The 238,372-nt window shown below is 50.7% G+C and overlaps 15 protein-coding genes and 1 pseudogene across 43 annotated transcripts; 7 read left to right on the top strand and 9 right to left on the bottom strand.

Annotated features, from left to right (window-relative positions):
- Positions 1-4,614: 4,614 nt before the first annotated feature.
- LOC126071614 (60S ribosomal protein L10a-like) lies at positions 4,615-5,256 on the top strand (annotated as a pseudogene).
- Positions 5,257-41,499: 36,243 nt separating this feature from the next.
- TSPAN16 (tetraspanin 16) lies at positions 41,500-61,637 on the top strand. 2 transcript variants are annotated; one of them, XM_049875820.1, is made up of 7 exons: positions 41,500-41,568; positions 43,472-43,666; positions 49,077-49,151; positions 51,677-51,784; positions 53,239-53,391; positions 54,367-54,450; positions 61,590-61,637. In XM_049875820.1, exons 1-7 carry the CDS (start codon positions 41,500-41,502, stop codon positions 61,635-61,637), a joined length of 732 nt encoding a protein of 243 aa, XP_049731777.1. The 2 variants fall into 2 exon arrangements, with proteins under 2 accessions (XP_049731777.1, XP_049731778.1); XM_049875821.1 differs by lacking the exon at positions 49,077-49,151.
- Positions 61,638-63,469: 1,832 nt separating this feature from the next.
- Positions 63,470-75,427, bottom strand: RAB3D (RAB3D, member RAS oncogene family). Of its 2 annotated transcripts, none has more exons than XM_049876923.1 (5): positions 75,304-75,427; positions 73,248-73,534; positions 72,624-72,742; positions 72,418-72,542; positions 63,470-66,890 (listed from the first exon to the last, which is right to left on the bottom strand). In XM_049876923.1, exons 2-5 carry the CDS (start codon positions 73,473-73,475, stop codon positions 66,703-66,705), a joined length of 660 nt encoding a protein of 219 aa, XP_049732880.1. In that variant the 5' UTR covers positions 73,476-73,534; positions 75,304-75,427; the 3' UTR covers positions 63,470-66,702. The 2 variants fall into 2 exon arrangements, with proteins under 2 accessions (XP_049732880.1, XP_049732881.1); XM_049876924.1 differs by having other exon boundaries at positions 75,256-75,427.
- A 2,136-nt stretch (positions 75,428-77,563) lies between these two features.
- On the bottom strand, positions 77,564-79,929 carry TMEM205 (transmembrane protein 205). Of its 5 annotated transcripts, none has more exons than XM_049875826.1 (4): positions 79,842-79,929; positions 79,205-79,312; positions 78,933-79,096; positions 77,564-77,933 (listed from the first exon to the last, which is right to left on the bottom strand). In XM_049875826.1, exons 2-4 carry the CDS (start codon positions 79,302-79,304, stop codon positions 77,628-77,630), a joined length of 570 nt encoding a protein of 189 aa, XP_049731783.1. In that variant the 5' UTR covers positions 79,305-79,312; positions 79,842-79,929; the 3' UTR covers positions 77,564-77,627. The 5 variants fall into 5 exon arrangements, with proteins under 5 accessions (XP_049731783.1, XP_049731781.1, XP_049731782.1 ...); XM_049875824.1 differs by having other exon boundaries at positions 79,792-79,919; XM_049875825.1 differs by having other exon boundaries at positions 79,786-79,919.
- A 230-nt stretch (positions 79,930-80,159) lies between these two features.
- Positions 80,160-87,302, top strand: CCDC159 (coiled-coil domain containing 159). 2 transcript variants are annotated; one of them, XM_049876928.1, is made up of 13 exons: positions 80,160-80,285; positions 81,710-81,828; positions 81,919-82,148; positions 82,885-82,918; positions 83,216-83,304; positions 83,422-83,503; positions 83,684-83,879; positions 84,355-84,422; positions 84,499-84,575; positions 86,149-86,261; positions 86,491-86,573; positions 86,933-87,049; positions 87,224-87,302. In XM_049876928.1, exons 1-12 carry the CDS (start codon positions 80,281-80,283, stop codon positions 87,034-87,036), a joined length of 1,200 nt encoding a protein of 399 aa, XP_049732885.1. In that variant the 5' UTR covers positions 80,160-80,280; the 3' UTR covers positions 87,037-87,049; positions 87,224-87,302. The 2 variants fall into 2 exon arrangements, with proteins under 2 accessions (XP_049732885.1, XP_049732884.1); XM_049876927.1 differs by having other exon boundaries at positions 80,160-80,278.
- Positions 87,303-89,322: 2,020 nt separating this feature from the next.
- Positions 89,323-95,964, top strand: PLPPR2 (phospholipid phosphatase related 2). 2 transcript variants are annotated; one of them, XM_049876925.1, is made up of 9 exons: positions 89,323-89,408; positions 90,143-90,222; positions 91,058-91,246; positions 91,361-91,496; positions 92,247-92,518; positions 93,406-93,582; positions 94,064-94,186; positions 94,468-94,519; positions 94,654-95,964. In XM_049876925.1, the coding sequence occupies exons 2-9, from the start codon at positions 90,157-90,159 to the stop codon at positions 94,995-94,997; spliced, it is 1,359 nt and encodes a 452-aa protein (XP_049732882.1). In that variant the 5' UTR covers positions 89,323-89,408; positions 90,143-90,156; the 3' UTR covers positions 94,998-95,964. The 2 variants fall into 2 exon arrangements, with proteins under 2 accessions (XP_049732882.1, XP_049732883.1); XM_049876926.1 differs by having other exon boundaries at positions 94,064-94,170; positions 94,654-94,776.
- Positions 95,965-101,809: 5,845 nt separating this feature from the next.
- On the top strand, positions 101,810-103,166 carry SWSAP1 (SWIM-type zinc finger 7 associated protein 1). The gene is made up of 2 exons (XM_049876931.1): positions 101,810-102,058; positions 102,661-103,166. The coding sequence occupies exons 1-2, from the start codon at positions 101,810-101,812 to the stop codon at positions 103,162-103,164; spliced, it is 753 nt and encodes a 250-aa protein (XP_049732888.1). The 3' UTR covers positions 103,165-103,166.
- Positions 103,167-103,323: 157 nt separating this feature from the next.
- EPOR (erythropoietin receptor) lies at positions 103,324-112,541 on the bottom strand. 2 transcript variants are annotated; one of them, XM_049876930.1, is made up of 8 exons: positions 112,138-112,541; positions 111,178-111,310; positions 110,525-110,703; positions 110,289-110,425; positions 109,612-109,765; positions 109,439-109,526; positions 104,676-104,763; positions 103,324-104,591 (listed from the first exon to the last, which is right to left on the bottom strand). In XM_049876930.1, the coding sequence occupies exons 1-8, from the start codon at positions 112,250-112,252 to the stop codon at positions 103,980-103,982; spliced, it is 1,506 nt and encodes a 501-aa protein (XP_049732887.1). In that variant the 5' UTR covers positions 112,253-112,541; the 3' UTR covers positions 103,324-103,979. The 2 variants fall into 2 exon arrangements, with proteins under 2 accessions (XP_049732887.1, XP_049732886.1); XM_049876929.1 differs by having other exon boundaries at positions 110,289-110,446.
- A 2,948-nt stretch (positions 112,542-115,489) lies between these two features.
- RGL3 (ral guanine nucleotide dissociation stimulator like 3) lies at positions 115,490-130,628 on the bottom strand. Of its 8 annotated transcripts, XR_007516468.1 has the most exons (21): positions 130,515-130,628; positions 129,958-130,071; positions 129,142-129,365; positions 128,931-128,984; positions 128,535-128,749; positions 123,821-123,972; positions 123,520-123,735; positions 122,781-122,884; positions 122,593-122,677; positions 121,450-121,506; positions 121,247-121,333; positions 121,080-121,112; positions 120,876-120,997; positions 120,075-120,170; positions 119,906-119,974; positions 119,722-119,818; positions 118,907-119,059; positions 118,706-118,820; positions 117,235-117,354; positions 116,447-116,726; positions 115,490-115,784 (listed from the first exon to the last, which is right to left on the bottom strand). XR_007516468.1 is itself a non-coding variant. In XM_049876935.1 (20 exons), exons 1-19 carry the CDS (start codon positions 130,545-130,547, stop codon positions 117,236-117,238), a joined length of 2,142 nt encoding a protein of 713 aa, XP_049732892.1. In that variant the 5' UTR covers positions 130,548-130,628; the 3' UTR covers positions 115,490-115,784; position 117,235. The 8 variants fall into 8 exon arrangements, 7 of the variants coding, with proteins under 7 accessions (XP_049732892.1, XP_049732891.1, XP_049732889.1 ...); XM_049876935.1 differs by lacking the exon at positions 116,447-116,726 and having other exon boundaries at positions 121,247-121,330; XM_049876934.1 differs by lacking the exon at positions 116,447-116,726 and having other exon boundaries at positions 115,490-115,781.
- A 44-nt stretch (positions 130,629-130,672) lies between these two features.
- ODAD3 (outer dynein arm docking complex subunit 3) lies at positions 130,673-141,435 on the bottom strand. 2 transcript variants are annotated; one of them, XM_049876946.1, is made up of 13 exons: positions 141,071-141,435; positions 138,388-138,509; positions 138,224-138,301; positions 135,952-136,122; positions 135,772-135,873; positions 135,547-135,672; positions 135,216-135,338; positions 134,511-134,663; positions 133,385-133,545; positions 133,149-133,305; positions 132,402-132,557; positions 131,864-131,948; positions 130,673-131,675 (listed from the first exon to the last, which is right to left on the bottom strand). In XM_049876946.1, exons 1-13 carry the CDS (start codon positions 141,312-141,314, stop codon positions 131,557-131,559), a joined length of 1,797 nt encoding a protein of 598 aa, XP_049732903.1. In that variant the 5' UTR covers positions 141,315-141,435; the 3' UTR covers positions 130,673-131,556. The 2 variants fall into 2 exon arrangements, 1 of the variants encoding a protein (XP_049732903.1); XR_007516469.1 differs by lacking the exons at positions 130,673-131,675; positions 131,864-131,948 and having other exon boundaries at positions 132,464-132,724; positions 132,827-133,305.
- A 422-nt stretch (positions 141,436-141,857) lies between these two features.
- PRKCSH (protein kinase C substrate 80K-H) lies at positions 141,858-154,015 on the top strand. Of its 5 annotated transcripts, none has more exons than XM_049876940.1 (18): positions 141,863-141,965; positions 142,168-142,220; positions 142,321-142,484; positions 142,698-142,814; positions 143,314-143,409; positions 143,505-143,562; positions 144,424-144,541; positions 145,981-146,110; positions 149,201-149,285; positions 150,291-150,369; positions 151,185-151,271; positions 151,559-151,744; positions 151,816-151,912; positions 152,464-152,533; positions 152,758-152,847; positions 153,113-153,187; positions 153,275-153,374; positions 153,454-154,015. In XM_049876940.1, exons 1-18 carry the CDS (start codon positions 141,897-141,899, stop codon positions 153,598-153,600), a joined length of 1,821 nt encoding a protein of 606 aa, XP_049732897.1. In that variant the 5' UTR covers positions 141,863-141,896; the 3' UTR covers positions 153,601-154,015. The 5 variants fall into 5 exon arrangements, with proteins under 5 accessions (XP_049732899.1, XP_049732898.1, XP_049732897.1 ...); XM_049876943.1 differs by having other exon boundaries at positions 141,933-141,965; positions 142,365-142,484; XM_049876942.1 differs by lacking the exon at positions 142,168-142,220 and having other exon boundaries at positions 141,858-141,965; positions 142,365-142,484.
- Positions 154,016-157,020: 3,005 nt separating this feature from the next.
- On the bottom strand, positions 157,021-173,166 carry ELAVL3 (ELAV like RNA binding protein 3). 3 transcript variants are annotated; one of them, XM_049875829.1, is made up of 7 exons: positions 172,845-173,166; positions 165,049-165,265; positions 164,523-164,626; positions 161,004-161,157; positions 160,633-160,858; positions 159,548-159,586; positions 157,021-157,853 (listed from the first exon to the last, which is right to left on the bottom strand). In XM_049875829.1, exons 1-7 carry the CDS (start codon positions 172,851-172,853, stop codon positions 157,502-157,504), a joined length of 1,101 nt encoding a protein of 366 aa, XP_049731786.1. In that variant the 5' UTR covers positions 172,854-173,166; the 3' UTR covers positions 157,021-157,501. The 3 variants fall into 3 exon arrangements, with proteins under 3 accessions (XP_049731786.1, XP_049731787.1, XP_049731785.1); XM_049875830.1 differs by having other exon boundaries at positions 157,021-157,832; positions 165,049-165,268; XM_049875828.1 differs by having other exon boundaries at positions 165,049-165,268.
- Positions 173,167-175,288: 2,122 nt separating this feature from the next.
- Positions 175,289-192,872, bottom strand: ZNF653 (zinc finger protein 653). 2 transcript variants are annotated; one of them, XM_049876948.1, is made up of 9 exons: positions 192,580-192,872; positions 186,298-186,341; positions 182,876-183,091; positions 178,314-178,937; positions 178,001-178,181; positions 177,787-177,898; positions 176,727-176,841; positions 176,314-176,413; positions 175,289-176,045 (listed from the first exon to the last, which is right to left on the bottom strand). In XM_049876948.1, the coding sequence occupies exons 1-9, from the start codon at positions 192,870-192,872 to the stop codon at positions 175,868-175,870; spliced, it is 1,863 nt and encodes a 620-aa protein (XP_049732905.1). In that variant the 3' UTR covers positions 175,289-175,867. The 2 variants fall into 2 exon arrangements, with proteins under 2 accessions (XP_049732905.1, XP_049732904.1); XM_049876947.1 differs by having other exon boundaries at positions 178,001-178,211.
- Positions 192,873-193,376: 504 nt separating this feature from the next.
- Positions 193,377-208,241, bottom strand: ECSIT (ECSIT signaling integrator). Of its 4 annotated transcripts, none has more exons than XM_049876950.1 (9): positions 208,154-208,241; positions 207,822-207,959; positions 202,495-202,611; positions 199,201-199,624; positions 198,731-198,954; positions 194,878-194,935; positions 194,609-194,757; positions 194,338-194,443; positions 193,377-193,743 (listed from the first exon to the last, which is right to left on the bottom strand). In XM_049876950.1, the coding sequence occupies exons 3-9, from the start codon at positions 202,588-202,590 to the stop codon at positions 193,487-193,489; spliced, it is 1,314 nt and encodes a 437-aa protein (XP_049732907.1). In that variant the 5' UTR covers positions 202,591-202,611; positions 207,822-207,959; positions 208,154-208,241; the 3' UTR covers positions 193,377-193,486. The 4 variants fall into 4 exon arrangements, with proteins under 4 accessions (XP_049732907.1, XP_049732906.1, XP_049732909.1 ...); XM_049876949.1 differs by having other exon boundaries at positions 193,377-193,762; XM_049876952.1 differs by lacking the exon at positions 194,609-194,757 and having other exon boundaries at positions 193,656-193,743.
- Positions 208,242-219,674: 11,433 nt separating this feature from the next.
- CNN1 (calponin 1) lies at positions 219,675-226,301 on the top strand. Its single transcript, XM_049876954.1, has 7 exons — positions 219,675-219,830; positions 221,655-221,776; positions 224,201-224,267; positions 224,374-224,511; positions 224,721-224,831; positions 225,291-225,437; positions 225,519-226,301. Exons 1-7 carry the CDS (start codon positions 219,768-219,770, stop codon positions 225,762-225,764), a joined length of 894 nt encoding a protein of 297 aa, XP_049732911.1. The 5' UTR covers positions 219,675-219,767; the 3' UTR covers positions 225,765-226,301.
- A 2,201-nt stretch (positions 226,302-228,502) lies between these two features.
- On the bottom strand, positions 228,503-233,586 carry ELOF1 (elongation factor 1). 2 transcript variants are annotated; one of them, XM_049876956.1, is made up of 4 exons: positions 233,521-233,586; positions 229,742-229,875; positions 229,501-229,571; positions 228,503-229,198 (listed from the first exon to the last, which is right to left on the bottom strand). In XM_049876956.1, the coding sequence occupies exons 2-4, from the start codon at positions 229,855-229,857 to the stop codon at positions 229,134-229,136; spliced, it is 252 nt and encodes an 83-aa protein (XP_049732913.1). In that variant the 5' UTR covers positions 229,858-229,875; positions 233,521-233,586; the 3' UTR covers positions 228,503-229,133. The 2 variants fall into 2 exon arrangements, with proteins under 2 accessions (XP_049732913.1, XP_049732912.1); XM_049876955.1 differs by lacking the exon at positions 233,521-233,586 and adding an exon at positions 233,306-233,513.
- Positions 233,587-238,372: the final 4,786 nt, after the last annotated feature.

Here is a 238,372-nt window from a genome sequence, read left to right on the forward strand (position 1 = left end):
CATTATAATACTTTATCTTCTTGAGCCGCCCTTTGAAATCTTCTGTTCAGTTCTTTTACTTCAACAATTCTTCCTTTAGCTTTAGCTGCTCAACGCTCAAGAGCAAGTTTCAGAGTCTCCTCTGGCATCCATCTTGGTCTTTTCTTTCTTTCCTGTCTTTTCAGTGACCTCTTGCTTTGTTCATGGATGATGTCCTTGGTGTCATTCCACAACCCATCTGGTCTGTGGTCACTAGTGTTCAATGCATCAAATCTATTCTTGAGATGGTCTCTAAATTCAGGTGGGATGTACTCAAGGTCATATTTTGTTTCTTGTGGACTTGCTCTGATTTTCTTCAGTTTCAGCTTGAACTTGCATATGAGCAATTGATGGTCTGTTCCACAGTCGGCCCCTGGCCTTGCTCTGACTGATGATATTGAGCTTTTCCATCGTCTCTTTCCACAGATGTAGTCAATTTGATCTGTGTGTTCCATCTGGTGAGGTCCATGTCGCTGTTTATGTTGCTGAAAGAAAGTATTTGCAATGAAGAAGTTGTTGGCCTTGCAAAATTCTATCACTCGATCTCCAGCATTGTTTCTATCACCAAGGCCACATTCTCCAACTACTGATCCTTCTCCTTTGTTTCCAACTTTCGCATTCCAATCGCTAGTAATTATCAATGCATCTTGATTGCATGTTCAATCAATTTCAGACTGCAGCAGCTGATAAAAATCTTCTATTTCGTCATCTTTGGCCCTACTGGTTGGTGCGTAAATTTGAATAATAGTCGTATTAACTGGTCTTCCTTATAGGCGTATGGATATTATCCTATCACTGACAGAGTTGTACTTCAGGATAGATCTTGAAACTTTCTTTTTGACAATGAATGCAACACCATTCCTCTTTGAGCTGTCATTCCCAGCACTGTAGACTATATGATTGTCCAATTAAAAATGGCCAATACCAGTCCATTTCATCTCACTAATGCCTAGGATATCGATGTTTATGCATTCCATTTCATTTTTGACGATTTTTAATTTTCCTAGATTCATACTTCATACATTCCAGGTTCCGATTATTAATGGATGTTTGCAGCTGTTTCTTCTCATTCTGAGTCCCACCACATCAGTAAATGAAGGTCCCAAAAGCTTTACTCCATCCACATCGTCATTAAGGTCAACTCTACTTTGAGGAGGCAGCTCTTCCCCAGTCATCTTTTGAGTGCCTTCCAACCTGGGGGGCTCATCTTCCTGTACTATATCAGACAACGTTCCGCTACTATTCATAAGGTTTTCACTGGCTAATGCTTTTCAGAAGTAGACTGCAGAGTCCTTCTTCCTAGTCTGTCTTAGTCAGGAAGCTCAGCTGAAAACTGTCCTCCATGGGTGACCCTGCTGGTATCTGAATACTGGTGGCATAGCTTCCAGCATCACAGCAACACGCAAGCCCCCACAGTATGACAAACTGACAGACACGTGGAGGGTACATGCACACAAAATTATTCAGCCATATGGAGAAATGAAGTCCTGATGCATGCCACAACATGGGTGAACCTTGAAAACATTATGCTGAGTAAAATGAGTCAGTCATGAAACGACAAGTACCGTATGATCTCACTTATATGAAAGAGGCAAACGTATAGAGACCAAAGTTTATTAGTGGTTTCATAGGCGGAGCCTTTGCTAAGGGGGCACTGAGTTTCTGTTAATGGAATAATTTGGAAAAGGATAGTGATAATGGCTGCACAGCACGAAGAATGTAATCAAGGTCACTGAATTCTACGTGTAAAAATTGTTGAATTGGTAAATGTTTTGTCATATATATTTTCAGCACCATTAAAAAAAAAAACCTAAAAGAGAGAACTATGGAACTTACACATGATCTTAGCCAAAAGGCCAAGAAGCGATCAGAGTGGATTATAAACATGAGCGTGGAGCAGGAAACCTTCAAAAGAGTTCTCTCTTCTCCACACCCCCTGCCTTCCGGGGGTCGACATGTAGGTGAAAGCAGGCCTATCCTCCTTGCAACCCTGGGGTGGCGGGCTGCTCCGCCTGCTGGTGTGCAGAGTACCTGGAGTGTATATCATTGTCAGCGCCATCTGCTGGCCATAAGTTTTCTGGGCTGCTTGGTGGCCACAGTGGGTAAGTGCTCAGTTGCTATCTGAAAGATCAGTGGTTCAAACTCACCAGTCATTCCACAGGAGGAAGATGTAGCAGTCTGCTTCTGTAAAGATTTATAGCCTTGGAAACCATATGGGGCAGTTCTACTTTGTCCTGTAGGGTCTCTATGAGTTGGAATCGACTTGATGGCAATGGGTCTGGTTTTTTGGTTTTTGGTATGGGGCCATTTTGGTATGGGGCCCTAGTTAAGTGCTTGGTTGCTAACCAAAATGTCGGCAGTTCCAACCCACCAGCTGCTCCATGGGAGAAAGATGTAGCAATCTGCTTTCGTAAAGCTTACAGTCTTGGAAAACCTATCGGGCAGTTCTATTCTGTCCTAGAGGGTCACTATGAGTAGAAACCGACTTGACAGCAACAGGCTTTTATGGGGGCCATTGAGCAAAATCGAGTCCTTCTGTGGCTGGTAGGTTCCAGGCAATACCTACTACAACATTCAGCCAGAACCACTGAGTTTGCCTATCATCTGATTTAGTGAGGCATGGGAAAGAAACCCCCAAGGCATCCTGAACCTGGATGTTCTCCACCCTATAGCCCACTGGGATTACCCTTTAGTAACTCTTGCCACACAGTGCAGTCCAACCACCGCACCACTTATCCTAAATTTTATGCTAAAATTAAGACATCTAGATTGCAAGGCAGTATATCATAGTGGTCAAAAGCGTATTTTCTCATTTGTAGGATGGGGCTGTGTGATGCTATCGGGATAAGATGGGCAAATCCACATTTATCACTCCTTTCTCTAACCCTAACCACTCAGACCTCACCCCTGGCCACCCGAGGCTAGGTCACAAGCTAAAGGACTCTATCTTTCTTCGTCATTTGCCCGTGCAGCCATTCCCTGGCCACCAGCCACCCAGAGCTGGTGTCTTCACAAGTTAAGACCCTGTCCTCCCAGCCTCTGCTAGCTCATTGCCTGCTGTGGGTTCATTAATTATATATAATGGCTCACAAAATTCATAGAGACTATTACCTAGAGTTAAGGAACACTGATGGTGCAGTGGTTAAGTGCTCAGCTGCAGTTCAAACCCACCAGCCACTCCATAGAAGAAAGGCGTGGCAGTCTGCTTCTGTAAAGATTTACAGCCTTGGAAACCCTATGGAGCATTTCTACTTTATCCTATAGGGTCCCTATGAGTCTGAATCAACTCAACAGCAAAGGGTTTGGTTTTTTTGGTATTACTTATATTTTCACCATACATAGTCACAATCAAAGCCCTTGGAAGCAGCAGTCAAGAGATCAGACTGGGGAAATTTGCTTCAAAAGACCTCTTTAAAGTGCTAAAAAGCAAGGATGTTACTTTGAGGGCAAAGCGTGACCCAAGCTGTGATATTTTCATTCACCTCATATGCAGGAGAAAGCTGGGCAATGAACAAGGAAGACCAAAGAATTGATGCCTTTGAATTATGGTGTTAGCAAAAAATATTAAATATACCATGGACCGTCAGAAGAACGAACAAGTCTGTCTTGGAAGAAGTACAGCCAGAGTGCTCCTTAGAACCAAGGACGGCAAGACTTCAGCTCATGTACTTTGGACATGTTGTCAGAAGGACCAGTCCCTGAAGAAGGACATCATGCTTGGTAAAGTAGAAGGTCAGCAAAAAAGAGGAAGACTTTTGATGAGATGAATTAACACAGTGGCTGCAGCAATTGTGAGGATAGTTGTACATAGGGTCACTATGAGTCAGAATCGACTTGAAGGCACCAAACAACAACAACCTATAATTACAGTTACCTGGTTTTTCTGACCAGAAATGATACAAGCTAAGAGACTCATCAGGCAAGGTCTGAGAGGCCCTGACAACATGAGGCTTTCATTATCCCCAGGGACATGCCACCCTCTCCTGTGCTAGTATGTTCTCACCACTCCAGGAAGCCCCAAAAAGAGGTTGGGGACCTCATGCACATGCATGACTGAGGCCTTAACACATAGTTATGATTGGTCTAATCAATGAATATACATGAATGCATCAAGCCCCTCCTTGCCTGAGGCCTGTTCTCAGGTTGGGGCCTGTGTAACATGTTTAAGTGTTGCCCTGATGGTGTGGTGGTAAAGAGCTCTGCTGCTAACCAAAAGGTTGGAAGTTCAAATCCACCAGCCATTTCTTGGGAATTCTATGAGGCAGTTCTACCCCAACTGTAAAAAAAAAAAAAAACCAAACCCACTGCCGTTGAGTAGATTCCGACTCATAGCGACCCTATAGGACAGAGAAGAACTGTCCCATAGAGTTTCCAGGGAACGCCTGGTGGATTCGAACTGCCGACCTCTTGGTTAGCAGCCTTAGCACTTAACCACTCTGCCACCAGGGTTTCCTTTCCACCTTGTGTGTAGGGTCACTAAAAGTCAGAATTGACTTGATGGCAACAGGTTTTTGGTTTTTTAAGTTTTGTCTGTCTATTTTATAAAACAAAAAGATCCTTGATTGCTCTTTTCTGGTTACTGCGGTGCTAGGAACCATGAGCAGCAAAGTCTCTTGCGACACCCTCTAAAAGGCAGTGCGGGAAGTCCTGCGGTGGAACCAGCGCGAGCACAGGAAGTTTTTTGAAACAGTGGAGCTGCAGATTAGCTTGAAGAACTATGTCCCTCAGAAAGACAAACACCGCTCGGGCATCGTCAGACTTAAGTCCACCCCCCACCCCAAGTTCTCTGTGTGTATCCTTGGGGACCAGCAAAACTGTGATGAAACTGAGGCTGTGGCTATCCTTCACATGGACAACGAGGCACTGAAGAAACTCAACAAGAATAAGAAGCTGGTCAGAAAGCTGGCCAAGAAGTATGATGCCTTTTTGGCCTCTGAGTCCCTGGTCAAGCAGATCGCATGAATCTTGGGTCTGGGCCTGAACAAGGCTGGCAAATTCCGTTCCCTTTTTACCCACAATGAGAGCATAGCGGCCAAAGTAGACGAGGTGAAGTCCACCATCAAGTTCCAGGTGAAGAATGTGCTGTGTCTGGCAGTGGCCATCAGCCATGTGAAGATGACAGACGATGAACGCATGTACGACATTCAGTCCCTGGTTTCACTGCTAAAGAAGAATTGGCAAAATGTCTGAGCTTTGTACATCAAAAGCACCGTGGGCAAGCCCCAGCATCTGTACTAAGGCACAGCTCAATAAACCATAGTGTTACTGTCAAAAAAAAAAACCTTGATTGCTGGTAAATTCCAAGAGCTATTTTCAGAAACCAGAGGCAAGAGGCCAAGTGAATTCTTTGTCCCACAGGCTGACAGTGGTACTACCTTATAGGACAGTTGGGAAAATGTAATGAATATGTAAAGCATTTAGAAGACTACCTGACCCAGAGTACCCATTTGGTAAACACCAGCACTGGGATTTTGTTTCATTTCTACCTTTGCTATTGGGCTGTGAGCTCTCTAGGAGTGCCCTGGTCACCGTTACATCCCAAATGTCCTATCCCAACAGAAGGTGCCTAATAAATGTAAGCTAAATTGGCTTGTGGATCCAAAAAATTGAAATTGATTAGAAGCGAGAATGGCAAGACTTCATCTTACTTACTTTGAGCATATTATCAGGAGGGACCAGTCCCTGGAGAAGGGCATCATGCTTGGTAAAGTAGAGGGCCAGTAGAAAAGAGGAAGTCTGTCAATGAGATGAATTGACACAGTGGCTGCAACAATGGGCTCAAGAGTAACAACAATTGTGAAGATGGTGCAGGACCGGGCAGTGTTTTGTTCTGTGAGTTGGAACCCACTCTCTGGCACCCAATAACAACAACAACAAATTGGTTTGAACTATCGGCCTTTCGGAAATTAGTACTCACAGCTGAGCTCTTTTCCTCTAAATCTGAAGGTGAGGAAACCCATTGGGTTCCAGATATCCCTAGCAAGGGGCTCCCTGGAGGTCAAGTAAAGCAGAGTTGAATTAACCCACCAGGGACAGTTTGGTATTCACTCAGAAATATATGCCCAGAGCAAATATCACTTGCTGAATCAGAAATTCCATTTCCTAGGAAATGGAATGACCATACTGTAATCCCCCAAAACCCCAACTGTAATAGAGTTTAGAATATAAATCCAAAATATGTATTCATCTAGTGTGCTAAATTAAGAGGAGTTGGGATTTTTTTCCCAACTTGGGTAACAGTGATTCTTTTATCAAAACTTCTAGTTATTGAGATGCACAATGCAATGTTGCTAGGCCTTTATTTCCAAATTAATCATTTTTTCAGGAAATAACTTATTGAGAGCCCCCTTTGTCTTAGTTATCTAGTGCTGCTATAACAGAAATACCACAAGTGAATGGCTTTAACAAAGAGAAATTTATTCTTTTCCAGTTTCCAAACCAAAACCAAACCCATTGCTGTCGAGTCAATTCTGACTCATAGCAACCCTGTAGGACAGAGTAGAACTGCCCCATAGAATTTTCAAGGAGCACCTGGTGGATTTGAACTCCTGACCTTTTGGTTAGCAGCCATAGCACTTAATCACTACGTCACCAGGGTTTCCTTTAGGAGGCTAAAAGTCCAAATTCAGTGGGCCAGCTCTAGGGGAAGGCTTTCTGTCTGTTTCAGTTCTGGGGGAAGGTCCTTGTCATCAATCTTCCCTTGATCTAGGAGCTTCTCCTCGAAGGAACCTCAGGTCCAAAGGACGAGATCTGCTTCTGGCGCTACTTTCTTGGTGGTATGATGTCCCCTTGTCTCTCTGCTCACTTCTCTCTTTCATATCTCAAAAGAGATTGAAGTAAAATACAACCTAATCTTATAAATTGAGTCCTGTCTCATTAACATAACTACCACTTATCTCACCTTGTTAACATCATAAAGGTAGGATTTACAACATATAGGAAAATCACATCAAATGATGAAATGGTGGACAATCACACAATACTGGGAATCATGGCCTAGACAAGTTGATACATATTTTGGGGGAACACAATTCAATCCATGCCATTCTACCCTTTGTCCCCCCAAAATTCATGTCTTTACCACATGTAAAATACATTCACCTTGTCATAGCATAGCAAAAGTCTTAAATCAAGTCCAAGTCCAAAATCCAAAAATTTCCCTTTATCTGCGAAATCTAGAATGCAAGTTATCTGCTTCCAAAGTGCAATGTTGAAACAGGCACCGAACTAGACATTTCCATTACAAATAGGAGAATTTGGAGGGAAAGAAGGGATAACAGGCACCAAGCAAGTCAACAGAATACTTTATATTAGCTGTCAAGGTTTGAAAGTAATCTTCTCTTCTCTGAGGCCATTTAGGTAATGGCCCTGCCCTACAGACTCTGGGTGTTGGCTGCACTCTCCTGATTCTAGGTGGAGGCCCCTTGGCCCCAGGCTTCAACTCAGTCTTCCAGGTCCACTGGAACAGCAACTCTGCCCCCTCAGACTTGGGTGGCCCCATTCTCCTCGTCCATCTGAGGGGCGACTCCACCCTTTGAGACTGAGGCAGCTCTGCTTCCTGGGTTCCTCGTCTCTTCAGCTTCTGATTCCTGGTTCCTTGGCCTCTCAGCCCCTTGGGCCTTGCCACCTGTGTATGCCTGGCTCAGGCAAGTATTCCAAAGCTCTGTAGCTTCCTACTAAGCTGCCGCTTGACCTGAAGGTAATTCCAGGGAATCAGTTCCTTCAAGGTTCAAATGGACACCTAAGGGCAGATGGCCTGGGTGAGTCACCCCAGTTTCATGAACCCAGGAATCAGAATTCCAGGGGAAGCAAAGTGATTTTCTCTTTATGATGAACATGTATAAACGGGTAGAGAAATCAGGGAAGGCTAACTATGGAGGTGAGCCTGAAAGCTGAGGGATGAATAGGAGCACAGCAGACATGGACCTTGCCATTAAGATCCTGGTAGTCCCCCCTTCCAAGTGCCAGCATCTGTATGTCTTTGCCAAGTGGTTTTCTCTGGTGGCTGCACAAAGCAGGACAGAAGTGTCAGAGAATTAATAATCCTTGGGAGCAGCTCTCCATCAGTGACTGACAGGAGCTGGATCAGTACCCCACCCAGCTCCCTCAACATTTGGTGGAATGACTCTCAGGTATGCGTCCTCCACTACCTCCCAGAGGTTCCCAGCAGGACTGGGCCCCAGTTGCCCAGGGTGGTAGCCTGCCCTTTAACACACCCTTTCCTGGCTGCTTTCCCTTCCTGGGTCATCTCCCAGGAAAATCACTTGTACTCAAATTTTCACCTCAGCATTGGCTTTTAGGGAACCCAAACTAAGACAAAGCCTCCCCAGCATCGAGAAGGCAGCATGTGCAAAGAAGAGAGTTTTAGGGGACTGGGGGTAAAAAGATCAGCAGGGGTGGAACAGAGAGGAGAGGAGAGGTCTTGAAGAGGGAGGCCCAGACCTCAGAGAGGCAGACCCAGGAGCAAAACCTTCTGATGTGTTGGGGGGAACCCACAACAGGAACCTCCTTTGTGGTTTCTAGCCACAAAGTAAGATTGTAGCCCGTTTCCTCAAGGCCACAAAGGAAATGCTTACTAGTTGGGTGACGGTTTTGCTTTGTTTTATCAGCACTGCCGATCACCTTCCTGCTCAGCTCGGGCTCATTCTGGCTATCTCTTCCCTCCTAAGTCTCTCACTTTTATTCTTACTTCAAAGGCGAGCCCAGGGCTGTACAAAAACAGCCTTGGGGTGGAGCGCTGACCTTGGGCCGCCCTCTGCCTGCAGCTTCTCTGCTGATTCCTCACCCCAGCTCAAGAGCGAAAACTATTCTTAAGCCCATTTTGCAGATAAGACTGAGGCCTACAGAGGCCCAGTGAAGTGCTTAGGTTCCCACAGTCAGTGAGGGCAGAAAGGGGGTTGACTCCCAGGTTGCTAAAATTCAGAACACAAGTCCTTCATCATTTCATTGAAGCTATAATAAAGAGTCAACCAATCTTTATTGAGCACCTACTGTGTGCCAAGAACTGAAGAAACACAAGTGAACAAAGCAGACAGGAATCCCTGCACTCCTGGGACAGGCATTCCTGTGGAGAGGACCCAGTGTTACGGACTGAATTGTGTCCCCCCAAAATATATGTCAACTTGGCTAGGCCCTGATTCCCAGTATTGTGTGATTGCCCTCCATTCTGTGATTTGATATAATTTTCCTATGTGTTGTGAATCCTAATCTCTGCTTGTGGCTAATGAGGCAAGATTAGGTTATGTTAAAGGGGATTAGGGTGGGATGCAACAGCCTTACTCAGGTCACAGCCCTGATCCCATGTAAGAGAAGTATCCCAGGGGTGTGGCCTACATCACCTTTTACAAGAGATAAAAGGAGAGAGAAGCAAGCAGAGAAATGGGGACCTCATACCCCCAAGAAATAAGCACAAGGAGCGGAGCATGTCCTTTGAACTCGGGGTCCCTGGGGTGAGAGGCTCCTAGACTGCAGAAGATTGATGACGAGGACCTTACCCTAGTACCGACAAAGAGAGAAAGACTTCTGGAGCTGGCACCCTGAATTCGCACTTCTAACCTCCTAAACTGTGAGAGAATAAATTTCTGTTTTGAAAGTCATCCGCTCGTGGTTTTTCTGTTACAGCAGCACTAGCTAACTAAGACATCCAGATGGTTAAAAATAATAATTACTATAGTAATAATGAGGAGACCTGGTGGTGCAGTGGTGAAGCGCTTGGTTGTTAATTGAAAAGTTGGCGATGTGAACCCACCAGCTCCTCCTTGGGAGAAAGATGTGGCAGTCTGCTTCCTTAAAGATTACAGACTTAGAAACCCTATAGGGCAATTCTACCGTGTTAAGGAGCCCCAGTGGCACACCGTTTAAGTGCTCAGTGGCTAACCAAAAGATTGGGTGTTCAAACCCATGAGCTATTCCCAGGAGAAAGATGTGGCCCCCTGCTTCCATAAAGATTGTTATTGTTGTTGTTGTTAGGCGCCATCAAGTTAGTTCCGACTCATAGCGACCCTATGCACAACAGAATAAAACACTGCCCGGTCCTGAGCCCTCCTTACAATCATTGTTATGCTTGAGCTCATTGTTGCAGCCACTGTGTCAATCCACCTCGCTGAGGGTCTTCCTCTTTTCTGCTGACCCTGTACTCTGCCAAGCATGATGTCCTTCTCCAGGGATTGACCCCTCCTGACAGCATGTCCAAAGTATGTAAGACGCAGCCTCGCCATCCTTGCCTCTAAGGAGCATTCTGGCTGCACTTCTTCCAAGACAGACTTGTTCGTTCTTTTGGCAGTCCATGGTATATTCAATATTCTTCGCCAACACCACAATTCAAAGGCATCAATTCTTCTTTGGTCTTCCTTATTCATTGCCCAGCTTTCATATGCATATGATCCGATTGAAAATACCATGGCTTGGGTCAGGCGTACCTTAGTCTTCAAGGTGACATCTTTGCTCTTCAACACTTTGAAGAGGTCCTTTGCAGCAGATTCACCCAAGGTAATGCGTCATTTGATTTCTTGACTGCTGCTTCCATGGCTGTTGATTGTGGATCCAAGTAAAATGAAATCCTTGACAACTTCAATCTTTTCTCCATTTATCATGATGTTGCTCATTGGTCCAGTTTTGAGGGTTTTTGTTTTCTTTATGTTGAGGTGTAATCCATACTGAAGGCTGTGGTCTTTGATCTTCATTAGTAAGTGCTTCAAGTCCTCTTCACTTTCAGCAAGCAAGGTTGCGTCATCTGCAGAATGCAGGTTGTTAATGAGTCTTCCTCCAATCCTGATGCTGCGTTCTTCTTCTTATAGTCCAGCTTCTCATATTATTTCCTCAGCATACGGATTGACTAGGTATGGTGAAAAAATACAACCCTGATGCATACCTTTCCTGACTTTAAGCCAATCAGTATCCCCTTGTTCTGTCCAAACAACTGCTTCTTGATCTATGTAAAGTTTCCTCATGAGCACAATTAAGTGTTCTGGAATTCCCATTCTTCGCAATGTTATTCATAATTTGTTATGATCCACACAGTGGAATGCCTTTGCATAGTCAATAAAACACAGGCAAACATCCTTCTGGTATTCTCTGCTTTCAGCCAGGATCTATCTGACATCAGCAATGATATCCCTGGTTCCATGTCCTCTTCTGAAACTGGCCTGAATTCTGGCAGTTCTCTGTTGATATATTGCTGCAGCCATTTTTGAATGATCTTCAGTAAAATTTTGCTTGTGTGTGATATTAACGATATTGTTCTTTAATTTCCACATTCGGTTGGATCACCTTTCTTGGGGCTCGGCATAAATATGGATCTCTTCCGGTCAGTTGGCCAGGAAACTGCCTTCCGTATTTCTTGGTATGGACAAGCAAGCACCTCCAGCGCTGCATCTGTTTGTTGAAACATCTCAATTGATATTCCATCAATTCCTGGAGCCTTGTTTTTTGCCAATGCCTTCAGAGCAGCTTGGACTTCTTGCTTCAGTACCATCAGTTCCTGATCATATGGTATAACGATTACAACCTTGGAAACGCTATTGGGCACTTCTCCATCCTGTAGGGTTGCTATGAGTCCGAATTGACTCAAAGGCAGTGGGTTTGGTATGGGTGTTAGCTGCCATCAAGTTGGCCCCTGACTCATGACCAACCCCTGCACAACAGAATAAAATGCTACCCGGACCTGCTCTACCCGTCCATGATCAGTTGCAGATAGGACCATTGGTTTTCACTGACTGATTTTCAGAAGTAGATTTCCAGGCCTTTCTCTGTAGTCCATCTTGGTCTGGAAGCTCCCGTGAAATATGTTCAGCATTATAGCAACACGCAAGCCTCCACTTACAGATGGGTGGTGGCTGTGCTTAAGGAGCATTGGCCAGGAATCCAACCCAGGTCTCTTGCATGGGAGGCAAGAATTCTATCACTCAACCACCACTGCCTCCCAAAATAATAATAAATTATAATGGTTAATATAAGATAGAAAAAATATGGAGGAATGTGTGGGGTTAAAAGGGACTGTCTTTTGACAGAAGGGGCCACATAAACAGAGACTACATCAGCCTGAGACCGGAGGAACTAGATGGTGCCTGGCTACAACGGATAACTGCCTTGACACGGAACACAACAGAGAATCCCTGATGAACCAGGAGAACACTGGGATGCAGACTTCACATTCTCCTAAAAGGACCAGACTTAATGGTCTGACTGAGACTAGAGGGACCCCAGAGATCATGGTCCCCAGACCTTCTGATAGCCAAAGACTGGAACCATTCCTGAAGCCAACTCTTCAGACAGGGATTGGACTGGACTATATGACAGAAAATGATACTGGTGAGGATTGAGCTTCTTGGCTCAAGTAGACACATGATACTATGTGGGCAGCTCCTGTCTGGTGGGAGATGAGAAAGCAGAGGGGGACAGAAGCTGGTTGAATGGACACGGGGAATACAGGGTGGAGAGGAGGAGTGTGCTGTCTCATTAGGGTGAGAACAGCTAGGAGTACATAGCAAGGTGTATATAAGCTTTTATGTGAAAGGCTGACTTGATTTATAAACTTTCACTTAAAGCGCAATAAATAAAAATATTTAAAAAAAGGGACTCTTTCTAGGTTGCTAAGAATTTTTATAAGGTTTGGATGTTTTAACATTAAACGTGGGTTTCTGGGTATGATGAAAGGCCATGAGCTCATTTTGTTTTTAAATGATGGACACTGCTGCATCGGTCCTTCGAGAAGGTGTCAGGTGATGCTTCTCCTGCAACTTCAGGTGTTAGAAGTTCTGCTGGATGCAGAGCCAGAGCCTGCCCCTGTAAGACTCCAGAAGCCAGGTCTGGGTAGAGGAGACAGTAATGCAGACCTCAGGCTGGACTTCTGGACGTAATTGCTATGTGCTCAGACAGTCCCATTTGCTCCTTGAAGGCCTGAGCACTTCCCAGCCCAAGGAATAAGGGGATCAGACCAGAGTCCATCAATAGTAGACCAGGTTGTTTTGTGAGGTAGTAAAAGTCCCGTCATCCTGTGTTCTCAGAAAGAAGCTGGGTCCAGTATTGTCACTGTCTGTTTACACATGTGGGTCCCTAGAAGGTGTGCATTCAGGATGGCAGGGACTGCGTCTGTTGTATTTGGCACAGTGGTTGGCATATACTGAGTGCTCATTGTTGAATGAAAAAAAGGAGTAAATGAATGGACAGATGCCAATCATAAGAAAGGCATGCTGGAGAAACCAAGGAAGAAGGAGAGTCAGGAACAGGAGGAGGAAATGGAATGTGTGACTTATGGCCTTCATGAACAACTGCATCCTTTACCATGAGACCAGAAGAACAGGATGTTGCCCAGCTACGATTACTGAACATTTTTATTAAAGATTTTATAGAAGAATTCTGATCAAAAGGGGGAAAATGTAGAACAGAATTTTAAATTCTTACAGAATCCAAGCTTTCTGGAGCTATGGAGGTTGGTGAACTCCTGAAACTATTGCCCAGAGATAATCTTTAAAACTTAAACCAAAAATATCCCCTGAAGCCTTCTAAAAACCAAACAATAGTTTAGCTTAACTAGTAAAAAATGTTTGCCTTGAGCATTGTACTCTTTTAAGATCTATCTATATGGGATCAAATTGACAAGAGCAACTCAAAAGATGAGATAGAAACCCTAGAGGGCAGTGAGTTTATGTTAATGAGGGAAGGACAACTCAAAAAAGAAGAAGAGAATGGTTGCACAACTTGAAGAATGTAAATAGTGTCACTGAACTTTACATGTAGGAATTATTGAATTGGTGTATGGTCTGCTTTGTATATTCTCAACAACAAAAATAAAATCAATTATAAAAAGAAAGAAAGAAAGGCATTCTGGTTTTGGAGTCTGGAGACTGGCCTTCAAACCTCAACTCTTCCGCTCCCTGGGCTAGGTTGTCCCCTGGGCCTCAGGTTCCCCATCCTGCGGATGGGAATAACAATAGCACCTACCGCCAAGGATGGAAGGGAAAGTTCCAGACCATTAGTTTAGTACCTGGCACAGAGTAAGAGCACCAAGAAGTTGCTACAGAAACTCTCCCAGGTTTTTTAAGAATCACAGAAAACACTCTGAAAGCAGCCTGCAAAGGAAATTCCTACGCTGGGTGGGACCAGTTTTCATGACCCCAAGGTCCTGGCTAAGTTTCGGGTCAGGGCTGCTCTTTGTTTCCCCAAATTATCTCTCATTTGTCCAGTCCAAGATGAGGTAGTGGTTTCCAGTATCCCCGCCAGGCCCAGCAAGGAGCTTCTGCTGAGACTGCAAGAAAACGCTCCCTAAGAATGCAGAGGCCCGGCTGGGGACAGCGCTTGTAACTCATCCCAGGCGCCTGCCCTCAGGACCCCAGGCAATCTTTAAAAACCCATTATAAACTCCTCTATTTTCTTTAAAAAAAAAAAATTTTTTTTTTCCTGAGGACCAAAGGAATACATGCTCATTATAGACAATTTGTGAAAAATTTCAGAAAAGCCTAAATAAGAAAAAAAATTTTAATTAACCTGGAAGCTTACTGCTGCTAGCACTTTTGTGAACTACCAACCAATCATCTTTCTCTACAAAACAAGTTATCTGTGCTAGGTTTTCAAAAGTTGGAACTGCTCTGAATGCCTAACTTCAAAAGCTTCTGTGTCCACTTAGCAACGTGCTGGGATTATTTTTCCACATCATTAAAACTTTCAAGGTTGAGGCAGATTCCACATTAAAAAAAAAAAAAAAAAGGCTATGTATGTGTTGCTCTACTGTTAGCTGCCACTGAGGCAACTCCGACTCATGGCAACTCTATGTACATCAGAACGAAACTTTGCCCAGTCCTGTGCCATCTTCATGATCATTGGTCTGTCTGAGCCCATTGTTGTGGCCGTGGGCCAGTACATCTCACTAAGGGTCTCCTTCCTCTCTACGGTGTCCTTCCCAGCCATCAGTCCTTCCTGATGACACGTCCAAAGCAAGCAAGCTAAAGTCTTAAACAATATTCTGCGATTCTAGGATTTTCACTGGCTAATTTCCCAGAAGTAGATTTCCAGGCCTTTCTTCCTACTCTGTTTTAGTCTAGAAGCGCCACTGAAACCTGTTCACCATGGGTGACCCTGCTGGTTTTGAAATACTGGTGGCATAGTTTCCACCATCATAACAATGCAAAAGCCATCAAAGTAGGACAAATTCACGGACGGGTGGCAGACTGTATGTATGCTGATGATGACTCATTGCAGTCAAGTCAATTCCAACTCATAGCGACCCTATAGGACAAAGTAGAACTGCCCCATAGAGTTTCCAAGGCTGTAAATCTTTATGGAAGCAGACTGCCACATCTTTCTCCCATGGAGGAGCTGGTGGGTTTGAACCACTGATCTTTCGGTTAACAGCTGAGTGCTTACTCACTGCGCCAACAAGGCTCCTTGACTGTATGTATACACTCGTGGAAAAAAGGCAGGATGGGTGTACATCACAACATCTATGTGGTGGGCAAGACCGAGGCCCCTGGGCTCAAATTATAGCTCCGTCAATTCGCCAGCCTGGGAGTCTGTACGCACCCAGCACTGAGACCTTGGGAAGCTGCTCCTCTCCCAGGCTTCAGTTTTCTCATTTGTATCAGGAAATGGTGGGCAGAATGAGCCACAGATTCACTCGCTGGAGTGTAAATCAGCCCAATCTTACTGGAGGGAGTTTTGGAAATTTGGCATCAAAGGCCTCAGACTTTGCACGTCTTTTGGCCCAACCATGACATCCCTGGGAGTTTGTCATGGACAGATACAAAGATTTAGCAAAGGATGCTCATCAGAGTGGCAAAAATCAGAAATAACCTACGTGTCCAACAGGGTTAATGGCGGGGTGGGGTGGTGTAAGCGTGTAGCTATGTCAGAAGCTGCCTAACTTCAGGGGGATAATGCGAATCACCATCAACAGCACAAAGCTGATTCCTGTGAGGTGAAGGGCACAGATACCTCCACTCTCCGATGTTTTTACCAATTTGGACACCAGCCATCCTTTCCACGGCACTCTACTTCTCTGCTGGGTTAGATAATTTGTTGCAATGGCCACACAGAACTCACAGACCATACTCGAGACTGTGGGGTTGATTAGGGAAGTAACAGGTTACAACTCAGGATCAGGATCAACTTGGAAATAAATGGGTACAACTCAGAAGATAGGGTACAGTTCTTCAATCAGGACAACTTCCAACCAAGACAGCTCTCCACCTCTTCTCACCTGTGGCCACAGGGAAGCCCTCTGCTTGGGCCTATTAACCACCTACAAATGACAACATGGGCAAAATATTTAACGACGAAGAAAGCATCTAAAGAAGATGGAAGAAATACACAGAGTCACTGTACCAAAAGAATTGGTCAACGTTCATCCATTTCAGGAAGTAGCATATGATCAAGAACGAAAGGTATAGAAAGAAGAAATCCAAGGTGCGGTGAAGGCACTGGCAAAAAAATAAGGCTCTGGGAATTGATGATATACCAAATGAGATGTTTCAACAAACAGGTGCAGCACTGGAGGTGCTCGCTCATCTATGCCAAGAAATTTGGAAGACACTTACCTGGCCAACCAACCGGAAGAGATCCATATTTGTGCCCACTCCAAAGAAAGGTGAGCCAACAGAATGTGGAAATTATCGCATATCATTAATATCAGGAAACCCTGGTGGCGTAGTGGTTAAGAGCTACAGCTGCTAAACAAAAGGTTGGAAGTTCAAATCCACCAGGCGCTCCTTGGAAACTCTATGGGGCAGTTCTACTCTGTCCTGTAGGGTCACTCTGAGTCGGGATCGACTCGACTGCCGTGGGTTTGGTTTTTGGTTATCATTAATATCATACACAAGTAAAATTTTGCTGAAGATAATGCAAAAATGGTTGCAACAGTATATCAACAGGGAACTGCCACAAAGTCAAGCCAGATTCAGAAGAGGCTGGGGAGGGAGGGAGGACTATCATTGTGACTCCTTCCTGAGCCCTTTGCAATCACTGACCTTTCTACTAACTTTATAGTTTTGCCTTTTCCAGAATGTCATACATTTGGAATCCGTCAGTAGGTAGTGTTTTCAGTCTGGTTTCTTACATTTTGCAATATGTGTCATAAGGTTTCACCAAGTCCTACCACTAGTTTGCTTTTGTTATATGCCATCGAGTCGGTTCCAACTCATAACGACCCTATATACAACAGAATGAAACACTGTCTGGTCCTGCACCACGCTCACAATCATTGTCACGCTCGAGTCTGTTGTTGGCAGCCACTGCGTCAATTCACCTCTTTGAGGGTCTTTCTCTTTTTCATTGGCCCTGTACTTTACTAACCAGGATGTCCTTCTCCAGGGACTGATTTCCCCTGACAACATGTCCAAAGTATGTAAGACGCAGTCTCGCCATCCTTGCTTCTAAGGAGCATTCTGGTTGTACTTCCTCCAAGACAGGTTTGTTTGTTCTTTTGGCAGTCCGTGGTATATTCAACATTCTTCTCCCACACCACAATTCAAAGGCGTCAATTCTTCTGACTTCCTTATTCATTGTCCAGCTTTCACATACATATGAGGTCATTGAAAATACCATGTCTTGAGTCAGGTGCATCTTAGTCTTCAAGGTGACATCTTTGTTTTTCGATATTTACAGAGGTGTTTTGCAGTACCTCTTTGCCCAGTGCAGTGTGTCTTTTGATTTCTCAACTGCTTTTTCCATGAGTGTTGTTTGTGGATCCAAGTAAAATGAAATGCTTAGCAACGTCAATCTTTTCCCCATTTATTATGATGTTGGTTATCGGTCCAATTGTGAGGATTTTTGTTTTCTTTATGTTGAGGTGTAATCCATACAGAAGGCTATGGTCTTTGATCTTCATCAGTAAGTGCTTCAAGTCCTTTTCATTTTCAGCAAGCAAGGTTGTGTCATCTGCATAATGGAGGTTGTTAGTGAGTCTTTCTTCAATCCTGATGCCCCGTTCTTCTTCATATAGTCCAGCTTCTCGGATTATTTGCTCAGCATACAGATTGAATAGGTATGGTGAAAGGATACAACCCTGACACACGCCTTTCCTGACCACTAGTTTTGTTCCTTGGAAATAACAGCTATTTACAGTTTCTTTTTTAACCACTGGAAACCCTGGTGGCGTAGTGGTTAAGTGCTACTAACCAAGAGGTCGGCAGTTCAAATCCGCCAGGCACTCCTTGGAAACTCTATGGGGCAGTTCCACTCTGTCCTATAGAGTTGCTATGTGTCAGAATCAACTCAATGGCAGTGGGTTTTGGGTTTTTTTTTTTTAACCACCAGTCATAGCCAATTCTCTGTTGTTGGACAATTAAGTTGTTTTCCGTTTTTCACTTTTATAAATGATGGTGAATGAACAGCTCCATAGTTTTTTTGTGTGTGTGTTTCTTTAGGAAATGTGGAAATCAGAAGGTAAATTGCTGACTCAGATGGTGTGTACATTTTTGCCACTTTTGATATCTAGTGCCAGACTGCCCTCTGGTCAGCTGTACCAGTTTGCCCCTGCTTGGCCTTGAATTTTAATTTTCTGTTGATAGGTTTCCAGGGATTTCAGAGTGCTTCCCAAAGCTGCAGTAAAACAAGATAGCTGTGTTCTTGTGAGGGAATTCTTTAAGCTTTGGATCTTGTTTCCTCCTCAAGAAGCTAAGACCATGTTTGACCCACCCACCTGCCATGAGAAAGAAGGGTGTCCGGTGGCAGGCCTTACACAAACGTACGGAATGGTTATGTATCCCAAGAGTGAGAACTTCAGTGCTGGAAAGCTCCAGCAGGAGCCTTTTTTTTTCCCTATGGAAGTATTGACCCTTGGGGTTGGGCAAGATGGCGTCTCCAGAGTCAGCAGGGTCAGCTGCTGAAGTGCTGCAGCATGGGTTGGCAGTTCATGCTTACAAGTAAGTTTTCTTTCTTTTTTAGCTGAAACACTGTGGATTTACCAACTACACTCATTTCAGGGGCTGTGCATTCTTTGCAGAATGTAAAACATCCCTCGCCAACTGCAGCCTGGAGGAAGAGGCCTGCAAGTTTTCAGAGGCTGATGATAAACAGAAAGTGGGTGAGTAAATCATGTCCCTGAAGGACTATCCTGCCTGGCTGGCCAGTGACCTTCGGCCTTGAATCTTGACAGCCTGGCCTGGCAGTGCGTCTCCCTCCTGGCAACTGCTAGAACTAAGCACACCTTGACAGGTGTCTAAAACCCAGCCAACCACAAAGAGACTGAACTGCACACTCAGGTTGCCTTAAAGGCTGTCTCCAGAGCCTAAGTACTCACCAGAGAACTGGGATGAGAATTCCACCCAGTGGTATGAGACAGAGCCCCCAAAAGTGACCTGTTTGACCAAAGCCGGAATTTTATCTGGATTGATCTCCCAACCCGCCTGCCTCAGGCCAGTGACCAGAATGTCTGTCCAGGGCCTGAGCTGTGGTTGACTCATCAGGGGCAATGAGTATAATACCATCAATGTAATGAACAGATTTACCTCCCTCTGGAAAGTTCAAAGCATCCAGATCTTGCCCTATCTGCAGATGGCAAATGGCAGGGAAGTTCAGGTATCCCTGGGGGAGGACGTTAAATGTAAATTGCGTGCCTTGCCACATGAATGCAGACTGACCCTGATCCTCTTCCCACAAGGGGATGCTAAGAAGGCATTAGCAATACCCACAACAGCATACCAAATGCCCTGGGTCTCCATAATTTGTTCAGTCACTGTTATGACACTGGACACTGCAGGGGTGAGAGAATCCATTCCCACACTGAGGTGCAGATAGTCAATAGTAAGGCCTTCTTTGCTGGCCACATGGGGCGACTGTAGGGGGAAACTGCTGTCCTCAACACCCCAGCTGGAATCAAATCCTGAATAAGGAGAGAAATCTCTTTTCCCCACCAGGAATCCGATACTGTCGTTGCTTTGTTGTACCAAGGGTTCTGCCCACAGTGACAGTGAGGATTTGACCATGGGTGGTGGGGGGGAGGGCCAAAACCAATGTGGCATCTCTGGGTAGTGCACTGGTATAATGCAGCAATACCGACGATGCATTCGGTGGACGGAGATACAACCACTGGCGTGATAAGGGACCCCAAATGGCCCGCCCACAAGTGGGCTTTAACCTGCCTGCTAAAATGCCTGCGGCTGCTAGAGATAACTCCCTCACCCCTCCCCTCTAACTCCCCTGGGATGAGGGCAAAGGGTTCCAGTATCAAGAAGAGCCATGTAAGCTTGGCAGCCACCCCCATCTCAACCCTGACAGGGGCATAGGCCTCTGGTGGGAGGAGGGAGGGCGGGCAGGTGGGGACCTTGGCTTCCACTCCTATGCTAACTTGAAATTGAATAGATCTGTTAGAGAGTGCCCATGGCCTCAGCTACTGAAAGATTCCAGTTCTTCTGTGGGTAGGGCGGTAAGAGTCAGGGGAGGTTCCTGCACACAGCATATGGGTTCCTCATCATCCCCCCAATCCCTTTTTCCCTTACCGCCCGAATCTGAGGCTTCTTATTCATTGCTAGCCTACTCTTAGGACTTCCCTGTAAGCAATTTCTCTCCCATAAATCGTGAGTAGATGTTATGGATTGAATTGTGTCTCCCCAAAAATGTGTGTCAACTTGGCTAGTCCATGATCTCCAGTATTGTGTGATTGTCCACCATTTTGTCATCTGATGCGATTTTTTTATGTGCTGTAAATCCTAATTCTATGACGTTAGTGAGGTGGGATTATCAGCAGTTATGTTAATGAAGCAAGACCCAATCTACAAGATTAGGTTGTGTTTTAAGTCAATCTCTTTTGAGATATAAAAGACAAAAGTGAGCAGAGAGACAGGGGATTTCATACCACCAAGAAACGAGAGCTAGGAGAATAGCATGTCCTTTGGACAGGGGGTCCCTGATCTGAGAAGCTCTTCTACCAGGGGAAGATTGATGACAAGGACCTTCCTCCAGAGCCAACACAGAGAGAAAGCCTTCCCCTGGAGCTGATGCCCTGAACTCAGACTTCTAGTCTCCTAGACTGCGAGAGAATAAATTTCTTTTTATTAAAGCCATCCACTTGTGGTATTTCTGTTATAGAAACACTAGATACCTAAGACAGTCGAGATCCTATCTATTTCTTCCTTAGGAACACCACTCTGTAGCAACCATAATCACGTAGCCTTCTTCGAGGGAGCCATAGGGGATGAGACCTGGGTTTTGAGGGTGATAGTGGGCTATGTGGCTACCCGTATCATGGCCACTTTGTGAACCACCACACCTCTAATCAGGAGGCATCAGGCAGGCAGGAAGAGTTCCACAAGTTTTCTCTGTGGTCTCCCCCAGGCACATTCCTGGGGTGAAGAGTAACACCATCTTGCCTTTCCATCCTGGGGCCTGCCTCTATGACATCATCCAAGTCACAGCACAACGGGGGCCTGGTAAAAATCTTGTTTTTCATCCCTTTCACCCAGGGTCCCATATATCCAGGAGCCCATTGCCACTCACCCCAGTGAGGTCACAACCTCCTCCTGGGTGGAACATGGAGGCAGGGTTACGTGAGGGAGATCTCCCAGGGTGGGATATGCTACTAAGATGGAGCCTACCACCCAGCTCATAACATGCTTCATGGTGTCTCCAGCCTGAGCTTCCTCATTAATCTGCTTGGCAGTGGAGATTGCTCTTTGTGTTGTTTTTGTTAGGGGCTGTGGAGTCAGTTCCGACTCATAGCAATACTACATACAACAGAACAAAACACTGCCTGGTCTTGCACCATCCTCACAATCATTGCTACGTTTGAGCCCATTTTTGCAGCCACTGTGTCAGTCTATGTCATTGAGGGCCTTCCTATTTTTCTCTGATACTCTACCAAGTATGATGTCCTTCTCCAGGGACTGGTCCCTCCTGATAACATGTCCAAAGTACATGAGACAAAGTCTCGATATTCTCACTTCTAAGGAGCATTCTGGCTGTACTTCTTCCAAGACAGATATGTTCATTCTTCCAGCAGTCCATGGTATATTCAATATTCTTCACCAACACTGTAATTCAAAGGTGTCAATTCTTCTTCAGTCTTCCTTATTCATTGTCCAGCTTTCGAATGCATAGGAGGAAATGAAAATACCATGGCTTGGGTCAGGCACATCTTAGTCCTCAAAGTGACATCTTTGCTTTTTAATGCTTTAAAGAGGACTTTTGCAGCATTGCAGTTACCCAGTGCAGTGATCTATGTACAGGTTCCTCACGAGCACAATTATGTGTTCTGAAATTACCGTTCTTCGCAATGTTATCTATAATTTGTTATGATCCACACAATTGAATGCCTTTGCATAGTCAATAAAACACAGGTAAATATCTTTCTGGTATTCTCTGCTTTCAGCCAAGATCTGACATCAGCAGTGATACTCCTCATTCCACGTCTTCTTCTGAATTTGGCTTGAATTTCTGGCCATTCCCTCTCAATATACTGATACAACCACTTTTGAATTACCTTCAGCAAAATTTAGTTGCATAGAGTCAGAATGGGCCACATGAATCAAAGACTACATCAGCCTGAGGACAGAAAAACTAGATGGTGCCCAGCTACAACCGATTGCTGCCATGACAGGGAGCACAGCAGAGAATCCCTGAAGGAGCAGGAGAGCAGTGGGATGCAGACCCCAAATTCTAGCAAGAAGACCGGACTTAATGGTCTGACTGAGACCAGAGGGACCCCGGAGGTCATGGTCCCCAGACCTTCTATTAGCCCGAGACAGGAACCATTCTCGAAGCCAACTCTTCAGACAGGGATTGGACTGAACTACAAGACAGAAAATGATACTGGTGAGGAGTGGGCTTCTTGAATCAAGTAGACACATGAGACTATCTGGGGAGCTCCTGTCTGGAGAGGAGATGTGAAGGCTGAAGGGGACAGAACCTGGCTGAATGGACACGGAAACACAGGGTGGAGAGAAGGAATGTGCTGTCTCATTAGGGGGAGAGCAACTGGGAGTATATAGCAAGGTGTATATAAGGTTTTGTATGAGAGACTGACTTAATGTGTAAACTTTCACTTAAAGCACAATTGACTTAAAGCACAATTAAAGCATCATCTACTTCTTCTGGTCTCAGGCTGATGGAGTCCCTGGTTTATGTGGCCCTTTCTGTCTTTTGGGCTAGTAATTACCTTGTGTCCTTGGTGTTCTTCATTCTCCTTTGGTCCAGGTGGCTTGAGACCAATTGATGCATCTTAGATGGCAGCTTGCTAGCGTTTACGACCCAAGACGCCACTCTCCAAGGTGGGATGCAGAATGTTTTCTTAATAGATTTTATTATGCCAATTGACTTAGATGTCCCCTGAAACCATGGTCCCCAAACCCCCGCCCCTGCTACCCTGGCCTTCAAAGCATTCAGTTTATTCAGGAAGCTTCTTTGCTTTTGGTTTAATCCAGTTGTGCCGACCTCGCCTGTATTGTGTGTTGTCTTTCCCTTCACCTAAAGTAGTTCTTATCTACTATGGAATTAGTGAATACACCTCTCCCACCCTCCCTTCTGCCCCCCTCTAGTAACCATCAAAGAATATTTTCTTCTCTGTTTAAACTATTTCTCAAGTTCTTATAATACTGGTCTTATGCAATATTTGTTCTTTTGCAACTCACTACTTTCACTCAGCATAATGCCTTCCAGATTCCTCCACGTTATGAAATGTTTCCCCCATGTGTCTGTCAGTTTGTCGTACTGTGGGGGCTTGTGTGTTGCTGTGATGCTGGAAGCTATGCCACCAGTATTCAGATACCAGCAGGGTCACCCATGGAGGACAGATTTCAGCTGAGCTTCCAGACTAAGACTAGAAGAAGGACCCAGCAGTCTACTTCTGAAAAGCATTAGCCAGGGAAAACCTTAGGAATAGCAGCGGAACATTGTCTGATATAGTGCTGGAAGATGAGCCCCCCAGGTTGGAAGACACTCAGAAGATGACTGGGGAAGAGCTGCCTCCTCAAAGTAGAGTCGACCTTAACGACATGGATGGAACAAAGCTTTCGGGAACTTCATTTGCTGATGTAGCACAACTCAAAATGAGAAGAAACAGCTGCAAACATCCATTAATAATTGGAACCTGGAATGTACGAAGTATGAATCTAGGAAAATTAGAAATCTTCAAAAATGAAACGGAACGCATAAACATCGATATCCCAGGCATTGGTGAGCTGAAATGGACTGGTATTGGCCATGTCGAATCAGATAATCATGTAGTCTACTATGCTGGGAAGGACAACTTGCAGAGGAATGGTGTTGCATTCATCGTCAAAAAGAACTTTTCAAGATCTATCCTGAAGTACAATGCTGTCAGTGATAGGATAATAACCATATGCCTACAAGGAAGACCAGTTAATATGACTATTATTCAAATTTATGCACCCACCACTAGGGCCAAAGATGAAGAAACAGAAGATTTTTATCAGCTGCTGCAGTCTGAAATTGATCAAACATGTAATCAGATGCATTGATAATTACTGGTGATTTTAATGCAAAAGTTGGAAACAAAGAAGAAGGATCAGTAGTTGGAAAATATGGCCTTGGTGATAGAAACAATGCTGGAGATTAAATGATAGAATTTTGCAAGACCAACAACTTCTTCACTGCAAATACCTTCTTTCACCAACATAAACGGTGACTACACACATGGACCTCGCCAGATGGAACACACAGAAATCAAATTGACTACATTTGTGGAAGGAGATGATGGAAATCTCATCAGTCAGAACAAGGCCAAGGGCCAACTGTGGAACAGACCATCAATTGCTCATATGCAAGTTCAAGCTGAAACTGAAGAAAATCAGAGCAAGCCCACGAGAGCCAAAATATGACCTTGAGTATATCCCACCTGAATTTAGAGACCATCTGAAGAATAGATTTGATGCACTGAACATGGGTGACTGAAGACCGGATGAGTTGTGAAATGATATAAAGGACATCATACATGAAGAAAGCAGGAGGTTATTGAAAAGACAGGAAAGAAAGAAAAGACCAAGATGGATGTCAGAGGAGACTCTGAAACTTGCTCTCGAACAACGAGCAGCTAAAGCAAAAGGAAGAATTGATGAAGTAAAAGAACTGAACAAAAGATTTCAAAGGGCGGCTCGAGAAGTCAAAGTAAAGTATTATAATGACATGTGCAAAGAGCTGGAAATGGAAAACCAAAAGGGAAGAACACGCTCCGTGTTTCTCAAGCTGAAAGAACTGAAGAAAAAATTCAAGCCTCGAGTTGCAATAGTGAAGGATTCTAAGGGGAAAATATTAAATGACGCAGGAAGCATCAAAAGAAGATGGAAAGAATACACAGAGTCATTATACCAAAAAGAATTAGTCAATGTTCAACCATTTCAAGAGGTAGCATATGATCAGGAACCAACGGTGCTGAAGGAAGAAGCCCAAGCTGCTCTGAAGGCATTGGCAAAAACAAGGCTCAAGGAATTGATGGAACATCAATTGAGATGTTTCAACAAACGGATGCAGCTCTGGAGGTGCTCACTCGTCTATGCCAAGAAATATGGAAGACAGTTTCCTGGCCAACTGACCGGAAGAGATCCATATTTATGCCTAGTCCCAAGAAAGGTGATCCAACCAAATGTGGAAATTATAGAACAATATCATTAATATCACACGCAAGCAAAATTTTGCTGACGATCATTCAAAAGCAGCTGCAGCAGTATATCAACAGGGAACTGCCAGAAATTCAGGCCCGTTTCAGAAGAGGACATGGAACCAGGGATATCATTGCTGATGTCGGATGGATCCTGGCTGAAAGCACAGAATACCAGAAGGATGTTTACCTGTGTTTTATTGACTATACAAAGGCATTCCACTGTGTGGATCATAACAAATGATGGATAACATTGCGAAGAATGGGAATTCCAGAACACTTAATTGTGCTCATGAGGAACCTTCACATAGATCAAGCAGCAGTTGTTCGGACAGAACAAGGGGATACTGATTGGTTTAAAGTCAGGAAAGGTGTGTGCCAGGGTTGTATTCTTTCACCTACCTATTCAATCTGTATGCTGAGCAAATAATCCAAGAAGCTGGACTATATGAAGAAGAACGGGGCATCAGGGTTGGAGGAAGACTCATTAACAACCTTCGTTATGCATATGACACAACCTTGCTTGCTGAAAGTGAAGAGGACTTGAAGCAATTGCTAATGAAGATCAAAGAGCACACTCTTCAGTATGGATTACACCTCAACGTAAATAAAACAAAAATCCTCACAACCGGACCAATGAGCTACATCATGATAAATGGAGAAAAAATTGAAGTTGTCAAGGATTTCATTTTACTTGGATCCACAATCAACAGCCATGGAAGCAGCAGTCAAGAAATCAAAAGACGCGTTGCATTGGGTAAATCTGCTGCAAAGGACCTCTTCAAAGTGTTGAAGAGCAAAGATGTCACCCTGAAGACTAAGGTGCACCTGACCCAAGCCATGGCATTTTCAGTTGCATCATATGCATGTGAAAGCTGGACAATGAATAAGGAAGACCGAAGAATTGATGCCTTTGAATTGTGGTGTTGGCGAAGAATATTGAACATACCATGGACTGCCAGATGAACAAATAATCCTGTCCTGGAAGAATTACAACCAAAATGCTCCTTAGAAAGATGGCGAGACTGCGTCTTACATACTTTGGACATGTTGTCAGGAGGGATCAGTCCCTGGAGAAGGACATCATGCTTGGCAGAGTACAGGGTCAGCAGAAAAGAGGAAGACCCTCAATGAGGTGGATTGACACAGTGGCTGCAACAATGGGCTCAAGCATAACAACGATTGTAAGGATGGCGCATGACCGGGCAGTGTTTCGTTCTGTTGTGCATGGGGTTGCTATGAGTCGGAACTGACTCAACGGCACTTAACAACAACAATAATGAAACGTTTCACAGATTCATCACTGTTTTTTATCAACTTCTTTATCGATGCATTGCATTCCATTGTGTGAATATACCATAATTTCTTTATCCATTCATCCGTTGATGGGCACTTGGTTGCTTCCATCTTTTTGCTATTGTAAACTGTGCTGCAATAAACATGGGTGTGCATATATCTGTTTGTGTAAAGGCTCTTATTTCTCTAGGATATATTCCAAGGAGTGGGATTGCTGGATCATATGGTAATTCTATTTATAGCTTTTTAAGGAAGTGCTAAATCAATTTCCAAAGTCATTGTACCATTTTACCTTCTCACCAGCAGTGTAGAAGTGTTCCAGCCTCTCCACAACCTCTCCAACATTTATTATTTTGTGTTTTTTGGATTAATGCCAGCCTTGTTGGAGTGAGATGGAATCTCATTGTAGTTTTGATTTGCATTTCTCTAATGGTAAAGCACAATAATTTTTTTTTTAATTTTACTTGTGTGTGATATTGCTCTATAATTTCTGCATCTGTTGGATCACCTTTCTTTAGGAATGGACACAAATATGGATCTCTTCCAGTCGGTTGGCCAGGTAGCTGTCCTCCGAATTTCTTGGGATAGATGAGTGAGCACTTTCAGAATTACATCCATTTGTTGAAACATCTCAACTGGTATTCCTTCAGTTTCTGGAGACTTATTTTTCACCAGTGCCTTCAGTGTGGCTTGGACTTCTTCTTTCAATACCATCGGTTCCTGATCATATGCTACCTCCTGAAATGATTGAGCTTTGACCAATTTTTTCGGTACAGTGACTCTGTGTATTCCTTCCATCTTCTTTTCATGCTTCCTGTGTGGTTCAATATTTTGTCAATAGAATCCTTCAGTATTGCAACTCAAGGCTTGAATTTTTAAAATTTTTTCTTCAGTTCTTTCAGCTTGAGAAATGCCGAGTGTGTTCTTCCCTTTTGGTTTTCTAACTCCAGCCTTTGGCACATGTCATTATAATACTTTGAGAATTGCCCTTTGAAATCTTCTGTTCAGCTCTTTTACTTCATAATTTTTTCCTTTTGCTTCAGCTACTCTGTGTTCAAGAGCAAGTTTCCGAGTCTCTTCTGACATCCATTCTGGTCTTTTCTTTCTTTCTTGTCTATTTAATGACCTTTTGGTTTTTAATTTCCTTGCTCCACTTATCCCCACTTCTCCCAAATAACTGTCCAAAATGGGTGTTATGGGTTGTATTGTGTCCCCCAAAAATATGTGTTATAAATCCTACCATACCTGTGGTTATAGTGACACAGTGGTTAAGAGCTCAGCTGCTATTCAAAGATTGGCAGTTCAAATCCACCTTGGAAACTCTATGAGGCAGTTCTACTCTGTTCTATAGTGTTGCTATGAGTCAGAAGGGACTTCACTGCAAGAGGTTTGGTTTGGTCCTGGGAATGGGTTCTCTTTGTTCCGTTAGTGAGGCAGTATTAGTGTAAAATCAAACCAAACCCTTTGCATTAGAGTCTATTCCGACTCATAGTGACGGAATAGAACAGAGTAGAACTGCCCCATAGGGTTTCCAAGGAGAGGCTGGTGGATTTGAACTGCCAACTTTTTGATTAACAGTCAAAAGCTTAACCACTACGCTTCCAGAGCTCCAGTATTAGTGTAAGGTGTGTTTTAAATTAATCTCCTTTGAGATTTAAAAGAGCAGATTTAGCAAGCAAGCAGAGATGGGGAAAGTTAGATGCCATGCCATACAAGATATCCAAGAAACCAAGAAACAGAAGCTGAAAAGAGACAAGGACCTTCACCCAGAGTCAATAGAGAGAGAAAGCCTTCCCTTAGAGCCAGCACCTTGAATTTAGACTTCTGGCTGAAAGCAGAGAATACCAGAAGGATGTTTACCCGTGTTTTACTGACTAGGTAAAGGCATTCAACTCTGTGGATGAGAACAAACTGTGGATAACATTGTGAACAATGGGAATCCCAGAACACTTAATTGTGCTCATGAGGAATCTGTACATAGCTCAAGAGGCAGTTGTTCAAACAGAACAAGGGGATACTGTGTGGTTTAAAGTCAGGAAAGGCATGTGTTAGGGTTGTATTCTTTTACCATACTTATTCAATCAGTATGCTGAGGAAATAATCCAAGAAGCTGATCTATATGAAGAGGAATGGGGCATCAGGATTGGAGGAAAACTCATTAACAACCTGCAATACACAGGTTGCTTGCTAAAAGTGAAGAGGACTTGAAGCACTTGCTGATGATGGAGGCAACAGCCTTCAGTATGGATTACACCTCACCATAAAGAAAACAAAAATCCTCACAACTGGACCAATAAGTGATGTTGTGATAAACGCAGAAAAGATTGAAATTGTCAAGGATTTCATTTTACTTGGATCCGCAATCAACACCCACGGAAACAGCAGTCAAGAAATCAAAAGACAAGTTGCATTGGGCAAATCTGCTGCAAAAGACCTCCTTAAAGTGTTGAAAAGCAAAGATGTCACCTTGAAGACTAAGGTGTGCCTGACCCAAGCCATGGTGTTTCTAATCACCTCATATGCATGTAAAACCTGGACAATGAGTAAGGAAAACTAAAGAAGAATTGAAGTCTTTGAATTATGGTGTTGGCAAAGAATATTGAATATACCATGTACTGCCAAAAGAATGAACAAATCTGTCTTGGAAGATATGCAGAGAGAATTCTCCTTTTTTAGAAATAAAGATGGCAAGACTACATCTCACATACTTTGGACATGTTATCAGAAGGGATCAGTCCCTGGAGAAGGACGTCATACTTGGTAGAGTGTCAGAGAAAAAGAGGAAGACCCCCAATGAGATGGATTGACACAGTGACTGCAACAATGGGTTCGAGCATAGCAAGAATTATGAGGATGGCGCAGGACCAGGCAGCGTTGCATTTTGTTGTACATGGGATCGCTATGAGTCGGAACCAACTCGACGGTATCTAGCAACAACAACAATAAACTATGAAAAAATGAACTCCTGTTTGTTAAAGCCATCCACTTGTGATATTTCTGTTATAACAGTACTAGGTAACCAAGACAATGGGTTTCCAACTTTTTATCTCCTGGGCTGACATTTCCACTCTGGAACAAAGATTGGGGGGTTTGCACCTTTACGCTTTCAAAACACCATGGTCCGACGTGATCAGGCCCTCCTTGCTACCCCACTGACTGCACTGCACACGCAGCTTGCCTTAAAGTCTATCTCCAGACCCTGAGTACCCACCAGAGTACTGGGATGAGAATTCCACCCAGTGATACTAACCACTCCATGGGTGTTACGTCCATTTATCCTGATCAAGTCATACACACGAGACGCATACCTGGTGTTGTCAATAGTGAAAGACCTTTTAATTATTCGTGGACAACAGGAGATGTTCCATCATGCGTGGTCCTCCCTATCTCAAAATTTTTGAGCAGAATGGAAAACTTTCATGGCTGCCCCTTTCTTTGCAGTGTGGACGAAGGACCCCGAGGATCTTCTCCCACCTGGTTTTATATTCCAGGGATTGTCTATTTCCCTGCAAAGAGTGCAGTGCAAGTTTTCCCACCTGATCACCCCAAGAAAGTGAGTAGCCAGACATGGGGTGCCAGCCCGGAATTATTAGGCTGTAAAAGTATCCCTGTAGCCCTGCTGCTTATTTAGACAGACCATTAGGCTTTAAAGGGGAGGTGCAATGGTTTGTTCTAAGGCCCAAAGATGCTAGCGGGGGTAAGGAATGGGGAGTAATTCTAGCCATTTGGGCCATCCAAAAGGACCTCTGGTGGCACAGTGGTTAAGCGCTCGGCTGCTAACCAAAAGGTCGGTGGTTCAAACCCGCCAGCTGCTCCACAGGAGGAAGATGTGGCAGTCTGCTTCCATGAAGATTCACAGCATTTAAAACTCTATGGGGGCACTTCTACTCTGACCTAAAGGGTTGCTATGAGGTGGAATTCACTCAAGAGCGCCACGTAGGCCATCCAAAGGACTGCCTCCTCACAGACACTCATATGAGCCAATGGACCGAGAGTTCAGAAGGCTTGTCAGCAAATCTACTTGGGGAATTCAAATCATAACCGGGGTAAAACGATGACGAAGAGACAAACTTGGTTCAAATCCCCGCCACTTGTTCACTGGGTAAGCTTGGACAAGTGCAGCACCCTTTGGCCTCAGTTTTCTCTTCTGTAAAAGGATCATAAAAATAGTTTCTACCTCCCAGGTAATGCTTAACTTAAAAAAAAAAAAGAACTCGTGCTGTTGAGTCAATTCCGACTCATATCTTTCTGTCCCTGAGGGAACTTTCTTTTCAAAAGCAGCTGCAGCCCTGCCCTCCCCGAGCAACACACTTAGATGTCACAACGCCCCAGCCACATAGCTGTCTTGGCTGTGGAGCCACAGGCTCAGATGCCTACATAGCTAGTAGGCAACTGCGGGGAGTGGGCACCGGCAAACTGGAAAGTCCCCATGCCCACTCCAGGCCGGGCTCAGCCCCTTGTGGAAGGGCAGGTCCAGTGAGTGGGGCCAGATCTTTAGATTTTTCAAGAGAAGCGAAAAACCCAGATTTAAAAAAAAAAAAAAAAATTTTTTAAGCCAAAGCCACCAGCAATATCTGAATATGTTCCCCATTCTTGAGAAATAAAAGGCCCCTTCTCTGAACGTGGACTTTTTCCTTCATCTTCACAGGCTGCTTGCTTAAATAAACGCCATTCACCACCCGCTGTTTCCTGCCCAAGGTAATCAGTGCCAAAGACTTTTCCCTGGAGGAGCCCAGAACAGGAGTCGTTTTACTCTCTTCCCACCAGGAGGCCTTCTATTCCTGTTCCTTTTCAAGACAAGGGCGGAAACCTTCACAAGACTCATTCTGTGCTTGAAAGAAGAGTCAGACGTTTTAAAAGATGACCCTGCTGGCTGGTGCAGGCTGAATGCTCCCCACATGCAAGTCCGTCTCATGACGGTTACCAGGGAAGCCCCACAGACCGCGGGAGCCAGGAGCCACCATTATCCTCTTTTGGCAGCCGAGAAAACTGAGGCTCGGTGAGGCGAGTGTCTTGGCTTAAGTCACTCAGCCAGTCAGTGGGGACACTGGGATTTGACAAGTAAAGTGTTTGGTAGAGTCTCCCTCTGTTATGGATTGAATTGTTTTCCTCCAAAATATGTATTGTAATTCCTCACCCCTACATTTGTGGACGCAACAGTTAAGCGCTTGGTTGCTAACTAAAAGGTCGGCAGTTTGAATCCACCAGCCACTCCTTGAAAACCTTATGGGGCAGTTCCACTCTGTCCTATAGGGTCACTATGAGTCAGAATCAGTTAAAAGGCAACAGGTTCGGTTTTTTGTTTTTTTTTTTGGTTTATACTTGTGGATACCTTAAAGTGTTAAAAAGCAAAGATGTCACTTTGAGGACTAAGGTATGTCTGACACAAGCCATGGTATTTTCAATAGCCTTATACGCATGCAAAAGCTGGGCAATGAATAAGGAAGACTGAAGAAGAATTAATGTGTTTGAATTACGGTGTTGGTGAAAAATATTGAATATACCATGGACTGCCAAAAGAATGAACAAATCTGTCTTGGAAGAAGTACAGCCAGAATGCTCCTTCCAAGTGAGGATGGCGGGACTTCATCGCACGTACTTTAGACATGTTATTGGGGGGACCAGTCCCTGGAGAAAGACATCATGCTTGGTAAAGTAGGAAAGAAAAAAGAAAAGACCAAACCATCGAGTAGATTCCAACTCATAGCAATCCTACAGGACAGAGTAGAACTGCCCCATATGGTTTCCAAGGAGCGCCTGGGGGATTCAAACTGCTGACCTCTAGGTTAGCAGCTATAGCTCTTAACCACTACACCACCAGGGTTTCCTGGTAAAGTAGAGGGTCAGTGAAAAAGAGGAAGACCTTCAACGAGATGGATTGACATAATGGCAACAGCGGGCTCACGCATAAAACGATTGTGAGGATGGTACAGGACCGGGCAGTGTTTAGTTCTGGTATATACTGGGTTGCTATAAGGCTGGATCGATTAAACAGCACTTAACAAATATTTGTGGAAGAAGAGTCCTTGGTAGCAAAGTAGTTAAAGCTCTTGACTCCTAACCTAAAGATCGGTGGTTCCAGCCGCTCTGAAAGAGAAAGATGCGGCAATTAGCTTCTGTAAAGATTTACAGCCTTGGAAGCCAGATGGCGCAGTTCTCCTCTACACTACAGGTTCTCTATGAGTTGGAATTGACTCCATGGCAATGTGTGGGATGTAACCCTATTTGTTGTTGTTGTTAAGAATCCTCTTTGGGAATAGGGTTTACTTTGTTATGTTAATGAGGCCATGCCAGTGTAGGGTTGTCTTAAACTGATCACCTTGGAGATATAAATGGAGCTGATTAGGCAGAGAGACGGAATGGGGGAAGATAGACATCATGCCACATGAACACCAAGCAGCCAAAGAAAAGAGACAAGCAGCTTCTCTCAGAGCAGACAGAGAGAGAGAAAGCCTTCCCCTAGAGCCGGCTCCCTGGATTTGGACTTCTAGCCTTCTAACCCCACGCATCTGTCAGTTTGTCTTACTGTGGTGGCTTGCATTTTGCTGTGATGCTGGAAGCTATGCCACCAGTATTTCAAATACCAGCAGAGTCACCCATGCTGGACAGGTTTCAGTGGAGCTTCCAGACTAAGACAGATTAGGAAGAAGGACCTGGCAGTCTATTTCTGAAAAAATTGACCAGTCAAAACCTTTTGAATGCAATGGAACACTGTCTGGTACAATGCCCAAAAGATGAGCCCATCAGGTTGGAAGGCACTCAAAATACGACTGGGGAAGAGCTGCCTCCTCAAAGTAGGGTTGACCTTAAGGGCATGGGTGGAGTCAAGCTTTCAGGACCTGCATTTGCTGATGTGGCACAATTCGAAATGAGAAGAAACAGCTGCAAATGCCCATTAATAATCAGAACGTGGAATGTATGAGGTATAAATCTAAGAAAATTGGAAATTATCAAAAATGAAAATGGAACACATAAACATCAATATCCTAGGTATTAGTGAACTAAAATGGACTGGTATCGGCCATTTTAAGTCAATCACATGGTCTTCTATGCCGGGAAGACAAATTAAGAAGGAATGGTGTCACATTCATCGTCAAAAAAGATTATTTCAACATCTATCCTAAAGTAGAATGCTGTCACTAATAGGATACTATTTATACGCCCACAAGAAAGACTAGTTAATACGACTGTAATGCAAATTTACTCACCAACTGCTAATGTCAAAGATGAGGAAATTAAAGATTTTTACCAACTTCTGAAGTCTGAAATTGATCAAATATGCAATCAAAATGCATCGATAATTACTGGCAATTGGAATGTGAAGGTTGGAAACAAAGAAGATGGACTGGTAGTTGGAAAATATGGCCTTGATGGTAGAAATGATGCTGCAGATCTCATAATAGAATTTTGCAAGACCAACAACTTCTTCATTGCAAATACCTTTTTTTAAACAACATACACGACAACTATACACACAGACCTCGCCAGAAGGAATGCATAGGAGTCAAATTGACTACATCTGTGGAAAGAGATGATGGAAAAGCTCAATATCATCAGTCAGGACAGGGCCAGGGGCTGACCACGGAACAGACCATCAATTGCTCATATGCATGTTCAAATTGAAGCTAATGAAAATTAGAACAAGTCCACGAAAGCCAAATTATGACCTTGGGTATATCCCACCTGAATTTAGAGACCAGCTCAGAAATAGTTTTGATGCACTGAACACTAACGACTGAAGACCAGATGAGTTGTGGAATGACATCAAGGTCATCATACATAAAGAAAGTAAGAGGTCATTAAAAAGACAGAAAAGACCAAAATGGATGTCAGAAGACACTCTGAAACTTGCTCTTGAACATAGAGTTACTAAAGCAAAAGGAAGAAATGATGACGTAAAAGAGCTGAAAGGAGATTTGAAAGGGCGGCTCAACAAGACCAAGTATTATAATGACATGTGCAAAGGCCTGGAGTTAGAAAACCAAAAAGGAAGAACATGCTCAGCGTTTCTCAAGCTGAAAGATCCGAAGAAAAAAATTAAAAATTCAAGCCTCAAGTTGCAATATTGAAGGATTCTATGGGCAAAATATTGAACGACACAGGAAGCATCAAAAGAAGATGGAAGGAATACACAGAGTCACCGTACCAAAAAAATTAATTGACATTCAACTATTTCAGGAGGTAGCATATAACCAAGAGCCAATGGTACTGAAGGAAGAAGTTCAAGCTGCGCTGAAGGTATTAGAGAAAAACAAGGCTCCAGGAATTGATGGAATACCAATTTGAGACGTTTCAACAAACTGATGCAGCACTGGAGATGCTTACTCATATATGTCAAGAAATTTGGAAGACAACTACCTGACCAATCAACTGTAAGAGATCTAAATTTGTGCCCATTCCAAAGAAAACTGATCCAACAGAATGTGGAAATTATCAAATAATATCATTAATACCACACACAAGCAAAATTTTCCTGAAAACCATTCAAAAGTGGTTGCAGCAATACATCAACAGGGAGATTCCAGAAGTTCAACCCAGATTCAGAAGAGGACATGGAATGAGGGATATCACTGCTGATGTCAGATGGATCCTGGCTGAAAGCAGAGAATACCAGAATGATGTTTACCTGTGTTTTATCGACTATGCAAAGGCATTGGACTGTGTGGATCATAACAAACTATGGATGACATTGCGAGGAATGGTAACTTCGGAACACTTAATTGTGCTCATGAAGAACCTGTAAATGGACTAAGAGGCAGTTGTTGTAACAGAACAAGGGGCTACTGGATGGCTTAAAACCAGGAAAGGTGTGTGTCAGGGTTGTGTCCTTTCACCATACTTATTCAGTCTGTATGCTGAGCAAATAATCTGAGAATCTGGACTATATGAAGAAGAATGGGGCATCAGGATTGAAGGAAAACTCATAAACAACCTGCGATATGCAGATGACACAACCTTGCTTGCTGAAAGTGAAGAGGACTTGACGCACCTACTGATGAACATCAAAGACTACAGCTTTCGGTATGGATTGCACTTTAACATAAAGAAAACAAAAATCCTCACAACTGGACCAGTAAGTAACATCATGATAAACAGAAAAAATTGAAGTTGTCAAGGATTTCATTTTACTTGGATCCACAATCAGCAGCCACGGAAGCAGCAGTCAAAAAATCAAAAGACGTATTGCATTGGGCAAAAGACTGCTTCAGTGTTAAAAACTGAAAATATCGCTTTGAAGACCTAGGAGCACCTGACCCAAGCTATGGTATTTTCAACTGCCTTATATGCATGCGAAAGCTGGACAATGAATAAGGAAGACTGAAGAAGAATTGATGCCTTTGAATTATGGTGTTGGCGAAGAATACTGAATATACCACGGGCTGCCAGAAGAATGAACAAACCTGTCTTGGAAGAAGTTCAACCAGAATACTTTTTAGAATCAAGGATGGTAAGACTTCATCTCTTGTACTTTGGACACGTTATCAAGAGGGACCCTTCCCTGGAGAAGGACTTCATGCTTGGTAAAGTAGAGGGTCAATGAAATAGAGGAAGACCCTCAACGAGATGGATTGACATAGTGGCTGCCACAATGGGCTCGAGCATAACAACAATTGGGAGGATGGCACAGGACTGGGCAACATTTCACTCTGTTGTACATGGGGTCACTTTGAGTTGGAACCGACATGACGGCACCTAACAACAACAAGCCTCCTAAACTATGAGAAAATAAATTTCTGTTTGTTAAAACCACACCCTTGTGGTATTTCTGTTATAGCAGCACTAGGTAACTAACGATACAGCCTCCCTCAAGTATTCCCAACAAACTCCAATCATAGAAATATGATTAGGCAACTGCTGCTACCTATAAATGGGAGAAACCAAAATGTTTCTGCTTTTATGGTGTCAAAAACCTAAATGCTTAGAGAAACACCAAAAATTAGTGTAACAGAAAATATTAATTGTAAGTAGATACAATTCAAATGGGGCAGCATTAACCCAAGTATTCGGGAAGGGGCTTCAAAGAGGAGACAGTCAAAGTGGGTAATGTAAGTCATGGCTATGTTAATTTCTCAGGAGGTAACATCAAAGCAGAAGCAGGGTTTCAGGGCTCCTCAGTTACAGAAAGAGAATCACCAAGGACAGGCCATACATCCTAAAACACAGCCTCTACTCAGACCCTAGAGTCCCTGCTTCTGGAAGCTGGCTGCACAGACATCTTTTTCCAAAAGAGCCCAATGCCTGAGGCCAAATGTCACCACTAATCTTCTTACTAAGCTAGTGTCTGACCTGAAGGTAGCTCCAGGGAAATAGTTCCTTTAAGGTTCCAAAGGACCCCTGAGGGCAGATGGCCTGGGTGGGTCACCCCAGTTCCATGAACCCTAAAATCTGGAGTCTAGTAGAATCAAAACGATTTTGTCAGTGGGAAAAGCTAGTGGCTGATATTTTAATTCTATTCAATGGCTGTACAAATGAGTTTGGGCAGTTTATGCAGAAAAATGGCAAGCTTCTGAGTGGATCACTCTGGGCACTGGCATCCTGGAGGTAGATTCCCCTCACGCTCTTCCCCAGCACACATGCACGGGCATTCACACACACACACACACACACACACACACACACAAGACACCTTGATGTACTCCATTTTCTTGGAGATCATACTTTTAAAAAAGATCTTCTAGGTATATAAGAAAGGAGACAAAGAAGGTGGAGAAATAAATTAGGACTACCTTAACGCACCCTAAGTTCTGTTATTAAGGAGATATTTGACTGGTTATTCTGTTATTTCTACAGTGATATTTAAATGTCCTTCTAGTAGCTTGATACAAGTTACTAGTTGCCATGAAGTCGACTCTGACTCCTGTCCTGTGTGTCAGAGTAGAACTGCGCTCCATAGGTTTTAATGGCTGATTTTTCTGAAGTGGATTGCCAGGACTTTCTTTCTTGTGCTTTAAATGAAAGTTTACAAATCAAGTCAGTCTCTCATACAAAAACTTATACATTCCTTGCTATGTACTCCTAGTTGCTCTCCCCCTAATAAGACAGCACACTCCTCCTCTCCATCCTGTATTCCCCGTGTCCATTCAGCCAGCTCCTGTTTCCCTCTGCCATCTCATCTCACCTCCAAGCGGGAGCTGCCCATGTAGTCTCATGTGTCTACTTGAGCCAAGAAGCACACTCTTCACCAGTATCATTTTCTATCTTATAGTCCAGTCCCATCCCAGTCTGAAGAGTTGGCTTTGGGGATGGTACCAGTCTTGGGCTAACAGAAGGTTTGAGGACAGTGATCTCCCGGGTCCCTCTAGTCTCAGTCGGACCATTAAGTCTGGTCTTTTTACAAGAATTTGAGGTCTGCATCCCACTGTTCTCCTGCTCCATCAGGGATTCTTTGTTGTGTTCCCTGTCAGGGCAGTCATTGGTTGTAGCCAGGCGCCATCTAATTCTTCTGGTTACAGGCTGATGTAGTGTCTGGTTTATGTGGCCCTTTCTGTCTCTTGAGCTCATAATTACCTTGTGTCTTTGGTGTTCTTTGTTCTCCTTTGCTCCAGGTGGGTTGAGACCAATTGATGCATCTTAGATGGCTGCTTGCTAGAGTTTAAGACCCCAGACAGCCAGGCCTTTCTTGCAAAGCGACTTCTGGTTAGTAGGCTAGTGTGTTAGCCATTTATACTGCCCTGAAACTCCTAATAGCACCACTATAAGGTTTTTTTAAGGTAAGCTTTTCAATGTTTTCTAGAACCTTTGAACAGCTATTAATGGATTACACTGGTTTCCTGCATTCACCAAACCTCTCGCATTTACAATTCACTCTACGGCTGCACAATTCTGTCTCTGCCATCAATGCAGTGAGTCTACATTGGGGCAGCTGGAGGGTATTTGTCCCTCCTTCATTTCCTCATTGGTGGGCTGAGCGGCGACTTTGGTGCACGAGGGCACATTCGGAGGTGTCTGACAGGGAAATGCCAGAGTCCACAAGCTGTCCCACGGGGCAGCCTCCAGGCCAGGAGCTGACGCCCTCTCCTCTGCCTAGCTCAAAGGCCGCGCTTCCGCCCATGGCCGCCAGGGGGCGCGCAAGACCGGGACCTGGGCCACAGCCCCGCAGGGCGCACAGGCTCCTCCTTTCCCAACAGTTCCCGCCTGGGGCTGCTCCCTTTCAACGATAGATTCCCCACACTCCACTCCATCTCTGCCCCTCAATTTTCTGCGCTCCTTTATGCTACCACTTTCCCGTCCTCCTTTGCACCAATTGACTCACCTTCCTCGGCGTCTGTTTCCGTCCTCCTTTGTGCTCCCCTTTTCCCCATTCTCCTTTGCACCCCCATTTTCCTGCCTTCCCTGTGACCACATTTTCCCAGCCCTTCTTCGTCCTCCCCGTGTTACCCCCTCCTTTGCGCTTCCCATTTTCTCGCCCTCTTTTTTCATGCCCATTTTCGGGCCCTCAGTCTCTGGCTCTGAGGCTTCTTCCTGCAAATGACTTTTAGAGAAAGACATGGACAGTACCATCACTGAGGGGATGCGGATGGGGGTGGGGGGAGTGCAGGACGGCACCGGGTGACACCGTCAGAGGGGGTAACACTAAAATGACTGTCTATAAAATTTGTGTGCAGTGTTTCAGCAGAAATTTATTATATTTTTATAAAAATATGTCTGTAGTTAGTTATAACAACAACAAAATAATTTTTACTAAGCCTGGCTCACTTGTATTGCTATACCTACAAGGCTGAAACTCTATATTAATTTACTTTTTGAACCTTCTAGTGCCCTCTGGTCAGAGTTGTCGTTATTACCCAATTATAATGACGTTTCGAATCACATGGTTTTGTCTGCACTTGATACAAGCACATGCTGTTGTCTTCATTCTGCCTGTTTTTATACTCGCTGATTTCGTCAAATTTTTTGCGTGTTTTAGCAACAACGTTGTAGATATTAGCATGAGGTGAGTGATACCATGCGTTACCACACTGGGTGACACCAACCCTAGGGACGCCCCTGGATGTGGAACGACACACTCCTGGCTGTGGATGCAGCGGTGGTCCATGTAGGAGACGGTCAATCCTCCGTAAATGCCTTGCCTCATTCTACATGTTCCAAGAAGCAGAGTATTTGACAAATGTTTTGTTGTTGTTGTTGTTGCCCATGACTCCAACTCATGGTAACCCACGTGTATAAAGTAGAACTGTACTCCATAGGGAAGCAGATTGCCAGCCCTTTCTTCCTGGTGCCTCTGGGTGAGTTTGAACCACCAACTCTTTGGCTAGTTGGTAGTCAGGTGCTTAACCATTTGTGCCACTCAGGGAATCCTTTGACAACATTAAATTAATTAATTAAGATGTGAGTGATTTTCTCCCTTTGAGTGGGGCCCAGGGTCACCGCAGATTCTAAAATCCCTGAGTGTTCCAGGACATGGACACAGACCTACCCAGCCCATAGCTGGACAGAGGGGAGACTAGGCTGCAGTAATGTGGACTCAGGTATGGGGAAGCAGGGGCAAGGTGGGTTAGGACTGCAAGAGCTGGGCGTGGGGGCTCTGAGTGCCTTATGCACATTTTTTTTTTTTTTTTTTGCCCCAAAATACTTGCTAGCCTTCTGCTATCATCAAGAAATCCAAGGCTGATGACACAAGGCCTCAAGGACACTCATTTCACCAGCTGTGGCCAAGCAGTCCTCAGAGGGACAAGGACAGGCTCACTTGAGGAGGGGCTCACAGGTTTCCATCTTCATGTCACACTTGGGGCTTCAAGCCCAGCCTTGGTCCTGCTTCCTGTGTGGCCTCGGCTGGTCCCTTGGCCTCTCTGAAGCCTGCAAGAAGGATGAGCTAAGTGAGCTAATGTGTGGGCCACAGCTTGTAGGGGCCGCCGCTTGCAGCTAGGTTCCTGCTTCATGGATCCTCTTTATTTTTTCCTGCAATCTCTTTTTTTAAAACAGTTTATTTTAATTTTCTTTGCTGTTTTTGCCAATATACACAGCAGAACCTACTACACCAGTTCAACAGCGTCTACATGTACAATTCAGTGATGCTGATTACATTCTTTGAGTTGTATAACCAGTCTCACCCTCCTTTTCTGAGTTGTTTCTGCCCCGTTAACATAAACTCTCTGCCCCTTAGGTTTCTTACCTAATCTTCCGAGTTGCTGTTGTCAATTTGATTCATGAAGCTTCTTGATTCATTCATTCCACACCAGTTTCTTGAGCCAGGCCCTGGGGACACAGCTGTGAACGGGATAGTCCAAGGCCCTGCCCTAGGGGGAGATGTCAATCACATGAGTGTTCGGTGAGAAGGATAGTGTCACAGAGCCTGGTGGCATGTGGGGGCTCCCAGGACAGGGGTGATGCGTCCTGTCTTTTCCCCACACCCAGCGTGGCCAATTTGGAGGGTGAATGTCCAGGGGCGGTTTGGGACACCTGCTTCACTAGCTCAGTGAGCTGTACTCCAGGGTCTGATTGTGATGTGACAAAGGTAGCTAAGGGGGTACAGCCGCTGGGCCCCTCCCTGGCAGAGGCTTAGGCAGCCAGGAGAGAGAGAGGGGCAGGGCAACTCAGCTTTAGTGTCCCCCCGGCCCAGGCCTCTGCCATCTTGGGAAACAGTGGCCCAGAGTTCTAAGAAGATGCTAACTTAACCGTCTTCCGGGCACCCCGGTCTGGTCAACATGGCTGAAATGCACACTCCGTATTCTTCCTTGAAGAAGCTATTATTTTTCCTGAATGGCCTCGTGGCTGTAAGTATGTCACAACACCTGGCCCCACAGCTTTGCAGCCCTTCCTCCACGTCTGGTTCCCTCAAAGACAGAAATAAGTTGATCCAAATTCATTGGCCTCCAAGCTCTGTGGTCCCCAGGGCAGCAGGAGGGATGTAGGGCAGATTGCTGAGGACACGCTAGAAACAGGCTTGGGCTCGACCAGCCCAGAGCTGGTGGAACAGCGCAGATGAGCGGGATCTAGGGACCTTGGGTCTGGGAAGGAAGAGCTAGGCTCTAAGTCAAATCCTGGAGAAAACCGAGATGCTTCAGGAGGGCTGGAGGGGGTGTTTATTTTCTTGATCCATTAAGTTTTGCAAAACGTCTTTCTTTTCCTTACTATAAAAAGAGCTCAAAAGTGCATTGTTAAAGAAGTAATTGCTTTCATTGTTGAACAGCCAGGGAAAGGCTTCGAGGAAAGAGAAGGAAATGAAGTTATCACTCCTCATCCTGTCACCTGGCTGTAACATTCTGGTGGGGACATTAAATGAAGCTTATGCCTGTCTGCCAAGGCATTACTATGTTTCATATGATCAATATTTTATTATGTTATAGTACTGTTAGATAAATAATAATTTAAATGACATGTTATATATTATTACGATTTCTTACCTCCCATATCATCATCATTATATCCTTCCAGACTTTTCTGTACACCTTTGAAAATCAGCAAAAAAGGCATGAGATACTATTGCTTTACAATACACTTTTTAAAACTTACCAAGTTCTTTGTTTTCTTTTAAATAATTTATTGTATTTTGTTGTTGTTGTTGTTGAGAGTACACACAGCAAAACATACACCAATTCAACAGTTTCTATATGTACAATTCAATGATATTGATTACGTCCTTTGAGTTGAGCAACCATTCTCACCCTCCTTTCTGAGTTGTTCCTCCCCCAGTAATATAAACTTACTGCCCCCCTAGGCTTCCTATCTCACCTTTTGAGTTGCTGTTGTCAGTTTTATCCCATATAGATTGATCTTAAAAGAGCATAATGCTCAAGGCAGACATTCTCTACCAGTTAAGCTAAGCGATTGTCTGGTTTTTAAGGAGACCTTGGGGGATATTTTTGGTTTAATATTTAAAGATCATCTCAGGGCAATAGCTTTGGGGGTTCATCCAGGCTCAGGCTCCAGAAAATCTGGGTTCCATTAGAATTTCAAATTGTGTTCTTCATTTAAAACTTACTAAGTTTGAATAAACATTCTCCTACAACAGGGATCAGCAAACTACAGCTTTGTCTATTTTTAATAAAAAACAAAGAGTTATTGGAACACGGCTATGCCCATTTGTTACATAGGGTCTCTGGCTGCCTTGGAGCTACAATGGCAGAGCTCAGTAGTTTCAACAGAGACCTTATAGCCTTCAAAGCCAACAATATTTACTATCGAGTTTTTCAGAAAAAAAAAATTACCAATCCCTGTCTTATAGCATCATTTTAAATAATTGCTTAGGATCCCATGGCCTGGATGTGCCCTGATTTAACTACCCAATCTGTAGTGTTGGTTGCTTCAGTTATTTTTGATGTTTTGTTCTTATAGCTGATGCTACAACAAACATCCCTGGGCAAACTGGTACTGAGACACACCCATGATTATTTTCTTTAGGATAAATTTCTAGAAACGGAATTTCTGAGTACAGGGATTCCTTTAAAAGGTAAAACATTTAGGGTTTTAAATATTAATTGCAAAGTGCCCACTACCTGCAACACAAAAATAATTACTGACCATCAGTGGTTTATAAGAGTGTTTTACCACGTCCCCACCACCTCTGAGTATTATCATTTTTTAAGCACTCGTGCTGATTTTATTGGCCTTTATCCTCCTTCCCCATATCTGTGTGCAACTAACAGGCTGTTTCTCCTTTCTGATTTCTGTTCTTAGATGTCTGGTGTGCTCCTCATTGGCCTGGGCACCTGGGTCAATGGAGGGCCCACCCTGACGAGGGTCCTTGGGCTGTCCTCTGCATACCTCCTTCACATTGGCTACCTGTGTTTGGCGATGGGGTGTATCACGGTGCTGCTTGGCTTTGCTGGGTGGTATGGAGCTACTAAAGAAAACAGAGGCATTCTTTTGTTTGTAAGTTTCATCTACACACAGACCCCAAAATTCCCCCTTCATGTACGAACCCTTCATTGCATGTGTGTAGGCGTCTTGACCTACTCTCCCCTATTCTTAACTTTATGGTGAATCAGATGTATCTATCCTTCCCTTTGCAAGTTGTCTTATTTGGAACACCTCCCCTACACAAGCTCATAAATATATTCTCCCAGGATTTCTTCCTGTAATTTTAAAGCTGGCCTTCTCATTTTTAGCTCTTTAGCCTTTGGAAGTTGAATTGTGTGTGTGGTGTGAGGTAGGGATCTAATCTGATTTTTTTCCCAGTCAGGTAATGTTTTGTCCTACTTACTGATTGACCCGTCAGGTCCTCCCCTGTCTACACCAGTTTCCATTATGCTTGGGTCTGTTCTAGGCATGCTGCTCTGTTCCATTGGCCCATTTGTCTGTTCCTCACTGTAGAGGTAGGGAACAATTCACTAGATCACCTTTCCTTCTGACAAAAATTCTAAATTCAAGGGTGCCCAAGACCACCTTCACTAGAAGAGCTCACAGAACTCAGCAAAGCTGTTATGCTCACCCGCAAAAAACAAACAAAATCCATTACCATCAAGTCAATTCAACTCACAGTTATGGTTTATTACAGTGAAAGGATACAGATTAAAATCAGCCAAGTGAAGAGGTGCAGGGGGCAGAGTTCAGGAACGTTCCACACATGACCCTTCCAATTGTTCTCTGCCTCTGGAGTCATGGACAGCGCTAACTTTCCTAGTAGCAATGTGTAACAATATGCACAGAGTATTGCCAACCAGGAAACGTCACCCGAGCCTTGGTGGCCAGAGTTTTATTGGGGCTTGGTCATGTAGATACTTACGTAGCTGACCATAGTCTAGAGCCCAACTGGAGGCTTAGATGATACTGAGTGACTCAAAGTCCCTACCATAAATTACATTGTTAACAGGGGAAGTCAGCACAACTGGACCAAACCAAAAGCTAAGAAGTTTCCTGAATACAACCAAACACTTCAAAGGACAGAGTAGCAGGTAGCAGGGTTGGGGTCTGGGAACCATGATTTCAGGGGACATCTAGGTCAATTGGCATAACAAAGTTTATTGAGAAAATGTTCTGCATCCCACTTTGGTGAGTGGCGTCTAGGGTCTTAAAAGTTAGCAAGTGGCCATCTAAGATGCATCAGTTGGTCCCAAACCACCTGAAGCAAAGGAGAATGAAGAACACCAAAGACACAAGGAAAATATTAGCCCAAGAGACAGAAAGGGCCACATAAACCAGAGACTCCATCAGCCTGAGACCAGAAGAATGAGATGGTGCCTGGCTACCACCAATGACCACCCTGACAGGGAACACAACAGAAAGTCCATGACGGAACAGGAGTAAAGTGGGGTGCAGAACTCAAATTCTAGTAAAAATACCAGACTTAATGGTCTGACTGAGACTGGGGGAACCCCAGAAGACATGGTCCCCAGACTCTCTGTTAGCCCAGAACTGAAAAAATCCCCGAAACCAACTCTTCAGACATAGACTGGACTATAAGACAAAAAATGATACTCGTGAAGACAGTGCTTCTTAGCTCAAGTAGATACATGAGACTAAACGTGCAGGTCCTGTCCGGAGGCGAGATGAGAAGGCAAAAAGGGACAGGAGCTGGTTGAATGGACACGGGAAATCCAGGGTGGAAAGGAGGAGTGTGCTGTCACATAATAGGGAGAGCAACTAGGGTCACATAACAATGTGTGTATAAATTTTTGTATGAGAAACTAACTTGAACTGTTAACTTTCACTTAAAGCACAGTAAAAAAAAAAAATCACACTGTTAGACTATCTGGGTAGCCCAAAGCCCCCAGATAAACAAAGATACTTATCAGGCATGACATTCTACCAGTAGAGGTACCACCTTCCAGGAGCTGAGGACAGAGGCCAGACTCTCTTTGGGCGAGGTTAAGTTCTTTACTACACACTCACTAACACAGCACTGATGTAATCACCATACAATGCCTCAGGTATGTGGGGTATGAAGATTTCCAGCATGATCATGCAGATAGCATGTCACAGATTTTAAATGGCCTGTGCACATTCTCGCAGTGGTTAAGAGCTCGGCTGCCAACCAAAAGGTCAGCAGTTCAAATCCACCAGTTGCTCCTTGGAAACCCTATGGGGCAGTTCTACTCTGTCCTATAGGGTTGCTATGAGTGGAATCAACTCAATGGCAATGGGTTTGGATTTGATTTTTTTATACGCATTCTCATACACAGTCATGGCTAAATATCTCCATCTCCCAGCTCCGCCATTCCTATCTCCCTTTCTCTATTAGAAACACCCCTTAGAATCTTGTTGCTTGAGTGGATTACCTTACCCCAGACTTAAGCTGTCTCCAGCACCTTTTGTTTTCCTTTCTCCACTGCTTTGCTGCGAAACTCCATTTTCCTCAAGGATTCAGGGAGATCCTTAGTCTAGTTATCTCCCAGAGCATAGAAGATCCTGAGCGTTAAAATCACACCCAGCCCCATCCTTCTCCATAAGGCTCCATCATCTCCCCTTTTCTTTCTTCGTTACTTCAAGAAATATTTATTGTGCCTGCACAATTTCATTTCATCTTCAAGATGATGCAGACGCTATTTTATCCATATGTTAACTCGGAGTAATCCAAGACTCCTCTCTCTCACACTGCACCTCCAATCCATTGGCAGATTCCATCTGCTTTCCCCTCAGTATCTGTCCCTCCGAGACCTCTAAGACCTCACCCAGAAAAGGCAATGTTCTTTTGATGTTGGGCGCCCTGGAGGGCTGGCTGTGTGCAGAGGAGGGACGTGCCCTGACTCAGGTGTGCACAGGTGCCGTCTGTCCCCTGTGGGGGTGGGGGTAGTCTGGGGAGGGGAGGGGCAGGGCAGGAGCCAGGATGGGGACTGAGAGGCTGCACTGGTCCAGGTGGGAGATGACGGGCTGGACCTGGGAGGTGATGAGGACTGGGTGGATGCAGGATAGATCTTGAAGGCGTAGCTGACAGCACCTGCTGATACTCTAAAATCTGATACATGATCCAGTTGTCTGGGGTCCCGCAACTGCTAATCTCTGAGCCAAGGTTTGCCCCAGTGAGCTGTGGGGGTCCCAGCTGTATGGGCTGCATGTCAAGGCAGGACCAACTCAGTCCTTGGCCAGTCTGGTGACTCAGAGCTTTGTTCTTTTAACTGCAGAAGCCTGAATTATCAAACAGATTTTAGTAATAGTAATACAGGAGCTTTATTGACTTGCAAAGGCATTCGACTGTGTGGATCATAACAAACTATGGATAATACTGCAAACAGTGGGAATTACACTTAATTGTGCTCATGAGGAACCTTTACATAGATCAAGAGGCAGTTGTTCGGACAGAACAAGGGGATACTGATTGGTTTAAAGTCAGGAAAGGTGTACGTCAGGTTTGTATTCTTTCACCATGACTATTTAATCTGTATGCTGAACAAATAATCCAAGAAGCTGGACTATATGAAGAAGAACGGGGCATCAGGATTGGTAGAAGACTCATTAACAACCTGCGTTATGCAGATGACACAACCTTGCTTGCTGAAAGTGAAGAGGACTTGAAGCACTTACTAATGAAGATCAAAGACCACAGCCTTCACTATAGATTGCACGTCAACATAAAGACAACAAAAATCCTCACAACTGGACCAATGAGCAACATCATGATAAACGGAGAAAAGATTGAAGTTGTCAAGGATTTCATTTTACTTGGCTCCACAATCAACAGCCATGGAAGCAGCAGTCAAGAAATCAAAAGACACATCGCATTGGGCAAATCTGCTGCAAAGGACCTCCTGAAAGTGTTGAAGAGCGAAGATGTCACCCTGAAGTATAAGGTGCACCTGACCCAGGCTATGGTATTTTCAATCACATCATATGCATGTGAAAGCTGGACAGTGAATAAGGAAGACTGAAGAAGAGTTGATGCCTTTGAATTGTGGTGCTGGTGAAGAATATTGAATATACCATGGACTGCCAAAAGAACGAACAAATCTGTCTTGGAGGAAGTGAGGCCAGAATGCTCCTTAAAGGCAAGGATGGCGAGACTGCATCTTACAAACTTTGGACATGTTGTCAGGCGGGATCAGTCCCTGGAGAAGGACATCATGCTTGGCAGAGTACAGGGTCAGCGGAAAAGAGGAAGACCCTCAACAAGATGGATTGACACAGTGGCAGCAACAATGGCCTCAAGCATAACAACAATTGTAAGGATGGCGCATGACCGAGCAGTGTTTCATTCTGTTGTGCATAGGGTCGCTATGAGTCGGAACCGACTCGACAGCACTTAACAACAATACAGGAGCTATATAGATGGGGATGGAGGAAAAGAGAGTGGAGAGCTGACCTTGCTTTGCTCCGTGTGGTCTCGAGAGGCTCCACAGAACCCACTGAGACCCCCTGACCTAGCCCCACCCTCCACTGTTGTTGTTAGGTGCCCTTGAATCTATTCCGATTTATAGCAACCTTATGTACAACAGAACAAAACATTGCCCCGTCCTGTGCCATCCTCACGATTATTGCTATGTTTGAGGCCACTGTTGTAGCCACTAGGTAGCTGTATTTTGAGTGCCTTCCAACCTGAGGGGTTCATCTTGCGGCATTATATCAGACCACATTCCACTGCTATCCATAAGGTTTTCACTGGCTAATTTTTTAGAAAGTAGATCGCCAGGTCCTTCTTCCTAGTCTGGAGGCTCTGCTGAAACCTGTCCACCATGGGTGACCCTGCTGGTATTTGGAAATACTGGTGGCATAGCTTCCAGCATCACAGCAACATCCAAGCCACCACAGTACAACAAACTGACAGACGAGTGGTGGGCCCCCATTGTACAGTTGAGGAAACTGAAGCCCAGAAAGGGAAGTAGTTTCTCAGTGATGGGGAACTTCAAGACCTCCCTCTGCTTGCCGAGTCTCCCGTGGTTTTCCACCATGCATGTGTAATTTATCAGACAAATAAATCAGCAGATGTTGATCTTATGGCCCCAGCCCCACCGACCTCGAATCTCCTCCTCAGTCCCTTAGCCACCACCCCCATTTGGGTGTCTGAGTTTCTTGTCTCCGCCCCTCCTGCCGCCTCCTTCCTGCTTCTCCCTTGGCCCTGCGTCCTGCACATGCTGCCTCTACTTCACCCAAGATCCCACGTAGGCCTTTTGGATGCCCTGTGGTTGCTGGGCACAAAGTGGGGCCCAGCTAGTGGCTCCTAGGTATATCCCCTGGCCAGCACCCTTGACCTCCTCACCTTGTGGGAAGCGACACTTGGAAGAAATCAAAACCACCAGCCCAGCCAACACCTGAGGCGTGAGTTCTTCCACACCCAAGAGGCCAGGGTGGCCCTGGGCCAGCATTCTGCCCTGTGTCTGTCATTGTCCGCCTCCCTCTCTATGTTTTCCAGTGTTTCCTGTCCCTGGTTGTCATTGTCCTCATGGAAATCACGGTCGCCACAGTGATCCTTGCTTTCTTCCCAATTGTAAGTACAGTGCGGTCGCTCCCACTCAGCTTTAGAAATAAATAGAACCCTTTCCTCCCCTGGCAGGCAACTATTCTCTACTCCCACTTACGGAGATCTGTGACGCTGGGACCCAGGGGTCCTTTGGAGGGGGAGGTGCCTCCAGAGATGGATGAAAAGCTGAAAACCTCAGCACTTCCCCCCAGAAGGTCTCAAGAAACCTGCCGAGTTAATTTAAACCATTTCTCCTGCTTTTGAGTCCCTGGGCGGGGCAAACAGTTAACTTGTTCCGCTGCTAACCAGAAGATTGGTGGTTTGAGTCCACCCAGAGGCACCTCAAAAGAAAGACCTGGCAATCTAATTCCAAAAAATCAGCTATTGAAAACCCCATGGAACCCAGTTCCACTCTGACACACTGGGGCTCGCCATGAGTCGAAAGCGACTCGATGGCAAGTGGATTCTCCTGCATTTGGTGTGGAAGGAAAAGTAATGGGAAAAGCGTGTGAGGGTTGCTGTGGTTTTGAACCATGCTCCTCAAGGTGGGCTATATGGGCAAAATCCACCAAAATGACAAAAGCATGGACTCTTTGACCCAACAATCCCATCTCTGGGAACTCCCCAAGGACGTACTTGTGCACATACAGAATGACATTCATACCAAGGTGTGCCTTGAAGCATTGTTTTGTGAAGGCAAGGGACCAGAAACAACCTAGTGAGCACCAGCAGGGGGCTGGTTACATGATAACACAGCCACACAGTGGAAGGAAGGAAGGAAGGAGGTAGCTCTCCATGTATGAGATGGACAGTACTGGCCTTGTCTGTTTTCCTGCAAAGGCAGGCCATGGGATAGGATCAGCAGGGACGTGGTTTATTTGGGAGGTGATCCCGGGAAGCACTTGTAGGGGACAGAGGGAGTAAGGCAGGGAAGGGAAGGCAGCCAATAAGAGGTAACACTGTGGGCCGCTGGGCCAAGTCCCTCTGGAGACCTCTGGGAGGCAGCATAGAACATGTACCAGTTATCCCACCCAAGGGGCAAGGGAGCTGGGGTATTGATCCACCAACTCCCAGCAGTCATTGGTTGAGGGCTGCACCCAGCGGGCATGTGGGCTCAGAGGCCACAGAGAGCCCTCACTTGGTGACAGATGGAAGCTGGGCCAGTGTGCACAGGAATGGGCCACCAATAGACAAGGCATCAACACCATCTGCAACTATTGTTAAGTGAGAAAAGCAAGGTGCCTGTTATGGATTGAACTGTGTCCCCCTAGAACGTGTGTCAGCTTGGATAGGCTATGATTCCCAGTATTGTGCGGTCGTCCTCCATTTTGTCACCGGACGTAATTATCCTACGTGTTGTAAATCCTATCTTCTATGATGTTAATGAGGCCAGGTTAGAGGCAGTTATGTTAATGAGGCAGAACACAATCTACAGGATTAGGTTGTATCTTGAGTCAATCTCTTTTGAGATATGAAAAAGAGAGAAGTGAGCAAAAAGGAGAAGGACCTCATTACCACTAAGCAAGAAGAGCCAGAGAGTGGAGTGCATCCTTTGGACCAGGGGTCCCTGCACTGAGACGCTCCTAGACCAGGACCTTGATGATGAAGACCTTCCCCAGAGTCAACAGAGAGAGAAAGACTTCCCCTGGAGCTGGCGCCCTAAATTCGAACTTCTAGTTTCCTAGACTGTGAGAGAAAAAATTTCTCCTTGTTAAAGCCATTCAGTTGTGGTATTTCTGTTATAGGAGCACTAGATGACTAAGACAGTGCTGAACAATGTAAAAACCAGTTGCCATTGAGTTGCTTCTACCTCCTGGTGCCCCCAAGTATGTCAGTAGGACTGTGCTCCATAGGGTTTTCAATGGCTAATTTTTCAGAAGTGGCTTGTCAGGCCTTTTTTCCCTGGTGCCTCTGGGTGGACTTGAACCATCAACCTTTCCGTAGCAGCCAAGTGTATGAACTGTTTGCAGCACCCAGGGACTCCACAGAACGATGAGAGTAGTACAAGACAAGGAGAAAAATAATGAAATTATGCTTGGCTTTGACACACATAGAATATCTCTTCTGGGACACAGGAAATGGTACCAGCCACTGCTGTGGAGTGGGAGGACCTTTTTGGCTGGGAGAAAAAGGTGGGAGGGAGACTTTTCATGGCCTACCCTTCTGTGCTTTTAAAATTTCAAACCATGTGACTCTATTACCTCTTCAGAAAAAAATTAATAAATAAACTCTATTTAAAAAATAGGAAATTAAATTTTGCCCTTTATGTGCAGAGCGAGTCCATTGCTGAAGATGATATTGAATTCCTCAACCAAGTTACAGCCAAACCGTGGGTGGTACAGGGGTGTGGGTGAGTCAAAAGAACAGATGAGTCAAAACCGTTTGTGATGGGGACAACCAGATGCGCTTGGCTGGAGACCCACAGTTGTCCCTGCGCCTGTCTTGGGGGAGCTGGTGGCCTGAGTTTGTCCTCCTTTCGTAGAGACTCAGGGGCCATTGAGTCACCCCTGTGTTTAAGGTATCATTGAACTGCTTCCTGGTTCTTCTTTGAGGTTCAAGACATGGCCTTCGAGCACATCCTCATGACTCTGAGGAAGAATTACAGAGGTTACAACGAGCCAGATGACTATTCCACAGAATGGAACTCTGCCATGGCGAAGGTAAGACTCCGTCTTGAGCCTGGTGTTTAAGTGGCTGCTCCGCCTCCTACACCATCTCAGCCCTTGGGGCAGGCGGTTGGCGGGGAGGGCTTGGAAGGGAAAGAGCTGTTGCCCGTCTCTAGGCATGTTTAACATCAGCGTCATGGCCCAGGAGCAGCTGTGGGATCGCACTCAGGCTTGGGAGGCATGCGATCTGCTACTATGCTCGTCCTCATCCTGGGTTTGGCTTCTCAAGCTTGAGCTGGTAGAGAACAGCTATCATTCATTCACACAGTCCTTCAGCTAATATTTATGGAACACCTACCACATGCCAGGCACTGTGCAGGGTGCTGGGGAGACAGCAGGGCCCAAAACAAAATCCTCTATGGCAGTGTTTCTGACACTGGACCTGGGGAGATGGACAAGAGACCAATAACTAAGCATTGTTGTCAGGGGTGGTACGGGCTATAAAGAAAGAAAAATGCTCAGAAGTACTATTTGTCAACTATTTTTACCACACAGGAGGATAACGTTAAGAAGCCCTGGTGGCACAGTCGTTAAGTGGTCACCTGCTAACCGGAAGGTTGGTGGTTCAAACCCACCAGCCACTCAGCAGGAGAAAGATGTAGCAGTCTGCTTCTATAGAAATTACAGTCTTAGAAGTCTTATGGGCAGTTTAGATTTTTTTTCATTTGGGTTGACCTTTCCTGGCCTCCTTCTGGTTATTTGGGGGTCACATAATGAGTTTTGACCAATGAGCTGTGAGCAGAAGGATGTGTGTCAGTGCTAGACCCTCCAGAGCTCTCTTTGTCACAGCAATGGGGACATTCTAGATGGTGACTGCTCCATCAGCCTGGGTCCCTGAGTGACTTCGATAAGCAGAGTTCCCTTGCCAAGTCATGGTGGCCATGTAACGTGAACGAGATATAAACCACTGAGATTGAGGGGCTGTTTGTTACTGCTGCAAACCTTAGCCCAAACCGACTGATACCAGGGCTGTGGCTAATTTAGAAAGCAGGGCAAGGGTAGGCCTTTCTGAAGAGGGACATTTGAATAGAAATCTGAATGAACTGAGGGAGGGAGTCATGCAGAAATCTGAGGCAAGAACATTCCAGAAAGAGGGAAAAGTCTGCATAAAAAAGGTCCTGAGGCTGCAGCTTATTAAGTATGTTTGAGGAAAGCTGAAGAGACCAGTGCAGCTGCAGCCCAGAGAGTACAGGAGAGTGTGAGGAGAGATGAGGGCGGGGAGGTGACAGAAGCAGAGAGGCCTTATGGGCCACGTGAGGAGTTGAGCTTTATCCCAAGTGAGACGGGAGTATGGAGGGCTCTGAGCTGCCATGAGATGGCGTAGAGAGTTGAATTTAGCACAGTGCCTGGAATGTTGTGACGGATCACCCAACAGTAGTCATAGTGACCATGATTTCTATTATTTTTATTATTTGAAAGGGAGTCTGTAAGCGTTTCTTCTCTTCCAGCTAAGGTGCTGTGGGGTGAGTAATTACACAGACTTTTCTGGCTCCTCCTTTGAAATCACGGGTGGCCACACCTACCCCCGAAGCTGCTGTAAATCCATCCGGACCACAGCCTGTGACGGGCACAATGTGTCCAGAGATGTCATCCACCAGGAGGTAACTCGGGACTTGGTTGTGGGTCACCTCAGTGGATGCTGAGGGCTGGTGACTTTGATAAAAATAGCCTTTTTGTGGGGAGCCAGCTAAGGGGGCTGGAAGACAGAAATCAACTCTTGTTGGGTGTTCCCACTTGAACAGTCAGGGATTTGGTCTGTTTTGTACAGTGCTGGGTTCCTAGCACCCAGTTCAGTGCTCAGCACACGCTTAATAAATACCTACTACGTAAAGTATCAACACAAGCTCAAGGGACCCAAGATTTTAGAAGCAAGAGATACCAAAGGCCTAGAAGAGAGAACAACTGAGTAACCTCAGGAAGGGGAGTGGAGGACCAGACACCTACAGACTGTGGGTGTCTGATCCCCTAATCTCTTTGAGCCTCGGTTTCCTCACCTGTAAAATGGAGAAAAGAATAGTACTTATTTCATGGGATTATAGTGATAAATGAGTGAGCAAATACATGCAAAGGACTGGGAAGGTGCTGAATACATGTCAGCCCTTTTGTTCATATACAAAGAGCACTCAGAAATAACTAACAGTTACTGAATGTTGGCTATGTGTCATGCCATCTCATGTTGATTCTTTTAATCCTTACAAAAATCTTGTGAGGTAGATCCAGTTGGTCCCATTTTACAGATGGGGAAACTGAGGCACAGAGAAGGATAGTGACTTATCCAACGTCACATAGCTAGTATAACCTGGGACATCTCCTATATTCTTAACCACCACACTTGGATGTCAGTACAGATAGGTACAGGGGAGTGAGTGGTGTATTTGGGGGGGTGGGTTGAGGAAGCTACAGAAGATGCTGGACAAGGCCAGTCAAACAAGAAGTCACGGCCCTCATGGCTTTGTCCCCTTCTCCTCCCTGAATCTGAGATGTATCTGGATGGCCCGAGGGAAGGGGGTTGACAGGGACTCAGAGTCCACAAGCCCCTAACCAGCATCTGCCTGTTTTGAAATTTGAATCCTCAGGGCTGTTTCCTCAAGCTCATGAGAATAACCAGGATTCAGAGCTTCACCCTGAGTGGGGGCTCACTGGGGGCAGTGGCAATAAAGGTAAGACACAGCCCCTCTGGGACACATCAAGCTCTTTTATTGAGCACCTACAGTGTGCCAGGCACTGTTCTGGGTGCTGGAGACGAATTGAACAAGAGAGACACAAAGCCCTGCCATGATGAAGCTCACATTTTAGTTGGGGAGAAGATGATCATAAGGAAGTAAAATATGATGATAGGGTAGGGAAGGAAGTCCAGGAGGGTTTCCCTGAGGAGGTGACATTTGTACAGTGACCTGAGGAGGTGAAGGAGGAGACGTGTGAGTGTGTGGGGGAAGGCAGAGAGATCAGCTGTACAAAAGCCCTGAGGCAGGAATAAACTTAGCTTATTCAAGGATCACCAAGGAAGCCCCTGTGGCTGGAACAGAGTGAGTGAGGAGGGTAATAGGGCCAGAAGAGGGCAAGAAGTTGATGGGGAAAGACATGTAGGACCTTGTGGACTACGGTTAGGGGTGTGGCTTTTGTTCTGACTATGGTGAGAAGCCATTGGAAGGATGTTAACTTTCATTTTTCATTTCACAAACCTTATTGAGCACCTACTGTGTGCCAGACACTGTGGTGAGCACTGGGGACACAGCAATAAGCAAAACAGACACAAATTTCTGCCCTCACAAAGTTGCCATTTTAATCAGGAGAGACAGACAAGAAATACAGTTTTTTAAAAACGGAAAATACATATGTGATAGAGAATGGTAAGTGTGAAGGAGAAATACAAAGCTGGGAAGAGGGAAGGAGAGGCATTTCAAACAGGATGGTCTCATTAATGGTCTACCTAGAAAGGGAGGAAGGCAAGAGGGCTTTAAGGGCCTCAACCCTGATTTGGGCAAGAAACAGGGCTGCCTCACTCCAGGAATATGCCCTCTCTAGCCAACTAATAAGCCTGGCCTGCACTTACCTGGTGGGAGGCCTGAGTGGGCAAGTGTTGGGGCTCTGGACTCCAGTCCTAGTTATGTCCCTCATTAGCTCCCAGACTCCCTCCTTTGTATAATAAGCTTCCCAGTATTTGTTGGGAAGCATTGATGTGGTCACATCACCAGGGACACATGATGCCCTGCCTGCAGTAAGTGTGAAGTGATTCCAAGAAGTTATTGCATGAGCTTTATAGCAGCCCTGCCTGAAGTAGGAATCACAGACAAAGGCTGCAAAGACAATTTGTCAGATGATGAGTTCTCCATGCACCACTAAAGATGTCTCAAGACCACTCACTGTGGAAATGCTACTCCTTGGGCCCTGTCTAAGGAGAGGATCTTTGCTCAGAGTCCAGCCCAGATAAGTCCCGGGGAGGAAAGAACTAACCAATAAACCAGGGCAGCAAATGAAAGTCCTTTTTGATTAAACTATCCCTGATCTTCACACCATCCAAACTTTCAAAAATAGAATGAAATATGGTTTGTGATGGACAGAATGAATGAAGTAGTAAATATTAAGAAAATATTCCCTGGCTTTTAAAAACCAGTTTTCCTCTTTGGAAAAAGACAAACTTTCATCCCAACCACTAGGCTAACCAAGAAGACACTTCAGTGGCCACACATAGCAAAGAATACAGACTTCACAGAATTAGTCTAGAAAAGTCCCTAAACGAACAATAGCAACTGCAAAAAAAAAAAAAAAAAAAAAACCTTAACAGGTGGGGAGAGGGGAACTGACTTCTTGAGTTTCCACATTATATTATTTAAAATGTGTAGTTTTCAACAAAAAATGTACAAGACAAGCAAAGGAACAGGAAAGTATGGCGCACACACAGGGAAAAAAATCAGTCAGTAGAAACTTGTCCCTGAGGAAGTCCAGGTGTTGAACAGAAATAAAAGTGAATGAAAAAATATTATCAGAGCCTTGGAGATCTGTGGGTTGATAGCATACCAACATACGTACAATGGGAGTCCTAGAAGGAGAGGATAGAGAAAAAAACACGAACAGTATTTGAATAAATGATTGCAAACTTCCCAAATTTGATGAAAAACATCAATCTACACATTGAAGAAGCTCAATGAACTTCCAAGTAGGATAAACTCAAAGAGATTCACACCTAGACACATCATATAACCAAGTTTTCAAATTACTAAAATCAGGAATGAAAGAAGAAACATTACTACTGACCTTACAGAAATAAAAAGAATTAAAAGGGAATTCTGTGAACAATTGTATGCCAACAAATTAGATAACCTAGAAGAAATGGACAAATTCATAGAAAAACAGAAGCCATAATGAGGCCATCACAAGACATCACAAAAAGAAAACTACAAATCAGTATCCCTTATGAATACAGATGCATAAATCTTAAACAGAATACTAGCAAACTGAACCTAGCAACATATAAAAAAGATTATACAGCATGACAAGTGGAACGTATTCCAGGAATGCAATATAGCATATTAACAGAATAAAGGACAAAAATGACATGATCATCTCAATTGTTTTTGTTGTTGTTAGGTGTCGTCAAGTCAGTTCTGACTCACAGGGACCCTATGTATCACAGAATGAAACACTGCCCAGTCCTGCTCCATGCCCATAATCATCGTTATGCTTGAGCCCATTGTCGCAGCCACTGTGTCAATTCATCTCATTGAGGGTCTTCCTCTTTTTTGCTGACCCTCTATTTTACCAAGCATGATGTCTTTCTCCAGAGACTGATCCCTCCTGTCAACGTGTCCAAAATATGTAAGACACAGTCTCGCCATCCTTGCTACTAAGGAGCATTCTGCTTGTACTTCTTCCAAGACAGATTTGTTCATTCTTTTGGCAGTTCACAGTATACTCATTTCTTCCCCAACACCACAATTCAAAGGCATAAATTCTTCGGTCTTCCTTATTCATTGTCCAGCTTTCACACGCACATAAAGTGATTGAAAATACCACGGCTTGGGTCAGGCGCACCTTGGTCTTCAAAGTGACATCTTTGCTTTTCAACACTTTAAAGAGGTCCCGTGAAGCAGATTTACTTAATACAATGCATCTTTTGACTTCTTGACTGCTGTTGTCACAGATGTTGATTGTGGATCCAATGAAATCCTTGACAACTTCTATCTTTTCTGCTTTTATCATGACGTTGCTTATTGGTCCAGTTGTGAGGATTTTTGTTTTCTTTCTGTTGAGGTGTAATCCATACTGAAGGCTGTGGTCTTTGATCTTCATCAGTAAGTGCTTTAATTCTTCTACACTTTCAGCAAGCAAGATTGTGTCACCTGCATAATGCAGGTTGTTATTGAGTCTTCCTCCAATCCTGATGCCACGTTTTCCTTCATATAGTCCAGCTTCTCAGATTATTTGCTCAGCATACAGATGGAATAGGTATGGTGAAAGGATACAACCCTGATGCATACCTTTCCTGACTTTAAACTACTCAGTATCCCCTCTTTCTGTCCGAACAACTGCCTCTTGATCTATGTACAGTTTCGTCACAAGCACAATTAAGTGTTCTGGAATTCCCATTCTTTGCAATGTTATCCCTAATTTGTTATGATCCACACAGTGGAATGCCTTTGCATAGTCAATAAAACACAGGTAAACATTCTGGTATTCTCTGCTTTCAGCCAGGATCCATCTGACATCAGCAATGATATCCCTGATTCTATGTCCTCTTCTGAATCCGGACTGAATTTCTAGCAGTTCCCTATGGATATGCTGCTGCAGCTGTTTTTGAATGATCTTCAGCAAAATTTTGCTTGCGTGTGATATTAATGATATTGTTCGATAATTTCTGCATTCGGTTGGATCAGTTTCTTGGGAATAGTCATAAATACGTATCTCTTCCAGTCAGCTGGCCAGGTAGCTGTCTTCCAGTCTGGAAGCTCAGGTGAAACTTAGCTGCCGTGGGTGATCCTGCTGGTATCCGAATACCGGTGGCATACCTTCCAGCATCACAGCAACACGCAAGCCCCCAAAGTACAACAAACTGATAGACATGAGGGGGATCATCTCAATAGAGATGGAAAAAGCATTTGACAAAACCCAGCATCATTTCATGATATACTCAGTAAACTAGGAATAGAAGGGAACTTCCTCAACCTGATAAAAGGCATATATGAAAAAGTCTACAACTAAAATCATGCTTAATGATGAAAGACTGAATCCTTTCTGCATAAGATCAGGAACAAGACAAGGATATCCACTTTTGCCTCTTCTATTCAACATTGTACTGGAGGTTCTAGCTAGGACAAGCAGGCAAGAAAAAAGAAATAAAAGACACCCAGGCTGGAAAGGAAGAGACAAACTATTTCTGTTCACAGATAACATGATCTTGTATGTAGAAAAACCTAAGACATCCACACACATACACACAAAACTATTAGAACTAATAAATTCATCAAGGATGCAGGATACAAGATTAATATACAAAAATCAATTGTATTTCTATACACTAGCAACAAACATTCTGAAAATGAAATCAAGAAAAGAATTCTGTTTACAGTATCATTGAAAATAATAAAATACTTGGGAATAAATTTAACAAAAGAAGTGCGAGACTTGAACGTTGAAAACTACAAAACATTGTTGAAAAAAATTAAAGGAGACCTAAATAAATGCAGAGACATCCATGGTCATGGATTTTAAGTTCAATATTGTTAAAATGGCAATAGACCCCAATAGGTTTACAGATTCAGTGCAATCCCTATCAAAATCCCAGCTGACTTTTTGTGCAGAAAATGACAAGCTGATTGTAAAATGTATATAGAAATTCAAGGGGCCTATAATAATAAAGAAGGCGCCCTGGTGGCACAGTGGTTAGGCACCCAGCTGCTAAGCAAAAGATTGGTGGTTCGAACCCACCAGCCACTCCGTGGGAGAAAGATGTGGCAGTCTGCTTCAGTAAAAATTTACAGTCTTAGACAGTACAAGGGAGGTCAGCACAATTGCACTAAGCCAAAAGCAAAGAAGTTTCCTGAATAAGCTGAATGCTTTGAAGGCCAGCGTAGCAGGGGCAGGGGTCTGGGGACCATGGTTTCAGGGGACATCTAAGTCAATTGGCATAATAAAATCTATTAACAAAACATTCGGCATCCCACTTTGAAGAGTGGCGTCTGGGGTCTTAAACGCTAGCAAGCAGCCATCTAAGATGCATCAATTGGTCTCAACCCACCTGGATCAAAGCAGAATGAAGTACACCAAGGACACAAGGTGATTAGGAGCCCAAGAGACAGAAAGGGCCACATGAACCAGCAACTACATCATCTTGAAACCAGAAGAACTAGATGGTGCCTGGCTACAACTGATGACTGCCCTGACAGGGAACACAACAGAGAACCCCTGAGGGAGCAGAAGAGCAGTGGGATGCAGACCCCAAATTCTCATAAGACCAGACTTAATGGTCTGACTGAGTCTGGAAGGACTCCGGTGGTCATGGCCCCCAGACCTTCTGTTGCCCCAGGACAGGAACCATTCCCGAAGCCAACTCTTCAGACATGGATTGAACTGGACAATGGGTTGGAGAGGGATGCAGGTGAGGAGTGAGATTCTTGGGTCAGGTGGACACTTGAGACTATGTTGGCATCTCTTGCCTGGAGGGGAGATGAGAGGGTGGAGGGGGTTAGAAGCTGGCGAAAAGGACATGAAAAGAGAGAGTGGAGGGAGAGAGCAGGCTGTCTCATTAGCAGGAGAGTAATTGGGAGTGTGTAGCAAGGTGTATATGGGTTTTTGTGTGAGAGAGCGACTTGATTTGTAAACTTTCACTTAAAGCACAATAAAAATTATTAAAAAAAAATTTACAATCTTGGAAACCCTGCAGGGCAGTTCTACTGTCCTTTAGGGTCACTATGGGTCAGAATTGACTCAATGGCAGTGGATTTGGGGTTTTTTGGTTTTCGTTTTGTTTTATAATAATGAAGTAGGAGCCCTGGCAGCCCAGTGGTTAAGTGTTTGACTGCTAACCTAAAGGTTGGCGGTTCGAGCCCACCAGCTTCTCTGAGGGAGAAAGGTATGGCAGCCTGCTTCCATAAAGATTTACAGCCTTGGAAACCCTATGGGGCAGTTCTATACTGTCCAATAGGGTTGCTATGAGTCAGAATTGACTCGATAGCAATGGGTTGGGTTTTGGTTTATAATAAAAAAAATCTTAAAAAAGAACAAATTTGAAGAATTCAAATGTCTGATTTCAAAATTTACTACAAAGCAGTAGTAACCAAGACAGGGTGGTACTGGCATAAGGACAGATATATATAGATGAATGGAAAATATTGAGAGTCTAGAAATAAACTTTACATTCAATTGATTTTCAACAAGGGTGCCAAGACAATACAATGGGGAGAGAATTCTCCTTTCAACAAATAGTGCTGTGTTAACTGGAAAAGAATGAAGTTGAACTCCTACCTCACACCATATACATAAATTAACTCAGAGTGTGTCCTAGACCAAATGTAAGGGCTAAAACTATATAACTCTTAGAAGAAAACATATGGATAAGTCTTTGTGACCTTGGATGGCAACAAATTCTTACAACACCCATCTCCCCAAGAAGATCATAACAATCAGGATGCCAGCAGGAAACAGAATTCAGCCCCAGATGGCCCATTGAAGAGGCTTTCAGGGTCCTCCTTGGAAAGCCATGGGTTGGGTTAAGGGAAATAAGGAGAGATGTTGAGATGGCCAGGGACGAGCAACACAGGAAGCTTTCATGTCTCCTAGGCCTGAAGGATCTGGGAAGGGGATAGGGAGAGCAAGAACTGAGGACGAAGGGCAATCTGCCTGCAGCTGTGGTCCTGGTGGACTCAGGGTGGACAAAAGGGAGGGAATGGGGAACAAATACTCTGAGCTTTCTTTCCTCCCACCCTCCCATCTCCTGCTGGTGCATCCCATTGGCCAAAACCTAACAGGAAGCTGGAAGGCAGTATAGTCTGGGAATTGTAGTCTGCAAGGCCCAGGGGAGAAAAGAAGAGGGTGGATGGAGGGTCTGGGGGAAACGAAGGGAGAATGACAGATGTGCAATGACTGATGACAAAGCATCTACCCTCTACCCATCGCTGAGATTCACAGGACCAAAGTGGCTCAAGGCTTGGCCCTGATGGACCTTCAGCCATCTCTAAAACCCTGCCCCTTGTCTTTCTGTAACAGGGTACTCTGTCCAACTTCCCGTCCTTGGAACTCTGGTTTGATCCTAGTTTGGAGGTGTGTAGAGTGGGTTCAACGTTTCTTTGTTCTCTCGTTCCAGCTGCCAGGAATTCTCACCACCTTGCTGCTGTTCGCCAAGCTGGGCTGACACACAGACCTGGGGAGCACAGGGCAGCTGGTCTGAGCTGGATGCTGTGGAGTTTGGTCTCATTTTTATTTCTCAGTGGCTCTCATTGCTAACAGCAGCTGATAATAAAAGATTTGGGAAACCCTGTCCATTTTGACTCCTTGCTCCTTAATTTTACTTTTCATACTAATCAAACACCTGCGTGTCATGGCACAGCCTTTTTTCTCACACAACTTTGTTGTTTTTTACATTTTTGTGTGTGTGTAAAAGCTGAAACATTCACAAAAGCTGAGAGAAGCCATCCAAAGAAACTCCTGTATACCCACCACCAAGATAAAACAATCACGAAGATTTTGACATATTTGTTCCATCTCTTTCATTTTTTCCCTTGAGATACAACGAATCCCAGACAATATGTCATTTTCCCCCCTTTAGACTGCAGTACACATTTCTAATAATATAATATTTGTGTTTTTTATAACCATAACACCATTATCACAATAAGACATTCCTTGGCATCACTTGACACTTGGGCCATCACCAGATTTTCCCAATTGGCTCAGAAAGGTGTTTTTACATTTGGGTTCTTTGAATCAGGATCCAAACAAGGTCCACACCATGATTGGTTGTCGTATCTCTTCAACCAAAACCATTGATGTCGAATCAATTTCCAACTCATAGCGACCCTATAGGACAGAGTAGAACAGCCCCATAGGGTTTCCAAGGAGCAGCTGGTGGATTCAAACTGCCGACCTTTTGGTTAGCAGCCGCAGCTCTTAAGCACTGTGTCACCAGGGCTCCCATACCTCTTTGACTCCCTTTTATTCGAGTCCAGTAGTTCTCAAACTGGATCCCTCCTGCACTTAAATCCCCTGGAGGGCTGATTAAAATGCAGGTGGCTGGGCCCAACTCCCAGAGCTTCTGATGGGGGAGGCCTGGAGTGGGGCCCAGGAATCTGTATTCCTAACAAATTCCCAGGTGATATGATCTGCTGGTTGGAGGAACACACTCTGAGAACCACTGCTGCAGGTTCTTCCTCCTCTTCCTCCACCTACCTTCACTTGTTGCAGAGAGTTGAAATGCCCTGAGGAATGCAACACATTCTGAGTTTCTTTGTGGTGTCATTTACCTTGTTCCTCTCTCCTCTGTTGTTTCCTGTAAATCATTAGTTTTCATTCCTCGCTGTACATTAGAATAACCTGGGAATTTTAACAAACTACCCAAGCCTAGGCCCCATCTCCTGATCTTCTGATTGGCCTGGACTGCAGCCTGAGCATGGGGTTGCAGTACTAAATGGCTCAATGAGAAGGTGGGATTTGAGCAAAGACCTGAAAGGGGGGGTGAGAGAGGTGCCATTTGGCTACCTGGGGGAAAAGCATTCCAGGCCACAGGAACAGCCAGTGCAAAGGCCAGGGGCAAGGGCCTGGTGTATTCAAATAGTGATTAGGAGGCCAGGGTAGCTGGAGCTGAAGGAGTGGGGGAAAAATGGAAGAAGACGAGGGTGGGGAGGTGATGGGGGAGACAGTGCAAGCCCCTGTGGGCTGCAGGGAGGACTTGGGCTTTTACTCCAGATGCAGTGGGAGCTATGGAGAATTCTCAGCAGAGAAGGAACAGGACCTGACTCACAGGGACCTGCTGGCTCCTGTAGGGAGGACTGTTCTCACCTCTCCCTACCCCCCACATCCCTGAGCTCCCCAGGGCCAAGGCAATGAGGCAGCCCCAGGCCTGAGCCTCTTCCAGTTCTGCTGCATCATGCCCAGTCCTCAAGCAACCATCCTCTTGGCTATGATTCACCACCCTCTTCCTGGAAACCACATTTCGCTAATGGAAGTAAAAGAACAGACACATTTGGATATAACGGCTTTAATTTTCTTTTTCTTGTGGAGAAAAGTGCATGTCTCTATGAATTGGACATTAAGGAATTGTTTACACAGGATATAAGTTACCAGGCCCCAGAGCTCATTCCGTAGTGTTTCAGGACTGGCCAAGGAGAAAACAGGAGAATTCTTGCTTTAACATTGAAACCCAATTTCACCTTATTTGAACCTACTTCTATACAGAGTAGGGGAGAGACAGATACAAAAACATGATTCTTGGAGAAGCCAAAAAGAAAAAAAAGCAGAACCCAAACCACCACGGCTGTGGCCATTTCCCACCAAAACCGCCCATGGAAAGACGAGCTGCTAATGGAAGTGGTCAAAAGGGAAGGCACTGGGGCAGAAACTGGACCCCAGCAGCCACCCTGGCCCGCATCCTCCCTAGAGTTGGGCAGCTTTTGTCACACGGCCTTTGGGGTTTATTTCTGTCTGTAAACACAGTGAACCTCCGTCCCTCCAGTGACTGTGAGGACATCAGTCTTGGGTCCTCAGAAACCTCCCTGATTTACAAAGAACTCCCCACCACTCCTTCCCTCCCTCCCAGAAAATAAAAGCATGCATTATATTTAGAAGAAACAAAAATTTTTGCTACATCATTTCCAGCTTTGAGAGGGCCAAGGAAGCTCTCTCAGTCGCTACTTGAGGCTGAACTGTTGAAAAGTCTTGTGTAAACAGCAGTCTTAGGCCAGGCCAGGTACAAGATGCAGCCAAAGCTGCTTTTTACCACAGGCGGTGACAAGTGGCCCCTTGGATAAAGGTTCTCTGATCCACCATTTTTTCCTGGCAGCAGCTTGGGAAAATGGACTGGCAGATGGAATCCTGACAGGTTATATTGCATCTTAAGAAATGTTTTGTAGCTGCTTTAATTTGACTTCAATGTTAAAGCAACTGAAAGCCATGATTGCTGCCCTAGACGTTCAGATACCCTCGTTTTGTGGGTCTTTAGGAATTAGTCCATTTCATCCAGGTCATCTAATTAGTTGGTGTACAAAGATATCCTCACTTTGAAGCTCCAAGGGCAGTAGGGGGTGGACGGGGTCCCCTAGAAATAAAATTGACCTAGAGCCTCTTCCCCTTCCACGTAGGAGACCCAGGTTTGATTCCCACCCAATGCACTTCATGCATAGCCACAACGGTCTGTCAGGCTTTCATGTTGCTGTGAGATTGAACAGGTTTCAGAACTTCCTCACAGACTAGGAAGAAAGGCCTGGCAACCCACTTCCCCAAATCAGCCAACAAATACCCTATAAATCACAACAGTCTGATCAACTGATCATGGAGATGGTACAGGACCAGGCAGTGTTTCATTCCATGGTATATGGGGTCACCATGAGTCAGGGGCTGACTCGATGGCAGCTAAAAACAGAGCTGCTAAAACGCCAAAAAAAAATTTAAAAACCCTTAAACCGGTAGCTGTCAAGTAAATTCCAACTCATGGCAACCCTGTGTGTGTCACAGTAGAACTGGGCTCCACAAGGTTTTCAATGGCTGATTTTTCAGAAGTAGGTCGCCAAGCCTTTCTTCTAAGGTGCCTCTGGGTAGACTTAAACCTCCAACCTTCTTGTTAGCAGCTGAGCATGTTAGCCATGTGCACCACCCAGGGACTCTTCTATAAAGGCAAGAGCTACATTAAAACTTGAGCCAGGACTTCCCCACCCGCAGGAGGCAGCTCAAGCTCTTTTAAGGCGCCAGCAGAAGGAAGCCACGTTGGCTGCCACAGCTGGGAGAACGGCTGCCACCTCTGACCTGGCTTCAAGGAGGTAGGAACACAAGGCTTTCCTCGCAATGCTTGTCATGTTAAGGGGGATCAGTCGGTGTTCCTGGGCAAAAAGGTGCCATGTTGCCTGAGTTTGGACTTTAGTGGGCAGATAGGTCTGCTGAGCTGGACATTAAGTTTTATATCCCCAAACTACACCTCACCTCCCAGTGGGAGCCATTAACAGCTGGGACCCCCAGCCTCGTGAACTTCCCAAAACAGTGCCTCAACCAGGGAGACTCACAGCACACACCTCATCGGCAGGAGGGCCTTAACCCTCCCAAGCCTTGTCCCTGAAGTACAAGGTCATAAAACGCTACCTTCTTACCCTTCCAGCCCAGCCCCAGCATGTCTCTTAGACAGGACCCCTCCATAAGCACAAAATGTCACGTTGCTGGGCCCTGTTAATGACAAAAAACGGACACTGGGACTTCAAGGGTCCTCCATTCGAAGGAGCCCAAGTCTTTATACCACAAAGTCCTCTGGTGAGCACAGCCTATGGAAACATTGCTCAATTTCCTTTTCTAGCAGGATGTAAGATTTGGAAAGACCTTGCTTTAAACCAGCCCAGCCAAGAGGGAGCTGGGGAGGGAGGCAGGTCTGGGCGGGCAGCCTGGTCTCCTCATTGTAGGCAGCTCCTGGCAAAAAGCCCCACACAGGAGCACGAGGAGTTGGGCAGCCTGATGCTGCCGGTGGTTCTGTGATTCCACTCACAAGATCAGAGAATGTAGTGGAGCCGAAACAGTGACAGGGTCGTGGGTGTTGTGGAATTCTGAGGAAGCTCAGGAAGGCACTTCTGGGGTTCCTGAATTGAGAGGGCCTCTGACTCCTGCCCCTTCTCCACCAGGAAAACCTGCTTTAACACTGCTTTCTCAGGCAGAGAGGCTTCGGGCCAGGGGGAGAGGTCTGTGGTTTCCAAATCGCCTTCCCACCCTAGAGCCTTGGGGCCTGAGGAGGTTGGCAGGGCAGGCTCAGGCACCAGGCCAGGGGATTGGGGGCCCTGAGAGGCTGAGGAGCTGCCTTCCACAACAACTCCCAGAATTAAGGGGAAGACAAACTCCTTCAGCCATTTTGTGGACCCCACTTGACACTCAGCACAGCGTGGACTTGGAAAACATTTCTAACCAAGAAGGCACTGCAGCTGCCCCTCCACCCGTGTGGGTGTGACATGCCGCCATGGCTACCCCACTGAAACACCTTGAAAAGCAGTAAGCTTGTGTACATGGACACCCCTGGGCCCTGCCTGCAATGCAGTGTCCCAGGGTCTACAGCCCCAAGAGGGGCTGCTCAGGCGGCTGGCAGCCTCAGCAAGGGGTGAGCCATGCGGGGTGGGGGCAGCTGATGGGAGGCAGGAGCGCCCTGAGCTCGGAGACAGCCCTTGTGGCTTATGCCACACACAGTCAAAGTCCCTGCCAAGGCAGGAGGGGGGCGGGGGGGGGCAGGGGGGTCATCTCTAGCAGCTGCAGCCACTGGACTGGGGGGGTGGCGTGTCCCCCAGGGCCGGGCCTTTCCCATTGCTGCCCTGGCTGGAGCTGGGTTCCAGGGACTCATTCATCTTCTCACAAATAACGTCCACCAGGCGCTCGAAGACCTGCTTCACGTTGATGTTCTCCTTGGCACTGGCCTCGAAGAACTCGAAACCTGGATAGACATAAGGTGGGGACACCTGTGAGATGCCCAAGGAGCAGAGCCTGGACTGCTGCATCACCCAAAGCTGGGTTCCAGCCCGGTTCTGTCCTTTATGCAGCTGTGGGACCTTGGCCAAGTGGCCTAGACTTTCTGAGGCTGTTTGCTCATCTGTAAAATGAGAACAGTGATGATGCTAAAAATCAGCTCTGGTCAGGAGTATCCTAGAATCTCTTTGTCATAAGGCAATGGTTGCAAGAGTAACACTCATGAGGTGTTCTGGTGCCCAGCAGGCATGAGAGTACCCACAGATGGCTTCAGCTCAACTTCCCCCTAATATCTGCCACAAAGGAAGCATAGCCAGGGTGCCCCCAAAGCCACGTGATCATGCAGACTTTTTAAAACAGAGCCAAGCACTTCCTGTGTTTTGGAAAACATGCTCTTGACCAAATAAAACTGAGCTGACAACTGGCTTTGGCCCAAGGGCTGCCAGTTTGCAACCTCTGTCAGGCTGTTCATGGAGAGCATGCTCATGTGGTGACTGACACGCTTCCTGTATGGCAGGCACTCGCCTGAGCGCTTTACTTAGATTCACTCATTTAACTCTCATGACGATGCTCTGAGGTTCATACTCTTGTGGCCCATTTTACAGATGAGAAAACTGAGGAGTAGTAACTTCACCTGTCTAAATTCATATGGCTAATAAGCAGTACAGTCAGGATCTACATCTGCCTGGCTCTAATAATAATAGAATAAATATTCTTTTTTGATCAGTTGGGCCTCGGGAGAGAAGGCCGGCTGGCTAATCCCTTCTGGAGAGGGAAGAGGGCATGAGGTGCCATTAACTATAGTCTTAGCATCATGCCCGTTGCCACCGAGTCACTTCTGACTCATAGCAACCCTACGGGACAGAGTAGAACCCCTCCATAGAGTTTCCAAGGCTGTGATCTTTAGGGAAGCAGACTGTCACATCTTTCTCCCGCGGAGCAGCTGGTGGGTTTGAACTGCCGACTTTTCATTTAGCAACTGAGTGCTTAACCACTGTACCACCAGGGTTCCTCTTAGCATCACAGTGACCATCATAAAAAAAAAAACAAAACTGTCCTCCCGACAGGCCTGGGAGGGTGGGAGGTGAAACAAATGCTTTGGGGACTTGCCGAGATCCCTCAGCTACAAGTAATGCATCAAGCAGAAAACAACAGTGTACCCCACAAATCGTCCTGCTCCCTTTGAGGGTCAGTTCAGGCTCTGCCTGCAGCAAGCTGACCCAGAAGGTCCTCGATGTGTCCCCACCTGCCACAGTCACCAAGGTGGCCGAGAGTCAGTAAAGTTCCCCACACGAACGCTCACCGCATTACACAGCACAGGGCAAGCAGCCTCCATGCCTGCGCTTGCCACCATGGAGGCAAGAGGCATGGAACCGCAATGAAAGAGCTGTGTTTAGTTACCCCTTTCCTATCCAAGGATGCCCACTTCCCCAGAGCAGGATTTCTGTCTGCCTCATCCATGGCTGCGGCCTCAGGGCAGCCCAGTGCACTCGCTGGAAACTACAGTGAAACCTATGAAAGTTGGAGCTCAAGGGGACTGCCTTGTTTCTACAGGCTTTTCAAGTTTTCCACCTTTGACAGGATGCAGGCTTACCACTCTGCTATCGCTCTCTATTAGTGAAAAATATTTGTGTTTTTCCTTCTCTAACAGGTGTCCACCTTACACGGATTCCAGCTTTGCAGGTTTTACTGTATTTGATAAATGACTGGATGGACAGATGGACGGATGGATGGACAAATGAACGAATGACAGAGGCAGGACATGAGCTCAGCGCTCCTACTCTGAGCCCAGTGACCGCCAAAGTCACCCCAGTCTTCCTAGGCAAATTTAGCATTTCCTTATCTATGCAGGATACCCTGGCGGCATTGTGGTTAAGTGCTATGGCTGCGAACCAAAAAGTCAACAGTTCAAATCCACCAGGTGCTCCTTGGAAACTCTGTGTTCTACCCTGTCCTATAGGGTTGCTGAGTCAGAATTGACTTGACAGCAATGGGTTTGGGTTTTTTTTTTTTTTTAAATCTATGCAAGGCTCTACCTCACACAACCTATGTTCTTTTTTTAACCCCCCTTTTTTTCTGATTATAAATATTCACGGGAGAAATTCATTGGAGAAAATAGAAGCTACAGAAAAAGATCAAGACAGATATAAAAGTCGTTCGTAATCTTATCACTCAGAAACAATTACTACTGGTGTTTTGATATTTAGCTCGCCAGTCTTTTTTTCTGTGTAAGTACAGGTAGTCCCTGACTTAGGACATATTCAAGTTATGACAAACTGCACTTACGATCAACCATCATTTTTTTTTTTTGTACATCTTATCATTAGTAATATGTACTACATACAGTATTGTAGAGCGTAATTTGATGTTATCATTCTCAGATGTTCACTTGCAGGTGTTCAATTTTATGATTTACTGTTCAAAACACTACTGTATAGATTTAGTTTTCTAAATTAAATCTGGGCCTTGAAAACATGGACCCAAACGCTGATTACTTTGCTAAAGTCAACAGGCAGATTTAGAAAGCCGTGAGATGTTACCATGAAATATATGAAGAAAAAAAAGAAAAGGGTCATGCAGACAACTCTCACTAATTTTCTGACTAGAAACACCATCCCCATGACCAGGGATAACCCAGATGATCCAGAACCTTCCACAAGTGGAGTTATTACCGCAACTGACAAGTGCCAGCATCGTCCAACTCTTCTTCATTGCTGGAGTAAATTTTTATGATTTGTGTATTTTATTATATATGTATTAAAATATATCTGTAAGTTTACATGTAATGTTTCCAACCCCCCGAAGACAAATAAATATTGGATTTATAAAGATACTGACAATAAAAGGCATTAATAATGAAAACTAAAAAAAAAAAGAGGTGAATGACTTACGATAAAGTTGTTGGAACAGAACCCTGTCATAAATCAGGGACTATTTGTACATAACTGTTGAGGTTGTGTTTGTAAGGTGAATGTGTGTGTGTGTATGTCTTTTTTCCTACAAAATCAGGATCAAATTCTATCTCTTGCTTTGTACCCTGATATTTTCAATTTAATGACAGATGGAAACCCTCCCTCCCCCAGCTGCTGAATGTTCTCTAGAAATTGGTGTGGGCAACAGCTTCGAGTATTCTAGCACAAGGTGGGGTGGTAACTGATTTCACCAGTTCATTCAAGCCAGTGTATATTTCCAGGTAAACTGGGGATCCAGGGCCCCAGCTTAGCTTCCCAAGAGCTGACTCCCCCAGCACAGCTAGAAATGAATAGCTAGGGTTAAAGCAAGATTGGAGTTCACAGGAAACACAGGGGACAGAGGAGCAAGTTAACACCACCATGAGGGAACAAAGAGCCAAATCCCCAATGGTGGATACTCCATGGAACAAAGACCCACTTTTTCCAACAAATTGATAGATAGAAGAAAAAGGGAAAGGGGACTGTCATAGCACGGGGGTCAGCAAACTTTCTCTGTAAAAAGCGAGATCATAAATACTTAGGGCTTTGCAAGCCACATGGTCTCTGCTGCAACTACCTAACTCTGCCGTTGCAGCACAACTACAGCTACGGACAATTCATAAACCAAAGAGAGGGGCTGTGTCCCAATAAAACTTTATGGACACTAAAGTTTGAATTTCATAGAATTTTCATGTGTCATGAAATATTCTTCTTTGGACTTTTTTCAACCATTTAAAAGTGTAAAAACCATTCTTAGCTTGTAGGCTGTACAAAAATAGGTGGTGGGCAGTGTTTGCTGATCCCCACGATAGCATAAGAGAAACTTAAGACCAGACATACACAAACACCTTGTGAGATTGGTTTTCTGGGTTTGAAGGCTTAGGATCTCAGTCTCACAGCACAACTCAGTCAACTGGCATAATACAGCTCACAAATTCATGTTCTGAGTAGCATCTGGGGTCTTAAAAGCTTGCAAGCAGCCATCTAAAGTACAACTATTGCTCTCTACTCATCAGGAGCAAAAGAGAAAGAAGGAAACCGAAGTCTCAAAGAAGAAACTAGTCTACAAGGCTAACAGTCTGCATGGACCACGGCCTCATCTACCCTGAGACCGGAAGAGCTAGATTGTACCCAGCTTTACCACCTGTTCTGATCAGGGCCACAATAGATGAACCTTGATAGAACAGGAGAAAAACATGGAACAGAACTCAAATTCTTAACAAGTCCAGACTTATTGGACCAGTTGAGACTAGAAGACTTCCTGAGATTATTGCCCTGGGATACTCTTCAAACCTTGAACTGAAACTACCCCAAGGCCTCCTATTAGCAAAATAACAGATTGGCACACAAAATAAATGATATTACCTGTGAGTACAGTGCTCCATTAAAAAACTATTTCTATGAGACCAAAAGGACAATTACTCTAAGCAAAGATGAGAAGATAAGGGGGCAGGGTAACTAGAGTACTGGAAATGGAACAACCAGAAAGGAATTAAAGAGAACTTTGACACATTATAAAAAATAAAACTAGTATCGCTGAACAATTCGGATAGAAATTGTCAAATAAGAACCTAATTTGGTGTGTCAACTTTCACGGAAAACACAATAAAATATTATTAACAAAAAATAAAAAGAGAGAGAAAAAGACTTAAGAGAAAAACCAGTGGCAAGTTAGGTCCAATTCAAACTAATTCCAAGAAGATTTTGATACAATTGGGGAAATTTGGTACAAAAGGATTCTAGATGATACTAGCGGCCGATTGTTAATTTTGTTAGATATAATAATGGCAAGGTAGATGAGTTTAAAATACATACATACACACACAAATATATATGTGTGTATTTGTTTTTTTTATCATTGGAGCTGTGCAACAAAGTGTTACAGGTAAAACATCCCAATGTTGGGGATTTGCTTTACAATGCTTCAGCGGTTTTTCTGGTATGGCTGCTTTCATGCAGAGCTGAGTATTTGTGACAGAGACTGTCCAAGGCCACAAATATTTACTATCTGGTCCTCTAAGAAAAAGTGCACCAGCCCCTGGACCAAAGGAAGTAGCCATACCCACCACTCTGCAGTTTGCCTTTTCTACATAACCATGTATCCCAGAGATCTTGCCACACTAGAACATAAAGAATGCCTTTGTCCTTTTTCATGGCTGTGTAGTATCCTGTTGTGCGAATATACTTTATATTTAACTGGCTCTCTTGTGAGACACCTGAGGGCTTTCGAAGGTTTCACTCCTACTAACATTGCTACAACTCCTATACACAACACCTCTCACATGGGCAAATATGTTTGTAGGATAAATTTCCAGAAATGGCTTTGCCGAGTCTGGGTTCCCAGGGCATGGGCAGTGGGGGTGGAGTCGGGGGAGCCTGTGAGTGAATCCCCCAATATTAAATGGAGAAGGTGGCATACACGTAGGTATTTTTTGGGTAAGTTCCCAAAAGGCTGGTGACTGTGGTTGGACTTGTGTCCCAAGGGTGGGGACAGCAATTTGGTTCTGGAAGGTCCAGGGCCTTTGGCCCAGGCGGGGCACTAACCGAGGTCGTCGGCGAGCCTCCGGCCATCCTCGGTGGGCACGACGCGCTCATCCTCCAGGTCACACTTGTTCCCCACGAGGAGAACCTGGGCATTGTCCCAGGAGTATGTCTTGATCTGTGTGGCCCTGCAGAGTTTGGGGGCTATGAGCAAGGGTCAGAAGGGCAGAGGGCAAAAGTTAGGGGGTCAGGGGCCAGCAAACACTCACCAGTCCTGCACAGCAGCAAATGACTCCTGGTTGGCGACATCATACATGAGCAGGAAGCCCATGGCTCCACGGTAGTAGGCTGTGGTGATGGTGCGGTAGCGCTCCTGGCCAGCCGTGTCCTGGGCAGACAGCAATGTCAAGTGGCTTGAGCCCACCCTGCTTCCCATCTCACCCCTGCAGGGCACTGAGAGGGCCACACCCTGTGCCCACAGCCTCCAGTCTGATGGGGGAGGCACAGGCCTGCCCACGCAGACCCAGTCTGATGGGGGAAGCAAGGACTCATTCTTAAGGGAACATCCCCCTAACTGATGGGGGAGATACAGCCCTACCCTTGAGGGGTACTCAGTCTGAGGTATCAATTGCCTCTCACAGATTTATAAGCTGAGAACCAACTTAATGACCCCCAAAAACAAGAGCCACCTGGGCCAAGGGTACCATCTTGACATGAACGCCTTGGAGCTCGCATTATTATGACAATCTTTACCAGCAGTCAGAGATGAGGGGGTGGTTCTGGGCTACTCTCCCTCACCCCAGAACCCTCCCCAGAGCCCTAAACCCCAGCATGGACTTTCCTGGAGGCACCCCACTCCTCACCACAGACCCCACAGACAGCCCCCAGCCTACCCAGATCTGCAGCTTGATCCTCTTGTCATGGCGGTAGACGGTCTTGACCTTGAAGTCAATGCCCACAGTGCTGACAAATGCAGGTGTGAAAGAGTCATCAGCGTAGCGGAACAGGAAGGACGTTTTGCCCACACTGCTATTGCCGATCAGCAGCAGCTTAAACATGTAGTCGAAGTTCTGGTCTGCTGCATCCCGCGGGCCTGTGGGGTGCTCTCCAGCTGATGCCATCTTGACGGGGAGCCTTCTGCGGGGAGGCCTTAACTCCTCAGATGGGGAGAGCTGGTGCCCTGCAGGAGAATAAAACACCAAAAATGGCTCTGATGTACACGCCAGGCCCATGTTCAAATTCCGGCTCTGCCACTCGGAGCTCAGGTGAACCTGGGCACATCCGTTGATCTCTGTGCACCGCAATGTCCTCATCTGGAAAATGAGGATGTCTGATGGTAGTCCCTACCTGAAAAGGGTCATTAATTGTGAGCACAGAATGAGTTTCTTTATTCATCCAACACTTACTGAGTGCCAACTCTGTGCCAGGTCCTGTTCCTTGTGCTTTGAATAAGACAGGAAGAAGCCCACCCTTAGGGTGGTCACATCCCAGTGAGAAGTTCTTAAAACACACAGTGGTTATAAGAGAGGGCCTGGTATACTCAGTAAACATGACTGATGTTTAATCTTCACACCGTCCTGGTAAGGTCGGTCCTTTGTTATGGAGGAGGGAGAAATTGAAGCCCAGAGACAAGAAAACTGGCACCTGGCAAGGAAGGGGCAGAGCCAGGATTTGAACACAGGTGCTCGGGTGGAGGAGATGAGGGGGCATGGTCATGTCCTCCGGCCACAGGGGAACCAGGCTCCACGGAAGGGACAACCGTGGACTTTGCCCCAGGGTGAGCAGCTGGCCGTGGCCCAGTGTGAGTTGGGGGGGACCTGCCAGCTGGATGGAGGCCCCTTAGGCCGGGTGTTGACTTTGGCAGGTGTCACCCATGGGGTGCCTGCCCTGCCCCTATTCATGCTGAGTTTAACCCCTTCTCTGACCCCACCGGGAGTGGGCTGCAATGGATTCAGCCCAGGTTTAAAGCCCGGGCTGTACTCTCAAGTAAGTACTGCCATTTTCTGTTTGTCAAAGGGGCCGAGCCCGTCTCCCTCCAGGTAGGGCTGACTCACCCCAGCCCCAGCCCACAGAGGCCAGAGTGAGTCTTCAAATCCCAAGGAAACCATCCCAGCCACCTAATAATCACATAACACCCCCACCCCCACCCCATCCTGGGTCCTTTCCTGGCAATCTGTCCCCACCGCTAGGCTGGCAAACTTGCAGCTGCTCCCATCCCAACATGTCATCTGGGACCAGGGCACACCCACAGCCCTAATCCCCTGCCTAGGCCTCAGTTTCCCCATCTGTTTAGGGCTGCTTCCTGTGCAAAGGGAGGTTCCAGAAGGCGTGTGTCAATGGAGGACACACAGGCAGAGAAAACCCTGGCAAATCTATTTCCCAACCACCTTTGGGGCTTTTTTCCATTTTAAACGAGGACCCAATCGGCCCCCCTTTTCTGCCCAGCCCTCGCCCCACCCCGTGTTCTGGGAGAACGAGTTTGAGGAGGGGAAGGGAAGGGGAAGGGAAGAGGCAGGAAATCTTTCCCCATGCTGGGCAGGGCCGCCAGGCTAGGGCCCCCATCCCAGCCCCAGCCCACCTCCATCTGTCCCACCTTTTTCTGATCATTTGCCGAGTATCCCCCTATGCCTGGCACTAGATAAGGGTCCCGAGAGGACTCGGCCCTGTGCACTTCACTGTATTCGGGGAGCCCCAGCCGGTGGAGGGAGACTCAGAAGCTTCCCCCATCACCATATGGACCCATCTTCTGTCCTCAGCTGCGCCCTCTGCCACGCCCGCGCCCCGTTAACGCGCCCCAGGAGCCCACCTGGGTTGGGGCGAGGGAAGAGGCGTCCCCAGCCGCCCCGCCTTTGTTCCCAGGGCCCCCCGCCCTTCCCCTAACCCCCCTCCCCCGGAACCCACTGGGACTCTGAAGCGCGGGGTGGGGCCTCTCCCTCCGAGTTGGGTCACCTCGCGTGGCGGTCGCTGCTCTCCGGGACTCCGCCTCCGAACTCGCAGCGGCTTGGCCCGCGACCCCTGCCCCGCAGACTCAGCCGCCGCCGTCCGCAGCTACCCGGATCCCGCGCGGGCTCCGCCCAGGCCAGGGAGGAGGGGCCGGTCCTCGGGGAGGGCTGGGCGGAGTCTGGGGCAGGGTTTGTAGAATGCAGGTGGGCGGGGCTGGAAGTTGCAGCAGGTGTCTAGCGTTCCCCCCCGCAAAGTGAACGTTTTACTTTGAGTGGCGCGGTGGTTAAGCGCTTGGCCCCTAACCAAAAGGTGAGCAGTTCGAATCCACCACCTGCTCCTTGGAAGCCCCATAGGGCAGTTCAACTCTGTCCTACAGGGTCGCTATGAGTCGGAATAGACTCCATGGCAATGGGTTTGGTTTTTTTGGTTTTTAACTATATATAGAGTTTCTGGACAACCCTAGTGGTGTAATGGTTAAGAGCTACGGTTGCTAACCACAAGTTCGGCAGTTCGAATCCACCAGGTGCTCCTTGGAAACCCTATGGGGGCAATTCTACTCTGCCCTATAGGGTCGCTATGAGTCAGAATCGACTCGTCAACAAGTTTTTTTCTTTATTTTGGTAGAGTTTCTACTACGTGCCCAGCGGTTAAGTGCGTGGACTCTGAGGCCAAGTTCAAGTCCCACCTCCACCACTTTGGAGTCCTGTGACTTTGGACATGTTACTTAACCTCTCTGAGCCTCGTTTCCTCAACTGTCAAGTGGCGAACAACAGTAGTACCCACCTCACAGGGTTCTGTGACGGTTCTGATTGCAGTTAGTGTTTGTAAAGTGCAGCAACTGACCCTAAAGTGGGCTGGACCCATTTGCTAAATGCTGTCAGTGGCCCTTGGAATTAAACATCCTTAGGAAACCCTGGTGGTGTAGTGGTTAAGTCCTATGGCTGCTAACCAAAAGGTCGGCAGTTCGAATCCACCAGGCTCTCCTTGGGAACTCTACAGGACAGTTCTACTCTGTCCTATAAAATTTTTTTTTTTTTTTTTTTTAGGGTGGCTATAATCGACTCAATGGCAGTGGGTTTGGGTTTTTATGGATAAAAGGCGCCCTGGTGGTGCAGTGCTTAAGCGCTCAGCTGCTAACTGAAAGGCTGGCAGTTCAAATCCACCAGCTGCTCTGAGGGAGAAAGGTGTGGCAATCTGCTTCTATAAAGATTTACAGCCTTGGAAATCCTTTGGAGCAGTTCTACTCTGTCCCATCGGGTTGCTATGAGCTGGAATCAACTTGATGGCAGTGGATTTAGTTGGGCTTTTGGTTTATGAATAAAAGGAACCCTCGTGGTGCAGTGGTTAAGTGCTCTGCTGCTAACCAAAAGGTCAAAGTCACCAGCTGTTCTGTGTTCTTCGAAAGACCTGACAATCTGCTTCCATTAAGATTACAGCCTTTGAAACCCCATGAGGCAGTTCTACTCTGTCCTATAAGGTTGCTATGAATCAGAATCGACTCGAAGGCAATGAGTTCGGTTTTTGGCTTTATGGATAAGGAAACCAAGACTCAGAGAGGTGCCGTTCTCTGCGTGAGATCACACAGTAAGATCTGGCATTCAGGGCAAGCAGAGGCCTGAGACATCTTCCAGCCAGCAGGAGAGGGTCCAAAGTTACAACAGCACAGGCTTTGCCTGTGCTCAACCCTCAGCCCCACCTTAAGCAGCTTGCTGCACTTCTCTGAGTCCCTGCTGCCTCATGGGAACAACAGCAGCTGTCACCAAGGGCTGCCATGTGGATGGATGAAATGAGATGAAGGGCATCAGTCAGGAAAGCTGGGGTATGCTACAGTAACAGGGGACCCCAGTCTCCATGGTACCCAATAGCCAAGGTTTGCTTCTCACCCACACTGGTTGCCATGGTGAAGGGAAAATGTGGCGAATCATGCACGGGCTGTTAACACTTCTGCCTGGAAGTGACGCATCTGCCCACAACTGATTGGCCAAAGCAAGTCACACAGCTACCCCCAATGTCAATGTGGTGGGAAACATGACTGTCCCTAGGGTCAGACCAGCCATCAGAACAATGATAGACAGTGTGTGCAGTGCTTAGCGCCATGTCAGACACACAGCAGGTGGCCAGTCAATGGGCACCATTACAGGAGGGGCTTAGGGGCTGCAGTAGCTAAAACTCCATATCACTGTGCCATGCGAATGGTGACACTGAGGCTCGCAGCTCTACCCCAGTCCCCTTCTCTCCCTGTTTCGAAGGCCAAAGACAAGAGCAGCCATTTCCAAGAAAGCCTTTATTGATATGCAGGGCCCCAGGCCGGAAAGAGGGGGCAGCAGGGGCTAGAGGCGCCCGAGGTTCAGGGCAAGGCTGGCAAGGCAGAGCCCGTTGCTCAGGAGGCAGCCCAGATTGCAAATGGAGGAGAAGCCATGGTAGCGAAAGAAGACCTGGCGGAGGGCACTGTACTTGGGGTCCCGCCCCTGCAGCTGGCGGTAGGGATCAGGGCCCTGGCGGCTGCCCGGCACCTCCCCGCCCAGGCCCTGGTCCTTCTCCAGGGTGTGCAGGGCCCACATGGCAGCCGTGGTTCGTGGCCCAAGCCATCGGGCGTTGATGGCTGCCAGTGTGAGGCACAGGAGCAGCAGACAGAGCTGGGGGGGGGGAGAAAGGGAAACAAGGTGAGCCACCCCTGAGAGGCAGGAGGGGCCCCAATGAGGGCCCTTCTGCATTCTCATAGGCCAGAGGGGGATGGGGGCAGCATTATGTAAAAATCAGACCTTCCCTGACCCCAGACTGGGGGCCCCCAAGGCAGAGCTCCAGCGTTCATCCACTGAACTGGCAGCCCCTAAGGAAAGACTCCATTTCTGTCTCTATTCCCTCAAAAACCTTCTGGGCCCCCTCTCCTCTGATCCCCAGACTGGAAGTCCCAGAGCAGGGCTTTATCTCCTCTCCTCCTGTTCCCCAAAACTGAGGGCATTTAAGGGCAGAACTTCTCTCCCCAAAACTGGGCCAGAGCACCATGTAACTGTCCCCTCTGTTCTCCCAAAACAGGGAGCTTGAGACAGGGTCTGTCTCCTCTGTGGCCCCAGCCCAGAACCCAAAAGCTGACATTGGGCCCACAGAGCGTGAATAAAAAGTCTTTGAGGCTCCGATGACCCATAATCCTCTCCTGTTTCTGTGAGATTATTCTCGAAACACCTGTCAGGCCTCACCTGCCCACATCTGAGGAACATAATGGGGGCAGGGGAAGCCAGGGTAGAGAAATACGAGATGCAGACATGGGTCCTTACCTGTGGCTGGGGAAATGTGTGAATAGGGGTGGGGGCCCACAAATTCCCAGTCAGGCTGGTGTTTAAACAATGAGCTGGGGTCAGTGCCCTTGCCCAGCTGAGTCACCGCAGCTTGGCAGGAGGCCCAGGGGAAGGAGAGGGAGCAAGAGACAATGAAGAGACACTGGTGGAAAGACAGGGTTGCTGGGGCTGGCTGTACAGTCTGTGCACTGCTCAAAGGTGACCAGAGCCCAGCTTTGCATCCACCAGGTAGAAGGGGCAGTTTTTTTTTTTTTTTAATTCATGCAAATGTGCAGTCAATAACGCTCACTGGGGTCCTGGGAATGAGTCTCCAGAGGGTAGTAGCCCCAGTCCACATACCTGGCTGGCCTCCCAGAATGTGAGCTGACCCCAGGCATGCTGTGTAGCCATGATGTAGAGGTTGATGAAGGCACAGCCCATGGTGATGTGAAAGTAGAAAGGGAAGAGTTTGCTCTGCACGAGGCCAAAGGTATGTCGAGGAAGGCCTCGGAAAAGCAGGAACCCTGTGGGTGCAGGGGGCCACACACCCGTTAGAATGCTCCCAGGTCCCCCTTCCACTCCTGTCCCCACCTGGGGTATCCACAACATTCAGGCTGAGTGAGAGTCCCTACCTGAGACGAAGGTCACCCACATCTGCATGCCCCAGGCCCCTGACAAGACCAGTAGATGGACCACCTTAGTCAGGCCTCCTGGGTCCCTGCCTTCCTCCATCTTGCGGCCTAGACAAGAGGCACAGGGTGGCTCAGAGCTTTACCTCCGCCCCGGGGCCTTCAGACTCTGTGAGCTTGCTCAGCACCAGGGTCATGGCCAATCCAGCAGAGATCCAGGTAAAGCTGCCCAGGAATGGGGGCTGGAAGTCCCTGAGGAGTCCTGCGACAACCCCCGACCACAAATCGCAGAGCTCAAGATCTCAGGCCCTCTGGAACCCAATATTAATGCCACTTCCAAGGCCCCAAAGTGCCGCCCCAGGGGCTCAAGCTAGCGGCCCAAGGTCTTCAGAGATTATCCTGGTGACCCCCCAAAATCGCAAGGACCCCATTTCTAACACCAAAGACCCTGCTGTCATAAGAAGATCCCAGACAGGGATCATGGAATCCCCAAATCACCCCGGAGATCCCAACTAATCCAGGAAAACCCCAAATCTCATCCCGAAAACGCCGGCCCCACCGTTGGGAACCTCAACCCGCAGCACCAGTACTCTGAGGCCAGAGGCGCCGAGACCGGATCTCGGGGGGCAGCGGGCCGGACCTGGTACCGCACTCTCGCACTCTCTCCACCCCACTGGTCTGCTGAGCGCCTCCGCTACCTCCCTTCGTAGTTAGCCCCAACCAAGAACTCGTCCCGCCTCCTGGCTGAGCCCGAAGCCAATCGAATCGCAGATCTGCGGCCCCACCCCCTCCTTGTACCGCCCTCTTAGATATTGCCTAATCGGTTAGCAGAAATTAGCCTGGGATCCCGCCTCCTGATCGGGCTCTTACCCAATTACACCGCGACCCTTAAAAGCTGCGGAAGCGGGGTGGCATCAACGAGCGGGGGCGGAGCTAAAATGCCGGCCACACCCCTCTCTGTGACTCCAGCTTCAGCCTTGGCAAGTTCTAATGCGATGGTGTCCCTACAGGATCAAATTTCAGCGTCACAGCCAGGGACTGGTGTCGCGGTCCCTGATGGGAGAGCATGAACAGGTGGTATGTGGTAGGTGGGGGTGGAAGCAGGTCGGGAGCCCGAGGGAGCAGGATTCACGGCCGGGGGCGGGACCCAAGCTAGTGACCCCGCCCCCTCCCCAAAGGATTCTCCCGAGAGGAACTGCGGAAGAAACAGCTGGATGTGTAAGGGGGTTGACGGGGGAGGGGATCGCATGACTGGGACCTGCCTGCAGCTGGCGCTCAGAAATGCCCCTGCCCCCTTCTCCAAGCCTCCCAGGGCTCCCATGGCCTTCAGGTCCCAGGTTTTCAGGTGACATACAAACACTGAGCACCTACTGTATGCCAGGCACCGGCATGGATTAATTTACTTAATCACACCAACCCAGGAATGTGAATACTATAACATTACATTTTAATAGTTGGGGACACTGAGGCAAAGCTAGAATTTGAACCCAGACCATCTGGCTGGAGAGTCTCCTTGCTTAACCATTGTATTCTACTGCCTCCGGAAGTGAGGGCTTAACCTGAGTCAGTGACTCCTGACGGGTAGCCTAGAACATTTCAGGCATAAAAACAGCCCGTACATCATGGGGTAGGTGTGAAGACTCAGTGAGTGCTTAGGGTGGTCTCTAGCACTCCGTAGGTGCTCAGTAAATATGAGCTTAAAAAAGGATTAAAGAAGACTTTTCAGAGGAGATGCTGAGTGGGGCTTTGAAGGGTGTATAGAAGTCTTCCACAGCAGATTGGGCCAAGGAAAGGACACCAGGCAGAGGACCCAGCAAGAATGGCAGAAGATAAAGTTCTGGAGGGTTTGGTGAACTGGCTAAGCATGACCCAGGGCAAGGTACCCTTCACCTGGAAGCTTTTCCAGGCATAACTGCTCCAGGTTTCTCCATGTGTGCCAATCCTGACTAAACTGGAAGGGGAGAGGTGCAGATATGAGACTCAGAGCCGAGTTATTTTCTGTTCCCAGCCTTGTCTGGCACAGGCCTGGGCCCCCATTCAGCTAACGTTTGTTGAATAGATATGTTCTGCCCCTATGGCTCGCACTCCATGGCTCTCATTTGCCTGAAAGGCCACGCCCAAACTCCCCAGCCTGGCCTTCAATGCCTTGCTCAAGCTGCCCTGTTAACCTACTGCTGTTTCCTCTTGACTGTCTCCAGCCATCTTGAATTTACCAGCATGACTCTCTAAGCCTTTGCATGTGCTGTTTCCTGCCAGGAAAGCCCTTCCTTTGAGGCCACATGTTAAGATATTTTTGAGGGGTCACTTCCTTCTTGGGATCTCTTGGGTCCTTCTCACTGACCCTAGCTGACCACTGTGTTTGGAATCATCTTTCCTCTAGCTTCTGTTCCTACAATGACTGAGAGGCCCTGTGTTCAGGGCTGAGACCTCCCTGGTGTGTCAGGGAGGGTCTGGGGATGCCGGTGCATGGGGGCTGGTCTCAGACGAGCCCCCTGCCCCCTTCTCCAGTGACCCTCTCCTGGCTGGCCTACCCCGGGACTCTGACTACACTGTGACCTGCCACTGCTCATCATCCTTGCCCTCCACCGTGTGTTTGCCCACTGACAGGAAGTGTGACAAGTCCTGGGGTTCGTTGAGAGGCTCTCCTGAGGCTGGGAGGGGCTGAGGAGAACGTGAGGGGCATTTTGAGCTGGCTCTGAAGGAAGCCCCACCCCCAGGCTCTTCCTCAGACAAGACCTTGGACTGTACAACTCATTGGTCCAGGACCTCAGATTTGGAGACCTTGGGGCCAGCCGCATCTGAGAACACAGGGACGTGTGTAGACTGGAGGCCTGGGTGGGGCTCGGGGCTTCAGCCACATGGGGCTCCCTTCTTCCCCAACCCAGACCTGATGAAGGAGAGCTATAATGAACAGGAACTTCTGAAGAGGCACTACCACATCACAAAGGTCACCCCCACCCAGGGAACCCCTTCTTGCCCCACCACAATCTGCTGACATGGGTCTTAGGGAGGGGGGCTTACCAAGAACGCTCATATCTAGGTCCCCAGCACCTACAACAATGCCTGGCACTCAGCAGGTCCTCACTAAAAAGGCCCTACATGAACGGATGAAGGAATGAAGGGCAAGAATGCGTGACTGTATGTTTTTAATGGGGCTTTGTTCCGCTTGTCTCTGGGTACAGCTTTGCCTGGTGCCTGTGTGGTTGTGGTTGTATGTCTGAGATGTGTGCAAGTGGCTACTATGACTCCTGATGACTCGAGGCTGGAGTGTGTGGCTGCAGCTGAGCTTGTGTGGTTGTTTCCCTGTGTGTTTCGGTGACTGTGTGGTTGTATGTTGGGTGCCATTGGCTCCCACTGCAGATGATGCTGATGTTGTTGCCCTTAGGAAGGAGGGCCATTACCTCAGCCCAAGCCAGTGACAGGGCCAGCATTGGGCCAGAGTCTGAGCTCAAAGCCCACAGGCCCACTCACGTCTGGGACAAGCCACACAGGTGCACTTTTGAGCGTGTGCAGGCCAGGAGAGGTGCACTCATGTGCCTGGAGGCAGCTTTGCCTGCACTTGTGGCCTGGAACACCCAGAGCCCAGCAGATCCAGCTTGTGTCCAACCACCCAGACGGGGTTGGGGTGAGCAGGGAGGCAGCTCAGGGATGAATCCCACTCCCCACTTGTCCCCCTCCCCTAGAAGTCCTTGGATACCAACAGTTTCAAGGTCAAAGGTAAGAACTTGCCCTCCTAACAGGGCTGTGGGAAAGACCTAGCTTCCTTCTACCCCCACCCTCTGCCCCAGTATCAACTGACCCCTGCCACTAACACTGAGGCCTACTGACCCCTGCCCCAGCCTCTGCTAACTCTTTTCCCTGACTTTGACCCTTACCTCCCTCCTCCATCTCAAGGGAACCCTGCCCCCTTACCTTGCCCCCTGCTGGTATCCTGAGCCTCAGTCGACCTCTTCTCTGACCTTGCCCTTGCCCCAACCCCTCCCAGCCTCAGCTGACTCTCACTTCTGCCCACAGCTAAGTCCACCACAATGATCCCCGACTCCCAGAAGCAATTGCGAGTTGAACTGGAGTCACTCAAGAGCCAGCTACAGGCCCAGACCAAGGTGAGCTGCCTTGACACAGCCCCCAGCAACCACTGCCCCACCGGTTCCCTCCCACCCCTGCACCTCCCCCCATCCCACTTCCAGCTTCCAGCCCCAGGCCTGGACTCTTCCCCCCAGGCTTTTGAGTTCCTGAACCACTCAGTGACCCTGTTGGAGAAGGAGAGCTGCCTGCAGCAAATCAAGATCCAGCAGCTTGAAGGTAAGGACCAGCCAGCGGTCAAGGTCAGGCTGGAGGCCTGGTCCTATTGGAGTCAGCCAAGTCAGGCCAGGGTGAGAGAAGTTGAGGCAGTCTGAGTTCAGGGTCAGGGTCAGGCCAGGTTTAGGGCGAGCTAGGTTAAAAGCTAGGATCAGGCTGAGCACAGGTCCCCTGTGCCTGCAGAGGTGCTGAGCCCCACAGGCTGCGAGGTACAGAAGGAGCTGCACAAGTGGGGCCTGGAGCAGGGCCGGCAGGAGCTGTATGGGGCCCTGGCCAAAGGCCTGCAGGGACTGCAGAAGACCCTGCAGGACAATGAGGCTGTGCAGCAGGCCCGCATCACCCGCTGCCTGCAGCTGCTGGCCCAGGAGATCCAGGACAGGTGGGTGTGGGCAGGGGGGCAGCCTGGAGGAGGAGGGAGGAAAGGGAGGCCAGGGAGAAGGCACTGCAGATAGGGTGAGGAAATGGGAGGCCCGGGTAAAGGAGGGGAGACTGGGGGACAGTGGAAAGGATCAAGAGAAGGGAATGGGAGCTTGGGGGAGACAGGAGGCTAGGGTGGAGGGGAGACTGGGAGGCCCAAAGACAGGAGGCTGGGATATGGAAGGTCAGGTGACAGAAGTGGGAGGAAGGAGACCAGACAATGGGAGGCTGAGGGAGTGGGAGGGACTGAGGGAATGGGAGCCTGGAGGTCAGAAGGAGAGGATTGGGGGAGTAGTAGCCTGAGGGGAAGGGTGGGCAGGCAGTGGGGGAAAGGGACAAAGGCTGGGCAGGTGGTTGGTTGGACGTATGGGTGGCTAGGGCCTGGGAGGCTAGGGGCTGGGCAGGGAGTGCAGGTCTGGGCTGCCCTGTCCCCTCAGCAAGAAGTTCCTATGGGAGGAGCTGGAGCTGGTTCGAGAGGAGGTGACCTTCATCTACCAGAAGCTCCGTGAGTGTCTGGAGCCCCCAGGCAGGAGGGGAGTCCTTCTGTAGCCCCAGTCCTCCTGAGTCCCTTCCCCTCACAGAGGCTCAGGAGGAGGAGATCACAGAGAACCTGGTGAACATCCAGAAGATGCAGAAGACACAGGTGAAGTGCCGCAAGGTGAGAGGAGAGGCCAGGGACCCTGTGTGAGGTAGGGGCATGAGGGTCTCTGCTGGCCTCCACCATCAGACTAGAACCAGAAGGCCTGGGTTCAAATCCCAGTTCAGTAACTTACTGCTGCACAGCCTTAGGCAACTCATTTCTTCTCTCTGGGCCTCAGTTTCCTCATATGTATAATGAATGTAATAACAACACATCTCCACCGGATCACAAAGCACTCAGTTGTTGTTAGGTGCCATCAAGCCAGTTCTGACTCATAGCAACCCTATGTACAACAGAACGAAACACTGGCTGGTCCTGCATCATCCTCGCAATCATTGCTATATTTTTAGCCCATTGTTGCATCCACTGTATCAGTCCATCTCATTGAGGGTCTTCCTCTTTTTCACTGTTGCACTACTTTACCAAGCATGATGTCCTTCTCCGGGGACTGGTCCCTCCTGATAACGTTTGCAAATTACGTGAGAAGAAGTCTTGCCATCCTTGTTCTAAGGAGCATTCTGGCTGTACTTTTTCCCAGACAGATTTGTTCATTCTGGCAGTCCATGATATATTCAATATTCTTCAGCAGCACCATAATTCAAATGTATCAATTCTTCTTCGGTCTTCCTTATTCATTGCCTAGCTTATGCATTTCTCATGCGATTGAAAATACCATGGCTTGGGCCAGGCACACCTTAGTCCTCAAGGTGACATCTTTACTTTTTAACACTTTAATAGGTTTTTTGCACCACATTTGCCCAACGCAATACGTTTGATTTCTTGACTGCTGCTTCCATGGGCGTTGACTGTGGATCCAAGTAAAATGAAATCCTTGACAACTTCAGCCTTTTCTCTTCTTATCATGATGTTGCTTATCATGATTTTTGTTTTCTTTATGTTGAGGTGTAATCCATACAGAAGGCTGTGGTCTTTGATCTTCATCAGTAAGTGCTTCAAGTCCTCTTCACTTTCAGCAAGCAAGGTTGTGTCATCTGCATATCGCAGGTTGTTAATGAGTCTTCCTCCAATCCTGACGACACATTCTTCTTCATATAGTCCAGTTTCTCAGCTTATTTGCTCAGCATACAGATTGAATAAGTATGGTGAAAAGAAACAACCCTGACACACACCTTTCCTGATTTTAAACCACCCAGTATTCCCTCATTGTGTTCGAACGACTGCCTCTTGGTCTATGCACAGGTTCCTCATGAGCACATGAATTGAGTGTTCTGGAATTCCCATTCTTTGCAATATTATCCATGGTTTGTTATGATCCACACAGTCAAATACCCTTGCATAGTCAATAAAACACAGGTAAACATCTTTCTGGTATTTCTCTGCTGATACGCAACTCCGTGGCAACTAACAAGATCAACGACAAGCACTTTGAAGGGGTTCCTGGGTGGTGAAAACAGTTAATACACTCAGCTGCTAACCAAAAGGTTGGAGGTTCACGTCCACCCAAAGGCATTTCGGAAGAAAGGCCTGGTTCTCCTCTGGACTATACGGTCACTATGAGTTGGAATCAACTCGATGGCACAAGGTTAACCTTTCACATCATCGTTGTTGTTCTCTCATCCTCTGGCCCCAGGTCCTGACCAAGATGAAGCAACAGAGGTATGAGACATGGAGGGATACTGAGGAGATGCCAGGAGGCAGTGGCTCCTGGAAGGATGACCTCCAGAAGGAGCTGAGCGACATATGGTGATGCTCAGCCCCCAGCTCGACCTCTGCCCCTCATCTGACCCACCTTCCAATGAGATCATGCAGAAACCTCTAGAACCTGGAGCCCTGAGTCCAGATCTCCTTCTCCTCCCAGGACCTACTTTGGTCCTTGCCCCCACCATGGCCCTTCCAGCCCCAGCCTTGCTACTGTCCCCACCCTGAGCAGTGCAGAGTCCCCCAGGGCCACCAGCTCCTCTTCTCCCCACAGGTCTGCCGTGCACTTGCTGCAGAACTCCATTGACGGCCTCACCATGTCTTCAGGGGGCTGCCATAAGGCTTCAAGCCTCAGGGGTGAGGGGGCTTGCTTTCCAGCTTCACACATGGGGGGCATGTTCAGAGGTCATATTAGGGGATCATATTTGGAGGGTCTTATTCTGTGGTCCCATTAAGTAATGTTCTGGGGTCACATTAAGGGGTTACTGGGGATTTCCTTCAGGGGTCACATTCAGGGTCACTGGGGCCATTTTTAATGCTCACTGGGATAGAATTTAAGGGTCATTGAGGTCATAATTTGGTGTCATGTCGGGTCACATTCAAGGATTTCTAAGGTATAACATCAAAGGACACTGGGCTCGTTTTCAGAGGGTCCTTGAGGGTCACATTCAGGGTTTCTGGATGAGCGGCCAGAATCACACCTGTCCCTCTTGCAGGCCACACGGGGCACCGGTGCTTGAGCCCTCCACCTCACTCCTGGGACTCAGAATCCGACTCAGACCACAACCCTGCCCAGCCATCTTTGAGCAAGAAGAGCTGAACCTTCCCGACAGGTAAGGATTCTCCCTGGCCCCACCCCACCCATTCCCCTCCTGGCCTGCTCTGGAATCCCACAAAATGGACCGCCCGGGACTGTCCCAGCTCCAGACCTAGGCATCTGGTTCCTGATGCCCAACCCTGGAATCTCCAGGGCAGGGGCAGGCCTGATCCACCTCCTTTCTCCACAGCCTGAGCAGCCGGGTCTGCTCCCTCAAAAGGTCCTTCCAGAGAGAAAATAAACTAGCTGAGACCCTCCTCTACTCCTGAACTGTTTCTCCTGCTGCTTCCTGTGCCTGGGACCCCCACCCCTCCATTTACTCCCCAGTGCTGGGGAGGGTGGAGAGGTCCCAAGATGTGTGGGTCTAGGGTCAGGGGAGAGCGTGAAGCCAGATTTAGTATATGATAAAGGCTAGGGGTCAGTTTGTCCAGATGTGAGTGGCCAGACAGCGACCGCCCCCCTTTCCACCCGTCAGGCTCTTCCACAATGGCACCTAAACTTCCTCTCTGGTGACCCTGGTAAATCTGGACTGCTGCCCCCATTGCCCATGTGGGAAAACAGGCTCAGAGAGGCTGGGGCACAGCCCAGGGTCACGCTCTGAAACTCTGCTCCCCTTCCCGTTAGGCCTTGCCCTGCCCGGCGTCATTCTTTATCGTTCTTGCAACTCTATTCTAATGTGACCCTTTCCCCAAGAGCACCTGAGGCCCCGCCCCGGATCACGCTAATGAGACATTGCGGATCCCCGCCCCACGGTGTTATGCAAATGAGCGCCCGGAGGCCCCGCCCCTCCTCCGCCAAGCTCGGGCACCGAGTCTGCGTGGCACCGCCTGGCCGGGCCCGCGGCGTCTCTGTCTCTATCTCCTCCCCTCCGGGCCAGCTGCAGGTCTGTCTGTCCCGCCGCGCCGGGGCCTCCTGGGTGGAACCGGGGCTCAGGCGGCGGCTTCCTTGACCTGATGAGGGAGAGGGCCTTGGGGCGCCCCTGCACCCTCTCCCGCGGGCTACTGACCCTGGGTCTGTCTGTCCAGCTGGGGCCTGGGTTCCTGAGGGTCCGATCCCTCTGGGTACAGCTTGCGGAGGGCAAGGGGAGGCGGCGAGCTAGGGCTTGGGGACTGGGCTGGGGGAGGGGACTCCGGGCGACGGTGGTGAGGGTGGCTGTGGGGTAACTGATTATGTGGTTGTCATTTTTTATCAGTGTATGGTTGTATAACTGTGATTGTGTGGCTTTTGGGGTGGTTGTGTGTGTGTGTAGCTGTGTCTCTTGCCACTGTTACTGTGTGGTCGTCGTGGGTATCACCCTGGTGGAGTGTGTGTGGCTGTGATGTTGTGGCTGCCATTGAGTGGCAGTATAACTGCTAGCGCTGTGACTGTGCGGCTGTCTTTGGTATCTGTATGGCTGTGAGCATACGATTGTCATTTGTGGCTGGCTGTTTGTTCTGATGGTGTGCCTGTGGCTGTTCTTAGGTTCTAGCGTGTGTCTGTGAACGTGCACCTTTCTTGTGCGGCCGTGTGGCTTTGCGTATGAGTCTGTCTCATGGTCCATGCATGTGCCCTTGCGTGGCCATGTGGCTGTGGTTGTGTATGGCACCGTGTCTCTCCTATGACTGTCAGTGTGCATAAGAGATAGTGAATGTGTGTGGCTGTCATTGAGTGCCTTGTGATTGAGGGTGCGATGCTGTGGCTGGTTCTGTGACCCCCGTTGTGTGTGAGGTGTGACTCTCAAGTGTATTGGCAGCCCTGAGTCTACATCCCTGACCCTGGCGCAGTGAGCGCTTGTGTGGGGCTGTATGTGGGGCTGTGAAGTGTGTGGTGGGTTTTCTGGTGTGCCCCTGTGACTATGTACGTGGGTGTCTGTGACAGGTCGTGTGCACGTTGTGTGTGTGTGCTTGTGTGCATTTACGTGTGTTGTGGGTGTTGGGCACCTGTCTGAATGAGCAAGCTTGTCTTGTTCACCACAGGGCTGGCACCCAGCGCAGCCCCTGGAGCCCAGCAGGCTCTCCATCAGCATGGTGGGATGGATGAATTCTGTACCATTGTGTGCATGTGAGTGTGAGTCTGTGGTCTTTGGGAGGGATGCTGTGGCTGAATTTTGTACCCTGGGACTTCTGCCCTGAGTAGTTGTGTCTCTGGGAAGGTGAGGGAACTGTGCCTGGGTGGGCATCTGGGGCTTCTGGTGACCCTCACCCCACATGTCACACTGCATAGCCAGCCGCGTGGATGGGGCGCTGGACCCAGAGTGCCAACTCTCGCCTTCCTGGGCCTCAGTTTCTGCAGCCCTGCAATGGGGGTGACCATCCCTGGCCCGCTGGCCGCTAGGGGCGGCTGTGAGTCTGTGGGCGTGGCCGCGGCCTGTGGGAAGCCATAGGACGCTTTCACAGGTGAGGTCAGGCTGGGAGAATGGGTGTAAGCCAGTGTGACTGGAGCGCTGGGGACTGAGGTTAGGCTGGGGGGGAGGGGGAGAACACGGGCTAACCCCCGCAAGACAAAGGGAGGCAGACGGGGCTGAGAAGAGGGGTGGGAGGGAGAGAGGAAGAGGCAGCTGGGAGAGAAGGAGGGCCTGGCCATCAGCCCGCACCAGACACACACAGATGGGGTGGGGGAGAGTGGCCCCTGCGGATATCGTGGGGGAGGGGATGAGGCAGGAGCTGGGGGAGGGGAGTGTGGAGCATGGGACCTCATGTAAAGCATGTGGGGGAAGAGGTTGGGGTCACCTAATTGCTGATGTGGTTGGGGACCCTTCTAAGCGCTCTGGGGGAGGGATCCCCATAAAGCTGGAGGAGTCCCTTCTAAAGGCCAAGGGGGGCGGGGTCCCGATTGGGGGTAGTGGAGGGAGAGCTCCTAAAAGGCGTGGGATCGGAATCTTCTATGTGGGTTATAGGGTTAAGAAACCACTATAGAATCTCTGGGGTCCCGGACAGAGGCAAAGCGGGCTATCAAGGGAGGCAGGTGCCTCCCCTGGCCAGGGTCAGGGGCCAAAGGGGTGGGACTAGATATGCAGAGGCATAGCCAGAAGGCTCTGGAGGCGGAGCCAGACTCGGGGGAGGGGCCTGGATCCCGGTGACCCTCCCCCCGCGGCCCGCCTGGGCGGTCCCACCCCTTCCCACCTCCGCAGGGCCACCCTTCACCATGGCGGGAGGGAGACCTCAGCTGAAGAGGAGTTTCTCCATCATTCCTTGCTTTGTCTTCGTGGAGGTGAGGACCCCCATCCTTCCCCAGCGACCCCTCTCCAGCCCCTCCTGAGGGGTGCCCCTGCCTTCCTATCTCTATCTCTGCCATGTCTCTCATCCTCAGTCACCCTCATCCTTGCCAGATCTCTCCCTGTACCTGTTTTGCCATCTCCCTGGCACCAGTCCTGTCTCTCCCTGATCTTTCACTCCCTATCTCCCTTGCTGTCTCTTCTCTTGAGAAGTGGTGATGAACTTGGGCTGAGTTCCAATGCCGCTCTGCCTTTCCTTTCTTCAGAACCCTGAGCTCCTCTCATACTCTCCTGAGCTTCAGTTTCCTCGCCTGTAGAATGGGCATAATATAACCCTCTCTCTTAGTTTTTTGTCTTAGGGCTATTAACCCCACTGCCGTTGAGTCGATTCTAACTCATTGCAACCCTAGAGGACAGAGTAGAACAGCCCCATAGGGTTTCCAAGGAGTGCCTGGTAGATTTGAACTGCCAACCTTTTTGTTAGCAGATGAGCTTTTAACTACTGCGCCACCAGGACTCTCTTAGGGCTGTCGTAGTGCTGCTGTTACTACTTCTGAGCCCAGACCACACCCTCTCCCCCATCCTATCTCTTTGTTTCTCCCAAGCCTTGACCTTTCTCTCTCCCGCTTCCCCATCTCTCTTTGCCCCTATTAGTCTATGCCTTTTTCTCTACCTCAGTCTTAATACGTCTCTGCCGCTTATGCCTGTCTCCGTCTCCCAGTTTCTGTCCCTCTTCTCTCTCCATTTCTGTGTCTCTGTCTCCCTTGCCTCAGCTCAGGCCCTGAACCTCTCTCTTCTCTCCCCATTCTCCCCTCTCTGGTTGGCCTGAAGTCGGTGCTGCTGGGGATCGTGGTCCTGCTTGCTTACCGCCTGGAGTTCACAGACACCTTCCCCGTGCACACCCAGGGATTCTTCTGCTATGACAGTACCTATGCCAAGCCCTACCCAGGGCCTGAGGCTACCAGCCGTGCACCCCCTGCCCTCATCTACGCCTTGGTCACCGCTGGGCCCACCCTCACGGTGAGGCGTTGGGGTGGTCTTGGTCAGGCTGTGGGGTGGACCTCACAGGAGGCAGGAGGGCTAGGTGGAGGGGGTTAGAAGGCCAGAAAGAGCACGCCTTGGTCTTGCCCACAGATCCTGCTGGGGGAACTGGCACGTGCCTTTTTCCCTGCATCACCCTCTGCCGTCCCCATCATTGGGGAAAGCACCATCGTTTCTGGGGCCTGTTGTCGTTTCAGCCCCCCACTGCGGAGGCTTGTCCGCTTCCTGGGTGAGTGATGCGGCCAAGGGTCAGCCCTATAGTAATGAGCGGGAGCAGAGACAGAAGGAGGAGGGCCCAGCTCAGCCATAATAACCCCAGGGGGAAGAGGGCCCAAGATTGCCATGATGGGGTCTTCAGGGGCAAGAGGGACTTGAGTTCAGGCCAGACATAATGGAGGTTCCAGGGGCATGGGTGGGGCCTAGCCTGGCCAGGAGGACAACTGTAGGAGGAGGATCCAAAAATGTCATAAGGTGAGTGTCAGGCAGAAAAGGGGGACATAAGTTTAGGCCAACACAATGGGGTCCTGGGGCAGGGAGATGGGGTCCCAGCAATAATGGGTGGCCCTGTGGTAGATAAATGGAGATCCAGCTTAGACTTACTAGGGTCCCAAGGGGGAGCGTGATCAGCCCAGAAATGCCACTGGGGTGGTCCTAGGAACAGGGGCATGGGCCCAATCCTGATGTAATAATGGGGGGGCTCACTCCTGGTAGTGGCGCTCCTAGAGGGACAGAGGCCCCATATACCATAAATGAGGGTTCTAGGAGTAGGAAACCCAGAGTGCCATCATGGTGGTCCCAAGGGGAAAGGGGGACCTTGGCCCAGCTATAATGGGGAACAGCGTTGGAGGTCCCAAGTATGCTTTAACAGCAATCACAGGAACAGGGAGACGAGGGGCCCAGTGAGCCATAAGGGGGTCCTCAGGAGGAGGCCTTTGGGACATCAGGCCCCCAGGCATGGACTCCCTCTTCCACCCCCTAGGGGTCTATGCCTTTGGCCTCTTCACAACGACCATCTTCGCCAACGCGGGGCAGGTGGTGACCGGCAACCCCACGCCGCATTTTCTGTCAGTCTGCCGCCCCAACTACACAGCTCTGGGCTGCCCGCCGCCCTCGCCTGACCGGCCAGGGCCCGACCGCTTTGTCACCGACCAGGGTGCTTGCGCCGGCAGCCCCAGTCTCGTGGCCGCAGCACGCCGAGCCTTCCCCTGCAAGGACGCGGCCCTCTGCGCCTACGCCGTTACCTACACCGCGGTGAGCCTCGGGTGCTGCCGGGCTCAGCCAGGGGTGCCGGCGCCAACGGGCTGTAGCACCAGAGGCCACTAGGGCTGGAGCCTCTGATTTCTATGGGGAGTGTGGCCACGCCTGGGCGCTGTGACACCACCCCCGGGGGGAGGCTGCCCACTTGTAGATTCTGACTCCTCTCGAATCCTGGCCACACCCCCGAGTCAGTCTGTTGCCGAATTCTTGGCTGCTGTTACTTGGTGTCCCCAAGATAGTAATGCCACACCCCAGAAAGGCTGGTGGCTCTGACCTGTGGGATCAATCCAAATCCATAGGGAGCCAGTCTCCACCTCCTGGAGCCTGGCATCATGCCCTCATGGTGCTGTAGGTCCTGGATATTGGCTGGCAGAATAGGTGAGTGGGCCTTTGAAGCCGCCCCACTGGAGCTCTTGCCGCCCCCCCCCCAGGGCCTTGACCCTGACCTTTGTTGTTTTGGCCACACCCTTGGCTTGCTTGACAGTGCTAAAACTTTCAGACTGTATCCCCTGCTTTCCCTGGCTGTACAGGTCCCCTGTTGCTTTGACTCCTTTTTCTGTCACCTGATGCTCCTAGCCCAGAGGCCTGGTGGGGCTTGCACCTCCTGGAGCTCCTGGATCTGCCCCCTTTGGATCTGACTCAATCCTCTGGTGTCTGTGGCCACATCCTAACTCAGCAAGCGTCCTTCCCCATCTGTGACTTTGTCCCTGAACTTTTGTCATCTGTGGCTCCATTTGCTGGAGCCCCTGGCCATGCCCTCCAGCCCCACGAGGAGTTTGGGGCTCTGGCCAGTACCCCGAGCCCAGAATTTGGTGTCCACTTGGGTTTGGTGACTGTGCCTCCAAGAGCACTAGCCCCCTGACCCACTCCCTCCCCTGCAGATGTATGTGACTCTCGTATTCCGCGTGAAGGGCTCCCGCCTAGTCAAGCCCTCGCTCTGTCTGGCCCTGCTGTGCCCTGCCTTCCTGGTTGGCGTAGTCCGTGTGGCGGAGTACCGGAACCACTGGTCCGACGTGCTGGCAGGCTTCCTAACTGGAGCAGCCATTGCCACCTTCCTGGTGAGTCCCCATCAGCTCCCAGACCCAAGAGACAGGACTACAGGACGGTTAAGAGTGTGGACTCTGTGACCTTGGGCAAGTCCCTTAACTTTACTGTGCCTACATGTTCTCACCTGTCAAATGGGATGATAGGATGGGACCAGAATGAGGCAAGTGAGGCACTCGCCTTGAGCATAAAAACACTTGGTAATCAAGAGAAATAATATTTCAACAAAATATTTTTCAAACATTAAAATTAATGTCCTTGCACAACTTGGTCTCCCACATCTCACCCTAGTCCTGGCCCTGTAGGATAATAATAGTACCTACCTCTTAGTAAGGTGGAAATGAAAGCCCCTGACCCATAGTAAGTGCCAGAAAAGTGTTAGCTATATTTGAAAACCCAAGCCTCAGTTTTCTTATCTGCAAAATGGGGGTGGTATCTACATAACTCCTACCCAGTTGGCCTCTACTTCAACACAGCCCTCTCCTTCTGCCCCAGGTCACCTGCGTTGTGCACAACTTCCAGAGTCGGCTGCCCTCTGGCCGAAGGCTCTCCCCTTGGGAGGACCTGGGCCAAGCCCCCACCATGGACAGCCCCCTCGAAAAGTTAAGTGTGGCCCAGGTAAGGGGGGCCGGGGACTGCTCCCGGCTGGAGAGGGTGATGGGTGGAGGGAGACCATGGATGCAGGGAATCAGGAAAGAGGTGGGCATCTCAGAGCCTTGGGGAGGAGGAGGGATCCCAGGTCTCTGTGGACATAATCCCTGCGACTGGAAGGTTACACTCCCTCCCTCCGCCTGAGGAGACACCCTGAGAACTCTGCCCGGTGAGCCCCTGTGCTGTGGCCAGCAGGGCCCAGGGCCCAGGGGGCCCGCTAGCCTCTTCCTTCTGCCTATTTGTCTCAGGAACCTGAAACCTGCAGGCCGCATTCGACACCGGCACGGCTCACCCCATCCAGTGAGTGTGGGGGGAGTGGGAGATAAGTGGAGGGGGCTTCCAGGTGGGTGGTATTGCCACAGAGGTCTTGCCCATGCCTCATGGCCCCCTCCCAAGCATTCTGGACCCCCTGACCTCTGACTTCTGACCCTCAGAGCCGCAGAACTGCACCCGCCGTGGCCACCTGATCCCCAGCTGCGTGTCCTCCAGGGCCCCAGCCATGTGTTCATCACCCCGCGTTCCCCGTCCTCGATTGAGATCTGAGCCCACACCCCTGCCGCTGCCGCTGCCCCTGCCAGCACCGACCCCCATCCAGGGCCCCTCACCCTCCTCCCCCGGGCCTGGGGGGCCAGGCGGGGGTGGTGGACGTGGCCGGAAGCTGCTGCTGCCCACGCCCCTCCTGCGGGACCTGTACACCCTCAGTGGACTCTATTCCTCCCCCTTTCACCGGGACAACTTCAGCCCCTACCTTTTTGCCAGCCGCGACCACCTGCTGTGAGGCCCAACCACCCACCCAGAATCTGCCCAGCCCGTTTCTTCCTTGCCATGAGTTTGTGTGCGTGTGTGTGCCCTGTGAGTGCCAAAGCCCTAAGCCCCCAAACCAGCCAGGCCCAGATGCCAGAGGATGGCAGGAAGGACATTTGGGAGATCCCCCTGCCTTCCCTGCCCTCTTGGAAGTCTAAGTGGACATAACTGGGAGGTGGGCCCCGCCCTGGGATTGCCCTTTTAAGGGCTAAAGGCTCCCTGGCCATAGGAGCCTCCAGTTCTCAGAATTCTAAACAAAGGGCATTTACACCAGCCAATGGGAGCTTCCTCTTCACATCTTAGAATCCTCAAGCAAGAGGGCAACTCCAGCCAGTAGTCAGTGTCTGAACAGCCAATAGGAGCCCTTGGTTTTCAGAATTTCTAGGGTGGGTGGGTATGATTCCAGCCAATGGGGGACCACCCATGTCTAAGCATGTGCAAAGGAGAGGAGAGAGATGGGGCAATCCTTTGTCATTGGGTCCTCTCTCCTCAGAATCACAGGGTCTAGCCAGAGGGTGGGGGGCAGGTTCCCCCAGGGTGGGGTCACTGGGGACCCCTTCCCTTCTCAGTCCCTCCGTGTACAACCTCTCTCCCAGGCCCTCCTAATTCCCTGTTTATATCGGGCTTTCCCCAGTTCAGAGGTTCTGGGGTTCAGGGTGCTGTGCCTCCCCTTGCCTATGCCCAGGTCACCCCAAACCCTCTGTTATTTATTAGGGCTGTGGGAAAAGTGTTATTCTTAGAATGCACCCTTGTTCTGCACACTGCCCCCCATGCCCCAGCCTCATCCAGATGTGCCATTATGGGGGCAGGGGTGGAACAGGGAGGGCTCACCCACCCTGGGCAGCCAAAGGCAGTGGGCAGCAGAGACACTGCCCCCTCTCCTGCCCCCTCCTCATCTTTAATAAAGATCTGGCTTCTCATCTTTAATAAAGACCTGTTTATAACACAATTTTGGCCACCTGCCTTCCTCCCCAATGTGGTGGGGTGTGGAAGACTTTAACCATGGGACTAGGTGTTGGTGAGGCTGAGTGTGGGTGTATCTTCATGGTGTGTCAGGGGATGATTGCGGAGAGCCAGTGTCAGGCCGTGGGGCCAGTGACTTGGGTTGGAATTCTGGCTCTGCCATTTCCTGGCTGTAAGACCTCAGGAAAGTTAACCTCTCTGTGCCCTTGTTTCTTCATATGTCAAGTGTGGACAGCCCCACACACCCCACGTGAGGCACACAAACAGGCGGCAAGAGAGACCTCGTGCCTGTGCCCCCCAGAGCAGCTGGCCCATGTTTGAATGCAGCCAGGGCATGGAAGACACAGGGAATACAGCGAGAAGATCTGGAGGTACTCACAAGGAAGGGGGATGCTGAGGGGCACTAGGAACCCAGCCAAGACCCCTAGCTACATGGATGAGAGCAGGGGTGCTGATTGATTGTGAGGTGTGCTGAGCCCCAACCCCAAGGACTCACCTGAGGCTGGGCAGTGGAGGGGAGCAAGGGAGCCACAGGCCCCAGTGTTGGTCTGAGGGGCTTCAGACAGACCATTCGGGGCACAGAATCATCTAGGAACCAGGAGGGGGCAGGCGGCTTTCCTCCCTTCCACCACATTCATTTATCAAACACTTACAGAGTGTCTACTGTGTGCCAAGTGCTGTTTAGGTACCAGAGCTATAGCTCTGAAGAGAACAGACACAAATCCCTGCTCCCATAGAGCTCATATTCTAACACAAGAGACACAATAAGCGAGAGAAATAAAGTGCAAATACATCCACAAGTCCAAATTTCCAAAAGGTCTGAAAGCCAACATTTTTTTCAGACTCATTTGTGGCAAAACCTGATCTGATCTGACACAAGTTTACATAGAGCTTTTCTTTCTTTCACTTGATGTGAATATTTATGTTTCACTGCAGATAAATTGTTTAATTTGGCCTGTTGCCACAGGCCCCACTTGGGGTAATATGAAACACATAGTATTTGCACCATGTTACTTTTTGGAAAAAAAAAAAAAAGCCCTGATAGTGCAGTGGGTAAAGCACTCGGTTGCCAGCCAAAAGGCTGGCAGTTCAAACCTACCAGTTGCTCCATGGGAGAAAGATGTGGCAGTCTGCTTCTGTAAAGATTACAGCCTTGGAAATGCTATGGGGCAGTTCTACTCTGTCCTACAGTCACTATGAGTCAGAATCAACTCAACAGCAATGGGTTTTAACCTTTTGGGGAAAAAAAAAAAAAAAAAACCTGAATTCCAAACTCTAGACTCAAGGATTTAGCTAAGGGACTAGGATCTCTGATACGTTAGATATTGATAATAATAAGGAGAACACTCAAGCTAGGAAAGAAGTTGGGACAATTGTGGGATGGGGAAATGGTTTTTAAATTTAAAGTGGGTAGTCAGGGAAGCTCTCTCTGAGGAGAAGCCAGTGGAGCTGAGAACTGAAGGAGGTGAGGGAGGGAGCCATGCAGATATCTGGGGGAGAGCGTCCCAGGCTGAGGAAACAATAAATGCAAAGGCCTTGGGACAGGAATGTGCATGCTGTATGTTCAAGGAATAGTGCAGGGGCTAGTGTGGCTGGAGTGGAGTGAGCAAAAGGGAGAGAGAGTGAGGGATCAGGGAGAAGGCAGAGTTGACTGTGGGTGTATGGGATGGGAGCCATGAGAGGGCTGGAAGCAGAGGAGGGACAGGACCATGGAGACCCCTGCTTAACCCACCAAGGCTTTTGTTTCCAGGGCTTGCACCCCTTGAGACCCATGGTCTCTCTCCTGATGCACAGCTGACTCCACTCAGGCCAGAAAAAAAAAAAAAAAAAGCTAGCCCTCTGCACAGCGGACAGCGTCTCGGGTCGGGCTAGGTGGGGCTGTCCATGGTGCTGATGTTGCGCGCAGGCAGAGAAAGGGTAAAAAGGTAGAGTGGGGAACTGGAAGGCACAAGGAAGTGTCTCGGCCCACTGAGGAGGGTGGAGACAGTGTCCCTGGCCTTGTCCCCATTCCCACTCCAGGACAGATCACCTTAGATAGAAAGCACAGACTGTACTTATTCAAAAGCCTACTCGATGTGCCTGCCCCACGGGTCTCAGAGCATCTCAAACTCAACTCGACCAAAACTGAACTCTAATTTAAAATGTAAGTCAGATTACAACTCTTCTTTGCTCAAAACTCTCTGATGGCTCCTCAAAATACTCCAAGTAAAAGCCAATGCCTTCCCAATGCCTCAGGGCCTTTGCACTTGCAGGTGCCTCTGCCTGGAATACTCTGAGCACATATCTGTGTGGTTCACTCCCTCACCTCTTTCAAGCCTTTTCTAATGTTGCCTTCTCAGTGGGCTTGCCCTGACCCCACCCTATTTAAAGTTGCAAAACAAAACAAACAACTAGCACTTCCAACTTCCCTCCCCTGTGCAATTTTTTAAAAATGTTTTGCAGATACTTATCATCTGCTCTTTCACTCCCTAAATTCCTCAGTATACTTAGTGGTCACTATCTGTCTCCCTCAGTAGAATGTCAACTTCACTAGAACAGATATTTTGTCTGCTGTCTGTTTGCTGCTGTGTCCCCAGTGCTTAGAACAGGGGCTGGTACACAGTAAGTGTGCAAGAAATGTTTCTTAAATGGATAAATTAATCACTTGAGTATGCTGATAAGCTAGGGAGAGGGAAAGACTGCCCCTGAGCCACCCACATCCCTATACCCCACCCCTTGATCCAGTCCCAGGCCAGCCCCTCAGCCCAAACCTGCCCACAGGCGGCTACACTCCCCCAGGGCACCCTCCATGGTCAGCATGCTTGGACATGAAGATGATATTCTGAGAAGTAAGAGCGACTGTGTGCATGAGAGATATGCCAAATGTACCCACTCAGCCTACCTTTATGAGCACCTACTGTGTGCCAAAGGGGCCCTGGTAGAACAGTGGTTAAAGTAGTCAGCTACTAACTGAAAGCTCAGCAGTTCGAATCCACCAGCTGCCCCACAGGAGAAAGATGTGGCAGCCTGCATCTGTAAAGATTACAGTCTTGGAAATCCTATGGGGCAGTTCTACTCTGTTTTATAGGGTCATTATGAGTTGGAATCAACTTGACGGCAACAGGTTTGGTTTGGTTACTGTGTGCCAAATCCTTTTCTAGGACCCGGTGGTGAAGAAAATATACAACGATCCCTCCCCTCGTGGAGGTGACATTCTAGTGAGATGAGAGGTGATAAAATAAATATACAATGTGGGAGGTGATAAGTTATTTACAGAGAAGCAAAGCTAGATAAACAGGTAGAGTGATGGGGACGCAATTTCAGGCGGGGGTCAAGGAAATCTCTCTGAGTAGGTGACATCTGAGCAAAAACCTGAAAGGAGTGGAAAAAAAAAGGCTGCAGGGATATCTGAAAGCTTACTGTTCCAGGCAAGGGAACATCAAGTGCAAAGGTGGGGCCTGTGGTGGGCATGTGTTTGGCATCCTCCTGTGTACGTAACTGTGAGGGACTGTGTGATGTGTGTGTCACTCCTGCGTGCTTATGTGTGTGAAGTGTTGCAAGGTGAGGTGAACCATGGGTTGTGTGTCTGTTTGGGGGACTGAGATGGTATGTTTGACAGGGTCACGTAACAGTGTGCCTTAGAGTGTGTGTATAGAAAGGGCTGCAAGCATGTCAGCTGAGAGGGAATATGTGTGTGTGTGGTGGCTTACTTAGTGTGTGTTTGTGTGAGGGTAAGGGTGTGGGGATGTGAATGTGGGAGAAAATGTGTAAGCAATGCTTTGTGTCAGGATGGGGGTAAGGGGATGGACTGAAAATGGTAGGGCTGCTGGTGATGAGGATTTTAGAAGCAGAATATATGCAGAGATGCCATGGTGTGTGTGTGTGTGTGTGTAGAGGTGTAGAGGGATGCCCAACTGTGTGAGTGGGTGTATTGGGAATATTTTGGAGCTGTTTTCTGGGCCCAGAAAGAAAGAAAGCCTAGGAAATCACAGTTCCGCCCTGACCCTGGGTCTCCTGGCAACAGGACCACTTTGAAGTTACCAGGAGACAGAGTTGCCAGGGCAACGCGGGCGTGACTGGCAGTCCTGGGGCGAAGTCTGGGTGAGGAGACCCAGCCAGCAATCACTGAATCACTTACCTCTTTCACTGTCCCTCCCAGATTCTCATCAATTCTGCCTGCCTTCATTCATTCATTTAACGAGCATACGTTGAGGACCTAAAATGCTTTAGGCACTGTTCTGGGCTCTGGTAATACAGAAGTGAACAAAACAAACAAGATTCCTGACATGTCTCTCCGTCAGTCTCCCAACCTGTCTCTTTGTCTCTCCTGTCCCCTTCTTTGCCCTATGGCCCCAACTTCCCTGTACCATAAGTGTTGTTAGTAGGTGCCGCGGAGTCAGTTCCTACTCACAGCAACCCTATATACAACAGAACAAAACGCTGCCCTGTCCTGTGTCATCCTCACAATAGTTGCTATGTTTGAGACCATTGTTGCAGCCACAGTGCCAAGCCACCTCGTTGAGGGTCTTCCTCTTTTTTGCTGACCCTCTACCTTACCAAGCATGATGTCCTTCTTCAGGGGCTGGTTCTTCCTGATAACATGTCCAAAGTGCATGAGATGAAGTATTTCCATATTCGCTTCTAAGGAGCATTCTGGCTGTACTTATTCCAAGACATATACATGTGAAAGCTGGAAAATGAATAAGGAAAGCTGAAGAAGAATTGATGACTTTGAATTATGATGCTGGCAAAGAATATAGTACCCTAAGTAGGACCCAAGAATCCCCCAGTCCAATAAGGAAACCAGCTGAGACCCTCAGAGAAGGCTGCTGATGTTTTGCATATGAACGTCCCTGATCCTGCAGCCCCAAAACACACACTCGTGCCTGTGCACAGGTGCAGAGAGAGACAAGGCCACGGGTCATACTTCACATCTGTCCCACCTTGGCTCACCTCCAGATTTCATTGCAGAGTTCCTCTTTCTCTCTACCTCCTGATTGTCACTGGGTGCCATCTGCAGAAACACATGGACTCGTGCTCATCACAATATTCCTCTGAGATAGCATTAGCCCATTTTACAGGTGAGCAAGCTGAGACTAGGAGACTTTAAGTAAATGTGTCAGTGATTTGGGCCTGCTCCCAACAACTCTAAACCCTTCTATTTGCCTGACTAGCTGATTAAAAACCAAAACACCAAACCCACTGCTGTGGAGTTGACTCCAACTCATAGCGACTCTATAACCAAAAAGCCAAACCCGTTGCCATGGAGTTGATTCCGACTCATGGAGCCCTGGTGGTGCAGTGGTTAAGAGCTAGGCTACTAACCAAAATGTCGACAGTTCAAATTCACCAGTTGTATGGGACAGTTCTACTCTGTCCTGTAGAGTCCCTATGAGTCAACGACCTTACAGGACAGAGTAAAACTGCTCCATAGGGTATCCAAGGCTGAAATCTTTACGGAAGCAGATTGCCACATCTTTCTCCCGCTAAGCGACTGGTAGGTTTAAACCACTGACCTTTCAATTAGTAGACGAGTGCTTTAACCACCAAGCCACTAGGGTTCCTGTAACTAGCTGATTATCTCACAATAATTGTATTCTTGCTGCTTCCCTCAGCAGGCTCCTTCAAGGAAGGATCTGAGCTCTCCAAAATGACCCCATTTCTCTTCCCTCAAACTAGGTTACTTCCCCTTCGCCAAGGGAGAGGCTAGCAAACGACTGTCTAATTTTGATGGACACCCCCACAGACCAACGGAAACTCTAAGTATGCTGTAACCAATGAGGCCTCGGCTTGGGCGGGATTAAGGCCGGAACGGGCAGCCGATTGGATAGAGATACGCTGCGAATGGCGGAGACGGTGAGGCGAGTGCTAAGCGCGGGCAGCGCGGCCGGGCCCGCGGAAGAAAGCGCGGCTGAGGCCGGGCCACCGTTGCTGCTGCTCGGCGGCCCAGGCTCCGGGAAGACAGCACTGCTGTTCGCGGCGGCCTTGGAGGTGGCGGGCGAGGGCCGAGGCCCCGTCCTGTTCCTGTCAAGGAAACCTCTGCAAAGCCTGCCCCTCAGGACCGGCGCGGCGCTCGACCCCCTGCGCCTCCAGGTAATGGTAGGGCGGGACCAGAGGCGGACTGGTCAGTGGAGGGGTGGATCAAGGATTCAGTGACGGGTAGACAGGCCAATGGTGAGTACGGAGGAAGGGCGAGCTGGAGTGGCCGTGGTGGGGTGGAGTCAAAAAGGAGCGAGTGGTGGGACCAAAAGTGAAACCTAGTTAAAATTGAGCGAGAAACCATTCAATGATGAGGCGGAGTTATCAAGGGACGATGCCCAAGGGGTGGAGTCAGGAGCGAGGAGGGGGCGGGGCTAATCTTGGGTGGAGCCTAGACGGGAGTTGGTTCCAACGGAACTGGAGTTGAGGATGGGGCAAGACCAGGAAGCGCTAGGGGCAGGTTTTCCATCGAAAGGTACCCCTAGAGATATGGCAAAAGACAGGCCTTGCTCTCAAATTTTAGTGGGTAGTGATGACTGCTGGAAAAAGAGCGAATTGAAGATTATTTGGTCGGTCTAAACTGCCTCACCCTGGAAACAGCTGTCTGGGGAGGGAGCGAGACTCCCATCCAGGGAAGTATGTAAGCAAGCAAGGCTGCCATAGCTGGGATTGTGGGTCTCTGGTGCTGAACCTGGCCTTTCTTGTCCTTCCTCTAGAAGATCCGCTTCCAGTACCCACCCTCAACCCGGGAGCTTTTCCGGCTCCTGTGCTCTGCCCATGAAGCCCGGGTACCAGCCCCTGCTCTCCTACTGCTTGACTCCTTGGAGGAGTACCTCTCAGAACACCAGGGGCCCCATGAAACTGCCCACCTGGCTGCCCTACTTCTGGACACTGCTGCCTACTTCAACCACCGGGCTGGGCCAGGCAGGAGCTGTGGACTCATGGTAGCCCTCCAGGCCCAGGAGGATGCAGACAGTGGGGACACCTTGCAGCTGGCACTGCTCCAACGGTATTTCCCTGCCTGCTGTTGGCTGCAGCCAGGTGCAACAGGTACAGGACAGCGCTGCCTCCGAGCCTGCCTGGAGCCAGGTGGGCTGGGCCCCAGGACAGAGTGGTTGATAGCTTTCCAACCAGATGGCGAGATGACGATCACCCTGTTGTCCACTGAGGTGGGTGATCCCAGCTCAGACAAGGCCACAAGCTCTGTAGGCCAGCCCTGAGCTTTGGTGTGTGACAACCTCCCTGTGCCTCAGTTGTCCATTTATAAGATGGGGGTTGGAATACTTACCTCAGGGACATGTTGAACAGATTCAGAGACCTAAAGAATGTAAAGTGGTTTTCCTCTTTTAAAAAATAGTGTTATCATGTACATATTATGCCCAATCCACACATTGTTTACTTTTTATTTGTTTTGAATTTTATAAAAAGGATTTTGTACTAAGTATAATCTGAACCTTCTTTTCCCACTCAAAATTGTTACTAAGATTCGGTCACGTTGTTTATTTCATTCACTGCTGTGAACGTTCTTGCACCTGTCCTAGTCGTGTATGTAAGTTTTTAGGGTATATACCTAGAAGTGGAATTGATGGAAGTTTGAATTGAGAGATGAGAGAAACTATTTAGTGTGCTGAGCCACTAAGACTTGAAGTTGTTTGTTACAGCCGCTAGCACAATTTATAGTGACTAATTCATTTTATTATGATTTTTATTCAGGTTGCCAGGTCTAGAATTTCAGGCTGAGTTCAAAGTTTTTTACTGTGGCCTGGGCCCAGGGAAGAATGGGTGTTTAGAAAAGGCATGATAGAAAAGATATATGTAACTTTATATATATATATACATATGCTGTTTCAAAATACTGGGAAGTTCTGACTTCCTGAGCCAGATGGATTGGGCACCAGTGATGTCACCGAGCTGATGTCACCAGTGTCCTTAGCCCTGAGAAGGCTTAGTCCACCCTGTCCAACAAGTCTTGGGTCTGGACTGGCACTTGGGTGCTGAGCCATGTTGAGTCCCCAAGCAGCACTGGACTGGGGTCCTAGGAGCAGACCACATAGCTGGGGGCTAGAGGCTCAGGGGCCGGGACAAGGCTGTTCTCATAAGGGTTGGAGTAGGGGCCATCACATAAACCCCCTGGGGTCCCCTGGGAGTCTCCAGAGCTGTAGTCAGTTGAGATTCCAGAGTCAGATACCACAAGGTATAGGTACTTAAGGTGGGGTGGGGTGGGGGGCAGTGCCAGGGGCAATGCCCGTGGGCGCAAGAGCTGGGAGCTGGGGTCCAGGATGGTATACTCAAAACTGGCAGCTGAGGCTCCCTCTGGCCTGGGCTTTAGGGCCAAGGCAGATGAGCAGGAGGAAGCTTCTGAGCCCTCATCTATGGCTGCTGTGTCCACACTGCCACCGGGCCCTGGGAGGGCCTCACTGGGCGGGCTCTGGGGCAGCAACCACTTGTCCAGCACCAGGTAGGTGTCCTGGGCCTGCTCACTGCCCACTGGCTCCATCAGGGGCCCCTTATCTTCTGCACCTGGCTCCACTGCCTGTGTCGCCCCCCAGCAGCGCTCAGAGAGGACTTCCAGGGGGGCAGGTGGGTCCTCCACGAAGGGGCTGTGGGGGCTCCACCACAGACAGTCATCATTCTGGTACAGCCACAGCTGTGGGAACAGCATCAGCCTGCTCAGAGACCTGGGGATTTAGTCAAGAGCCCCAGGCCCCAAGGGGATAACCAGGCCACCTACCTGAAAGTTACCCTTGTGAGTAGTGAAGAGTCCCTCAAACTCGCTCTCGGGACTCGGGATACCTGGCCAGATCTTCTGCTTCAGAGCCCTGGTGAAGCCAGAAGAAATGGAGTACATGGCATGAGATATCAAACACTCACCGGTGCCCCTCAGCGTCTAGTCATGGGCACAGATATCCCAACCTCCAGTAATCAGGGTGGGGGCAGAGGTGTGCACAGGGGCTTTGGCTAGAGCATCAGGAAAGCCCTACAAAAGGGTGACTGGAGCAGGGTTTTAAAGGATGCATAGGAGTTTAATATACACTGACATGTACTCCCTCTAAACCTGGCTCAGGCTTTGCCTGGAGGTCCATTATATCACTTCCCTCCTCACTCCTTTCCATGGTTCCCCACAGCATTCCGAATAAAATCCAAACTCCCCCCCCATAGACCTGCAGAAGGCCCTGCATGATCTGACCCATGTCAGTTCCCTCATATCATCCATCGCTCCCCTATTCCCCCCTCATGTACTCTGCTCTAGCCACATGGCTCTTTGCAGCTGCTTCAGCGTTCCAAGCTCATTCCTACCTCAGGGCCTTTGCATTTGCTGTTTCCTCTCCCAGCTTTTCACATGACTGCCTCCTTCCAACCTCAGGTCTCTGCTGTGATCTCATCTCCTCCCAGGGGCCTTCCCTGACTACCCTGTAATCCCCCATGCCTCCTTGCTTCTGTCATACCACTCATCACAATTTATAATCAAGTATTTGTTGGTTCCCTTGTTCGTTGTCTGTCTCTCTGACTGGACAGTGAGATCCACAAGATTAGGGATGTATCTGGCTTGTTCTCCACTTTCTCCCCAGTGCCTAGCATGTGCCCCCATGTGTCTGTCAATTTGTTGGACTGTGGGGGCTCGGTGTTGCTGTGATGCTGGAAGCTATGCCACCAGTATTCAAATACCAGCAGGGTCACCCATGGCGGACAGGTTTCAGCTGAGCTTCCAGACTAAGACATACTAGGAGGGAGGACCTGGGAGTCTACTTCTGAAAAGATTTAGCCAGTGAAAACCTTATGAATAGCAGCAGAACATTGTCTGATATAGTACAGGAAGGTGAACCCCCCAGGTTGGAAGGCACTCATAAGACGACTGGGGAAGACCTGCCTCCTCAAAGTAGAATCAACCTTAATGACGTGGATGGAGTCAAGCTTTCAGGACCTTCATTTGCTGATGTGGCATGACTCAAAATGAGAAGAAACCGCTGTAAACATCAATTACTCGGAACGTGGAATGTACGAAGTATGAATCTAGGAAAACTGGAAGTCATCAAAAATGAAATGGGCTGCATAAAGATTGATATCCTAGGCATTAGTGAGCTGAAATGGACTGGTATTGATCATTTTGAATCAGACAATGATATGGTCTACTATGCCGGGAATGACGAAGAGGAATGGCTTTGCATTCATCGTCAAAAGAACATTTCGAGATCTATCCTGAAGTACAACACTGTCAGTGATAGGATAATATCCATATGCCTAAAAGGAAGACCAGTTAATACGATTATTATTCAAATTTATGCACCAACCACTAAGACCAAAGATGAAGAAATTGAAGATTTTTACCAGCTTCTGCAGTCTGAAATTGATCAAACATACAATCGGGATACAGCGATAATTACTGGTAATTGGAATGTGAAAATTGGAAACGAGAAGGATCGGTAGTTGGAAAATACGGCCTTGGTGATAGAAATGGTGCTGGAGATCGCATGACAGAATTTTGCAAGACCAATGACTTCTTCATTGCAAATACATTTTTCACCAACATAAACAGTGACTATACACGTGGACCTCGCCAGATGGAATACACAGGAATCAAATCAACTATATCTGTGGAAAGACAATGGAAAAGGTCAATATCAGCAGTCAGAACAAGGCCAGGGGCTGACTGTGGGTTAGACCATCAATTGCTCATATGCAAGTTCAAGATGAAACTGAAGAAAATTAGAACAAGTCGATGAGAGCCAAAGTACGACCTTGAATATTTTCCACCTGAATTTAGAGACCACTTCAAGTGTAGATTTGACGCGTTGAACACTGATGACCGAAGACCAGACAAATTGTAAAAGGACATCATACATGAAAAAAGCAAGAGGTCATTAAAAAGACAGGAAAGAAAGAAAAGACCAAAATGGGTATCAGAAGAGGCTCTAAAACTTGCTCTTGAACACTGAGTAGCCAAAGCAAAAGGAAGAAATGATGCAGTAAAAGAGCTGAACAGAAGATTTCAAAGGGCGTCTCGAGAAGACAAAGTAAAGTATTATGATGACGTGCAAAGAGCTGGAATTGGAAAACCAAAAGAGAAGAACACACTCGGCATTTCTCAAGCTGAAAGAACTGAAGAAAAAATTCAAGCCTCGACTTGCAATACTGAAAGATTCAACAGGGAAAATATTAAATGACATGAGAAGCATCAAAAGAAGATGGAAGGAATACACAGAGTCATTATACCAAAAAGAATTGATCAACATTCAACCGTTTCAGGAGGTAACATATGAACAGGAACCAATGGCACCGAAGGAAGAAGTCCAACTCCACTGAAGGCATGGGTGAAAAACAAGGCTCCAGGAATTGATGGAATACCAATTGAGATGTTTCAACAAACAGCACTGGAAGTGTTCACTCATCTATGCCAAGAAATTTGGAAGGCAGCTACTGGCCAACTGACTGGAAGAGATCCATATTTATGCCTATTGCCAAAAAAGGTGATCCAACCAAATGCAGAAATTATCGAACAATATCATTAATGTCACATGCAAGCAAAATTTTGCTGAAGGTCATTCAAAAGCTGATGAAGCAGTATATCGACAGGGAACTGTGAGAAATTCAAGCCGGATTTAGAAGAGGACGTGGAACCCAGGGATATCGTTGTTGATGTCAGTTGGATCCTGGCTGAAAGCAGAGAATACCAGAAAGATGTTTACGTGTGTTTTATTGACTATGCTAAGGTATTGGACCACGTGGATCATAACAAATTATGGATAACATTGCAGAGAATGGGAATTCCGGAGCACTTAATTGTGCCCTTGCGGAATCTGTACATGGATCAAGAGGCAGTTGTTTGAACAGAACAAGGGGATACTGTGTGGTTTAAAGTTAGGAAAGGTGAGAGTCAGGGTTGTATCCTTTCACCATACCTATTGAATCTGTATGCTGAGCAAATAATCCAAAAAGCTGGACTATATGAAGGAGAATGGGGCATCAGGATTGGAAGAAGTCTCATTATTAACAACCTGTGTTATGAAGATGACCACAAGCTTGCTTGCCGAAAGTGAAGAGACTTGAAGCACTTACTAATGAAGATCAAAGACCACAGCCTTCAGTATGGATAACAGTGCAACATAACGAAAATAAAAATCCTCACAACTGGACCGGTAAGCAACATGATGATAAACAGAGAAAAGACTGAGGTTGTGAAGGATTTCATTTTACTTGGATTCACAGTTAACACCCATGGAAGCAACAGTCAAGAGATCAAAAGATGCATTGATTTGGGCAAATCAGCTGCAAGAGATCTCTGTAAAGTGTTCAAAAGCAAAGATGTCACCTTAAGGACTAAGGTACATTTGACCCAAGTGATGATGTTTTCAATCACCTCGTATGCATGCCAAAGCTGGACAATAAGTAAGGAAAATCGAAGAACTGACACCTTTGAATTGTGTTGTGGGTGAATAGCGAATATACTATGGACTGCCAAAGAATGAACAAATCTGTTTTGGAAGAAGTACAACCAGAATGCTCCTTGGAAACAAAGATGGTGAGTCTGCATCTCACATACTTTGGACATGTTATCAGGAGGGATCAGTCCCTGGAGAAGGACATCACGCTTGGTAAAGTGGAGGGTCGGCAAAAAAGAGGAAGATCCTCAATGAGGTGAACTGACACAGTGGCTATAACAATGGGCTCAGGCATAGCAGTGATTGTGGGGATGGTGCAGGACCAGGCAGTGTTTCGTTCCATTGTGCATAGGGTCGCTATAAGTTGGAATGGACTGGAGGGCACCAAACAACAACACTTCTTGGTTCCCTTGTTTGTTGTCTGTCTCTCTGACTGGACAATGAGATCCACAAGAACAGGAACATATCTCGCTTGTTCTCTACTTTCTCCCCAGTGCCTACCACATAGCACTCGATACATATTTGCCAATGAGGTAAATGAACAGGGTCTTGAAAGACAACTAGGAGATGGGTTGGGTAACAAAACAGAAAGGGCATTCCAGGCACAAGGGCATTCACAAAGGCTTGAGTGTGTGAAACCACGTGGTGTAGGCTTGGAATTACATATGCCTCAGGATGGCTGTTAAGATCATAAAGCATCCCAAAGGTCTCACTGAGGACTTGGTAATGGGTGAGGAGGCACTCAGGAGCTTAAATCTTTCCACTAAACCCACCTGGTTGAGTTTACAAAAGTTAATGACATTGAGAAGAAGAACCAGAAAAAATTCAAGAAGGGCCAGCAAACTAAGGTAGAAGGAAAAGTAAAAGAACGTCCCCAACGGCAGAGAATTTTAACTACGTTTGGGTCTGGTTTGCATTCCTGGTCGGCCCTGCCACTAACTTCTCACTGTGTGACCTTGGGCAAGTGCCTGCTCCTCTCTCAGCCCTAATTTCAACAGTGAAAAGTGTTCCCGGTTCCATCACAGGCTGCCCTGAGATGCTGCACTGCGAGGGTTCAGAGCTAAAGGACTAGTTGGCAGGGAGGAGTCTAGGTCAGGGACCCGAATTGGGAGCTTACCGACGATGGGAGAGCAAGGCGAGCACGGCCAGCAGCAGCAGGATGAGCACAAGGATGAGGGAGAGCGTCAGGATGAGGGGATCCAGGTCTGGGGGCCAGAGAGGAGGTCAGGGCGGCGGGCTTGCCTGGTGCTCCGCCCCGGGCCCCTCCCACACCCCGGGCGTGGACCTGACCGCTAGCGGTCAGCAGTGACGCAGGCTCCGACCAGGCGCTCCAGAAGCCACCGAAGCTCGGCTCCGCCATACGCGCGCGTACTGCGAAGGTGTAAAGCGTCCGGCCGCGCAGGTTGCTCAGCAAGCACTCGGTGCGGCCCTCCAGGATCTCCACCTGGGGGCGGGGCACGAGTGAGATGCCTGGCCAATAAGGGCTGGGCGAGCAGAAAGGGGCACCTTGGGGAGGGCCCTAGAGGCCCGAGCCAATCTGGGTGAGGAGGGGCAGAGTTGCCCCATTGCAATGGACCCAATGAGAGCAGAGGGCGGGACCCGGGCTACTCCTAGGCGCTTTAGCGTGTCAACGCTGCGGGTCCTAAAGGGGTTTGGGACTGGTACAAGGCGAGAAATGGGTTCTAGGGCATCGAGGATTCAGGCGGGCTTGGGAAGCATCGGGAAAGAGTGCATGACAATGGGCAGTGGAGCCGTCTTGGGCGTCAGGGCAACGGGATGTCGGGCGTCAGAGACCGGACCTGGAGGGGCGAGCGTGAGTTGGGTATGGGAGGGCGTCGGGGGTCAGGGGTGCTATTGGTGAGCGGGCCTGTCGGTTCAGCCGCCACCACCCGCCCTACACACGTGGAGAGGAGGCTAGAGAGGCGGGGCTTCAAGAGGCGGGGTGAGGACGTAAGGACGGGCCTCACCCTCTGCGCGCCCCCTGCGCCGTTGCCGGCGGAGACGTCCACCTCGTAGCGGATGTGGCTCACCATGGGCGCCCCAGGCGGGGGGAGCCAGCGCAGCACCACATGGCCGCCCTCGTCGGCCAGCCGTGCCAGCAGACCTGCGGGAGGATCCAGGAACACTGCGGGAGGGGATGGTCAGGTTGGCTGAGACTGAGACCCCCTTCCGTGACCATCCCCCCCATTCCCGGTACACTTACCCACTTCGTTGACTTGAATGATGCGGCGGTAGCGCGGAGCGCCGGAGGAGGTCGTTGTGACGCGCAGTTCTAGGGGCACGAAGCTGGACGTGTCGGCGGTAGGCAGCGAGCACCAGAAGCGCACAGCGCCGCGGGCTGTGAGCGCCTGGCGCAGGCGGCACAGCTTCCATGGCTCACCCCTGTGCGCCGAAGGACGCGGGAGGAAGGGAGCAAGTTGGGGAGTCTGTATTGCCTGGACCGGGGTGGGGGCATTTCGGTTACTACCACCCGGGGCGTCTCAGTGCCGACGTGAGGGACGTGTCAGCTCTGATAAGGGTGAGGGGGAGAGGTCGGCCCGTGGGGCTGGGAAGTTGAATCCCTGATGTAGGTCCTTAGATGACCGGAACGCTATGGCATTCCAGCTGCCCCCCAAAGAGGCCGTCTCGCCCAACGAGAGTGACTCCTTGATTTGAAAGGTGTTGTCCCAGCCCGAGTGTTTGATGTCGCATTCCAGCGGTGATCACTGGAGTGTCCCAGCCCTGACCCCGTGGGCTTCACACCAGTGACCACCAGGGAGGCGCTGTCCAGTCCCTGGCTGCGACCTTCGGGGAGTGCTGCCCCGCCCGCTTGCCCCCTCCACCGTGGGGGCGCTCTGCCTGCTCCTTGGAACTCACTCGAGCTGGTAGGTGAAGCTGTAGTTGTCAGGACCCACCCCGACTCTTGCCTCTTCCTCCCAAAAACACACCAAATCCTCCAGGCGCTCGGTGAAGCACAGCAGCTCTTCGGGCCCGGCCCCCAGCAAGGCCACTAGGGGAGTGATAGGGGAGGGGGTCAGGAGAACCGAACCCCATCCTGAGGCCACAGCCTCCTCCCCTCCCGCCGCCTGGACGGGCAGATAAGAATAAGTCCCGCCCCCAACTGGGGCCCCTCAAGGGCTCTGAAAAGGGATGCCCCCCCAACTTCCAGGCGTAGGCTGCCTGCCTTGCTGTCTCCGCACACAAAACAGCCATCCCGCCCGGGGCCGAGCTAAGTGCAGCGTTCAAGGCCTCGGCCTCCAGCTGTCGCCCCCGCCCCGCCCAGGACGTGCGTGCAGGTGGGTGTGTGTGGAGGAGGCGGGGCCCCCTATCGGGCCGGGCAGGCTCCCCGCTGCCAGATAGCGCCAACCGTGGCCCCTGCTCCCTCGCTAGACCTGGCGGGCAAGGCATCTGGCTACAGAGGAAACTGTGTTTACAGTCGCCTGCGGCCGGGCCTCACAGACTCGGACCCGAGCTTTATCCTCCTTCCTTCTCTGGAGGGTCCCCTTGGTCCTCTGTGCTCAGAGACTCAGACCGCGGGGCGTAGACCCAGCACCACCCCTGCCTCACTAGGATTTACCATGTCCCAGGCTCCCTGAAAGGTTAAAACTAGGGACCCTTATGCCCTTCTCTAGCTCCTCCTCTAGAAGCCAGTCTTAGACCCGGTACACCCCTCCAGGACCGAATCTGGGGACTTAGATTCCCGCATGCCCTACCAGGATCCAGCCCGGGCGTTCTTGCATCAGCTTGGCCCCCAGAACTCAAGCTGGGGGGGGGTTCAGGCCCCAGTATTGCCCTCCAGGACCCAGTGCGTGGGTCCACACACAACTCTATCCTTACCTTTGCGCTCAAACTTGGGGTCTGGGGGATTGGGTAGGGGGGCCCAGGCGGCCCCAGCGAGCAGGAGACAGAGAGAGCCGACTCGGGGCCAGAGGGATGCCCAAAGGCGGCCCATGGAGCAGGCCCCGCTACGGGGGCCCAGGGCTCCAGCCCCCACCCCGTCTCCACCCTGGCACAGTCCACAGCTGGGTCTGCAGCTGCCTTCGCCGGACACAGCTGACCAGGCCCTTCCCGGCTCAGCTCCTACAAGTGGCAGCTCCCTCGAGGGGGCGGGGCCAGCACGCAGCCTAGGCAGAGATAAGCAGGAGGCCGCCGTCCCTCCCCGCCCGGCTGGAGGGGGGCAGGGGCCCTTCCCGGCCCTGTGGCCGCTTGTGGGGCGGGAACAACTCTGGTTCCGGCGCCAGACACACTTCCTTGCTGTGTGACCCTGGGCAAGTGATTTACCTTATCTGAACCTCACCCTTCTCATCTGTAAAATACGACACGTGACATAGCAAATATTCAAAAAATGTAATCTACTGTTATTATCGTGCTGATTAAGCTCCCTCCCCTGTCCGGAAAGGAACAAACGACTAGCAGTTGTTGCGTACATGGTAGTGTTGCCAAACAGTGTATATAACACCGTCGTGTATTTGTAAAATTGCATATATTCTGGAACGTGATATTTCAATTACGATTTTTTAAAAACAACTTTTTACTGTTATTTACATTTTTGTACTCTTGGCATTTTACTTTACAAGGAGTGTGCAGTTCTTTTAATAATCTGGAAAGTAAGTGTGAATCAAACCATAAAAGCTAGTCACCCGGACTGAGGTATACCAGAGGAGGAGGTGGGTTCTCATTGCGCTTGCCTGTCTCAGACTAGCCAGTGCTCCATACCCTGGGGGCACAGTGATTGGCTCAGGGTGGACATGTGACCCAAGGGAAGCCAATGAGCTTTCATCTTGGGGCTTCAGCTGAAGTTACTGGGAAAGGGGTATCCTTTTCTATTAGGCATGGGCTGGGTGGATGGAGTAGCCGGAGGTATTTTTGCCACCAGAAGGGAAGACGTTGCCTGATCGTGAAACTAAACACGCATTTTGGCACTGTCCATTCACTCTACCTGGAAAGCTCACTCCCTCTCCTTATTCAGGACTCTGCCAAAATATCACCTCCTCAATGTATTTCTTCCCTGACCACCTTATTTAAAGTAGCAACCTCCTACCCCACACTCCCTATTACCCTTAAATGGCCTGGTTTTTTGTATTTGATGTTATCTTACTGATTCACTCCCCACTAATCCATGCGGGCCGGGACTTTTGTTTTCCTCATTGTTGTTTCCCCAGCACCTAGAATAGGGGCTGGCACACAGTAGGAGCTCAAGAAATATTTGTTGAGTAAAAGATGACAGAAAAACTAAACCCAGAGATGTAGAGAGATGGTAAGAATCTCTTCCCCTGGAAATTGGCATTCGGACTGTGCCTGAAAGAATTAGAAACTAACTTGTGACTAAGAAGGGCAAACTAGCCCAGTGGTTAGGTGCATGTGCTCTGGGATCAGATCACTCTGGTTTGAAGCTCAGCCTTGCCATGTATTTACCACATGACCGTGGGCAAGTGACTCTATCCTCCCTAATCTCAGATTCTTCCTGTGTAAATTATAAATGAAGATAATACTCCATATTTTACAGGGCTACTGGGAGGATTAAAGGAGATGGATTTTGTCAAGTTCTTACAATAGTGCCTGGCACACAGACAGCACTCAGTAAAGGTTGTTGTTAGGTGCCCTCAAGTTGGCTCCCATCTCATGGTGACTTCACGCACAATGGAATGAAATGCTGCCCCAGGCCATTGTGATCCACAGGATTTTTTCTTTTTTTAATAATACTTTATTGTGTTTTCAGTGAAGGTTTACACAGCAAACTAGGCTCCCATCTGACATTTTCTATATAGATTTTTCAGTGGCATCAGTTATATTTTTCACGATGTGTCAGCATGCTCTTTGATTACATTCTGGCTGTTCCATGTCCAGTACTCTAGTTTTCCTGCCCCCTTATTTTCTCATCTTTGCTTCAGAGTAATTGACCTTTTGGAGTACTCATGGGAAAGATCCTTTATTTTGTGTACCAATCTGTTATTTCACTACAAAGGTGATCTCAGGGGATAGTTTTGGATCAAGGTTTAAAGAGTGTGGCAGGGCAATAGTCTCTGGGAGTTCTTTAGTCTCGGCTGGTCCAGTACTTCTGGACTTAATAAGAATTTGGGTTCTGCCCTGTGTGTTTCACCCATTCTCCATAGGATTTTCATTGGCTGATTTTCAGGAGTAGATCACCATGTGTTTTCTTCCTAGTCCATCTTAATCTGAAACCTGCTTAACAGCATAGCAACACATACGCCACCACTGACGGATGGGTGGTTGTTGCGCATAAAGCGCGTTGATCAGGAATTGAACTTGGGTCTCCTGCATGAAACCCTGGTGGCATAGTGGTTAAGTGCTACGGCTGCTGACCTAAAGGTTGGCAGTTCAAATCCGCCAGGTGCTCCTTGGAAACTCTATGGGGCAGTTCTACTCTGTCCTACAGGCTTGCTGTGAGTTGGAATCGACTTGATGGCAACGGGTTTGGTTTTTTTGGTTTCTCCTGCATGAAGGGCAAGAATTCTACCACTGAACCACCAATGCCTCTGGTAAAAGTTAGCAATTATTATTTGCTTAACCTAGCTTATGGAGGATGTGACTTGCAACCGAATGATCTTAATATTCATCGCAAAATTAAAAATTAGCTTGTAAAGTAATACATTGTATCTTGTAATTGGCCTTAGAATTTTCTTTTATCAGATCTTACATGATGTTTAGGTTCTTCCACCTTCTCTCTCACCCTAGACAGTGACTGAGCATCCCCTATTATTGCCTCAGGGACAATGTTTAGCACCCTAGATACTGTTTTTTTTTTTTTTTTTTGGCCTACTCACTGGCCATTCCCCTACTAGTAATAGTAACCAATTTTAATTTCCATTTATGTGCCCTCCAGACTCCATTCCTGTGATCTGAACACTTTGCACCTGAGCACAGGACCTATGCCTGTCCAATTAGCATATTGGATTAATCTGAACACAGTGATTGGTTCAAGGGTGAACACATGACACAAGTTGGTCCAATGGGCACCTACTCTGGGACTTTTGCTGGAGATGATGGGAAAGAGGGGCTCTCTTTGAATGGAAGGGCTGAGCTAGTTGGATGTAAGCCTAGCACTGTTCCCATAAGGGATGACCCTGTCTTGGGATAAAAAAACTAGTGTTTAGTAGTTTTTTGGGGGGGGCTGTATTAATTTAAATATTCATTTGGCTACTGTAACAGAGACCCAAATAACAGTTGCTTTAGTAAGGCAGACATTTATTTTTCTCTTATATAGCAATCCAAGTAGCAGCAATTCAGTATAACAGCTCCCTGGTGTCAGAGGCCCAGGCTTCTTTCACCTTGTTGCTCAGCTGTTCAGAGAGTATGAACCACCCAATCCAGGATGGCTCACTCCATGTCTTCATTCCAGCCAGCAGGAGGCAGAAATGGAAGGGTAGGACATATCCCTACTCTTTTGGGAAAGACCTGGAATTTGTCTACATCCTTTTCCTTTCCATCTCATCAGCTAGGACTTAGTCACATGACCATGTCTGCTGCAAGAGAGAGAGGAGATGTGGTTTTTACTTTGGGTGGCTTGCTAAAAATCAGGGTTTCTATTACCACCGAATAAGGTGATTGGATTTGGGGGGATCAACGGACAGTCTCATCGTCAGTGCAAAGCAGAGTGACAGAGACAAAATCTTAATGACATCTTTTGAGTCGCTGGATTCAACTCTCTCTGAATCCAGGCTTACTGGACTTTTCAATTACATGAAGCATTAAATTTCCTTTTTTGCACAAGCTCTTTTTTTTGTTTGTTTCAGTTGGATCCTTGACCACTTAAAACAGAAAGAACCTTGAGTAATACAATGAGATGTAAATCTCCTAGTTGATGACCAACACATAGTAGGAGTGCCTAAGTGGGGTGATTATTATTATTGGTATGCTGGAGTTGGCCCTACAGCTCACTTCATCTCTACCTTCTCTGTTTCTTCTTCCTACTCCACTACTCCTCCTCGTAGCCCTTATTGACTCAGAGGTAATGACACTACTTGTCTCCTATTCCAATGGAAGTTCATTTCTTCAATCTCCCATATACATGGCAAAAAAGAGGCGTATCACCTCTGTGGTGTTGGGTGTGCTTCACCCAGCTGCTTTCTTGGGGCTTGTTATAGATTGAATTGTGTCCCCCAAAATATGTGTTGTAAATCCTAACCTCTCTGTCTGTGGTTATGATCCCACTCGGGAGTTGGTTGTCTTTGTTATGTCAGTGGAGCAGGGTTAGTGTAGGGTGTATCTTGAGTCAATCTCTTCTGAGATATAAGAGATTGAACAAGCCAGCAGAGTAGAGATGGGGGGAAAGAGATGCCGAGCCACATGAAGACTGCCCAGAAGGAGAAGCTCAGAAGAGACAAGGACCTTCTTCCAGAGCTGATGGAGGGAGAAAGCCTTCCTGTAGAGTCAGCACCTTGAATTCGGAGTTCTAGCATCCTAAACTGTGAGAAAGTAAATTTCTGTTTGTTAAAGCCACCCAGTTGTGGTGTTTCTGTTATACCAACACTAGATAACCAAGAGAGGGCTCTTAGTTTTCCATTGTGTGATGAAGAGTCACCATGGTGCACAGGCGCAGAACAAACAAGACTCCTGCTTTGTAACTTTGCTCACTATTTTCATCTGCTTCTGTCAGTTCTGATGTGTCTCCAAAGTTACAAGATTTCTCTGGGAAGGGATCTGACCTCCCAACACCCTGCCCTCTTCTATGTTTATGAGGTGAGGCTCCCCACCAGCCATCCTGTGAAGATGTCCTTGGAACAGCACCAAGAGAGTCAAAGGGCTGCGGTCCAAAAAGCTAAAGTTGGGAGGGTGGTCACAGAGTACAGCACACGATGGTTTCTACAGGGGGAGGAGGGCTTTTGGTGAGAAAAGCCCTCTGCCTCAGTAGTGGTATAAGCCAGGCCCCAAGCTGCCTGTGGGGTCTGCTTCCTGGAGGGAGCGGAGACCCACCTCAAGTTGAGGAAAGAGAGGGTGGATGCTGAGCTCCCTCCTTCCGCCGCAGCACAAAGTCTCCGGGGGCAGCTGGGCTCATTGCATAGAAGACGTTGGCATTGTCAGGAATCAGGAGTTCTGGCCAGGGGTGGGGGTGATAGTGAAAGGCCTGCACAACCTCATGCCTCCCCCACAAAGGACCTGGGTAACCTTCTGCCATTTAATCTGGGGCCTGAACAGCCTTGAGTCCCTCCAGCCAGTACCAAGCCAGCCTCATGCTCCCTGTGCCATGAACCTGAACAACTTCTAACTCCAAGCCCTTACACTTAACACCTGACAAACCTCCTGTAATCCTTCCTCTTGTGTATTCATCCGCATGCTATGCCTTTCAGCATGAATAGTCAACCTCTTGCTTCTCGTTCTCAAAGGCTGGACAACCTCTTTCTCCCCTCCACGCCAAACAACCTCATGCTCCCCTACATTGAATTTCAAAATCATTTGGCCCTCTTCCATCCCAAGTCCAGATAACTTTGGGGTCTCCATGACGAGTCTAGACAAACTCATTTCCTCACAATTGCAAGCCCAGTCTCCCTTCAGCCTCCTACCCCATCAGGCTAAGCCTCAACAATCTCATGACCTTAAAATTTAAGCCCAGACAAACTTCTACATTTCCTTTTCCACTTTGACCCTGGACAGTCTCATCTCCCCATCCAAACCCATGCTGTACAGGGTCAGGGGAAAAGAGGAAGACCCTCAATGAAATAGACTGACACAGTGGCTGCAACAACGGGCTCAAGCATAATGATTGTAAGCATGGTGCAGGACCTGGCAGTGTTTCGTTCCGTTGTACATAGGGTCACTGTGAGTCAGAACCAACTCAACGGCACCTAACAACGACAAAAAGTAGAGTATGTGACAGAGTAGAACTGCCCCATAGGGTTTCCAAGGAGCAGATGATGGATTCAAACTGCCAGCCTTTTGGTTAGCAGCTGAATGCTTAACCACTGTGCGAAGACAGCTTTTGATGGCCCCCTTCCTCACACTAAGGAGCCCTGGTGGCACAGTGGTTAAGCACTTAGCTGCAATCCAAAAGGCTGGCAAACCCACCAGCCACTCTGTAGGAGAAAGATGTGGCAATCTGCTTCCATAGAGATAACAGCCTTAGAAACCATATGGGGCAGTTCTATTCTGCCTTACAGGATCGTTATAAGTCAAAATTGACTCAATGGCAATGGGTTTGATTTGGTTTTTGGTTTCTTAACACTGAGCCTGGACAACCTCATGACCCCACGTAATTTAAACATAGCCATTTTACTGCCTTTTCCCTCAACCCTGCCAGTGAGTTCACAGGACATCATCTTACCTTTACCCTGAGCAGGAACCACCTCATGGCCCTGTGAGCCCTGGCAACCTTGTTCCGTCCTGGACCCTGCTATCTGCCACCCTCCCAGCCACCCCCAAGCCTACGCTCCCAGCTGTCCCTGCTCACCTCTGTCCCCAGGAAGGACCTGGAAAAGCTGGTAGTCATGGGCCCAGGGCTGGACCACATTGTGCTTCTGCAAGGCTCGCTGTACCACACTGGGAGCCTTGTCCTGACTAGTGAGCTGGGAAGGCAGGGGCAAGAAATGAAGTGTGAGGACCAAGCTCAAAAGCAGGGCTCCCCCAGCAGGCCACCTGCCCAGCCCCTCACCAAAATGCTTCGATACAGGTTTCCGTGGTCATTGTCGACACTGACGCGGATGACACGGGCATCTGAGCTCTGCCGCCCGGGAAGAGGGATGTGAGGACCACTCAGGGGCAAGGTCAGGGCCCAGGGGCCTGGCAGGTCTGGACTCAGGTGCAGCTGTAGGCAGTGTGGGGTAGAGGCTGAAGCCTGGCCTAGTGGCCAATATTGAGGGATGGAGAGCATGCAACCCCTCCTGCACTGATGTATCCAACAGGCCTATGTTTACACATAGACCACGAGTCCCCCTACACACCCAAAGCCTGAGACACACAATCAGACCGCCCACATACACTCAGTCCCATCACATACAGACCTTGGTTCCCTATTACACAGCACATTTACACGTGACCAATAAACACACAGGAATCCCGTGTACACAGGAAGCAGTGCATACACACACACTCATGATAACTGCACACACAAACCATTGTTTAGCAAACAGTCCCAAACTTGGTTCCACCAGTACATTTCCTCTTTAGATATGCAGATTCTTGGGGGCACGCGCATCCTTGCAAAAGCATGAGGTTGTACCCTAGAGTGCCCGGTGGGTGGCCGATGCACAGGTCCTGGTTGGCACAGGTCTTCAGATTGGCACAGTGATCCCTCAAATAGGACCACGGAGAAGCACACAGTCCTCCGGACGTCCACCCAGGGTGCTCAGCCAGCCATGCATACAGTCTCCACATCTATGCCCTCAAACCCATGCACACGTGCATGTAAGCACATACACAGAGCCCCCGCTGCCCACAGCTCAACGCACACACACAGGCAGTTGGTACCTTAGTGGTAGGGCCCTGGGGCCCTGGAGAGGCTGGGGGATTGCCAGGAGGAGGGTCCTTGGTTTTAGGGCTGGATGGGGGGGAGCCTGGAGACAGACTGGGGCAGATGCAGAGCCTGAGGTGAGGTGTCTGCCTGCTTCCAACCCTGCCGTCTCCAGTCCCTCCCACCAAGTGAGATCCTCACCTGGAGGTGGAAGATGAGGGGTCCCTGGGGCTCCCATCAGTGGATGAACCTTTCTCTCGGGACAGCTTCCTGAGAATGGGGGCAGGGGATGAGGCTGAGGTCAGACTCAGCCTAGGAGCAGCCCCCACATACCACTGCCCACATCACCCCCACACACCCCAAGACTCACACACTGAGACGTTTGGTGAGGCTGATATGCCGCCGGACGCGTGGGGAGCTGGGGCAGGAGGCAGCTGGCGGCTCAATGACGCGGGAGATGCGGTAACTGAGAGGTCAAGGGGCAAATGAACGGGGGGTCGAGGTCAGGAAGCAGCAGGGTATGAAGGGTTAGAATCAGCTGGGAGTTGGATTTTGGGTGGGGGGCATCAAGTGTCAGGATCATTGTATGAAACAGGGGTCAATCAGGACACCAAGGTCTTATTAGGGCCAGGGATGGGATGGGATGACTCGGTCAGCAGGCCACATGGGGACTAAAACGGTGAAACTGAGGAGCCAAACTGGGTCAGGGGTCAGTCTGGGATCAGGTAATCACTGAGGTCAATGGTTATGTCACAGAGTCCGTGGAATGAAAGGAAATAATTGGGATAGTTGAGTCAGGTGGCCAAATAAACATCAAAGTTCAGAGTCAGTTACTCAGCACTGAGGGTCAATGACTGGGGTCAGAGGGTCAGATCTGGGGGTCATAATTGGGGCCATGGGTAAGATAGGATCAGAAGTTGGATAAGAGAACAGACAGGACAGTTGAGTTGAATGGCCAGATGAATGTCAAAGGTTGAAATCGGAAAGTCCAATGGGGTCAAAGTTTGGGGTCAGAGGTTAATTGGGGCCCTCAGTTGGTCTGATGAGAACGAAAGGTCACAGGTTGGGGGTCTGGGCTCAGGAGGAGTTGAAGAGGGGCATGAGGTAAGCTGGATCGAGGGTGTGGTCCAGAGTCAGCTGGGGTGAGACCAGGTCAGGCCACAGTGATCACCTCTGCTCCTCGCTGAGCTGGCGCTGGGCACGCAGGGCAGCCAGGATGGGCAGGCGGGGGCTCAGGCAGTAGCTCTGACAGCGCCTCTGCAGCTGCTGGATCTGGGCCAGGATCTCCCACTCCTGAGGGGGAAGCCTCTGAGACCCTGCCCTGCCGTGCCCCCACCCTTGAGCACCCTGCACACCTACCCCAGTGCCCACTCACCTTTCTCCTCTTCTCAAAATTGATGAGATCCCCCTGGGCATTAGACAAAGTTTGTCTTAACTAGAGACTCAGGGTCAAGGAGCAATAGTCAGGGTTGGGTCTGGGCTATCAGGAGGCCCACTGAGCTAAGGGGAAGTGGGGCTGGGGTCAGCAGTCAGGGGTCAGACCTCCAGCATGTCCGGCAGGGCTGTGTCCAGCATTACCAGGTCCGTGAGGAAGGTACCAAGGTAGGGTACAGGGCCTGAGGACAGCTTCTGCAGGCCCCAGAGCTCCAGTCATTCTTGATCATCAATGACCCCCCGCCCACCTTACCTCTCACTGCCCCCCTTGAGGGTCCTGCCTGTCCCTCATCCCAAACTGAATCACTCACTGAGGACGGGCTTCCTTGGGGAGTATCTTCCTGTTGGGAAACCTCAATGGCCTCCTCCTGGGGGAGAGGAAGGACTGAGAGGATCCCGGGTCTCCTTTGACCCCTCCCTCAGGGCAGAGCCTTAAGACCCACCATATACACCCATTTTGCTTTCAACAATCACAAGTCCATTGTAAAGGCCAAGTCCAAGGAGGTGGACCACACTGGGGAAAAGTGACCAGAGGAAGGCAGGGAGCAGGTAAGCAGCAGTAGGCAGGCCCCACTGGGGATGATGGGAAGTGGGGCTCATGGTGCCAGGACAGGAGAGAATCCTGTGCCTGGCCTGGATGGAACAGGGCCCCTGGGGATACCCTGGGAACACCCTGAATCTTGTCTTCAGAGTTTTGCTCTGCCTGGTAATTACAGAATTTCTGGGGCAGCTGTCATGGTACTGAGTCTCCCAGGGCAGAAACGGTGTCTGGTTCATGATGGAAGTTCCTGGCACAGTGCCTGGCACACAGTAGGTGCTTAGTGCAAGGCTCCTTATTATTGGATCTCCCATTACTTGAGTCATTCATTCACCAACAGATATTTATTGAGCACCTACTATGGGCCAGGTGCCATTCTGGATGCTGGGTACCCAGCAGTCAACAAAACAGACATCAATCCCAGCCTCTTGGAGCAGACAGGAATGCAGGAGACACAGGCAACAACTCTAATGGCACATGGACATAAGGGTCCTTAGTAAGGTGCAGTGGAGATGATGGGGGACTTAGGGACCGCCTCTCTGAAGTGGGATATTTATTGTAAATACAACTTAAGTCTGGCCTACAATAAACCAGACTTATTGGCACACCTTTTTTAGTTATCAAGGTAAAGTTCCCAGCATCATTTTTTTTCCCCCTTCACTCTTTGCTATGGCTCTGGTCTCAAATGACCTTTTCCTTGTGACTTCTTGTGTTTGTTGACTGAATAAACAAAGCATTCACTGAGTGAGCTATAGTGGGGGAAACAGAGGCAATGGGGCTCCCCAGACAAAGGAAAGGTCATTCTTGAGGTATAGGGAAAGAACACTGGATGTTATAACAAGGACAAGGCAGATCCCCTGCCCAAACCACGTCCCCTTCCTGGGCCTGGAATCCCTGCGGCTCAACCCATCCATACCTGGGAAAGAATCTCTCTGCTGCTGAGGTGGTTGTTCTCATCGGAGAAAATCTGCGAAAGTTTCCTGAAAGTGGATAACGGTTCCCTGGGGCACCAGAGGGAGGTCAGAGGTCAGAGGCTGGGAGGGTCAAAGCTGGGGTGAGGAGGAGGTCCCACCCCAGCAGCCCCCCACTCCCGGCCCTGCTCACCGGCTCACTGCGCCCCAGCTACGCTTGAGCCTGTAAATAGGGTTAGACTGCAGGGCTGACAGGATGGCCCGCAAGGAAGAGAAGTTCCGCAGTTCTCGGCAGCGCTGGGGGAGCCAGATAGGGGAGCTGGTCAGACCCCATATCTAACCCCCAGGCAAGACCCGCCTTTGACCCCGTGACTTCTGACCCCTCCAAAACTACCAAGACTAAGCCTCCTCCCCTCCCCTCTCTTCTGGCCCCGGTCTCTCACCAGCCTCCACCTCCCACCTAGGTTTCTCCCCTCGCCTGCCTCCTACCTCTCCCGCCTGCCTCCTACCTCTCCCGACTCCCCAGGGCCCTAGACTCCCCCACAGCATCTCTCCCAGACCCAGACCCCTCCTCCCTGAACCCAAGTCTCACCCCAGGTATTAGCCTTCTCCCAGGCTCCCTCCCTTACTATCCCGGGATTCCCCTCATGCCCCTCCCCCAGCCTTCTATTGGCACCCAGGCCATTTCTCCCTCTTCATTCCAGCCCAGAGGACTCCGTCTCGCTCTACTCAGTCTCTTTCGGGACCCCGACCTGTCCTTGCCTTAGATTCTTCCCCCAATCCTACTTTTTCCCCAACCCCCCACCTTATTCTTTTATCCCTAGAGCCGCCCCAGCGTGCCTCTTCTGTCCTCGGCCCCACCTCCAGCCACCGACCCGGTTACTCCACCTTCCGCTGCCAGGACCCTGCGCCTCCCCAAGCCCAACACTCACCTGGGCGATGCGGATCCACTTCTCCAGCCGCTGCGCTCGCTGCGGGGCAGCCAGGCCTGGCGCTCCGAGCACCGAGCCCAGTACGCAGCCGGTCACCTTGTTGAACTGGGCCACAGTGGCGCGCACGGTCGGGGCAGTGCCTGCGGCCCCCGGCCGGTCCCGCTGGGACCACACGGAGCCCAGGCACTCGCAGGGCCGCACGCGCGAGAAGAGCTTCTGGACCGGGTGGGGTGTGGGACTGAGCTCAGCGGGACTGCTCCACCCCCACCCCACCCCGCCCCACCCGAGTTCGGGTCCTCACCACGTCCATCAGGGTCAGCTGCTCGGCCACCTCGTCCACGCTGAAGTCCAGGAGCTCGGGGCCTTCCAGCACGAGTCCCTCCAATCCTTCCTCCTCTTCTATGCAGCCCTCCGGGAAGTCTGGGCCCCAAGTCTGGGCAGCTCTGGGAGGTCCTTAAGGGAGCAAGATGGGGAGGAACCCTCAGGAGCCCTGGTGGCCTAACGGTGAGACTTTGGCTGCTAACTGAAAGGGTGACTGTTGGCATACCCTCAGCGGCTCTGTGGGAGAAAGACCTGGCAGTCAGCTCCCGTAAGGATTACAGCCAAGGAAACTCTATGGGGCAGTTCTACTCTGTCACATGAGGTTGCAGTGAGTGCAAGCACCTAGCAGCAAGAACAAAAACCTTGGACTGCAACAGCAACATTGACCTTCACTGAGCACCTAGCTTGGATTAACCTAGCACACTAACCCAGAGAGGGAGGTGCTATTATTTATAGACTGTCGTCTACAGGTAAGGGAAACTGAGGCACAGAGCCATTGACCCTAGATCACACTTTCAGTAAATGGCAGAATGGGGACAATAAGTGTTCAAAGGCTGGAGTAGAAAATCAAGTTTTATGACTTCAAGCCTGTTTTAGGATAAGATTCATCTGCCCTCTTCCTTTGGGAACGATGGTATAACTTCATGGTTGAGGGAAGACTGTTGTCAGATAGTCTGAAATTCAAATCATGGCTTGTCCACTCAGCTTGCTGCGTAAGCTAAAAAAACCCAGTGTCACTGAGTTGATTCCAACTTATAGAGACCTTATAGCACAACTGGACCAATGAGCAACATCATAATAAACAGAGAAAAGATTGAAGTTGTCAAGGATTTCATTTTTCTCGCATCCACAATCAACAGCCACGGAAGCAGCAGTCAAGAAATCAAAAGACATATTGCATTGGGCAAATCTGCTGCAAAGGACCTCTTCAAAGCATTGAAGAGCAAAGATGTCACCCTGAAGACTAAGGTGTGCCTGACCCAAGTCATGGTATTTTCAATCGCATCATATGCATGTGAAAGCTGGACAATGAATAAAGAAGACCGAGGAAGAGTTGACGCCTTTGAATTGTGGCATTGGCGAAGAATATTGAATATAACATGGACTGCCAAAAGAACCAACAGATCTGTCTTGGGAGAAGTGTGGCCAGAATGCTCTTTAGAGGCAAGGATGGAGAGACTGCGTCTTACATACTTTGGACTTGTTGTCAGGAGGGATGAGTCCCTGGAGAAGGACATCATGCTTGGCAGAGTACAGGGTCAGTGGAAAAGAGGAAGACCCTCAATGAAATAGACTGACACAGTGGCTGCAACAGTGAGCTCAAGCATAACAATTGTAATGATGGCGCAGGACCGGGCAGTGTTTCGTTCTGTTGTGCATAGGGTCACTGTGAGTCAGAACCAACTCGACGGCACCTAACAACAACAACAAAAGACAGGGTAGAACTGCCCCATAGAGTTTCCAAGGAGCGCCTGGTGGATTTGAACTGCCAAACCATTGGTTAGCAGCCATAGCACTTAACCACTATGCCACCAGGGTTTCCGTGTAAGCTAAAGCAAGTATTTTAACTTCTCTGTGCCTTGGTTGTTATGGGTCGAAATCAACTCGATGGCAAAGGGTTCGATAGGTGCCTTGGTTTCTTCATCTTGATCTTTTTTTTTTTTTAGATTAAATGAGATCAGACATACTAAACTGCTACAAAGTGGTTAATAAATGTGATTTTTACCCCAGTGGGTTTCAATGGGGGCGCCCCAAGGGGACATTTTGGAAGTTTCTAGATTTGTTTTTGGATGTCCCAAGATGAGTGGCAGGATGCTGGAAATTCTGCTTTGTGAGAGCTAGACTTGTCGCCAGTCTTCAAATGTCCCTCCAGACATTCATGTCATTAGAAAATCTGTTTAGAGTCATCTGCACCTAGAACTTGACTATCTTGCTCATAAATACAAACCATGAAAGTTCAGACTTCTTTTGTTTGGAATTTTCAAGTGTTATGCACCATTTTGGAAAACAATGTCACCATCATCTTTGCTGCTGTGTCTGAACCGTCACTGCACACCTTTGTATCCTTCAGTGTTTGCCAGTGTCCCATTCACTGTGATGTTACGCCAAACAAAGGCACCAGACAACTTCATTATGTCTCCTGGTGAGGCATTCTCAAGAAGTAACATATCAAAAAGCGTAGTTTATTGTTGTGTAAATTACTTTCATTTTATTTCTTCTTCATGTTCCAGTTACCTCATCATATTATTTTTTAAATTATCTTTTAAATAAGCTGTCTTTCATTTCAGATTAGGAAAGGTAGCATTGTAAAAATATTAATTTAAAAAAATGGGTTATAAAAGAAAAGTACACCTAAATCTAATCAAAGCTTTAGCTCTCACAGCAAGGATGGGGGATAGAGGACCATGCTACATGACACCATGAAGAAGCAAACAGGCAAATTGAGAATGTGGGACATGTCTTGAGACAAATGGCATTAAACAGGAACACGAGGGGGGACTGTTGTAGAATAAACGAGACCTCAGAGACAAACAACCGAATGCCCTGAGTGTATCATCACCTTTGGACCCTGATTTGAAGGAATAACTGTAAAAAGACTATTTAGAGACCATGGGGAGATGTGAATATGGACTTGGCATTTTTGATATTAAGGAATTGTTGCCAATTTTGTTAGAAATGATCACAGGCATGAAAGTTATAAAAAACAAACAAACAAACAAAAAGTTCTTTTCAGTTAGAGGCACAATGAAATTTGGGATTTACTTTAAAATCCTCCTGGAAAACAAACAAACTGATCAAATTGATAATTGTTGAAGATGGGTGAGGAATATCCTAGTGTACTACACTATTTCGGTACATCTGAAATTTTCCATAATAAAAGTAAACCCGAATGAGAAGATAGCAAAATAAAGTGTGTCCCAGAGTCTGGCACACAGTAGGTACTCAATCTTCATTTTCTCCTCTGACCTGAAAGAACTCAGAGCCTGGGACAGCACTCTCACTAGAACTTTCTGCAGCGATGGAAATGTTCTCTCTCTGCACTGTCTAGTGTGGTCACAATGAGCCAGAGGGGGCTACTGAGGACTTGAAATGTGGCTGGTGTGACTGAGGAACAGGATTTTTATTTTTCTTTAATTTTAGTTAAATTCAATTTTAACAGCAACATGGGGCTCATGGTTACAACATTGGACAATTAATCTCTAATGACTTGGAATAAGTTGATGAAATCTTGAAGGCGGGGGGAGGGGAGAAAGACCCTTAGTAAGCGGGAGGGGAGAAGGGTAAATAAAAATATGAAAACAGCTGGGATTTGTCACCAAGAATAAAGAAGTGGCTGCTACTTTGTAAAACGGAGAGGAATGTAGCCACAGTAATCTGAGGATTAAAGGATGAGGATTAGGGATATAGAAGCTTTTTGTAATAGGGATCAAATCAGACACAGATGGGTGGGAGATGATACACCGTAAGCTGTTGGCACAGCTAGGGCTGACCCCTGAGCCAGGAGGTGATTATTCCGTCAACAAAACTGAGTTGTTCCTGCCCCTGGAGACAGAGTTGGAGACAAGAAGGATGTGGTCCTGCTCTCATGCACTCAGTCCATGAGGCAGATGAGCATAAGCCAGAACTGAAGCGAGTAAAGGGTGGTAATGCAGAAAAATAAGGCAGGGGGAGAGGATATTTCTGCTGAGGAAGTCATGGAAGGCTTCTCTGAGGAGGTGGCTTTGGAACAAAGACACGAGTGAAGTATATATGTTGATATACCCCAACCCCTAATGTGCTCTACAACAGGGTCAGAAAACTTTTTTGTAAAGGGTCAGATAGTTTGCTGACATCTACTCTACAAGAAAATATCAGTATAGCCTCTTGTCTATGTTTTATTATAAGTAGTAGATATCTAATAATTAAGAATCAGAGATAACAACCCCCAAAAAACCAAGCCAAACCCACTGCCATCAATTTGATTCCAACTCATAGCGACCCTATAGGACAGAGTAGAACTGCCCTGTAGAGTTTCCAAGGAGCGCCTGGTGGATTCAAACTGCCAACCTTTTGGTTACCAGCCATAGCACTTAACCACTACACCACCAGGGTTTCCAAGATAGATAACAACAACAATAAAAAAAAAAAAAAAAATACTATTTGCCAAGATATAGTGCCAAGCCCTTACTGTTTATTTACTTGTTTACTGTCTTCACCAGGGAACTGTGAGCTCTTGTTCGTCCTTATATACCTAGAGCCGGTAGCTAAATATTTGTTGAATGAGTAATGAGCCTGATGTTGCAAAAACTGTTATCACCTCTGTTTCACAGATGTGAGGAAACTGAGGCTCACAGAGGTGAAGTGACTCATCCAAGGTCATACAGTCAGCAAGTAGCAGAGCTGGGATTTGAACCCAGGTCCTTGTGGCTCTGAAGTCAAGTGGGGGTAGAATGGTTGTAGCTAGAAACACAGGGTATCCTGACCCAATGGTGGAGTAACTTTGTAGTTAGGACTGGGGACGGGGCGGGGGGGGGGGAGGGTGCTGAACAAATGTTAACACTTTGGGAAAAAAAAGTTATCATCCTATTTTACAGGTGAGGAAACCCAGGCTCAGACAGAGTTAAGAACCAGCCCAAGGTCTGTAGCCCTGAGAAGGGAGAAAAGGTCCCTGGTAGGGGTAGTGCTCACCAGTTCCAACAATCCCTCACCCTCACCTGCCCAAGAGTCAGGCTGCTCCTCTTCTTCCAGTTCCTGCTCAGCCTCCTCCAAGAAATCTCCTAGCAGCCTTTTTGCCTCCCTGGCCTCAGCTCCGCCTGGGGCTGCCCAGCCCAGAAAAGTGCAGACATTGCCCAGGTCTGAGTGGGCAGGGGGGTCACGGAAGTCCTGAGGGTGGTCCCGAAGCCAGGAGCCCAGCACAGACACCACAGCCCTGGCAAGAGGGGTGGGGCATCAGAACCCAGCCCTGAGCTCTGGACTTCACCTGCCGAAAACCTCAGTCCTGACCTCCGATCTTTTATTAGCCAACCTAGACTTCCAGGTTATCCAACCCTGTAGCCCTCAGGCCTGACCTTGGACCTCCAGGACCCCCCATCACCCCAATGGGGACAAACCTCAGGTTCTTGTTGCAGTTCAGTTCTTGTCCCTCTGTCTTCTTGATCTCTACCCTGGGAAGAGCCCCCTCCAATCAGGCGACGAAGAGGGGGTGAGAAGGGGCTTAGGAGGAGGGCTCTGAGGTTGAGGGGGTTCCTGGTTTAAAACCTGAGGGGAGTGTCCGGGTAGGAATCTAGGGCTGGGAACTTGGAGGTCCGGGTAGATACTGACCCCAACGGCAGCGGCGGCGGCGGCGGCGGCAACAGAAGGCCCAGTACTCGAGCAGTGGGCACAAAGGCCCGGTGCGTGGCCAGAAAGGCGGGCACGAATCCCGGGTCCTGTTCGCGATCTCCGGACACCAGCTCGCGCACCAGCCGCTCCAGCCGGGCTGCCCTCAGCGCTCGCACCTTGCTCGTGCGGTAATGGAGAAAAGCCTCAGCAGCGGGGCTGGGGGCCTGAGGGGTAGGAGGGCGCTGAGAGAGCCACGCAGGGGTGGCGCCTTCGGACACTCCTTCATGCTTTGCCCTTTGCATCTGATCCTGTCCCTTTCCCTGAATATGGGGTCCCTAGGTTCATCCTTTTTGCCCTGTCCACAAAGAATCCTTCCACCCCGCCCCCTGGCACCCTCGTCCTCCCAGAAGCTGCTCTCAGCCTTCCCCTTACTTGGTTACCCCAGGCTTCTCTCAACTCTGCAGCCCCTCGCGCTTTGCTTAGTGTTCGCAGGCCCTGCCCTCCGGCCTATCCTGCCGTCACCTGCAGCCTCTAAACCCCACCCCTCCTCCCGGCTCCGCCCCACCAAACTTAGCTTTCCCAGGCTCTGCTGTCCAGTTCCGCCCGTACCAGGTTGCCCCCAGGTCTTGCTCGGCAACTGCGCAGCCCCACTCAGTCGGCCACCCCTAGGCCCCTTCCTGCCCTCGCCTGGTCACCTTTAAGCCCCGCCCTTCCCCCAGCCCGCTTCATCTGGCTGCCCAAACTCGGCTCTCATCTGATTACTCCCAGGCAGCCCCGCCCTCACCTGACCGCACCACTCTTCAACCCCTTCCTCACCTGGCTGCCTCCAGACCTCTCCCCAGGGCTCAAGCGCTGACTACGCTGCCTCCGCAGGGAGACGCTGTACACGGCGCCGTCCTCAGTCTCCTCGCCCCAGTCCTGTAGCGGCGCCTGGACGCGGAGGCGGGCTCAGGGCACCCCAGGGACACTAATCCCGGGGCTTCGGCGCCCCATCACCTGCGAGGACTCAGGCCCAGCCTTCCTGCTCCATTCCCCCCCTTCCGAGCCTGGGACAGGGTCCCAGGCTGGAGAAGTGCCCCGAGCGCCGTCCTGAAGCCATAGGGTGGGCTTTGGGGATGTCCAAGGGTCCAGGCTCACGGAATCAGTATCTGTTCACTCCCTCAGACCCGTTCCAGGCTCCCCACCCCCATCCCCAAAAGTAACCAGTCACTTCCAGGGTTAGGAGTCCCGAGTTCGGAGGTGGGGACTCCCCAGTGGTTCGGAACGGTTTGATGGAGGGGGGAGGAGAGATAAAGGTCTAAGGAGCGGGGGCCTGGAGATTCTGGACCTGGGGGTCGCCAGGGATGTGGGGTTCCGGGTCCTCTGTCCCTTACCAGGTTGAGCTCCTTGCCGGCTGTCCGCTGCATGGCCCGCACCTATTGCGCTCCGCGGCGCTGCAGACTGAGGCGGAAGGGCCCGCGGGCGGCAGGCAGTGGAGGGGCGCCGGGGTGGGGGGAGGGGGGGAGGCGGGGCGGCCGGACAGCGTGGGGCGGGCTGGGGCGGGGCGACAAGAAAAGTGGGCACGACCCACCCCTCTCATGTGGCGCAGCCAGGCCCTAGCGCCCAGCCCAGGCCAATGGGACCCCAGCTAGTAGGTGTGTATCAACCTGTCCTCAGGAGAAAGGATACATATCTTTTTAGGAGAGAGTTCTCTTCTGGGTCCCTACATGCAGGGGAGCTAGGATGTATCGCTGAGTGGGGGGCAAGTATGTGTTCCCAGACAAGAGGGTCCTCTGTGCTCAGCTGGGTAGGGCTGATTTGCTCCAGGTATGGAAGTATCTCTGATCTTTGAGGGAGGGCTCAGTCTGTGTCACCAGTTGCTGGGAGTCTCCTCACTCCCCAGGCAAGAGAGAGTTGAGTCTATGGCACCCGGTTTTGAGGGGCCGACTTCTCTTAGCTGGTACTGGATCAACCAACCAGTTGCCCAGTCAGCTCCTACTCATGGCAACCGCATGTGTGTCAGGGTAGAACCATCCTCCATAGAGTTTTCAATGGCGCATTATTTTGGAAGTAGATCACCAGGCTTTTCTTCTGAAGAGTCTCTGGGTGGGCCCAAACCTCCAACGTTTCAGCATTTCAGCCGAGCGCATTAACCATTTGCATCACCCAGGGACTCTGGTACTGGGTGAAGGAGAAGAAAATAGCCAAGGGGCTGGTCCATGACCTTTATTGTGCATTCAGAGGCCAGCAGCTCTACTAGGGGAGATTTACTGTGGGAACCTCCAGCCAGGCCCCTTTCCCCTCCTTCCCTGTGCTGATGACTGGCTCCACAGCCTATCTGAGGCAGTTCAGCCCTTGAAGGGGCCCGTGGCTGGGCCCAGAGGGGTCGGGGGCTCCGAAGGGAATCGGAGGTGCCAAGTGGATGCAAGGGCGAGTCTAGGACCTCCGTGAGCGACCCCGCTTCTTGCTTCGGGATTCGATGAATTTCTGGGAATGGATCTTGAGCGCCGCACGAGTCGCCACGTGGTTGTCGTCGTCCTCACTCTCCTCCTCGTCTGTCGGGGCGGGGAACGAGTAAGGGAGAAGGGAAGAGTGTCCTGGTCTCCATGTTCGGCCTCTCCTCCAGGCCTCCACCTCCTCTATTCCTCCCATCCGCCCTGCTCCGCCTTGGCGGTTAATCTGGCTTCAGATCAGGCTCCTCGGCTTGGGCCCCCGCCCCTCCCCTTTTCCTGCCCTCACTGACCGAAGTACTTGTCCTTGGAGCTGACAAGGGGCAGATCGATGCGGGTGTTGTACTGGGGCAGCTTTCCCTCTAAGCTGGCGTAGAACTGGGTGGGGGGAGGCGGGGGAGAGGAGTGTGGGCGGGGCACGGGCTGCAGGCAAGTACCCTTTTCCCTTCCCCTCCACCCCATTCTGAGCTATATCCTGATTCCAGAGAGAGACTACTGCCCAACCTGTTTTTTTTCTCTCCTTCGCAGCCTGCACCTAATACCCAGTCCCGCCCCCTCGGCCCTCAGGCCCGCCCTTGGTTTCTCAGGCCCCACGTATTGGCCTCTGACGCCTGCCCCCTGCCGCCTAGTCCCCGCTCTCCGGTCTCCTTGGACCTGCTCGCAACTCCCCTGGCGTCGCCCGGGTCTCTCAAGCTCAGCCTCGGCTCCTCGGCCTCCTTCCTGGTCTCCCAAGGGTCGACCCTCCGGCTCCGTGGTTTCTCCGACCCAACCCCTGTCCCCTCCGCCCCACCCCCGGGTCTTCAGAGCCCTGCCCACTGACGGCGTGGGCACCTCACGATCGGCGATGTGTTGCAGCATCTCCGGCAAGTCGAGGCCCTCAAGCTGCGTCTGCAGCTTCAGCAGCTTTTCTTCCACCACGCCCAGCAGGTCTGGCAGGTAGTTGGCTGTTTGGGGATCCAGCTCCTTTCCGGCGAAGCGGCTGTCCTCCTGCAGCCAGGGGCAGAGCCGGGTGGGTCTGGAGGGAGCCCGGGCTGAGTCGCATGGGACGCAGGGGCGGGGCTTTTCCTCTTAGGGACAAATCCTTGAGGTGAGGGGCCACCCACAGGGGTGGTGCTATCCTGTGTGGGGCGGGGCCTCTGAAGTCCAGGGCCGCTCTGTGAGGGCAAAAAAAGCCGCAAACCAAACCTGTTGCCACCGAGTCGATTCCGACTCACAGCGACCACATAGTACGGAGTAGAACTGCCCCATAGAGTTACCTGGTGCATTTGAACTGCCGACCTTTTGGTTAGCAGCTGTAGCTCTTAACCACTATGCCACCAGAGTTTCAGAGCCTCTGAATTCAAGAGCCGCAGGAGTAGAGTCGGGAGATCTCTTGACCCGGGCGGGGGTGGGGTCGGGGGACATATGAAGTGGAGCTTCTGTCTTGGGCTGCTCTTGGATTTGAGCGGGGTCTCTGAGGTTTTGGGTGAGGGCAGGGTGAGACTTTTCGTGGAGGTGGGCTTGAGGCGGGGCAGCGATTCTGAAGTCTCGGATTCTCCTGCCTCTGATGCCCTGGACAGGGAATAGGGCGGGGCCTACCACGGTGATGTACAGCAGCTTGCCGGCCAGGTGCTCGAGGCCCGCCTTGGCCACTTGCATGGCCCGCGTGGTACGCACTAGCTGTTCCTGTGCCGCAGCGCTCCGCTGCTCCTCGGTCTTGAGGCGCCCCTGCAGCTCAGCATGCAGCTTCTGCTCACTAGCGGGGGGTGAATGAGGCCCCCGTTGGAGCACCCCGACGCAGAGCCCTCGCCCTCCTTTGTGCACCGGGGTCTCACCTCACCAGCGTGGCCTCCCCTGAGTACTTGAGGCGCTCAAGCTCCCGCTGCAGCCCCTGTTTCTCTTGCTTCAGCCTCACTAGTGTCTCCTCATTCTCCCTCTTGAGGGTCTCCAACTGCGTGAAGGTATCGCCTTGGGCCAGGAACCTCCGCACGACGGACTGCGGGCAGCCCAGCCCCCAGTCAGAGCCGGGGCCTTTGGGGAGGCACAGGGTCACCCCTCCTCCTCTCTCCCAGGCACACAGGACGGGTGGCCTAAACTGGGGGCTTCTGCCCAGCAACCTTGGGGACTATGTGGAACTGTGGGTTGGACTCAGGGCTGTGTACAGCCCCAAATTTTTGCAAGGTCTTTTCTTGTCTAAGGAGTCACCCAAAATCAGCATGTAGAGTGGTGTTAGTGTAGTGGTGAGCATAGCTGCCTTTCAAAACCAATGTCTCAGCAACATTCTGGTGGCCAATCTTACCCAGTCCTTGGGAGGGTAGCACACCAGCCAGCAGGAGTGATCTGCTCACCAGGCCCCCTTCTGGAAAGGGGCCTAGTCATGGTGCCCCAAGATGACCCCAGAGTCCCAGAGCTCCTTGAGGACCAACCCCATGCTGTGGCAGAGGGGTAGAGGGTTGGAGAGCATCCAAAGGGAAGAAGCAAGACCAGGGTCCAGCCAGACACGAATGTTGGCCAGCCAGAACCAGGCACCAGAGAGGGACTTAGAATATTTTGCAGAGGCTGCAAAGCTCGGCACCCTGGGTGGGGGTGAGGGGGGGTCTGTTTGCACAGTCTATGAGCAATATTAGCTGTGTACTGTGTGCTAGACCATGCTACAGGCACTGGAGACACAGAAGACAGTCTTCAAGGATCTGACACGGCAGATCCAACGTAAGAGAGAACAGGACAGAAAATGGTAGCCAGTGTAGACAACTCCTGCGAGTTTTGCTGTGAAGGGCAGCAGAGAAATGAAGCAGTAGCTGGGAGGGGGAGGGGATGTCTTTTAAGAAGACAGAAGGTTTGTGTGCTGAGAAATATGGGTAGATGCAGAGAGGGGAAGTGAGGTATGCAGGCTCCCTGTGGGGACTCCCCAGCATGTTGGCTTCCTAGGCTTGGGCACAGCAGACTGTGGGCAGCACTCACGTGTGTGTCAGCCACACCAGTGGCGTCCTTGACCTTGCCGAAGATCACCTCCATCTGGTACATGCTCCAGCGACGCAGCAGCTCCTCCTCCTTGGCACGGAGGTTGTCCTGGATCGTGTCGTCGGACTGTAGCAGCATGTGCTCGCGCTGGGTCTGCTCCGGGTTGAGATCAGGGCCAGGGTCAGCGCCCGGACAAGGGATTTGCACAGAGGCCACCGAGGGTATTCGGACTGGGTCAAGGAGAGGGCGGGGACTGGGCTGGGGGCCCAGGAGAGCCATGGTGAGGAGAAGGGGGCCAAATAAGAGCACCCAGGCAGGGGCCAGGGAGGCGGGACAGGTTGGGGGGACGCGGATGAGTGGAGAATGAGGGCGGGACCTGCAGGGGCCAGCTAGAAGCAGTCAGATTTAGGGCAGGCGGCCAAGTCAAGTGGAGGAGGCTTGGGACGGGGCCTGCAAGGGAGGGCTGGACGCAAAATGATGCAGTGAGGAGCAGAGTCAAGAATGTGAGAGGAGACCTAGCATCTGGGGTCTTCTGGAGGCGGGGGTGGAGTCAGGGCGGGGGCGTGGCCAGAAGTACCGAGGGCCGGGAAATATCTCCTGTCCGGACCCAACTAGAGGCGTGGCCAAGGCTGGGTAGGGCTGGCCTTGGCTGCAGCAGCCGGCCGTGGAGGGCCCGGCCCTGGTCGCACACCTGAGTGAGCTCACCTTGCGTTCCATGCGCTCGTTCTGCAGTTTCCTCTCCTCTGCTCGCTTCTTGCACTCGGTTATGTAGCGCTCCCGTTCCTTGCGCTCTCGGTACACCGTCTCCTCCAGATATTGCAGCTGGTTCTGCGAGGCAGACAGGGAAGCCGGGGGACCGGCTGGCACCTACCACGGCTCCGCTCGTGAGCCACGGGCCCAGGTCCTAGCCAGCTGGGCCAGGCCACAGGATCCTGGGAGATAGATGGGAGGGGCACAGGCGCAGTTGAGGATCGGATTCTGGGGCCGGGAGCCCCAGGCAGTTGGATAGGACCCTGGGGGACAGGCAGGCGGACACCTTGGCGATATTCCGGGCGTTGAGCGCCTCCTGGTTCACCAGGTGCAGCTCCTCCAGCTCGTGCTTCGTCCGCACCACCTCAGCCTCCATAGTATCCAGCCTGTTCTCCAAGTTAAGGCTCTCCTCCTGAGAGTGGGAGGTGGGGCAGGCCTGTGACTGGACTGTCCTCGTCCAGGCCTGCTCTCCTTGCTTGTATCCCCCACCCCCATCTGTCCTAGTCCCCACCTGCAGATAGGCCTTGAGCTGCAGGTACACACTGGTGATGTGTTCCGCCTCCTCCGCCTTCATCCGGGCCTTCTCCAGGCGGTTCTCCAGGTTCCGCATGGTCTACACGGCAGTACCGCTGGTTTGAGTCCCCCTCGTTCTTTCCCCAAGACCCCGCCCTGCCTGCCTCGCTGGCGTCACCTTGGCCACCTCCGTGTTGCTATCTTGCGCCTCGGCCATCTCGAGCTCTCGCAGGCTGTGCTGCAGCTGGAGCTCGTCCAGCCGCTTCTGCCGCATCTCCACCTCGTGTCGCAGGGAGTTCAGCTGCTTCACCTTCTCACTCAGCCGGTGATCCAGGAACTCCAGGGCCTGCTGCAGGGAGGCCAGCGAGAGCAGGGGCCTGAGCCCCACCTAGTCCTTCCTTCCTTCCTTCCTTCTCCCATATCTTGGCCCTCAACTGCCTTGGCCTCTTCCCAGCACCTGATCGTTTTCCTCCCTCAGGTTCTCATCTCTCATGGCTTCCAGGACCCCCCTCCTACGTTTTCCACCCACCGCCCTGACTGGCCCTTTTCAGTCTCCTCTGCCTTTGGAGACAAGGCCCCAGGCTCAGTCCTTGGGGCTCTTCTCTCCTCTGTCCACAGTCACACCCTTAGTGACCTCATCAGATTCAGGGTTTTAAAGCCCTCCTATTCACTGAGATCAGTCCCTGGAGAAGGACATCATGCTTGGCAGAGTACAGGGTCAGCGGAAAAGAGGAAGACCCTCAACAAGGTGGATTGACACAGTGGCTGCGACAATGAGCTCAAGCATAACAACGATTGTTAGGATGGCTCAGGACCAGGCAGTGTTTCATTCTGTTGTGCATAAGGTCACTATGAGTCAGAACCGACTCGATGGCACCTAACAACAACAACATTCACTGAGATGAAGAAGCCCTGGTGGCGCATTTGCTAACTGAAAGGTTGGTGGTTACAACCCACCAGCAGCTCCATGAGAGAAATGTGCCAGTCTGCTTCTGTAAAGATTACAGCCTTGGAAACCCTTTGGAACAGTTCTACTCTGTCCCATAGGGTTGGTGTGAGTTGAAATCGACTTGATGGCAAATAGGTTTGGGTTTGATACACTGTGATGACTCAAATTTAGCCTCCACCCTGAACTACGAGCCCATATATCCATACATGCTCTGCCTACATTTCCACCAGTTACCAGTTACTGTCAAGTCAGCCTTGACTTAGGGCAACTCCATGTGTGTCATAATGAACTGTGCTCCCTAGGGTGTTCAATGGCTGATTTTCAGAAGTGGATTGGCAGACTTTTATTACAAGGTGCTTCTGGGTGAGCTAGAACCTCCAACCTTTTGGTTAGCAGCCGAGCCTGTTAACTGTTTGCGCCACCCAGGGGCTCCAGACATTTTCCACAGGTACCTCAAAATCATCATGCCCCAAATTGACCTCCTGGTCATCCCCAGCCCTGTCCTCCCATTTTCCCCAGCTCAGCTCATGGCGGCTCTATCATTCCAGGTGTTCAAACCTAAAACCTTGAAGTCATCCTCAACTTCTCTCTTTCTATCCCACGTACATCCAATTTGTCAGCAAATTCTCTGTGTTCTATCTCAAATGTTCCCCCCGTAGATATTTCTTTCTTTCCATTTTCATCACTTTTATCCTATTGCCAACACCATCTTTTGCCTGGGTGACCTCCTCCTGGCCTCCACTCTTGCCCCTCATGGTCCATTTTCCACTTCTCTGTTTCTTACTATAAAATCCCAACTCCTCATCATTGCCGGGCCCACCTACCTCTCTGACCTCACCTACCATACCCCTCACTCACTTGGCTTCAGCCACACTGGCCTCCTCTTGTGCCTCCAACACTCTAAGCTTGTTCCTGCCTCAGGAACTTTGCACTGCACTTGCTGTTGCCTCTGCCTGGAGTGCACTTGCCCAGACCTTTTCCTGGCTGGCCCATTCTCAGCTCAACCTCTTTTAGAGAGAGAAGTCTTTGCCGACCTCCATCCAATCCAAAGTGCAAATCCCTGCCCCTCCAATCCGTCTATCACATCACCTTATTTTGTTTTTCTTGCTGTTAATGGAAATTACCTTGTTTCTATATATATAGAGAGAGAAAATAACATATATATATATACGTTATTTTCTCTCTCTCTATATATGTAGAAACAAGGTATATATATATATATGTTATTTTGGGCTTTGTGTGTGTGTGTGTTTCCCCCACTAGGATGTGAGCTCTTTGGGAGTGGGGACTTAGTTGGTTTTGTTCACCGGGGGTCCCCAACACCTGATCCCATGCCAAGCACATAGCAGGCATGTAATAACGATTTCATTGAGTAAATAAATGAATGGTGGCTGGCGTGGAGAAAGAACTGGAGACAGTGAGACTGGAGGCAGGAAATGTAGTGGGAGGTTGGGTGGGGGCCTGGCTGGAGATGGGGGATGGTCAGAGGGGGAGAACAAACCTGGCCTGTTCTGTTCTTCAGGTAAGACTTCTCTGACTTCCATTCCCGAATCACTTCCTGGACCACTTTCTCATCTCCCTGTAGGGAGAGTTGCCTGGTCATTCCTCATTCAGGCCCCCTCCACTGAGGCAGTGCCTCACCCCGACCTGTCTCTGCACTCGCACCTGGAGCAGGTTCACCAGCTGTAGTTGCAATGCCTTGGTCTCCTCGTGGAGCTGGTTGATGGTCTCCTGGTTCTTCTTGATGGTCCACTGTGAGCTCTCATAAAAGGCCTTCCTGTCGCCCTCTGGGGGCAGATGAGGTGAGCAGGCACAAGCAGAGCATCATTGCAGTGGGGAGGGGAAGCTTCCCAGGGGGAAGACCTTTTTGTAATCATCCACTTAATGTTACAACAATACCTCACTTGGAGCATGTGTTACTCCAAGTGATTCGGGACTAAGAGTTTTATAGGTATCAAATTATCATATGCCAACAAGCACTATTATACCAATTTTATCGATGAGAAAACTGAGGCTCAGAGAGGCTGATCAAACTGGCCAAGGTTACAGGCAGTCTCACTCCTGAGCCCACACTTTCAACCACTATGGAAGACTACCTCCTAATAATTATAAAAACAGTAATAACAATGACGGTTTTTACCAGGATTTCTCACCCTTGGCATGATGATATTTTGGTCTGGATAACTCTTTGCAGTGGAGCGGGGGGCTCTCCTGTGGATTAGAATGCATCCCTGGCCTCTACCCACCAGATGCTAGTAGCACCACCATCCTACCCCTACCCACACCAAATGTGACAACCAAAAATGTCTCCACAAATTGCCAGTGGTCCCCTGGGGGGCAAAATCACCCCGTCCACTGAGAACCAGTGGTTGATACTTACATAGTCCTTCACTACATGCCAGTCACTGTTTCTAAACACTTTACACATTTCAACAGCCTATGGCAGAAGACCCTCAAGGAGATGGATTGACACAGTACATGCAACAATGAGTTCAAACAGCAACAATTCTGAGCATGGCGCAGGACTGAGCAACATTTCATTCTGTTACATATAAGGTTGCTATGAGTCGGAACTGACTAGACAGCACCTAACAACAACAATGTGGGGTTGTACTGTTACAACCCCCATTTTACACATGGGGAAACTGAGAGCAATTCAGTTACTCTTATTTCCGCAAGGTCAAATAACTAGCATATACAGAGCTAAGATTTGAACTCAGAAAATCTGCTCTGGAATCTATGCTCTTAACTACCCTACACATGATGTTGTTAGCTGCCTTCGACTTGGCACCTGATTCACGGCTAACCCATGCACAATGGGATCAAATTGTTGTGCTCCAAAGTGTTTTCATTGGTAGGTTTTTTTTTTTTATTATTATTGTGCTTTAAGTGAATGTTTACAAACCAATTCAGTCTCTCACACAAAAACCTATATACACCTTGCTATATACTCTCCTAGCTGCTCTCCCCCTACTGAGACAGCGCGCTCCTTCCCTCTACTATTTTCGTGTCCATTCAGCCAGCTTCTGTCTCCCTCTGCCCTCTCATCTCTTCTCCACACAGGAGCTGCCTACATAGTCTCATGTGTCTACTTGATCCAAGAAGCTCACGCTTCACCAGTATCATTTTCTATCCCATAGTCCAGTCCAATCCCTGTCTGAAGAGTTAGCCTTGGGAATGGTTCCTGTCTTGGGCTAACAGGAGGTGTGGGGACCATGACCTCTGGGGTCCTTCTAGTCTCAGTCAGACCGTTAAGTCTGGTCTTTTTACAAGAATTTAGGGTCTGCATCCCACTGCTCTCCTGCTCCCTCAGGGGTTCTCTGTTGTGTTCCCTGTCAGGGCAGTCATTGGTTGTAGCCAGGCAGTACCTAGTTCTTCTGGTCTCAGACTGATGTAGTCTCTGGTTTATGTGGCCCTTTCTGTCTCTTGGGCTCGTAATCACCTTGTGCCTTTGATGTTCTTCATTCTCCTTTGCTCCAGGTGGGTTGAGACCAATTGATGCATCTTAGATGGCAGCTTGCTAGCGTTTAAGACTCCAGATGCCAATCTCCAAAGTAGGATGCAAAATGTTTTCTTAATAGATTTTATTATGCCAATTGACTTAGATGTCCCCTGAAACCATGGTCCCCAAACCGCTGCCCCTGCTACGCTGGCCTTCAAAGTGTTCAGTTTATTCAGGTAACTTCTTTGCTTTTGGTTTAGTCCAGTTGTGCTGACCTCTCCTGTATTGTGTGTTGTCTTTCTCTTCACCTAAAATGGTTCTTATCTACCATGTGATTAGTGAAAAGCCTCCCTCCCTCAACTCTCATAATCATCAAAGAATATTTTCTTCTCTCTTTAAACTATTATTTGAGTTCTTATAATACTGGTCTCATACAATATTTGTCCTTTTGCAACTGACGAATTTCACCTAGCATAATGCCTTCCAGATCACTGGTAGATTTTTTAGAAATAGATTGCCAGGCCTTTCTCCCTAGTCTGTCTTAGCGTGGAAGCTCCACTGAAACCTGTTCAGCATTACAACAACGTGCAATTTTTAGTGACAGATAGGTGATGGCTGCAAGCCCAAGTTTCCTGCAGGAAAGGTGAGAATTCTATCACTGAACCACCACTGCCCTCTCCATGCATGACAGAAGAGTTGAAATTACACAAAAGTGTGAAATACACTCCATTCCGTTTTGAGCCCAGGAGAAGCTTTAAAAAAGAGGAAAACTGTGAGCGTGTATGAATTTTTGCCTCTAGCAACAGGCCATCTGGTCCAAACGCACTGGTTACACCAAGCCTGGTCGGAGGACTGGATGGCCACTGTTGACCCCTGGCCCTTCTCTGCCCTCTACAGCCATCTTACCTAACAGTTGTATCTTCCTTTGTAACTCAGCTACCCGTGTGTGCACTGCGGGCTTCGCCCCGCCGGGGTGGAGATGTCCAGATTTGGAATGGACTGGGTACCAGGCCTGGGCCGCACCCTTGCCTCGGGGGTGGCCAGCCTTGGCCTGAGGCTGACTGCCTTTGACCTTGGAGGAGGGCGTCGAAACTTGGTCCTGAGCAGTCAGAACGTTGGCGGAAGCCGCCCTGCACAGAGGAGATGTCATGATTAGGGTGGTGTCGCAAGTCCCTAGGGGCTGGGGGGGGACTAGAAGTCCCTCCAATCCAGGATCCAGTTCGCGTTCCTCGGGCTGTGGGAATGCACTTTCCGAGAGCTTGGCAGGGCCTCTCAGCATATCCCAGTTGCTAGGTAACTGCCTTCCCCTCCTTCTTCCGGAGAGCTCCCAAGGAAACCGCCCGCGTTCCTCGCCGCCGCTCTCATTGGCTGCTGCGGCGCGGAGGGGGCGGTCCCAACAGGGGGCGGGGCAGAGCGGTTCTGCCACGAGGGAGGGGGGAAGGGTATTTTGGAGTCACGTGTTCATTTTACTTCGCCTGCTGGGCTTCGCGGGCATCTTGCGGAAACGTTCTTTTCCGGCTGCAGAAGCAGCCACTCCCAAAATGGAGGCACCTGGCGCCGCCATTAAGCGCGAGCGTTCAGCGCTATCTTTCTAAGGCTTCATAGTCCTACCCAAGATGGCCGTCTTGAGTCGAGCGCCCCCGCTCATGCCACTCCCAACATGGCGGTCCAGAGCAGCCGCTCTGGGCGCACTGCAGGGGACCGGAAATGACGCATTCTAGGCTTTTTCTTTATGCAGCAGGAACTGTGGCTCCTGGGCAAGAGGGGAGCAGTGGGTATTGACCTTTGGCCTCAGCCTCGTGTAAGTGACAAGCTAGCGGGCGGGAGGGCACCCCAGTTTCCTATAGGGGGCTGCCGGAGGGAGTGTGTGTTGCGGGGTAGGCTATGTAACCTCTTAGGCCTATTGGCGGGAATTGAATAACCCTCTCCCCTCCACGGGGAACGGAGGTTTTGAGAGTCCCACCATTGATTTGAGCAAAGTGACACTCGCCTTCCCTGGCCAGGTTTGGAAAGACTCCCCCACGCTTATCGGAAGGAAAAAGAGCCCCCGCTACTCGTAAGCAATCGAGGAATCTAATTGGCAGGAGGAAGGGGCGCCTTTTTTTGGCTGGAACTGGGTCCTTTCCGACTAACTGGTAGTCGTTTTCTTGCCGCAGCGTGGGGGAAAGTGCATCTCCCCGCAGCCTTCTTCCTTCTGTAGAATCCGTTTCCGGCCTCGGAACCTCCAGGGAGATGTTGCTGCTGCCGTCGCTGCTGCTGCTACTGCTCCCCTTCTGCTCTGCAGTGGAGGTCAAGCGGCCCCGAGGCGTCTCCCTCTCCAGTGAGTGCCCCTGTTCACTGACCTGCCAGGCTGGAGGTGGGGGTAGGGCTTGGGAGGGGCCACCTTTGGCTCCGGCGATAGGCCTTTTCCCTCACTTCTCAGCCTCTGGGTAGGGAAGGTGATAGTGCTGAGCTGGTGGGTGGGGGGCGGAGGTAGTATTGTTAAGGCAGCCTCTTCCTGCCCTGGAGTGAGCCCCTTTGCCTCTTCCCCAAGACCACCACTTCTACGATGAGTCCAAGCCTTTCACTTGCCTAGACGGCTCGGCCACCATCCCTTTCGATCAGGTCAACGACGATTACTGTGACTGCAAGGATGGGTCTGACGAGCCAGGTGAGCTGTTTCTCCATTCATTCATCATGCATTTTTTCCAGCACCTGCTGAGTGCCAGGCTCTATACAGCGACCAAGACAGACCCATCCCTGTCTTAAGTGCCTCCCTGTTGAGTGGGAGGGGAAAGCAGGCCCAGAAATGTGTGGCCAGTGTTATGGAGAGGGAGCCACAGGCCCCCAGCCAGCCAGGGGTCAGGAAAGCCTTCTTGGAGGAATCCTGGTGGGTGCTGCAGACAAAGGGGCCAGGACGTGCAAACACCTAGAGTTGGGAGAGATGGTGAGGCAGAAGGGCAGTCAGAGACCAGAGGTGAGGGCGGCAGTGCCCTGTTTTGAAGGACCTCGGTGAGGAGAGGCAGGGGGAGCCGCAGGCCCTGAGTGTGCAGCTTTGTCCTTCCCGTGTTTCTTGGACTCTGTGTCCCTGTGGGGTGAAGGTTCTATATGCAGAGGGATGGGCCTGCCTGACCTGAGCTGACTCAACAAACTCCCCCACTTCCTCACAGGCACAGCTGCCTGTCCGAATGGCAGCTTCCACTGCTCCAATACTGGCTACAAGCCCTTGTACATCCCCTCCAGCCGGGTCAACGATGGAATTTGTGGTGAGTGAGGGTGTCCCGGGGCTGGGGAAGAGACAGGGCATGCAGCAAGGAAGGAGGCGCTGCCACATCTGACAGCAGCCTGCCTCTGCCTTCAGACTGCTGTGATGGGACAGACGAGTATAACAGTGGCATCGTCTGCGAGAACAGCTGCAAGTACGTGGGTGACCCCCCACCTTGCCCTTCTCCCTGCACCCCCCCACCAGCGAATCAGACCCCCTCTCCTGCTTTTGGGTGTCCCGTGCTTACTCTGTGCCAGGCGCCTTGTGAGCCTGACATCACCAGTTTTCCCTCTGGCCTGGGAGCAGGTGCAATCCTTTTCCTGCTCAACAGATGAGGGCACTGAAATTCAGAAAGGAAAATGGCTTCCACAGGGTCATGTAGCTGGGAGCTAGCAAAGCCGGGACTCAAACCTGGGTCAGTCTCCTTTAGAATCGGCACTTTTAATTGCCACGCTCTGCAGCAGAGCCTGAGAATATAAATACCCGCAAGCAGGTAATCTGAACTGTGGGCTAAGTGGAGGCAGGGGGGAGTGGTGAAGATTGTGGCATCTGAGGGGACAGTTGCCCTCTACTTCTGTCAGTTGATGGTGGGGCTGAATTATTTGTCAAAGAAACTGAAAGTCCCAGTACTTATAAACACTTATCAGAGTCCAGATCTTCTGAGTAGAGAGTGGATTGAACACAACACGCTTGCTGGGCACAAAGCCTTTTTGTTTGGGAATCTGACTTCTCCTTTCTCTCTGGGGAGCCCTACCTTCTGGCCTCACCTCCCAGCACTCTCTAGTCCATCTCCTGACCCCAAGGGTGGACGGAGCCTGCCCACTGTTCCTCTTCACCAAGGACAGGGATGAAGGGTACTGAGACTTAGAGAGCCTGGGGAAGGTTTGCTCTCTCTCTCAGCCCTTCTGAGTGTTGTGGGGCAGGTGGACGGAGCCCTTTTGGAAGAGGCAGGCCCGGTGGGCCCTGAGTGCCCCCTAGTGGTGGCCTGTGTGTGTCCCCCCCCCCACACCCCCAGAGAGAAGGGCCGTAAGGAGAGGGAGACTCTGCAGCAGATGGCTGAGGTCACCCGCGAGGGGTTCCGCCTGAAGAAGATCCTCATTGAGGACTGGAAGAAGGCCCGGGAGGAGAAACAGGTAAGGGCCCCCCCGGGACTGCCCACAGCAGGACTGGGCCCCTTGGCCTGCAGGTGTGGGCTGGCCAGGCAGGCAGAACCAGGTGGAGTTTACACCTGCAGCCGACTAGTGGTGTCCTGGGGCAAGTTACTGCTTGTCATTGCCTTGGTTTGCTGATTTGTCCATTGGGGGTTTAGTGGTTCGTCATGCAGTTATCAAACGGGAGTAGTCAGCACAGATGTTGAGAGCAGAGCCTTAGGCATCAGACTGAACTGGGCTTGGAGGAGCCCTGCCACCTCCTAGGGATACTCGGGATTCATCTTTGCACCCTGCTGTCCTGTCTGTAAGGTGGGGCTGCCCAGTTCTGGGGGAGGACTCAACAAGGTGATGTTGAGCTCAATAGGGTGGGTACTTGAGGGGGGCCAAAGGAGGATGTATCCCCAGGTGTGTTTCGCCCTACCTTGCCCTTCACCTGCTTGTCTGTTTGATGGGTCAGAGTCCTCACTATTGCTCCTAGGCTTGTGCCTGACCCACTGAGCAAGAGCTCTAGCTCTCTTTCCACCAGGAAAGACTCCAGATCTCTCTCTCCCACCCCAAAGCCCTTCCCAAGTTCAGGAAGGAGTGGGGGAGCCATGTTGGGAGGCCATCTCCAAATGACCTCAGCCCTCCTGGGAAGGCAGGAGGACCCTGGCAGGAAGCCAGGCAGAGGTGTTGGCCAAGATCTTGGGAGGAAACCAATCTCATGGGGGCTTAGACTCACCTGAGTGACCTGGACTAAAACCCTGGTAGCTTGGGGGCCCCATCCTTAGGCTGGAGCCTTCCAAGTGTACCCATTCCTTCTTGGTGAAAATATACACAGAGGCCAAGAATGTGTCATGCATGGGACAGGAGGCTGGGACCAGACCTGATCTGCGTCAGGGGTGCATTGTCTAGTGGGAGGGACAGAAAGAAAGGGACATCCAGGGCTGCTGAGAAGAGGGAAGCTCTGGGATAAGACGTGTAAAGGAGGCTCTTGCCCTCCACTCCCTACCCCTCCTGCCTTGGGTCCTGTCTTGGAAGTAGGTGGTAAAGAAGACTTTCTGGAGGAGGAGACTTTTATCTAAGCTGAAGTCTGAGGGTAGTTTGGAGTTAGCCAGGCAGACGGAACAGCATGTATAAAGAAATAGAGGCAAAAGAGTGTTTGGGAGTCTGAATGTTGTTCAGGACAGTTGGAGCCTAGCCTGAGATTAGGATGGGGCAGATGGGGCTGGAGAGGTGGTTAAGGCCTTGCGGGCTGCATCCAGGTATTTGAGGTTCTCTCCAGAGCACTATGGGAACCATAGCAAGGGGCGAGATCTGGTGACGTGTGTGTTTTGGAAAGATGCCCCTGGCTGTCCTGTGGAATGGAGGCATGGAGGTGGTAAGGATGAAGAGGAGGCAGAGCAGAAGAACAGCTGGGCTCTTGCATTCTTCCCACCCAGAAAAAGCTCATCGAGCTACAGGAAGGAAAGAAGTCCCTGGAGGACCAGGTGGAGACATTGCGGACGGTGAAGGAGGAGGCTGAGAAGCCAGAGAAGGAGGCCAAAGAACAGCACCGGAAGCTGTGGGAAGGTATGTCATGGGGCGGCCAGAGTACTCACCCTTCACTTCTGGATAGGAGGGGGCCTGGGCCCGGGAGATTCTTGCTCCCTATGTGTTGTTTGTTTTTCCAACTGGATTTTGATCATGGTATCTTGTTTCTTTCTATGCCTAGTTATCTTTGACTACATATTGGTCATCGTATTTGAAAATTAATTATAGTGGTAATTTGTGGCCTAGAATCAGGGTTCTTTCTCCAAAGAGGATTTGGTTTTCTTTCTGCCAGGTGCCTGGGAACACTACCATTTGGGGGCCCCTCTTAATCCAAATCCAAGGCTTGAAGTTCCCCAGACCTCACAGGCCTTGTATGAGCTGAGATCTCTGCACAGGCTGGGTTATTTCTGGTCCAGCCTAGCCCGGAGAGGACACCCCCTGGGCCACAGCTAAGTTGTTGGTGGGGGTCTCCTATTAGTCTCCCACCTTGGATTTTGATTTCCATATCTGTTGCCCACTGAAGTCTTAACCGAAACAGACACCGAAAATTTCCAGGACTGGCAAAGTTTCTTAGGGTAGATGCGGCTTCCTGGGTTCCTGCCTTGCCCGGGCAGTTCTTACTGTCTTGTCAGATCCTAGTTGATTTTAAGGGGCTGGCTGTTTTGTTGTTGATTTTGTTTTGTTGTTGGTAGTGACTTTGGAGACCCCATGTGTTACAGAGTAGAGCCACTCCAACGGGTTTTCTTGGCTCTGATCTTTAGGAAAGAAAATCGCCAGTTTCTTTCAGTGGCGCCGCTGAGTGGGCTCAAAAAGAGGCTGACTTTTTTATGCTTTGTCTAGTATTTCTTGGTGTTGGCAGGTTGCGCTACCATTACTGGAAGTCTGAAGCCTTGGCCCGCATTTTCAGTCTTTGGGTGCTTAGTCTGCTCCCTGGGGGGACACAACTCTGGAAGTAGGATAGAAAGGTGGGGCAGGGTGGAAACCCCCTCCAAACTAGTTAAAAGACAAGGTATTACTGGAAGGATTTGGAGACATGTTAGTTACTCACAGTGCTGGTCACAAAGAACTGGGTGGCCTGCAGGAACCGGGACCGCCCCCTCTCTGAGGCCACATGGTTGACCTTCCCCATCTTTCTGGGCATCTGTTGTGTTCTTTCTCCCCTCCCTCTGCCAGCTGGCTCTCCCTGATGTCTTGAAACCAGTAATTCATCCAACAAGCATTTGCTGAGCACCTGCTATGTAGCAGGACACACCAGGTGCCAGCAGTACAGCACTGATCAAGATGGACAAAGGCCCTGCCTGCAAAGGAAGGAGGAGAGCCAGATGGGGCCAGGTGCAAAGACTTCTTATTCCCTGTAATTTTGATCGTAGCCGTTCTAGTGAGGGGGGAGGGAGGCGGGTGACATGGGTGCGCTCCCTCCTTTTAACAGCTGTGTAGTATTCCGTTATCTGGCTCTAGCAGAATCTGTTTCATCCAATTATCAGTTTTTCCATCAGGTCGTTGGTGTTCTTCTTTGTTCATAAGGGTCTGTGATACATTAGGGGGTTAGCCTTTGTTGCTTAAGTTGCAAATGTCTTCTTCGCTTTTACCATTTGTCTTTGGTCCTAGGTCCTTGGTGCCTTTTGGCCAGGCCATATTATAGAAATTGAATTCACACATCTTTTCTTTGACTGCTCCTATTGTCATCGTTTTGCACGGCCACAAGCATCCTTTTTCACACGTCTTGATAATCTTATGTTGGGTTTTCCGTTAGATGCATTCTTAGCTTGTAGTTGCTGAGTCAGAGCGCAGGGCACCATGTCTTAACCCAGATTCCCAAAGGATGGCAGGACAAGCATGGGCTCTGAGGCAGATGGCCTGATTTTGGCTCTGACTATGCCTCTCACTGACTGCGTGACCACAGACAAGTCCCTCCTCCTGCCAAGCCACCTTAGTCCCTGCATCTGTGAGAGGACAGTGGTCAGTTGGGTCTGTGGGGGCATTGTGGGATCTCACGGATGACCCACAGCTCTGTCAGGGCTCAGGAAATGCTGGGGTTGTTATAGCATGTGGGCTGAGCTGAGGACTGGTAAATAGTAGGAGTTTAATAATTGCAGCCTTCTCCCCCCTCCCCTTGTTAGGTGGGAATGAGGGAGCAGAGGGAGACCATTTCAGCAGGGCATCTCCAGTGAGTGTGGCCCAATCCTGCACCCACTAGACTCTTCTGGGAGCTCTCGGCAGCCAGCGGGCGGGCCCCTCCCTTCTGAGATGCTATCCCCCAGGGGCCTACATAGTGACCCTTACCTGGTCTCCTCATGTCCCCCCTAACTGCCCTCACTGCTCCCTCCTCATCTGACTTCTTGGGGAGCGAGCCTGGGCCAGGTCCTTGGGCCTCTTCTTGCCTGATCTCATCAGCCCGTGCAGATGACAGTTTGGCCTCACCAATGTGTTGCCCCCAGAGCTGCCCTTCCTGCTGGCTCCAGTCAAGGCTGCTCTTCGTCTTTCCACTGCTCAAACCAAAAGCCCTGGGGACTCCCGCCCTCTCTCTCTCAACCCTTACCTGACCTTTTAGCAAACCCCATCAGCACCACTTCAGAGTCTACCCAGCATCTGGCCATTCCTTCTGCCTCTTCGGTCCCCACCCTGGCCAGCCCCCATCTGTGCCCTGCCCTGGCCTCCTGGCTCCCACTCTCACCCCCTAGTCAGTTCCCCACAGCAGCCTGACTCAGGGCCTGGTCCTCTGCTCAGAACTCTGTGTGGATCCCACTTCCTGGAAGCCTTCCTCCTTGCTTGCTCAGCTCTGGCCATAGCAGGTTCCCCGCTGGTCCTCAAGTGGCCTGTGCACACCTGCTCCTCCCCCACAGCTTTTCTGATCCCCACGTGGCTCTTCCCAGAAGCCCTGTCACCTGGCCCTCCTGACCCCAGCACCCCACCCCTGCTTCCTGCTTTAGTGGTCCCCTGGCCTTGTCCCCTGCTACTTTCTTGCCTGTCTTCCCCTACTCCCTCCAGAGGGCAGGAATCCTTGTCCCTCTTGTCTGTGCTGTGTCGGGTGGGGCACACAGTGGGTACTCAGGGGTGAGTGGTCCTGTGGGATATTGGGGTACTGGGAGCTGGCGGGCAAGAAGTCTGATGGGCTGGCCCCTTCCACAGAGCAGCAGGCTGCCTCCAAGGCCCAGCAGGAGCAGGAGCTGGCGGCCAATGCCTTCCAGGAGCTGGATGATGACATGGATGGGATGTGAGTGTGCCCACCTGCCACCTTGCCCTGGGCCCCATCCTCCACCCCTGCCTTTAGCGGCCAGCCAGAGCCCTCCCTGGCTCACCCACCAGCTCCCCCTCCTCACTGGGGGCCCTACCGGTCTCAAGGCCTTTGAGTGAGCCTCTGAGTACTCACCTGAGGAGGTAAGGGAGACGCTTTACCTCCTCCCAGGATGCTGGATGAACTGAGCATGGAGCCTCAGGCCCAGAACATGACAGCGGGGTCATCTTACTTTTCCCCAGCCTGCTCTGTGGCCTGACCACTTTGGTGGAAGCCAGACCTGACTTTGAATCCCAGCTGTGCCTCTGAATTGGCCCAGTGACCTCAGTCAAATGGCTTAGTTGGGGGTGCACTGATGGGGGTGAGAGAGTACTCAGGGAACCCAGAACGAGGCTCATCAGGCAGGCAGGAAGTGTGGGGTGGGAAGAGCAGGTGGTCTTCAGGGGGACCAAGGGGGCAGAACGGGCAGGGTGGGCCGTTCCCCGGCTGGCGATGGGATTGGGGGAGCAGGACTGGCACCTGGGTCACTGGCCAGCGTGGTTAGTGGGGGCTTGGCTAGAGGAGGCACAAGGGAGAACGGCAGCTTTGATGTATTGGGTTCTGAGGGTAGAAGGAGGTGGAGCCTGGGTGGGTCAGGATATGAGTCTGGGGGAATGAGGGAGCCATCTTCTAATCCCGCCCTTTTCTTTGAGCCCCTTTAAGGTTGTGGAGTAAGGGGTAGGAGGCAGGAAACTGGGTGGTGGAGACCTGGTACTTCTGGGGCTGGAGGCCAGAGTGGGACCCCCAGCCCCAGACCTCATCTTCTGCCTACTTCCTGTGCCCCTCCCCTACCACCACCTCAAGGTCCTGAAACAAGTCCTGGGGAGGGGCCCCGGCGGGAAGAGTGGGCAGATCATGTGGTGCCCATGGCCTGCTGGCTACCTGGCTGGGAGCCAGTGGGGCCTCACCTCTTTCCCTGGCTGTATCCCCCTCCTTCCCCTTCAGGGTCTCGGTGGCCGAGCTGCAGACCCACCCGGAGCTGGACATGGATGGGGACGGGGCACTATCAGAAGGGGAAGCCCAGGTACCCCCACCCTGCCCCTTGGCCTGGACTTCTAGAGGCGGTTGTCTCCAGGGTGACCTCAGTGCATGGGGTGAGGGCAGGCTGGCTATGGACTGCTCAGGCCAGGGGCTGCTTAGGTACCCAGCTGTGGCTGACATGGCCTGGCCATGCCTGAGTGAGCCAGGATGGCAGCCACCAAGGGCAGCTTCTCCCAGGCCTGTGGGAGGGATGGGGGGCGGTCATGGCAGGTGTCACAGGGTTAAAGAGCCAGGTTCTCCATGCCTGCCCCCACCCCACACGTCCCCACTTGATTCCCCGAGTATGTGCACCCCTCACCCTTCTCACGAAAGGGCTTGCAGCTTTCTGTCTTCCCCTCTCCACTCACCAGTCTGGACTGCTCATCGGTTCCGTGTTGTGGCCATCCATCCCTCTGTCTGCCCCTGCCAAGTGCTGGGTCCCTCCCTGTCCCGTCTCAGCCTCTCCCTCAGAGGGTCTGGCACTCTCTGGTTCTTTTCCTCCCCTGCTTCCCTCTCTGGCTCTCTCTGGAAGTCTCTGTCTGTCTCTCTGGTGGCTGGCTCTCTGGCCCTCTTGTCCTTTCCTGTGCTGTCCCCTTCTGGCCACAGCACCCTCAGCCCAGCCTGGCTCAGGCCTGGTCAGGAGGGCTCAGGGCCCAGCCGGACAGCCTGGGGCTGGGAGCTGGGCCTCTGCCCTGGGCCAGCCAGCACGCCCGTGCCTGGCACCGCAGCCTGAGGACCCCCCCCCCCGCCGCATGGCGCCTGGAGCAGAAGGGAGGGGACATGCAGGCCCCGATCCTGACACCACCCTCATCAACACAGGCCCTCCTCGGGGGGGACTCGCAGACAGACGTCACTGCCTTTTATGACCGTGTCTGGGCTGCCGTCAGGGACAAGTACCGGTCCGAGGTCAGTGGGGGAGGGGCAGATGTGGTCCTGCCCCTGTCCATTCTCATCGCCCCACAAAGGCACCACCTCCAGTCCTGGCACAGGGTCACCCTGGCCAGCTGGGCTACCAGTGTACCCTCCATGGAGGCCCTCCACCCCTACCTGTCCCTCCCTCCAGGCCCCTCAGGAGGGGTGGAAACAGGCTTCCCCTTGGGCAATGGTATGTGCGTGGACCTGAGACCCAGAGGATTGGGGTGGAGGGTGGACTCCCAAGTCTGTGGCATCCACCCCCCCCACCTGCCCACCAGGTGTTGCCCACCGATCAGCCAGCACTTCCTACTGACGTGACAGAGCCCAAGGAGGAACAGCCGCCACCTGTGCCCTCAGCACCCTTGGAGGAGGAAGAGGAAGAGGCTGAGGAAGAGGCTGAGGAGGAGGAGGAGGAGGAAGAAGAAGAGGAAGAAGAGCCTGAGTCACAGGGAGAGCAGCCCAAGGTGTGTCGGGGGAATGGGGGCTGGCAGGGTTGGTGGGGAGGGGTTACTTGCTGACTCTCCCCCTTCCCCAGGAGGCCCTGCCCCCACTGGTGCCTCCCCCGCCTGCTAGCCCCACCGAGGAGGACAAAATGCCACCCTACGATGAACAGACGCAGGCCTTCATCGATGGTGAGGCCTGGGCCCACGGGGGCCCTGCTGTCCCCAGCAGTGGGGATGGGCCGGGCACTTCCTGCCATGGCATGGCTCTCTCCTGATCCAGCAGCTGCTACTCTGCCACTGGGGAGAAGAATCTCAACTTAGCCCCCCCTTACCTGCCTCCTCCTGCTGGGGTCTAAGACTCGGGTCCCACCCACGCCTGCCACAGGCCTGGGTGGCAGAGCAAGTGTAGTGGCTGGGGGAGCCCTGGACGGGGTGTCTGGGGCCAGGGAGGGGCCTGCCTCACCAAGCACCCAGGGACCCTCCTGCCTCTCCACGGCCTACAGCTCGTTTGTGCCACCCCTGGCAGGCAAGGAGTCAACTGGAGCCCTGGCCTCGCTCCCTGCAGAACCCAGTCTCCTGCTGCCTGGGCGTCAGGGTTGGGTGGGCCGGGCCCCAGGCTGGCGAGGGCCCATAGGGCCCCCTGGGGCCCAGTCCTGCCAGAGCAGCCCTGGGGAGGAGGCTGTATACCTGTGACTCCTATCCCTGTAGCAGCACCTTTGACCTCCATGTCCTTTCCCCAGCTGCCCAGGAGGCCCGCAACAAGTTTGAGGAAGCCGAGCGGTCCTTGAGGGACATGGAAGAGTCCATCAGGTACTGGGGATCCTGAGTCCCCCCCCCCGCCCCATAGCCGTGCTGCCAGGCTCCCTAGAGGAGGTGGTAATTGGGTGTCACCGAGGTAACAGGAGGAGGCGGGTGGCGGCTCCTGTGGAAGGGTCCCTGGGCGAGAGCCCAGGCTGCAGGACTGCTCGCTGAAGCCCTGGGCTATGCTCTGTGTTCACGGCTGCCCCTCACCCTGCCCTGGCCTGCCCTTCCAGGAACCTGGAGCAGGAGATTTCCTTTGACTTTGGCCCCAGTGGGGAGTTTGCCTACCTCTACAGCCAGTGCTACGAGCTCACTACCAATGAGTGCGTGCTGGGGCCCTACCCATGGGAGAAGCGGGGGCTTGGGGTGGGTTCTGGAGGTGGAGCGGGGGCCTAGGTGGGGCTGCCTTCCTCTAAGGCAGAGGGGAGTAGGGCCGGGGCTCTGCGTTGGAGTGAACTTGGAGGTGCCTGTGAACCCCCTATGTGCGGGGCTGTTGAGGCCAGTGTAGGTCTGAGTTCGGGGAGAGGCTGGTAGTGAGGAGGTTGTTGTCCCTGTGTCTCCGTGCCTACCAGCCCTGTCCTGTGACAGGTATATCTACCGGCTCTGCCCCTTCAAGCTTGTCTCGCAGAAACCCAAACAGGGAGGCTCCCCCACCAACCTTGGGTGAGTGGTCCTGGGCTGGGCCTCCTTCCCTCCCTCCTTCCCCCCGCCGCCCAACTCAGTGGGCCCTCAGCATATCCCTCTCTGCAGCACGTGGGGCGCGTGGGCCGGCCCCGACCACGACAAGTTCAGCGCCATGAAGTATGAGCAGGGCACAGGCTGCTGGCAGGGCCCCAATCGTTCCACGACTGTGAGTGCTTGACAGGTGGGTGGGGGCGCCCAGGCCCTGCCGAGCCCACCCGAGCAGCCCCTTTCCTGCCCTGCCCCAGGTGCGGCTCCTGTGTGGGAAGGAGACAGTGGTGACCAGCACAACAGAGCCCAGCCGCTGCGAGTACCTAATGGAGCTGATGACACCGGCCGCCTGCCCTGAGCCGCCACCTGAGCCGCCCGCTGACGGCGAACACGATGAGCTCTAGCCAGGCCCAAGCCAGGGCTGAGGTCGCTCCGCCTAGGAAAATGCTCAGCCTCAGCGGCCCCTCCACCACTGTCCCCTCCATCTCCCTCCTGCCCATCTGGTCCTTCTCCTGCCCCAGAACCTCAAGGCATGAATGACCCAGCCCCAGCGAGCTGCATGCCCACCCTCAGCCTGTGGACCCAGGCTGCTCCCCCAGCTGCCTTCCTCCCCCGTGGGGACAGGAACAGTGTGGGGCTGTGCCCAGCTCTCAGGGGGCTGGGCAGGGCTGAGCCACACCCCAGGCCCCAGTGGAGCCTGCCTCCCTGTGTCTTTCCTGGTGGCTCATTCTGCCGCCTGCTTGGGGCATCTGCCTCCCCTCCTGGTGGGGGTGAGTAACTTGACCTATGACCTGAAAACAATAAACATGGACACCCTCAGTCCTCTGTGTGCCTTGCTTTGCTTGCATGAGAAGGGGTAGGGTGGGATGTCTGCAGGCCTGTCCCATCAAGTCAGCACCACAGTTGGCGGGGGGGCCTCAGGCAAACAGACTGGGGTTCAAGTCCAGCTTTGGCACTTCCATCTGGGTTTCTGTCACAGTCAGCCTCTCACCCTTCCTGAGCCTGTGCTCCAGACAAGACCCAGGCCCAGAGAGGGATGGCGGCCTGCTCAGGCCATACAGCCAGTGACGACAGCACCTCCCTAGCACACAGCCCCATGCTCCAGTGCAGACACCCAAGGCTGTAAGATTCTGAACTTTTATTTTCTGGCATGAAAAGTACAAATAATTAAACAATTCCATGTAAAAGTCTGTTACCGTGGCCAGGCCTGTAATCCCGGTAATAAATAGTCTAAACGCAACGCAAAGTGTTCTTGTTGGGTTTTTTTTTTTTTTGGCTTTTTTTTTTTTTTTTTTTTTTACAGTTTTTTTAAATCACCTCCAACATGGACTCTGTCGTGATTTGAAACCTTCCAAATAAATAACAGGATGAAGGGAGGGCTGAAGGGGCTGAGCCCCCTCTCCACTGGCCCTGCCACCTGCCCCGGCCACCTTCCTGGGAGCCCTGGCCTGGCCTGCTGCTGGGGTTAGGGGCTGGCCTCCAGGGAGGGGGCCTGGCTGGGCTGAGTTCTGTGTTTTAGAAAAAGCCGTCCCCTCCCAGTCTTGGGGATGGCAGGGGCCTAGGCCTCGATAGGGGGCGGGGAGGTGCCCCCTCTCCAAAACCTAGCCCCCTCCCAGGGTAGAGGACAAACCCAGCCCTTATTGCTCACAAGTGCCTCGGGCACGCTTCCCACGTGGGCACACGTGTTGGCGCGGAGGGCGGAAGGGGAAAGCCCCAAGAAACAGCAGGGGAGAGGGGGGACCCCCTGGGGGTGCCTGCCCTGCTGGAGGGAGGAGGGTGGGAGGACTCAAAACCACAAGAATAAATAGGTTCATGTATCAAGAACAAGCTAGGGTCTTCACCAGCTAAATAGGACTGAAAAAATTCTCAAGACAAGAGCAAAAATTATCCCATTGAGACCCTGATGTCGCTGGCCGCGGGGACGGCCACAGGGCACACACCCTGGGTGTCGCTCAGCTACCTTTACTGTTATTAAGAATTATTATTACTTTAATGATTCCACTTCCCCTTTTATAAATAAATTAGGCATAACCACGTCTCGGCAAAACTGAAAGAAAGAAAGAACATCGTCGTTCCTTTAACTTGCAAACTGGATGAAGTAACAGAAATATACACAAATGTCCTTACAGGGCAACAAGGATAATAAATAGTTAACATAGCAATAAGTTAAAACTACAAGAAGCTAAATTCGGCAAAAAAGTACAAGAAAGTTAACTGGTGCCAGTTTATGTCTTTTTTTTTTTTTTCTTTTTTTTTTTTAAATCTCTTCTGTGTGTGTGTGTGTGTGTTTTTTATTCTTTTCCTTTTTGTCGCTTTTTTTCTCTTCTGTTGGTTTTTTTTTTTTGTCGCTTTTTTGATTTTTTTTTCTTTTTGTTCCTTGCAGCAGAAGCTCCACAGACGTTTAATACAAACACCGGGAGGGGTGGGGGAGAGAGAGCTGGACAGTCAGATGGGGCCACGGCCGGACACCAAACGCCGGGACACAGGGAGAAGGCAACTAAAGCTAAAGTCGGGGTTTGCAATTCTCAGTTCTGACTGGGTCTGCTGGGGGTGGGGTGGGTACGAGGGCTCCGGGGGCTCTAGCCTCCGGCTTCTGTTGGAGATTTTTAAAAAGAATGAAAACTAGGGGGATGTAAAATCCAGACAGAAGCCAAGGCTGGGCCAGGTTCGGGATGGGGGCTGTGTCCACCACCCTCACCAATCTGGAAAGACGGAAAACCCAACAAACCAAAAAGGGGGTGACAAGTGGATGGGAGGGAGTGCGGGGCAGGGCCCCTGGGCCCGTCCACCCTGGGCCTGGCAAGCATGGTGGCTGCTTGCTGTGGGGGAGGCTCAGGGCTGGGCCGCCCCCTCAGCTTCGTGGGCCATGGCCTCGGCCCAGGGAGACTCAGCCCCAGGGACAGAGGGTCCTTTGGCCTCAAGTGTTTGTGGGGGGGCAGCTCCCAGCCCACTGTGACGCCAAAGTGGAACGAGGTATCGTGTGTCTGGATGCGTGGACGCTGTGTGTGCACGCCTGTGTTCGTGGGCGGCAGGGAGACCATTGATGATCCAGGAGAGAACTCTGCAGAGAACCTGGGGCAGGGGCTGTGGCCGGGAGTGCCTGCTGGCCTAGCAGGAGGAAAGTGGAGGGGTGGGGTAGGGGTGGGACCTTTTGCCTGGGCCCGATGCTGTGGGCATCTCTGTGTGTCCCTGGGTGTCGTGTTTGTGTGTCTACATGTATCTGTCTCCACACTCACGGGTCCATGTGTGCCATGGTGTTCACGTGCACCGGTGCTCACCCATGTCTAGATGTACCCATGTATACGTGTGTCTGGGTCCACATGTACCTGTATCTGTGCACGTCTATGTTCACATCTGCCCACGTCCATATGTATCTGGGTCCACATTTATGTAGCCCCATGCCTCCACCTCCTTCTTTCTGTGTGTTCATCAAGGCCCCTGTGTCTGAGTAAGGCCAGTGATTCCCTAAATGTGTCTGGGGTATGTCTCTGTGTTTGTCTGTGCTGCTGTGCGTTCCTGGGGTGTAAATGTGGCCCCTGTGTGCCTTGTCTGGCCGTAGTTATTGTGTGGGCCTGTAGACCCCAGCCCCTAAGCCCTGCTCCCTGTCCCCTGCCCCAGGTGGTAAACATAACCTGCCAAAATATTTTTTTTTGTCTTTTTTTGTGTTTTTTTTTTTTTTCAAGTTCAAGAATCCCCAGTAAAAATTCTCCACGAGGTCTTTTTCCCTTTTTACAAAAATAGAGTTTTTCTTCCCCTCCCACCCCCCCCTTTTTTTTTCCATTTTGTTTCTGCTTCCAGCCCCTCCCCTTCTCCCCACACTCCACCAAGGGGCTCTGGGCCAGCGATGCCCATGCCCCTCCTCACATTTCTCTTTGTTGGGGATTTTTAAACCTGTTCCCCCCAGGCCCTCGGAGATGTTGGGGGGCCTGGACAAGGGGTCCTGGGGGGAACCCCCAGTACCTCCCAAACCACCCATGGAGGGTGGTTGAGGGTGGGGTGGGGGCACATCTCTGCTTTCTTTTTAGCCGAAAAAAGAAACAAAAACCTCCGCCATGAACAAAACCAAGACGAGAGAGTGAACAGCCCAGCCTGAGGTGGGGGCAGGAGACGGGATGGGGGACCCCAGGCACCCCCATTCCCTGCAGACCCTCCCGCCCCTGAGTGCTCACCCTGTGGCTTCCGCAGGGACGTGGGGCCTCACGTCGTCGGTGGTCTGCCTGCGCTGTCTCTCTCGGGCCCCTTCTCTCTCTCTCTCTCTCTCTGCTGCCCGGGGAGGGGTGGGGAGGGCGGATGGGCGGCTGTGGCTCAGGCCTTGTGCTGTTTGCTGGTCTTGAAGGAGACCTGCAGCACGCGCTCGCCCAGGCGGTAGCCGTTGAGGCTGGCAATGGCCATAGCTGCCTCGTCATAGTTGGTCATGGTGACAAAGCCAAAGCCCTTGCACTTGTTTGTGGTGAAATCACGGATGACCTTGACGTTGGTGACTGCCCCAAAGGGACCAAACAGCTGCCACAGCACACTCTCGTCCGCTTCCGGTGACAGGTTGTACACGAAGATGCACCAGCCAGCGCCCGCCGCACCGCCCGACAGGCCCACGCCCGCGAGGCCGCTCATGCCATCAATGGCGATGGGCGAGAACCTGGCGATAAGCGACAGGGGACTACTTTGGGGGTCACGCGGGCTCTGCCCTGACCCCCAGCATGTCCCCGACCCCGCTGTGACCCCGCAACCCCGACACTGTCATGATCATGGCCGAATGACAACTTTGGGACTGTGTTATGGCCTTTGCACCCTCCTGACCCTGCCATGGCCCCATGGTTCCTGACCCCATAATTTCTGGGTCTGCCCTGACTCCGTGATCTCCGTCCTGATCCTGACCACCATCCTCACCTGTAGCCCTGTCTCAACCTTTAACTGTCCCTGAAGCTGTATGCCTCAGCCCATGATCCTGCCCTGAGCCCTGACCTCATCTTGACCCCATGACCTACCAGGTCCTTGGCCTTGTTGATCCCAGCCCCCCACCCTCCCCTGACCCTCACCCTTCCCTAGGTACATCTTCTTACCCCACTCCTACCCTTGACCAGCTCTGACCTCGCCCTGATCCCACCCTTTGCAACCCAGTCCCCACTGTCCCACTGGCCACCCTGACACCCCCCACGCGGCTGGGGGCCCACCCTGGAAGAGCAGCGCGGGGAGACAGACGTAAGCATCGTGACTCCCTCCTGCTCTTCAGGTCACCTCCTCAGGGCGGCCTCTGTAATCCCTCTGTGCCTCACAGGCCTTCTCCCACTCAAACACCTGGGCACCAGCGCATATAGCTCCATCCTCCCTGCAGGGCTTTGTTCCCTGTGGGGCTCCAGCACCAAATGCAGCACCTGGCACACAGTAGGTGCTCACGAGTGTTTGTTGAGTGAATGAATTAATAAAAGATATTGCTGGGCCACATTCCTTGTAGGCTCCCAAGCCTTCAGGACAAAACCACTCATGGCCAGAACCACTCATCCCTGGCCATATGGAACTAATTGCTCACTCCTTGCTCCCAACCTTTGCATAGGCTGTTCCTGCTGCCAGGAGCGCCGTTCCCACTCTGCCCCGCGATCCCAGGCCTCACATGGGTCGGGGTCTCCACTGGCCTTTATCACCCCTTACGCTGCCCCCTTCATGGCCCTGATCTTTATCCTTCCCCGCTGGATGGGGATTATTAATAATACAACAACAGCAGTAGTGGCTGCCTTTTATTGAGTGCTCACTATGTGCCAAGCACTGTGCCAAGGCAGGCTGTATTCGCTTCAGTCACTTAATCTGCACGAGGACTTGGCCATGCTGGAGCCCCAGCCCCAAGCGAAGCGCTGGCACACAGCACGCACTCAACAGCTCACTAGTGAATAAACACAGGGACAGTCACAAGGTCAGGGACGAAGATGACGATGACAGGGACCTTAGTCCACCTCACCCCTGTGACCCTCAGCAAAGATGATCAACAGTGGGGGTGAACTCTGAGATGAACATGGGGACCCTGAGGGTGAGACCCTCGCCTGCACTGGGATGGAAAGGAGGAACCGGGAGAGGCCCAGGTCCCTGCTCTGGTCTTGGGAGCTCTTCCCACCCTCCAGGTCTGCTGCGCCTGTTGTCCCCGTGGTAGGGGGATTGAGGGTCTGCAACTTTATGCAATCTCATCACATTCCAGAGATGAGGCTGAGGCACCGAGTGGAGAACCTAGGTCTGCCTGAACTAAATCTCCTCATGGCCATGCTATTCCCCCAGCGCTGGTAGGCACAACCACGTGGCCCTCCTTGGGGAGGGGGGGCACCGGCCGAGGAGGGACACGAGGACAGGGGGCGGGGGCACTGTTACCTCTTGACTCCGTAGGCCATGTTGAGCAGATTGTCCAGCCTGTGGAGGCAGAAGGGATGGTCAGGGGCGGCCTCGGTCCCACCCCCGGCGATGACGCCGTCGGCCTGCCTCCCCACCCCCACCCGCAGGCCCACAGCGCCGCCCCGCCCCCGCCCGCCGCTCCCGCCCGGCTGGACACCGCCTGGCACGACCCGCTCTTGGCACCACGTCCTCCTGCCCTGCGGCTGCGGCCTCTGTCCTCCCCCTCCGGCCGCAGGGCGTCCCATCAAAGTCCAGGGGCCGGCCTCTCTGGGGTGGATAATTTAATTCCTAACAAAGGCGACAGTAACACCACAGCCAACTCTCTCCCAGCACTTGAGGAGGGCTGGGGAGTGTAACTCCTCACGGCTTGGCTATCCAGGGGCCCATGAGGGGCTCCCATGATTGTCCCCGTTTTCAGTGCTAAAAGCCTGGGCGCAGGTCCTGGGTTCAAGCCTCCTCTTTGCTGTGTCTGGCTGGGCAAGTGACTCTGTGCCTCAGGGTCATCATTCGTATGTGAGGAAAATTAAAGCTGCTTTCATCAGGTTGCTGTGCAGAATAAATAAGTTCCTGGGCCACAGTAAACTTGTTGCCATTGGCTCCATTCCCACTCATGGCGACCCCACGCGTTACAGGGTAGAACTGCTCTGTAGGGCTTTCTTGGCCTTTCTTCCACAGCACTGCTGGGTGAGTTCAAACCAACCTTTAGATTAGTAGCCAAGCGCAAACCATTTGTGCCACCCAGGAACCTCTTAGCATGCAGAACGCTCTCATTAAATGTTTATTATGATTATTACAAACGAGGAACCTGACACACAGAAAGCCACGTGTCTGAGAGAGGGGCAGCCAGGTCTAGATTTCAGTAGGGCTAGCACACATTGAGTGCCTGCTGTATACCAGGGCCTAGGCTCAGCACCCACACACTTCGCTTTTGCTGCCTTCAGCAGCCCTGGCATGTGGGCACTGTCCCTGTGTCCCTCTACCGTGTGGGTTCAGGGAGGGTGGCTACAAGCCTAGGGCACCGGCCTGGGGTGCAGGATGCCCTGGAGGGGTGGCAGGGGGCTCACCGAAAGCGCTGTGTCTGGTGGTGCAGGGGGCCTGCATAGCGCCGGGCAGACGACTGGTAGAGGTGAGTGAGCAGGGCCTGCCCCGTCTTCTGACTTGGGTTATTGGCAAACTTGACCGTGATGGGCTCAGCTGCGCCCAGTGGCTTCTGCCCGTTCAGTCCTTTGATGGCCTCCTCGGCCTCAATCCTCTTGTCGAAGCGGATGAACCCCACGCCCCGAGACACGCCTGCTAGGTGGGAGGGGGCAATGAGGACACTGCCCTCTCCCATGTGACTCCCTCACACCTACTTCTTGCCCTGGCCTCTGAGGTTTCTCCATCTGGGTTCTGCCTCTGCCCCTCACCCCCTCGAGGCCCCTCCTGGCAGCCTGACCTGTGACCTGGTCCACCAGGATGCGTGAGGTAATGATGCGGCCGTACTGGGAGAAGAGCTGCTCCATCTCCTTCTGGCTCATGGTCTTGGGGAGCCCACTGACGTACAGGTTGGCGTCCCGGATGGACGCAGAACTGGGTCTGGCGTAGGACACCTGGGAGGAGGAGTCGGGTGGACAGGGGTGAAGGGAAGGCTCATTTCATAGATGTGGAGAGTGAGGCCACATCCAAACCACTGCCGAGTCACAGAGATGCCTCATCCACCCACACAACAAATGCTTCTCGACTGATCACCAGAGAGGACACAGCTGTGGTGTTGACAACATGTCCTGCCTGTTCTGAGTGTACCCCCACTGGGGTCACACCTCCCCAGAGGCGTCACACCTTCTGGCTCCACAGTCCACAAACAGCCATGTTTTGACCCCTTTGGAAAATGGGCCAGGCCTGTTGGCCTCTCCGCCTCTGGCCTACACTCTGCCCCTTGAGGAAGGCACACAGACTCAGGGCTTTAAGCATCAGCTCCACACTGGCAACTCCCAAATGTCAGTCCTCAGTGTGGGTCTCGCCCTAGGGCTATACACTTGCGTGACGCCTGCCTCCCAGTGGCCCACATGGGGTCTCCACAGCCACATCCTACTCCTGCCCACCCCCAAGTGACTGCACCCAGGCCTGAGGATGTGCTTGACACTTTTTTCATGCCACGTCCTATCCACCATAAATCCAGTCTGCTCCACTTTCCACGTCATCCAGAATTTGGTGCTTCTTCCCACTCCCACGACCCCCACCCTGGTCCAACCATCTTCGGCTTGGACCAGTGCAGTCGCTTCCATTCTGGTCCCCCGGCACCTGCCCTTGCCCCCACAGTCTGTCCTCCCTGCAGCAGTCAGAGGGCACCTGTGAGCACCTGAGTCAGGGCATATCCCTCCTCTGCTCAGGGCCCTCCATGGCTCCCACCTCACTCAGAGCAAAAGCCCAAGTCTCTCCATGGGCCCCCCCCAAGGCCCTGCACCATCTGTCTGTCACCTTTGTGCCCTCGTCTCCACCGTCTACGCCCCTCCCTCACTCGGCTCCAGCCACCAAACACCCCAGAGGCAGGGTCCCACCTCAAGGTCTTTGCCCTGGCTGTGCCCTCTGCCTGGGACTCTGTTCCTCCGTTTTCTGCTTCAGCTTTCAGTTCAAACGTCCTCCCAGCAGACCTCTCCTGTCTGAATGTGCGCCCCCTCCCCTTACTCTCTGTCAAAGCACTTCTCTCCATTGTGAATTAATACACGTTTTGGTGTGATCACTTGATTTCTGTCATTTATAAGGGTCCAGCCCAACAATGAAACTCTCTGCAGCTGTTTAAAAAATGGTGGACGTGTATATTTATCTCCCGGAAACAGTGGTGAGTATTGTGAAGTGAGGGAAAGAAAAGTCCATTTACAAAGTAGCGCGTATGTGTGACCCCATCTCATTATGTGTTTATAAATGTCCTGGAAAATGGCTGGAGGGACCCTTAGCTGGGGAGGCGGGGAGGACGTGAGCTCTCCCGCCTCCTTTTTCTGCCAATGTCTATTTTCTGTTTTTTTTTTTTTTTTTAATTAACCTCTGCGCTGACAGGGGTCATTGTCAAGGGTTCAGTTTTGTTTAGGGCAGTGAGTTGTGAAGGTGTATTACTTCATTAGAAATAACTAATTAAAAACTAGCCAAGTAAAGAAGGCGGGCTGAGTGTGGATGGCGCTGAGGGTGCTCAGGGGTGGGAGGTTGTGACTGGTAGGGTGGTGCGTACCTGGGGTCCTTCTGAAATGGGAGAAACCCAGGAGCTACTATTCTGGGATAAAAAAAATTATGGCCATGAATTTGATGGGTTTCTCTCTCCCCCACTGAACTGTGAGCTTTGATAGGAAGAGACTTGCTGAGGGGTCCTGGGTGGGTGTTTGGGGTCCAGGAGCAGCACAGAGATGCACAGAGAGATGCAGCCACAGAGTAGGCCTTCAGGGCCTTTCCCATCCCTCCCTGTGGGCCGTCCTGGGGGCATGTCCCGCACCCGAGTGTGGGCTCCCTGAGAGCAACACAGGTGAAATTCCTCCCACACCCCTCACACCAGGATGAGGCCTGGCACACAGTGGGGAGCTGGAAATATTTGGGGCAGAATCTGCTGGACCCCCCAGCCAGGTCTGACCACACTACGCAGTACACAGGCAGAAACACACTCAAGGCCACACTGCATCACACAGCCCACAGCCACAGTGACTTGAACCATCAGGAGTGTTAACACTAGGCCACTGCCACATTGTGGTGACACCCGGGGTCTTATACAATTACAGGGAGAGTCGGAGAGCCGCGTACCTGCCACACCGCCACACAAGCACACAATGTCACACACGTCTCACCCCGGATGGGGCACAGTTCGACATAACCACCCAACTTTACCATGCCACACAAACACCTTGTCATAGCCAGGCACACCACATAGCGCCACCACAGCCCAGTTACAATGTGTCACAGAACACCTGTCAAATCAACACCATGCTTAACAAACACATCACCACTATGTCACACAACCACCGCCAGGAACAGCCAGACATACCACGTCACAGCTGAAGTCACAGTGCTACAAAACACCATGTCCCACGAATACTGTGTCTCAGAGTCCAAGTGCCCCTCAGAGTCTTACATACACCCCCTGCATCGTGTACACACACACCCATGTATACATACACACACACACACACACACACACGCCGCCTTGTGCGCATACAATGGCCCTCTGGCTCTCACAGTTAGTCACTAGGTACCACCCTTGGCACCTATGACCACCCTCACACCGCAGGGCTTCTGGGTCTAGTTGGCCATATAGGGGCCCATCGGGTCATGACCTTATCCCACCCCACCTCAGGAAGAGGAACAGATTCTGGCACCTCTGTTCCTATGGTGAACTGGGGGCCAGATGGGTGCTCCACCCCTCCCCCAGCTTCTCCCAGGGTCCAGGAGCAGATTTGTGGGGTGGAACCCAGACACCCCCAGGCAAACCTAGAGGGGGGAGTTTCCATGGCGACCCCCCCCAGGGAACCTGGGCTTGCAGGGTCCCAGCTGCAGCTGCTGCAAGAGGAGGGTGTGTTGCACAAAGGTGGGCCCCCCCCAGTCCCACCCTCCCAGACCCTAATTAAGCTCCAGATGGCAGATGGGCTCCGCCCCCTATATTTCCATGACAAAGGCAGGGAGGGGGCTGCCCACTGGACCCTGGTCACTCCTGCTGCTGCTGCTGGGTACCTCCAGGGCTGACAGACTCTCTGGGGCTCCAGAGAACAGGGAGGAGGGGCTGTTATTGTCCCCATTGACAGGTGAGGACACTGAGGTTCAGAGAGGTAAAGCCACTGGTCCCCAGGTGACCCAGGCAGAAAGCCTTGGAGGAGAGGTTCAAGCTGCCCAGGGGGTGAGTATTGGGAAGGAGAGGGGTGGAAATGCAGGAAGAAGGATGGTAGTGGGGGCTGGGTGTCAGGGAGCAGGTAGGTAGCAGTGGGGGTGTGAAAGCACCAACCTTGATCGTCTTGGTCTGCAGTTTGAGGCCATTGAGGGTGTTGATGGCTTTGTCAGCATCGTTGGGGTCAGAGTAGTTCACAAACCCATAGCCGAGGCTTTGCCCTGTGGGTAGGACCGGCACGATGACCTCCCCACTCAAACCCCAGACCTGCCAGTGCCCTCCCAAACCCAGGCCTGAGGGGCTGACCCTCCCCAAGGTTATGTGAACCAAGACCCCACTCTTATCTCTTCCTCCAGAGTTCTACCCTTTTTCCATGATACCTGTAGACCCACCCCAGCATCCCACCTGCCTCCATAACCCCTGAGAACCCCATCTGTGGTCACATCTGTCCCTCCATCACATCTCAGGTCCCCCAAAATCTTACCTGTTTCCATCAACTCCCCACTTAGAATAGCACCTGTCTCCCTATCACATCTCAAATCCCTCAGAGTCTTATCTGCCCCATCACACCTATACTCTTGAGGCTACCACCTCTCACCTCTATTCCTCGCTCTTGCCCCACCCCATCCACCAGAAGCCACACCTGTGATCTTGTCCCGCACCAGCTTGCAGGATTCGATGTCACCAATGCTACCGAAGAGACTCTTGAACTCATCCTGGGTCATATTCTGGGGCAGATAGTTGACAATGAGGTTGGTCTTGCTGTCATCAGTGGCTCCGTTTGTACCAAGGAGTGGCCCGTTGGGCAGGGCCGGGCCTGCCGGGCCCCCCGCCACCTGAGACTCCATGGCCCCGAGTATCTGCTGGAGACAACAGGCCACACCCGCTCACCGCCCAGTTCCTACACCAGGGCCAGCGGGAATGGGGAGGGGCTTAATGGTGATCAATTAGCCATGTCGGACAGGGGCTTGAACATGGGGAGGGGACCGTGTATTCTTTTGGTAATGACATATTTGCCTATATCCTTGCATATATTAAGCACCTACTATGTGTTGACTAAGATAGACTAGGAAAAAAAAAAAAACAACTGGTGATCTACCTCCTAAAGTTAGCTAATAAAAGCCCTATGGATCACAACAGAATATTGTCCAATATAGTGCTGGAAGATGACCCCCCTAGGTTGGAAGCCACTCAAAATGCACAGCTGCTGCACCAATAGACTTGAGCACACCAACAATCGTGAAGACGGTACAAGACTGGGCAAAGTTTCCTTCTGTTGTACACAGGGTCGCCATGAGTCAGATTCAACTCGATGGCAATGGACAACAACTATGCTCCAGGACTGGACAAAGCACTCCACATGTGATTTTACTGTGAAAAATTTCTTACATAAATACCGTATATGCAAACTGAAGTCTCAAACCTATCTGTGCATTTTACAGAATAATAAAATGAACATTTATGTCTTCAGAATAAAAAAGACAACAATTTTTTATGGAGTACTGAGTTTCAGTTTACAGTGATGGAAAGATCACATTGATTAAGAGTAGGTTTACACAGCCGACTAATAGTAATTGCTGTCAATAAATTGTACATCTGTAAAGAGCTAAAGTGGCAAAAGTTGTGTGATAGATATATTTACAGCACTGACCAAAAAAAAAAAAGCTGAGGCTGCTTATGTACAATCAAACCTCGTGGGATTTCGTTCCTTGGTTTGAAGGTTTAAGGTCATGGTTTCATGGGACATCCCAGTTAGTTGGCCTCATAATGTGTTTAGTGCTTCTTTTCTACCTCCTAGTTTGTTGAGTAGTGCCTGGAGTCTGAAAATCTTGCAAGCAGCCATCCAAGGCAGAACAATTGGTCTCTATTCATCTGGAGCAACAGAGAAAGAAGGAGAGTCAAGAATAGGAGGAGGAAATGGAATGTGTGGCTTTTTGCATCCATGAACAACTGTGTCCTTTGCCACGAGACCAGAAGAACAGGATGTTGCCTGGCTACAATCACTGAACCTTTTTATTAAAGATTTTATGGAAGAATCCTGATCAAAAAGGGGGAAATACAGAGCAGAATTTTAAATTCTCATGAATCCAGATTTTGCGGAGCCATGGAGGCTGGATGAACCCCTGAAACTATTACCCTAAGATAATCTTGAAACCTTAAACCAAAAAATCTCCTGAAGTCTTCTTAAAAACCAAACAATAGTTTAGCTTAACTAGTAAAGAATGCCTGCCTAGAGAATTACGCTCTTTTAAGATCTATCTGTATGGTATCAAATTGACAACTGCAACTCAAAAGATTAGACAGCAAATTTAGGGGGCAGTGAGTTTATGTTAATGGAGGAGGAACAACTCAGAAAGGAGGCTGAGAATCACTGCACAACTTGAAGAATGTATCCAGTGTCACTGAATTGTACACGTAGAATCTGTTGAATTGGTGTATGTTCTGCTGTATATATTCTCAACAACAAAAATAAAATAAATTATAAAATATATATAATATATATATATATATTTTAGAAGCCCCCACAACCCACTCCCTGATAATAAACTCCTTTCTTCCCCTTAAAGGTAATCCCTATTCCAAGTATCATGTTAATATTTCTTTTGCTTCATGCATAGACTTCCATTAGGCATTTATCCCCACAGCTTTTCCATTGAGCTATTTTGGTTTTTTATGGATAACATAATAACACCTGCAAATAATGACAATTTTATTTCTTCTTCTCCAGTCTACACCTGTTTTTTTTTTTTTTCTTGTCTTATTGCAGTGGCTACAATGTGACTAAAAGCAAAAACAAACCTGTTGCCATCAAATCAGTTTTGACTCATTCATAGCCACCCTTTAGGACAGAGTAGAACTGCCTTCATAGTGTTTCCAAGGAGCTGCTGGTGGATTCAAACTGCTGACCTTTTGGTTAGCAGCAGCTTCCTTATTCCTGATGTTAAAGGAAATGTTTTAAACAATTCACAGCTAAACATGATCTTTACTATAGGTTTTTTTTGTAGATGGCTTTTACCAGGTTAAGAATATTTTATTCTTATAATTCTAACAAGATTATTTTTCTAAGGGATGGATGTTGAATTTTATTGAAATTTTTTCTACATCTATTTGAAATTATTGTTTTGCTTTAATATGTTAACGTTATGAATTACATTAATTAATTTTACAATATTAAACCGACCTTGGATTCCTAGCATAATCCAAACCTGGTCATGTTGTAATTTTTGTTTTTATTTGCTGAATGCTTTTGTGTTTTTTTTTAGAATTTTTTTATCTCTATGTTCAGGACAGCATACTGTTGTATGTTTAATTGTTAAAAAGACTCTAAAATGTTATTTTTAAAGTTTTTTTTGTTAAGTTATTCTTTTTAAAAAATAATTTACTTTGTTTTATTTTTGTTGTTGTTAATATACACAGCAAAAACATATATGCCAATTCGAGTTTCTACATGTACAATTCAGTGGAATTGATAACATTCTTCGAGTTGTGCAACAATTCTCACCCTTCAGGGCCTTTTCTGTCCCTCCACTGTGGTCTGTCCTGGGGGCAGGTCCTGCACCTGGGTATGGGCTCTCTGAGAGCAACACAGGTGGAATTCACCTGTATCCCACACCAGGAGGAAGCCTGGCACTTTGGGGGCCTCTGTTTTACTTTGTTATGAACTCAAAAGAACTGGTAATGGCTATCTCAGGGGCCATGTAGAGAAGAATTTTAACGCCACATCTGAGCTCAGCAGGTAACAGTGGTGGGATTGATTGACATTGTCTGCTACGGACATAGTAAGGTAAATTAGCCTGCATTTTCTCATGTCCCTTCCTTTAGCACAGTTGGCAAATAGGTTGCCCTCACCTGAAAACTCAAAATGAGTTGATGGGGTCATCCTAGATGGTTGAATTGAGGGGTGTTGGGAAGCTATATCCAGTTTTAGTGGGAAAGACCATTTTGATGAATTAGCAATGTCTGCCATGGCCACAGAATTACAAATAGACAGCAGGTACGTGTTATCTCAGCTATTCCTGCCTGTGTGCCAGGCACCGATTTTCTTATTCACAAGAATACTGAAAAGTTTTTTTTTTTTTTTAAATTTTCACTTGACAAATTAGAAAACTGAGGTTTGAAGATATTTTAAAAATTGCCAAAGATCAGGTAGCATATAGTAAATGGCAGAACAGGATTTATACATGAGTTTTTCTGACCTCTAGCCTGTATTTCCAACTTCTAGTGCCAATCAAGGCTAGTTCCAGCACCAACATTTCTCAGCTGTGCATCCTCAGACATGCCACTTACTGCTTCTGGGCCTCTGCTCCACTTTGCCACAGACTTCAAATTACTGGCACAGTGGCCTAGGGAAGAATCTAAAGCCACACGTGGAAACAGCTGGAACATGTTCTGAGGTCAGTTAGCAATGCCTGCCACAGGCACCGTCATGGGAAATGGAAGCAGGTTTGTCATGTCTGACATTCCTACCTCATAATATTGCTATTAATAATTGCTCCCTGATTTTGGATATCTACCAGGTACCAGGCACTGTGTGGGGCACTTTCATTTATTTCTTCCAACAGTCTCAAAAGGCAGAGAACATTCTCTAGTTTTCTAGCTTATAGGTGAGAAAACTGAGTTCACAGACATTAGGAGGTCTGTTTGACTACAAAACTGATTTTAATCACTACAGCCAAAGCCTGTAGTGATTAAAGACTCCAGTTTTGGAAACTCTACTATGTAGGACATCATGGATGGAAAAGTGGAGGGTAAGGGAAAACGAGCGAATCCCTCTGCCACCTTATAGCGGTGTGTCCTGAGGAATGATCTTGCTCTTCCGTGGGCCTCTGTATCTTTCTCATTTACTCTTATTAAACGGATGGCACAGAGGGTCAGACGATGAAGATGGCACAAGACCAGGTAACGTTCTGTTCTGTTATATATAAAGTTGGTATGAGTCATACCCACTGACTCTACAGCAATTAACAACAGCAACAACAGAGGGTCAACTTCCCTGCAACTCCAATACAACTGGGTGAAAGTGTCTGTCTGAGGGACTGCTGGATGGATTAGCAATGTCTGCCATGGATGCTGGTGGTGAAGAAACAACTCACGTTCCACAGATTTGTATCACAGTCTCGTGACATTAATACTTTACTAATAACCATGGCCATGACATGTGCCAGACAAAATTCTTTGTGTAACATTTACCAGTTGATCCTCCCAGTGTTGAAAATTATGAGACTCTTCTTCATTTTACAGATGAGGAAACTAAGTCTTAATAAGGGGTAGGGACTTGCAGCATTTAAATGGCGAACTGAGAATTCAAGTTCAGGGGTTGGATTCCAGGCTCATTTTCCTAACAAAACGGCCAGTAATAATAAAAATAAAAAGAGCTAATAGAACTGAGCACCTACCGTATGCCCTGCCCTGGGCGTCAATGTCGCCAAGTCATTCAATTTGCCACCACGTGCTAGGCACTGGCTCTACCCTCATCCCTGTCTCCTCTGACACTCATGTCACCTCTCTGGGCCTCCGTCTTTTCAATAAAGGTATGACACAGAAGTCCCTCACATATGGAGATGAATTCTGAATTTCCACCCAGGCTGCTGAAGACAGAGTTGTGTGATTGGTGTGCCTGCTATGGGAGTCTGATAAGCAAACATCAGTACACAAGCTACTGGCTCAGGACGTTCAATTCCAGTTTTGGAACTGTAGGACATCATGGTTGGAAAAGTGGAGGGTCAGCGAAAACGAGGGAAACCCTTCATGAGATGGATTGACACGATAGCCACAACAATGAACATACCAATGATCATGAGGATGGCACAGGACCAGAGAAGGTTTCATTCTGTTGTACATGAGGTCACCATGAGTTGGAGCCCACTCGACAGCAACTAACAACAATTATGTGCCAGGCATGGAACCAAGTATTTCAAGTGCATATTTTTCATTGACTTTCCACAACCACACTGAAAGGTGGAGATTGTCTTCTCTACTCTCAAATGGAGAAACGGAGAGTCAGGGAGGCCTCTGACTTGCCCAGGGTGACAGGAGAAGGTGGAAGTGGTGGAATCAGGATTTGATCCCTGATCAGTTGATTCCAGAGACTACAGGATTATGAGTTGCCCGACCACTAACGCTGCCCCCAGCTTGAATGGAGTGAAGAGGTGATTGGGGTAGTCAGACCTGGGATCCTGAGGCCCAGCCTACCAATCTCTCCATCACCCCATCTGCGCCAGAGCTTGCCAGAACATAGAGGGATCAGTGTCATGTTTCCTCCTCAGCTGAGCCTGCTGGCTGAGCCATTAATGGGGTTGGATTGGTAGAAGCCACGCCCGCCCTGCCCCAGCCTGCAGCAAGGAGATCACAGGGACCTTCAAGGGTTGGCCAGGAGAGGGATGGAGGGGTGAGGTTAGCTCAAAGATGGAGAAACAGAGGCAGACAGCGGGCCTGGGAGCAAGGGAGCTCTCTTGTGTGCGCACTTTCTCTCTGAGTCTCTCCTTTCTGTTTCTCTTCTTCTCTCTCTCATCTCCTCTGTCCCTACCTCCTCTCTGTCCATCTCTCTCTGAACTCCTCTTTCCTCCCCTCTACTCAGTCTCTGCCCATGTCACCCCCTCTCTGTCCCTCCTTCTCTCTCTGTCACTCTTTTTCTCCGGCCCCTTTGCAGCACTGAACACACGTTTGGCATGTGAAGTTTGCAGTGAACACACCTGAGGTCGCTTGCTGCATAGACCCTCCTATGTCTAACCCCTTTGACCCGAGCTGCATCCCCCGGCCCCAGTTATAGCAGCAGATGCCTGACAATAGGGCACTGAGTGGCATACATGATGAGGCTGGGCCACCACGTGGTGCTGATTGAGCCTCCCACTCTGGGCCCTTCCCCCTTCATGCAGGACCCTCGCCTGTCTCAGTTTACCCCCTGACTGCCTCCCAGCCTATCCTCAGGATGGGTCTCTGCCTGAGTGTCCCTCACTGGGGTGGCCAGGCCCCCAAGGGCCTCAAGGCCCTTGTGTGGCCTCTGGCCACACCCTCTCCTCTTTGTCCATCAGTTTCCCTTTTCCAAATAGGCGGGGCTGGGCTGTTGTGGGGTTCTGAGGGTCCTCAGGAGGTCATACTCCCCGTCTCAGACCTGGGTGAGCCGCTTGAGAAGCAGGGAGGGAAGGGAGCTGGCCTGAGGTGAGCTTGTGAGGTGAGCTGGGTGGGCGGGTCCAGGGTGCAGGGGGGAGAGGCCCAACGGTGGAGGGAGTGCTGACCATACCCTCACCCACCGTGCTCGCCACAACTCGAAAAAGAAGCCCAGAAAGAAACACAGTATACAGACACATAGGGAGAGACAAGAAGAGCGGAAGAGGGAGGCCTGGGCGCCGGGACCAGACAAAGGACGCGCGTCGGCGCTGGGAGCGGAGTCGCGCGACGGGGGCGGGGGCGGAGCCGGGGCGGGGTCAGAACTGGCCAGCCCCGCCTCCGGGATACGCCCGGGCTGCAGAGTGGAAATTCGAGGGCTCGTACGAGGCCAGGCCCCAGGGCCCTAGGGGGCGTGGCCTCGATGGGCGTGGAGGGGCGTGGCCAGACAGGGCGTGGCCGGGCGGGCGGGGCCGCGAGCTCGGGAGCTGACCAGCCCCGTGGCTGCTGAAGGAGCCCGGCTCCGGGCGCCGGGCGAGTGGAGCGGGCGGGCGAGCGTATTCAAGGTCACCCCGTGCCTCAGAGCCCTGGCGGAGTGGGGCGCCTGGTACCGATTTAGGGGGGCTGCCTCAGCCCCCTATCCCATCTCCCGGGAGGCGGGGGCCCAGGAGCCCGAAAGCCCCCCCCCCGAGAATCTTCCTCTCCCCTCCCCCTCCCCGCAGCCTGAGGCGCCCGCGCGAGGCTACCGCCCGGAAAGAAACGCCGAGAAACAAAGGGACGCGGCGGCCGCGGCGGCGGGCCCGCGGGGCCTCCGGGCGCGCCCCCTCCCCTCCCCGCTTGCCGCAAGGTCGTCGGGCTCGAGGACGAGACACCAGGCTCCCGGGCGCGGCCGAGTCCTGGGGCGCGCGATCCTACGCCACCCGCCTCCCCGGGGCCCTCGGGGACTCCCTGCCTGCCTTGGCCTGGCCCAGCATCAGTGATCGGGGCCCTGCGTTTGCCTGGGCGGCCTGCGGGGTCCGGAGCTAGATGGAGGCGGCATCCTCCGCCTCTGCGGCCCCTCCCCCATCAGGCCGGCTTTGGGGAGGTGGGCAATCTCGCCCCCAGGGCCGCGTAGAAATCCCTCTGAATCGCAACCCGGCTCCCCAAGTCTTTCCAGGACAGGCTTTGAGCGCCTCCAGCACTCTGGGCGCCGCCCTGCCCACTCTCAGGCCCCAAGCCTTGGTCCTACCCCCCCACCCAGGCCTAGCTAGGCCTGGTCCTACCCCCCCCCATCTCCACGGAACCTGGGCCCAACCTCTCCCCGTCCAGGTTTTCCCTCGGCGACAGAATACCTACAGTGACCATTCTTGTGTGCCCGGCGGGCGCGGTCCGTGTAGAGGGCGGCTCCGGGGGTCGTGCACTCCGATGGGGGGCGCCCGATGCTCACGCCGGGGCCCGCCCGGGCGGCCTCTGGAGCGGCAGCTGCAGAGGCGGCAGTGAAGGCGGCGGTTCCCTCGAGGCTGGGGGACGGGCCCGAGCCCGGGGGGCACGCGCGCGGACGACCGGGCCCCGGGGTGGCCGGCGGGTGGCAGGGGACGGAAAGAGGGCGCGGGGTTAAGAACGCCCCCTGCGCGGCCCCGCGGGGCCCGGGGAGGTTGCGTTTCCCAACAGAATTCCTAGCGCTCTGCCCAATCGCCGCAGCCCCCTCGGCTCGGCCTGTCCGGTCCCGGGTGCTCAGTTCTCTGCCCTCGCCCGCCCTCCCTCCCTCCCGCCGGCCGGTGCTGCGCGCTCCGCGCTCTGGGCCGCGCCGCCGCCGCCCCCAGCCCTTTATAGCAGCAGCTGCCAGCGCCGGCGTCGCTTATTGGCTGAAGCGCCAGAGCCCCGCCCCCTCGCGGCACCCGACGGCGCGGCAGGTGGAAGCGAGTGCGCGGTGGCGCGGACTCTGCGCCTCGGAAAGCGCATCCTGGGGCTCTGATTGCCACTTTCTGACCCGGCTGCCTCGGCAGACCCTGTCCCTTGCCTTAACTCCCCTTCTTGAGTGGACTGTCTGTTGGGGCGACAGGGTAGGTTTCCTACTTCTGTCCAGCATCCGAGATGAGGGCGAGAAGGAATAGGTGCCCCGATCTCCCGGAGGCACTGTCCACGAGAAGACTGGAAGAGGACGGGGAACAAAGATTTCCATGGGAAGAAGCCTCCAGTCTTGGGGGCACAAGGTGTAGCCCTTCAAAACTAGGGGGGTGGGTGGTTGATGATTGGAGCCCTAATCTATCTGAAAAGATGTTGGGACCCCCTGGATTGTTAGGAGTAGGGTAGGTGCCTCTGGGGTTCAAAAAGTGGGGACTTGCACCCCACAGTGCAGGGAACCCCGCACTGCTCCAAAGGGAGAAAGAGGTTCCGGGTTCAGGGTACCATCCAATTCCCGTTGGCACTCTGCAACCGCAGGAAGCCATGGGGCCTCTCGCTACCCTTAACACTGGGGTGGTTGGATCTGCCATTTAAATGTCCTGGCTTTCTGGGCTCGTGATTGGTCTCCCTGGCTGTGGAGTCACGCTCCTTTTCTGGTAGGAGGACCTGGCCTCTCTCTAAGTCGATGGAGGAGATGCAACCTCCTTTGGTGAGAGGCGCACAGGCATATTTATTTCGGGAGAGCGGCCAGGCGCGGGAACTCGCTCTCACTGGGGCGGGGAGGGGGGGGCGCCTTAGAGTTCAGCTTCAGCACCATAGACAGCGGTCCGACGGCACAGTCGAGGGCGCTGAGACTGGGCAAATTAGCCCGGCACCCCTTAACCTGAGAGTCGCCTCCACCCTATCCTCGTCCCTGCACTCCCTTGTAGACTCCAGAGTCTGTCCGAGAGTGTCATTAAACCCAGCGAGGAGAGCCTAATTTGACCAATCAGGGACGACCCTAGGGAGAACCAATAGCAAGAGGATGCCTTAGAGACTGAGCCAATCAGAGCGCCAGCAGCAGAGGGCGCTGCCACACTGATGGAGACTGTAGGCCAATCACAGTGGCTCCGCAATCGAGGCGGTGGCGATGCGGACCCTCGGGTGGCCTAGCTTGGGCCTACCGGGGCAGACCGGGCGGCCGGCTGTGGAGACCTCGAGCGATCACTTGTTCCCTACTTTATGCTCCTCCCAGATCGGACGCTGCGTCAGGAGGGTGGCTACTCCTGGGTGCGCAGACCCGGCTGCGGTTCCCATGGAAACTGCCGGCTCCGGCTGCGGCGATGCGGGAAGGGCGAAGAGTAGTGAGCCTAAGTGGTGGAGAGCGACCCTCAGCGGCCTCATTCTCACAGATTCTTCCGTCCCCGGCCCGTATAGCCCCCGGTCCAAAGCGGACACTGGGGCCGACCGCCCCCCAGAGCAGGTGAGGAGCCGCTAGGGCCAATCTCGGCGTGGCGCCACAGGGCTCTCCTGGGCACGTTCCCAGGCTCGCGGCTGCGGTCCCCAGGGTCACGTGGCCGCAGCCACTACGGCCCACGCGGCTCGCGCGCCACCTGGCGGCCGCAGCAGGGAAGAAGAGCGCCGCGGGGTATGGCTCCCCGGCCTTTCCCCTCGTGGCCGACAGGCGGCGGCAGCCTCAGCATCCTCCTCTGGGAAATGGGGCCAGGGCAGTTGCCCAGCCTCTGCCAATCCACGCCCCTTCCTGTTTCAGGAACAGGCCGAGCTGGCTCACCTCCGGGCCTTGGCACTGGCTGTTCCTTTGGCCTGGAACTTGCCTCCTCCTTTCTTCAGGGATGGATCCTCTTTGTCATTCTGGTCTATGCTCAAATGCCACCTCCTCAGAGGCCCTCCCTAAAACCAACACATCACTGTTTTCTGCATGGCGCCTGTCATTAGCTGTAAATATCGTATTTAGGAGTTTAGTGAGCATCTTCCCACTGGTCCCTGAGCTCTCTGAGGGTGGGGACTGCAGCCGACGCTCAGCAAATGTCTACCGCGTGTTCCCTGAGGAATTAGGGTTGGACACTGGGATCCTGAGTAGTGGGAGATGCCCAGGGGCCTGCCAGGCCCCTGACCTTGTGGGAGGAGGCTGCGGAGTTGCAGGCTCAGGAAGCGACCAGGTTGGAAATAGAAAGGGGGTCTACCCCTCCCCACCAAATTATCCAGGCCTAGGGGAGATGCATCTCCCTTTTTACTCTTTAATCTCATTTGTTCTCATGACAGTTCCGGCCGCGCAGCCCCAGGTGCCACCTCCAGAGATGGGATGCGGTAGGGAAGGGGGAGCTGCCCAGGGGGCCCAGTCCTGGGGCGGGGCGGGGCGGGACGCCTCCTTCCGGCCCGCAGTCTCGGTGTCCCCGTGGCTGTCCAGGTACCCGCAGGCCCGTGTGAGGTATCCAAGCGGACAAATAAATAGAAACGGTCAGTGGTCGAGTAGGTCAGGTGGGTTTGTGGTCTGGATGGCTTTTGAGCTTATGGAACTTGACGCTGTCCAGCTTCTCAAAGCGCTTCCCGCAGCGCTCACACGTGAAGTTGTACTGCACCTCTGCCGTGTGCTTCTTCATGTGCCAGTTGAGCGAGGCGCGCTGCCGGCACTGGTAGCCGCAAATCTCGCACCTGCGGGCAGCACCACTGGAGGGTCAGAGCAGGCTCGGCCTGGGGGTGGGGCCGAGAGGGCAGCGGGAGACGGGGGGGTGGGGTGGGGGGGCAGGCAACGTCTTGGGGGCGGGGCTGCTCGGGTACCCAGAAGTAGTGCCATCTGGGGCGGGCACTCACGTGGAACTGGACAGAGGCAGGGGCGGAGCCAGCCCTGGGGACACCCCCTCCGCGGGTCCAGGCTGGGAGCCCTCCCTACTAGCCCACTGGCAGGTGGTCTGTCACTCACTGCAGGGGCGTCTCTCCCGTGTGCGTGCGCCGGTGTACTTCTAGGTGGTTCTTTCTCTTGAAGGACTTGCCGCACGTCTCGCAGGTGAATTCACGGACACCTGGGGACGGTGAAGATGCCAGGCTGAGGGCATTGCCGTTTGGGGGGCTGTGGGGCATCTCTGATGCAATGAAGAAACAGGGTAGCAGGCTCTGATAGGCGGCCCAGTGCAGTCACACCAAACCCCACATCCTCCTGGTAGCAATGCCGAGTATAACAATGAGAGCAGCCGACATGAAGGGGGGGCTCATGGGCCAGCATGAGGCTTGGCAGGCTGCCCGGGAACACGGAGAGCCCAGGTGGATTTTGTACTGGAGTCCCTGAGGGGCAGGGGTGGCCCCTGCTTGTGTCGCCTACCCTGCCCTGGGCCTGACCTGAGTGGATGATCATGTGCCGCCGCAGGTGGTTGGACAAATAGAACTTCTTGCCACAGCCAGGGTGAGGGCACACTTTGGTCTTCCCTTTCCGATGCACGAGGTTGACGTGGTTCTGCAGGTAAGAGGGGCAGGTAGACGGCTGTGGCCTTCCCTGTGGGACTCTCGAGGCTGGGGAGAGGTCAGGGTAGCAGGGAGGCAGGCTGGGGCCCACCTAGCCTGGAAGAAGAAAGAGGGGTGCCCCTGCCCTGGGAGAGACTCCCAGCTCTGAGCTGGAGCCCTGTGGCACAACTGGGACCAAAGAGCATTTATCTTGTCTACTCTGGGGCAGGCTCTGGGCTGGGCTTCAGTCAATCCTCCCACGGTACTGTGAAGGGCCTGGCTGCTCATCCAGTTTATGGATGGGGAAACTGAGGCTCCAGAGGCTCAGTGGTTTGAGGAATGCATCTCAGGTGGGCAGTGGCAGGACTGGGACTGGCTTCCTGGGCTGTCAGCCCCACAGCAGCGACTCTGACTATGTGCTTACATTGCCCCCTGGGACCTGGAGCGGGCAACCCTGACTCATTCCTTCCTTTGTTCTTGCATTTTTTAGTTCACTAGAATGACTGCAGCTCGTCACTGCAGAGGTGCCTGGCATACAGTAGATGCTCATGTTGAATGAAAATATGGCTCAGCAAAATCAAAGGCCTGGGACTGCCTCTGTGCCAGGTGTGGGGAGGTGATAAGACCCCATCTCTGTCCTCAGGGCCACCCCGTCCAGACTCCAGAGGCTACGCTAGCAATTCTGTCCTGGTGGTGCTGTGACCTGGGACCTGAAGGCCAGTGGCACTGGGTGGGATGTGTGGGGCTGGCGTGTCGCCCACACTGTTTTGCTTGTGTAGCTGTGTCACAGAAACACTCACAAATCATACATGCTGCAGAGTCCAGGTCCCCCCACCAAACGCATGGTCCACACCCTTCCAGCCCTCCATGAGTTACCCAGCCCAGCGCAGAGTCCCCAGGGCCCCCACCCTGTACACAGGCTGTGGGAACAGGAGCAGGCTTCAGGTGGAGGCCTCACCTGGAAACTGCTGAGGGCCACATAGACCTGGCTGCAGCCCTCGTAGGGACAGTGGAACATCTCGAGCAGGCCATCAGCATCCATCACCCGTGACCGCTTGCTCCGCCGCCTCCTGGAGGGGGAAGGGGCCTGTGGAGTCAGGGTTCCCATAGCAGGCAGGCAGGGCACCTGCTGGCTACCCCTCTGGCATAGTCTGCCCACCCCGGGCACCCACTTCTCAGGCTCCTTAGGGATCTCGTAGATGATGGCAGACATGTCACTGCCGTCTAGCTCCTCCCTGTCGGCCTCTGCCTCAGGCTCTATGCTCTCGGGCACCGTTGTTGCCAGCTCAGCCAGCTCTGGGGCCACCGGCTCCTCCTTCTCCTCTTTCTTGAGCGTACAGAGGTCCTCGTTCTCTACAGGGAGTGGACACAGGGCAGGGGTGTCTGTGGGAGATGAAAACTGTTTTGCCCTCTCCCTCCCAGGCCCCATCCCAAACCCTGCCAGAGTCTTTGGTGACCCTCCCTGGACTGGCACGGCCACCAGACCTTTCTTGGTCTCGATGCCTGCCGTGGTAACGGTGTCTGTGGTGGTGATGTCCATGGTGCTGGGCTGGCTGCCCTCAGGCTCTGTCTGGGTGTAGGCCGCCACACCCTCCATCATGGCACAGGGCACCTCCTCACCCAGGCTGCTGCCAGGGGCACTGCTGCCTGCCGCCACGTTGAGGTGGATGCCTTCAGCTGTGAGGGTATCATAGCCTGGGCCTGCGATTATGATCACCTGTGAACCGGGCACCATGCCTGGCATGGGGCAGCTGGCCACCACCTCGCCCAGTGCCTCCTGGGGCACGTTCTCAAAGAGGGCGCCAGGGCCTGCACCCACTTGCACGGGCACTGGCACACACACCACCGTCTCCAGGGCTTCGGGCCCACTGCCTGGTGGGTTGGGGCACAGGGGGGTGCTCTGCTCGGCCAGGTTCTCCACGTGATGGACATCGAAGGGGATGTGCATGCCCTCCTGCGTGATGAGCCCGATGCTGCCCGCTGGGCTGGTAGGGGTCACTGTGGCCGAGGCCTTGGCTGGCTGGCCTTCAGGGGGCTCCTCAGAGTCAGAGCCGGAGCTGGAGTCAGAGCCAGAGGAGTCAGAGCTGCCGGCCACCAGGCCATTGCCCACTGTGGAGACAGAGGAAAGGGGGTGGTTACAACAGGAGCAGCAGCAGCAGTTGTATCTGTTGAGAGCTCACCAGGTACTGGGCACTCTGACCCTCTCACTGCCAACAAAATGGTCCCTTCTTAGTGCCCATCTACCTTGACTGCTTCAAGGCACCCGCTTCCTGGAGACACCCTCCTCGCCTGGCTTCCAGGACCCTCCCCTCTGGTATCTTGGTCCCTCCCTGATGGCTCCTTCTCAGACTCCTTTGCCCCTGCAGGTGCACAAGGCTCCTCAGGCCTGGACCTCTCCTCAGGGCTGGGGGTGTGACACGCCACTTCTACCTTGGAGACTCACACGGGGGTCCACTCCTCTGTGTTGAGCCCCAACCTCTCCAATCTCACTGTCTCCTGCACTGCTGCTCCCCATGGGCCCTCACAGGCACCTCAGACTCAGCAGAGCCACTGAGCTCCGAATCTTCTCTCAAAAAAGCCAGCACCGTCACGGCCATCCCCATGTCAGCTGACGGCAGCTCTGATGTTCCAGTTGCTCAGACCAAAATCCTGGGGTTATCCTTGACTTCCCTCTTTCCTTCACACCCACTTCCACCTGTCAGCAAAATGTACTGGTGCTGCACCCAAACTCCATCCACAGCCTGACTGCTTCTCTCACATCCTCTATGCACCCTGGTCACCACTCCATCATCCCCTGCCAGGGCCAGCACAGTCCCTTCTCCCTGGACCCAGCTTTCACCTATGTCTCCTGCCAGTATGCTCCCCCAACAGTGGCCAGAGGGTGCCTGTGAACACCTGCTCAGGTCTCATAGCTCTTCAACTGACAACCCTCTCATCACTTCCTGTTAAAGAGACAGGCCAGCTGTTCACCAAACCTGTGTCCCTTCCTCCTGGCACTCAGGTGGACTACATTTCCCAGCATTCCTTGCCATTAGGTGTAGCCATATGGCTGAGTCCCGACCAATGGAATGTGAGTAGAAGTGATCTTCCATGGACAATCCTCTGCCTATCTGTCCTCATCAGACTGACAGGCTGAGGCCACAGGATGGAAGACAGCCTGCACGTCGGGAGCGCTGAACTTCGTGTGTGTGGAACAAACTCCTGAATTACGGCATGTGAGTGGGGGTTTGTCCGTTTTGGCAGCTGGCATTACCTTGTCCATGCCCTGTTCAGCTCACTACTACCCGCACTGCACTGCACAGTCTGCCTGTCACCTTCTGCCCATATCTCCTCCCACTCGCCCTTGCCTCTCTCCACTCCAGCCTCACAGGCCTCCCTGCTATTCCTTGGAGATGCTACTCAGGTTCCTGCCTCAGGGCCTTTGCACTTGCCATTTCCTCTGCCCAAAACCCTCTTCTCTCCAACACCCATGGGGGCTTCCTTTCTCATCTCCTTCAGACCTTCTGCAAAATGGTATTTTTTCAGCGAGGCCTTCCCTGGGCACTCTGTCTCAACTAGCACCTTACCCTCCTCTGTTTTCTGCCAAAGTCCTTATCACCTTCCAAAAACCAAACTAAAACCAAACCCAGTGCCGTCGAGTTGATTCCGACTCATAGCGACCCTAGAGGACAGAGCAGAACTGCAACACAGAGTTTCCAAGGAGTGCCTGGTGGATTCGAACTGCTGACCTTTCGGTTAGCAGCTGTAGCACTTAAACACTATGCCACCAGGGTTTCCTACCACCCAGTATATGCTATATTTTACTTGTTTATCTTGTTTACTGTCTGCTTCCCTTCTAGAATGTAAACTCCACAAGGACGGGGATCCCTGTGCGGAGTTCCCAGTGCCTACAAGGGTGCCTGGCACAGTAGGGACTCATTACACGTATAAATAAACGATACAAATTCTCAGACCAATGCTGAGATGAAGGCTGAGGAGACTGACATCCCACCCAGGTATATGATGCTAAATTCACACACAGAGAAAAACTGGGGACAGAAAAAATGAACAACTCCCTTAAATTACACACTCATGACAGTTGGGGCCATGCTGTCTGGAGATGACATGTCGTATGCCACCAAGGATCATGTTGAGAGCACAGGCTCTACAGCCAGACTGCCAGGGGTTGAATCTGGGTGCCCACCTCCAGCTGTGTGACCCGAGTGCCTTACTTAACCTCTCTGGGCCTGGTTCCTTGCCCCCAAAAACGGGGACAATGATTGTACCTACCACAGTGGGGTGTTTTGGGTATTTAACGAGTAAATATACATAAAGGGTTTAAGGCAGTACTGGCCTCAGTAAGTACCCTATATGTGTTTTCTATTATTATGCTATCATTATTATCAGAATGCCCCTCTGGGCAGGGAGATAGCCAGGATCTCGGTAATACCTCTCTGTCCTGTGATCTGCAGGGTAGGCTGAGGCCCCTGGCTTCACCTTGAAGGAGAGGGCTGGTCAGGCCACTTGAGGTGACCTAGCTGGGGGCAGAGCTGGGCATGTGTCGGGATCCACCTAGGCCGACTCTGGACCTCTCTCCAGGTGGTGATGATAATCACAACAGAAATGACTGTGTACTGCATGCTGGGAGTACTCTGGGCGCTGTGCCCAGAGCTGGTAAATAGTGCTGTGTGAGGAACTAGGGCTGGGATGTGAAGGACCAGGGCGGGGACAGGTACACACAGCCACCCCCTCATACCACCCCGTGGTACCTGCCGCAGACCTAGCCAATTGATCAGTGTTCATTTCTGAGAGCCCAGATCCGGCAGCCACTAGTGTCAAAGTTGGGTTGGGGTGCAAGGGGGCTCTTCTGAGTGCCACCCTATCCCAGCCTGACCTGTTACCAGATGGCCCAGTCATGTTACTCCCAGGTCTTGGGTTTCCTTGTATGCCAAGTGGGGCTAATGACAGCACTGACTCCTGGGCTGTGGGAGAGGACTCAGGGTGGCTGGGGGCAGGGCCTGGAGTAGGGCACGGAGAAGGGGGCAGTGACAGGCTGTTCCCAGGGTACAGGACAGTAGAGCTGAGGGGCCGGCTGCATGCTGGGAGTCTGGCCGACACGCGACGGGATGGCTGTTGGCGAGGGTGCCCACCTGGAACACCTCTCTCCCACGGCTTCCCCTTCACCAGCTGGGATGCCACCTGCTCTGAGATGCCTGCCAGTGCAGGCTCAGCCCCAGTTGACTGACCCCACCCTCAGCCCTGGCAGAATGTCTGATGCCAAGCCCCTGAGGCAGTCTTTCCGGCCCCCTCACCCCTCACAGTGTCTCCTCTGCTTCCCACCAGGGCCAACTGAGCCTTCTTCTTAACTGAGTCACTCCTGGCTCCTAGCAGGTGACAGTCATCCCATGTGTGACCAGTGTGGGACAGGGGGAGAGACAGTGAGAGATGGGAAGGGAGAGTGATGAGGGAAAGGGAGAGAGAAAGAGAGGGGAAAAAGGAAGGAGACAGAAAGAGAAGAGATAGAGAGAAAGGAAGAAACAGAAGATAAAAGGCAGAGGAAAAAGGAGAGCGAGCTGAAAGAGGAGACTGGGGAGTAAGGAGAACAGGGCAGCAGAGGGTACAGAGAACATTTGGAAAGATAGAGGGAAAAAAGAATGAGACTGGGAGAGACAGAACCCAAGACAGAGCAAATGGAGGAGGAAGAAGCAGAGAAGAGCAGCGCCCTTGGGGTCTGGGCACCCAGCAACTCCATACCTCATGCCTCCCAGGCTCCTAATCCAGCCTTGCCTGTGACTGGCCTTGGGCACAAATGGCCCACCTGCTCCATGCCTCAGCTGACCCGTAAGAGAGAGGCAGACTCAAAGACTGAAAGTCTCTGAAGCAGTCAGCCTGAGCCCATCACATCTGTGCGCCATCCCTGAGCGCCAACGTGCTTGCTGTTATGTTTGCGACAATGGTCTGCAGCTGGCAGGGCCTTTGGCTGGGCAGGAGGTTGGGAAGCCCAGGCTGGGATGACTCTGGGAGGGGCTGCAGAGTGGCCACCACCACAGCCTCACCCCGAGGCCCACCTTTGTCACTGTCGGGGTCTGAATCGCTGAGTGGCTTTAGGGGTGAGTGTAGGTCTTGGAAGTAGCGGTGGCCGGCTTCGCACTGCCACACGGCTGTGGTGTACAGGCCAAAGGTGGGGTCCAGCTCGGCAAGGTGTGGCTCGTACGGGCAGCGGTGCTTGTGGTCCTCATACCAGATCACCACATTCTTTAGGCAGTTCACATTTCGTCGTCGCCCTGTGGACAAGGGGGGGTGCTGCAGTGAGGGGCAGTGCTTGGTCCCTCAGGTCTCTAGAACTACCTGGGCCTTATGCGTGCCTGTGGGATGAGACACCTCCCTAAGCCTGTCTAGTCCTGTCCCCAGTTTATAGATGAGGAAACTAAGGCTCAGAGAGGTGAGAGAGACACTCTGGAGATAATAAGTACTGGTCCAGGGACTGTCCTCACTGGGTGAGCTGTCATATGAAGAAAGTGTCTGGCACACAGTAGGCGCACAATCGTTGGCTGCTTGTTACTGTGATAATCGTGCTCACCAATACCTCCCCCCGGACCAGTCCAGCTGCCTCTTCCCTGGCTCCTCAGCTCCCACTCTTCCTCCAACAGTCTCTCCTCCCCACAGCACCCAGAGGGCACCTGTGAACACCTGAGTCAGAGCATGTCGCGCCTCTGTTTAGAACCTTCTATGGCTTCCGCCTTGAAGCAAAAACCCAAGTCCTCACTGTGACCTACAAGGCCCTGCGTTTTCTACCATCTTCTACCTCCCCACTATCATTGCCTCAGTTGCTGTTCCAGAGGACCTGGAAGGTGAAGCTGAAGCCCAGGGTTGAGGGGCCCCCACCCGGAATCCAGAGGGTAGGGCACTGCCCAGATGGTCTCAGAAAAGAGAGGGTTATTTTCAAGCCTGGAGATCCCACCCACTGCCGTGGAGTTGATTTCAACTCATAGCGACTCTATAGGACAGAGTAGAACTGCCCCATAGGGTTTCCAAACAGCAGCTGGTGGATTCAAACTGCCAACCTTTTGGTTAGCAGCCAAGCTCTTAACCACTGTGCCACCAGGGCTGCAAACCTTGAGAGCTAATGGAAATTGTTCTGCTGGGTTTTGGATTTGCTTGGTGCCTGTTACCCCTTCTTTCCCTCCAATTTCTCCCAATTGTAATGGGAATGTCTACCCTGTGTTCGTTCCACTATTGTACTTTGGAAACAGATAACTTGTATTCTAGATTTCACAGGTTCATAGATGAAGAGGAATTTTGTCCCAGGATGGAATATGCCTAATGTCTCACCCATATTTGATTTAGATGAGATTTTGGACTTGGAGTTGATGTAACACTTTTGGAATGATGTGATGGGGTAAATGTGTTTTGCATGTGGCAAGGACATGAATTTTTGAGGGCCAAAGGGTGGAATGTTACGGATTGCATTGTGTCCCTCAAAAATATGTGTTGTAAATCCTAACCTCTATGCATGTGGTCATAATCCCATTTAGGAATGGGTTGTCTTTGTTATGTTAATGAGACTGTATTAAGGTAGGTATGTTTTAAATCAATCTCTTTTGAGATACAAGAGATTAAACGAGCAAGCCAAAGAAGCAGAGATGGGGAAGAGACATGCCAAGACATATGAAGATTGCCCAGAAGCAGAAGCTCAAAGAGACAAGGACCTTTCTCCAGAGATAACAGAAAGGCTTCCCCTGGAGCCGGCACACTGAATTTGGACTTCTAGCCTCCTTAATTTTAAGAAAATAAATTTCTGTTTGTTAAAGCCACCCACTTGTGGTATTTCTGTTATAACAGCACTAGATAACTAAGACAGCCTCCCACTCCCTCCCCTTACTCCAATCCAGCCACACTAGTCTCCTTGCTGCTCCTCAAATATGTCAGGTGCGGTCCTCCCTCAGGGCCTTTGCATGGGCTGCGCCTGCTTCCCTTCACTCAGGTCTCTGCCCAATGTGCCCTTCTCTGAGAAGTGCCCCTGACCTCACCCAGCCTGCCACCCCCTCTCCCCCATCACTCTAATTCACCTTACCTTGCTGTCCTTTTTCTCCTGGTAGCACCTAGATATGAGTTGGAATGGACTTGACGACACTGGGGGTTTGGTTTTTGTTTGGTAGCACCTAGATACTGTCTAGTGGTTATTTGTCCATTTCCCTCACTAGAACATCAGCTCCCTAAGGGCGGAGACATTTATCTGCTTTGTTCCTGCTTTATGCCCAGGCCGATGCAGGGCTGGGTACACAGTAGGCACTCCATGAACTTTTGCTGGATAGCCAATGCTGTGAGGGAGTGGGTATCATACAGCCAGATGGCCTGGGTTTGAATCCTGCTCTGCCACTTCCTAATGGTGGCTCCAGGCAAGTGACTTGGCCTCTCTGAACTCAGATGCCACCTCTGGGTCAGGGAAAACTGAGGGTCCCCATTCCCTGAGGGCTGCCAGGGACGGGGAGGGCAGAGACATCGACAGAATATAGACAGGACCAGGCATACAGCAAGCACTCAAGGAGTGGTTCCAGTGACTAGTGTGATGCTCATGGTCCCGTGGTGAGTGGGAGGAAGGTGTGTACCCCCAACAGGCTGGGCGATAAGGAGGGGCCTGTGAGAGGTTCTTGGGCCTAGGGGTCGTGCCCAGGCCTCTGACACCACCAGCAGCTGCCTCTCGTGCCCATCACTTGGCTTCCTTATCTCACCCCCCTACCTTTGGGATTTTGGGGGTCACAATCTCAGCTTGGCCCCACCTGAAGAACTGTGAGGAGAGGGGTGCATTGCCACCAGATGGCTCTCCCTGGACCCTCCCTGGTTCAGCCTCCGGGTTCTGAGGCCATGCTGGGTGGTGCCAGGGCCAGTGGCCCAGAACAGGGGCTCAAATTCCCACAGTTGTAGCTGGGGGCCTTCCCACTGATGGCCCCCACCTTGCTGCCCTGGAGCCTGGCATACAACACGCCCTTTAGGCCTTAGCACAAGTTGTTACCTCCTCCCCTCTCTTTTCTGTCTGACCCCATGCACCCAGCAGAAGTGGAGAAGCTATGAGGACTGCTGGGAGACACATGACCTGGGTCTGAGGTCTGGCTCTGCAGCTGCACAGCCTGGGGCTGAGAACCCACCTTGGGGGGCTCAGTTTCTTTGTGTTTGAAATGGGGATGATGAGAGCTCTCCCGTGGGACATAGCGCTGCCCCCACATGGCACACATTCCAGTCCCTCCAGGAATCCTTCCTGATCCCCACTGGGCTGGACCAGGCCCCTTCTCTGGGCACCCAGTGGCTCCCACCTCCCCCCTTCAGCCCCCTATCCTATCCCCGGTCAGCCTACCTTCTGCCTTCCCCACAAAACTGGGCTCCTGTTTCACACAGCGCCTGGCACACGTGGGGCCTCAGCAAATGGCACAGAAAGAGCAAGCAAGCAAAGGAACAAGGCCCCCACGGCCCTGTGGGCTGCAGGTGGACTTACTTTTCTTCCGCTTTGGCTTTTTGGGGACTTGCTCCCAAGGCTTCCTGCAACAGAGAGAGGCAGTGAGGGGTGAGTGCAGGGACAAAGGCTAGGCCAGCCTCCCGATGGACGACAAAAATAGTGATGGCAACTATGCCTGCCATTTGTCCTGCTCCAGGATAGGACGACCTGGCAGTAGAATTTTAGCTTCCATTTACTGGCACGTACCCCACTCCAGTGGTGCAGTAGTTATGCGTTTGGCTGCTAACCAAAGAGGTTGGCAGTTCGAATCTCCCAGGTGCTCCTTGGAAACCCTATGAAGCAGTTCTACTCTGTCCTACACAGTTGCTATGAGTCGGAATCAACTCTGTCCTACACAGTTGCTATGAGTCGGAATCAACTTGACGGCAATGGGTTTGGTTTGGTTTTTGGGTACCCTACTCCAGCAGAGTGCCAGCAGTGCCTTCACATGGGCACTGCAGCCCTTGGAGGGAGTGTAGTATCATTACCCACCTCACAGGGCAGGAAACTAAGGCTCAAGGGGGTGACGCTGCCTCAGGTGCCGTGGCCAGGGAGTGGAGAAGTCAGAAATGAGATAAGGAAAGCTGGTGTCATATGCAGAATTCAAAAATGGCCCCTCTGATTCCCACCCTTGGGGTGCACACCGTGTATAACCCTCTCCCACTAAGTGTGGGCAGGGCCTGTGAATATGATAGACTATCGCTCCTGGGATTAGGTGACTCTGAGTTAATCAAATGAGAGATCAATGAAATGGGCCTGACCTAATCAGGGGAGTCCTTTACAAGGACCTCAGGTTTATAACCAGGAGGAAACGAATTCTGCCAACAACGTGAGGGAGTTTGGAAGTGGACCCTTCCCTATTTGAACTTCCAGATGAAGCAGCAGCCTGCCAACACCTTGACTTTAGCCTTGAGACCCTGAACAGAGGACCCAGTTAAAATGTGTCAGACTGCTGACCCACAGAATGTGAGATAATAAATTTGTGTGATTTGAAGCTACTATTTGCTATGCAACAAGAGAAAACAAGTTTGGTTGGCCTCAGAAGTTGTGCTGCCTCTTCAGGGGATGTCCAAGAGCCCTGGGGGGTGGGGAAGACCCATTCTGGAGGGCTGGCTTTGCTAAGGACCCTGTTGCTCTTGGTCAGTCCTGGCCCTGCAGCCAGCCCACCTGCTTCCAGCCCTTTCCCCACTCTGGCTGTGGCCCAACACCCTGACCACATGTCCCAGAGAACCGAGGCCTCGGGGAGCCCAGGGCATGATCAAGCCCACAGGCCAGGGGGCCCCCATGGCCTCTCACACCAGGATGGGTTCCTGTGGGTTCCTGAGCCAAGTGGGTTCCTGAGCCAACATGTGCAGGCTGTGGCCCAGCACATGGGCTTTGGAGCACCTCTGCCTGACCCTTCCCGCTCTGTTCCTGCCACGATGCTTCTGTGATAGCCCTACCCTGGCTGCTTCCTTGTCCTTGTCCTCTTGTGCTGCAGCAGCAGGTTTCATGATTCTAGGCGAGTGCCCTCACTTTCCTATGCCTCAATTTCCCCATCTGTTGCACAGGATCATAACAGCGTCTTCCTCACAGGGTTGGCTTGAGGTTCTGTGCATTGCAAAGAGCTTGGCGTAGCCCCTGGCACTTCATAATTGCTTAGCAAATGGTAGTGACGATCAGTCATTATCAATATTATCCCAGAGCCAGATCCCCAGGCCCTGCCCTCCCCACAAGGCCATGGCTGGAGCTATGCCCTTGTCACAAACACCCTGACAGTTGGTCCAGGGTCTCTCATCAGCTCCACCATCTGCCCTCTCTGACCCCCGCCCAGCCTGACAAGTCTCAGCCCTAGAACCCCTAGTCTGGTCCCCAGCAACCCCCTCAGGGCCCCTCTGGCCAGGATTCTGCTCGTACATGTCCAGTCCTGGGTACCTCTGTACCCTCCGTCCCCTCCCACAGCCTCCACCCTCCCCTCCAAGGGGCCACGCTACCCTGATCCTCACTCAAACCCAAGCCCAAATGTCCACGGTCACCTCCACCTGCTCATGGCCCTGCCACGGGCCAGGGGGCTGAGAATGCCATGTCACGGTGGGGACAGACTTGGGGGCCAGCCAGACCAGGTTCAAGTCCCAGCTCTGCAACTAACTGGCTGTGTGACCTCAGGCAGGTTTCATCCCCTCCGAGCCTCAGTTTCTTCATCTGTGAAGTAGAGCTAACAGCAGTGCCTCTCACCCAGAGTCACTTGCTGTGGGGATTAAACAAGGTCATGTGTATCGAGCCTAGGCACACTGCGAACGCACGTTCCAAACCTAATGCAATGCCTCCTCCCTCAACCTGCCCGCTTCTCCAAGTTCTGACACCCCAGTGACTCCCAGCAGAGGCCATGTGCACCTGACAACCACAGTTGCTCAGGCTTCTCCAGGCCTGGCTTTCCTCTCTACTCAGCAGCGGCACCTTCCCTCGCTCTCCTCTGCCATATGCTTTTCACTGTTTATTGAACGTTCCCATCGGCATCCAAACACGCTGTCATTACTCTCATCTTAGATGGAGATCTTGACCCGCTTCCCCATCAGCCTCATTTCTTTGTCCCACTTTGCCCAACAATAGTCTATAGTCACTGTCTCCATTTCCTCTCCTTTGTCTCTCTTGAACTGCTCCAAGACAGGGTTTTTCTCCACCATGTCCCAAAACCGCTCTGCCACGGTCACCAAGGACTGTCACCTCGCTCACCCCGGCAGTGATCGACCTGGAGGATCCTTCCCTTGGCTTCCAGGATGCCACTCTCACCTGGTTCTCCGCCCCTCCTCCCAGCTGCTATTCTTCCTCATGCCCCTGACTCCTCTAAGGGTGGAGAGTGAGCCCTGACTCAGGCCTTGTGTTCTCTGTCCACACGCACCCCTTAGTGATCTCGGTGGCTGGACCACCTCTATGTACCCTGGAGGCTCCCAAATTCAGATCTACAACCTGGCCCTCTCCCCAGTTCAGCACCACACCCCCAACCACCACCCACCACCTCGACACCACGCATAGGGTCTCACAGGCATCTCACACGCAAGCTGCCATCTTGTCCCCCAAGCTGCCCCTTAGTTAATGGCAACTGCCACTTTCTAGGTGCTCAGGCCAAAACCTCAGGGTAGTCTTTCAGATCCACACCCACTAGCAAACCCTGTCAGCCCTAACTTCAACTACTTCTCGCCACTGCCTCACCTGGCCCCGCCCCTGTTATCCTCACCTGGACCAGGGCCATTACCTCCTTCCTGGTCTCCTGGCTCCTGCCCTCAACCTGCCCCCCGTCTCAATGCAGGAATCAGTAGATTTTTTTCATTTTTTGGTTAAAATTTTAAAATATAAAATGAACAGTTCAAACACACACAAAACTAGAGAGAAGAGTGGAGCAAATTCCTTAAACTCATCACCAGCTTTAACCTTCAACTCCTGGCCAAGCTTGTTTCAACTCATACCCTGCCCATTTCTCCTGCCACACACACCCTAGGGGCTGCTGTTTTTTAAAAAAAAGCCAGATCACGTCATGTTTGAGAAAGACTTTTGTCAGTGCTCCCATCTCCTGGGAGGAAAAACTAGAGTCCTCTCCACAGCCAGCAAGGCCCTGCATACTCTGCCCTGTCACCTCCCCGCCCTTGCCTCCCCCACGTCCTTCTCCCTCACCCTGTTCTGACTGCACAGGTCTCCTTGCTGTTCCTTGTATATACCAGACAATGTCCTGCCTCAGGGCCTTTGCACTGCTATTCCTTCTGTCTCAAACATTCTTTCCTTGGTATCTGCCTGACTCCTTGCCTCCTTGAAGTCCTTACTCAGATGCTGTCTCCTCAATTTGGCCCAACCTAACCACCCTATTTGAACTTCCAGCTCCCACTCCTGATTCCTATTTCCTGGTTCCACTTTTTTTTCCCCCTACAGTCCCTACCACTCTCTAATGTACTATACATTTTACTTGTTTCTTGTCTGCCTCTCCCCACCACGAATAAAAATGTCAGTTCCAGGAAGCTGGGATCTTTGTTTTGTTCACTGCTGTATCCTCAGCATCTATAAAGTGCTCGGCACATTGTATGTACTCAATAAACATTTCTTAAACAAACGAATGAAGGAACACTGGGAATGCTACAACTGACCATATTCCCTTTTTCCCACTGGCTCCTAGGAAGCTCCAAGGCAAATTCATAGCTCATTCTCCATTCTCTCTTCTTCATGTCTCTTGAACATCTCTGGTCCGGTTTTGAACACCATGCCACAAAACTGCCCTTGTCACATTCCCAGTGATCTCTGCCTCACTTGACCCAGTAGTATTGACCCTGGCCCAACTGTGTCCCTTGTTTTCATTTCACCTTTCACCCTGGTTTTCATTTGTCTTCTTGTCCTTGTTTTACAGCTCTTGAACTGAAATCCTTCCAGGTATAACAGATTATAAATAAACACAATTCTATCTCTGGTCATGTCTACGCCCCACAGGAGACCTTCACTCAGGTTAGTGTAGTCTCCTGACTAGTCATGTGGCCCTGGGACCAGGTTTTTGCCACACACTACCTGGCAACCCCCAAGTCCTACAGGTCTACACGGCTCGAGCTGAACCAAATCAAGCTTCTGCAAACATCACCTTCAACTTAGGAACCTCCAGGGACTTCCTCTGGCCAGTGGTCCTCAACCCCAGCTGCACATCCAAGATTCTCTGGGGGCTTTTCTGAAAAAAAAAATGCAGGGTCTGCAAACCCACTCAGACTAACTGAATCAGAAACCCCAAGGATGGGGCACTGACCTAAGGTTTTTAAAACTTTTAAAGGGCTACTGGATGATGCCCAGCTACACTACTGAATATTTCGATCAAAGATTCTATAGAAGTATTTTGACCAAAAGGGGAAAAATACAGAACAGAATTTCAAATTCTCACAGACTCCACGCTTTCTGGAGCCAAGGAGGCTGGATGAATCCCTGAAACTACTGTCCTGATATAATCTTTAAACCTAAAACCAAAAATAGCCCCTGAAGTTTTCTTAAAACTAAACAATAGTTTAGATTAACTAGTAAAAAATGTCTGCCTTAAGCATTATGCTCCTTTAAGAACTATCCATATGAGATCAAAGTGACAACAGCAACTTGAGAGATTAGATAGGAACCTTAGGAGGCAGTGAGTTTATGTCAACAAGGGAGGAACAACTCAGAAAAGAAGGGTGAGAATGATTGTACAACTGGAAGAATATAATCAGTGTCACTGAATTGTACATGTAGAAACTGTTGAATTGGTGTATGTTTTGCTGTGTATGTTCTCAACAACAACAACAAAACTTTTAAAGGGTTCATTTTCCTGCCCTGCTGGCGGGTATAAACCAGCCTGCCACCCAGTGCGGGCGTTGGGGGAACACTTCAGCAGGATCTAGTTAATTCTTGACTCTCAGAAACACCCCAAGAGAAACATGTGAAACGTGTGCTAGTGAAAACTGGGCAGAACGAGGTTTTTGTTGCAGCGCTGCTAGTAATACGGAATCAACACCATCATCGACTGCTCACTGTGTGCCAGGCATTGTTCTAAGCCCTTTCTGTATTTTAACTAATTTAATGCTCACGTCAACCTATGAGGCAGAAAGGGACAAACTCCACCCACCCACACTGCTCATTCTCAAGATTGAGGCTTGGCAACTGGGGCTTCCCCTTCACTTGGGGCCCAGGGATGGGCCTGGGAGGGGTCCCAGGCTGAGGCGCTCCCCGGGAGCCAAGAGGTTTAGAAGTTTGGTCTGGATTGTGAGGGGTCTCCCGGGTATGTGGGGCCATGGGGGGTAGGACCTAGGGTTGTGGGAAGGGGGTCATACGCAGTCCCAGGTGGGGCACCCCTATGAGAGGCAGGACTAGGTATCCTGTGCTTCCAGTCAGAGTCCGGGGCAACGTTGTGAGGGTTTCAGAGGGTGAAGCCTGTGACAGCCCAAAGCCCGCTGAGGTCTCACGGGGCGGGGCCCCGTCCCGGGACTGGGCAGTTAGAACGCTTGGAGGCGGGGCTCGTGCCAGGACTGGGCAATCAGAGATATAGTGGGCGAGGCCAAATGCTCAGGAGGCAGGCCGAGAAGCTGGGCGCATCCCTAGGATTGGGCAGCCAGCGCGACGGGAGGCGGGGTCGCGAACCAGGCGCGTTCGGGTACCGGCAGTCAGAGATCCAGGCCGACTGCCCGGCCCCTGGGCGGGGCTCACAGGTGCCGGGGGCAGGGCCTCGAGGCGGAGGGGGCGGGACCAGACTCGGCGGGGGATGGGGGCGTCTCCTCCCTCGCTCCCTCCCTCCTTCGGGCCGGGCCCCCTCACCCGTGGCGGCCGCTACGCTGGCCGCGCTCCAGCGAGATGAGGTAGGCGGCGAGCTTGGCGTCGCTCCAGCCGCTGCGGCGCCGCAGGTCCACCCAGGGCCCGTGCGCCTCGCCCAGGTACACGCGCCGCACGTCGTACTTCTTCCGGGACTCGAGCCGCCGCCGGGCCCGGTCCGACTCCGTGAGCCGCGGCCGGCCGCGCGCCTTGCGGCCCGCCGCGCCCTCCTCAGCCGCCGCCTCCCCGCCTGCGCCCGCCTCAACCTCCGCCCCGGGCTCCGGCGCCCGCTCCGCCATCCCCCCCTCCCTGGTTACTAGCCTCCCCCGTTGTTAGGAGCCCGACCGGAAGTGGCGCGCATCTTCCGCGCCACCGGGAAACTTCTCGTGGCCTCTCACTGCCTCCCTGCGCCAAAAGAAGAACGTGAGCGAGGATTGCGCATGCGTACAATTATCCATTCGCTTACTTTTTACGTTTAGTCTTAAATTTTCTAGCTTTGCATGGAACACAGGAGAGCCTAAAGGTGTGGGGGCCAGCCCTAAGAAGGCAGAGCCAGAAGAACTCTTAGATCTGAAAGAAAGGGTTTGTCCCTCGGCGCCTTTATCCTGAACGCATCCTGGGGATGACAATGGAACGTGAAGACTGAGGGAAAGGTCTGGGGTGCTACCCGTCAATCCTGGACGCTGGAGGGTCCTTAGAAAGCTGCGCCAGCAGGCATTAAAGGGAAAGGTTTTGCCTGTTCCATCGCTGGCTGCCCCACCTGAGTTCCGGGGGGAGGGGATGCCACACTGCCAGAGAGGAGGGAAGACAAGAAAACTTTTATTTGCTGTACAGTCCCAATTTTTTTTCCCCCCAAGGTCATCTCATGCTTTCACGCCAGTCCAGTCTCCTCAGCCACAGCTTGTGCTTAGGCTCAGCTCTGGCTCTGCTGCTGCTGCCGCTGCAGGTTGTCTTCCTCTTCTTCCTGGCCTTGGACTGGTGGCTGTGGTGGCAGGTCCTCCAGTCCTGGGGAGGCCGCTAGGAGCTCCCCAGTGGACCTTGCCAGGCGGAAGACCACAGGGATCCGGGCCAGGGCAGGGTTGGTCTCCTGCAGGCCCTGGATCCATTTGGCCAGTGTGGCCTGGTCGTGGGCACCGGCCATGCACATGGCGAAGACAGGACCTTCCTCCACTGTTGGGAAGAGAGGGGGCTTCAAGGGCTTGTGTGGTGGGGGCTGGGGCAGCTCTCCCAATCCCACAACCCCTTCAAGGCCAAGGGCTGGAGCTTTCAGCTAGCTTTCTTGCGTCTCCAAGCCTTTGAACAAGCTATCCCCTCTGCTCTTCCCACACTTTACCTGCATGATGCCTTCTGGTTCTTCAAGATTCCACCAGGAAGCCCTGGGACCCCCCCGACTCCACCCAAGGCTGGGTATGTGCCTCTTCCCTGGGCTCCCAAGAATGGAACTTGCATAGTCCCCTGCTGGTCTGAGCTGCTGAGGGCAGAAACTGGGTCTGTCCTGGTCACACCCAGTAGCCAGCACAGAGGGAATAACACAGTACATAAATGTGTAGAGGGTACAACCAAGGGCTCACAGGCCTGGTGGCCTCTAGCTAGAGTGTGATGTCTGACCATGGAGTGTAGCTGGGCAGCGGGGTGGGAGTGTGTGTGTACGTGTGTCTCTGCTGGGTGTGTGTGGCAAGTGGACAGTTTCAGCCTGGGCCCCACCCCTCAACACTGCTCCCCATTCTGTGTGGTGTTTGGAGTCCTGCCCCTCCCACTTATTACCTTCCTGGATGTCAAACTCATAGTCATCCCAGCCGCTCCTCCCATAGTCCAGGTCCAGCTGCATGGGGTAGTAAAGGTTCCATTCCTCCAGAATCTCCTCCACTTCCTACTCCAGAAGGGGAGAGCGCAGGCAGGGTTGGAAGCCAATGAGCTTACAGCCACCTTCCTGCCTCTACCCTCCCAGCAGCTGCCCTGCCCCAGCCTGCACCTTAGGGCCCCTCACATGAGGACTCTGGGCAGTGTCTGGCCTCCCCCAAACCCCCACACTCACCCTCTCCTCAGGGGCCAGCAAGTCAGCTCTGAGGATGTGGTAATAGACACACTTATCTCGGAGCCACAGGGAAAAGGGGCCCTCGACAAAGATAGGCCGGGCTGGGTTGTGGCGAGCCAGGGCAGCCTGCTGATCGGGACTCTGGATTCCTGGTGCGGAGACACACATGTCCTTGAGCCCTGGCTGAGCGGCTCTGCCCACAGGCCCTGGGAGCCCATCCACAGGCCCGCTGGGAACCTGGCAGAGGCTGGGGCAGGTACAGGCCTTACCTACAATGTGGGGCTGGGTGGGATCCACTGCCCCTGTGGAGTCTTTGGACAAAGGCATCTGCAAGGAAGAGTGTAGGTGGGAGAAACAGGGAAAGGGAACCCCAGCGAATTCAGGGCATCTCCCAGACCATCTACTGGGCCTCATACCACTCAAACCTACCCCCTCCTCACTTCCATCCAATTTGGCAAGAGCCATGAACATTTAAGATGCTTACACCGAGGGAACCCTGGAGCTGGCCCATCTGTGTTAAAACCCTGGCTCTGCCACAAGTGGTGTGACTTTGGCTGAGTCAGTTTCCCGTGTGCCTCAGTTTCCCCCACTGCAAAATGGGAATGATAACAGCATTGATTTCAGATGGTTCTAAAATGCTTAGAGCAGTGCCTGGCACATAGTAAGTGCTAAGTGCCTGTAAAGTTAAAAGAGAAAAGTAATTTCACATGCACAGATCCCAGGAAGGAGACGTGAGAAGCAAGTCCCAGTGCATGCCTCCATGCGGAACAGTGGGGAAGGAATACCCTTTTGTGTCTTTATACCCTGAACATGATTACTTGTTTGAAAAACAAAACACAATTTAATTAAAAAAAAAATGCACATACACTTTGACCAAAACATCCCACGGTGGACAACTGCTGATGCACCGTTCATCCTTTCAGGTTACAAAGAAATGGGCTGGCTCGGCAGGTACTAACTTAGAACGGGCTCCAAACCATGGTGTTCAGTGAGAAAAAGCAAAGAGCAAGTACAGAATGTGTGTACGATGCTCTGCATTTGGAAAACACTTTTAAAAGTGTATGTTTTGCTCCTAGGCGTCTTCACGGAACAGTACGCATGTTTATACTAACATTTCATTTCAAATTTAACATTCTGGAGTTTTTGTCTTAACTTTTTAATGGTATATTAATTCTCTCTTTCTCATAGTAAAACTCTTGGTTCCTGGCAATAATAAGGAGCCCTGGTGGTGCAGTGGTTAAGCGCTGGGCTGCTAACTAAAGTCGGTGGTTTGAACCCACCAGCAGCACCAAGGGAGAAAGATGTGGCAGTTTGTGCTTCCGTAAAGATTTACAGCCTAGGAAACCCTATGGGGCAGTTCTACTCCATCCTATAGGCTTGCTGAGTTAGAGTCAACTCGATGGCAATGGGCACTAACAGTAATACTTTTACTTGATTGATCCTTCAATACACATAAAATGGCTTCAATCTTACTACTAACCCTAAGGCCATGGGATTACATTTAGGATTACTCTGAGTTGTTTCCTGTTCTTGGGATACACACCAGGGATGGGCAGTTGGATGAGTGGGTTCAACAACACCTCAGAATCATTTTGTTCTCTCAATGCCTACGTTACCAATTAGAAATTTAATCCCATTTATCAGTTTTCAATTTTGGTTCGTTTTTTTTCCCTTTTTTGTTTTTGAATACACTAAACATTTACACAGTGTAAGTCGACCCATATTAAAAGAGACGTTATCACTTCCATTCCTGCCCCCTCTACCCCATTGTCCAGCGCCCCCTGGAGATAATTCTTTGTACTCACTTCCAGTTCATATTCTTTTTATGAAGCGAATAGAAACACACATACGCTTTTCTGTCTCCTCCCTTCTCACACCTAAGGTAGCTCACTAGACACTGGTCTTCACCCTTTTCACTGCTTTGTTCATTTCCCTGGCTGCTCGGCACCCTACAACTTGGAGACCCCATGGTCCACATGGCCAGTATCTCCGGAGGGCACTGGAGTTGTTTCCACTCAAAATCTAGGTGCTGGGTAGAACGGTAATCATTTTACCATGGTTTCAACTTTTCTCTATGTATTTTTCATAATGAGCTGAAGGTGTGGAAGAATATTTAAATAAAAAGGATATATATAAATAAAAAGATGTAGCTGCTTGCAAATGCAGACTCTGGAAGGAGACAGTGCTGGTAAGGGCAGTCACCCCCAGGGGAGAAGCCTGGGGACTGAAACGCCAGGGTCAGAGAGGCAGACTCGTCACTGTGTGCTCTTGTGTGCTGTTTGGCTTCTTTACCACGTAGGTGCAGTACTTACCAAAATGAAGAGATGTGTTAAAAACTACCCTTCCTCTCCATCTGCTGCTACGCTCCAGGCCAAGTCCAGGCCCTCTCTCACCTGGATGCTGCAGTCACCTCCTATCCTGCCACCCTCCATCCTCTTGCCCCACCACCATCCAGTACCAACCACACAGCAGCCACAGGGAGCTTCTGAAATTGCAAATTCTTCCAGAACCATGACTCTGAGTCTGTCACTCCTCTGCTTAAAACGGCTCCATGGCTCTTCCCACCAACCGATAGGTTTAAAACCAAGCTCTTTAACCTGCAGTCCCCCGTGCCTCTTCTTCCCCACCTCCAGCACCCTGGTGTCCCATGTCCTGGCCCCAGGAAGCCCTTTCAGTATCCCAGGGATTCCCAGCCTTGCACATGCTGCTTTCTCTGCCTGGAAGCTCTCCTCGCCCCTCCTATCCTGCAAAAACTCAACTCACTTTCACCTCCTTCAATAAGTCTTCCTTCACTCTTGCCTCCTTTGGGCTCCGACAGCCCCCCGGGCTTCTTTGCCTTAGAACTAGTGCTCTGAGGGAAACTGTTATCTGGGTCTCTCTGTGAGGGACATTCTTTGGACAGCCAGCATGGCCTGGTATGAGTGGGGGCTCCCAGGATACTGGGGGTACTTCGTTCAGTCATTCAACAAACACCTGGTGAGCATCAGCTTTGTGCCAGACCCTGTGCTGGGTACCTTGGGAGACTAAGTCATGGTTTTTTCCATTTGGGGAGCTCTGGTCTAGCGGGCCACACAGATGGTGAACAAGGAACCAAATAAATAAATGTGCCTAGTATAGGCAAGGGGTGGGTGCCTCAGGCTGGTTAGGAGGGGCATCCTGAGGAAGGGACAGTGGAGCTGAGACCTAAGAATATGAAGTCCCTGGGGGAAGTCTTCCTAAGGGGAGAGTGTTCCTGGCAGAGAGAACAGCAAGTGCAAAGGCCTGAGGTGGGACATGGCACAGAATACTCAAGGAACAGAAAGGTCGACTGTTGCCTAGAACATGGTGACTGTGGGAGAGGGCCTGGAGCAGAGGCTGGAGGCCATCAAAGCCTTGTAAGCTGTGGTGAGGAGTAAGGGCCATAAAAATCCATGGGAGGGTTGGGGCAGGGAGTCAGGGCTGTGTAAGCTGTGGTCAGGAGTAAGGGCCATGACAGTCCACGGGAAGGTTGGGACAGGGGGTCAGGGCTGTGTAAGCTGTGGTGAGGATTAAGAGCCAAGACAGTCCACGGAAGCATTGGGACAGGGAGTCAGGGCTGTGTAAGCTGTGGTCAGGAGTAAGGGCCATGACAGTCCACAGGAAGGTTGGGAGAGGGGGTCAGGGCTGTGTAAGCTGTGGTCAGGAGTAAGGGCCATGACAGTCCACGGGAAGGTTGGGACAGGGGGTCAGGGCTGTGTAAGCTGTGGTGAGGAGTAAGGGCCATGACAGTCCATGGGAGGGTTGGGGCAGGGGGTCAGGGCTGTGTAAGCTGTGGCGAGGAGTAAGGGCCGTGGCAGTCCATGGGAGGGTTGGGGCAGGGAGTCAGGGCTGTGGCGAGGAGTAAGGGCCGTGGCAGTCCATGGGAGGGTTGGGGCGGGGAGCGGGGGGGTGGTCAGGGCTCTGGTGAGGAGTAAGGGCCATGGCAGTCCATGGGAGGGTTGGGGTAGAGAGTCAGGGCTGTGGTGAGGAGTAAGGGCTGTGGCAGTCCATGGGAGGGATGGGGCAGGGGGTCAGGGCTATATCACCACAATCACTCAGGTAGGCAAGCCATGGTGGCGCCCAGCCCAGGGTGGCGGCTGAGAGTGTGGACAGGGGACTGGATACCTGGTAGATGGTGACCCTGGCGCTGAGGTCAGGCTCCATGTGCCGCAGGCCCAACTTGGCCAGGTCCACCGGGTCCTGGGGCAGGTCCTGGGGCACAGGGAAGGGGTTGATGTTCTTGAAGCGGGAGAACCACAGCTTCATGCGCAGGAACTTGAGCATGGGGTAGCTTTTGCGTCCAAATATCTGAATCAGCAGGAACTCTGTCTCCTTGTTGGGCATCACCCCTGTGCAGGCAGACGCAGGCAGAGCCCCGGGAGGCAGGGGATGGACAAAGAACACAGAGGAAGAGATGAAGGAAGAGGAGGGACAGATAAGCAGAGATGAGACCAAGAATCAGAGGCAGAGAAAATTGAAGTCAGGGAGAGGGCAGACAGAGAGGGGTAAGGAGACGAGTCAGAGCCATGGGTGGAGGGAGCTGCCTGCCGCCTGTCACATGAGGCCTGCCCCCGCCAGATGTGAACCAGCCTCACCGTGGTTCTCCATCTGCTCCAGGATGGCGAGGCCACACTCCTGCTGCCGAGGATAGTGTACGAAGATGTACTGGATGATGCTGCGTGGCCGGAAGACCTCCTTGGGGAAGATGTCCAGCAGCAGGTTGTAGACGGCCAGGTCCCGCTCAACGCCGTACTGCCGCATCTGGCGCAGGGCCAGGTAGATGAAGTCAACGTGGCCCCGCCTGCGCACGCTGTGCTGCTTGAAGTTCTGTACGGCCTGCACAAAGCTCGCCTTGTCCCGCTCCCCGCTAGGCGCCTGCCCAAACAGCTCCTGGTGGGGCGCCAGGCCCTTCATGGGCCACCTCGAAGGCTCAGGGGGGCGTGGGACCACCGAAGAGTCAGAGTCAGAGCTGTGGGTGGCTGCACTACAGTGGAGGCCCCGCGGGACCTTGGGGGCAACCTGGGGACAGAGGATCGCTGCTGGAATATGGCACCTCCCAGGGCCCCTTGGAGGCTGCCGGGCTGGCTCTTTCCTAGGAGAGGTGCCAGCGGTATCCCTGAGGGCGGCCCTGGGGAAGTGTGGTACTGTGGTTACAAACCCAGGATTAGGCGCCCTTGCAAAGTGTGATAAAACGCCATGCTGGCATGGCTGTGAGGAAACGGACACTCATCCACTGCTGATCAAAAAAAAAAAAAACCTGTTGCTGTTGAGTTGATTTCGACTCATAGTGACCCTATAGGAGACAGCAGAACTGCCGCATAGGTTTTCCAGGGAGCACCTGGTGGATTCGAACTGCCAACCTCTCGCTTAACAGCTGTAGTTCTTAACCACTACACAACCAGGGTTTCCTCCATTGCTGGTGGCTGCTAGGAAAACCTCCATGGAGGCATTCAGCAGTGTTCACCACGATTACAAACACAGCTTGAAGCACACCCGCGCCAAGTGACTTTTGTTCAAAGTCATCCACTGTAGCAGTGGAAACGGCCCACGTGCCCATCAGCAAGGGAGCACAGAAACAAACAGCCATGTACCTGAGCAAGGAACACCTGCAGCTGTCAAACCGACTGAGGAGGCTCCTGCCCTGTGAGCTGGAATAAGCTCCAAGGGGTATTATTAAACAAAAGCAAGGTGTGAAACAATGTGTGAGTAGCTCCCCATTTGTATAAAAAAGAAATACATGTGTTGTTGTTGTGTGCTGTCAAGTTGATTCTGACTCAAAGCGCTTAGCTGCTAACCAAGAGGTCGGTGGTTTGAACCTCCCAGCCGTTCCATAGGAGAAAAGACTTGGCAATCTGCTCCCATAAAGACTTCAGCCTAAGAAACTCTATGGGGCAGTTCTACTCTGTCCTACAGGGTCACTATAAGTCAGAATCTACACAATGGCATACAACATAACAGAGCAGAACTGCCCTGTAGGGTTTCCTCTGTTGTAATCTTTACAGAGGAGTCCTGGTGGTGCAATGGTTGAGCGCTCAGCTGCTAACAAAAAGGGCGGCAGTTTGAACCCACTAGGGGCTGTGCGGGAGAAAAGACCTGGTGATCTGCTCCCGTAAAGATTACCTAGGCAGTTCTACTCTGTCCTGTAGTGTCACTATGTGTCCAGAATCAGCTGGAGGGCACATAAAAATAACAGTCTTTACAGAAGCAGATTGCCTGGTCTTTTCTCCTGTGGAGCTGGGGCTGAGTTCGAACTGCTGCTGAGTTCATTGCGCCACCAGGGCATGAATACTCTCTCTCTCTCTCTATTTTTTTGAATAGGTATAAAATATCTCTGGAAAGAAATACAATAAGCAGTAACATCTTTTGCCTCCAGAGAGAACTAAGTGGTGGCTGGACAGGAGTGGGACAGACTCTTGTCATGATATAGCCTCAGAACTTTTTGAATTTTGAACTCTATTCCTCACTGTAATTAACTGTATTACCTGTTCCAAAAAAAAATTAAAAAGGAAAATACAGGTTTCGGAGTCAGCAGCAGTCTTGGCTTGACCGTTCTAGGCCAGGTGATGACGGCCCATATCCCACTTTAATGTTCAGGCCTCAGTTTCCCTATCTGTTTTGATGGCACCTCCCTTGGGTCAAGGAGATCTTACTGCCCAGAGTGGGCAATGCATGCTGAACAGAAGTTGGCAAACCATGGCCCACAGGCCAAACGCTGCCAGTTGCCTGCTTTTCTAATTAAAGTTTTGTTGGAACACAGCCATGCTCATTCATTTACTTAGTGTACGTGGCTGCTTTAGTGTTACTGCGGCAGAGTAGAGTTGTTGTGACAGAGATAGTGGGGCCTGCAAAGCTGAAAATATCTACTATTTGACCCTTAAAGAAAAAGTCAGCCAACCCCTCTTCTAGATGGTATTCTTCCCTCCCAGGTACTGCGCAGCACTTTATAAGCATGAGACACATTTAATTTTTTACAACTGCCCCATGAGGGAGTCTTCTTACTATGCCCATTTTACAGATGAGGAAACCGAGGCCCAGAGTGATATAGTAGGATGCTGACTAGAGTCTGTGCTCTCAATCCCTCTGTTCTGCTGCCTCCAACAGCTTATCCAGATGTATTGTTTAGATAAGGTATTATTTTTTTTAAAAAAAGGCGTTGAATTAAAGTGAAATTTTAGACAACTAAAACTACAGGAAGGACCCCTAGTGGAGCAGTGGTTAAGTGCTTGGCCGCTAACCAAAAGGTCAGGAGTTCGATCCCACGAGCCACTCCACAGAAGAAAGATGTGCAGTCTGCTTCCATTAAAATTACAGGCTTGGAAACCCTATGGACAGTTCTACTCTGTCCTGTAGGGTCGCTGTGAGTTGAAATCGACTGAATGGCAATGGATTTGGTTTTCTAATTTAATACTACAGGTACTAGGAAGTTCTGGAATGCTCAAAGTGGGGGAAACAACACAAATGAGATGATGCAAATAAAATGCTTAGCACAGGGCCTGGCGCAGAGTATATCCTCAATATGGGACCTATTAATACGATCGTCACCATTGTTATCTGTGGCTGATAATTTACTTGTGCATTCTGGTCACTTTGGATAAAGGAAGGAAGTTCAATTTTCTGCCGCCATCTTTAGAAGTGGATGGAGGAGCCACCCACAATCACCACCCACATCCATTTAGCTCATGCACCCTTTTCAAATTCAACCTCCTCACCCACATGCCCATCAGCACCTCTTAAAATAAGTTAGGGACCTTCCACCTCAGAGCAAAGAGGCCAGCTCAGACCCCCTGAAGCTGGCTTCACAGGGTGGATTTTGAAGGGGTTGGGAGCAAATCCCGGGCTCTCGTTCCGTGACTCTGACTAGGGGAGCTGACCACCCAGCTGGCTGTTACCTGAGAGAAGGGGGCTCCTGTGAGGGCGGCCCCGAAGATGCCTCCCCAGCCCCGAGAGAGGCCCCGGGCTAGCAGCATGGCTTGGACACAGCTCATAATTGCTTGTCAGATGACCACCTGGCCAATAGAAAAGACACCATCAGCCTGGCACCCTCACCCACTAACACAGACAAGAACCCCACAGGCGTACAGAGGCCATGTTCCAGACTGCATGGCTGACTTACCCCATGACTCTGGACAAGGCCTTGGTTTCCTCAACCACCAGATGGGGTTAGATGACTATTAAAATCAAGGGCCCCTGCTTCTAGTGGGCCCAACCCTTCACTTTCTTGAAGAATTTGTTCTGTAACGGTCCCCCTCCCTATGGATCTTTTTTTTTTTTTTTTAAACAGCTGTATTCATATACTATGCAGTTCACCTTTTAAAGCGTACAATTCAATGGTTTTTCATGTATTCACAGAGTTGTGCAACCATCACCACAATCTAATTAATCTAATTTTAGAACATTTTCGTCACCCCCAAAAGAAACCCTGTACAGAGCAGTCACTCTGTTTTCTCCTACCCTCAACTCTAAGCAACCACTAATCTCCCTTCTATAGATTTGCCTTTCTGGGCATTTCATATAAATGGAGTCATATAACATATGTGCTTTTGTGTCTGGACTTTTTCACTTAGTGTAATATTTTCAAGGTTCGTCTATGTTGTAGGTTGTATAGACTGTCATTTCTTTTTATTGCCAAAAAACATTCCATGGTGGGACTTTAACCACATTTTATTTATCCATTCAATTGATGGACATTCTGGTTGTTTCTACATTTGGACTCGTATGACTAATGCTGCTATGAACACTCCTGTATAGATTTTTGTGTGAACAAAATTGCTGGGACATATGGCAACTGTTTAACATTCTGAGGAACCACCAAAGTGTTTTCCAAAGTGGCTGTATCATTTCACCGCCCACCAGCATCAGGCTTCCAATTTTCCCCATCCTTGTCAACACTTGTTATTGTCTGTCTTTTTAACAGTTTTATCCTAGTGGATGTGAGGTGGTACCCCATTCTGGTTAGGATTTGCATTTTCCCAGTGATGTTCAGCATTTTTCCTGTGCTTATTGACCATTTGTTTACTTTCTTTGGAGAAATGTCTTTGGAGAGTCTTTGTCAATTTTCAAAAATTCGGGTTCTTTTTTTATTATTGAATTGTAAGCGTTCTTTAGTCTGGACACCAGACCCTTACGATTTGCAAAGTTTTTCCCATTCTGTGGGTTGTCCTTTCACTTCTTGATGGTATTGCTTACAGCACAAAATTTGAACTTTTGATGAAGTCCAATTTATGTTTCCTTTTGTCACTGTGCTTTTGATTTTGTATCTAAGACACCATTGCCTAACCCATAGAATTTACTCCTGTTTTCTTCTAGGAGTTTCAGTTCTTACATTGAGGTCTGTGATCCATTTTGAGTTAATTTTTGGGGTATGGTGTCAGGAAGAAGTTCCCTTTATTATTTTGCCTGTTAATATCCATTTATCCCAGCACCATTTGTTGAAAAGACTAATTCTTCCTCATTTATTAGCACCCTTTAAAAAAAAAATTATTTTATTTTTTTTTACTGAAAATTGAGCATAAACATATGTATTTCTGGATTCTCAATTCTATTCCACTGGTCTGTATGTCTAGCCTTAAGCCAGTACATTGTTGTTTATTGTAGCTTTATTAAGTGTTGAAGCTAGGAAGTGTGAGCCCTCCAACTTTGTTCTTCTTGAAGATTATATTGGCTACCCTGGGTCCCTTGCATTTCCACAAGAATTTTAGGATTATCTTGTTAATTTCTACAAGAAAGCCAGCTGGGATTCTGATAAGGAGTGTGTTGAATCTGTAGATCAATTTGGGGGAGTACTGCCATCTTAACAATATTAAATCTTTGGATCCATGAACATAGGATGTAATGTCTCTCCATTTATTGGGATCTTCTTTAATCTCCTTCAACAATGTTTTGTAGTCTTCCGTGTACAAGTCTTACACTTCTTTTGTTAAATGTATTCTTAAGTGTTTTGTTTTTTAAGTATTGTAAATGGAATTGTTGTCTTAATGTCATTATTTATTGTCTGTGTAGAGATACATTTTTTATACGTTGATCTTATAATCCTGCAACTTTGCTGAGCTCATTTATTAGTTCTAAGAGTTTTTTAGTGTATCCCTTAGGATTCTCTATATACCTGATCATGTCATCTGCAAATAGAATTTTACTTCTTCCTTTCCAATCTCATACCTTTTGTTTCTTTTCTTGCCTAACTGCCCTGGCTAAAACCTCCAGTACAATGTCGAATAGAAAAGGTGAGAGCAGACATCCTTGTCTTGTTCCTGATCTTCGGGGAAAGCATCCAGTCTTACACCACTAAGTATGATGCCAGCTGTGGGCTCTTCATAGATGCCCTTTTTCAGATTTAGGAAGCTCCTTTCTATTCCTAGTTTGTTGAGTGTTTTTATCAAGAATGGGTGTTAGATTTTGCCAAATGCTTTTTCTGTGTCTATTGAGATGATTGTGTATTTTTTGTCCCTTGAATTGATTTTGGATGTTAAACTAACCTTGCATTTCTGGGATAAATCATGGTGCATAATCCTTTTTATATGTTGCTGGGATTCAGTTTGTTAGCATATTGTTGAGAATTCTTGCATAAAAGATATTGGCCTGTAGTTTTCTTTTCTTGTGATGTCTTTGTTTAGTTTTGGTATCAGGATAATGCTGGCCTCATATAATGAGTTGGGAAGTGTTTGAATCATTCTTATCACCATTTAAACCTGTTCTAGCATCTCCCATCTTGACCCCAGGTCTCCCTCCAACCTCTGTCCCACATATCTGCTCCCTTTATAGCAAAATTTCTCCCCAGAGGTGTCTACACACTACAACTCCATCCTCACTCTCTCTAACCTGGCTGCTCCTCCAACCATTCCAATGAAATCTCTCTTGTAAAGGCCTCTGTGTTTTATATCTTATAAAGGCTACGGTTACTTCTCAGGACTCCGTCTTGCTCAATTTCTCAGAAGCACCTGGTACAAGTGACCTACCCTCCCGCCTTTTTCTCAACACTCAGATATTTTCTTGGTTTACTTTCTCTGTTTATCAATCAGCAGGATACATTTCCTTCTCTAAATTTTGCAATGTTCACAAGTGCTTGAATATGCAGATGACTCATCTGGGATCTCATTAAAGTGCCAATTCTGATTCAGCACATCTGGGCTGGGGCCAGAGACTCTGCACATCCAAAACGCTCCTGGATGAGGCTGATGTGCTGATCTGGGGACTACACTTTGTGTAATGAGACTGCAAAGAATTTCACATTGTGGATTTGTCTGCTTGCTTCCCTGCAGTGTCATTTCACTTGTTCCTCTCATCTTTGTATTTCCTATATACAGCCCTGGTGGTTCTCAAACTTTGTTCATATTGGAATCTTTTAGGGAGCTTTAAAAAACTCCTGTGCCCAGGAAAATGCAGAACAGTTTCAAATTCTCATGGACTCCAGACTTTCTGGAGCCCTGGAGGCTAGATGAACCCCTGAAACTAGTGCCCTGAGATAATCTTTGAACCTTAAACCAAAAATATACCCTGAAGTCTTCTTAAAACCAAACAGTAGTTTAGCTTAACTAGTAAACAATGTCTGCCTTGAGCATTGTGCTCTTTTAAGATCTATCTATATGGGGTCAAATTGACAACAGCAACTCAAAAGATTAGATAGGAGCCTTTGGGGGGGGGCAGTGAGTTGATGTTAATGCAGGAGGAACAACTCAGAAAGGAGGGTGAGAATGGTTATACAGTTTGAAGAATGTAATCAACGTCACTGAATGCAATCAACGTTATTGAATTGTACATGTAAAAACTGCAGAACTGGTGTTATGTTTTGCTATGTGTATTCTCAACAACAAAATAAATAAAATTAAAAAAACAAATTCTCATGCCCAGGCCACACCCCAAATAAACAAAATCAGAATATTTGGGTGTGGGGCCCAGGCACCAAATTTTTAAAGCATACCAATGACTCTAATATGCAGTTAGGATTAAGAACCGCTGCTCTAAATCCTTGCTATTCAAAGTGTGTTCCAGGGATTAGTAGCTTCAGCATAACCTGGGAGCTTATTAGAAATGCAAAATCTTGGCCCTAATCCACACCACCTGCTGAATCAGAATGTGTGTTTTAACAAGAGCTCCAGGCGTCTCCTGTGTGTATTAAAGTCTAATAAGTGTTGACCTATGCGCTAACAGCTCTGAAATGTTTATCTCCAACACCAGCCCAGAGCACCAGCCTCGATACCTAACTGCCGCTTTGATGTACACCCAGCCATCTCAAACTTAACTTGCTCCAAACTGGTATCGCTGCTTAAGCTTGTTCCTCCCCATCACAGGCAATGGCACCACCATTCCTAGTTACTCAGGCCACAAACCTAGGAGTCAGCTCTGAGCCCACCAAGTTCCTCACTCCCCCATTCAATCCATCAATTTGACTATTCCCAAATTGATTCCATATGCATGCATTTCTCTTCATTCACAGGCCATGACCCCAATCCATTGCCTCTCCCTAGGCACCTACTCAGCCTCTCCCACCTCTACCTTTACCTGCCTCCAGTCAGTTCTCGTCACTGTGGTCAGAGGAATTTTTTTTAAATGTAAGTTATTTTTAGTGCACTCTGCCTAAAATCAGGAATGGTCTAAAACCCAAAACGCTTTGCTGTGGAGTCGATTCCAAATCATAGCGCTCCTATAGGACAGAGCTTCCAAGGAGCAACCGGTGAATTTGAACTGCTGGCCTTTTGGTTAGCAGCCATAGCTCTTAACCACTAAGCCACCAGGGCTCCAATGTATATCACACGCTTAAAATAAAATCCCACAGGGTCTACTCTTCCAGCTACACTGTTTCTTAAACAAGCCAAGTTTTATTCGTCTCAGGATCTTTGCACTTGCTTTTCCCTCTGTTTGGAACGAACTTTCCCCAGACCTCCCCAGGGCTGTCTCTGGTCATTCAGATTTCCATTCAAATGAGACGCCTCCCTTGACCGCCCTGCCCACCATCTAAAAAGCCTCCATTACCAAGATTAATGCATTTTCAGCAATGATCAGTAGCTGAAATCATCTGTTTCATTTATTTCTGACTTGTTCAATGTCCCGTTCACCCAGAAAAGACGGGATTTTTGTCTGTCTTGTTCACTGCTGTGTACCCAGCACCTGGGGCAGTGTCTGGTAATGGCAGTTGCCCAACAACTATCAAATTGAAAGGAAATAAGATCTAAATTTCTACAAAACCTCTATAAACCTGAACCCCTTGAATGGGTGTACGTACAGCAGCGCTGCGGCTGGCTGCCAAGATTCTGCGTCTCAAGAACAACTGGCAGACACGGGTTCGAATTCTCGCCTGCTACGGACTTGCAGCGTGATCTCGAGCGAGGGCCTTAACCTCTTTGAGTCTCAGTTGTCTTATCTACAAAATGGGAAATAAAGTATGTGAGGCTGCGGGAGCGATTTCCTCTACGTCCCCGCCCCGCACTTCAAAAGGTCATGGCGCTGTAGGCCTGCAGATGGGTCCCTGTGGGGCCGCCCTTCCGCGTTCCCGGACCCGGAACGAGCCACCCCGGGGCCTAGGAGCTCTCCCTCCCCCTCCAACGCGTGACCTACCTCCTCATGAGGCCGGCCGCGGCCACCGGACCGGTTCTATCTTCCAGCTGGGCGCCGCCATATTGACCCGAAGAGCTTCCGGGTTACCGTCTCCTCTCCCCGAAAAAAAAAAAAAAAAAGCAGCAAATCGTGAAGACCAGTTTAGAGATGTTCCGCCTACCTTGGGAGGCCCACCAATAACGAGCCAGGCCCCGCCCTTAACAAGGCAAGCCGCACCCTCCACCTGGGAACCGTGAACTATGGCTGGGGAAGGAGTGATTGAGCCGGTCCCAGACTGGGAAGCTGGACTTCGGGGGACTGTGATCCCAGCCTAAGCCTCCGGTATTCCCTCCTGAGACGCAGAGTTGAATTATCAACTTATCAAAGTTGGAAGGGATGTGAATTCCTTCTTTCCCTCAACAAACATCCATTGAGAACTCACTGTGTGCCAGCCACAGTTCTAGGCCCTGAGCATACAGCAGCGAACAAAACTAGAGTGTCACAGCGCTGACACTAGTGGAAGAGACAGGCTCTGCTAATCTAGGTCCATGATTCTGGGCAAGTGCTTAACCCATATGTCCCTCCATTGTCTCACCTGTGAAATGGGGCAATTATAATAATCTGATAGGGTTGTTTGAGGTTTAATTGAATTAATCCCTGGAGAACAGCCATATAAATTGTTTTGTTATCATGGAGTCCGGTGGCAGTGTTAAGAGCTCAGGCTGCTAGCCAAAAGGTCAGCAGTTCAAATCCACCAGCCACTCCTTGGAAACCCTATGGGGCAGTTCTACTCTGTCATATAGGGTGGCTATGAGTAGGAATCGACTTGATGGCATACAACAACACCACTGTTATCATGCGGGATTCACCCTCAGCCTTCCTCTCCCACCCCACCCCCCCAACCCCCTCTTCACCCCACTGGGACGAAGGAGTCTGGTTTGACCCTTGGGCCACCCTCATTGAGGGCTGAGGGTCGTGTGGGGCTGTGTGTGTGTTCATGAATGTGTCCTGGAACTGTGGGAGGAGGAATGTCACTGCAATGTTGGAGTGGTAGTGTGTGTGTGTGTGGTGGGAGGGGGTTGTGCATTTTGTTGTATCTCCAAACTCAAGCAAAGGCGTGTAGGTGTATGTGCGGCTGTGTGAGTGTGGGTCAGGGGTGGTGCCCAGGCCAGTCTGGGCATTGGTGTGTGTGACAGCATGTCATAGTGAGTGTCTCATGGGTTCTTGTGTGTTTGTCAGTAGCTGCATGTGTGACTCTTAGTGTACTAGCTTCTGGGTGTCTGTGACTCTGTGCGTGTGGGAAGGGGGATTTGCCCCACAAGTCAAGGGGCTGGCAGTATGTGTGTCAATGTTTCTGTGATTGTTCCTGTGCCTTAATGTGTGTATGACTGCATGTCTGAACACCAGTGGATAAATGACTGTATTTGTCACACTGTATGTCTATGACTTATGCATACATGATTGTGTCCCATCATCGGAGTGCATGTGACTGTGTGTGATACCCCAGATCGGTCACTCTGGGTGTGATTGTATGTCTAATTACAAGTGAGTGAGTCTGTGATTCTGTGAGTGTGTGGCACACCATGTGTGTGATTTTGATTGTGTTTCAGCAATGGTGTAACAGGTCTGACCATGCCAAAGTCTCTGATGTTGTGGGACTCCATGTGTGGTTGTGTTCCAACCAGTGTGTGTTTGTTACTGTGTTTGTGACACTCTGTGTGTCCTTGACTTGTATGTGTGTGATTGTTCCTGGCCATTGACTTCTACGGCACTGTGTATGTCTGTGATGATCCTGGTTATAAGTGTGTCTCAGTGATTCTGTGACTGTGTCTAGCTATCTGCGTGTGGGCTGGTCTATGTTTGTGACAATAGTGTGTCTCTAGACTCCTTCTGTGTATGAGTGTATATCTGACCACAGTGTGGGGTTGTGACTGTGTTTGTAGCACTCCGTGTGTATCTCTCTGCCTGTGGTTATGTGTCTGATCCCCAGTACCTACCCAGGGCTGGCTGTATCCTGAATGTGTGACCCTGTGTGTGTGAGATTGTAAATATGGTGTGGGGACGGCACCTGATCTCTAGTTTCACAGGGGGAGAGGAGAATCAAGATCAACAGCCCAAGGCTGATTCCTGCGAGGCAGAGGTCAGACATGCCTCCTCTCTCTGGCATCTTTACCAATTCTGACACAACAGTCTCTCCCATAGCACTCTCTACTTCTCTGCTGCGTTCGATAATTCATTGCAATGGCCAGACAGAACTCACAGATAATAATCATGATTATGGGGTTTATTAGGGAAGTAACAGGCTCAGGAACACATAGGATACAGTTCTTCCATCAAGACAGTCTGTTCCCAGTCATGCCACTGCTTTTCTCTGCCTCTTCCCTGCTCAGGCAAGTGTCACAAAGCTCTTTTAGCTCTGCCCGAAGCGTCCCCAGGCACCCCACTCCACCAGTAAGCCTCAGCCAGAATACACTCAGCGCTAGCTCCATGGGTCGGCAAACATAACTCCACCAAGTGCTTGGAGGCATCCTATTCTGCCACCAAGCTTCCTGCCCAAAAGCACTCAGCTTTTTTGCTCCGTGTGCCGGGAAGCCCACTGTGCTGTCCCTGCCAGTCTCTCCTCTGCTCTTTCTCTGCTACCACTTCTCACCATCTTCAGTATTACAACTCTGACTGTCTCCTGGTTCCAGAAGTTTCTCAGTGCTGTAGGGATCCCTGGTCCAAAGGACACACTCTGCTCCTGGCTATTCTTCCTTGATGGTTGTGAATGAGATCCTGCCTTTGCCTGGAACTGGCTCTCTTTTAAGCCTAGTGGGATGGCAAAACTGACCACAATTACCTTATCTGTACAGTTCCAACCAAGTATTGGGTGGGAGTTACAAGACCATGGTGAGAAAGGCCACACAAAAGTGATCCCTCGCACCACAGAGACACAGTGCCTGGGTCCCTGGATGTGTGCCTCTGCTCCCCCGTGTGCACCAGGCAGATCCCCAGATTGTTGCCTTACCTTGGAGCATGGCGACATTGGAGGTGGTGCAGCTGGCATCTGCCTCTCTGGCTGTAGGAGCTGGGCAATCAGGAAGAGGAGGTGACTGGGGTGTGTACGTGGCCACATCCCTGCCCGTACCTGTGGCCCCCATGGTTCTGATTCCTGACTTCATTTTGATCAAATGAGCTCCAGGGCGCTCAGCCCACACCTGTTCCTCTTGCCCACAGAGCCTTGGACCCACACAGACACCTGAGTGGGAGTCCAGGTAGCTGGGTGGGGGGGGCTGGGGGGGCATGAATTAAGTAGAGGTGTGGCCAAACTTGCCCCTGACCATTAGCGCTCTGGCCTGTACAACTTGTTCTCTGTACAGGCCATCTGTATCAATCCCTGCTCTGTAAGAGTCAGCTGGGCCCCCATGGATAGACCCCTCTTCACCCCATTCCTACTCCCTGCTTCTGGGCAGGTGGAGAGCCGGCAGCACTGCTGGAGGGTGTCCAGGTGAGAAAGGGACCCCTCCAGGAAGTTTCCCAGAGTAAGGCTGGTCCCACTAAGGAGCCTCATGTGCCAACACACAGTTTCTCTCTACCCCAGCCAAGTGCAGAGCTGAGGGCCTTGACTCCTCCATGCCAGGCCACCAGCTGCACTGGCCAGATCAATCCAGGGTGAGGGTCAGTGGGTCCCTCGTTCCCCTCACCTATAGACTGTGGCTGATGTTTCTGGTTATCTGCTGTATGGTAGGCAGGTAAAATTTGGCTGGGTGGGACTGGGGGTCACACCCCATCCCCTTCCCACCTCTGACCACTGCCTCACCCTAGACCTGGTGCTGATTCTCTGCAACAGGGAGATCAGATGTTCCTGTGTTACTGTGCACCTTCTCTGGCTTCTACTGCTTCCTATAAAGACCCCTGAGACACCACAAGCTATCTCCCCACCACCCCGCCCATGTGTACTGTGTGCTAGGTTATGGAGTGCCAGTTTGAGAGTCTAGCAGATCTTGGCTGAGTCCCAGCCTTGCCCCTCATAATTGGTGTGTCCTTGGGGATGTGACTTTCTCTCACTGAGCCTCAGTCTTTGCCTCTGTAAAATGGGGATAATGAAAGCATCTCATAAGGCTGTTGTGAGGAGGAAATGAAACAATGCAAATAGGTTAGCACAGTGCCTGCTTATAGTAAGCACTTGTCATGGATTGAATTGTACCCCCCCAAAAAATATGTGTCAACTTGGCTAGGTCATGATTCCCAGTATTGTGTGATTGTCCACCATTTTGTCATCTGATGTGATTTTCCTATGTGTTGTAAATCCTACCTCTATGATGTTAATGAGATTAGAGGCAGTTATGTTAATGAGGCAGGACTCAATCTACAAGATTAGGTTGTGTTTTAACCCAATCTCTTTTGAGATATAAAAGACAGAAGGAGCAGAGAGACGGGTGGACCTCATACCACCAAGAAACTGGAGCCAGAAGCACAGCGTGGCCTTTAGACTCAGGGTTCCTGTGCTGAGAAGTTCCTAGTCCAGGGGAAAACTAATAACAAAGACTTTCCTCCATGTTGACAGAGAGAGAAAGCCTTCCCCTGGAGCTGGCACCCTGAATTCGGACTTCTACCCTCCTAAACTGTGAGAGAATTTCTTTTTGTTAAAGCCATCCACTTGTGGTACTTCTGTTATAGCAGCACTAGATAACTAAGACAGCACTTAATGAATAGGAGTTGTTACTGTTATTACAAAGAGCACTAACCCTAACCCTAATCCCCCATACCATGGCCTTCCTCAATTGCTTCAGTTAATAAGGCTTTTAGGTGCCATTATGCTATGTAATCCTCAAAGCACTCTTGGAAATGATTGCTATAAGCTTCATGAAGATAGACAGCATCTAGGACAGGGCCTGGAACATGGTAAATACTCAAAAAATATTACATATGAGATTTAATGAATAGATGCTCCTGATGATCAACCCAACCTTTAACCTGCAGCTGTCCCTCCTCCTTGCTGGCATTCTGTCTGCTTCTGTCTCTGCCTGGTGGGGGCTTTGAAAGAGCCCCATGTTACTGCCTTCTCCATGGCTGAGGGTCATCTTGCCACTGCCTTGCTCCATCTTTCTTCATACCCAGGGCTGGCTGCATTACTTAACCAACTTCTGTGCCAACTTCTGTCTGCTCACTGCCTTTGTCAGTTTCAGGTGCTGGGGAGCTTGTGACTGGGGAGCATGTGGGGGCCTCTTTTGCTTCTCTCTCTCTGCCTCACTCCTAACCGTGCTCCCCCATTCTCTCGTCCATAGGTGGTTCCTGAGTACACCAGGCTGCCCCTGAAACTCTCTAGTGTCCCCACTGAGTGGTGTGGCTGTGGCGGTAGTCTTGTATGTAGCTGGCATGACTGTGATGCCTTTCTAAGACTCAGGGACTGTTAACCTTGGTTACACTAGTTCTGGACACCCTCAACATGCCGTGGAGGTCCTGCATCAGGCTGCCCAGGGCCTGAAGCCTGCCAGGTTGCCATGGGTTCCCATGACAGCATGGAGCAGGGGAGTCCTCAGGCCCCAGAGCAAAGTGTGAGAAGGGACTCAACAGATGTGGAAAAGCTTCCTCCAACACTTCTGGAGACCAAGACTCAGGGCCAAAGTGGAGGGGGCGTGCATAGGAGCCTGTGGCTGTGCCCACCCCATCATGAGGAGGCCCAGATTCATTCAGCAAGTATTTATTGTTAGTGGACACTCTGTGTCAGACTCTGCTCTAAGCGATGAGGAACTGTAGTGAGGGGGAGGGGGGAAGATTCCTGACATTGGGAGCTGACAGTCTAGTGAGGGAGACAGACAAAAGATTCACGTTCTGTAGATAAGATTTTATAGCTTGAGCTGCATGGTGATTACATGGTTGTGTACATATATAAAAATTCATTGAGTTCTCCATTAAGGGTTGTGCATTTGACTTTAAGTAATAGCTTGATAGGAGTCCTGGTAGGCCAGCGTTTAAATGCTTGGCTGCTAACCAAAAGGTCAGCTGTTTGAACTCACCAGCCACTCTGAGGGAGAAAGATGTGGCAGTCTGCTTCTGTAAAGATTTACAGCCTTGGAAACCCTATGGGGCAGTTCTACTCTGTCCAATAGGGTCACTATTGGTTGAAATCGACTCGATGGCAAGGTTTTTTTTAATAGCTTGATCAAAAGGTAAGAGAAGTGATAATAATGGAGCTATAATTTGTACACTATGCATGATATGTTGTTGCTGTTAGGTGCCGTTGAGTCTTGCCGTCCTCACTTCCAAGGCGTGTTCCAGCTGTAGTTCTTCCAAGACACATTTGTTTGTTCTTCTGGCAGTCCATGGTATATTCAATACTCTTCACCAACACCATAATTCAAAGGTGCCAGTTCTTCTTCGTTCTTCTTTATTCATTGTCCAGCTTTCACAGGCATATGAGGCAATTGAAAATACCATGGCTTGGGTCAGGCACACCTTAGTCCTCACAGTGACATCTTTGCTTTTGAACACTTTAAAGAGGTCTTTTGCAGCAAATTTGTCCAATGCAACATGTCCTTTGATTTCTTGACAGCTGTTTCCATGGGCTTTGATTGCAGATTCAAGTAAAATGAAATCCTTGACAACCTCAATCTTTTCTCTGTTTATAAGGATGTTGCTTATTGGTCCAGTTGTGAGGATTTTTGTTTTCTTTATGTTCAGGTGCAACCCATACTGAAGGCTGTGGTCTCTGATCTTCCTCAGTAAGTGCTTCAAGTCTTCCTCCAATCCTGATGCCCTGTTCTTCATATAGTCCAGCTTCTTGATTATTTGCTCAGCATACAGATTGAATAAGTATGCATGATATGCATATTTTAAAATATACTTAAAAGCTGATATAGAGAAAACTGAAGCTGGGAAAGGGAGAAGGTGCAAGAGAGGTCTGCAGTTTGAAACAGGGTGGTCAGGGAAGGCGATCTTTGAGTCAAACCCTGAATGAGTAGAGTGCGCCATCCGGCTATTTGAGGAACCAAACTTTGGACACAGGCAACGGCAATGGCAATGGCAAAGGCCTTGTGTGGCTGGAGCGGAGCGAATTGCGGCGGAATGTGCTATGATGTCAGGCTGGGGCGGAGTGGCTCCAGGGCTCCCCTGGAGCCCCCAAAACCCCCCAATAGCATAGGTGAATTAGCACATCAAGCAGGGTCTTGGCAGTAGTAGTGGCCCCAGGCCAGGCGAATATTCGCCCTCATAAAGTCATTTTTGCAGTTCCTTGAACTCCGAGACACAGTTGTACGGACACGTGTGCACAGGTAGCCCCCCCTTGGATGCCCCAAATCTCTTCTCAGCCAGGGCACATTCTCCTTGTTTGGGCTTCTGTGATTGGCCGAACTGAGAGGCACTCTAGCCAATCAGCTGCTGGCTCCGGAGGGCTCCTGCTCCCCCCCCCCAGCACGTTGACAGCCACGTGGGCAACAGCAGGGCACGATACTGCCCTCTGCTGGAGCGCTGAGCTAGGCGCAATAGGCTCTGCTTAAGGCAAGCAGAGGCGGGGATGGCCCTGCTCTGGTTCTTATTTTATTTATTCTTCGAGATATAGTAAATTAAAACACAGGCATTTACATATTTAATGTATTTCTATTAGCACAGAGCACAACACTCTTTAACAAGCAATTCTCAAAACAACCCTGTGGAAAATAGCAACTCTCTGGTGGAGAATCCTGGCAGATACCACCTTAACCAAGGGACCAAGGCTAACATCATAAGTGATAAGACCTATTGACATGATGCACACCCTTGTGTGATGTGATGAGAAGGGTACTTCCCCTCAGAGATGTCCTTCCCAGTAATTGCAAAAACCCAATCTAAGCATTAGACAAACCAAACTGCGAGCCATTGTACAAAATAACTCACTGGTATTCCTCAAAAGCGTCAAGGTCATGAAAGGCTAGGGCAGTCTGGGGAGTTGTCACAGCCCAAAGGAGATTGAGGAAACGTGACGACTAAATGCAATGAGGGACCCCTGACCAGAAAAAGGATGTCAGTAGAAACACCAGGACATCTGAATAAAGTCAGGAGTTTAGTTAGTAGCATTATAAAACCCAAACCAAACCTGCTGCTGTGGAGTTGATTCCTACTCATAGAGGCCCTATAGTACAGAGTAGAACTGCCCCACAGGGTTTCCAAGACTTTAATCTTTACTGAAGAGGACTGCCACATCTTTCTCCTTGGGGGGGGGGGAGGGGTTCGAACCGCCGGCGTTTCCGTTAGCAGCTGAGGGTTTGAACCACTGCACCACCAGGGCTCCTTCTCTAAACCCTGAGCTCCCTTATCTATAAGATGGGCTAATAATTTCCTCCCTGAGATGGTGGCGAGGACTACAAGAGATTGCGCCGGGCACAGTGCCTGGCCTACAGTCAGCGCTCCTGAAATGGAAGCCATTATGAACAGCCTCCGCTTGCTTTCTGGAAGGAAAGTTAAGCGAGGAGGGGGCTGGCAGAGCAGGGCTGCCAAGATTAGCAGGTGCAGGGTGGGAGGCCGTGACTCTCTCCCTGAGACACCCAGGTACAAATTTGTGTGTGTTTTAAATGGTTCTGAGAGTCAGGAAGGTTTTAGGGGTCCCCAGGTGAGGGGAGGCATGACAGGGCTTTTATGACTACCCTGGACCCTTGGGGAAGCCCTGTTCCTTACCGGGTCTGACACTTCTCATTTAGATGAGAAACTAAGGGGTTGGGCCTTGGAATTACCAGATAGGAGCTGAGTAGGGGACTGCAGTACCGGCAGTTAGTGATGGAAGAGTCCCCTAGGGTTGGGGCCTCAGGGTGGGATGGGCGGGGTGGTCCTGAGAGCCACTCAGAGAGGGACAGAGAGACAGAGAGACAAGGCAGAGGCATTCAGAAAAACTGATACAGAGACAAGGAACAGAAACACAGAGAGACACAGAGATGGGGAGAAAATGAAGAGACAGAGAGAGCTAGTGAGACAGGCAGATTCATACAGACCCAGAGAGAGACAAAGGTAGAGTTAGAAAAAAGTTAGGCAACAGAGAGGCAGGCAGAGGCCCACAGACCGAGCAAGCGATACAGAGACACGACCCGGAATCGGAGGACGAGACAGACCCAGAAAGGGCCGCCTCCTAGGGGGACCCCGGGCTGTCCCGTGAGGGGCATGCCAAGAGCTCCCCACACGCCGCCCCCGTCGTGCTTGGGCAGTGACTTCAGAGCCCGCGCGGATTCTATAAATGGCCAAGCAGCAGCCGACGGGGGTGGGGGGCGGGGCGGAGTGAGTCAGCGTCGCGCGTCACCGCTGCCCGGATGACGCTCCCGCCCCTTCTGGGCCACCAGGGGGCACCAGCCGCAAGCCAGGTCGAGGCGCCAGTCCTCGCATGCGCGGTAGCGATCTGTGGACCTTCGAGGGTCGCCGAACGTGGGCAGTATGGGCAGTAGCAAGGTGTCTGCGCGCTTTCGATCCCGGTTCGCGACGTTCGATCTGTGGGTCCCCCGGGGAGTTGGCTTCGCCTGTGTCTCACTTTCCCCATCTGTCGAGCGGGCAAAATCTTATATCCCACTTCATAGGGCTATTGAATTAATAGATCCAAAGCACTTAGAACAATAAACCAAAAAAAAAAAAAAAACCAAACCCGTTGCCGTCTAGTCGACTCCGACTCATAGCAACCCTATAGGACAGAGTAGAACTGCCCCATAGATTTTCCAAGGAGCTTCTAGTGGATTCCAACCGCTGACCTTTTGGTTAGCAGTCCTAGCACTTAACCACTACGCCATCAGGGTTTCCCTTAGAACAATGCCTGCATATAAAAAAATCCCTTGCCATCAAGTTGATTCCGATTCATAGCGATCCTATAGGACAGAGTAGAACTGCCTCATAGGGTTTCCAAGGAGAAGCTACTGAATTTGAACTGCTCACCTTTTGGTCAGCAGCCAAGCTTAACCACTGGGCCACCAGGCACTAATTATTAGCTCATTTAATGTATCTTAGGGTCTTCAACATATTATACACCATCAACTTGTCCTTAGCATTAGCCTCCCCCACTCAAAAAAACAAAAAACAAACCAGTTGCCATCCACTGGATTCCGACTCAGGGTGAGGCCATGTGAGTCAAATTAGAACTGTGCTCCACAGGGTTTTCAATGGCTGATCTTTTGGAAGTAGATTGCCAGGTCTTTCTTCCAAGGTGCCTCTGGGTGGATTCAAATCACCAACTTTTTTGTTAGTAGCTAAGGACTTAACCCTTTGTACCACCAAAGAACTCCAGTATCTTAGCCCAGTGGCTCTTAAACGGGTGATCTACCCCTATTCAGAGGACATTAGGCAATGTCTGGAGACATTTGTTTGTCACAACTTGAGGAGTACTACTTTCATCTAGTGGGTAGAGGCTAGGGATGCACTAGAGTCCTATGAAAGGCCCCACAACAGAGAATTAGCCAGCCCTGGATGTCAACAGTGCTGAGGTTGAGAAACCCTGCCTTAGCCTCACAGCAGCAGGGCGGCTTCAAATCCTGCTCTGCCACTAGCAAGCAGTGTGACACTGGGAAAGTGATTCTGCACTTCTGTGCCTCTGTTTCCCAATCCATAAAGTGTGTATAATATCATCCGCCTCTTAGGGTGTTACCAGGCTTGAGTTGATACATGTGTAGCACTTGGAATATGGCCTGACATAAGGGCTATTGTCATATTAGGGTATTGCAGCCATACCCTCAGCGTGTGGTGAGTGTATGGAAGGCCACAGTCATCCAAGTGTCACCATCACCAGCTTGACATATGTGGCACAGTACAGGTGTGTTATCCACTCCAGTGGTTCAGGGAGAGCTGCTTACAGGTGCCCCTTCCAGGTTGGCCTGGCAGTGACAGGGACTTAGGGGGGTATTCCTGGCCTGGTACCCACTGGCACAGTCACGCTGTGGTGCAGGCAACCCATGGGTAGGGGCCTGGATCTCTGCTCTCCCAAGAGCTTATGAGAATATGGAGGGGGCAAAACTGGGGTGCCAGGTCCTCAGCAGAGACAATGTTATTGCCTGAGCTCAGGCCCTCTGGCGCTGGGGACACAGAAGGAGTATTTCTTTTGGTCAACACAGCCCCGCTATGGGGCAAGTACTATCATTAGCCCACTTGACAGCTGTGGAAACAGAGGTCTGGAGAGGGGAAGGACTTGCCTAAAGTTATAGACTGTTAGTGCCTAGAGTTAAACTCAGGGTGATGCTCACTAAACTACCACAGGCGACAGTCCTGCCTCAAGGGGGAGAGAGTTAGCCCAGAGAGATGAAGAAAAATGACCTCAGATCACAGAGAGATGGCTTCAGAGACAGAGACAAAGAGACAGAGAGACCCAGTCAGGGGCCCAGTGGACAGTGTGGGGGAGGCACACTGGAGCACTGGAGGTCTCTGTCTGGCCAAGCCCCCGCAAGAAAACCCAAGCTGCCCCCCTAGGTGGAAACAATGACACAATCAGCTTCCAATACCAAGGCCCTGACATCACAAGGGGGGTGGCTGAGGTGGGGGGTGCCCCGCCCCTTGGCAGGCCCCTGTGGCCAATGGGACAGTTTTGGAAGCGCCCGGCCGCCTCCAGAGCTTCAAAAACGTGTGAGGAGGGAAGAGTGTGCAGACAGACGGAGCTTCAGCTGCTGCAGCGGTCCTTGCCATCAGTGCCCCCTCTGCCCGTCAGAGCCCACCGGCCAGCATGTCCTCTGCTCACTTCAACCGAGGCCCTGCCTACGGGCTGTCGGCTGAGGTCAAGAACAAGGTAGGGCTGGAGGGCATCCCTGAACCCCCTCCTGTCTATTCCATGTGACTTGGAACCTGAGAGGGAAAGGGGGAGAGACAAGGGGTGGACGCTGCCTTCCTCCCCGTCATGAGCATCCAGAGCCCTCAGCTATTGTAGGGGGCTTTATGGAGGGCATGAAGGGAGACACAAATCAACAGAGATCCCCACCTGATCAGAGTCCTGTTAACCCTTTATGTTCCTGGAGAGGACGTGGTACCCACTTGTTTTTTTCCACACTCCCAGCCTGACAAAGAAATTGGAGGGAGGCTCGACAACTCAGGTTCCTGGAGAGTGAGGCCCAGAAAGTGTGGAAGATCACGGGGGGGAGGGGGGGAGGAAGGCAGGTGGGCAGGGTAGGGAGCAGGCATCACGGACACAGCAGAGATCTATGGATAGGTAAATTGAGGTTCAGAGAGGAGAAGCATGTAGCCAGGGTCCAACAGGAGGCAGGTACAAAGCCGTGACCCTGGACTCGGGGTCAGGAACAGGGTTAGCCTCTCCAGGGGAGGGAATTTGAAATCCGCACCCCACTGGAATCCTCCCATGAGTGCTGCCAGGGGAGGAGTCCCAGTGGCATTTGACAACCGGAACACTGATGCTCACGGTGGCTTTTCCCAGGGTCCCACGGCGAGAAAGATAAGAGCTGGCATTGAAAACTGGGTTGGGGGATCCTTGGGACTGGAGGAGGGGGGCGGGTGCTCAGTTGGAGACAGATCCCAGAGCCCCCCCCCTCGCCCTCCCGCCCCCAGCGCCAGCCCAGCAGAGCTGCCGCGCCATATAAGGTGGCCTCAGGGAGCCCGGCCCGCCAGGCGCGCTATATAAGGGCTGGTTTGCTTTATAAAGCCGGGCTGGTGGGGAAGGGGGGCGGCAGGGCCAGGTGAGGGGGCTGCTGCCTCCCAAATCCCTCACCATCTTACCCAGGAGAAGGGGGCAGCCCGACCCCCAAGGGCTGGGAGATTGTCTATGCTGAGATGGAGAATTCTTGAGAAGGGGGGCAAAGTGGGGAGAGGAGCCGAGAGAAATACCGGGAAACTGAGACAACAGAGAAACAGGTAGGGAGGGAGGGTGAGACAGGAGCAAACTAAGACTGAGACAGGGATGGAGAGGCAGAAAGGGAAGCCTGAGGAGCCCCCACCAGAGGCCAGGAACTGCAGTCAGAGACCCAGAATGAGATGGAAGAGCGACAAGCCCAATCCTCCCTCTAAAGATGGAGTATAGAACCAGAGAGATGGGGACACCAAGACAGTGCCGAGAAAACACTTACAGAGCCGGGGGAGAGACAGACAGAGAAATACACACACCAGGAGTCAGAGGCAAGACTAAGGCAAAGACAAGCCCACACCCACACCGAGACAGAGCCCAGAGAAATGTGGACCTGGAGGGACACTGAGAGACACAGCGATGAACGACGAAGCCCAGATTTAGGGGCACCTTCTTAGGTCTCCCACTCCCCTGCCTGAGGCACCTACTCTTCCAGTAGAGGGGTAGAGGGGTAGGGAATAGACGGGGGCAGGGTGTGGGGAAGCTAAGCCCTAAGTTTGGAGCGAGAACCAGGAGGCCCAGCTTCTCCCCCTTGTCTGGATTCTCTGGTGCCAAACCTCAGAATGCCCGGAATGGCCCCCTGGGCAGGTGCCACCTCACTCCTGGCCCTCAGCCCACCCCAGCCCCCAATGGGCGCAGAATTGCCTTAGTTGGGAAGGGACGAGGAAGGAGAACAGGCCTATGGAGCTTCGGATTGGGCCCAGGGAGCCCAGCCCACCGTGTACCGTGTCTTCACCACCTTCTCTGTGCCCCCCACCCCAGCTGGCCCAGAAGTACGACCACCAGCGGGAGCAGGAGCTGCGCGAGTGGATCGAGGGGGTGACAGGACGTCGCATCGGCAACAACTTCATGGATGGCCTCAAAGATGGCATCATTCTCTGCGAGTGAGTGGGACACTCATGGCCCAGATCCCGCCTTGGGTCATCCTCCAACCCAGGCATACGTCTCTACTCCCTCAACCTCCCAAGCAACCATGAGCCTGGAGCTGTGTTGGGGACTTTATTATCTGATACCTCAAAACAGTCTTCCAAGGTGGCAAATAATCATTGTGCCCATTTCACAGACAAAGAAAACAGGCTCAGTTAAGTAAAGCCCATTGCCCAAAGTCCCATGCTATTCCAGCCAAAACCACTCCAGAATCTAATCTTATCCATGGTGCTATACAGGGCAGTCCTATCTGTGGCTTCCAGAGTCATAAGAAAGAGAGGTCATTGCTAAAAGGCAATGAGCAATAACAGCTGTTTATCCCTGGCTTGGAGATATGATGATGTGCCACAGTAATTTAAGTGGGTCCTGATTTACTACTCACCTCAGAACCTAATCACCAAAGGGGATGCAAACCTCTTGTCTTCCAAGTCAGGACTCCATCCTAGCTAATGCTAGGATGGAGCCCTGACCCCAGCCCAGGCCCTATCTGCATCCTTGAGTGTGACCCGGGTCGGGGTGACTGTGAGGGCCACAGTGACTCTTTGGGAAACTTTCTGAAGGCAAAGTCTTACCAAGTCCTAGGTGCTTGGGGTGGGACCTTGTTCCATCATATCTGCCAATGACAAGGAATGAGGAGACAGGGTAACAAGGGGACCACCCTTGTGTCCCAGCTCAGACATGAGGCTGCTCAAGCCTGAGTCATTCACTCATTTTTCATGCAACATGCATTTATGGAGCTTCCGCTGTGTGCCAGGCACTGGTCTAGGCATTGGGGACAATGAGCCAATCAGAGTCTCTATGCTCCTGGAGCTTTAGTTCCAGTGGAAGGAGATGGACAGTAAACAAGGAATCCAATAAGCACATACTTACTTGCCTGTAGAGGTTGCCATGGGTTGGAATTGGCTGGATGGCAATGGGTTTGGTTCAGTTTACCTGTAGAGGTAAGTGCTATGGAGACCATTTGGGAGGAAGGGGTGTTTCGCTATTTTCTGTAGGATGGTCTGGGAAGGCCTGTGAAGGTAACATTTGAGTAGAGCCTTGGATGATGTGAAGAAGAGGGCTGTGAGGATATCTGAAGGAAGACGGTTCCAGGCAGAGGGAACAGCTAATGCAAAGGCTCTGAAGTGGGTGTGTGTCTGGTGAGTTCAAGGAACAGAGAGGAGGCCAGCATGGCCAGCACTGAATGAGTCAGGGGAAGTGGAGGGAGATGAAGTCACGGAGTTAACTAGAGGCGTTTGTCATGCTAAGGAGTTAGGATTGTATGCTGAAGGAGAAGGGAAACCATTGGAGGATTCTGAACTGGGAATAATCTGAACTGTCTTAAAAAGGTCGTTTTGGCTGTTAGATGAAGACAGGTCTATACGGGACAGTGTTGAAGCTGAGAGTGCGTGGGGAGGCCACTGTCAGAGCCCAGGTTGAGAGACTCTGGTGGCTCAGGCCAGGGTGGAAGGTGGAGGTGGTGAGAAGCCGTGGCCTCTGGATGTATTTAGGAGGCAGAGCCAAAGGTCTTGCCAAGGGTTCAGATGTGGGGGTGAAAGAAAGGGAAAGGAGGTGGTCAGGGCAGCTCCACGGGCTTTGGCTGAGCACCTGGAAAGATGGTGTTGCCATTTACTGAGATGGGGAGAATGAGGGAGGACTGAGCTTTGCGGGAGGTGGGCATTAGAAGGCTGGAGTGGGGTGTGTCTGATTTGAGATGCTCACGTAGGGAGCTAGTTTTGTGAGGGGTCTGGGCTGAGGTAGGGGTGTTGTGTATATCAATGGCATCTATAGCCAAGAGACTGGATGAAATCAAGGGGGTCAGGGTAGTCAGAGAAGAGACCCAAGGCCTGAGCTATGGGCTCTCTGCTGTGTAGAGGTTGGCAAAAGAAACAAAGACTGAGGTGTGGTTGCCAGCAAGCATGGGAATGAACCTTGTATATAAGGACCCTTTCTGATTGGGGACCTGAGTCTAGCTCCCTGTGGCTGGTTTCCCATCTCAGAGCTGACAGTGTGTGTGGGGTGGTTTGGCAGGGTTGCAGCTGAGACAGAGTCCCTTGGTGCAAATGTTTAATTAACATGCTCAGCTGCTACTTGAAAGGTTGGAGGTTCAAATCCACAAAGTAGTGCCTGGTAAGAAAGGCCTGGAGATCTACTTCTGAAAAATCGGCCACTGAAAATCCTATGGAGCACAGTTCTACTCGGACACACATGGGCTTGCCATGAGTCAGAATAGACTTGACGGCAATTGGTGGTGTTGGTGGGCAGTAGAGGTAACTGTAGTGGGAAACAACAAAATGGCTATTGCCACCGACTGTCATCCTGACCCCCTCCCATGATAGGCTGGACATGGATGGGAGTAAGAAAGGGTCACCTTTGTCACTCTCCTCCCCTACTCTTTGTAGGTTCATCAATAAGCTCCAGCCAGGCTCTGTGAAGAAGGTAAACGAGTCAACCCAAAATTGGCACCAGGTGAGCCCAGACTCAACCTCTCTCAACCCCTTGCCCACGTGCCCCTGAGAACTCCACTGCCACCCCGCAACCCTCCCACCATTGACTGCTGCCTGATCCCCACCAGCTGGAGAACATCGGCAACTTCATCAAGGCCATCACCAAGTATGGCGTGAAGCCCCATGACATCTTTGAGGCAAACGACCTGTTTGAGAACACCAACCATACCCAAGTACAGTCCACCCTCCTGGCCCTGGCTAGCATGGTGAGTGTGGGTGAAGGATGGGCACCGAGTAGGGCTTGGAAGAGGGCTTGAGAAGGTGAGCTGTGCACTGCCCAGGCTGGGGTGCAAATGGGCCCCTTGTGGCCAAGCCCAGCACAGGTAGGAGGGGTGGAGCAGGGGCTACAAACAGTCGCCACTGGGACAATGCAGCTCAGAGGAGCCCTGATCAGTCCCTGCCTTCAACTCCTCAGGCCAAGACAAAAGGAAACAAAGTGGATGTGGGGGTGAAGTATGCAGAGAAGCAGGAGCGGAAATTTGAGCCGGAGAAGCTAAGAGAAGGGCGGAACATCATTGGGCTGCAGGTACTGCCTGCTCCTCAGTCTCGCTGCTGAGCTGTGAGGTCAAGGACGCCAGGAGGGCACCCTTTTGGAGACACCATATTTGGTATTAACTAAACTATATGCCAGGCACTGTGCTAAGCACTTTCTGTACCCTAACCTAGTTAATCCTCCAACAGCCCTAGAGGGTAGATACTGTTATCATCATGCCCTTTATACAAATGAGGAAACTGAGGCCTGGAGAAACTAGCTCACTGGCCAAGATCCCCAGTTGCTGAATGGTGGGTTTGGACTTGAACACTGGTGCTCTGAGCCACTTACTGGTTGTGTGCCCCTGGGAAGTGACAGGCCCTCTCTGGGCCTCAGTGTTCTCTCAGGTAGACACAGCGCCTCATTAGAGTGCTGTGCCCAGTGAGCTCAGTTATGTTTCATGGCCTATGGTGAGGCTGTGTAACACTTGGGGTGACTCTCCTTGCTCCCCAGATGGGCACCAACAAGTTCGCCAGCCAGCAGGGCATGACAGCCTACGGCACTCGGCGCCACCTCTATGACCCCAAGCTGGGCACGGACCAACCCCTGGACCAGGCCACTATCAGTCTGCAGATGGGCACCAACAAGGGAGCCAGCCAGGTGTGTGTGGGTTGTGGAGGGGGCTGGTGGGACCCATGATCCTCACCATCTCCACCACCTGACCCTACTGCCCCTCCACAGGCTGGCATGACTGCGCCTGGGACCAAGCGGCAGATCTTTGAGCCAGGGCTGGGCATGGAGCACTGTGACACGCTCAACGTCAGCCTGCAGATGGGCAGCAACAAGGGAGCCTCGCAGAGGGGCATGACAGTGTATGGGCTGCCACGCCAGGTCTACGACCCCAAGTACTGCCTGACGTCCGAATACCCGGAGTTGAGCGAGCCTGCCCACAACCACCACCAGCACAACTATTATAACTCAGCCTAGGGGCTGGCGGCTGCCTGCTGCTCTCGGCCGGACCCAGCCAGGCCCAGCCGACCCTCGCCCCCTGCATGGCGTCCTCCAGCCCCCTGGCACCTGCCTACAGGGTTAGAGTTTGGGGAGAGCAGACTGGGGGGTCTGTGGGAAGAAAGGGGGCCCTCCTTCCTGCAGCACTGCAGGGTCCAACATAGAGCCAGGGTGTTCCCAACAGCATCCCAAAGGATGCACTGAGCAAGGCTATTCCAGCTGTCCCCCGACTCCCTCATAGGTGGGTGCCCCAGGACAAGAAGCCCCCAAGCAATGCCCCCAGAGCCCAGGCTTGGCCTGTCCCCACCCCATTCCCACAGGGGAGCAAACTGCATGCCCAGAGACCCAGCGGACACACGCGGTTTGGTTTGCAGCGACTGGCGTACATGAACGTGACAGCGGCGTTTGTAATGTGAGCACTTTTTCTATTTCACTGGAGCACAATAAATGGCTGTAAAATCACCCGAGGCCTCCGGGAGCCTGTGTGGCTCTAACACACATGCAGACATGCCCATGCAGATATACTCCATTTCCGGTAAACACACTCTAAAACACACACCCTCCTAACCCTCCTATAACCCCCTCCTCCCTTCAAGCCTCACGGCCACTCAGCTAGGCGACAAAGTCCCTTCCTGAGCCTGTTTTCCTACTGGGAAAATGGGACAGTGAGCTTCGTGGGGCTGCAGGGGAAGCCTGCAGACAGGAGGTGACGTTCCACACCTTTAACCACTGGTGAGGTCCAGGCACTGGCCAATGAGAATGGACAATGGCCGGTGTTCTGAAGGCCCCTTGGGCAGGGTGAACCTTTAACCCTGCCTTGTGGAGAGATGACTGGGGTCTGGGGCTGTGGGGGGGGGGGGTGGCCATGTAGGGGGCTCAGGGCAATGGCCCTGTACCAACTGGCACAGAGCAGTTGAGTAGCTTAACATGGGGCATGGCTGCACCTGTGTGGCTGGCCCTCTTCAGCCCTCTTCTAAGGGCTGGGCTCTGAGCCTGGCCAGCAGCCCAGGACCCAGTCTATAGGCAGAGCCCTAACCTGCCCACGCTTCCGAGGGAACTCTGAGAAGGGAAACTGTTCTTCCCACAGAGGGGAGGCCCCAGCCATCCTGCCTGGAAGCTGACTATTAGGGCTCCAAGGATGCAGCAATGCAGGGAGGAGGCACACCGCGGTCTTCTCCCCTTCTCCTCAGCCCTGGGCAGGGGCTGAGGCTGGAACACGGGGACTTGCAGAGACAGAAACCAGAGACCGACACCAGAGACCGGATGTACAGACGCACACAGCCCCTGGGGCCTTGTAAACCGAATTCCGGGCGCTCTTGGCCTGGCTACCGCTGAGTCGTGATCCCTCTGGGTTGGCGCGGGGAAGCTGTGCCGGGAAGGATCCATGCCTGGCCCAAGGCCCTGGCTCCTCGGAGAACAGCACCATATTAGCACTTAGCCTGTGAGACTGGGGTGGGCGGGTAGTAGGGAAGGCGGGCCCTGGATGCCAGAGGAACAAGCCCCCTTTCCACTGGACCTGAGTGTACCCTGCCCCCGGCACCTGCTCACCGTTTTGCCCACATCTGCTGTCTCCTGTCAGGGCTGGTGGACCTTACCTGGGGCCTTAGAGGAAGCAGGAGCACCAGAGAGGGGCATGTTAGAGCAGGGTGGGTCCTGAGGGACACACGCTAGACCAGCAGCCCAGCCTGGTGGCCAGGGCTTCTGGGCCAGCTTGGCATTCACATCCACCACTGCCCTGGGTACATCCATTGTCCAGACTGTGCCAGGCCTGTGCTCGGTGCTTCCCAGCTGCACCTTCATCCTCAGCATGGCCCCAGGAGGAAGCCCTAGCATCCTTCCTACTGTACCACTGAGAACACCAAAGCACAGGTCACCTGCTGCTCAGGCTCACAAGGCCAGGTGGGGGAGCTAGAACCACCCAGGTGTCAAGGCCCATCACCCATGAGATCATGCGAATGCACTGTGCTGTCCCTCTGCTCTGCTGCACAGGCTAGTCTCTGCCTCCCACCTTCCAAGACTCCTCGCCACCCTCCAAAACAGGATCGCAACCTCTCTCGTGGATGCTAGCCTTCTCCAGTCTCCCTCCTCCCACAGCCCCGACTAGTCTTACCTCCTGGATGGCCCAGCTGCTCCCATAACCTAGCCCTCCCCCCACCCCCAACCAGTCTTACTCATAAGGAAGTATATGAAAGAGGGTTCTGGAGCCAGGCTTCCTGGGTTCAAGTCCCAGCTATGCCACTTTCTAGCTGTGGAACCTTGGGCTAGAGATCTCCCCTCTCTGGCCTCAGTTTCCTCATCTGCAAGCCTGGGCTAACCACAGCACCCCACCACAGGGCTGCAGTTGGGATGCAAGAGGTAACACAGACTAGCCCTGAGAGCAGCGCCTGGCATGAGGTTACACTCAAGTGTTAGCTCAGTCATGTTGCCCTGCCAGGAAGCCTTCCCTGACCGCCTCCCCCGGGGCCCTGTTGGACTCATTTGTCATTGTAACTGCCTGGCTAGATGTCTGTCTGGTTCTTCAGTGTCCCAAATGCCTAGCACTGACCCTGTTTCACCCTGAATGCTTGGTGGGTGAACTAAACATTGGACAGTTTGAAGGAATGACCCACTCCCACCTCCAACAGGCCGCTGGGCTGCCTCTGAAATTGAAGGCTTCCCTACTGAGTCCCTGGCACAGAGGCAGGCCCAGAACTCAGGAAAACACGGACAGCCGGGGGTCTGGCACCAGCAACTTTATTTAAGGACTTGTGACTGATAGTTGTTCCCAACCCAGCCCCTTCTTCCTCTACAAAAGCAACTAAACATGAAACAGAGCCTTCGGGTTAACATGGGTAGTCCAGGCCCTGCCAGGGAGGAGCCACGGGGCCTTCGAGACTGTGGCTTCAAATCCCAGGCTTCAGGCATTGGAAGGCAAGGAAGGAAGGTGGAAAGTCCAGTTAAAATGGGCAAGGTGCTGGTGAGGTGGGCGAGGAGAGGCTGGAGAAGTCCCCGCCGCAGCCTCTGCTGGATCTGCCCGCACCCAGGGATGTCAGAAGGAGGAGCCAAGGCCCCAAAGCCAGGGAGGGTCAAGGACCAGGAGAAGGCAGCAAGCCAAAGGCTTGTGAGCCAGGTGAGGCCAGTTCAGGCCCCTCAGCCCCAGCAAGGACTCAACTCCACCCTGTGTCCACTAGCACACACACACTCATGGGCACTGTCACACACACTTGCAGTCACACACGCTTGCAGCCACACACAATCAACCCACGCCCACAGAGGGCCGGGACAGCCCTGGACCCACACCCTGCACCCCTGGAATGTCTCTGGCTTGGTACACAGTGGGCGGGTGCGAGGGGTGGGTCTTCTGTGCTGCTATTGGTTGGCCGCCTCACAGGCATCTATCCAATCGCTGTATACGTCCACTGGTTCTGAGAGATCTGAGCCGCTGAGGTCAAGGGCATCTGGTGGCATTGGACCCCTTTCCCACACAGGCCTCTGCTGTTCACACCAGTGTCAGCCTGACCCCTGTCCTGCACCCTGTCACCCCATGCAAGTCAAGAGAAGGCACCCATGGGCAATGCAGCTCTGTACCAGGGCACCCAGCAGAGCCAACAGAGCAAGGGTTGCACTCCAGCCCCCTCACCTGTGGGCAGGTGCCCTTGAGCAGTGTATGCCCTGGGCAAGGCAGCCCTGACCACCCCACCTCCACCCACTGGAAAGCCTGGTTTTCCAAGGATACATGTGATGGGCGTCTGGAATTCCTCTAGGCACACAGTACAAGAGATGACTCCAGTGTTGCGGGCACGGTCCCTGAAATGGCAGGAATTAGGGGACTGGTGAGCAAAGAGTCCTGTGCCTGATGACCGCCCCAGTTGGGAGGCACAGAACCAGTCTGCCCCTGAATGGAGAACAGGCTGGAGCTTTGGGGAAGAGCCACCTCCTGACCGAGGGAGGATCCCTTGCTCTGCCCCCCAACTCACATTTTCACGTCACAAGACTTCTCGTGGTTGCAGAAGGGGCAGGTGAACTGCGTCTCTAGGGTGCCTGTCATCTTCTTCTTGGGGGGTGGCTTCCGTTTTGACTTTCTGCGTCCCATATCCCCAGGAGGGTGAACCTGCATATATGTAGGAAGAAGTCAGTGATTTGTGGGACCCACAGAGCTCTTCCAGCCTCGATGCTCTAGAAGCAGGCTGGGAAGAGGGCCTGGCACTGGCCCACGGTGAAGGGAGGACTGCCACAACAGCGCCTGAGCCTCCGCCTCCGAGGAACGAGGCACCTAGTCCCCAGGTAGGCGGCTAATCACAGTGTACTTTGGGAGGAAGGGCTTTGAGCAAGCTCTGGCACCAGGCGGCTTGGGTTCCAACCCCGGCTCCCCCACTGACATGACCCTGGGCAAGTTACTTAAGCTCTCTGTGCCTCAGCTCATCTCAGATGGGTCTTTTGAGGATGACATGAGTAAAGATACAGGCCCGTCCTAGCCATTGTGGGCACCTACACCAGGAAGCCACTGTTCCTAGTGAGGATGATATGAGATACCCTACGAAGGGCCAGGAGTACAGGGCTGGACAGAACCTAACTGCTCAGGAGCCAGGGATATTATGCTGGGTGTTCCTCTTGCTGAGGGATGTGCAAATGCCATATAGGAAGAGTCACACTTGGGAGATTTAACAGAGCCTCCAGATGGGCCCATTGGGGTACTTCTCCATCCACAAGGGACTGCTGGGCATAGAAGTAGGGGAAAAGCATCGCAAGTAGAGAAATAGCACGTGCAAAGGCACTGGGGTAGTGTCTCAGGGGCGGGATGAAGAGGAATCAGAAACAGGAGGGTTTCTAATGTCTGGATGGGTCCTGAATGCCACAGGGAGCAGAAGAACAAAACCACTTTGTGTCTTTAAGAAACTGAGAAGTATGAGTCAAGTCTGAATGAAGATAAATTCAGAATCAGGACAGGGTTGTTGGGGGTGGATGGATGGCAGTAGGGGACTGAGAGGTTGAGGAGACCAACAGAGCAAGTGAATGCTGGAAGAGAAGGAATAGTCCCAAATAACTCCAAGTTTTTGGTGGGGAACACGGTTGGTGGGTAGGTGGAGAAGGTGGTATGAGGATAGGAAGAACAGGGTGTTGGGGAAAATGATGAGTTCAGGTGCCAGAGGGACCCCAAGAATAGATGTCCTGGAGGCAGCCAAGCAGGGAAGCAGCAGCAGCTCCCACTGCACACATCTCCCATGCCAGGCTCTGTGCTCAGGGCTCTGTGTTTGCCATTGCTGATCCTGTCAACCCCTCCATCCCCATCCCCAGGCTGGTTCTAGCAGAATAAAGATGAGAGCTTCATTCATATTTATCCATCACTCATTGTATAACACTCTCACTCTTAACTGAGGATGCTTCCAGTTCACTGAGTAAACAGAAGCAACCAGAGAGAGCATGCACAATCCCCCAGGACCACCCACCTGACCTTCCTTCCTTTGCTATGGAAGAATGTCTGTGCTCCCCTCAAAAGCAACTTGTTCCCTTGTGCCCTGGATCCCATCTCCTCTCTCTCCTGCAACATCAAATTTTCCCTCCATTGAATCATTAACGAATATAGTTATTATCTCTTCCATCATTAAAAAAAACAAAAAACAAAACCACCTCTTCCAGCTACCACCTTTTCTCTTTGCTGGCTTTTCTAGTATAGAGCTGTCTGGACTCGCTGTGTTCCCTCCTATTCTCTCTCCGCTCCTCCCTACCTGCTAAGGTCACCATGCTGCCGACCCCAACAGGCAGTCCTCACTCCTCAGGACACTTGTCACTTTTCGTCTCTCCTCCTGCCTTTCTTGTGTGGCTCTCAGAACCATGCACTGTCCCAACCCCTCACCTCCCTAGTGATTCCTTTCATTCTCCTCTGCTGCTTCTTCACCACCAGACTGTTCTAATGATAACAGAGCCCAGGAGCTCAATCTCTGTGGCCCCCTACACTGATGACTTCCAACTCTGGCCACAATGTTGTCATCGTTAGGTGCCCTCGAGCTGGTTTCAACTCATAGCAACCCTATGTACAAAAGAACAAAACACTCCCGGTCCTGTGCCATCCTCACACTATCACTATGCTTGAGCCCACGGCTGTAGCCACCATGTCAATCCAGCTTGTTGAGGGTATTCCTCTCTTTTGCTGACCCTTTACCAAGCCTGATGTCCTTCTCCAAGGACTGGTCCCTCTTGATAACACGTCCAAAGTATGTGAGACATAGTTTCACCATCCTTGCTTCTAAGGAGCATTCTGGCCGTACTTCTTCCAAGGCATATCTTCCCTGAACTGCAGACTTGCCCATCTACATGTCTCCGCCACACCTCTATTTGATGTCTAATAACGTTTAAATGTAACTTGTAGAAGACCTAGCTCCTGACAGTTCAACCCACTTTCCCAAAGTCTTCCTCATCTCAGGTGATGGCAACTCTATCTTTCCAGGTGTTCAGGCCCAGCACTTTGGATTCATCCTCAATTTTTCTCTCTTATACTTCTTATCTGATTGTGCCACTCTACCTGTAAAATGTATCTAGAATTTGCCTACTTCTCACCACCTCCATGGTCAGCGCCCTGGTCTGAGTCACAGTCATCTCTGGCTCGAATCATCACAGCAGCCTCCTCATCGGTTTCCCTGCACCCCCATGCCCATCCACTCATCCTCCAAATTGTAAATTCCATGAGGGCAGGAAGTTGTGTCTTTTCTTTGTTCAGTGCTATCTCTCCAGATCTTAGAACTGCTCCTGGCATGGAGTTGGCACCTATAAATATTTACTGAATGAGTGAATGAACAAATGCCAGGCCTTACACTAAACCATAGTGATGCTGCAATAAATAAGGCAAGCAAGGAGTCTGCTCTTATGGCACTTAAATTGTAGTGGAGGAAGACAGATACATGTAAACTAATAAATGAAATAATTTCAAATATTGGTAAGTGCTATGAGGTTAATGCAATCGTGCTAAGTGAATGCTTCTGAAGGGAGGTTACTTCAGATAAGGGTGGAGAGGGAAGGACTCTCTGGGTGTCATTTAAGCTGGTCCTGAATGATGAGAGAAGGCAGCCATACAAGGCAGTCCGGGCAGAGGGACTGAGAAGTGCAAAGTCCCTGAGGCAGGGTAAGCCTTTTCGAGAAAGAGAGTGATACGACTGAGCTCAGCAATGCAGACAAGGGTATGAGAAGCGACAGAAGAGGAAAGGAGCAGCGAAACCCAGATGTTGGCCTGTGTTTGGTCCATTGCTGAATCCTCAGCACTCAAAATAGTGCCTGGCATACCTTAAGGGCTCAATAACTATTTGTTGAATGACTAAATAAGTCTTCTGAATCAGGATCTACGAGGATGGGCCCCAGAATCTTCCTGTTTAACCCAGTGACTGTCGCCCCCCGTCCCTAGGAAAGGGGGCTGGCCTCCACATAAAGACTTCAGAGGCCTCGGCCTGTCAGTCTGGTGACATAAGACCCAGGCGCGCCAACAGGGGCTGGAAGAAGGACTCGGAAGAAGGACTCAAGAGGCAGCCAGTGGGTGGTCCCTCCAGGCTCACCCGGGCTTCGGTGTCGCCTCCCGACGGCCGTCCGCAGGAGCCAGGCCCCTGAGCAGCCGCGTTTACCTGGTTGGGGCCCGGGAGAATCAAGCTCCCCGATGGGCCATCCCCCAGGCCTGGGGTCCCCGCCGTCTCCTCCAGGACCCTGTGAGCGCTCCCCAGTAGAAGAAAGCCCGGGACAACCCGACCCAACGCCCGCCCGCGCGAACCGTCACCTGTGCTCGCCTTCCCTCGTTGCAACAGACCGGTTCACCCGGTGACAGCGACTTCCGGCTCCCGGAGGAAGCGGAAAGCCCTCTTCTCCTCTCACGTCCCGCCCACCTCCAGCCGGGACCGCCCTGCGAGCAGGCCCCGCCTCTTTCAGCTTCTTCTGCCCATGCGTACTCGCAGCCCAGGCCTGGCGGCGGTTTCGCGGTTCCCTGCTTGAGGATGCTGATTTAACTGTCGCGGTGCACACGGCCACCATTTCAGTCAGTCCCCAAGAACGGCCATACCCGCGTTTCGGGAGCGGTGAGCTCGACCCTACTGGAAAGGCGGCCTCACTTTCGGCCGCCGCATTTTCTGGAGACATCTCACTTGTTTTCTGCTCTAGTTCAAGCCTCAGACCCCCACAGGCCACCTGGCTCACCCCCACCTCGGACACTGTTCATTCAGATATCCCAGTGCTGAGAAATAGAAAATACCCGTATGGCTGAACCAGGGTGAGGAGAAAGCTTCAGCTGAGAGTCTGGATTTACTAGCTTTCAGGTGACGTCCATAGTGCTCTCCCAGACCACACTTGGAGGATGGAAGTTATAATATAGATGAGGTTGGATAGGCAGGCAGGGACCACATCACATGGGATCTGGTCCATGTTAGGGACTTTTTTTGGATTTTGAACAGAGAAGTGACTTTTGATTTCTCTTTTAAGAAGCCACTCTAGATGTGGGGTGAAGAATAGAGTGTAGAGGGGGACTGGGAGGCCAGGTTGATAGCAGTAGTTGGGTGAGAGATGGTGGTGGCCTGGACGTGGGTAGAATTAATGAAAGTGGACAGAAGTCCACTTAGCTTTTGTTGTTAATTGCTGTGGAATTGGCTAGAAGTCTAGATAGGAAGCCAAGCCCTGTTTCAGGAGCTGGTGGTGGGGGAGGGATCAAGACCCCACAATTTAGTGAAGAGGGTGGACATAAACATAAACTATCAGTTACTACACTCTTGAGTATAGCAGGGAGCCCTGTTAGCGAAGTGGTTAAAAGCTCGGCTACTTACCAAAAGGTGGGCAGTTTGAATCCACCAGCCACTCGTTGGAAACTCTGAGTTGGAATTGACCGCAATGGGTTTGGTTTTTGAGCGAAGCAGAGGAGGGATGTGTGGGTCTCTGAGAGCGTATGATGGGGAAGGGGGTTCCTGAACTAGAGAGGGAAGGCTTCCCTGGTGGGCTGATGTTCAGTTTGAAATCTGAAGCCTAAGTAGGATCCAAGCAGCCAAAGTAGCACCTATAGAACATAGGATGGAGTGAAGAAGAGAGGAGAGTCAAGGATGACTCCTATTATCTAGAGCCCTAGGTGCTGCCTTTTACTTAAATGAGGAAGGCTTAACCCATTGCCCTAGCCTATTCCAACTCATGGCAACTCCATGTGTTACAGAGTAGAACTGCTCCGTAGGGTTTTCTTTGGCTGTAATCTTTACAGAAGCAGATCACCAGGCCTTTCTTCCATGACACCCTGGGTGGGTTTGAACCACCAACCTTTAAGTCAGTAGTCAAACACAAACCATTTGTGCCACCCAGGGACCTTTGAGGAAGGCTTAACCAAAAAAAAAAAAAAAAAAACCCAAACCTGTTGCCGTCGAGTCGATTCCGACTCATAGCGACCCTATAGGACAGAGTGGAACTGCCCCATAGAGTTTCCAAGGAGAACCTGGTGGATTCGAACTGCAGACCTTTTGGTTAGCAGCCGTAGCACTTAACCACACACCCCCAGGGTTTCCGAGGAAGGCTTAGGGGAGATGATTTGGAGGAGAGTCAAGGCTTGTGTTTTGGCCATGACAAGTTTGAGACAAAGGGAGATGTGGAGCAGGCCGTTGGAAATGGGAGCCTGGCACTCAGGGAAAAGATATGGATGCAATAGAGTCATTAGCATATGGAGGATATTTGAAGCCTTGGGGCCAGAGAGGTCACCTGGTTTCAAGAGGTAAAGGGCAAAGTATAGCAAAAGAAGAGAGCTAAGAAGAGACCAGGAGCTCCCCAACCTCAAAGACTGTTTGGAGGAAGAGCCACCAAGAGACTGGGCATGTCAATGAAGTAAAAGGAGAAAGAGGTGTCGGAAGCCTTGAAAGGAGAGTGTTCCAAGATGAAGATAGCAGTCACTTGTGGAAAACGTGGCTGAGAGTTTGAGTAAGATGAGAAAAGAGAATTGGCAAGTGTTTGGTCACTGGTGACCTTGATAAGAGCTATTTCATTAGAGTGTTCAGGACAATAATTTGTAATGAAATGTATTTCAAATATAGTTCACTGGAAAAAAAAAAAAAAAAAAACCATGTATTTCACTGTTTAGATTCTGGGGCTCTGCAGCACTCTCTCTACAGTGTCCTATAGGGGGCAGTGCTACCCTTGTTGGGAACTGCCCTGGAGTGTCCTTTCTCCATGCCGGTACAAACTTGTACACACAAAGGATGGCATCATACTATACACATTACCCTGGAACTTGTTATTTTCACATAATGGTCAGTGCACATACATCTAATTCTTCTTTTTAGTATCTCCATAATTCATAATGCCACTCTGCCCTCTGCCATAGTATATTCAACCATTATCCTACTGATGGACATGTTCAGGAGTGCTCCGATTTTTGCCTCTGCAAATGATGCAGTAAAAGTCCCTGGACCAGTATCCTAAAGACGGGGTCTTTTATTGTGAAAGATAGACTTCCAAAAGTTACTTCTCTGGGTTACATGGTGTATATATTTTTCATTTACTCATGATTGTGAGGTTAGTTTTAGTTTTCTTCTTTCTTTTTTTTTTTTAATAAACAAATTTATTGAGGTATAATTGAAAAACAGTAAACTGCCTATATTTAAACTGTGAAATCTGATATGTTTTGACATATGTGCACACGCCTGAAACTACTACCACACTCGAGAGAGTAAAGATATCCACCCCCCCAAGAAGTTTCCTCCTGCCCCTTTGTAGTCAACTCCTCCCCCCACCCCCATGCCCCTGGCACCCACTTATGTGTTTTTGGTTCATAACCAGTTAACTAGTTGCCATTGATTTGATCCCAACTCATGGAGACTCTGTGTGTGTCGGAGTAGAACTGTGCTCCATAGGGTTTCCAAGAGCTGATTTTTCACAAGCAGATCACCAGGACTTTCTTCCGAGGCACCTCTGGGTGGACTTGAACTGCCAACCTTACAGTTAGCAGCCAAGCACATTAACTGTTTACACCCTACCCAGGGACTTTTGGTTCCGTTTGCTTTGTATTTTTCAGGAAGTCATATAAATGGAAGTCGTATAAACATAGCATGGTATGTTTGAGGCTCATCCATGTTTAGACTCCTTTTTCACACTTCTTGGCCTTCGTTGCTGTTTAGGAGGTGGGCGTATCCTGCCCCTCCAGTAAGGGCTGTTTGCTGCATGAGATTGCTGGTGCCTGGCCCAGTACCCGGTGTGAGGACTGGGGTTGGGAGATGATATTATCAGTGCTAGTATTGATGATGGTTGAAATCAGGTGTGGTTGCTCAATAAGACTTTCTAATAACAGCTGTGCGCTGACTAGCATCGTGCTCCCCCCCAGTTGAATGGAAGCCACCTGAAGGTGAGTGCTTATTGTTGGGTTGGATTGTGTCCCCCCAAAAGTGTGTCAACTTGGCTAGGCCATGATTCCCAGTATTGTGGATTGTCCACCATGTTGTCATCTGATGTGATTTTCCTATGTGCTGTAACTCCTACCTCTATTATGTTAATGGGCAGGATGACAGGCAGTTCTGTTAATGAGGCAGGACTCAATCTACAAGATCAGGTTGTGTCTGGAGTCGATCTCTTTTCTGATACAAAAGAGAGGAGAGAGCAGAGAGACAGGAGGACCTCATACCACCAAGGAAGTGTGCCAGGAGAAGAGTGCATCCTTTGGGTCCAAGGTCCCTGCACTGAGAAGCAACTAGAGCAGGGGAAGATTGAGGACAAGGACCTTCCTCTAGAGCTGACAAAGAGAGAAAGCCTTTCCCTGGAGCTGGTGCCCTGAATTCAGACTTCTAGCCTACTAGACTGAGAGAATAAACTTCTGTTTGTTAAAGGCATCCACTTGTGGTATTTCTGTTGTAGCAGCTTTAGATAGCTAAGACAGTGCCCATCTTGCCTTAATCCTCTTGGTGCTTCTTGTGTCCCCAGCTGCCTGGCACAGGGCTTTTGTCCTTGGTGCTCAGTAGAAGCTCTTGGTTGGCGTGGAGGAGGGGGCCTGGGTTTCAATCCCCCCTCCCTGCTACTCGTTCTCCGTGTGACCTGGGATGTGTCACTTCCCATTTCTGCACTCTGAGCCCTTCCACTGTGAATGGGGATGTTGGGCTAAGGCAACCTCTGATTCAGACCCCTGCCTGCCTGGAGTCTCTGAGTCAGTGGCTAACACTGAGGGTCTTCCACTTCCTGGTCTGGACTGTGGGAAAATGTCCGCTGAGAAATGGGGATGAGTCTGGCCCCTGCCTCAATGATTTTTTTTGAGTCGGAGCTTGTCTGGTAGTAATGCTGGGCGTCAGTTAGAATGAACTCAGGGCTGACATTTTGCTAAGATAGTTTTGTTTAATTATAACAGTAACACATACACCTTGTAACAAATTCAACATTATTGATATCTACAAAGTAGCACTGAGCCTTTGTGGCACAGTGGTTAAGAGCTTCGCTGCCAGCCAAAAGGTTTGCAGTTCAAATCTACCAGCCGTTCCTTGGAAACCCTATGGGGCAGTTCTACTCTGTCCTACAGGGGCACTATGAGTCAGAATCGACTGAACGGCAGCTTTTTTTTTTTTTTTTTAAATAAAGTAGCAAACAGGATGTGCCATTTCTACCAAGACTCTCTCCCCAAAAGGAATCTCAGT

This window comes from Elephas maximus, chromosome 3, assembly GCF_024166365.1.
Source record: "Elephas maximus indicus isolate mEleMax1 chromosome 3, mEleMax1 primary haplotype, whole genome shotgun sequence".
Classification (NCBI taxonomy): Eukaryota; Metazoa; Chordata; class Mammalia; order Proboscidea; family Elephantidae; genus Elephas; species Elephas maximus.

Coding starts and splice junctions, on each gene's coding strand:
- TSPAN16 (XM_049875820.1), top strand. CDS start 41,500: ATGGCTGAAATGCACACTCCGTATTCTTCCTTGAAGAAGCTATTATTT. Junction 49,152..51,676: donor TCCTTGCTTTCTTCCCAATT/GTAAGTACAGTG, acceptor TTCTTCTTTGAG/GTTCAAGACATGGCCTTCGA. Junction 54,451..61,589: donor TGGGGGCAGTGGCAATAAAG/GTAAGACACAGC, acceptor CTCTCGTTCCAG/CTGCCAGGAATTCTCACCAC.
- RAB3D (XM_049876923.1), bottom strand. CDS start 73,475: ATGGCATCAGCTGGAGAGCACCCCACAGGCCCGCGGGATGCAGCAGAC. Junction 72,743..73,247: donor GGATCAAGCTGCAGATCTGG/GTAGGCTGGGGG, acceptor CTGTCTGCCCAG/GACACGGCTGGCCAGGAGCG. Junction 72,543..72,623: donor TTTGCTGCTGTGCAGGACTG/GTGAGTGTTTGC, acceptor CAAACTCTGCAG/GGCCACACAGATCAAGACAT.
- TMEM205 (XM_049875826.1), bottom strand. CDS start 79,304: ATGGAGGAAGGCAGGGACCCAGGAGGCCTGACTAAGGTGGTCCATCTA. Junction 79,097..79,204: donor GTGGGTGACCTTCGTCTCAG/GTAGGGACTCTC, acceptor CTGCACCCACAG/GGTTCCTGCTTTTCCGAGGC. Junction 77,934..78,932: donor CATTCTGGGAGGCCAGCCAG/GTATGTGGACTG, acceptor CCCCCCCCCCAG/CTCTGTCTGCTGCTCCTGTG.
- CCDC159 (XM_049876927.1), top strand. Junction 81,829..81,918: donor GAAGTGTGACAAGTCCTGGG/GTTCGTTGAGAG, acceptor CCCCACCCCCAG/GCTCTTCCTCAGACAAGACC. Junction 86,574..86,932: donor TAAGGCTTCAAGCCTCAGGG/GTGAGGGGGCTT, acceptor TCCCTCTTGCAG/GCCACACGGGGCACCGGTGC.
- PLPPR2 (XM_049876925.1), top strand. CDS start 90,157: ATGGCGGGAGGGAGACCTCAGCTGAAGAGGAGTTTCTCCATCATTCCT. Junction 92,519..93,405: donor ACGCCGTTACCTACACCGCG/GTGAGCCTCGGG, acceptor CCTCCCCTGCAG/ATGTATGTGACTCTCGTATT. Junction 93,583..94,063: donor CAGCCATTGCCACCTTCCTG/GTGAGTCCCCAT, acceptor CTTCTGCCCCAG/GTCACCTGCGTTGTGCACAA.
- SWSAP1 (XM_049876931.1), top strand. CDS start 101,810: ATGGCGGAGACGGTGAGGCGAGTGCTAAGCGCGGGCAGCGCGGCCGGG. Junction 102,059..102,660: donor TCGACCCCCTGCGCCTCCAG/GTAATGGTAGGG, acceptor TCCTTCCTCTAG/AAGATCCGCTTCCAGTACCC.
- EPOR (XM_049876929.1), bottom strand. CDS start 112,252: ATGGGCCGCCTTTGGGCATCCCTCTGGCCCCGAGTCGGCTCTCTCTGT. Junction 110,447..110,524: donor CATTCAAGTCAACGAAGTGG/GTAAGTGTACCG, acceptor CCCCTCCCGCAG/TGTTCCTGGATCCTCCCGCA. Junction 104,764..109,438: donor GCCTTGCTCTCCCATCGTCG/GTAAGCTCCCAA, acceptor TGGCTTCACCAG/GGCTCTGAAGCAGAAGATCT.
- RGL3 (XM_049876934.1), bottom strand. CDS start 130,547: ATGCAGCGGACAGCCGGCAAGGAGCTCAACCTG. Junction 128,750..128,930: donor AACTGCAACAAGAACCTGAG/GTTTGTCCCCAT, acceptor CCCTCTTGCCAG/GGCTGTGGTGTCTGTGCTGG. Junction 123,973..128,534: donor GCAGCCTGACTCTTGGGCAG/GTGAGGGTGAGG, acceptor TGCTCCCTTAAG/GACCTCCCAGAGCTGCCCAG.
- ODAD3 (XM_049876946.1), bottom strand. CDS start 141,314: ATGACATCTCCTCTGTGCAGGGCGGCTTCCGCCAACGTTCTGACTGCT. Junction 135,339..135,546: donor ACGCCCGGAATATCGCCAAG/GTGTCCGCCTGC, acceptor TCTGCCTCGCAG/AACCAGCTGCAATATCTGGA. Junction 131,676..131,863: donor CTCCAAGGACAAGTACTTCG/GTCAGTGAGGGC, acceptor CCGCCCCGACAG/ACGAGGAGGAGAGTGAGGAC.
- PRKCSH (XM_049876940.1), top strand. CDS start 141,897: ATGCAGCAGGAACTGTGGCTCCTGGGCAAGAGGGGAGCAGTGGGTATT. Junction 142,221..142,320: donor AAAAAGAGCCCCCGCTACTC/GTAAGCAATCGA, acceptor TTCTTGCCGCAG/CGTGGGGGAAAGTGCATCTC. Junction 152,848..153,112: donor TACGAGCTCACTACCAATGA/GTGCGTGCTGGG, acceptor GTCCTGTGACAG/GTATATCTACCGGCTCTGCC.
- ELAVL3 (XM_049875828.1), bottom strand. Junction 160,859..161,003: donor CCTGGTGGACCAGGTCACAG/GTCAGGCTGCCA, acceptor CCCACCTAGCAG/GCGTGTCTCGGGGCGTGGGG. Junction 159,587..160,632: donor CACCAGACACAGCGCTTTCG/GTGAGCCCCCTG, acceptor CTGCCTCCACAG/GCTGGACAATCTGCTCAACA.
- ZNF653 (XM_049876947.1), bottom strand. CDS start 192,872: ATGGCGGAGCGGGCGCCGGAGCCCGGGGCGGAGGTTGAGGCGGGCGCA. Junction 183,092..186,297: donor AAAGCCAAAGCGGAAGAAAA/GTAAGTCCACCT, acceptor CCTTGTCCACAG/GGCGACGACGAAATGTGAAC. Junction 177,899..178,000: donor ATCCCTAAGGAGCCTGAGAA/GTGGGTGCCCGG, acceptor TTCCCCCTCCAG/GAGGCGGCGGAGCAAGCGGT.
- ECSIT (XM_049876949.1), bottom strand. CDS start 202,590: ATGAGCTGTGTCCAAGCCATGCTGCTAGCCCGGGGCCTCTCTCGGGGC. Junction 199,625..202,494: donor CAGGAGCCCCCTTCTCTCAG/GTAACAGCCAGC, acceptor CTCTGTCCCCAG/GTTGCCCCCAAGGTCCCGCG. Junction 198,955..199,200: donor GGAGCAGATGGAGAACCACG/GTGAGGCTGGTT, acceptor CTGCCTGCACAG/GGGTGATGCCCAACAAGGAG.
- CNN1 (XM_049876954.1), top strand. CDS start 219,768: ATGTCCTCTGCTCACTTCAACCGAGGCCCTGCCTACGGGCTGTCGGCT. Junction 224,512..224,720: donor TCCTGGCCCTGGCTAGCATG/GTGAGTGTGGGT, acceptor TCAACTCCTCAG/GCCAAGACAAAAGGAAACAA. Junction 225,438..225,518: donor CCAACAAGGGAGCCAGCCAG/GTGTGTGTGGGT, acceptor GCCCCTCCACAG/GCTGGCATGACTGCGCCTGG.
- ELOF1 (XM_049876956.1), bottom strand. CDS start 229,857: ATGGGACGCAGAAAGTCAAAACGGAAGCCACCCCCCAAGAAGAAGATG. Junction 229,572..229,741: donor AAGTCTTGTGACGTGAAAAT/GTGAGTTGGGGG, acceptor CTGCCATTTCAG/GGACCGTGCCCGCAACACTG. Junction 229,199..229,500: donor ATTCCAGACGCCCATCACAT/GTATCCTTGGAA, acceptor TCAGCGGCTCAG/ATCTCTCAGAACCAGTGGAC.